General features: G+C 44.0%; 8 protein-coding genes and 7 non-coding genes across 19 annotated transcripts; 11 read left to right on the top strand and 4 right to left on the bottom strand.

The window, feature by feature from the left end:
• The first annotated feature begins 48,951 nt into the window (after window positions 1-48,951).
• Window positions 48,952-62,811, top strand: LCTL (lactase like). The gene is made up of 13 exons (XM_047767132.1): window positions 48,952-49,094; window positions 49,497-49,660; window positions 50,264-50,351; window positions 50,640-50,749; window positions 52,311-52,439; window positions 52,542-52,637; window positions 54,327-54,381; window positions 54,472-54,633; window positions 57,893-58,167; window positions 58,897-59,023; window positions 59,214-59,413; window positions 60,642-60,705; window positions 62,460-62,811. Exons 1-13 carry the CDS (start codon window positions 48,977-48,979, stop codon window positions 62,573-62,575), a joined length of 1,704 nt encoding a protein of 567 aa, XP_047623088.1. The 5' UTR covers window positions 48,952-48,976; the 3' UTR covers window positions 62,576-62,811.
• On the bottom strand, window positions 62,612-105,664 carry ZWILCH (zwilch kinetochore protein). The gene is given in 20 exon segments (XM_047767131.1): window positions 62,612-62,747; window positions 64,466-64,580; window positions 66,343-66,455; window positions 70,242-70,337; window positions 71,324-71,408; window positions 71,411-71,459; window positions 75,704-75,732; window positions 76,232-76,388; window positions 77,179-77,258; window positions 77,769-77,874; window positions 78,799-78,848; window positions 79,372-79,465; window positions 83,275-83,346; window positions 84,879-85,034; window positions 85,366-85,436; window positions 85,962-86,161; window positions 91,236-91,354; window positions 95,775-95,870; window positions 100,626-100,677; window positions 105,388-105,664. Coding segments are annotated over 19 exon segments (1,767 nt in total). The 5' UTR covers window positions 105,441-105,664; the 3' UTR covers window positions 62,612-62,747; window positions 64,466-64,491.
• A 245-nt stretch (window positions 105,665-105,909) lies between these two features.
• RPL4 (ribosomal protein L4) lies at window positions 105,910-111,189 on the top strand. The gene is made up of 10 exons (XM_047767126.1): window positions 105,910-105,987; window positions 107,699-107,870; window positions 108,051-108,157; window positions 108,732-108,870; window positions 109,270-109,394; window positions 109,663-109,792; window positions 110,037-110,193; window positions 110,465-110,548; window positions 110,647-110,767; window positions 110,855-111,189. Exons 1-10 carry the CDS (start codon window positions 105,985-105,987, stop codon window positions 111,098-111,100), a joined length of 1,284 nt encoding a protein of 427 aa, XP_047623082.1. The 5' UTR covers window positions 105,910-105,984; the 3' UTR covers window positions 111,101-111,189.
• On the top strand, window positions 106,543-106,641 carry LOC125121730 (small nucleolar RNA SNORD16). The gene has a single exon (XR_007133597.1). It is a non-coding gene; the product is annotated as a small nucleolar RNA SNORD16 (small nucleolar RNA).
• Window positions 107,910-107,980, top strand: LOC125121709 (small nucleolar RNA SNORD18). Its single transcript, XR_007133578.1, has one exon. It is a non-coding gene; the product is annotated as a small nucleolar RNA SNORD18 (small nucleolar RNA).
• Window positions 108,572-108,670, top strand: LOC125121729 (small nucleolar RNA SNORD16). The gene has a single exon (XR_007133596.1). It is a non-coding gene; the product is annotated as a small nucleolar RNA SNORD16 (small nucleolar RNA).
• On the top strand, window positions 109,108-109,179 carry LOC125121708 (small nucleolar RNA SNORD18). Its single transcript, XR_007133577.1, has one exon. It is a non-coding gene; the product is annotated as a small nucleolar RNA SNORD18 (small nucleolar RNA).
• Window positions 109,841-109,910, top strand: LOC125121707 (small nucleolar RNA SNORD18). Its single transcript, XR_007133575.1, has one exon. It is a non-coding gene; the product is annotated as a small nucleolar RNA SNORD18 (small nucleolar RNA).
• A 1,216-nt stretch (window positions 111,190-112,405) lies between the features above and the next one.
• Window positions 112,406-119,861, top strand: SNAPC5 (small nuclear RNA activating complex polypeptide 5). 2 transcript variants are annotated; one of them, XM_047767128.1, is made up of 4 exons: window positions 112,406-112,562; window positions 113,756-113,845; window positions 115,288-115,418; window positions 119,610-119,861. In XM_047767128.1, the coding sequence occupies exons 1-3, from the start codon at window positions 112,473-112,475 to the stop codon at window positions 115,399-115,401; spliced, it is 294 nt and encodes a 97-aa protein (XP_047623084.1). In that variant the 5' UTR covers window positions 112,406-112,472; the 3' UTR covers window positions 115,402-115,418; window positions 119,610-119,861. The 2 variants fall into 2 exon arrangements, with proteins under 2 accessions (XP_047623084.1, XP_047623083.1); XM_047767127.1 differs by having other exon boundaries at window positions 112,408-112,562; window positions 118,966-119,861.
• On the bottom strand, window positions 118,142-201,156 carry MAP2K1 (mitogen-activated protein kinase kinase 1). Its single transcript, XM_047767130.1, has 11 exons — window positions 200,701-201,156; window positions 162,592-162,802; window positions 160,629-160,775; window positions 150,642-150,723; window positions 150,014-150,064; window positions 127,407-127,531; window positions 124,227-124,428; window positions 122,331-122,395; window positions 120,293-120,354; window positions 119,846-119,891; window positions 118,142-119,175 (listed from the first exon to the last, which is right to left on the bottom strand). Exons 1-11 carry the CDS (start codon window positions 200,778-200,780, stop codon window positions 119,062-119,064), a joined length of 1,185 nt encoding a protein of 394 aa, XP_047623086.1. The 5' UTR covers window positions 200,781-201,156; the 3' UTR covers window positions 118,142-119,061.
• On the top strand, window positions 164,098-164,229 carry LOC125121757 (small nucleolar RNA SNORA31). Its single transcript, XR_007133621.1, has one exon. It is a non-coding gene; the product is annotated as a small nucleolar RNA SNORA31 (small nucleolar RNA).
• Window positions 201,157-213,551: 12,395 nt separating the features above from the next.
• LOC125121223 (ATP synthase F(0) complex subunit C2, mitochondrial) lies at window positions 213,552-214,181 on the bottom strand. Its single transcript, XM_047769493.1, has one exon. The coding sequence runs from the start codon at window positions 214,125-214,127 to the stop codon at window positions 213,699-213,701; it is 429 nt and encodes a 142-aa protein (XP_047625449.1). The 5' UTR covers window positions 214,128-214,181; the 3' UTR covers window positions 213,552-213,698.
• Window positions 214,182-215,510: 1,329 nt separating this feature from the next.
• On the top strand, window positions 215,511-230,508 carry TIPIN (TIMELESS interacting protein). 3 transcript variants are annotated; one of them, XM_047767123.1, is made up of 9 exons: window positions 215,527-215,574; window positions 216,599-216,662; window positions 217,317-217,454; window positions 217,578-217,656; window positions 218,035-218,110; window positions 220,631-220,753; window positions 220,983-221,046; window positions 227,235-227,441; window positions 229,865-230,508. In XM_047767123.1, the coding sequence occupies exons 3-9, from the start codon at window positions 217,325-217,327 to the stop codon at window positions 230,053-230,055; spliced, it is 870 nt and encodes a 289-aa protein (XP_047623079.1). In that variant the 5' UTR covers window positions 215,527-215,574; window positions 216,599-216,662; window positions 217,317-217,324; the 3' UTR covers window positions 230,056-230,508. The 3 variants fall into 3 exon arrangements, with proteins under 3 accessions (XP_047623080.1, XP_047623079.1, XP_047623081.1); XM_047767124.1 differs by lacking the exon at window positions 216,599-216,662 and having other exon boundaries at window positions 215,511-215,574; XM_047767125.1 differs by lacking the exon at window positions 215,527-215,574 and having other exon boundaries at window positions 216,328-216,662.
• Window positions 221,476-221,611, top strand: LOC125121779 (small Cajal body-specific RNA 14). The gene has a single exon (XR_007133641.1). It is a non-coding gene; the product is annotated as a small Cajal body-specific RNA 14 (non-coding RNA).
• A 1,727-nt stretch (window positions 230,509-232,235) lies between the features above and the next one.
• DIS3L (DIS3 like exosome 3'-5' exoribonuclease) lies at window positions 232,236-274,812 on the bottom strand. Of its 2 annotated transcripts, XM_047767121.1 has the most exons (17): window positions 274,374-274,812; window positions 272,929-273,082; window positions 263,125-263,253; window positions 260,650-260,785; window positions 255,792-255,968; window positions 253,853-253,931; window positions 252,634-252,813; window positions 249,935-250,104; window positions 248,400-248,561; window positions 244,842-245,089; window positions 243,819-243,911; window positions 238,927-239,460; window positions 235,690-235,844; window positions 235,410-235,588; window positions 233,567-233,712; window positions 232,795-232,969; window positions 232,236-232,707 (listed from the first exon to the last, which is right to left on the bottom strand). In XM_047767121.1, the coding sequence occupies exons 1-17, from the start codon at window positions 274,510-274,512 to the stop codon at window positions 232,399-232,401; spliced, it is 3,165 nt and encodes a 1,054-aa protein (XP_047623077.1). In that variant the 5' UTR covers window positions 274,513-274,812; the 3' UTR covers window positions 232,236-232,398. The 2 variants fall into 2 exon arrangements, with proteins under 2 accessions (XP_047623077.1, XP_047623078.1); XM_047767122.1 differs by lacking the exons at window positions 249,935-250,104; window positions 253,853-253,931; window positions 255,792-255,968; ... (2 more) ...; window positions 272,929-273,082; window positions 274,374-274,812 and having other exon boundaries at window positions 252,634-252,687.
• Window positions 274,813-288,358: the final 13,546 nt, after the last annotated feature.

Genomic DNA, 288,358 nt, shown 5'->3' with positions numbered 1-288,358 from the left:
CCTTTACGTGAGCCACTCCCGCGGCATATGGAGGTTCCCAGGCTAGGGGTCTAATCGGAGCTGTAGCTGCCAGCCTACGCCAGAGCCACAGCAACTCGGGATCCGAGCCGCGTCTGCAATCTACACCACAGCTCACGGCAATGGCGGATCCTTAACCCACTGAGCAAGGCCAGGGACTGAACCTGCCACTTCATGGTTCCTAGTCGGATTCGTTAACCACTGCGCCACGACGGGAACTCCGAGTACATGTTTTTTATGGATAGTTCTGAAAGTGGGATTGGTGGGGGAAAAGACATGCCTGTTTCTATTTTAATAGTGCTTGGTGGAAAAGGGTATTTTGTTTATAGTTTTATTTCTATCTCTCCAACAAGTGGGGGGGTGCCTTTCTCATGACTGCATTTCCTCTTCTGTGTGGTAGTTTGACTTTTTCCAATTAATTTGTAGGAATCTCATGTGAGGGGTCATGAGGGACAAGAGGGAAATGATGCCTTTATCTGTACATAACAAATACTTATCCCCATTTACGACTATCTCTAGATTTGTTTGTGGAATTTTTTACCATGTAGACATTTAAATATCTGATACAGTCTAATCTCTTTTCCTTTACATCCTGGGTTCCTGGCCTGATTGAGAAGATCCTCCTTACCCCCGAGATTATTAAGATTATTATTTCCTAAATTTATACTCCTAATTTTTCATATTTAGGTCACTTATCCAAATGGACACAACAAGCTTTTGTCCTTTTTTCCTTTTTCTTTTGTTTCTGGTCTTTTTAGGGCTGCACCTGAGGCACATGGAGGCTCCCAGGCTAGGGGTCAAATCGGAGCTGTAGCTGCCAACCTATGTCACAGACACAGCAATGCGAGATCTGAGCCGTGTCTGCAACCTACACCACAGCTCATGACAACACCGGGTCCTTAACCCACTGAGCCACAATGGGAACTCCTGTTATCATTTTTTATAAATGAGGAAATACATCAAGATCTCATAGCTAGGAAATAAGTGGTGAAGCTAGGATTCTGATCCAATCCATGGTTGAAGGACTCAAAAATCCCAAGCTCTTAATCACCATATGCACTTTCCCTACTATTTACAAAAAGTGCCTTGAAACACTCCATATTTTCATTTCTGTAAGGAGGAAGAAAAGGAGGAAATAAACATTTCTTATGTTCTTCCTCTACCCCAAACCCTATACTGGATGCTTTCACAAGTTGTCTCTTGGAATTCTTACAATGTCCTCTGAGCAGTGTGGTTATCCACATCCCAGACACGAAAATGGAAATTCGGCAAGGTTAAGACACTCAAGGTTTGTTGGTGGATTCACGGTGGGACCCTAGTAGGTTCAAACCCAGTTCCATGTGACTCATGTATTCTAACTTTTCACTCAGAAAGATTTGCTCACTAGCTTTACAAATAACACATTGATGAACCCATAGTTTTTTGTTTTTGTCTTTTTTCTCTCACTGCTGTTGAACTATTTCCTTGGGATACATTCCCAGAGTTAGATTACTGAGTCAAAGGGTACGAATACTTTTATGGCTTTCCATCTATACTGCCAAATTGCTATTACAAAGGGCTGCACCCATGCTTTCCGCCACCAGCACTGTGGGGAGCTTCACATTTGAATACTCAGGTGGGGAGACTTGGCTTCTCAGAGGTGTCACACTAAACACAGTCAGCAAGCCCTGAGCAGGGGTTGGGTGGACCCCTGCCTGGCCCTGAGGATTAGTACCTTTGGGGGTTGGGTACCTTCGATTTTGTTTTGTTTTACATAACTTTGCCTCGCTTATGAAATTTTTTAAAACGTGACTAAAATGGGATTAAGCATAGTTAGGCTTGTCTTTTAAGAAAAGGACAAATGTGAGGAAAACCCTTTTCTAATGCAGTGAGCCTTGAGGAGAGGGCTCTTTGCAGTTGGCCTGGGAGGAGGCAGCTCAGAGGGGGGTCCTCTGGGAAGGGGACCGCCCTCGGAGGGGGCACCTTGGGGAGGGGTGGGGATGAGACGCAGGCCCTAGGTCGCTGGCGGGGGCGGCTGAGATAAGGCTGGCAGCTGCCGGTCGCCACTGAGGCCCCGGCCCGGCGGGAAGGCGGGAAGAGGCCCGGCCGGGCGAGAGCAGATAACGCCCGGAGCTCAGGCAGCCGAGACTCGGAGACGCCGCGGCTGCGGGAGATAGAGGCGCCCGGTCTCGGGCGCGGCTCCGGCTCCCTGCTCCCGGCGCCCACAGTGGGCAAGTCTGGGGCGAGGGGCGCCCTCACGGCCCGGAGGGTCTAGGGACACGCAATGTCCTGGTCCCACCCGGCCCCCATCAGCGCGGGGATCCTGGCCCCAGTCCAGGTCGGCCCCTATAGCCCTGGTCAAAAGTCCTTCCTTGGACTTCGGTTCCCTCGTCTGTAAAACGAGGGCATTGAGGGAATCGTTAATAACCTCTCGACACAAGGCGTGTGACAGGCTCTTTGGTGGACAAGGGCGGCTCTCTGTGACCGACCTTGGTTCTCCAGCAGGTCTAGAGGAGGGTGCTGATGACACTTTTCACAGAACTAGCCGTGGCCACCTGGCCGCTGAGCATCTACACTTCCTTACCCAACAAAGAGGGGCTTTTCCCCCCTTGGCGGCTGACAAGGAAATCTCCCACAGTGGCATTTGCATTCTGCCTTTTCAAATTCCTTAGATTCCCCACATAAAATTCAGTTGGCTGCCAGACAGCCAGAGAGGAGGAGGGCTGGGAGAGGCCTCACTGGGGCAGCCAGGAGCTGTAAGCTGGACCCAGCTCTCCAAGGGAGAAACAACTTTGGAGTGGGTTGAAATTCACATACACACACAGGGAAGCTCCCTTTAATCACTCCACTGCCAAAATTAAACATCTCCTGACAGGCACAAGCCTGGTTCTGACTTCTCTGCCTGGCACGCTCATCCTGGCATTGACCCTCCTGTACCTGCCAGATCACAGCACCCCTTCCACTGTATACAGTTTGTCTAACAAAGTGTCTCACTTACCCTCTTGGTTCCTTGACAATCTGAAAGACTTCCTCTTTCTCCCCCACTCACCCCCAATAAGGACTTAACTCTTCAAGTTGCCTTCCTATAGGATTGTCAAGGGTTTTGTTTGTTTGCATTAACCAACTTTAAGAACTGTGCCCCATGGAGTTCCCTGGTGGCTCAGCAGGTTAAGGTTCTGACATTGTCACTGCTGTGGCTGGTTGCTGCTGTGGCACAGGTTTGATTCCCAGGCCCTGGGGACTTCTGCCTAACTCAGGTATGGCCAAAACAAAACAAAAAACAATGCCCCAAGTAAAATTTGACTCCTCTGAGATCTCACGTTGCTGTGGCTGTGGCTTAGGCCGGCAGCTGCAGCTCCGATTCAACCCCTAGCCTGGGAACCTCCATATGCCACAGGCCCTAAAAAGACAAAAATAAATAAATAAATAAATAAAAATTGGACTCCTCTGTAACACAGCTACTGTTGATTTCATGGCAACTATGGGCCAGGCCCTCTCATACAGTTTCAAATCCTGTCAACAGGAGGTTAAAGATATCTCTCCCATTTTATAGATGAGGAAAACTGAGCCAGAAGAGGTCTAGGCTCACAGAGCCAGGAACTGATTTGGCCTAACTCCAGATTCAGGCAGAAAAGTAGGTAAAAAGCAACTAACTAGGAGACCTTGGTTCTTCTATGCACTTTGTCACTAACTCAGCCCTTAAGCAAGTTCCTCTCTTTTTCTGGGCCTCAGTCTACTAGGATTACAATGGAAATAAGTTCCTGCTTCCCATGGTAGTTTGGGGGCTCCACAGAGAGACAGACGTGAGGCTGGGCCTGTAGGCCAGGCCCTCTCCCAAGGGAAACTGCAGGTTACAGTGTTACTCTCCCAGGGGAAAGCATTGCCTGATGGAAACTGAGTGATCTATGGCCCCTGCCACCTAGGTAGGCCTCTGCTGAAATTCAGTGTTCCATTTCCTTCTGGCCCATGGGCAATACTGTCAGTCTCCAGGGCCCTCAGCTTCCATTCTCTGTACACAGCCCTGACCCTCTGCCCAGTCCTCCTTACCCCACTCCTGGACTCTCAGGGGCCCTCTCTCCTCCCCCATTGAAACTTGTCAGAGGAAAAGCCAATCCATCAGCCCATTACAGTTGAGTATGAATAAGGTCAAGTTAGTATCGTGTTCTTCCCAAAATATGCATGTTATCAGCCTGGGATTCTGGACAGTTACTAATTTGGGGTAATATGTCCCTCCCTCTCCCCAGGCAGGAAGGCTGGTCCTGCCCAGTGCATTTGGAATTCCATATTTTAATATTTTTATTGGTTTTTCCCCCCTGCCCCCCACATCCTGAGCTGGGAGAGAGGGTTTATATGAGCTCACTAATTAAGAGAGAACAGAAGCCTTATTTTATAAATAAAAGCATAGATACACTGTAGGAATAGAAATGTAGCATGTTCCCTGGAGAGCCTTTAAACCCTAAAAAATATCACCCCCCCAGGGTCTGGGCAGGTAAGCCCTGAGGGGCTTTTCCATGGAAGACCTTGGTGGGGGGTGGAGGCTAGTTGTCCCACAGGAGAAGGGAGATTCCTTGGGATCTGAGCTGGGCCCTTTTGCAAGTTAGCCTCCAGATCTTGGGGGCTCCCTCTGCACATTCCTGCCCTAACTGTACCAGTCCTTCCTCTTGTAGGCCTCTTTGCTATGTCTCTGGGCAGAGGGCAGAGAAGAATTAATGATGGCTGTTCCTGGGGTTAGTGGACCTGGGTTCTGGTGTGGTTGGATGGGGCTGTGAGACCTTGGGCAAGTCTCTGGACTTTCTCACATCTGAGGAATGGAAGGTACAGATGAAATGAGCCCAAAGGTCTCCTCCCATTCTGAAGTCCTACACTGCAGTTTATAAACAAGGCTGTTCTGAGAGCTGAAGGCAGATCCAGAGCTTACCTGTAGGTGGCTACACTCTGCCTTGCAGGCTTAACCCTCAAATCACTTCAGATGTGGACAGCTTGTCACCCTCATGATGACACAAAATGGCCTCTAGTGTTATACCAATTTCACAGACGTGGAAACTGAGGCCCAGTGTTTGATGTGCCATTTAGACCCCCTGAAGAAAGCCAGACAGAAAAGACTTGCACCTTTCTGCAAATGTAGAAACTGAGGTCCAGAAAAATCCAGCAACTCTGTCACAGTTTTGGGGTTTTGCTCAACCAGGATAACAACCCCTAGGAAACACGAAGTGTAGGCCTAGTGACTGTGGTAAGTTGCTGCCCCTGCTGAGCTGTTTCCCTGTGACTCGAGACTACAGGGATGACGGTGTGGACGCTCTGGCAGGGGAGCCGCCACTCTAAAACAGCTCCTGGACAGAGACTCACCTCCTCTTCCGAGATTGTGGTGGTCTGTGTGGGGCCATCTGGTGGCCAGGCCATATCACTGCAGAAGCTCCAGAGGGCGGGGGAGGCTCAGAGGCTCTGGTCAGATTTCCCTGTCTTGAGACAACATCTGCAAGAGAAGTTTGAGCCTGGATCATTGGGCAACCCAAAGAATTCAGAGAAGCTGTTTGTCTACTCCAGAAACTTCCATTCTGGTCTTGACACAAGACATGCTTCTTCTAGGAATCTGGGGAGCTTGGCTGCTTTCAGAAGCATCTTGCATCCCCCCAACCCCCGCCCTGACACCCTGCAGAGATCCCTGTGCCCACAGCACAAGGCAGGACCAAGGCCTAGGAATCCCAGCCCTTGATCACAGTCATACAGCAAACAGGGAAGAGGACAGGCCCCAGGATTAGTTCAATGCTTACCGTGTACATGAAAGCTTAGTTTGTTGGGTGACCTTGGGCAAATTACACACTGTCACTGAGCCTGTTTCTTCCACACAGGTCAAATGACATAATGTGTGCAGGTTGCTTGGCACGTGATAATGAGCTATGCCCATCATTACTATTCAGGCAGATGTTTCCACTGTTACTTCTCATCCTCTCATGGCGAAGGGTCCTCATAGGCCCACCTCACAGAGGAGGATACAGAATTTGAACAGCTTCCCACATAATGCACTAGTAACTGATCAGAAATCCAGACATTGGCTGTTTCAGGAAATGCACACTGAAGGCATAGGGGGCATAGAGGTGTGATGCTGGAAGCCTACCTTTATAATTTGTATTTAATTTTTATATAATCTTTGTAGGTTATACTCCATTTACAGTTATTACAAAACACCTGCTGTGTTCCCTGTGTTGTACAGTACAGCCTTGAAGCTATCTTGCACCCAACAGTTTGTATCTCTCACCTCCCACCTTTCTATTGCCCTCCCCATCACTGGTAGCCACTAGTTTTCTACGTGTATGAGTCTGCTTCTTTTTTGTTATGTTCACTAGTTTGCTGTATTTTGTAGATTCCACATATAAGTGATACCATATAGTATTTGCCTTTCTCTGTCTAACTTTTTTCATTCAGTATGATAATCTCTAAGTCCACCCAAGTTGCTACAAATGGCAATATTTCATTCTTTTTAATGGCTGAGTAGTATTCCATCGTATATATTTATCACATCTTCTTTATCCATTCCTCTGTCAATGGACACTCAGATTGCTTCCATGTCTTGCTATTGTGAATAGTGCTGCAGTGAACGCTGGGGTGTGTATATCCTCTTGAATTAGTGTTTTCGTTTTTTTCAGATATATACCCAGGAGTGGAATGGCTGGGTCATATAGTAGTTCTAGTTTTAGTTCTTTGAGAAAACTCCATACTGTTTTCCATAGTTGGAAGCCTATTTTTAGATGTTTCCAAAAAGAGAAAATATGGGAGGAAGAAAATGATGAAGCAAAATGGGACAGAATGTAAACAACTGATGAATCTGGCTACAGGTTATACAACAGTTTTGGTGTTTTTTTTTGCAACTTTTCCATAAGTTTTAAATCATATCCAAAAAAAAAAGTTTTAAAGCTCAACTATTTCAAAATTCTATCTAGTTTCATCTACCACACTCCCCGGGAGCTGATGAAAATCCCAGCCTCTTAGGATTCTTTGCTCCCGACCAGGGGCCCCATGCCCGGCTCCTCGAGGGAATGTGACTGCTGGCAACAGCTCTGCAATCCCTACACAGGAAGCCAGAGGTACCCCTGCCCAGCCGCCAGCATCGCTGAGGTCCCCCAAGCCTTCTCAGGGCCTCTCCTCAGCCTCCCTGTTTCCCAACCCCCCACCTCACTTCTGCCCAAGTCCTGGCCAGGCTGTGGTGTGAGGCCGAGGTGGGGTTTATTTATAAGTTCCCGCTGATTATGAATCACTGGAGGAACTGCCTGCAGACTGGAGACAAAAGTCTGGGGCTGCCTGACCAGGAGGAAACACTCTTTACATTTGACTTTCCCCTTGGCACAGGCCACCCTGCGCTTGGCCTGGCCAGGCTCTGCCAGCCCCTTCTGTTCTCAGAGGCAGAAGCGCATTTGCCGCCAAGTCCTGTCGGCCTGTCTGCCTTGCTGTGTAAACAGGACCTGGGGCTGGCGGCCCGGCCCCACACTGGAAATGAGCCTGCCTTCCGCAGCCCAGCCACTTCCTCCTCACATCCGGAGACTCCTCAGAGTTCAGATGAGGGCTGGTGGGCAGGAGCAAGGAGAAGCTGGGGTTTTTCTCTGCTGAGGTCTTCATCAGCCTTGATGAAGGATGAATGGGCCAACGGAGGAGCGGAGGACTCTTAGGCAGCTGTCAAAGACCAATTTAAATGACCCTTCCTCTGGAAAACCACCTCACCCAGTGTCTGCACCTCACTGTAATTTCTTTGTAGTTTAGTTATATTCAATGAACAAGTACTTAGGCACCTACTATGTACCACATTCTGTGCAAGGTGCCTGTGAGACAAGGATGCATGGAGATATCTTATTCATATCTCATTAATTCTTTTGACTCAACTATAAGATTCTTAAGGGCAGACAGATTTAACATGTGATTCATGATTCACCTGATCCTGCAAAGTACCTGCACATAGCAACAGCTCAAAAAATTTCTGTTGTATTGACCAGGATTAAGAACTGGGGCAGGCAAACTAGAAGGACACCAGGAGCCAGCCCAATCCTCTGCTAAGGCCCCTGTCCCCATCCTGCCTTGGCATTCTGTGACCTGGGAGCTGTATTCCTTCTCGGAGTAGCTTGGTTTCCCTTTATGAATATCTGAACCAGGTTTTCTATCTGAACAACTAATAATGTAGGGGATGTGACTTCAGAAGATGCTAGAAACCTCCCCCCACCAAACCTCACCCTGAAACATCTTCCCCACTCCTCCGAGATGTCACCAACTTTGAGGCATTCCTCTGGGTTAAACACTGTCCTCTCCAAGGTTATCCATCTGATCGTGACCCTCCCCTCTGGTGGGTAGCACCTCCAGGTGAAGGATGGGAGTTCTCTCTGGGTGGTTGGCATTATATCCCCATTTTACAGATGAGAAAACTGCAGCTGAGAGCAGTGACGTACTTGATCAGGTATAAGGGAAAGACAGGTTTTGAGTTCAGCTCTCAGAAGCTAATGCCCAAGATTCTTCACACAGAATTGAACTACATCCTCTTTGTCTGATGCCATGTCCCAGCAGGAGAAAAAGAGGGAAAGCGTCATCTTCTCAGAGGGAGGCAAGAATGGAAGTCAATTTCAGAAGCTTGCTGTGCCAGCTATTCCAGGCTGCACCCAGTGCAATCTTCCCGCCATGACATCCATTAATAACCCTATTTATAAGATGGGAAATTAAGGCTTGGAGAGGTTGTGATGGGCTCAAAGTCATCAGTCTAATGGTGGTAGCCAGGACCATTACTGGGACCCAGTGCCATACAGAAAAGCTGGGCAGTCAGCCTAGGCAAGACTAGGAACTGCAGCCAGAGGGTTTTAGGGTAGATGGGATGAGGGACTTTCTTATAATGGAGAGTGCAAGAGAGGGGCAGACATCTGAAGGGTTTTTATTCTGGTGGCTTCTATTTTACCTGCCTCAAGGCTTTTGCAAGAGTTCTGCACAGATGTAAAAAGCAAGGCCTTTTCCTTTTCTCTATTGAGAAATTGCCTCCTCCATTGCCTGGCTCTGGAAGTCTCTGCAGAGGACTCAGGATTAATTACCAGAAGCTAAAATCCCATTCGCCTACTAGCTCAGGAGCCCCTGGTAAATCTGCCTAAGAGTCAGTGTCCTCATCTGCTCATCTGAAAAATGGGGATAATAAGAGGAATTCACAGAACTGCCTTGGGAAGAAATGACTTAAGATGTGAGATATCGTCATAAAGTGAAATGTAAGCAGAGAGGCGGTCATATGGTGGCTTGTACTGGCCTCATAATTTCACACAGGATGGTCCTTCCTCATTGCCCAAGATCCTCAAGTCCCTGAGGGAGAAGAGGATCTTGGGCAGCATTCTTCACTTGTGCCTTCCTCTCCTCTCGATCCTCTCCATCTGTCCCTGTCGACACCTGGCAAAATGGGAGGCACTCTGCCAACTCTGGCTGATGACCCAGAGTGATCAGACCCAGAGACAGAGGAAGGGGTTCAGGACTTTCCAGATCCTGTGTGGCCAGAGAATTCAGGGAGGTGAAAACTCCAAAAAAGATCTGAAGCCTCTTGCCTCAGACAGTGAGCAAGGATTTTTATATCCATTGTCCCACTTAAACTTCACAGCAATCCTATGAATTAGACCCCATGAATCCCTTTTGACAGAAAAGAAAACCGAGGCTCATAGAGGCCTAGAGACTTGCCCAAAGCCACTAGGTTAGTGGGCAGTTTCCAACCAAGGATGCCAACTGAGGCCAGGGGCTCTGCTATACTGGTTTCAGTATCTGAAGCCTTGGTGCCCAGGAAAGACTCGGGTCTGAATCCTGGCTCAAGCTCTCATGACTTGTGTGACCTGGAGCAAGGTCACTCACTGCAGTTGTCCCTGGAAATGAGAATGGTGCCATCTATTCATTGTTGGGAAACTTCAATGAGACAATAAAGGCCGACTCCCCCATGCAGTGCTTGGCATGAGTGAGGCCAATTCAGTCTTGGGGGTCATCTCCCCACTGCCCCCAAGGTTTACACGCTCTAGGGAGTCTCCCTCATCAGTGATGACCACCAAGTCCCAACCAAAAGAGCAGGCAAGGAGAATGGTGCCAGCTCCAGGTATGGGGGCCCAGCTGGAAAACATAGACCCACTGGCCACTGAGCTCCAGTCTCTTCTCTGTATGCCCGTGTCTGGCGTGGTGGCCACCCAAAGCGGGTGCTCAGTAAACATTGCTGAATGAATGGATGTCTTTGGATGCTGCCCGTTTGCTGTTCCAGGGGACAATGGGTCGGCCTCTTTGGAATGGGGGGCTGTCCCAGAATGTCTGAGGGGTGAGGTCACCAGGCTCGTGTGTACCGCTTACAGGAAGCGCACTAGCTTGAGCACGCCTGATGCCAGCCAGCAGACATTTCCTGGCTGGCAACCATCCCCTGCCTCCTCCTCTTCCTCCTCCTCCTCCCCACCTCGGGCCCACAAGTCTGCAGCCTGGGCTTCTCTGCCTGCCTCGGGTCCCAACCTGGGACTGCACTGCCTGTGGGTCAGCTGGGATCTTCCCCTCCCTCCTCACCTCCCAAGGACCCAGGACAACCTTGTCCAGAGCAGAATCAGAGAAGCCAAAGGATGCACACATGCTTCAGAAGAAATACCTTCCCAGCAGTCCCTCCGTGTGACTGACAGAGGGGAAACAGACCCAGAGAGGTCATAGCAGTTTCCCAGAGTTGTGCAGCAGTTCCAGACTGAGGACTTCCGCCAAGAGCTGGGATCAATTTCTGCCTCTCCAGTCCTTGCAAAACCCTCCCCTGGGCCTCTTCTCTTCTTTGTCCCCCTCTGAAAAATGAGCAGCCTTCTGCCCCCTTTTAGCTTTCTGATTAGAAGTACATCCCCTCCTGTGTGATTTGTCAAAGCCCCTCATCCATTCTCTCCTGTGCTTTTTTTTAGTAACAGAGACTAGGGTTTTAGCTCAGGAGTGCTAATAATCCCTCACATGCATAAACAGTACAGTTCTAAAAACCACTTTCACACACAGTACTTTAAATTTCCCCAGTCCTCATTTTACAGATGAGGAAACTGAGGCCCAGAGGGGCTGTCCAGGGAGTTGGCCAATGGCTGCGCTGGGATCTGAAGCTGTACCTGGTAGGGGCTGTCTGATGCCTCCTCCCTGCTCCCTTAGCCAGCCACAGGGCCAGGTGCAAATCAGATGCCCACTAAATCTTTGCGGGGCCTGACGTTCCCATGTAAATGGGGGTCTTTTGGAGACCAAGCCCCTCTAGGGGAATGGCTGGACCTTCAGACCCACAGCACATGGGGAGGCATGTCTGTCTGCCCATGCACTCAGGGGGTCACCAGAGCTGAGGAGTAATTCCCTCAGTTTCCCCACCTATAAAGGGGGTAACAACATATCCGTATCTGAGGGATGGTATGAGGACCCACCGATACCAAGCTACCTCCCTCCATTGGCCCCAGGTGGCAGGGCTCTGCCAGGCCCTGGGGTAAAGAGTAGGAGCTGACCCTGAGCCACCAAGTCAGGCTGGGGTCCGCACACCCCCATCTCCCAGCCTCACCACAGCTCACATCAAAGCCCAGCCACTTCCTCTGCTGGCCAACCCAAATCTGGCTGGCCAGAGCGGCAGCAGCCAAGAAAAAGGCAGGGCCTGACAGGGGATATTTGCTCTCCAGCGCTCAGTGATTGTGGTATAGTGACCTCAGTGGCCGGCAGAGTAAAAGGGGACACTATTTTCTGAAGCTGGGGCTCCCCCAGGGTGGGAGGGAGGCAGCTACCCACAGCCTGAACTCCAGAATGGCTCCAGGCCTGGCCCTCCACACTTCACATGTGTCACCTCATTTAATCTTTATGACAACGCTGCCAAAGTGGTTTGACTCTCTGCATTGACAGGCGAGCAAATGGAGTTGCAGGGAGATGAAGAGACTCATCTAAGGTCTTATGACTAGTGAGGGGCAAACCAGGTCTGTCTGACCCCTGTAAACACAATGTATGACTCTAGCACCAAGATCCAGCCATTATCTATTTCATAGTAAGCCCCAGCCAAGGGCTGGATGGGATTGACTTGAGCACCTACTATGTGCCAGGCTAGTTGCTTTGCTTGAATGTCATTTGACCTAAAACTGAAAAACCTAAGAGAAGGAGGCAGCACTCGCCCCATTATACAGATGAGGAAATGGAGGCTCATCTAAGATCCACTTCAAATAGCAATAGCCCCAGGGAACTCTTTAGTAGCTGAGCAGGGCCCCTACACCCTTTTCTTCCTTCTGTGTTGGAAAGAGAGCAAAAGGGAAGGGGGTGGGGCAGTTTGGGGGAGGGGATTTAGAGGTACAAACTAGTATATATAAAATCAGCTGCAAAGATATGTGTTGTATAACATGGGAAATATAGCCTATATTTTATAATAACCAAAAATGGAGTATAACTTTTAAAAATTGTGACTCACTATATTGTACACCCACAACTTATATAATAGTGTACATCAATTTTAATTTAAAAAAAAGAGAGAGAGCAAAAGCACCCAAAACCACTATCCTCTTGACTTCCAAATAATGCAAAGTACAGCTGCATCAGGGCTCCTGATCCTTTTTAGGGGTAGGATGGTCTGGTCCTGTCCTTTCTCCAAGCAGAAGTACTTGGGGAAGCCAGCCTGAGGGAACTGATGTGAAACTGAATTTCTAGGCAGCTGCTGGGGGATGCTGGTGCTGCTAGCCTCCTACTACAAGAGTGGTCCTGAACCCACAGCATTAGCCACACCTGGAGCTCACTGGAAATGTAGGATCTCAGGTCCAACCCAGATATATGGCGCATCCATCAGCTGGGAGCATTAAAAGCTATTGAGAGGCCACCTCTGGGGGTTCTAATTTAATTGTTCTGGGGTGGGGACTAGGCATCCGTGTTCTTGACTGCTCCCTGGGTACCTCTGAGGCTCAGCGAAGGGTGGAGCTCTACAAGCGAAGGATGCAGACTCAGGAGTCTTCAGTGCTGGAAGGGACCTGACTCATTATCCTGTTCTACTGAAGCCTTTCATGGAGGACGAGAAATAGTTCCCAAGAGAGAGAGCGACCTGTCTGAGGGCACACTATGTATGAACAGACCGTCAAATATTACAGCAGGAAGTGACCTTGCAGTTCAACTGAATCAACCCCCTCATTTTATATTTTAAAAAACGGGCTGAGGGTGGACAGGACAACCGGGTGGGGCACTAATGTCTAGGACTTCCCATCACACTAAGCTGTCTCTCGTCTGCCCTTATCTTGCTCCAGATATCAGAGACCAGACCTAAAAGGACAGGTCTTCTGCACCGCTCATTTTGCAGCTGCAAATGCCAAAGCCCTTTCTCCTCTAAATCGCAGTATGTGGATTAAGCACCTTCCCAATCTCTGGGATTATAGTATTAAAAATACAACATATCAAGAATCCAGGACTCCATGAAAGGAATACTGATAGCTGTTACTATATAGATTTTGGAAATGAAACTGAAATCAAGAGAACAACAAATTAAGAAAAAATATTTGCCAGTAATTATGACAAGCCACCAATTCATTTGATGATGTCCTTCATATGTAAGGCACTTTTATAATCAATATGAAACAGACAACTTAAAAGTGGGCGATAGATATCAGGAAAAGTATAAAAGGCCCATAAATAAGAGAAGAGGTATTCAAGTTCACTTGACATTAAAGAAACACACATTTTAAACTCTGGGATACAAGGCTCACCCATCAGATACGTAAAGACTGAAAAACGTGGGGAAATAGGCAATTGCATACACAGTGTGTGAACATGTAGATGTACAAAAATTTCATTTTGTCTATTCTTTGACTCAGTAAATTCTACTTCCAGAAAGTTACCTTGCAGATAAATTCATACGAGTGCACAAAGATTAGGTACAAAGTGTCATATCAGCACTGTTTGCCATAATGGAAAATTGGAAAGGACCCAAATGTCCATTAATGCGGTCATGCAAACAATGACAAAGCCTCACGTGTTCCCACTTGGAAGGGCCTTCGTGTTGCAGAACAGTACGTAGAGTATGATTTTATTGGTACCAAAAAAAATTGTACAAATGTTTGTGTGCATGGTTCATACATGCACAGAAATGTCTGGAATGATACACTAAACTTCTAGTATTAGACAATGAGATGGGGAGAGATATTTCACTTAAAAAAAAAATCCTATATAATCCTAATATGTTCACCCAAAAGCACATACTATTTTTGTTATAAGTACTTGTTAATGTAATTGGTTTGTGCTTCCTACAATTTTAGTGGTTGCTGGAGACAGTGCAGTTCTGGGGGCAGGGGTGGGACAATGCATTAGAACTTCTCAGAAGGACACAGGGAAATCTCATTTTAATAGTCATTGGCCACCAGTACAATAAAATATATGCTCTATTGCTGATGAAATCCATTGTTTGACGTAGACAATAAAACATATCTAATTATATACCTATATATATCTTTATATCAGGCTACAGGATAAAAATAACTGCTGTTAGCTCACACCCAGAAGAAATTCAGGGAGAGAAGATAGAAAAGGGAGTGGCAGTGGATTTAGTATTTAATAGCTTATGATTGCACAGAGCTGCATGAAATCTCCACTGTGTCCACCCCCACTCCCATCTTCTCAGGGTCCAGGGGCCATAAAGGGCCCAAGAGGTGGATCAGGATCCCAGCCAGACAGGACTCTTCTTCCCAGAGCTTCAAGCAAGACTGGTGGAAGTCTTGGCCTTAATTTGCAAACTGAGAAGGAACATGTGCCTGTAGCTCTTCCTGCTGAGCAGGTGAAGGGCCCTTCAGGAGGAAGGACTGGGGACAGAAGTAGGAAGTACTTGCTTCTGCAGGAGGCTGCAGAGAGTTGCCCACAGTCCTCAGCTGCCAAACTCTGGGTCTGGTCTCACCATAGGAAGAGTGCCTCTGGACATGCCCCCAGAACATGGCAGCCCCTCCTTGTCCCTCTCTGCCCTCCCTCAAATCCCACCCTCTACATAGAATCAGTCAAGCTTCCCACAAATGCACAGGGCATCAGAGCTGGATGGAGTCTGAAGACCCCGTGGGCCCACCCCCTCATTTTATAGATGGGAAAACAGGTCCAGAGAGGAGAAAGGATTTGCCCAGGGTCACCCAGATAATTGGTGGCAAAGCTGAAGCTGGGCCTTTGAATGAGAAAATGTCACAGTCCCCACCACACTTTTCTGGATTATGTCTGGCTGCTTCCCCCCCACGACCCCATCTGTTATTCAAAAAATACTTACTGAGCACCTGCTATTTGCCAGATAATGTTCTAGGCCCTGAGGGCACGGCAGTGGACAAAAGAGACAAAACTCCTACTCCCATGGTGCTGACAGTCTGCTGACAGTCTAGCGTAGTCACACCACCTACCTGTTATGTTTGAGGGGGATGCACATGCTGTCCTGCTGCAGCCCGGAAGGCCTCGTCAGTGAAAACCGCTCTGCTCATGTCTGTGCTCTGCAGGCCAAAGGGCCCTGTCCCTGGAGGAAGAGCAGAATTAGTCTGGAATGGCCCAAGAGGCACCCTGGTGCCCAGCTCTACAGGGGTCTCAGCCTCTGATCCATGACAATCCTTTCCTTTGATTTTCAGAACCACTCTCCAAGCAGATACTCGTATCCCCATTTTACAAGTGAGGAGACGGAGGCCCAGAAGGTGAAGACAAGTAATCGGCAGGACTGGGCTTTCTCCTGCCCTCAGACTGGGGTGCTGGACACCACTCAGGCAGGAGCAGACTGGGCGGGGCAATGGGAACAGGGTGTGTTTTTTACACGGCTCCCACTTTTGGAGAGGAAAGTGTGGGCTCTGCTGGCTTTTTCTCAGGGTGTTCAGAGAAATTCACATTGCCTGCCCTACCTGGGGGATGCCAATGTGACTAGAAGGCAGCAGCCCTGTCCTGGGACTCTGCTACGCAGAGTCCATGAGGGGGTGCCAGCCTCTATTGTGATACTTAATGAAAACCTTGGACCCTTTCCTTAATATTCTATTTGCCCCCCTCACCTCAGTCTGCACACAAATTCCTAGAAGGCTGTCCTTATCAAGCTGGGCAGTGGTAAACCCTTCCAAGGAATGTCGAAATCACACTCTGAAGCTGAAAGTGCTCCTGCCCCTCTCAAGAGTCACCAGTTGAGGGACCTGCTGACCATCCCTGTAGAAATCTCTGGCTAGACCAGCTGCCTGGATGGCTCGTGAGTGCCCCCTGGGGGCAGCTTATCCCAGTGTCCCAGGAGATATGAAGCCACCTGCTCCACTGGCATTTAATTGGATGCCAAGATTTGGTGGAGAAAAGCAGTCACTTAAAATACTGTTTTGATGCTCAACATCACTAATCATTAGAGAAATGCAAATCAAAATGACACTGAGGTACCACCTCACACTGGTCAGAATGGCCATCATTTTAAAAGTCTACAAATAACAAATGCTGGAGAGGGTGTAGAGAAAAGGAATCCTCCTACACTGTTGGCGAAAGTGTAAATTGGTACAACCATTATGGAAAACAGTATGGACATTCCTCACAGAACTACCAGAGGCAGGATCAAGATGATGGAGGAGTAAGATGTGATGCTCGCCTTCTCCCACAAACAGAGAGAGAGAGGGGGGAAAAAAAAGCTACATATAGAAAGATTCACACAGAAATCTACTCAATGCCGATAGAAGACCTCAGATTTCCAAAAAGGGCAAGAAACCCTCCACATAACTGGGCAGAACAAAAGCGAAAGAGAGAGAAAAGAGAAAAAAGGGAATCAGGAGCAGACCAGTACTCCTGAAAAGGATCTGTGAAAGAGGAAAGGAATTTGCACCCCGGGAGGGCACCTATCCAACGATGCGATGTGGAAATCAGCTAGGATAGAGGGGGAGCCTCAAAGCCTCAGAGAAAAAGCGCACCTTCCCTGATCACAATGGCATGAAACTAGAAATAAACTGTAGGAAAAGAAATGAGAAAAAACTGACTATATGGAGACTCAACAACACGCTACTAAAAAACCAATTGAAAAGAAAAGTTAAAATTTGCCTTGAGACAAATGGCAATAAAAACAAAACCATATGAAATCTATGGGAGGCCGCAAAAGCAGTTCTTAGAGGGAAGTTCATAGCAATACGAGCCTTCCTCAAAAAGGAAGAAAAATCTCGAATCAACCACCTAACCTACAACCTAAAAGAGTTGGAAAAAGAAGAACAAGCAAAACCTAAAGTCAGCAGAAGGAAGGAAATCATAAAGATCAGAGAGGAAGTCAATAAAATAGAGATTATAAAAAGAATAATAAAAATCAATAAAACTAAGAGCCAGTTCTTTGAAAGGGTAAACAAAATTGACACACTGCTGGCCAGACTTAACAAGAAGAAGAGAGAGAAAACCCAAATAAGCAAAATAAGAATGAAAAAAGAGAACTCTCAATGGATACTGCAGACATACAAAAAAACATAAAAGAATACTATGAACAATTATATGCCAACAAATCTGACAACCTAGAAGAAATGGACAATTTTCCAGAAATATACAGTTCACCAAAATTGAGTCAAGAAGAAATAGATGATTTGAACAGGCCAACCACTAGCAATGAAATTGAACACGTAATAATAATAATTTTAAAACCTTCTTACAAATAAAAGTCCAGGACCAGATGGATTCACAGGTGAATTCTAACAAACATACAAAGAAGAACTTGTACCAATCCTTCTTAAACTTCTCCAAAAGACTGAAGAAAAAGGCACACCCCCAAAGACATTCTATGAAGCCATCATGACCCTAATACAAAACCAAGGAAACTACCAAAAAAGAAAATTATAGGCCAATACCTTTGATGAATATAGATGAAAAAATTCTTAACAAAATTTTAGCCAACGGAATCCAACAACACATAAAAAAATCATACACCACGACCAAGTGAGATTCATCCCAAGTTCACAAGGATGGTTAAACATATGCAAATCAATGAATGTCATAGATCATATTAACAAAAGAAAAGTCAAAAGCCACATGATCCAAACAGAACTCTAATTCAAAAAGACATATGCACCCTTATGTTCTTAGCAGCACTATTCACAGTAGCCAAAATAGGGAAACAACCTAAATGTCCATTGAGATGAATGGATTAAGAAGATGTGGTACATATACAATAAAATTTTTATTAAAAAAAAGAACTGGTACATATATACAATGGAATACTATTCAGCCATAAAAAGAAACAAAATAATGCCATTTGCAGCAACATTGGTACAAAGAGGGATTATCATACTAAGTGAGATAAATCAGAGAGAAAAGGAAAATTACCACATGATGTCACATGTGTGTGGAATCTAAAATGTGGAACAAATGAACCTATCTACAAAACAGAAACATACTCACAGATACAGAGAACTGACTTGTAGTTGTCAAGGGGGAGGAGGGATGGACTGGGAGTTTGGGGTTAATACATGCAAACTATTACATTTTAAATGGATGAGCAATGAAGTCCTACTCATTTACCTACCCTACTGATGGTAAAGCACAGGGATCTACATCCAATCTCCAAGGATAGACCATGATGGAAAATAATATAAGGAAAAAATGTGTGTATGTATACACAGCTGAGTCACTTTGCTGTACAGCAGAAATGGACACAACATTGTAAACCAACTATACTTTAATTTTTAATTGGAGTTCCCATCGTGGCGCAGTGGTTAACGAATCCGACTAGGAACCATGAGGTTGACGGTTCGGTCCCTGCCCTTGCTCAGTGGGTTAACAATCCGGCGTTGCCGTGAGCTGTGGTGTAGGTTGCAGATGCGGCTCGGATCCCGAGTTGCTGTGGCTCTGGCGTAGGCCGGTGGCTACAGCTCCGATTCAACCCCTAGCCTGGGAACCTCCATATGCTGTGGGAGCGGCCCAAGAAATAGCAACAACAACAACAACAACAACAAAAAGACAAAAGACAAAAAAAAAATGTTTAGGAGTTCCTGTTGGGACACAGTGGGAACGAATACGACTAGGAACCATGAGGTTGCAGGTTCGATCCCTGGCCTTGCTCAGTGGGTTCAGGATCCGGCATTACCCTGACCTTTGGTATAGGTCGCAGATGTGGCTTGGATCTGGCATTGCTTTGGCTTGCTGTAGGCCAGCAGCTGTGGCTCTGATTAGATCCCTAGCCTGGGAAACTCCATATGCCATGGGTGCAGCCCTAAAAAGACAAAAAAAAAAAGTTTAAAAATACTGTTTGGGGAGTTCCCCAGTGGCTCAGCAGGTTAAGGATCTGACATTGTCACTGCTGTGGCCTGAGTCTGATTCTTGGCCCAGCAAAAATAAATAAAACATTGTTTTAAAATGAAATTTGTCAAAGATGAGTATTACCATGCTCTAAAATGACTTTTACTCCTCTCTAGATTTTAGGACAAAACCTTTCAAGCTACTTCAGTCTCCTGACAACAGAAGTTTGTTCTGTCCTGACTTCAGGGGGGTGACCATGTGACGGTATTGACCTTTCTGCCAGGTTTTCTCAGCTGTAAAATGGTCATAATACTACTTCCTCCCCCACAGGGCTGCAGTGAGGGTTAAATACATGTAAAGCACTCAGAACAGGGCCCAGATCAGAGTAAACCCCCAGCAAATGGAAACTTTTATTACTGTTACTACTGTCATTGTTTTTATTATTGAAGGTTTTAGCAGAATCTCTGCTGGTGCCAAACCCTGCTAAACAAAAGGACCCATATTCAAGTCCCACACCTATCAGGAGCCCAGGTTCTACACACACCCCCAGATCCCCCAGCCACTCCCCAGCTCCAGCACCTCCATCTCTGGGGGCTGCCAGAGGCCACACGGTGCCTCCAGCAGCTCAGAGCTGAGTTGCATCTGATCACACTCCCCATGTTTGTGGGGTCCTATCAGATCTGAGGGGCTAAGTGCTGCTGGTTCAGGAAGCTGAGGGGTGGAATGTTCTGGGCAGGAGGATGTAGGGAGGAAGAGACCCTCCATGAGAAGGACATTTGGTATTATAAGCGACCCTGAGAAGGGCTGAGATACTTCAGTGAGGAGCCAGGAGACCAGGTGTCTAATGCTTGCTGGGTCACCACTTGCTTTGTTACCTTGCACAATCTACTTTCCCTCTCTGGGCCTCAGTTTGCTTCCAGGAGTGAGGAGGGTTGGACTCACTGGATGGGTCCAAGTCCTCAGAGGCCCTGGCTCTAACTGCTGCCCTCTTGGTAATAGGACTAACATGTTTGTCCAGACCCACAGGCAGAGTCCTTCCCATAGTCTAGCAGCTTAAGACTTTGGCCCCTCCAGACTTTCCAGGGCTCACTTGGAAGCAGTCGGGGTTCTTCTCCGTGTGGGTGCAAACAGCAGTTTTGAGAGTTGGAAGGATCTTGATAGACCCTCTAAACCCAACCCACCATTTCACAGCATGGAGACTGGGGTGAGAGGGAAGGGAAGAGAGCTGCCCAAGGTCACAGGGAGAGACTGGATGGGCTCAGGGTTGTGCCTCCTGGTCCTGTTGATCCATAAACCCCTAGGACCACCTTCATTGGAGGCCAGGCTCCCAGCCTGGGGGCTAGGGCACCAAAACCAAATCTTAATTCGTTACTGGAGGTGGGAAGAGTGGGGAGGGTTGGAGCTGGTCTCAACCAGGAGTCTTGTCCCTGCAAATTGACTTCCAAGGCCTGGCCTGCCTGGCATCCTGTCCCAAGCATAGAGCACAGAAATGAAGAGCTTTTGACCCTGTCCTCCCACCCCCGCCCTGGACAGTTAAACCAGATGGAGGGAGGGGGAGGGAAGGAAAAAGATAGTGTGACAGTTCACCTTGGTTTACCCAGGACTGTTCCAGTTTTAGCAAAGTCTTTTGTCCCCAGGAACCATCCCACTCTGGTCTGGGTGAACCAGGACTGCCCCTGGCTCCCCACACATACCCTTCCAGGGAAGCCAGCCCACCAGAGCTCTGGAGATGCACAGCTGACTAATGCTATCAATGCAGAATGGGATCTGCTCCCCACGGAAGAGAATGGAAGGCTACCTTGACCCAGAACCCTGCTGCCTCACCCCATCAGCAGAGCAGCCCACACTGGTGGTCAGTTCCCAGGAGTCCAGAGGAAACCTGCCCTCACTGCCCACCTAGCCCCCATGCCGGGGCCACAGGGAAGAGAAAAAAAGGAAACCAAGGACAAAACCCAAGATGTCCCGGGAAGCTGCTAAGCCCAAGGTGTGTCTGAGGGTCCAGGAACCAAGGGGAGTCCCCCTAGCAGGGGAATTTCTGGGGGAACACATCTAGACAGACAGGGCCATTAACACTTCAAAGAAGTTTCTGAGTCCTAGCAAGGTCTCAGAATTAGCAGAACAATTCTCAGGCCTCCTGATAGAGGCACAAAACTCAGGAGAGAGATTTGTGATGGAATTAAGAGCAACCATTGGGGAAAAGGGAAGAGCCCAAACTGCCTGAGACCAAGTTTGTACCACTTCCCTCTCCTGCTTCCCATCCCAGAGGAGGGCTTGCAATGGAGTAAGTGGAATGACAGAAAAACACTTTTCCTTTCTTGCTCGCTGAATTGCTGGCCTGAGACTTACTCTAGCCACATGGCCCTTCTCACTCCTGGAAACCCTCCCTTCTGGTCCCCTCACACCATCAAACCACTCCCTGAGGGAAGGACAGAGAAGCCGAGGGTACCCCCATCAGAAGGCACATCACATCACTGCCCCGGGTTTGGAATACTGGCTCTGACACTGGCCTGCCAAGAGACTGTGCCAGGTTCATAAACCTTCTGAGTTACAAACACACTAACTCCCATAGGCTGACTCTGAATCTGAATCTATTTCCTCTTCCCTCAAGGCCCTCTGTTTGCCCCTCTACACCTGAGCAGCCTGCACCTGCTGGTCACCCAGGTGACCTTTGGCTGAGGCTGGCTTTCTGTACCCACACAGAGCTCATGAAAGAGTGACCTCTGAGAGAACACAGCTCCAGCTTTCATGAGGGCCAACTCAACCCTGATTAAATCCTGCTGAAAGCTCTGGCTGGCCCTGGCCAGGCCCCATGCCCAGCACACATCTGTCAGGAATGAATGAATGACCTTTTATACCAGACCCATCCTAGAGACCCCAGCCCTCAACCCTGCACCTCAGACAGTCCCCAGTGACACCTTCAGTCTGGGAGTCACCCTTTGCACATTCACACACATTTTGAGTGACTCTGAATGGAAGGGGCTAGTGTTTGAAGCTACAGACAAGTGGGCCAGGCTGCCTGGCTGGTCACAAGGCATGGATGGGGGAGGGGCCGCCCACAGGTGCTGTCGGGCCTCCAGGTGAAGGTAACCCAGCATTTGCCAGCAGGATGTTCCTCCAGAGCCAACCAGAACCTGGGCATTCAGGGAGCAACAGGCTTTTCCACTGGGGCACTCTTCTTCACACTGGGACAAGGCCAGGGAGGGCACATAAGAGAGAAAAGGATGGACAGAAGCACTGACAGGAGCAAGGAAAGGACCTAGCTTGGACACTGCCCTTCTAGAAACATGCCCTGCTGCCCATTGCAGGAATTGGCTGCCCCAGCCAGGACTCTGCAGCGATGCAGAGCTTGGTTCAAAGCTTGGTTCTGCCCAAGCCCCCAGCCTTGTCTTCCTGGGTCATGAACAGCCCACAGCCACCCCCTCCCCCAGTGCAGCCAGCTGGCCCTCTTGTGGGGACCGGCATCGCAGGTTCTCCTTTTTGACCTTTTCGCACAAAGTGTTGCCCATACCCGACTTGCTAGATGAGACTTGATTGTCCCTTACAGGTTCCAGGACCCTGAGATGAACATGAAGTTTCCAAAACTTCCCGTTTGCACTTTCCTCTTCTCTGAGACATCAGTGCAAAAAAAAAAAAAAAACAAAAAAACAAGAAACCCAGTAAGTTTAACCTCTAACTGGGCCTACTATTACACTTATCTTGTAGTTACTCATGCATTTTTTCAGGTTAAGGATTAGAGGTCCCAGTTAGGTTAGGCCTGAGCTGACCGATATTGGTGCCACCTGCTATGTGTGGCTATTGAGAACAGGAAATGTGGCCAGTCCAAGCTAAGATGTGCTGTTAGTATAAAATGCATATGAGATCTAAAGACTTGATGGATAAAAACAGGCAAAAAGAAAAGATAAAGACTTGGTAGATAAAAAAGAATATAAAATATCTCAATCATTTTTACACTGATTACGTGCTGAAATGATAACAGTTGAATGGGCTAATTAAAATTAATTCTACCTGTTTCATTTTACTTTCATAATGTGGCTATGAAGCAATTAAAATGACACGTGGCTCAAATTATATATATATATATTTTTGTCTTTTTGTCTTTTCTAGGGCCTAGTCGGATTCATTAACCACTGTGCCATGATGGGAACTCCTCAAATTATATTTCTTTTTCTTTCTTTTTTGTCTTTTTGCTATTTCTTGAGCCGCTCCCGCAGCATATGGAGGTTCCCAGGCTAGGGGTCGAATCGGAGCTGTAGCCTCCGGCCTACGCCAGAGCCACAGCAACACGGGATCCGAGCTGCGTCTGCAACCTACACCACAGCTCATGGCAACGCCGATCGTCAACCCACTGAGCAAGGGCAGGGACCGAACCCGCAACCTCATGGTTCCTAGTCAAATTTGTTAACCACTGTGCCACAACGGGAACTCTCTCAAATTATATTTCTATTAGACAGCGTTGAGTTCAAGCATTCCCTCCCCTAGGCCGTAAGCTCTCTGAGAGAAGCGAGGGCAGCTCCAGTGGGAACAAAGCCTGAGACAGATCCTGAGAGGCCTTGGATGCCAGCCTGAGAGGTCTGGAGTTGGCCTCTGAGCAGCACTGAATCTGGGAAGTGGTTCTTATGTTGGCCCTGTATATTTGTCACCCAGGGCCTAACCCCTGCCCCATGAGGGAGAGGAGTATTGTTCAGGTGGGAAAGGAAGCCAGGGCAGAGGGAGTCGTCTGAGCAAAGACTCAGGAGCAGCGGAGTCAGGCCGTGTTGGGAGGGGACCAGAGAGAAGGGAACAGACAGAGGTCAAGAGAGGAGAGGAAGATAAAAGGGTTGGGAAGAGACCAATGAAAACAGAGAACCGTGAGGGGAGAAGGGTAGCTGTCTTCGAAGGAAGCTTCTTTGGAGGAAGGAGTGCTGCTCATTTGAACCCCCCACACCCTGTGGTGAGTCTTCAAAGAGAATTTCCCAACCCTAACCCTGACTGTCAGGAAGGAAGGCCCCAGGTGACACTGCAGTCCAGTCTCCCCCTCCCTCTCCCCAAGCCCACAGCCCCTGAAACCACCTGAGCAGGCCCAGTCTACACTGGCCCAGAGGCAGACTTGGAACTGGTGAACAGCAGGGTGGAAGAGGGGCTAAATTTTGCCCCTGCTTCCTGCCCCGAGACAGATGCTGGACTTGAGAGGTTCAGGCCCTTGAGGCCTGTTTCACATTTCAGAAGAAGCTGGGTCTTCAAAGGGCGTGGACTTATCAAGGAGCAGGACCCAGGCCCTGTCTCTTCCTCCTCTATGCTGGAAACAAGCATCCAGACAGTGAGGGGCAGTTCTTATCATCATGACCACTGCCCTCTAGGAGGCAAAACTCAGACCAAAGAAGGCACTGATGCCAAGGGTGCCTTTTTTGGTTGTCAGAAGATTTAGAGGGGTGGGGTGGGGAGAATGTCAGCAAACTATAATTCAAGCCCACACTGCCCATTTGTATAGCTTAGGAGCTAAGAATGAATTTATGTTTTTAAATGGTTGGGGGAAAAAATCAAACAAGGAATTCCTGTCATCACTCAGTGGAAATGAATCTGACTAGTATTCATGAGAACACAGGTTCGATCCCTGTCCTCACCTCATTGGGTTAAGGATCCAACGTTGCCATGAGCTGTGGTGTGGGTTGCAGACGTGACTTGGATCTGGCACTGGCCAGCAGCTGCAGTGCCGATTTAGCCCCTAGCCTGGGAACCTCCATATGCCATGGATACAGCCCTAAAAAGACCAAAAAAAAAAAAAATCAAAAGATGAGTAATTTAATGACACATGAAAATTCTATCAAATTCAAATTTTAGGGATCCTAACTAAAGGTTTTATTGAGATATAGCCATGCTCATTCATCTATGGATTATCCGTGGCTGTTTTTAAAATGACAGAGTTAAGAAGTTAGAACAGATGTCGTGTAGCCCTCAGACCCTAAATTATTATTATTATTATTATTATTTGCCTTTTTAGGGCTGCACCTGTGGTATGTGGAGTTTCCTGGGCTAGGGGTCAAATCAGAACTGCAGCTGCCGACCTACGCCACAGCCACAGCAATGCAGGATCCGAGCTTCGTCTTCGACCTACACCACAGCTCATGGCAGCGCTGGATCCTTAACCCACTGAGCTAAGCCAGGGATCGAACCTGCAACCTCATGATTCCTAGTCGGTTTTGTTTCCGCTGCGCCATGACGGGAACTCCATCACTGCCATCTTGAGAAAGTTCTTCCTGATAACTTAGGCCACCTCCAAGTCTTGGGTCTTCCTGCTTACTCCCCTGGAAGGCTTTCCTCCTCCTCTAGGAGAGCTTGGCTCTTCCAAATGCCCCAGGCACGAAGGTGAACTCGGATTCCCCTGAAATCCTGTTGGTTCTACCTTGTTTCCAAGCATCTAACAGCTCTCTCCTTGTTTCCTGGGGTTACTCTTTCCCCTCCAACATCCCTGTGAGAACAGAGATATGCCCCCCGTCTGCAGGCATGATATATGGGATCAACTCCATAAATGTTTGCTGAATAAATGTGCCAGATTTTCATGTCAGATACATAGACATTGTCCCTGATTCCTCCTCCTCCTTCACCCTCAAGATTGAACTAATACCAAGTCCTATTGGTTCTATCTCCTAAACATTTCTTTTCTTTTCTCTCTCTCTCTCTCTCTTTTTTTTTTTTTTTTTTTTAGGGCTGCACCCGCAGCATATAGAGGTTTCCAGGCCAGGAGTCGAATCAGAGCTGTAGCACTGGCCACAGCCACAGCCACAGCCATGTGGGATCCAAGCCACATCTATGACCTACACCACAGCTCACGGCAACACCACTTTAACCCACTGGGCGAGGCCTGGGATCGAACCCACATCCACACAGACACTATGTCGGATTCATAACCCACTGAGCTACAACGGGAACTCCCTAAATATTTCTTGAATCCTTCCACTTGTCTCATCTTAGCTGCCACCTCCCAATCCAGGCCACCATAATCTCCCACTTGGATTATTAAAATGGTCTCTTACCTGGTCTCTCTGCTTCCATGCTCTGGCCTTCTAATCTACTCTCCACATCTCTTGTTTTGTGGACAAGGTTGCTAACTATTCTTCCAATACCCCTTCTCAACCGTTGCATCTTTGCTGGGCACCTTTCCCACCCTGCCTTGTGGCCAGGTGGGGCCTCATGACTGAGCTCTGTCCTCACAGGTGTGAGCACTTGGGATAGATGTGGCTTCCATCTGCCCTAACAGGGAAAGGCATACCTCCTACCCCCTGCTACCCTTTTCACTGCTGGGGTGTGATAAACAGTCAACTTCTACTTTGAGATGGAGCCTTGGCATTGAGAATGGCAGAACCACAAGCTAGAAGAAGCCTCAGGAGGCCTCTGGGCAAAAGGGAGGGTACTTGGCAGCACTGCCCAACCTACCTCAATACCTGAGAGCCAGCCAGCCAGCCAGTGGAGATATGGCAAGAAGAAAGAACCAGCATCTTTGAATTTAAAATTTTCTTGGGAGTTGACATGGAGCTCAGCCACTGAAATGCCATTATCCTGGGTTCCTACTACACGAGTGCACTTGTGTGTGTGTGCGCGCGTGCACGTGAATACACGCGCACACTCACCCCAGCAGCTCTCTGCTAGGAAAGAATGCAGCCTTTTCCCTTCTGTCCATCATCACATGCTTTTCAGACAGCCTGCATTCCTCCTCCCTGAAGTGAGCAGCCTCTTGCTCTGGCCAGTCAGAGAACCTATACACACTCAGTGATTCATTCTACTGGGTCAGCTCTCTACTATCTGTGCCAAGGGAAAAGTGGCAAAGATAGTCCCCCAAAAGGTGATCAGCACACAATGTAGCACACATGTGCATATATCTCCTTTATCTATAACCATGAGTGTCCACTATAGGCTGAGCACTAAGCGGGATCTTACAGGACCCACAAACTGGGAGAAGCAGCAACCCCTGTTCTCAGGAGAGGAGGTCAGTATCGATGACATCATGTCATTCATGATGTTTAGGTCTGTATATAACCATCCATATTTCTCAGGCTGTTGTCCGTACCTGCCAACACCACCTATCTAATCCCTTGGTAAGTTCTCAAGTGTCTTAGGCTCACAAAGCATATCTCATGTGATTTCACAGGAAAAAAACGTTAACAAACATCAGTTTTCTACCCTGTTTTTAGCCTACCGCAGCTTTATAGTAAGTTTTGAAAATAGGTAGTATAAATCTTCCAACTTTGTTCTTTTTTGAAATTGCTTTGGCTTTTCTAGTTCTTCAATTTTCTATATAAATTTTACTTTTTTTTTTTTTTTTTGCCATGACATGCAGTAGCTTGATATGGCCAAACCAGGGACTGAACCCTGGTCGCAGCAGTGATAGTGCTGATCATAACCACTAGACCACCAGGTAACTCTCTCTATAAATTTTAGAATCAGCTTGTTAATTTCTAATGAAAATACACTTCTGGAAATTTCAATGGACTTGCATTTAATCTAAAGATTAGTTTGAGGAGTTCCCGTCGTGGCATAGTGGAAATGAATCCAACTAGGAACCATGAGGTTGCAGGTTCGATCCCTGGCCTTGCTCAGTGGGTTAAGAATCTGGCATTACAATGAGCTGTAGTGTAGGTCGCAGATGTGGCTCGGATCCTGCATTGTCGTGGCCGTAGCAAAAGCCAGCAGCTGTAGCTCCGATTTGACCCCTAGCCTGGGAACCTCCATATGCTGTGGAGCAAAAAATAACAAAAATAAAGATTAGTTTGGGGAAATTTGACATTTTACCAGACTTGAGTCCTCCAATCCATGAAAATAGTATATTTCTCCATTTATTTGGGTTTCCTTTGATTTCTTTCATTATTTTATAGCTTTCAGCATACATATCTGGTACCTAGTATTTCATGTTTTTCAGTGCTATTGTAAATGGTGCTCTTTAAAAATTAATTCAATTTCCAATTGTTTATTGCTAGTATACAGCATTAGGATACATCTTTTTGGTATAATATCCCTGCATCCTGTGATTTTATTAAACTTATTAGTACTAGCAGCTTTCTGTAGATTTGAGGGGAATTTTCTTTGTAGACAATCTTATATGTGAATAGTTCTATTTCTCCCTTTCCAATTTGTGAGCCTTTTATTTATTTTTCTTGCCTTACTGCATTGCCTGAAACCTCCACTACAATGTTGAGGAGAACAATAAGAATGAATTTCCTTGTTTTAGATCTTCCCTATGTGCTTCATCTCAGAATGTCCGTCCTTCAGCAGGTCAATGCTGACATTGCTTGCTAGCTTGGTGATGAGGGGTGGAGGTGTTCACATTTTTTATTCTCAGTGATCCTGTCCCTCCCTCAGCAGTAAGGGCTCTTTAATGATCTGGACCGTCTCCTTTTTCTATTTCTCCCCATGGTTACAGGAATCTTTTTCTATTAATTTCCCCCCAGCTGCACTAGATTTGCCCTGTGCCCTGTACACTGACTTTTCTTTCTTAAGCATCTTCTATGTAGTTGTGGAGAAAGGGTGGAAGCATCTGGAGCAGGCTCAGCTCCTTTCTTGACATCCACCCCAGGGCTTCCTTTTTAAAAGGTTTTTCTACCCTTTTAAGAGGGCACCCGTCTTCCATGGCCTCCAAGAAGAAGTCCCCTGTGTCAGGGGTGACAACCTAAGAACTCTCATTGTGCCCAGGTTACCCTTCCCCTCTGAGAGCCAAGTTTTGTCCCAACCTAAATCTCTTAGCCTGACTCCTGTCCAGGAGCCTTCTCTGACCCTTACAAGCAGGCCCCAGTGCCCCCTTCACAGTTCTTCACCCCAACATCTCAGAACCACACCAGCTCAATCCAGGGCCTGTGCAACAGTGAACATAACCTTCCCAATTTTATCTATAAGGAAACGTTCAGAGTGACTAAGTGACACCCCCACAGTCACATAGCCCAACAGTGCAAAGGCCGGGATTCAAGCTGGCCCTCTCCCCAATGTGCTCATCAGCTACTGTGAGTGATTCAATCAGCCATCTGTGAGGCAGGGCTTTTTAGGACTGAGGAAGCAGGTCTTTGAGTTTGGGTAACAGCAGGCAGGGAATAGGGCTGGGATTGAAGACTCAGGAGAGAAGGGGATCTGAGGGGAGGGAGGTAGATGTGGATCAAGGAGCCATATAAGTTAGAGTAGAGGGAAGATGGAGTTCCCATCGTGGTGCAGTGGTTAACGAATCCGACTAGGAACCATGAGGTTGTGGGTTCGGTCCCTGCCCTTGCTCAGTGGGTTAACGATCCAGCGTTGCCATGAGCTGTGGTGTAGGTTGCAGACGCGGCTCGGATCCCGCATTGTTGTGGCTCTGGCGTAGGCCAGCGGCTACAGCTCCGATTCAACCCCTAGCCTGGGAACCTCCATATGCCGTGGGAGCGGCCCAAGAAATAGCAACAACAACAACAACAAAAAAGACAAAAGACAAAAAAAAAAGAGTAGCAGGGAAGAGAGAAAAGGGAAGAGTTTATGGCCTTAGAATCACAACTCCAGGAGTTCCCATCGTGGTGCAGCGGAAACAAATCCGACTAGGAACCATGAGGTTGAGGGTTCAATCCCTGGCCTTACTCAGTGGGTTAAGGATCCGGTGTTGCCGTGAGCTGTGGTGTAGGTTGCAGGCGCGGCTCAGATCCCGCATTGCAGTGGCTGTGGTGTAGGCCGGCAGCTATAGCTCCAATTAGACCCCTAGCCTGGGAATCTCCATATGCCTCTCCCTGGGCTCAGCCCTAAAAAGACAAAAAAAAAAAGAATCACAACTCCAAAGCCTCTATCTTGGCTCCATTTATTCCAGTGTTGGGAGGCACAGGAGCCAAGGCTGGAATTTGCAGGGCTTCAATCAGTGGCTTCCCCAGCAACTTTCCCTCTCAGCCAGGGAACAGGAATGGAAGTAAGACATGGACCTCCACTGGAGTGACGCAGAGGAATAAAGTGCTGCTAGAGAGACAGGTCAGACTGTGGTTGCCTAAAGGGACCACACCCTGCTGCAGGCAGTCTGGGAAGGCTGCCTGGAGCAAGTGGACCCAGCAGTAGTAGTATTCAGTCAATGCATATTGTTCTTTATTGCTTTAAATGACCCATCTATGGATGAATTCTCTGAACCCTTGGTGGCAACAGATGGTGGAAACACTGTCACTGCCATCACTTTATATACCTGAGCTCAGGGGAGGCAACCATGTCCTCCTAGTGACAGGGAGATATCTGCTCCTGGGCCTGGGGGAAGGTGCAAGAGGCCATCTGTGCCAGATGGCAGGAGGAAAAGGAATGGTGAAGGCATGGAGACTGAGGGAGAGAAATGGCCTCATCACGAGGATCTTAAATGTCAGTGCAAAGAAAGAGTCTCTGTGACTGCTGCCCAAGAACGGGTGGGATGTCAGATGGGCTTCTTGGGCCCTTCATGCACCTGCCATCTTTGCCTGTCATATTTGCAGCTGTCTCTCCAGCCCAGAACTGCACCTGGCACAGAGTAGATGCTCCGCAAATACCTATTAAGCATATGAATATATTTAATCTGCATAATATCCTTGTGTGATGGAATTATCCCTGCTTTGCAGAGGAGAAAACTAGGATCAAAAGGCCTTCAGAGCCGGCCCTTGCGGAAAGATGAAATTTAAGAATGACCCTGCCCTTTAGGATCTCCTCTCCTTTGAGTGTCGGTAGTATTTGTGAAAGTGATGGGATATCATTCCCATGATTATGTTACGTGACAAAAGGGAGATTACTGGGTGTGCCTAACTAATTGTTCAAGCCTTTTAAAAGCAGAGTTTTCTCCAGCTGGTGGCTGAAGGGGAAATCCTATTTGAAGCAGCAGAATGTTTCATTGCACCATAGCTGGCTTTGAAGATGGAGCGGCCACATACAAGGATGAAAGAGTGGTTTCTAGGAGTTAAGAGCAACTCCAGAAGACAGCCAGCAAGGAAATGGGATCCCAGTCCTATAACCCCAAATCTGCCTACAAGTTGAATGAGCCTGGAAGTGGATTCTTCCCAGGACCCATTAGAAAAGAGCCCAGATATACCTTGATTTTGGGCTTAAAATACCCTAAGCACAGAATCTAACTATCCCCTCCTGGACTTCTGACCCACAGAACTGGGAGCTAATCAATGCATGAGGATTTAGCACTAAGTTTGTGATCACTTGGTACATAGCCACAGACAACTAATATAGTCCTCATACACAACACACACAGAATCCATAAGTGCCAGCCTCCAGGTGCTACATCACCCATGGAGCATAATGGGGTTCACACCCCATGCATGCCCCAGCCCCCATTTATTGTGGGCTGATCCCAGCCACAGGTGCCTCAAAGTGCCCTCAGCACTCACTGTGGAGACCTGTTCCAAGATGCCTGCTAGAGACTGAGAGCAGTCCCTGCTGCCAGGCCTGCTCCCCACAGTGGCAGAGGTGGCTGGCTACCTATCTAACATTCATGCTCTCCCTCTTCAGGGTGCAGTTGTCTCTGGGAAGCGGCTGCCTAGCCCCAAACTACATTTCCCAGCTCCCTTTGCATCTAATATGGCCCTGTGATTGGTTCACCAGTGGAATGTGAGCGGATGTGGTCTGCTACTTCCTGGTCAAGGCTAAGAAGGTGTATACCTTTCTTTCCAAAGAACGCTAAGGCCCTTAGAGGCTCATTGAGCCACAAGCTAGAAGGATACTTGGTCACCATGGAGAACAGCCACCTGCCAACCAAGAACACCTGCTTTGGACCGTTATGAGAATGAACATAATTTGGGGGCTAAGCCACTTAACTGGGAGATGGAGTGCAACAATAGGTTCTCTATTGTTACATTAGCTACTGTTACCTTGATATACCAGCCCTTGTTCTCCTGGTCCCTCCTCTCAGGCTAAGCATAAAGAGGGACTGGGGTCCTCAGATCTGATGGGTACCCTAGGCAAGGGTAAGTTCCCCTCCTCCCCTGACTGAGGAAAACCATGGAGGCCTCTGCAGCCATCCACATGTACCCATTGGCATTGTCCACATGCTCTGTTCTGGGCTGGGGCCATGATTCCTTTCCTCCCACCTCCACACCCAGTCATTGTCCATATGCAACCCCAGGGCCACTGCTATAGTATCTCACCTGGAAGTCAGAATAGCCTCACACTTTTTTTGTAACACAACATGCATTTGTACTTTGGAGACCTTTCTGAAAATGCCCAACCTGTAACACCTTTACAATATTCAATGGCTCCCCAATGCCTTCCCAATAAAGCCCATTTTCCCACTCAGTCCAGCCTTCTCTTCTACCAGAGCACCTCACAGCCTCAGTGGTGCCCCACACCTCACCACTCCCCCATTCTCTCCCTGCTCATGGGCAATGTATAAATAAATCACCTACCACAAAAGCACATCATTAGCAATGATGACAATCATGATTAGCTGAGATGACTTTCTCCACCTCCTCATCTAAGACTGTTAAGTTCTACCTACCCTTCCAGATGGTTCAAATCCCATTTCCTCTGGGGGTCTATGAGGGTTAACTTTATGTGTCAACTTGATTAGGTTAAAAGATACCAAGATCACTGATAAAACATCATTTCAAGAGGTGTCTAGGAGGGTGTTTCCAAAAGAGGTTAGCGTTTTCATGGGGAAAAGAAGTGGAGAAGATGCCCTCACCAATGCCATGGACATCATTGGATCCACTGAGGGTCAGAACAGAACAAAAACATGGAGGAAGGTGAACCTGCCCTCTGCTTGAGCTTGGTTATCCACCTCCTCCTGCCTTTGGACTTCAGTCCTCCTGGTTCTCAGACCTCTGGACTCAAACTTGGTCTTACATGGAGTTCCCCTCATGGCTCAGTGGTTAACGAACCCAACTAGCATCCATGAGGACATGGGTTTGATCCCTGGCCTTGCTCAGTAGGTTAAGGATCTGGTGTTGCCATGAGCTGTGGTGTAGGTTTCAGATGCAGCTCAGATCCCGCATTGCTGTGGCCATGGTGTAGGCTCGCAACTGCAGCTCTGATTTTACCCCTAGCCTGGGAACCTCCATACGCCACGAGTGCAGCCCTAAAAAGAGAAACAAACAAAAAACCTTGGACTTACACTATTGGCTCCCCTGGTTCTCAGGTCTTGGGGGTTGGACTAGAATTTCACCACTGGCTTTCCTGGGCTTCGAACGTGCAAATGGCACATCATGGGACCTCTCAGCCTCCATAATTGCATAAGCCAATACCTTACCACAACTCTTTCTATATATCTCTATGTATATCTTATTGGTTCTGTTTCTCTGGAAAATACAGGATGCCCAGTTCATTTCTTTTTTTTTTTGTCTTTTTTTTTTGTTGTTGTTGTTGTTGCTATTTCTTGGGCCGCTCCCACGGCATATGGAGGTTCCCAGGCTAGGGGTTGAATCGGAGCTGTAGCCGCCGGCCTACGCCAGAGCCACAGCAATGCGGGATCCGAGCCGCGTCTGCAACCTACACCACAGCTCATGGCAACACCGGATCGTTAACCCACTGAGCAAGGGCAGGAACCGAACCCGCAACCTCATGGTTCCTAGTCGGATTCGTCAACCACTGCGCCACGACGGGAACTCCCCAGTTCATTTCAAATCAGATAAACAGCAAATAATATCTTATGTGTGTCCCGTGCAATCTTTGGAACACACTTATACTAAAAAAAGTATACTTTGTTCATACCTGAAATTGAAATTTAACTGGGTATTCTACATTTTTATTTGCTAATTCAGGCAGCCCTCCTTGGAAGCTGAGTCTACACACAACATTGTAGTGTAACTGTGGGGTACTGTGTGTGTAGGGGCTATGCACAAATCCCAAAGTCACTACGGGAAGGCAGACCTGGAAAATGATACCACAATCAAGGCCAGGCCTGAGAGGTGTGCCTGTCAGTGAAAGGGGGTGGGTCAGGAACAGCCCTTGTGGATCCAACCTCGAGTCCTGGGCCTATAACCCAGAGATTCTCAATCCTACTGGAGCTCCAGGGTGCCCTAGAGTTCAGATTCCCAGAACTACCCTTTTCCCCAATACATACACATCCCACCCCCAGATTCTGGCTTATTCAGCTGAGGCTAGAGCCTGGCTCCTGTTCCTCACACACCCTTCACTGGGTTCCCAGTTTTGTCACCAGTACCAGTTAAAGCCTGGATCTGGGCCTTGAGGAATGGGAAGCAGGCAGGTATCTTCCTCAGCCACTCAGACCCCCAGGGGCTGCACTCACTGGAGCCCAGCTTACCTTCTGTGGTCAGCAGCCCAGCCTCCTAGACAATGGCCATCCTCTGCCCTCCCAGCGGTTCCCTGCCTCCCTGTGGAAAGGAAGGTTCTAGTATGAATAACAGTGTTCTGAAGTCATAAGACAGGGCCAGCACTAGGACCTAGCTTGAGTCCCAGCTGATGGAAGAACCAGGCTCCAAAGTAATGCCCACCAGCTCCAGCTCAGGTCTCCTCATCCCTACCCACCACCCCCTTCCTCCCACCTGCCCCACCAAGGACATGACCACCTTTCTTTCTGTGTTTCCCAGCCTGGCCAGGCCCCATTTCAAACCGCCTGCTGTGCTGTCCCTTCTCAGCCCATGTCTTCCGAATCCTCCTCCACATCCTCTGTGCTGGATGATGTTCTGCACACTGGCTATCCCTGATCTGATGGCACCACATCATGACTATTGTCCGTGGCTCCAGCTCCAACTGAGCACTTTGAGAGTCCAGACCCAGCCCCCTTCACTGCTCTCCCTCGACACAGTGTTCCAGAAGAGTCTGAGGAATTACTGGGGGCCTAGTCTCATCAAGGGGCCTCTGGAACTGATTTTTCCAACCATCCTCAGGTGCCTGAATATAATCAAGAAGCCCAGAAGCTGCAGACACCAGCTTCCAAGAACCTAGGACTATCAGCTGTGGGATGGCCATCTGATTAGACACGATCCAAAATGATCACACATGAGCATACGCTTACAGGGCCACAAAGAATTTTGTGAGGAGCAGAACTCCATGTTTTCTCTGGAGCATGCTGAGCAAACACAACTGTGTGGACAACCTTGAGCTCCCATGTATCCAGTAATTTCACTGTTGTTCATTCAAAATTCTTTAAAGTTCAATGGAATGATATTTAAACACCTTAGGGTCAGGCATCTTAGGGTTAAATAAAAAATCATATTTATTTAGTGTTTTTAGTTTCCTACTGCTGCTGTAACAAATTATCACATACTTAGTAGCTTAAAACTACACCAATTTATTATCTTTCACTCCTGGGTAACAGAAGTCCCAAATGGATCTCACTGGGCTAAAATCAAGGTGTTGCAGGAGATCCCACCATGGTGCAGTGGGTTAAGAATCCAATTGCAGTGGCTCAGGTCCAATCCCCAGCCCAGGTGAGTGGGTTAAAAGATCTGACACTACACGGCCAGTAACTTTCATATTCTGCATGTGCGGCCATTAAAAAAAAAAAAAAAAAAAAAAAAGGTGTCGCAGGTCTGCATTCCTGCTGGAGGCTCTGCTTTCTTACCTCTTCCAGCTTCCAGACGCCACCCTCATTTCTCTGCTCATGGCTTCCTTCCAGCCAGCAATAACATCTCTCTCTGATTCTCCTGTTTCCCTCTTTCCCTTATAAAGGCCTGCGATTACATTAGACCCACCTGGACAATGCAGGCTAATCTGCCATCTCAAGGTCCTTAACTTAATCACATCTGCAAAGTCCCTATTGTCATATAAGTTACATATTCATAGGTTCTGCAGATTAGGAAGTGGACGTCTTTGGCGGGGTGGTATTATTCTGCCCACCATACCCAGCTGAATGGTCAAAAGGTAATCAGGGTATCAGCCTGAGAGAGAGGCACCAGAAGAACTAAGAAGTGTGTGTAAAATTTTTCTTGACTTTGATATTGATATCTTTGTGTTATTAAGTAATCTGTACTTGTTTGATATTTGTAATACTTGTATAAGATTATCTGGTCTTTTAGAATGTCAGTTTTTGTTTTTTGTTTTTTTTTTAATCTTTTGCCTCTTCTAGGGCCACACCCGTGGCATATGGAGGTTCCCAGGCTAGGAGTCTAGTCGGAGCTGCAGCCACCGGCCTACGCCAGAGCCACAGCAACTCGGGATCGGAGCCGACTCTGCAACCTACACCACAGCTCACAGCAACACTGGCCGGATCCTTAACCCGCTGAGCAAGGCCAGGGATTGAACACACAACCTCAGGGTTCCTAGTCGGATTCGTTAACCACTGTGCAACATAATAAAAGCCATTTATGACAAACCCACAGCCCAAAATACTCAATAGAGAAAAGCTCAAAGACTTCGGCTAAAATCTGGAACAAGACAATGTTACCCACTCTCCCCACTTTTATTCCACAAGGTATTGAAAGTCCTAGCTATAGCAGTCAGATCATTTTTAAAAAAGAAATAAAAGATATCCAAATTGGAAGAAAAGAGGTAAAACTGTCACAGTGTGCAGATTAAATGATACTATATATAGAAAACTCCAAGGCCTCCACGCAAAAAAATACTCAAACTGATCAATGTTTCAGCAAAGTAGCAGGATACAAGATTAACATTCAGAAATCAGCTGCATTTCTCTATGCTAACAATTGAAATATTAGAAAAGGAAAATAAAAAAACAATAACTTTTAAAACTGTTCCCCCCAGAGTTCACATTGTGGCTCAGTGGTAATGAACCTGACTAGAATGCATTAGGACAAGGTTTCAATCCCTGGCCTCACTCGATGGATTAAGGATCCTGCGTTGCTATGGTGTAAGCCAGCAGCTACACCTCCAAGTGGACCCCTAGCCTGGCATGTTCCATATGCCACGGGTGCAGCCTGAAAAAGAAAGAAAAGAAAAAAAAGAAAGAAAGAAAGCCAGCCAGCCTAGAAAGGGGAGTTCAATGGTGGCTCAGTGGCTTAAGGATCCAGTGTTGTCACCACTGTGCCTCTGGTTGCAGCTGTGGCTCCGGTTCTACCTGGCCCTGGGAACTTTCACATGCCATGCATGTGGCAGATGGATGGATGGATGGATAGATAGATAAAGTAGAAGGGAAATCCTTAGTTTCACTTGCACTTTATCCTTGAGGGTAGAGGTGCTGTGCTGGGGCAGCCACTGCAGCCCAAGTAAAGACAAGTGAGGTCCCAAAGAGCTGCACGGACCCAAGCCAAGTCGTGTCAGGTGATACTGGGTGGATGCCTCTGGTGGCATTTTTCTTTTTCTATTGTTCATATTGGTATTGTTTGAAATTTGTTTTGGTTGTCAGAAAAAGCAAATAAGTATATTTTTTAGACAACATCTTTTCCTTTTAAACAAAAAAATTAAGTAGGACTACTATAATGTTAGAATCAAATTGGAGAGGACCTCTACTTGAGGTAAAGGCAGATTTACATCACTCAGACACACGTTGCTAATGAAGGCAACTTAAAAACACTGGCCACAATATTTTAAATAATCTTAAGCACATCAAAAAGCTAACTATACATACAGAAATTGTCCAGCTAGTGAGCCCGGCATTGGGAGGCCCTCCTGCTGTGGTGGAGTTGGCCTATCAGGGAGAAGCAGCTGAGAAGATGGGCAGAGCCTCTGAGAGCTTTGAGAGGGGCCAGGGAACAGAACTTAAGGCAGAGAACTTAAGGCAGAGAACGAAAAAATTAAGTAGGACTACTATAATGTTAGAATCAAATTGGAGGAACCTCCAATTAGGAACCACCCTCTACTCAGGACTGGGAAATACAAACGGCCTTGATTTAAGAGTAAGGGTGAAGGAGAAACAAATTGGCCTTCACAAGTTCTTTTTTTTTTTTTTTTTTTTTTTGCTATTTCTTTGGGCCGCTTCTGGGGCATATGGAGGTTCCCAGGCTAGGGGTCGAATCGGAGCTGTAGCCGCCGGCCTATGCCAGAGCCACAGCAACGCGTGATCCGAGCCACGTCTGCAACCTACACCACAGCTCACGGCAACGCCGGATCCTTAACCCACTGAGCAAGGGCAGGGACCGAACCCGCAACCTCATGGTTCCTAGTCGGATTCGTTAACCACTGAGCCACGACGGGAACTCCCACAAGTTCTATAGTCTGGCTTTGATTACCTGGATAAGCCACAAAGTCTTCAGCCTTGAAAAGAGACTAAGGTGATCCTGGGTTGCTAGTGCCCCAAATGCCTGGCAGAAGCAAACTAAAATCCTAACTGAAGGACAATGACAACATTTTAGGCCCCAAGTAATTTTCAATGTTCCAAACAAACTTCCATGCTACTGTCAAAGATAACCAGACATACCAGGTGACGAGACAACACAAGCAAGGGCCAGCTGAAACAGAAGATGTGGAAAACAGATTCCCATAACATGGCATGATCAGATCACACTGAAAACAAATGTGCTTGCTGTTTTTCATAAAAGGAATTGTACAGTGTGTGCTTGCTGTATGTTCACAATGGGAAGGGCTGGAAGAATGCCGGCTGCTGTACCTTGGCTTCCTGCCTGTCCCATCCCTTCCATCCACAACTCACACCCCAGGTGACCCTGGGAAGTCTTGATTGCACTTTCCTTCCTACCTTTATGCCTTTGCTCCTGTAGTTTCCTCTGTCTGGGGTTCAGACCCTACTGGGATGGATGCCCTTTCCGACAAAAAGGTTTTCCTACTCCCTCCAACTAGAATACATTTTTCTCTCTTTATTTTCCTCTCTTGGTACACTTTTTATCCTGCTGCATTGCATTTTAGGCAGTTGTGTTCCAGCCTTTCTCCCCACTGGACCAAGAGCTCCTTGGGGGCTGGGCCTGTGGTGACTGCTGTTCTCACCTCACATCTCCTCTGCTCAATCCTGGGCACTTTGGAGGATGACCACAGGAGGGCAGGAGATGGGCTTGTGAAGGCCTTGAGCACATTTGTCAATGTCCTGCTACTGGGACCTTGACCTATATTCCAAAGGTACCTTGCTTCTTCTCAAGCCCCTGGTGGACATATGAAGACACGTTCCACTAGTGTTTGCATATTCAATGTGCTTCCACACACCCAGGAGTATTCCTCAGCAGCTGGTGACAGTAGGCACTATTGGCCCCATTTGACAGGTGAGAAACTGAGGCTTAGGGAGGTGAATGGCTAGCCCAATGGTTATCAGGCCTAGACATGCTTTGGAATCATCTGGGGAGCTTTTAAAAATTAAGTCTGAAAAAAGAAAATTAAGTCTGGGGGGTTTCCTAGTGGCCCTAGTAGTTAGGGACTTGATGTTGCCGCAGCTATGGCTTGGGTTATTGCTGCGGCCCAGGAACTTCTGCATGCCATGAGTGCAGCCCCCCCCCCCACAAAAAATTACGTCCGACTCTCTTGGGGTGGAGTCTAGGTGATTCTAAGATACAACCAAGCTAGGAGTTCCTGTCATGACTCAGTGGCTAATGAATCCAACTAGGAAACATGAGGTTGTGGGTTCAATCCCTGGCCTCACTCAGTGGGTTAAGGATCCGGTGTTGCTATGAGCTATGGTGTGGGTCACAGATGCGGCTCTGATCCCGAGTTGCTGTGGCTTTGGCATAGGCCAGAAGCTACAGCTCTGATTATACCCCTAGCCTGGGAACCTCCATATGCTGCAGGTGTGGCCCTAGAAAAGAAAAAAAAAAAAAAAAGATATAACCAAGCTTGAGAACCATCGGACAAGTGTGTGGTATGGTTTACAGTTGGTAGGAAGCAGAGCCAAATCAAGATTTCCAAATCTTAAGGCAGTGTGTTCTTTCATCCTAAGAAGTGGGGAGGACCCCGGACCACCGGCTCTTAGGGGTCCACAAGCCAGAAGGCGGGGTGTTGGACTTGTGGGCTCCACAGATAGTCTTGGCCTCTATGACGCCAGTGTGCTCCCTCCTTGTCCTTCTCCCACTCCAGAACTTGGGCCCAGACAGCCAAACCCCAGGGGACTGAGGGTGACTCAGATGCTTCCTGTTTTCTTGGCTACAAGGACAAGGGGATGGAAAGAGCCCAGGCCAGGGTTCATGGCCTGAGAGAAGGGTACTGGAGAGAGAAGGCTGGAGCTGTGGGCCCCCAGCTCTGAGATATGGGAGGAGTGAGCTGGGCAGAGTCACAAAGGGTGGTTTAAGGCCTCGGTGGGTGGAGATGAGGTGGTTGGTTGGGAGGCCAGGCCCAGCAAAAGGGAGGAAGGATTTTCTGAGTCCTCAAGGATTGAAGGAGAAACCTGCGGTTCTGCCTGGATGTTTGGTTCAGGCAATCTAGGAGACTGAGTAGGTCGGGAAGGAAAAACTCTCACCTCTCAGCCTTCAGAGCATTGTGCAGACTCCAGGGGACTTCTCATTTACATGATTTTGATTTCAAGTGAGACAGTAACCCTGAGAGGTAGGTGGGGAAAGTACTAACATGACCTAATGGCTCTTGGAGACGCTGATCAGGGAGACTAGGAAAGATGTGACCAAGGGTGTATGGGAATGGAGACCTGGATGCTGCTGGTGGCCCAATGTGGTCACTCATTTACCTAGAGGACAGCAATTTGGGGATGCTTATGAAACATCATACATGTTTGAATCTTGGCCTCAATCATCTCCCTGATGTGATCACCCTCAGGAAATGATCCTGAATTCAGAAAGAGCTTGTTGGACAGGAAGATGTTCACAAAAGTGATTTCTGTATTAATGAGAAGTTAAATACAGCCCAGTATCCAGCAATAGGAAAGTATAGACTACAGAATGCATATTAGCTACCTATTTCTGAGTAAAAAGTTGCCCTCAAAATCAGTGGCTTAATGTGAATTCCTGTTGCGTCTCAGCAGTAACGAACCTGATTAGTATCTATAAGGTCACTGGTTCGATCCCTGGCCTTGCTCAGTGGTTTAAGGATCCGGCACTGCCCTGAGCTGTGGTTGTAGATCACAGACACGGCTCAGATCCGGAGTTATTGTAGTGTAGGCCAGCAGCTGTAGCTCCAATTAGACCCCTAGCCTGGGACCATCCATATGCCATGAGAGTGGCCCTTATTAAAAAAAAATTAGTGGCTTAACTAATAAGAATGTATTATCTCAGAGTTTCTGAGGCTCAGGGATCCAGGCATGGCTTGGCTGCGCACCTCTGGGTCGGGGGCTCTCAGGAGGCTGTAGTCTAGGTGTGGGCTGGGTAAGGATCCACTTCTAAGTTCACTCGCATGGCTATTGGCAGTCCTGAGTCCTTGCCGGCCTTTGGGGAAGACATCACTTCCTCAGTTTGGGGGGACCCTCTATGGCATAGCTCACAATCTGGCAGCTGGATTTCCTCAGAGCAAGTGAGCAACCTGGAAGGGACTTGGTCCTCCTGTAACCAGATCTTGGAAGTGACCACCCCTCATTTCTTCCATATTCTATTCTTTAGAAGTGAGTCTAAGGTTCAAGGGGAAATGTTTTACACAAGCATGTTACACAAGCTCTAGTTCCTGGAGATGGGAAATGTAGGGGAGTTAATGTTCTCCTGACCCTCTGAGGGTCCTTGGATGGGTCTGAAAATTAAACTGACAAAAACAGATACAGGAGAAAAGGATAAACAACAAGGTCCTCCTATATAGCACAGGGAACTGTGCTATATCCTGTGATAAACCATAATGGAAAAGACTATGAATAAGAATATATATATATGCATATATAACTGAATCACTTTGCTGTACACCAGAAATACAACATTGTAAATCAACTATACTTCAATAAAACAAAAAAATTAATTAAAAAAAAAAATGCAAAAAACCCAAACAAACAAACAAACCAGGAGAAGAGCATGCAAATATATTTCATGTCAGTTTCACGTGACACAGGAAACTGCATAGCGAAATGAGGACCTGGAAAAACAAAGGTGAGTATTTTCACACTGGGTTTGATGCAGAGTGGGCAGTCATGTAAGGATAGGATGGGTCAGAGAATATGAGGGGAAGTACTTAGTAAACACTCACAGCAAGGCCTGTTTGCTTTGGTTCTTCCTGGGGTCCCTATGTCTTCAGAGATCAGGGTGGTCCTTTCTTCCAGTACTAGGAGGACACCTCTCATGTGAGGGGTTTATGACCTGTTTCAGGAGAGAAGGACAGGGTGAAGGTCAGAGTGACCTTCCTTCTTCAATATTCAAATGCCAGGGTGTCATAATTTGGGGTAGCGTGTCCTGAACACCATCAGCATCACTGGGGCTGTCTTAGAAGCTGCCTGCTGTGTGGTGTATGTGAAATGTTTATGATCTTAAGAGAAACGAAGATGCAAAACTGCATAGACAGAATGATCACATCTGAGTAAGAATATATCAGGGAAACAAGAAGGGAAGAAATTTGTAAAAACCAGATGGGGTCTGTGTGACAAGGCACCTTTATGAACTAGGTCTTTTGCTTTTCTACATACAATTTTAATTATGCATCTTTTCCCTCCCAATTTATCCTCTAAGCTTAAGTAGTTAATTATCTGGCCCCAGGGGCCAAGGGGCTGGGTAGGAAGGAGTCCAAACCTCATCATCTCTTCTTGACCCTGTCTAAGCAATAAGAAACTATAAAATCCCGGCCAGGGACAGCCTCAGGGATGTGTTCCTAGCCAATATGAGCTACTGCTAGTCTCACTGCATATTATTGGGTTTATTGGAGTGTGAGGAGCTGGCTTTGGGGGTGGTCCTGAGAGCCACATTGTTTGGGGAGGATCTGGTATAGAGACAGCGGCAAGGAATGAAGAGACAGAGGAAGTGACCTGGAGAAAAAGGTGAAAGCTGTTGACACAGTGGGAAAACACCTGAAAGTTAGAGTCTTGGACCTGGTCATGCCGACCACTTGAGTGTGACTCTTTCAAGCCTCAGTTTCTTCATCCATAGAATGGGATGAAAATGAGTAATACTGCCCTTCCTCATTCAAGAAGGTTGAGATTGACTGTACACAGAAATATACTCTGTAAACTGTAAAGCTCTGGACCAGAGATGGTTTCCTCAGGGGTTAACTAGAGCAAATTATATATACACACCCTTCTACCACGAGCTCTCAGCAAGAGTCTGGTCCTCCCCAACCACCAGCAGAAGGCAATGTTAGCTCCCATATACCGAGCCACTGTTCCAGTCTCATCTCTAACTGCTTATGTTGGTTTAATGTTGGTGTTGAATACGCTTCAGTTAAAGAGCATGAGGTTACCTCTAAAGCAAAAACAATCTGGCACATCCATGGAAAGCACAATTGACACAACAATTCCACTTTTATGTAGTGATAAACCCACATGGTATATGAAATTACATGAACAGACATGTTCATTACAGCATTCTTAGTGAGAGCAAAGCGTTGTAAAGAAAAAAAAAGTCCATCCACGGGGGACTGGTTAGATCAATTATGGAATATCCATACTATGGAATGCTGTGAAGGCATTAAAATGAATGAGGCAGAGCGGAGTGCACTGATCCAGAAAGATATCCAACATATATTACAATATGAAAAAAAAGCATGTTGCTAGACAATATTACCAATCAGCTCCACTAATGTAGAAAATCAAACAAAACACGACATATGCATATTTACTCAATTTGCGTGAAAATACAGAGGATATGCAGGGAGGTTCAGTGACCAGTTGTCAGAAGTGGCCACCTGGGAGAGGAAAAGTAGAGGGGACTTACCCCTTTCTCTCCACATACTTCAGGGATGGTTGCCATTCCTTTGTTATGTGAATGCATTCATGTATTTTCCGTATAATTTTTTAAACTTAAAAAAAATTATTTACGTACGCAGTATATACAAGCCTTAGAATCTTTTATTGTCTTTAAATGTTGGATCCCTGACTATTGTTTCTGAAAACTTCTGAGCCTATCCTGGGGCCTCATGGGTACCTCTTCCTTTGGAAGGAGTCACCAGCATGGTTCCTTGAGACTCTCTGTAGAAGGACCCAGGCTCCCTTCTTTCAGGATGGCACCTCATCTCCCAAATGTGGTCTGTGTAGCTCTGAGACCTGTCAGACAGAGATCCCAGACCCCACCCCAAGCCTGCTCCCTGCCAATGGATGATCCCTCGAGCTGGTTCTCGAACCCTCTGAGCAAGGACAAAGGCAAAACAAAAAACAAAGAAACCCCCAAATACCTTCATTCATCCCTTCCTTAAGCAAATAGTGCTCAATTTTGGGGAGTTCCCATCGTGGCTTAGTGGTTAACAAACCCGACTAGCATCCATGAGGACACAGGTTCAATCCCTGGCCTCACTCAGTGGGTTAAGCATCTGGCATTGAAGTGAGCTGTGATGTAGGTTGCAGATGCGGCTCAGATCCTGCGTCACTGTTGCTGTGGTGTAGGCCAGCGGCTGCAGCTCTGATTTGACCCCTAGATTTGACCCCTAGCCTGAGAACCTCCGTATGCTGTAGGTGCAGCCCTAAAAGACAAAAGACAAAACAAAACAAACAAACAAAAAGTGCTCAGTTTTGGATAAAAACAGACAAGATTTAATCCCCATTGTGGCTCAGCAGGTTAAGGACATGATGCTGTCTCTGTGTGGATGCAGGTTTGATCCCTGGCCTCACTCAGTGGATAAGGATCCCACATTGCCACAAGCTGTGGTGTAGGCTGCAGATGAGGTTCGGATCCCACTGTGCTGTAGCTGTGGTGTAGGAAGGCACCTACAGCTTCGATTGTGCCCCTAGCCTGGGAACTTTCACATGCTGCAAGTGTGGTCCTAAAAAGAAAAAAGAAAAGAAAAAAAGATTAGAGTCTAGTGAAGAGAGAGACTCTAATTAGTACTCTTAATAAAAGCAAACTGAGGTCTGCAATGGATGCTCTGGAAGACAGACCCAGAGAATGTTCTGACCAGAGAAAAGCTGGGGGGGCTTCTCCCCCATTTTCATTGAGCCTCTTCTCCTCTTCCCACCCCACACCCTTGCTGCTTTCCATCAGCAGCTGGCCCAGGGGGTCCCCACGAGTGAGGATGAGGGGAGAAAATGCAAGGCAGACTCTGGGAAATCACCAACAGATGAGCTCAGACCAAAGAGTTCTGGTGGGGAGAGCTAGCTGGTAAGCCTAGTTCCAGACCTATCACCATCATCATTGCTTGTTCACAGGCTCCAGCTTCCAGCCATCCAAGATAACTTTTCAGACTAACATCCCCTGCCCACCTTCTGCCCTGCAAGGGTCCTGTGGAGCAAGACCACTGGTGAGTGGCTCCTTCGGTTTGGAATTGATGGTTTCACTGCCAATACTGATGTCTGACCATGAAAAGAATTCTTCGTGTGTGTGTGTGTGTATACACACGCATACTCTACACACAGGTTCATACTCTGGATAGGGTGTCAATTCATTCCAGATTTACTGGAACAGCCTCAATTTCACATATTTGGCCACCACAAACCCTTGAAATATCTTGAAAATTCCACTATGATTATTTATGCAGAACTCCTTCAGTCTTGTTCCAAAAAAAGGATTTGAGAACTAGCTTGTAGAGTTGTATATGCTTCAGCAGGGTTTAAAAATAACAGGCAAGGAAATCAGGGAGAAGGGAGAGTAAGATGACATAGAAATGCATAACTCATGTTCTGTGCGTGTGCTGGAGGCAGGCCACAAACATATCAGAATTTCCAAGCAGCCAGAATTAAAAGGGAAAGAAGATGACATGGATTCCTGCTCCTGAGACCCATGGGAATTTCCCCTAAAAGTCCTCATAAAGATGCAGCATGACTCAGAGTTAAAAAGAAACAAATTCATGTTCCATATCTTAATAGCAGTTTGGTTACACGTGACTACATTTGTCAAAACTCACAGAACAGAGCATTTAAGATTTGTGCATTTCTCTGCAAGCAAACTACACCTCAAAAGGAAAAGAATCATAATATAGTTACTAACATCCCTACTGAAGGGCTTAGAGGTGAAGTGAACTGACACCCTCAGCTTACTTTTTTTTAAATCTTTTTTTTTTTTTTTTTGGCCACACTCATGGCATGCGGAAGTTCCCAGGCCAGAGATTAAGCCACAGCAGTGACAACGCCAAATCCTTAACTGCTAGGCCACCAGGAAACTCGAACTCATAGCTTACTTTTTCATCAAAAAAGTAAGATGAATTCCTCGGTGGAGAGAGGAAAAGAGGGATAGACTGTGACAAAGCAAGTATAGTCTCAAAGGTGGGCACTCAGTATGGGCAATATAACTCAGCTTTTCCACGTGTTTGCCAATTTTTATAACAAAAGGTAAGGGCTTGGAGAAGTGAAGTGGACGTTGGAAGTTACCATCAATACCCTGAAATAGCAGCTCTCATTCTAGACAGGGAGGCTGAGTCCTAGAGAGAGGAAGTTCCTGTCCCTAGACCCCACAGCCAGTTCCCGGTGATATGGAGGCAGGAATCTTTTTTCCTGAATGCCCCCATGTCCTTCCATGCCTGCCCCTCCATTCCCTCTGAAGGAGCCCAAGGTACAGAGTAGGCTGAGCTGTGCTCCTGTGCCTGGGACCCATCAACACTTCTCAGGGCAGAGGACCAGACCTTTTGCTTTTACCAAGTCCCTTCCTAAAAGTCACAAAGACTGGGCTCCAGCCTAGACCCCACAGAGGCTGCTGGCAGAGGGGCCCCCAACCCTGCAGCACTTTGCAAGGAGGGAAGAGGAGGAAGCTCAGAGGCTCACCCTCACAACTGCTCTTCAGCCAGGCCTGGGCCCCAGGGACTTCAGACATGGCCCTCCCCCGACCAAAGGGAGGGTTCTGCCAGTTGCTCCAAGCCTCCAGCCAGACCCAAGCAGTCCTGGAGTGGGATGGGGTTGGGAGGAATGGGGGGTAGGGAGGGGTCACCCAGCTGTAAGGTCTGTGTCCTTCCAGCTTGGACCCTATGGAGGAGAATGGGGATCAGACGGTGGAGGCCGGGTCTGCAGACAGACCCCAAGCGGCCCTGGCCACGCCAGGCTGACCAGCACCCTGCCCCCAACACAAACACTAGGCCCCTGGCTCTGTGGGAAGGGGGCATTTTTCTCAGATGAGATCAGCTCTTAAAGTTTTATGTTTCCTGCCAACCTGAGCCTGGTAACAGGATGCCCAAGGCTCACAGGCCTGGCGAGGCAGGCAGAAGCACCAGTGCAAAGAGAGCATTCTGGGTCTTGGACACTCACAGCAGTCCACCCATAGAAGAGAGAGGGCCGGGAGGGTGGCTGTCCAGTGGCCCATTCACCTGAGGACACGGCCCTACCTGGTCACTGCCAGAGAAAAGAAGATACCAAGTTTCCAGGTCCACAAATACGCCTCAGGGCATTTGCTCCTGCTGTTCTGTCTGTTCCCATACCTCCCTGCTCCACACCATCTGGCAAATGCCACCACATCCTTCGAGCATCCTGTCCAATGTCCCCTCCCTATGAAGCCAGCCCCACCTCCCTGAGCCTCTACAGTGTCTTGACCCTCCTTCCATTAGTGCTGATCACTGGCAGTGTTTAAAACCCTCTCTTGCCGTGAGCTGTGGTGTAGGTTGCAGACGTGGCTCGGATCCCGCGTTGCTGTGGCTCTGGCGTAGGCCGGTGGCTACAGCTCCGATTCAACCCCTAGCCTGGGAACCTCTATATGCCACGGGAGCAGCCCAAGAAATAGCTAAAAAGACAAAACAAAAACAAAAACAAAACAAAAAAACCCACAAAAAAACCCTCTCCTGATTGCCTCCCTCCCCCACCAGACCCTGAGCCCCTAGGGGCTCAGACCAAGTCCCATTTCACTCTGGCAGGAAGAAATTAACCACGAAAGGGTAAGACCTCCCCACTTACGGAGCCACAAGTGGGCTGGAGGTTGAGGGAGATGAAGAGGGCTGCAACGGTGGAGGCGGGGAAGAAGTTAGGGCACTGTAGTGCAGGGAGCACAGTTGGGGGACCTGGGCAGCCTCGGTGCAGAACAGGAGGTGTTGAGCCTCCAGGAAGGGTACATTCTAGCAGGCAGTCATGACTGAATGAGAGAAGGAATGAATGACAGGTCCAGAGTGAGATGGGTGAGGTGGGAAAACCAAATTTACTTTTTGCAGTGAATTTTCTCCAGCAGCAATGAGTAAACACAGAACCAGATGTCCACACTGCTCCCCGCCCCCGACACCCACCCCAAGTTTTGCAAGCTAAGGTGTGCTGAAGATGGCACATCAGGCCCAGAAGGGGCCGCGGATTGGGTTGCTGCCCCCTCTACCCCAGGATGGTCTGACTGGATGCCCTGGGCCCAGGGCCAGGCTACATGGCTGCTGACTCAGGCCCCGCTGGCCAGCTCAGCATTCCTGCCCTCCCCGCTGAATTGGGGCTATTGAAGCTCTTTGTAGGGGGGTTAGGCCACTAGTCACGCCCCCAACCAGAGCCTTCCCTGTGCTGAGGGCTCTTCTCTGGGAGGTGGGGGGCACAATGCGGCCCCTAGGGGGTCAGTCTGAGAGTGCTCTGGCCACCAGCTGCTATTCTGGGGGTGTCTGGGACTGAGGACAATCCTGGGTAAGCTGGTCAGGTTGGCATCAGAGAGGGGAGCCAGGGGAAGGGAACTGCCCTGACCCTGCTCGTCCCCCCTGGCTTGGGGGTGGGGGTCTGTCTCTCTGCATAGGCTACAGTGTGTAGGTGAGGGTGCTGCAGATTGTCCTGCCTCCCCCGTCAGACTGGAGCTTCCCTAAGGCGGAGTGGTTTCCCCATTAGATTGGGGGCATCACAGGGTACAGACTAGGTCTCCCCCATCATGCAAGGACCAGGAGTGGTTTGAAGCCTTGCCCATCAGACCCAGAGCTCCCCACACCCAGGCATTAGTGTTTAACTTGGGAATTGTATCTGGAGCCCCTCAGCCTGAGCTGGGGGTCCCAGCAGAGCCATGGACCAGCTGTCCCCAGAAGAGCCAACACTTCTCTAGATAAAATGTCCCCACCCCTGCCCACCTCCTCCCTTTCTGCCCGTCCCCAAGCCAGGATCTGCGCTCCAATCCCAGGCTGCTTGGTCCTGTCAATGTGCTTTTTCAGGTATGGGGGAGGGCCAGGTGCCATGAAGCCAGTGTGGGTTGTCACTGTTTGGTGGGCATTATTGCTGGCATCCACGCTGGGGGCCACCAGGAAGGGATCCCCAGAAGAGGCCTCCTTCTACTATGGAAACTTCCCACTTGGTATGTGTACTCCTGTGTTGGGTTGTCTGTCTGTCTGTCAGCTTGCCCACCTTGACTGGCTTGCAAAGGAGGTTGGTGTTTTAGCTTCCTTACAGGCAGGACAAGGGAAATAACTCCATGCAGTTGTTCTAAAATAAAAGAGGTTCTTCATGGATTTTTTTTTTTTTAAGTATAGAGATAGTAAATGCTAATCAGAGCTAAAATGGTACAGATAAATGCTTTTACTGTATGATGTCTTTCCTCACCCTACACCCCTGCCACACATGCTCCCACTCCGAGGGAGAAGGCCAGGCTGTGGGGGACAGGGCCTGCCTAGTGGTCCAGGAATAACAGCCCAGGGTCCTAGTTCTGGGTGGGGAGTGGGAGGGGGCTCAGGGCCCAGCCTGGGGTCTCCACTCGCAGGCTTCTCCTGGGGCGTGGGCAGTTCTGCCTTCCAGACCGAGGGTGCCTGGGACCAGGACGGGAAAGGGCCCAGTATCTGGGACGCCTTCACACACAGCAGGAAGGGGAATGTGCTTGGGGACGAGACAGCAGATGTGGCCTGTAACAGCTACTACAAGGTCCAGGTGAGTGATGGGTATACATGTGTATGATTGAGCATCAACTAAGAGTTAGGAAGTGACCTACTGAAGGATCCCGGGTGACAACCAAGTACTCTGCTAAACACTCCTGACCCTGAATCAGCCCAGAAGGGAGGGGCTAGTGATGACCAGGGCTTCGGGTGGGGGTATCAGGGTGTGGGAAGGTGGATTGTAGGAGGAAGGGGAATCAGGGCCTCACCTGAGCCAGTGCTTTAGTCCAAGTGATGGGCAATTGAAGGGTTGAGGCTGTGACCTTAGGTCCTACAGGCCACAGTGGCCTTAACCCCGGCCCCTGCATGGGAATAAGCACCCTGTGGAGAGCATGGGACCAGCTCATCCTCAGTTCCTCTGCTTAGCACCCGCTTTCCTCTCTGGCTTGGGGATCCATCACCCAAGTTTATTAGGAACACCCTGATGGATTTCTCAAAGCACCCCCATATCCTATATTTTACTTGACTCCTGGCATAGTCCCAGGAGGAATTGAGGGCAGACAGCATCCCACTTGGGGTGTAAACAAAGAATATGGACAGGAGGGAGCCTTGACCAGGCCCAGCTGACCCTGCACTGCACCCGCCCCCATCTGCACAGGAGGACATTGCTCTGCTGAGGGAGCTGCACGTCAGCCACTACCGCTTCTCCCTGTCCTGGCCCCGGCTCCTGCCCACGGGCATCCGAGGTGAGCTGGGCCACCCTTCTCCAGCCCAGGTGGGGCTCTTTTTGGCCATGTTGGCTTTGGGACATGTCTAGGGTGGGGAGAGAGCCCTTGAGCATGGTTTCCCCAGCAGCATCTCTCATGGGTTCTACAGGTAGCTGGGCTCTCAGGGGTAGATTTCCCACTGTCTGAGACCTGCTGGGGTGACATGCCTTCGCACCTGTGAAAAGCCACAGGGCCCAGGAATACTGCACTTCAGAAGGTCAAGGCCAAGGCCCTTTCTTGTCAAGTCCCCTTTTATTTCACCTTTAGCTGACCAGGTGAACAAGAAGGGAATCCAATTCTACAGTGACTTCATTGACGCCCTTCTGAAAAGCAACATCACCCCTGTTGTGACCTTGCACCACTGGGATCTCCCTCAGGTGAGGCTGTGCAGGCTTAGTGGCCCAAGGGAGAAGCTCAGCTCAGCAGGAAGGAACCTGATCTAGGTACCCGGGGTTGCCAAGGTGGGGCAAAGGATGGGGACTGTGCTCTAACTTGGGACAGAAAGATGACAGGGAGTGAAGAAGAAATGTCTCTACTCACCCACAGCACGGAGGTCACACTGGTTGAAATGATGTTTGTTATAAGTGATAAGCATGACTTTTGATGTTTTCTAAAACATTAGGCCTAGAAATAACAAGTCAAAATATAAAGGAATTTGGAGTTCCCATTGTGGCACAGTGGAAATGAATCTGACTAGGAACCATGAGGTTGGGTGTTCAATCCCTGGCCTTGTTCAGTGGGTTAAGGATCTGGTGTTGCTATGAGCTGTGGTGTAGGTTGCAGCCCTGGCTCAGATCCTGTGTTGCTGTGGCTGTGGTGCAAGCCAGCAGCTGTAGCTCCTATTCAACCCCTAGCCTGGGAACTTCTACATGCCATGGGTGCAGCCCTAAAAAAGAAAAAAAGAGAAAAAAAAATATAAAGGAATTTTCTGGTGCCTCAGTGGGTTAAGGATCCAATGTTGTCACTGCTGTGGCGCTGGTAGCTGCTGTAGCTTGGGTTTGATCCCTAGCTGGGAACTTCTGCAGGCCTCGGGTGCTACCAGAAAAAAAAAAAAAGGCTTGAAACAAACTATAAAGAAAGCAGCATCTTCTGAGCAAGAGTTGATGGGATAATAAGTTTGTTAGCCTTTTTCTCCCAGTTTGTTTGAGCTAGCACCTATGTGCTCATAAATAAGCACCACTCAAGCAATTTCTGTGAAGTTTCAACACGCTTATGAACATCGCTATTCAAGAAATTTTTTGATTCATTCCACGAGGCTCCACGGAGATCATGGCCCAGCTGGCAGAGGAGCTGTTTAGTAACTACACCACAGCCACAGCAACATCATGGGATCTGAGCTGCATCTATGACCTATACCACAGCTCACAGCAACGCAAGATCCTTTAACCCACTGAATAAGGCCAGGGATCGAACCCACATCCTCATGGATACTAGTCATATTCTTAACCCGCTGAGCCACAATGGGAAGTCCAGAACCCACTGTCATGACAGAGGCTTCTAGGAAGTTCCTGACCTTTGCATGGCCCTTAAAAAATCCTAATTAGAGCTTCCATGTCCAGCATTGCATCTTATTTCTTCATATTCTTTATATTCAAGATTCTCTTCCCATAATCAGACCTCTTTCCTCTCATAATTTTTCTTAAATATCCAATGTATCAAGTTCCTTTTAGCTGTGAGAATCTCAAGCTTTCTCTGCTCCCTTCCTCTTGTCAGTATAAGGTATGTCTCCACATTTATGTCGCCTCACAGTTCATCACTGCCCCTGTCTCCAATCTTAATGCCCAAGACCCTTCATCTTTGCTCCCCTTTCCACTAAACGTCCTCTGTAGCTGTAATCACCCATGTTTCTCCCACAAAATCGGCCACCTGGCTCTAAAACTCTTTTCTAGAGATGGACCCTTGAGACACTTGCTTTTCTCTCCACTTCTCTGATTACAGCTGCTCCAAGTCAAGTATGGCGGGTGGCAGAACGCGAGCATGGCCAACTACTTCAGCGATTATGCCAACCTGTGCTTCGAGGCCTTTGGGGACCGGGTGAAGCACTGGGTCACTTTCAGTGATCCTCGGGTGAGCAGGGCCCCCCTCCAAGTGGGAAAAGCCACCTCCCAGTCAGGAGTGTACCTTGCTACTTCTCACGGGTCCTATGGTCCCCACTTGCCATCCCTGCAGACAATGGCAGAAAAAGGCTATGAAACGGGCCACCATGCTCCTGGCATGAAGCTCCATGGCACGGGCCTGTACAAGGCAGCACATCACATCATTAAGGTGAGGTGGGTCTTTCTGGGAGGGAAGGCTGGGTTTAAGGCACAGGGGTGAGCCCCAATGTCAGCTAAGCTCACCCCAGAGGCCCAAGCCTGAGCCCAGTCCTCTGCCACTGCACACCTAGCACCTTCACACCATCCCCTATCTCTCCATGAGGACATATGAAGGACTGTCCAGTCTTCCTGCACCCTGCTGGACACTGCCACCCAGACAACCTAGTGACTGCTCCCTAGGGTTTGCAATCTAGCCAGGGGGCTGCAGCACATGCCTGTGAAAACTTGTCACCTACAGGTCTAAACTGTTTTGTGAGGAATGGTGACATGAGGAAGAGGGATGACAGTGAGCCAGGAGCTAAAATCTTCAGTGAATGAGCAGAAGTAACTGGAGGTTGAAGGACAGCAGTAGGAAGGGGTTAGGGGTGCTTATCTGATAGCCTGGATGTCAAAGGACCTGGAATTTTTGAAGGGGGAAGGAGAAATCATTTGGAAGCAGCAAGAAAGAGCAAGGCAGACACTACCCTAAGGTATGTGGGATGTGAGCGGGGAAAGTGGCGTCTGCTGGAAAGAGCTGTAGCGGAGGCGGCCTTTAGGCCGGCCAGGCTCAGTTAGGGCAGAAATTGAATTAAAAATTGTGAGGAGATGCAGAAGGTAAGTTACAAGGCTACTGGAAGGGCTTGAGAAGCAGGGGAGGGATGGGTCACATTCCAAGATATATACGAAGGTCCAGGAGATGATGACTGAGGAACAGGGATGTGAGGCCTGACAGGATGATCCCAGTGACCTCTTAAGGGAGGGTGGACAATCTGATCAAGAAGGCAAGCAAGGGACCACTGGGGACATATCATATGCCTCAAATGTCAGCAAGAGAACTTTCTCATTCTTTCTATACTTGGCTTAGGATTTCTTAAACTTTGAATATTAAAAGGGCAGAGCTCTGAAAACATCAGTCGGTCACTTGGAGAGAATATGTAGAAAAGGCAGGTTGGCACAGTTTGAATTCCACTGCTCAAGACAATTCCAGATACTTGGTACCTTCCTAATTTCCTAAGCACCTATGTTGAAAGCACTGCCTTGTTTCTGCAGGGGACAACCAGGAACAAAGCAAGACATGTTAGCAAAAATCCTAGAAACAATAAAAACACAGAGTGGTAGAGTTCCCTTTGTGGCTCAGTGGTTAAAGAACCCAACTAGTATTCATGAGGATGTGGAACTGATCCACGGCCTGGCTCAATGAGTTAAGGATCCAGTATTGCCTTGAGCTGTGGTGTAGGTCACAGACGTGGCTCAGATGCTGCGTTGCTATAGCTGTGGTGTAGGCTGGCAGCTGCAGCTCTGACTGAATCCTAGCCTGGGAAACTCCATGTGCTGCAAGTGTGGCACTAAAAAGCAAAAAACCAACAAACAACAACAACAACAAACAAATCCCCACAGAGTGGTGGCTTATCTGTTTAATTTAGACCAAGTTTCCTTTGTAATATAAAGAAAAAGGAAGAAGAAAAAAATAAAAAAAAAAGAAAGAAAGGAAGAAAATGGAGGTCAGACTATGGACTGGGCTATTCAAGGCTGGGCTCATGGGAAGGATAGGACTTAAACTGATCTCCAAGAGTGAGAGGAGAGAAAGGCCACCTTGGGTTGAAAGGAGGGAGGGAGTTGGATGAGGCCGGTACCCCTGATGAAATCCTTCCTCTTCCAGGCCCATGCCCAAGCCTGGCACTCCTACAACAACACATGGCGCAGCAAGCAGCAAGGTGAGCCCTGCCACCACATGTGTGGGTAACAGTTGAGTGACCAGAGGAGCAATGTCCTTTAGCCTGCCATCCCCTTTTCTTTCTTTTAAGGTTTGGTGGGGATTTCATTAAACTGTGATTGGGGGGAACCTGTGGACATTAGTAACCCTGAGGATATAGAGGCTGCTGAGAGATACCTACAGTTCTGCCTGGGCTGGTTTGCCAACCCCATTTACGCCGGTGACTACCCCCAAGTCATGAAGGACCGCGTCGGTAAGCCGTGCCATGTTTTAGGACTCCAGATCCCACAGCAACAGTATTGAGCTCAAGTGAAATGACTAACAGGCAGGGGGATGGAAGAACACGCTGGGTTGGTTTGGATGAGGACAACCCAGCCCTCAAAGCATTCAGAACTGGTTACTCGAATCGGGAGGGTGGGGAACACCCAAACAAACTCCTAGATCCAGAAATTGAGAGTTTCAGAACCCGTGTTGGGGGTGGGGGATTAGCAATTGTCTGAGCCGCTCTTTCTTTTGTGTTCTGTTGTCCTGTCTTCTGTTGCCTACTCCACTCCATACAATGCAATCAAGTAGAAGTGAGAAGTCAAAGACACGGTCAAGGGTGGTGTCAGTTCTATTGCTGGTTCTTTCCATCACGTGAGAAGTACTTTCCAAGCTCTGGTTGCCACAGTGTCAGAGCATAAAGACAGAGCTCACAAGGCTGTATTAATTTTGATGCTCTTAACTGGCACATAACAGAAAACTCCCAATAAAATGGCTTGAAAAGTAGGGGATTTATTACCTCACTTGAAAACCAGAAAGAGTGGTCCAGGGATAGTTAATCCAGCCCTCAGGGATGTCTTTGAGAAGCCAGACTCATTCTATTTTTCCACTCTGGCACCTTTAGCTAGCCTATCTGCCACTCCCCATGGCCAAAGGATGGCTGCAACAGCTCCAGGCATCACACCTTTACACATCAACACCCTGAGACAGATAAAAAGGGACTAACACTGTTATATATGTATGTTTTTAAGAACAAGGAAAATCTTCCCAGGAAACAGCTTCTACTCCCAGCTGAGTTCCCTTTGTGCCTCAAGGGACAGAGCTGTCACAAACCCCAAGGTGTCCTATACTGCAAGAGGCTGGGAAGGGGCCAAGACTCCTAGAAAAGATGTGGCCCTTTGGAAAAGGTGAGAGGGAGGGTATAAAAGACAAAAGGTATGGGACTACTGGGAAGGCAACCAGCAATGTCTGGCCATAGGAATACGAACAACTACTGTGTGCTTTAGGGGTATCAGCCCATCGGCCCACATCGCCTTAAAAAAAGAGACAAGGATAATATTGAAATAGGTTATAATCTCACATAGCACAGCTATTTAGATATTTGACTAAGATAGAATGTTTGAGTCAACATTTAACAAATATCCCTTTCTAAAGCACCATTTATCAGACTTATCTGGAATAGGAAGCAGCAAGTTCTAGTTGCAACTCTGCCAACTAACCAGTGAATGATTCTAGGCAAGGTGCTTCACCTCTTCCTGTCTCAGTCTTTTCATCTCAAAATGAAGGGATTAGACAAAATAATCCTTAAAAATCTTTTGACAATAGCAGGGACTGTGACTCGCCTATACATATACTCTCAAATCTTGAGAATGATTTCCTTAAGATGCATCAGGAAAAAGTCCTCCTGATGGGTGTCAGTGTTCCTGCAAACACACCCATCATTCCCATGCTGCATTTGCTCTCCTGGCCCTCTGCAGAGGCCACTGCAGGTGCCACAACAGGGTTGTACTAAAAGGCCAAATTGATTGCTTCTCACAGAGCAGTTCTTGGACTTAAGGCCAATAATCTCAGACCCCATCAACTCCAAATTCCATGATAATTCAAGTGGGAACAGGACTCAGTTTTCCCCCCTTACAATGTGAAAACCCATCTAAGTAGTTTGGGTTTTGGGTTTGTTTGTTTGTTTGTTTGAGCTTTATTGAGTATGACTGACAAATGAAAGTTAATATTTTCTTTAGTAGTGAAAGTATTCTGCCTGAAATCTCATTTACAAATTACTTCCAGGCATCTGAAAAGCACTCTTTCATTCACTATAAACATATGAAGAAAGGTAATTCTAGATCAGTGCTGCCCAACAGAACTTTTGGTGATTATGGAAATGTTCTACATCTCCTGTATCTGTGCTGTTCAATATGATAGACTGTAGCCATTTGTGTTTATGTACATTCAAATTAAACAAAATTAAAAATTCAATTCTTGGGAGTTCCCGTCGTGGCGCAGTGGTTAACGAATCTGACTAGGAACCATGAGGTTGCGGGTTCGATCCCTGGCCTTGCTCAGTGGGTTGGGGATCCAGGGTTGCTGTGAGCTGTGGTGTAGGTCACAGACTCAGCTTGGATCCCACGTTGCTGTGGCTCTGGCAAAGGCTGGCAGCTACAGCTCTGATAGACTGTAGCCATTTGGACCCCTAGCCTGGGAAACTCCATATGCCGTGGGTTCGACCCTAGAAAAGGCAAAAGGCAAAAGGCAAAAGGCAAAAAAAAGACAAATAAATAAATAAATAAAAATAAAAATTCAATTCTTCAGTGTGACTGGGATTTCCAGTAGCCATATGTGATGAGGGGCTATTGTATTAGACAGGGACTAATTCCCATGTTTTTCTCAAATTACTAGATGTAACTGAGAATAATAGCATGCTAATATTTTTACAGGATTTAACAATACAATCTTTCCATTCATTTAATCTAACCCAATAATCTCTTTGGAAACATTTTTATGGCTATATTTTAGATCAACTCATAAAAATGTTACCTTTCTTTATATGTTTAAAACTTTTTTTGCACAGATTCTACAAGGACATGTTTCAAATTTTTGTTTTCTTTTTTTTGTTTGTTTTTTTAGGGCTGCACCCTCAGCATATGGAGATTCTGAGGCTAGGGTGTCTAATCGGAGCTACAGCTGCCGGCCTACACCAGAGCCACAGCAACACCAGATCCAAGTTGCATCTGCAACCTACACCACAGCGCATGGCAATGCCAGATCCTTAACCCACTGAGCAAGGCCAGGGATCAAACCAGAAACCTCATGGTTCCTAGATGGATTCGTTTCTGCTGAGCTGTGACGGGAACTCCCAATTTTTGTCTTTAAGGCCACACCCATGCATAGGGAACTTCCTATGTGAGAACACTGCTGATCAGTGTATGCACTTTTAAGTACACAATGCTCTGCATCTTTGTTACCTGAACATCTGTCCTGGTACTCTTCCATGTCGGTATATGAAGCATTGCCTTGTTCGCTCTAATGGCTGCACAGTGTGGTAATGATGGACATCCCATCATTTATTGAACTAGTCTCTCCTGATACTAGCAGCTAGTATCACAGCTGTAATTTTCATGTAGATGAATTCCAAAGCCCAGGATGTGGATAACAGCTTTTATGTCAGCCTGCCAGTATCATGGTATGCAACAACAGAATGACTGTGAGAAAAATAAAACTTGGTTAAATTCTATTTTTTTTTTTTCTCTCATCAGGAAGAAAGAGTACAGAGCAAGGCCTGGACATGTCGAGGTTACCTGTGTTCTCACTCCAGGAAAAGAGCTACATTAAAGGCACATCTGATTTCTTGGGATTAGGCCATTTTACTACTCGTTACATCACAGAAAGGAAATATCCTTCCCGCCAGGGGCCCAGCTACCAGAACGACCGAGACTTGGTAGAACTGGTTGACCCAAACTGGCCTGATCTGGGGTCTAAATGGCTATATTCTGTGCCCTGGGGATTTAGGAGGCTCCTCAACTTTGCTCAGGTGATTATCACACCAAGCTAAAGGACACTTTTGATCAGAATTCATGCTCAGGTGCCTATATTTTAAATTTAAAAACCTCTGTTTCAGAAGCTACTAGATATAAGACTTAAAGAAAGACTAATGCCTACTATAAATAATCATATATATAGATTACATATTATCATAATTACATGTATATTATGTATATATTATTACATATAGAACTTTGGGGGTTTTTTTGGCTTTTTTTCATTTTAGGGCCACACTAGCGGGATGTGGAAGTTCCCAGGCTAGGGGTCAAATCGGAGCTATAGCCACCAGCCTAAACCACAGCCACAGCAATGCAGGATCCAAGCAGTGCCTTTGACCTACACCACAACTCACAGCAACGTTGGATCCTTAACCCACTGAGCGAGGCCAGGGATCGAACCCACAACCTCATGGTTCCTAGTCGGATTGTTTCCGCTGCGCCACAATGGGAACTCCAATATAGAACTTCAAAATAAAATTCTTATTTCATATGTAGTTATTTTGCTGCCCTTCTTACCTGTAATGGAATATGTGGGAAAACAAGATCTGAAGCACATTTTTTCTAAAATTCTTTGTCAAGAAATATAGTCTTTCATATGAACTTGCCTCCTGCCTACATTCATCTCTAAATAAATATGTTAACTGGCATCTACTTAAACGCTAAACACATCCAATTAGAATATGGCAGGCTTCAATATGTACTCTCATGATCCCTTTCAGGCTCAATATGGCAATCCACCCATATATGTGACAGAAAATGGAGCAACTCAAAAATTACACTGTACTCAATTATGTGATGAGTGGAGAATTCAATACCTTAAAGAATACATAAATGAAATGCTAAAAGGTAAGGTACAAACCAAGACTGTCTTCATAATATCTTTCTATTTAACTTGGACAAAAAATTGATAATAAATGAATTGACTAAAACTGGTTTCTCATAAATAAAGACATTTATGTGAAGACAGATTACCTTTACACTATTACTTTTCCAAGTAAATGAAATATATTAAAAATAGAACAAAATGTTTTTTCAGCTATCAAAGACGGTGCTAATATCAAAGGATATACTTCCTGGTCTCTGCTGGATAAGTTTGAATGGGATAGAGGATACTCAGATCGATATGGATTCTACTATGTCGATTTCAACAAGAGAAACAGGCCACGCTACCCAAAGGCTTCAGTTGAATATTACAAGAAGATTATCACTTCCAATGGGTTTCCCAATCTGAGAGAGGTAGGAATAATTGATGTTACTCATTCCAGATTTTAGAAGAGCTGGCCAGATGTGATGCACAAAATTTGGCAAGCACCTGGGAGGGGTATATGGGAATGAGGCCCTTTGTCTCTCCCCTAACTCACACCACCTCTGCTTATTTGCTTAGAATGGGGTAAGAACACCTCAAAATGCAATCCTAGCACACAGAGCATTAAGGGTGGACTAGAGTATATAGGAGTCTTATTTCCTTTAGGTTTTGATAGTCAACAGAGACTCTGAGTTAAGTTTTATCCTAAATGCTGTGTCTTAATACAAACAAATACTACCCATTCTTCAACATACATGAAAAGTTAAAGTAAATCAAATGTATAATGACCATATAATTTTCAAGTCTCTTCCCAGACATACAAATGCACTAGTCCCAAAATTAGATTTACAGTAATAAAAAAATAAAAATAACCCTTTAAAACCTCCCATTTTCAAGGTCCTGCTGTATAGCACAGGGAACTATATTCAGTCTCTTGGGACAGACCATGATGGAAGATAATATAAAAAAGGGAACGTTTATATGCATTGCTGGGTCACTTTGCTGTATAGCAGAAGTTGGCACATTATTGTAAATCAATCCTACTTTAATAAAAAAATTTTTAATTTATTTTTAAATTTATTTTTTATTGTTACTTCCCCAACACACTTTTTTTTTTCTTTTTTCCACTGTACAGCATGGGGACCCAGTTACACATACATGTATACATAATTTTTGCTCCCATTGTTGTGCTACATTGTAATTTTTAAATTTTAAAAATAAAAAAATTAAAATTAAAAAACCGTCCCATTTTCAATAACCTACAAGTTTTTTTTTTATCAGCTCTCTACTGTTTATCAATGTTGCTGAACCTAATAGCAGGGAATTTAAGTTGTAATTTAGAGTGTCTTAATAAAAAAAAAAGTCTCACTTGTTTACCAACATTCTTTTAGGATGAGACTAGTGGGACTGTAACTTGAAGCAGTGACTGACAGCTATCAGGCATTACTAGAAAAGCACTAGATTATTAGCTCAAGAATAAAGACTGTTTTGTGGTTCTCTCACAATGATGCACATGGGTGTCCAATAAATATTAACTGATTTAAACTATATGGAGATTTAAGAAATTATTTCTTACCCAACATTAATTACAAAAATGATTTCAAACATAAAAAAAAACTAGTCTAAAACAACTTTACTCATCAAGTGGGTTTTTATCAGGTGGAAAGTTGGTACCTCAAAGCCTTGGAAATTTGCTCTATCAACAACCAGATGCTTGCTGCAGGTGAGTTTAATTCTCCCCTTTGATAATAAAACCATGTTAATTACATAATAATATTACCAATGTATCAAAAGGTGGACCCACCTTAAGTCAATCTTCCAAAATAACATGATTAGAAAGGAATCCTTTTCCTTTACTTTGAAGCAATGTCAAATTTCTATCAGCATTAAAATATATTTTTAAAAATCTATCATGAAACAAATATTTTAGGAGTTCCCTTGGTGAGGCAGTGGGTTGAAGATCCAGCATTGTTAATGCTGTGGCTTGGTTCAATCCCTGGCCCTGGAACTTCTGCATACCATGGTGTGTCAACCCCACCCCCAACCTACCCAATTTATCTACTCTAGTTTAATTCCTTCTGAATCATATTGCAAATTTTATAAATCTACTATTGTGTTGGAGTTCCTATTGCGGCTCCGCAGAAATGAATCTGACCAGCATCCATGAGGACACAGGTTCAATCCCGGGCCTTGCTCAGTGGGTTCAGGATCCAGCTTTGCTGTGAGCTGTGGTGTAGATCACAGACTTGGCTCGGATCCCACATTGCTCTCTCTGGCTGTGGTATAGGCCAGGCAGCTACAGCTTCGATTTGACCCCTAGCGCAGGTGCAGCCCCAAAAGACAAAAAAAAAGAAATGCCAACACATATTGTTTGTTTCTTTGAATTTTGTCTTTCTCTCTATATAAAAGTAATAAGAGAAATATGCTTCCTATTTGAACAAATTCATCTTTAATGTGGTTTCAGAGGTGGAAAATGTTAGACTAAATCCTACAATTTCAGCTGTTTTCATAGGCCAACAGACTACTGTTCACTTTAACCTTCATCTAAATAATCAAGCAATATTAGTATTCCATTAAATTAAAATAAACTTAATGTAAGAGACATGGTGTAGAACTTACTGTTGAGCCTATGAGCTCCATGGGAGGAGGGCCTGTGCTTTATCTCAGTAACCAAAGAGATAAACATTATACCTGGCACAAACATGAAAGGAGGTATTATGTAAATATCCACAACTATATTAATGTACTTGAATATGCTTATCAAACTCTTAGCTATGTTAAGAATCACCATAAAAATTTCAAAATAGAAATTCTTATACCTCTTAAGATATGCAATAACATCTTTTTTTTTTTTTTGGTCTTTTTAGGGGTACACCTGTGGCATATGGAAGTTACCAGACTAGGGGTCAAATCAGAGCTATAGCTGCCAGCCTACACCACAGCCAAGACAATGCAGGATCCATGCTGCATCTGTAACCTGCACCACAGCTCACGACAACACCAGATCCTTTACCCTCTGAGGGACGCCAGGGATTGAACCCACGTCTTCATGGATACTAAATGGGTTCGTTACCACTAAGCCACAATGGGAACTCCTGCAATAACATCTGTGAAAGACTACATATGTTTCCCAAGGAATTTTCTTTCCTAAATCCCCCCAATAAGAATTATAGAGACTGTGGAATATGGCTGCTAACATTCTGAGTAAGCATAAGTGTTGGCAAAGACTTTACTACAGTACCTGTGGAAGAATCAGATTTAAGCATCCTTTATTCATATTTTCTGAAATATCTTAAAAACCCTCAATTTTTTTTAACACTTAATTCACCAGGTTCTCTTTTATGCCAAATTAAAATAATGTGAAAGTGTGATGGTGCCATTTTCCAGGTTTTTTCAGACAGTTGAAGTTTTCAGGATGAAGCTACATTCGCCACAATGACCACATTCTATTCTGCTGTGTTCTCTCCCTCACTGCAGAGCCTTTGCTAAGTTACATGCAGATTGTATCCGAGATCGTGGTGCCTACAGTCTGCACCCTCTGTATACTCATTGCTGCCGTTCTCCTGGTGCTCCTCTTGCGGAGCCTGAGCTGAGACAGGGTCACCTGTTTTGTAGCTGCATCTTTCACAGAGAACCTCCAGGATCTTCTTCAGGGGCGTCCTCATTTTTCTGCTTCAAAGGTTTACATACATTTCTGTTTTCAGGTTCTCTGATGATTACCTTTTCTTTTTTTCCTTTTTTTATTTTTTATTTTTTTGACTTGTGCTGGAATTTAAGAATTAGAAAATAAAAACAAGCATAAATGAAACAAAAATTCACCTATAATCTCATCCCTCTCAAAGTCAATGTTAATATCTTGCTGTATTATGCAAGATTTTAAGAAAATCAGTGTGTATTATGCACCAATTTTCATTTTGCAACATTATTTTCTGATTTGATTTCTCATTTTAAATGTGTCAAGAAATAATATTTTCATGTAGAAATGACTTCCATTTCAGCACTGCCCTACACATAACAATCCTTTCAGGCTGTAAATTCCATCAAGCAACCTTGAAAAAGCGTTAGTGGGGACCAAGTAAATGGGCCCATATGCTCTTTTAAGAGAAATTTTCTTTTCTTTTCTTTTTTTTTTTTTTGCTTTTCAGGGCACCCGTGGCATATGGAGGGTCCCAGGCTGGCGGGGGGGATTGAATCAGAGCTGTAGCTGCCAGCCTACACCACAGCCACAGCCATACAAGATCTGAGCCACGTCTGCAACCTACACCACAGCTCACAGCAACACCGATCCTTAACCCACTGAGCAAGGCCAGGGCTCAAACCTGCATCCTCATGGATCCTAGTCAGATTCATTAACTGCTGAACCACGACAGGAACTCCAAGAGAAATCTTCTTATTCTAAATTAATTTCCTTTACTCAATGAAATACCTCAAAGAAAATATCATTTAATTTATATATCTTCTCTGTAACTAGAGAGTCTGCTTTTTTTTTAAAAAAAGCCCATTTTATTCTTAGCTAAAATGCTAATATCCATTTATTTGGGTACAAAACATAACTCAAAAAAGAATGATATTAGGCATTTTATGCATTACTTGACTCTATTTAATGTTGTTTCTGAAACACAGAAATAGTAAGATAACAGAAAAGGCTATTCCATTAATCCTTTTGGTTAATACTAATCAAACATTTGGTTAATACAAGTAAAACATTTTAAAAAAGTGTATTTTTATCTGGGGCTCAGTCCTATAACTGGGCTGGGTTACAACTGTTTCTAACAAAATTTCGCTTTTAATGTCCGTATAACCTATTAATAGGGTTTTTCTATTCCATCAATGGTTTTGAAACCAAACTCTCCTTCTACATATATACTGATTTCAATTGCAAAGACATTACCATTCAAAACTTTTTTTCATTTCTCCAGTTTTATTTATTTATTTTGCTTTTTAGGGCCACATGGAAGCATATGGAAGTTCCAAGGCTGGGGGTCCAATTGGAGCTATAGCTGCCAGCCTATGCCATAGCCATAGCAAAGTGGGATCTGAGCCTCATCTGTGACCTACACCACAGCTCACGGCAATGCCAGATCCTTAACCCACTAAGCAAGGCCAGAGATTGAACCTGCATCCTCATGGATACTAGTCAGATTTGTTTCCACTGAGCCAGGACTGGAACTCCCCGTTTCGCCAGTTTTAGAATTAAACTGTCAGTTGACTACAGAAGGTATAAAGGAAATTGAAGACTTGCACTGCTCAATGACACCCGGTAAATCCTTTTATGTGATTACTAATAATCCATATTTCAAATATATTAAATCAGCATTTATGGGAGTTCCTGCTGTGGCAGCGGGTCAAGAATGGGACTGCAGCAGCTCGGGTCACTATGGACGTCACCCTGGCCCTGCACGGTGGGTTACGGATCTGGCATTGCCAAAGCTCTGGCTTGGATTCATTAAGTATTTGGAGAGAACAAAAAATGAACATACTACCTTACAGAGGGGCCCATCAGCATCCTTCACTTGAAATGCACCTGGCTGCAGGTAACCATGTTAATAAAGGAAATCCTTTCTTCCAGGCTACCGTTTAATGTTAATTCAGAAAAATCTACAACCAGAGAGACAGATAAAAATTGATTACCACCCTGCTTTTCTACTAAGTATACTGCTGAATTTTGCAATAATCAGGAGGTAGTTTGAATTACATGTCTTCTACTTTCAGAGAATTTATTAGATAAAAATCAGCAGACAATTCCTTTAAATAGTCAACCCTCTTGATGCATTGAAAATGACTAACAAACTAAAAGATAGAGCCAATTTTTAAAACTTATATATTTTAAATTTGGTAGCCTACTGCTTTATTTTTTGTGCCTCCTCCATTACAGTTAAACAACCGTCTTTTTCCAATCATAATATGTATTTCACAAAACATTTTCTGCTTAAGATTTACAGTCCTAGGGCTAGATACATATCTATTTTTTTTTCTCCTGAAGACTTCTATATTTCAAAAATAAATGACACAGTTAACATTTAGATGAGTTCACATCCACTTCCTTGTGGGTCAAGGTTTTGGTTTTCATATTCCAGCATTACCAACAATCATTTGCCAAGCACCCCTTGGATGAGCAGCATTTTACTGGACACTGTTTTTCTCCCCCATTAACTCCGAAGCCTTATTCTCTCTTCCTAGGGCAGCTAAAAGTACACTTTTCTCTCTTTAGTCTTCCAGATTTTGATATTAACTATCAAAACATCATACCACTAGGTATCTTGAGAAACTAGTATTCAACCTAAGTGCTCAGTCCAATGAAACAGGAAGTCTAATTTTGTAAATGCCTATGATCTTTGGCAAAAAATAAATGATTATTAGGCTTTAATATTTACAATTGAGGACTATTTATATTCCCAGCCTTTCAAATCTTCTTGAATTCTGTCTTAAAATTATTAGATTTTATTTTGGATGATCCTTGCAATATAGGAGTCAGCCATTTAAGAATTATGTAAATAGAAGTTTCCGTTGTGGTGCAGTGGAAACAAATCCAACTAGGAACCATGAGGTTGCAGGTTCAATCCCTGGTCTCACTCAGTGGATTAAGAATCTGGTGTTGCTGTGAGCTGTGGTGTAGGTCATAGACATAGCTTGGATCTGGCGTTGCTATGGCTGGATCTGGCGGTGGCCGGCGGCTACAGCTCTGATTTCACCCCTAGTCTGGGAACCTCCATATGCCATGGGTGTGGCCCTAAAAAGACAAAAAATGAGAAAAAAACAGAATTGTATAAATAATCCTGCTGTATACACAGGGAATTATATCTAATCACATATAATGGAAGATAATATGAGAAAAAGAATGTGTGTAATATATATGTATAACTGGCTCACTTGGCTGTACAGCAGAAATTGACAGAACATTGTAAATCAAACTATAATTTAAAAAAAATTTTTAAAAGAATTATACAAATAAGAGGTGACAGCACCACACAATCCACGTGCACAAAGGAAACAGTTTCATAGGTACTTAATGAGGAAGACTTAGTGGGTCAGCTAATTATTCTAGCCACGGAGAAGGGATTAGAGCAGAAATATCATCACTGTTTTAAACAGTGCACAGGAATGTGAAGTATGAGCTGGCATTTCCATTTTATAATCTATTTTATACCCATGTCCCTATCACTTGACTCTTTTAATATGATGATGAGAAAAAGCACTTTTTCATGTTTTTTTTTTTTCCCAGAAAAAATAGGCTTATACCTGGAGTTCAGGAAAAGAATTTAAAACTAGGCACAAGAGCTCTAATGATAAGCTCTACTAGTAAACTTAGTTTATTTTCTAATGGAATAACTGATGTGAAAAGACTACAAACCATCTTTACCAGGTTTATGAAAACTCAGATGGTCGAAAGGTGGGCTGTCACTCAGTTGCCAAACTGTTTTCACCTTCTTTTGACCACTATTTATTTCCACTCTCCATTTCTGTGGCTTCTCACTAAGGAAAGAAAAACCGTCAAATAAAAGTAATACCTAGCTCCTTCCTTCTTTAGTCACATAGAAAAGTCCTTCTGTGATAAGCACTGAGGAGGAAGAAGAGATGGAGCAGTCACGATACTCTCAGATTTCCCTGGTGGCCTATAATACTCTCTCTCAAGAAGCACAATCAAGAGTGGGAGAAGAACAAGAACATAAATAACAGTTGAGTGCAGCCACTATGGAGAACATTATGGAGGTTCCTTAAAAAAAACACCTAAAAATAGAGCTACCGTATGATTTAGCAATCACACTCTTGGGCATATATTCAGAAAAGATGAAAACTCTATATAATTGAAAAGATGCATGCACCACAATGTAGCACTATTCACAACAGCCAAGACATGGAAACAACCTAGTGTCCATCCACAGATGAATGGATAAAGAAGATGTGGTACGTATATGCAATGAAATGCTACTTAGCCATAAAAAAGAATGAAAGAATGCCATTTGCAGCAACATGGGTGGACCCAGAGACTACCATACTAAGTAAGAGAGAAAGACAAATACATGATTTCATTAATATGTGGAATCTAAAAAATAATATAGGAATTTCTGATATAGCGCAGTGGGTTAATGATCCGGCTTGTCTCCGTGGAGGTGCCGGTTTGCTTCCTGGCCCAGCATAGTAGGTTAAGGATATGGTGTTGCTATAGCCATGGGGTAGGTCGTAGCTCTGGGTCTGATTTGATCCCTGGCCAAGGAACTTCCACATGCCGTGGGGTGGCCAAAAAATTAAAAAATAAAAAATAATACAGGTGAACTTATATACAAAACAGAAACATGGAGTTCCCTGGTGGCTCAGTAGGTTAAAAGTTCAGCATTGCTGTTGCTCTCTGACTTGGGTCTCTGCTGTGGCATAGTTTTGATCCCTGGCTCCAGAATTTCTTCATGCTGTGGGTGCAGCAAAAAAACAAAAAACAAACAAACAAAAAACCATACACAAAAATCCAGAAACAAACTCATAGATATAGGAAACTAACTTATGGTTACCAAAAAGAGGGGAGGGTTAAATTAGGAGTATGGGATTAAAAGACACACACCTCTATATATAAAAGAGATGAACAACAAGGATTTACTGTAAGCTATAAAGGAAACAATATTCAATATTTTATAATAACTTTAAAAAGACTCTAAAAATATACATATAACTAAATTACTCTGCTGTACACCTGAAACTAACACAATATGGTGAGTCAACTATATTTCAATAAAAAATAATTATTCAATTTTGAAAAATGCTATAAAAGAGAAATAAGGAATATGAGAGGGGATAATAAAAAGGGTAATTTAACTCTGACTGGGATTGTGCAGTTGGAAAAGAATCCTCAGAGACTGTGGCCTTCGAGCTGAGCTTATAATAAAATTGTGAGGAGTCAGTTAAGCAGACAAGGTCCCAGATGAAGGAAGGACACGGCTGTAGGCACTGAGGGGTAAGTACGTGTGGTGCCTGAGGAAATGCAATAACAGTATCTCTGACTCAAAAGCAGAGTGGGAAGGTGTGGTAGCAAATGAGCCAGAAAGGCACAGAGGCTGGGTACAGACAGTCTGGCAGATCATACACAGGGGTGGAACTCTGTTCTAAAGGTAAGGGAGCGGAGTTCCCGTCGTGGTGCAATGGTTAACGAATCCGACTAGGAACCATGAGGTTGCAGGTTCGATCCCTGGCCTTGCTCAGTGGGTTAGGGATCCGGTGTTGCCATCAGCTGTGGTGTAGGTTGCAGATGCGGCTTGGATCCCGCGTTGCTGTGGCTGTGGCGTAGGCCGGTGGCTACCACTCTGATTCAACCCCTAGCCAGGGAACCTTCGTATGCTGCAGGAGCGGCCCTAGAAAAGGCAAAAAGACAATAAATAAATAAATAAATAAAGGTAAGGGAGCCATTTAAACAGAAAGGAGTCATGATGGGATTTGAATTTTAGGAAGCTCACTTTGTGACATAAAGTAGGAAGATAATGGAGGCAGAAGGCAGATAGGAAAAAGGATTTTTCCTGTCCTTAGCCCAGGTATGAAAAGAGCAGATGTGAAATAAGGCAATGATGATGTGAAGGAGGAGAGAAAGGAGAGGATTCAAGAGTTTGCTAGGAGGTCAGGACTTGGTAACCATTTCAAGGAGGGAGGAAGTGACGATAATAAGTGGAAAATAAGTCCTGGGTTTCTGTTTAGGACATTAGGCGGAGATTAATGATGGCTACTTGAGAGGAAACATAGGAGGTGGAAGTGTTAGGAAGAGGGTGAAGAGTCTGAATTTGAGGATTCACATGGCTATGAAGCTCAGGAGAAGCAGGATACAGGTTATGAATTATATCATTAGCCCAGAGGAACTGAAGCTCTGGGTGTGAATGCAATCACCTCAGGAAGACAGAAGAATGTAAGAAAAGAGGGCAGAGGGTGGAGTTCTGTTGGACACTCACATATAAAGGAAGCAGAGGAAGAAGATTTTTTTTTTTTGCTTTTTAGGGGTGCACCTGTGGCATATGTAAGTTCCCAGGCTAGAGGTCAAATCGGAGCTACTGCTGCCGGCCTATGCTAGAACCACAGCAACACAAGATTGGAGCCCCGTCTGACCTTCAAGGCCAGGGATTGAACCTACACCCTCATGGATACTAGTCGGATTCATTTCCATTGTGCCACAATGGGAACTTGGAGGAAAAAGATTTTGAAAAGAGAACTATTCAGTCTTGGAGGTGGCGAGAAGGATAGAGGTAAAATTAATTCAGAATGTTATGAAAACAAAGGAAAGGGATAGGTTCAGGAAAGCAATAGTGGGAGTTCCCATTGTGGCTCAGTGGTTAACGAATCCAACTAGGAACCATGAGGTTGCGGGTTTGATCCCTGGCCTTGCTTAGTGGGTTAGGGATCCAGCGTTGCCGTTAGCTGTGGTGTAGTCTGTAGATGCGGCTCGGATCCCGTGTTGCTGTGGCTCTGGCGTAGGCCGGTGGCTACAGCTCCAATTAGTCCCCTAGCCTGGGAACCTCCATATGCCGCAGGAGCAGCCCAAGAAAATGGCAGGAAGACAAAAAAAAAGGAAAGCAATAGTGTTAAATGCCACAGAACCTTATAAGCACTTATTTAGGGATAAAGAATTGCTGGGCCAGCTAATTACACAAGGGGCCAAAAAATACTTCTCCTGCAAGTGTCCTCTGGATTTGGCAAATAGAAGGTTACTGGCAATCTTTGTCAACCAATTTCAGGGAAATGATGGGGTGTGGCTAACAATTTCAGGGATTACAGGGAGGGTATAAATAGAGTGGCTTTAGTATGAGAGGAATTCCAAGTCTATTACATGCTGAGAGAAGAGTTGGGGGGACCCCGATTTGAGGGAACCTTAGTGTTCATGTGGATGGCCAATCTATCATCTTAGCTTCACTACCATACCTCTCAAACCCCAAATCTTTTTCTCACTCCCACAGCCACAATCTTGACTTTGTTGTCATTACTTTGACCACTTTTCTCCCAATTTGTCTCTTCCCTTCCGGCTAAAGTTTCTGCCCTATCCTGTGAAGAAATTACAAATTGAAAGAAAAATGAAAGAGTAAGAAGACCAATAGTCTAAAAAGAACAGACCAAAGGTCCAGGGGAAGGATGAGGAAAGACTCTACCAGACTCCGTTCAGAGAGTGGGAAGCCGAGGAGTATGGTTTTAGAGGTGAAGCAACTCTGGGTCAGGAGGTTCCCCATGAAACAGACACTGAAATTGTCTAGAATCATGACTGGACTTGAAGTATAACTGAAAGATTAAATTACTTACTTTTGATATAAATTTTTTATAGCAGTTGGTCTGATTGGCAGCTGGAAAATGTGTTGCTCATCAAGAGGATTTTGTTTATAATATTTTATGCAAGATCTAAAAAGAAAAAAAAAAAAAGAATTGCTTTGGGAAAAAATGCCACTTGGAGATAAAGGCTTTCTGGAAGTCTAAAGCTCATTAAGGAAATATCCAAACAACACTTAGGTTATGTTTTTTTCTCTGAAAGGAAATTTCATTCACTTTTTAAAAATTAATAGTGAACATAAATTTATTTAAGTTGAGCTCAAGTAAAGGTTTAAATGGGGAGAAAGATATATGAAAAACAAAAAGGCAAAAGAAAAACAAAGATATAGCCTCCACTATTTCCCAAGTATGGGGAATTAAAGAGTTAATTCATATATTCTGATATTTAATGGGGGGGAAAAAAAAACAGTAACAATTTCAAACTTTCCCCTTTACAACTGAGGCAAATTCTAATTTTGGAAAAGGCAATGGTACTTTTCCTTCCACAGGGAAAATGAAACCCAGTTCTTCCACTGGACAGTTTACTTATTTCCAATTTGAAGCTTCAAATTATACACATAAGACACCAGCAATCCATGTATAAGGATTATTCTAAACTGTTTTTAGTCAAACTTACTGACAGAATCTCTAAAATTTCAGCAATACTATTCAGAGAGGTCTGATAATGAAATCTGATTCCATTCAGTTACCATATGGATGACCGGCAAAGATTAGCTTGACCACATTTACAAAGATGTAAAGAAAAGAGAAGGAATTAATATTTATTAAGTACCTCTTGTCACGTACTTTATACACATTACATGCTTTTCTAGGTGAAAAAACAAGATGCAGTGAAAGGAAACTTCGGTAGAAAGGATGTGCTAGAGCCAAGTGTCCAACCTGATTCCTTCTGAATCCAAACCCTTTCCTTTCATGGCAACAACTTAGAACCTTTCTGCTATTGTGAAGACAGGGTGACACATCTTATCCTAACTGATAATAAAAAAATGCACTTATTTCGGCTGCAACTATTTCCAAAGAGAATATGTTTTTATGTAAGTAAACAACAGAATACTTACTGTGTTAAAGAAAAGAGAAGCTCATGTTGAGGTTTAATGAAAAGCATGCAACTGACTACTATTTCAAGAATATGGTGAAGTTTTGAACACGATAAACCTTTTCATGTGTATCTACTGATGGAGAAATGAAATACTCCTGGAATGAGAAAAGGGACAAACAAAAGAGGGAGTTAAAGAACAAGTGGAGTCTCTGGAAAGAATTAACTACGACTGCTAAACCTAAGTATAGATGCAAGCTTAACAAGGGGCAAAAGAAGACAGGAGGCAGGCTAGATAGCTTTTCTCAATTCAATACTATTTCTCAAACTAAACTCTAAGTAAAGTCTTCACTGAGAATGTTCTAAGCAAACCATTATACATATTTTCTGATAAAGGCAAATCACAGAACTGCTTCACCAAGGAGGGCCAAGTAGGCAACTACTACCACCCACCAAACTCTCCAGAGGGAGAGAATGGCAACTTTACAAAATAATTTTTAACTTGTTAGGTTGATGGGAGCATTCACCAATAAAAACAGATAGTAAATCCGAAGTACCAAGAAATTAAGTAAGTGCAATGATAAGCTTCCATTAACATATACATTACTGGTAAATTGGCATGACCCTTTGGAAAAGAAAGTTGGCAATGCTATGTCAAGCATCACAAAAAGTGCAGTCCTTTTTCTGAGAACCCATCCTAAGGACATAAGCCATGGTAAGTACGGTAGGTGGAATGCTATGATGACCTGCAAGATTCTTGCCTCTGGAATACACTTCTTGTACAATCCCTCCTCTTTGAGTGAGGTCAGAATCTGTAAATATGATGCATTTTTACCCCAAGATTAGGTTACTGACTGACTTGGAATTAATCAAAAGGGAGATTATCATCTGGTCATTACTATGACCTAGAGGAGTGATTTCTTTAAGAAGGTTAAGCATTATAGATACTCTCTTGCTGGCTTCAAAGCAACAAACTGCCATGTTGTGAGGAGGGCCATGTGGCAAGAACCTATAAGCACCCTTTATGACCTGAGGCTGGTCCTGGGCCAAGAGCTAAAAGAAAATGGAGACCCTCGTCCAAGGGCCATGAGTAAATAATTCTGCCAGCAAGTGAGGGAACATGAAAGTGGATCTTTCCCTAGTCAAGCCTCCAGATGACACCCTGACTTTAGCCTTGTGACACCCTGAGCAGCAGACCAGCTAAAATGTGCCCAACTCCCAACTCCTGGAAACTGAGATAATGGATTTGTAATCCTTTAATCTCCTAAATTTTGTGAGGCAGTGGCAGAAAACTAATACAGGAAGGGAAAAATTATGATAATCTTTTAATTAAGTTGGAGTAACAGCACGGGAATGGGAGAGACCCATGGATAACCTTAAATTACAGTTTAACGGAAGCTATGCAAAAATATGATAAATTAATTTCATGCAAATTAATTTATAGTTAAATCCAAAATACAGAGACATATTTACTGTCTCACAAAGATTATTCCAAAATGTGAAAATAGCACAAGCAAGGATATAGGCACAGTCCCAGGAAAATAGTACCCCAAAATAGCCCCCGACTCACCACTGGCTACAGACCACAACCTTCCCCGCACCTGCCATCCACACTGCCAGTGGTCCCCTGACAGCTCTGGCACTGGACCACTCAGGTCTTTTTCACAAAGGAACAGACCCAAAGTGCCTTTCCCTTCTGATGCTCTCTGCTCACGCTACAACCTAGGCTGGTCCACCTCTCTGTCCCCAAGACCCCACATAGAAAAGAGGTGACAGGGTCTCACGTTACTGTCTATTTGGAGGCAGTGCAGCCTACTGAGGGCTTCTTAAAACGTGGCCTGCTATAATAGGCAGAAACCACTCTCAACAGATGTCCATGTCTGAATCTCAGAACCTGTGTGTATATTACATTTACGGCTTAAAGGATTTAAGGTCACAGATATATAAGGTAATTTGACTTTGAAATAGGGATAGTATCCTGAATTACGCAAGGAGCCCAATCTAATCAAGTGAGCTCTTCTAACTAGATATGGTAGGCAGAGAAAGAGAAGCAGAGATACAGCATGAGAAGCTCTTGATAGGCTAGAGCTTCTATGGAGATGGAAGGAGGATGCCAGGAGCCAAGGTATGGGTTGGCCTTTGGAAGACAGGAATAGCCCTCCGTTTACAGCCAGCCAGTAAAAGATACCTCAATTTTACAACCATGAGGAACTGAATTCTGCTAATAAATCAAATGAGCAGGAAATGGATCTTCTCCTATAGTCAGACTCGAGAGGAACACAGCCTGCCAACAACCTGATTTTAGCCTAGTGAGACCCAGACTGGACCTCCAAACTACAGAATTATAAAATAATTATGTTTCATGTTGGTGTTTTGTTTTGTTTTGTTTTTTGTCTTCTTGTTGTTGTTGTTGTTGTTGTTGCTGCTGCTATTTCTTGGGCCGCTCCCGCGGCATATGGAGGTTCCCAGGCTAGGGGTCGAATCGGAGCTGTAGCCACCAGCCTATGCCAGAGCCACAGCAACGCGGGATCCGAGCCGCGTCTGCAACCTACACCACAGCTCACGGCAACGCCGGATTGTTAACCCACTGAGCAAGGGCAGGGACCGAACCCGCAACCCCATGGTTCCTAGTCGGATTCGTTAACCACTGCGCCACGACGGGAACTCCTTGTTTTGCTTTAAAAAATTTTTTTTAATTGTTATTTCCCCAATACAATTCTTTTTCCTACTGTACAGCATGATGACCCAGTTAAACATACACATTCTATTTTCTCACATTATCATGCCCCCATCATAAGTGACTAGACATAGTTCCCAGTGCTATACAGCAGGATCTCATTGCTAATTCATTCCAAAGGCAATACCCAATCCAACCCATTCCCTCTCCCTCCCTCTCCCCCTTGGCAAACACAAGTCTGTTCTCCAAGTCCATCACTTTCTTTTCTGTGGAAAGGTTCATTTGTGCCATATATTAGATTACAGATACAAGTGATATCATATGGTATCTGTCTTTCTCTTTCTGACTTACTTCTCTCAGTATGAGTCTCTAGTTCCATCCATGTTGCGTTTCATGTTGCTTTAAGACACTAAGTGTGTGGTAATTTGTTATGACAACAAAAGAAAAACTAATATACCTGCAAATCACCTGCATCAGAATCATCTGGAGACAGAGATGGTTTCTTTAAAAAGACAAATTCCAGAGCCCTAGACCTACTGAATCACTGGGGCCCAAGAATCAGCATTTTAATACACCTTCTAAGAGATTCACAAAGTTTAAGAATCTTTGTTAAAAGTCTGGAGTCAAATTATATTTTTTAAAAAACAGGCCTATTAAATGATTTGAGAAGTTCCTATTGTGGCTCAGCAGGTTACAAATCCTACTAGCACCCATGAGGATACAGGTTCAATCACTGGCCTCACTCAGTGGGTTAAGGATCCAGCATCACCACAAGCTGCAGTGTAGGTCGCAGATGTGCCTTGTATCCAGTGTTGCTGTGGCTGTGGTATAGGCCAGCAGCTGTAGCTCTAATTCAGCCCCTAGCCTGGCAACTTCCATGTGCCAAACATGTGGCCCTAAAAAGACAAAAGAAATTAAATGATTTGAGGGGAATTCATAAAAATAAGGGCACTCACACTTGAGTGATAAGATTAAAGGTATATTTGTGTTATATTGCAATTTTCAAAAATGTTATTAATTTTCCAAGTTTAGAAAAATATGTATAAAAAAAGTTTCCACTAAAAATATGCACCCTTAAGAAAATGCTTAAATTTTGAATAGCAAAAAAAAAAAAAAAACCCTCAAAAGAATCCACTTGAGTCTTACTTCGTACAACAGATAAAGCTAGAGTTTTCCTATATTGTTTTTTTATGAGAAAGATGTCATTTGAAGATCCATTTTCTAAAACAGTCTTACAACAAATGTCAAGGGTCAGTATGAATGCTCTTTAATCTCTTTAACTTTCTAAATCAAGACACTAGGAAAATATAAAAGCTCATAATCGTCTGGGTTTTGAATCTTTTGAATCAATATGTTAAAGAACATAACAAATTCTTCAGAAAGTAATCTTTCATGTGTAATAGAAATGGGTCAGGAGAATATAAAGGAAATATTTCCTTATAGGGCCTATCAAAGAAAGGCATTCCTTAACCATTTTGATAAATCAGAGTTGTGGGAGTACATTGGCTTAAGTACGATACAACTTTATGTTACCATCATAAATTTATAGAAAATGAGAAGTGACATGGAATGGGCTTTTTTTTATCTCCCTTACTAGATATTATAATTAATTGTCTTATTTATGTTTCCTAGGACAGAGGCTGGCACAGAATAGGCACTTAATAACTGTATGTGGAATGACTGAATAAAAGAAAAACCAACTTTAGAATAAAAAAATAAACTCACCAAATGATTCAAAGATGCAAGTTCCTGACCTATCAAGAAAAAACACATATATGCAAATAAGCTTTAGGTATTATCTATTACACATTAAGAACCTAAGAAAAAATTTCATAGTTCATAAATAAAAGAAATGTTCAAGCTAAACAGTTTCTCACAAAAAGCCAAATTTCTGTTACATTACACTATAAATATAAACTAATACTTATTCTAAAAATGATTACAGTTTGCCCCTAGTAAAAACAACCAAATGATGGGTATTAAAATAACATCTTTAATTTACTACATTAACTTTACAGAATCTCAAAATGTTTGAACTAAAGACAAACAAAAACTATAGCTATCTTTAATCTACTATCTTTATCAAGGGGGAAACTAAGGCTCAGAAAATGGAACTGTCTATCTCACAGTGAACCAGGGACAAAGCCAGGACTACAAATAATTAGGGACAAGAACAAAGATAAAATCTGAGAATACCCATGGCTGACAATTGTGATGCAGCTTTTCATTTTTTAAGCTGGACAAGGGACCTACCTATGAAAAAACAGATATAATCTTTCTTCAATTTATCCAAACCAATTTCCAAAAGCATCTGAACTGGAACAGTCCCGCTGAGAGAAACCGTGTCCATGGTTCCATGGTAAGACTGATGAATGAGCTTACTTAGTAAACTGTTACTCCCACTATGAAGCTAGAAATTGAGAAAAGTTGATAAAACCACAAATAAAAATATAAAAAGTCCATCAAGCAAAAGAAAAGTGAACTGCATTAGCTAAAAGCTAAGAACTATAAGCTTACATTCATGTCCTAACACTACAAATTATTCAGATAAAAGCACCCAAGTTACAAACCTATCAGTTTCTAAAGCACCACTCCAAGAAATTTTTGGGGGGTGGTGCACACATGTGGCGTACGGAAGTTCCCAGGCTAGGGGTTCAATTGGAGCTGCAGCTGCCAGCCTATACCACAGCCACAGCAATGCCAGATCTGAGCTGCATCTGCAACTACACCACAGCTCATGGCAATACCAGATCCATAACCCACTGAGCAGGGCCAGGGATCAAACCCACATCCTCAAGGATACTAGTCAGGTTACTAACCCACTGAGCCACAATTGGAACTCCATATCTTGATAAATATTTCTGCATGACCTTAGGCTGGATACATTTTGAGGCTCTCAATACTTTATCCTAACTGCTTTTTAGACAGTGTTCCAATTTGTATTCTCATCAGTAGTATATCAGAATAATCATTCACAGCAACAGTAACAATTACAATATTAGTAGCTTACAAATACTAAGCACTTAACCTTAAGCTAGATGCTAAGCACTGTACATGAATTAAGGAACCAGCCCAAGTTTACACAGCTAGAAAGTAGCAGAGCTGGAATTCAATCTCAAACAGTCTTCTTCAGAACTTGTGTCCTTAACCAGTGTGATATGCTGATGAGAAAAGGTTCTAACAAACAATACTAAACCTACCCATGGCTGTATATCACCACGTTGGAGACTCTGGATGATCAATGCAAAACACTTCACCAAGTCTTGATAAGAAATCACAGCTTGGAAAACAAGTCAGTCTAACATTATTTTCATGGTCACTTCTGCAGATTATATATGTCATCAATTTTAAGGATACACAAATGAAGTGAAGTATCTGAACTTTATGAATGGGGAAGGGGGAAAGAAATTAAAGCCCCTCCCTCTTGAGAGCATTTTATAAAAAAGAAACTTACTAACATAAAATGACATATTTAGTAAAATATTACAGAGTATCTTTTCATTTTCTTAATCTCAACTAAGGTATATGTTTTGGTTCATTACAAATATAGCATAAAAACCAATCTTATACTTTAGTTAGGAGAAAAAAAACAGATTCTATGAATTGCCTTGTCTTAGTACAATTCTTGAGTAGAATATGCCAATGCATTATTAGAAATGATTTTGATAAAATAGGAACCAGATGTCCACACAAGACTAGCAGTACACAATGTATTATTTCCAAAAGACTTAAAAGTAAGCCTAAGACATAACAGGAAAAATTTTATTTCACAACCCTAATGGATACCTACTACTGCTCATTTTGCACCACAGCTGCTCAGCAAAATCAAGATCACCACGTACTGTAAGAAGACATGCCATGGACTGATCAACTGCGGCGGAGTCATGCTTCACTGCCTGGAAAAGAAGTGAGTGCCAGAGAATACTCAGTTTACTTTTCAAAGAATAAAAAGGTTTAAGACCAATAAGCTTTCAAATGCTGCTCTGAGAAAATGTGAAATCATGAACACACTCAAAAAGAGACATGAATGCATCTTCTCTAAGTTCATTCACTAATGAGGAGATATAAATCAATAGACAGTCAAAAACTGTACCCCTAAAATTCTTTTTAAACTATGAGGCCTAAAAGCAAGCATTCAACTTTCCTCCCATGGAAAAATATTTAATTACCTTTGTCTCCATCTTCCTTTTTGTCAAATAACAAATTTAGTGCAACTTAATAATGTCACCTGTGGCATATTAACATACCATCCTACAGCATATTAATATACTATAGTAATATCATATGTTAACAGTATATTAACATAGACATTTTCAGTTCTCTGTAGTAAGCAATTAATAATAAATATATTTGTTCCCTTTAAAAATATTTATCAGTTCTTGGAGTTCCCATCGTGGCAGACCAGAAACGAATCTGACTAGGTTGCGGGTTGGATCCCTGGCCTCACTCAGTGGATTAAGGATCTGGTGTTGCCATGAGCTGTGGTGTAGGTCACAGATGTGGTTCGGATCCTGCATTGCTATGGCTCTGGTGTAGGCCGGCAGCTGTATCTCTGATTTGACCCCTAGCCTGGGAACCTCCACATGCCTCAGGTGCAGCCCTAAAAAAGCAAAATAAATAAGTAAATAAATAAATAAAAATATTTATCAGTTCTCAAGGAAAATAATTGCCAGTGCTGACATGAAAGAGCAACAAAAAAGTATGCTCATAATACTGCTTGGCTGTACCAGATTCATTTGAGATTGTATGACATGAAAGACAACAGCACAACCAAACTGTACAAGCTACTTCAGTGTACAGTTCTGATAGCAATCACTTACCTCTGTGTCCTTTTTGGTAGAATCACCAAATCCATTCAGCGTATTTAAGTCTAGAAAGTGGTAAAAGCTTATTAACTCTGGATTTACTTTTCTGCTTTCCAAATTATCTCCATCCTAATCCTATTTCCAAATGGCAAATGAGGATAGTAGAAGTGCAAACTGGTATTTTAGCAAATTACAGAACTCTCCAATAGAGGTTATAACACACACCCACTACGTAGGGGTGTGAGGACAAACTGAGGTACCGTGAAATCTCCTGACACACAATGTCAAGCACATGGAAGGTGCTCAAAGGTTACTGTTCATCCCTCTTCTCCTGAAATCTGAAATATGATTGCAGCATAAAAAATATAAATACATACTATTCTAAAATTACTGAGACGTTTACCATTAGCAATTCAGAATGATAGCTGTCCCTCTCACCATGACAGACCTCAGAGCTTTAGATATATCCCAACCAAAAGGAAAACCAAGCCTAAAAAGACAACTAATATTTAAACACAGCAAGTATAAATTCCCAATTAAGAAAAGTAAACAAAAAGAAAAGCAAGTATGACTTAAGTAAACAAACACCATTCAGAAATTCCTGCACAAGTTCAACAGCAGATTTTGCTTCCAGAGGCTCAGGCCATTCAGTTACACCAGTCCTCAAACCAACAGCCAAAACCTGTGAGAGATTTAAAAAAAATGTAAAACCTAAAACTTGTTGCAGAAGACATAGTTTAATCAGTAAGGCATTTAATAATAATATTAATCAGTATAATACTTCTTGAATGTTTAATCAGATGCCAAGGACTGTTCTAAATGTTTGTTTATTTATTTATTTATTTAGTCTTTTTGCCATTTCTAGGGCTGCTTCTGCGGCATATGGAGGTTCCCAGGCTAGGGGTCTAATCGGAGCTGTAGCCGTCGGCCTGAACCACAAGCCACAGCAATGCCAGATCCAAGCCACGTCTGCAACCTACACCACAGCTCATAGCAATGCCGGATCCTTAACCCACTGAGCAAGGGCAGGGATCAAACCCGCAACCTCATGGATCCTAGTTGGATTCATTAACCACTGAGCCACGATGGGAACTCCTATGTGTTTTAGATACAGAATTTTTTTTTTTTTTTTTTTTAAGGGCTGTACCTGCCGCATATGGTGGTTCCCAGGCTAGGAGTCCAATAAGAACTGTAGCCGCCAGCCCACACCAGAGCCACAGCAATGCAGGATCTGAGTCTCATCTGTGACCTGCACCACAGCTCACAGCAATTCGGGATCCTTAACCCACTGAGCGAGGCCAGGGATCAAACCCGAAATCTCATGGTTCCTACTGCGATTCATTTCCACTGTGCCAGGACGGGAACTTCAGATGCAGTATGTTGCTTAATCCTTACAAACACCCTATGAGGTAGATACTACTACTACTCCCATTTTATTGAGACTAAAAGAGCCTAATTAACTTGCTTAAGGTGGCACAATAGAAACTGACAGTCCCAGGACACATATCTGGCAGTCTGATGTGCCAATGAACTCTGATTATGTGTGCATAGGTGCTAGAGAGCATTCAAGACCCATGAGTCTGCCTTAGAAGATGCTTCTAATTTTGGTTAAGGAGGATCGATATTGCAGCTGAAATAATTGGGAAACAATAAATATGAAGATGACTGAAGTTCACATCTATATGTACAATAGCTAAACTGAAGTAAGGAAAGAGGTCAAGATGGGCTGGAATGGCCAGAGGAACAATGAGAAACACCAGCTCAACTCAAATGAGGGAACCACTGGCTACAGAGCAGGAATAAGATGAAGAAGGTGGGATGATTCCACCCAGGGTGGAGAAAACTCCCAGGCAAGGGAGGCAAATCAAATCAGACTCAAAGGAATAAGGGTTAGACAGGAATAGTGACCTTAACACCTTCAAAGATTTTTTATTTCATATGGAAGACAACAGCCATTGTTGATTTTTGACAGAAAAATGACATGATTAAGCAGATAAGAATTTCTCTACCAGAAATAGCCAAAATACTGGAGTTCTCCGGTTAAGAATCCAGTGTTGTCATTGCTGTGGCTCGGGTCACTGTGGTAGAGTGGGTTCAAACCCTGGGCCTGGGAACCTCTGCAAGCCACTAGTACTGCTAAAGTCAGGGAAAAATACAGATTCTAAGGAAAAGAGAAGTGAGACCAACAGAAATGAGATCCTCCTCCACCCCTTGGGGGTCTTTGGAAAACTAAGATAACTTCTGATGTCACAATGACTGCGAGTACCAGAGCGTTTGGGGCATTCTGTTTTGTATAAAATGGTCCCAATCTCCAAAGAATAAACCTGCCCAAGATGCCAAGAGTATGTCCCTGTTGTGAAACAACGAAGGATCATTAGAGTGGTCCAGGAGGGATGTGACAAGGGCTTTAACCAAGATGGGCACAGTGTGTTCCTCAAATGAAAAACAAAGAAACAATAGGATATGGAGGGGTAGAGAGAGAGAGATAAAACATCTAAGATCCCGTGATTTATAAGGAAGACTGTAACAAAGCATGGACTTTTAAATCAGATAGACATGTACCTGAGTGAGTTTTAAACCAGGTCTTCCACGGACCAGTTACTAACACCTCAGGCAAAATAACTGAACTACTTAGCACCACATGCTGGGCACACAGTAGAGTGGTAGCTTCTAGCTGTGGCAATAAGTGGTAGTGGTAGAGACAGTCCTTTCTAAAGTAAAAGATAAGGTTTCTAGCCTGGGAAATTAAAGGAATGGTAAAAACACAGAAAGAAATAGGAGGTTTTTTAAAGGGAATCTAGTCTGAAGAAGATGTCAAGTTTCCCTTTGGACATATTTAGAATTTGAAGGAAGAGCCCTCTACTCAAGTGGGAGATAGTTTGATACAAGTGGGAAAGACTGGAAGGGGTATCAGCTTAAAGACAGGAGCCTGAAGTTCCCTTATAAAAGCATTAGTCAAATCGCTAAATGGTAAGGCCTCTGCCAGGGTGGAGAGAGGAGCGCAGAGATAGGAGGGTAGACGTGTGATGAAAGCCCCAGAGTATATCTTGAAAGAGGAGCTTTCAAGAAAGAAGAAAAGGTATTTCTCATTGTGGCTCAGTGGTAATGAACCCAACTAGCATCCATGAGGATGTGGGTTTGATCCCTGGCCTTGATCAGTGGGTTAAAGGATTTGGCATTGCCGTGAGCTGTGGTGTAGGTCACAGAGGCAGCCTGGATCTGGTGTTGCTGTGGCTGTGGTGTAGGGCCAGCAGCTGTAGCTCCGATTTGACCCCTAGCCTGGGAATTTCCATATGCTGCAGGTGCAGTCCTAAAAATACCAAAAACAAAAACAAAAACACAAAACAAACATGAGAAGATGCTAAATGTCATTAGCCATCAGGGACATGCAAATCAAAACCATAATGAGATACCACTTTATCCCACCCTCCCAGGATGGCTGTAACAACAACAACAACAAAAAAGACAGTATCAAGTACTGGAAAAGATATGGAGAAATTGGAACCCTCACACACACTGCTGGTGGAAATGTAAAATGATGCAGCCACTTTGGAAAAGTTACAGTTTGGAAGTTCCTCAAAAGGTTAAAAAGAGTTACCATGTGACCCAACAAATCCATCCAAGAGATGTGTAAACATGTGCCACATAAAATCTTATATATGACTATTCATGGCAGCATCATTCATAACTAGCCAAGAAACAGAAACAACTGAAACATCCATCAACTCATGAATGGATAAACAAAAATGTAGTATATTTATACACTAGAATGTTATTCAGTAATAAAAAGGAACCAAGTACTACAGAAACTAGATTAATGGCTGCCAGGGGTGGGAGGTTTCTGCTAATGGGTATGGAGTTTCTTTGGGGGGTGATGAAAATACCCTAAAATTAAATACGGTCATGGTTGTACAACTCTGTCAGTATACTAAAAACCACTGAAATGTACACTTAAAATGAGTAAGTTTTATGGGATGTAATTTTTATCTCAATAAAGCTGTTTAAAGAAAAAAGAGGTAGGGCACTGATTGGATACAACATATAACAGGCTTTGTGTGCCAAGCTAACCCCCACCCTGAGATTCAGTTTATAAAGTGGAGCTAAAATTACTGAAACATAAAATTCTTGAAACACATGCTCATTATAATCTATAGCATCAATCAAAATCCCAGTTATTAACATGCATTTGGAATACACTGGTAGCTGACTCGTCTGGAAAGAAGGGAATCAATCATATGAATAAAACCCAAATACTTCAGTAAAAAAGGTGAAAAAACTGTTAACTATTAACTACTATCTAATGAATACTTCCTTTAATTGCAAGGACACCTACCATATAGTCAATTAAACTGTCTAAATTGCCAAGCACATAACATTTGGAACAAGTTTTGAAGAACACACAACTAAAGAGCAATGATACTAACAAATATTTTTATGAAAACATTAGGTTAATGAAAACATGCAAGTAACAAATTCCAGAAGGATACTCACAAGAAGAAATTTCAGTTCTCTGTGAAGATGACTCAGAGGACCTCTAGGCTCTCCCGATTCCACCTTAATATTCTAAAAAATTTCCAGAGTCAGTTTTCATCGATAATTCTATCTTCTCTGTATCAGAGTCACAGTTACCTGTGTTTCCAGCTACCCACACATTTAAAAATATATTTCATCCAGCACTAGTGAACTGAAAAAGTAGGTCAATATTTCATTTTCAAACACCTTCCCCAGATATACTACAGATCCTGCCCATCCCAACACAGTAACCTAAATTCAGGCCACCACACCCATTCTCTGCAACACAAATGTAGGTACATGGAACACATGTTCTCCTGCTCTGTTCCACTGCATTTCCAAAAGGACAAGGACTAAAAATATAAATAAATATATTTCAAGTCTCAGTAATAAATTTAGCACTACCACACACCAAAAATAATACCTCTTCCCCAATAAATATGGTCGTTAGACTTCTAACTAAACCAACAGTGTGCTGTCTTGCTGTCTTAACTAGAGGTCAAAGTTTTACAAACCTAATACCTTAAAAAAAGGGGGGTAATGGTGTGAAAGAAAAAAGCTGATGCCACTGTATATATATCCCTATTACAGGAAAAGAAGAGCATTAAGAATATAGTTGGGAGTTCCTGCCATGACTCAGTGGAAACGAATCTGACTAGTACCCATGAGGATGCAAGTTTGGTCCCTGCCCTTGCTCAGTGGGTTAAGGATCTGGCGTTACCATGAGCTGTGGTGTAGGTCATAGATGCAGCTCAGATCTGGTGTTGCTGTGGCTGTGGTATAGGTCAGTGGTTATAGCTCTGATTTGACCCCTAGCCTGGGAACCTCCATATGCCTCGGGATTGACCCTAAAAAGACAAAATAATAATAATAATAATAATATAATTGATCATTAAGTCCAGCACCCTGAGGGATCTATTTTTAACACTATCTAGGCCTTTGTGTACATTTTTTAAAACCATAGTTGATATTACTGTAATAAATTTGTACTTTTTCACTTAATAATAACCATTTTACTCACTATCAAAGATACTTTAAGTCATGATTAAAAACACATACAATTTCATCATGGAAACTTATTTATTTATTTATTTTTGGCCATGTCTGTAGCACGCGGAAGTTCCTAGACCAGGGATCAAACCTGTGCCACAGCTGGAACCAGAGCCACCCTGGGTCCGTAACCTGCTGAGCCATGAGGGAACTCCTGTATATATATTTTTGTTATCAATTCTGACTTCTTAAGATAGATCCTAGAAATATAACATGGGGTAAAAGGTCTTAATAGAATAGTGATTCATGACAGAGTGCACCATCTGCTCTCTTTTACGGAAAGGAGAGACTGTAGTAATCACTGGAAAATTCTTAAATTACATAATTGCAGCCCTGTTGATAACAGATCAGATCACCTGGCAAAACTTCCACTGGCTGCAAGGGTGAGAATTCAGGGGCAATCTGAGCCTTTCAGTGCTGTTCAGGGAGGGTGAGGCTGGGTCTGGGCTGGAGACACACGGCACTAACCTCAAGCAAGTTCAAAGTAAACCCACACTGAGTAAACTCAACAGAAAATTGGGATTCAATCCTACCAGAGTTGCAGTGGAAGAGAGTGGAGGGATTTGAAGAATCTCATCCACAGGACTCCAGGAAATATCCAAAGTGATCGTAGTCTGTGATGCAGCAGCTATATCATCCAAGGCAGTGGACTTAAAGAGCTCATACTGGGCAAAGCCCCTGGCTGTTAACTGAAAGAGTATAACCCGCAGACAATTAGCTACGTTTTCACAAGGGCAAAGACCCATTATCCTAACTACTTTGTTTCTTCTCCCAAAAGAAGATAAAGTATCATGCTTTTATCCCAAATGCAAAAATAAGATAATTCTTTTTCATCACAAAGATTAGCTAAAAGGCAAGGCATATATATTTTCAGTCATCAGTTGATATGAAAATAAATACAAATAGTTTAATACTAAAGAAAAATATCTCATCATATTAGGAGTGAAAAAATATTCAAACTGGAAAGGCAGATCGATAGCAATTTGAAGAAAATAAAATGAATAGAAAAGAAATACTTACAGTAGACAAGTGATGTCTTTTCATGTGTAAGTTTTTTAGATCTTCAAGTTTTACAGAAAAATTTTTATCAGCTAAAGGCCATGAAAGAAGAGAAAAATTTAAAGATACAATTCAAAATTACACCATTAGAGCTAATCACAGTCCTGAAACTCTAAGGGTATCACAACTTAACACTAATAATTTTTTAAATTAAATTTTCAATCACAGATGGAATGTTTTTAAAAGAAGGAAAGTGAAACAAAAGACAATCTACTACCAAAATGTAGTTAAATGCCCACTATGAAATTAGAATATTATCATTATATTCAACTTTTTATCCTCCAATGAAAATTTCCAAAAATACATGCATATAAATGGAATAAAACCCAAACAAGAAAGCCATAAACTCTTGTTCAGACTTTTAGAAATCTGTTTCTGGAATATCTTCCTCACACTGCAAATTACACACTAGAGTAGATTCATGGTGGCTAACACAAGATCCACTGTGTGTACTTCCCTCTTAATAACATCAAGTCTCAGTAAAAACCACAAAATAACCATACAAATGAATATATAAATACATATACACACTAAAAGTAAGAGGAGTGAGCTCTCACCTTTACAGGTGACCATATATAAGACAATTCCTGTAATGTCGTTATTGGTTGTGATAAGCTCAGCTCCCAGCCAACAGGTACCTTCAGGATCTGAACTGTCACACCTTACCCAAAGGGGTGGAAGGGCAGTAACTGGCCGATTAATCTTCAAATGGGTCATATTAGGATTGTGAGCCATGGTGTAGAGTCCAATTAACTGCCTTGGGAACAAGAATAGGAAGCATAAATTATAGGTAGAGACTGTCAATCAGTCAAAAGCGTTCTTTTCCAAAGATACCATGAATAGTATCTGTGATTCTGACTCTGATCCTACTTCTGGTCACCATCTAAGTTTCTATATCCAATTTCAGTGTATGAGGTTTTTCCTTACATCAGGCAATTCTGACACTATCTACCCAAAGACAGCATCAGCTCCCATAGGTTAAAGACTCAGTCCTACAAGACTTGTCCCCCTACCCACTTCCAATTGTCAATTCCAAGTTGTCACTTGTGTGTCTGAACAACTGGCTATAGATCGATCACAGGTTCTAACAACCCCTTCCTTGGGTTCAATTAATTTGCTAGTGGGGCTCAGAGAACTCATAGAAACATTTTACTTCCTAGACTACCAATTTATTACAAAAAGGTAGAACTCAAGAATAGCCAGATGGATGAGATGCATAGGGAAAGGGCACAGAGCTCCTATGATACACTCTCTAAACCCTTTCCATTTGGTTTTTGTGGTTTCTTTTCTGGCTGCCTCAAATCATGTGGAGTTCCCAGGCCAGGGATTAGACTTGAGCCATTGTTATGACCTATGCCACAACTATAGCAACACCAGATCCTTTAACCCACTGTGCTGTGAAAGGGATCGAACCTGCATCCTGGCACTGCAGAGATGCTGCAGATCCTGTTGTGCCATAGTGGGAACTCCTCCTTTTGGGTTTTTGGGGGGGGTTGTTTCTTGCTTTTTTAGGGCCACACCCACTGCAAATGAAAGTTCCCAAGCTAGGGGTTAGAACTGGAACTACAGCTGCTGGACGATACCAAAGTCACAGCAACGCCAAATCCCGGACCCACTGAGCAAGGCCAGGGATCGAACCTTCATCTTCATGGATACTAGTGGGATTTGTTTCCGCTGCGCCACAATGGGAACTCCTGATTTTGGGTTTTAATGGAGGTTTCATTACATAGGCATGATTGAGTAAATAAATCATTAGCCACTGGTGATGGAACTCAACCTCCAGCCCCTCTCCCCTCCCAAGGCTGGGGTGGGTCTCAAAGTTCCAACCTTTTAGCCACAAGGTTCTTTACCTGGAAACCCATAGTTTGGTTACCTAAGGGCAGTCCAAAAATTACCTCATTAAGATAACAAAAGACACCTTTATTGGTCTCAACACTTAGGAAATTCCAAAGGTTTTAGAATGAAGAATGCCAGGAACGGTGGACAAACACCAAATACGTTTCTTATTATAAATCACAACATCATAGTATCCTAGAAACAAAGATATGGAAACTAAGTGGCAAAATACATATTTCACCAGTGTAAAGGTGGGAGAAAGAGACACAAGGCAGATCAAGATGCCGGCACCAGGAGTTCCCATTGTGGCTCAGCAGGTTAAGAACCTGACTAATATCCATGAGGATGCAGGTTCGATCCCTGGCCTCACTCAGTGGGTTAAAGGATCTGTGTTGCCACGAGCTGTGGTGTAGGTGGCAGATGTGGCTTGGATTTGGTGTTGCTGTCACTCAGTATAGGCCTACAGCTGTGGCTCTGATTTGACCCGTAGCCTGGGAACTTCCATATGCCACGGGTGTGGCCCTAAAAAGAAAAAAAAGAAAAAAGAAGAAGCCCACACCAGAAAGTGACAGTGTGATAGGATCATAGCTACTAAAAGCAGGGAGTTCAACATATGGTCTAACATTCCCAGGCTAGGGCTTGAATCAGAGCTGGAGCTACAGGCCTACGCCACAGCCACAGCAACACGAGATCCAAGCTGCATGTGCAACCTACATTGTAGCTTGTAGCAACATGGGATCCTTAACTCACTGAGGTCAGGGATCAAAACCACATCCTCACAGAACTATGCTGAGTTCTTAACCCAGTGAACCACAATGGGAACTCCAGATATTTTAATAAAGCTGGGAGGCTGGGAGAAAGTAGAAGCCAGTACTCACATGAAAAGATGCTTAAGATCATTAGTCACTGAACATTTAAGGAAATTTTAATCTACTCTGTGTGATTTAGATAGCAGTATTGTAACAATGCTAAATTTCCTTTTTTTTTTTTGGTCTTTTTAGTGTTGCACTCCTGGCATATGGAGGTTCCCAAGCTTGGGGGGGGGGGCCACGAATCAGAGCTGTAGCCGCTGGTCTATGCCGTAGCAATGCCAGATCTGAGCCGCATCTGTGACTTAAACCACAGTTCATGGCAATGCCAGATCCTTAACCCACTGAGCCAGGCTGGCCAGGGATTGAACCTGCGTCCTCATGGACAATAGTCAAATTTGTTTTCGCTGAGCCACAATGGGAACTCCTCCAATTTTTTTAATGGCTGCACCTGTAGCATATGGAAGTTCCCGGGGCCAGGAATTGAATCTTGTGCAACAGCTGTGATCTACACCTTGGCTGCGGCAACAGTGGATCTTTTAACCCACTGCACCAGGCTGGGGATTGAACCCATGCCCCTGCAGTCAGATTCTTAACCCACTGTGCCACAGCAGGAACTCCAAATTGCCAGATTTTGATCACTGTTCAGTGGTTATATAAGACAAGGTACTAGATCTTAGGGAATACAGAGTGAAGGGAAAGGAGCACAATGTCTCCAACATACTGTCAATATTTCATTTTTGAAAAATATGTGTGTGTGATATGTATATAGGGAGTGTGGTACGGACAGGAGGAGGAGAAGAGGAGGAGTAAGTGACAGAATGACAGAGCAGAGGTAGTAAAATGTACGTAATTGGTGAATCTGGTTAAGGGTACACAGAAGTTCCTATACTACCCTTTCAACTTTTTTATAAATTTGAAACTGTATCAGAATTAAAAGTTATCCAAAAACATGGCTTAACATTTTATTTCAGGAGTTCCTGTCATGACACAGTGGAAATGAATCCAACTAGGAACCATGAGGTTGTGGGTTTGATCCCTGACCTTGCTCAGTGGGTTAAGGATCCAGTGTTGCCATGAGCTGTGGTGTAGGTCGCAGATGCGGCTTGGATCCAGTGTTGCTGTGGCTGTGGCATAGGCTGGTGCTACAGGTCCACTTCGACCCCTAGCCTGGGAACCTCCATATGCCATGGGTGTAGCCCTTAAAAGACAAAAAGACCAAAAAAAAAAAAATTTTTTTTTCAAAGAGATGAAAACTAAATTTATTACCAACAGATGTTCAGGAAAGGCTTTTCTAAAGGATTGTAAAAAAAGAAATAAAACTACCCCAGAAGAAAGGTCTGAAATGCAAGAAGAAATGAAGAGCAAAGAAATGATAAGCATGTAGATAAATCCACACAAACACTGGCTGGAGAAAACAACACAAAGAAATAAATTCAGGAGTTCCCGTTGTGGCACAGTGGTTAACGAATCTGACTAGGAACCATGAGGTTGCGGGTTCGATCCCTGGCCTTGCTCAGTGGGTTAACGATCCGGCGTTGCCTTGAGCTGTGGTGTAGGCTGTAGACGCGGCTTGGATCCTGAGTTGCTGTGGCTCTGGCGTAGGCAAGCAGCTACAATTCCGATTTGACCCCTAGCCCGGGAATCTCCATATGCTGCAAAAGCAGCCCTAGAAATGGCAAAAAGACAAAAAAAAAAAAAAAAAAAGAAAGAAAGAAAGAAAGAAGAAAGAAAGAAAGAAAAGAAAGAAAAAGAAGAAAATTCAAGTTGTGAGAGAGCAAAAAAAAAAAAGACCAAACATGACAAAATCAAGAAATCATGAGGGAGTTCCCGTTGTGGCACAGCAGAAATGAATCCAACTAGTATCCATGAAGATGATGGTTACATCCCTGGCCTTGCTCAGTGGGTCGAGGATCCGGTGTTGCAGTGAGCTGTGGTGTAGGTTGCAGACATGGCTCAGATCCTGTGTTGCTGTGGCTGTGGCGTAGACCCACAGTTGTAGCTCCAACTGGACCCCTAGCCTGGGAATTTCCATATGCCATGGGTGCGGCCCTGAAAAAAACAGAAAGCACAAAAGACTGATTAACTACAAAATATTTTATAAGTTTCTACACAGAAAAACAAAACAAAACAAAAAAGCCACCATGAAGGAAAGTCACTTTGTGAATATTGTTATTATAGTTCTTATTCTCTAATTTATCATATGTATGACTAGATCCTCCACGACTCCTTAATGGCAAAGATTTCTTGGTTTTGGAGTTGAGGGAGACCAGGAAGAGGAAAAGTCAAATGGCTATGGGGGGCTGGGGCAGCAGGTACAGCTGGCAAAGCAGTCAGAGGCAGTAAGGTTTCTAATGCACCACTACCGGCATCTGGGTGAAATGATTCCTCATTGGACAGGAGACTCCCATGCACTGCAGGAAATTTACCATACACAGCCCAGGTCAACAGCTTCCCACAGTCATTGTGACAAACAAAAAGTACCCCTACATATTTGCAAATGCCTGCTGGCTATGGCACCCCTATGGAGGACCACTAGACTAGATGGTGAAGACTCCTATGTAACTCATAAGGAATTTGGATTTTATTGTGTGACAAAAGAACTACTCAAGAGCTTTTAACCAGAGAAGCAATACAATAAGGCTGTCATTTTATAAAGATGACTCTGGCAGCAGTGAAGAAAAAAGATTAGAGAGGGACCAGATTAAAGATAAGGAAAACGAGCAGTTCCCACTGCGGCGCAGCAGGATTGGCATTATCTCTGCAGTGGCTCAGGCCCGCTGCAGGGGTGAGGGTTCTATCCCTAGCCTGGCATAGTGGTTAAGGATCTGGCATTGCTATAGCTGTGGCGTGGGTCACAGCTTCGGCTGGAAATCAATCCCTGGCCCAGGAACTCCATATGTCAATGGTGTGGCCAAAAAAGAAAAAAAGGAAAACAATTACTAGGTAATAACAGTAAACAGTATAGGGGAATGGGAAGATCACCCCAACTGTCTCGGTCATTCTTGGGATTCCTACGGGAAAGACAAGTAGAGCTATCTTAAAGCACTGAGTGTACTACACATCAAGGGAGAAGAGAAAGGAGAGAGGGAAGGATCTGCACAGATGCACATTTCCCTCACTATGTTCATAAGAACACTTTAGTTTAAATCCTACCTTTCATCCCTACCCTAAGAAAAAACTTACCTGGCTCTCCCAACTGGTATAGCAAGTGGTCCAACATTTTCACTAGTAGAGAAATCAGAAATAGCAGTTGCTTCCGACTGCAGTTCTTCAACATGACTTGTTTCTTCCTTTTCTAAAGGCTTTTAAAAATGTTTAAGTAAAAGAATACTTAAGATAACAGTCAATTCACATAATGTACATAATTTTTAAGCCCTTCAGCACAAATGACTGGGTTATAGCAAGAATCGTAGCTACAAACCAGTTTGGTACCAACAAATCTTATCATCAGAAGCATTTCCACTGTCCTATAAAAAGATATTGATCTAAGTTGATATTGATCTTCATGCTATTGATGAACAAAGTATATAATATCATCTGAAAAGGAAGTGCTGGAGTTCCTGTTGTGGCTCAGTGGTTAACGAATCCGACTAGGAACGATGAGGTTACGGGTTCGATCCCTGGCCTTGTTTGGTGGGTTCAGGATCCAGCATTGCCATGAGCTGTGGTGTAGGTCCCAGATGCGGCTCGGATCCCGAGTTGCTGTGGCTCTTGATGTAGGCAAGCACCTACAGCTCCGATTAGACCCCTAGCCTGGGGAACCTCCATATGCCGTGCGAATGGCCCAAAAAATGGCAAAAAGGCCAAAAAAAAAAAAAAAGAAGAGCTCTACTATGCACAAATGATGAGCTAAAGACAAAACACCAAGGAAAACCCACAGGAGACTCCCTGATTTTGTCATTCCAAAAACTCATGGTCCACAACACTTACTTTTTAAGTCTATTCCCCCTAGGGCTATGAGCTCTCATATGCATTCTTGATAATCATGTATTTAATTAGTTAAATAGCTCAGTTCTGCCAATAATAACAATATTTATATGAATTAATATTTCCTGAGCATTACATGTACCAGCCACTGTTCTAAGCTTTCTTTTATTCTTCATAAAAACTCTGAGATAGATACTATAATTAACCTTGTTTTATAGATGGGAAAACTGAGTTAACAAATGGCTAAGTAACTTGCCTAGAATAACATAGCTGCTGAGTGGTAAAGCAAACATGTGAACCTAGGTAGGGGAGTTTCCATTGTGGCACACCAGAAACGAAAACATATCCATGAGGATGTGGGTTCAATATCTGGCCTCAATCAATGGGTCAGGGATCTGGTGTTGCTTTGAGCTGAGGTGTAGGTCGAAGATTCAAAGATGAGACTCAGATCCCACACTGCTGTGGCTGTGGCATAGGCTGCCAGGTGCAGTGTCGATTCGACCCTTAGCCTGGGAACCTCCATATGCTGTGGGTTCAAAAAAAAAAAAAAAAAAGAATATATACACATATGTAGGCAGTCTGACTTTCTTTCCTTTTTTTTTTTTTTATCTTTTTGCCATTTCTTGGGCCGCTCCCATGGCATATGGAGATTTCCAGGCTAGGGGTTGAATCAGAGCCATAGCCACCAGCCTATGCCAGAGCCACAGCAACGCGGGGATCCGAGCTGCATCTGCGACCAACACCACAGCTCACGGCAACGCCAGATCCTTAACCCACTAAGCAAGGCCAGGGATCGAACCCGCAACCTCATGATTCCTAGTTGGATTCGTCAACCACTGAGCCACAACAGGAACTCCAAGTCCGACTTTCAAAACTCTAGCTCTTGTCCATTAAGCTCTTCTAGCAGTAAATACCTAATAGCTCTCAGACAGAGATGTTTCTCAACTTTGAATTTCTTCTGCCAGATTCCAGATTTTATTCCCATCCAAGGCCCAGGTTTCCAATAGTTTCCTGGAACTAGAAGTTTTCAAGAAATGTCATTTTTCCCTTCCATTCTACTTTTCAATATCCATCTGCCTAAAACTCAGGCTTTAAACTCTACTGATCTTTGCAAAAATATATGCCATTTAAATTGTTGCCCATTCAAAAATGCCAGGGCCTCAATGAATTCCAGGTAACTCCTCACAACTCCAAGCTGCATTCTCACTAGTATGGCGACTGATTCCACAAATCCCCTCTGCTCATCTTTATCTTTCCTAGATAATTCACTTCATCCGACCATCTTTTGCTCTTCAAACATTTTCCCGTCTCTCCATAATAAAAGTAAAAATTCCATCACATACAATTATTTTCCAAGCCATCTGTCCACTACTATAGATTAAGTATCATTAATAAAAAGGAGAAACAAAGTAGGTTCCCTCCTCATAGAGGAGTTTTATTTTGTCTATATTTTAAATAAAGAGCTCCCTGGTCATTTATCATGATGCGCGTTCAGACAGCACGTGAGTTCCAAAGCAGACAGAGTTGTTCCTTCTAAAGGAACATCTGGGGTTCCTGTCGTGGCTCAGCAGAAATGAATCTGACTAGCATCCCTGAGGATGCAGGTTCTATCCCGGGCCTCACTCAGTGGGTTCAGGATCTGGAGATGCCGTAAGCTGTGGTGCAGCTTGCTGATGTGGCTCAGATCTGGCGTTGCTGTGGCTCTGGTGTAGGCTGGTGGCTACAGCTCTGATTCAACCCCTAGCCTGGGAACCTCCATATGCCGTGGGTGGGGCCCTAAAAAGATGAAAAAAATAAAATAAAATAAAATAAAAATAAAGCAATATCCACTTTCCTCTATCAGATCCTATTCCTATCTACTTCAGGAAACAATGTACCCAAAATAGGGGTTCTGGCCCCAAAACAACTGTGCAATGTGACAGCATTATCAACACTCAATAAAAATCACTGTTATTGCTCTGTCAAAACAGTTCCCATATTTATTTTTGAAAATTTTTAATTCAAGTACAGCTGATTTCAATGTTCTGTCAATTTCTGCTGTACAGAAAAGTGACCCAGTCATACATATATATACATTCTTTTTCTCATACTATCTTCCATCATGCTCTATTACAAGGGACTCAATATAGTTCTCTGTGCAAGATAGCAGAAAGTTCCCATATTTAAAACACAAAGGTTGGAGTTCCCGTGGTGGCGCAGTGGTTAACGAATCCGACTAGGAACCATGAGGTTGCAGGTTCGGTCCCTGCCCTTGCTAAGTGGGTTAATGATCCGGCGTTGCCGTGAGCTGTGGTGTAGGTTGCAGACGTGGCTCGGATCCCGCGTTGCTGTGGCTCGGGCGTAGGCCGGTGGCTACAGCTCCGATTCAACCCCTAGCCTGGGAACCTCCATATGCCGCGGGAGCGGCCCAGGAAATGGCAACAACAACAACAACAACAACAACAACAACAACAACAACAAAAAAGAGAAAAAGACAAAAAAAAATAAAATAAAATAAAACACAAAGGTTTAAGGTTGTAATTATAAAGTGATACAAAAAATAAGAAGTTCCCTCTTGTTACATTTAACAAGCAAAAACTAAAGTAGAAATTCATGAGTCATAGCTACTTATGCTGTGCTGTTCAATAAAGTAGCCACTCACCAGCCACATGTGGCTTTTGAGCATCTGAATCACAACCAGATCAAATCGAGATTGAAGTGTAAAATACATACCAGATTTTGAAGACAGATTATGGAAAAAAGAAAACTTAAAATATCTCATTAATGATTTGTATATTAATTAGGTATTGAAATGGTAACATCAGATACATCAGATTAAACAAAAAGCATTACTGGAAGTTCCCTGGTGGCCTAAGATCAAGCCTTGTCACTGTTGTGGAACAAATTCCATCCCTGGCCCAGGAACTTCTGCATGCTGCACAGCCAAAAAAGAAGAAAAGACAAAACTACAGTGAGGGAGGAGAGGGAATGATTTTAAAGTGGTAGCACAAAGGAGTTTTTTTGGGTGACAGACTTTGGGTTCTGATTATTGTGGTGATTTCTGTGGTAAAATTCACAGAACTGAATAACAAAAAAGTCAATTTTATGATATGAAAATTAATGTTACTTCTTTTTAAATGAGGGTATTAGAAAATTTTTATTTACATATGTGGTTCACATTTTATCTGTGAGACAGCAGTGTACTTATTACTAAAAGATATTAAAATCCATTCTGGAGTTCCCGTCGTGGCGCAGTGGTTAACGAATCAGACTAGGAACCATGAGGTTGCAGGTTCGGTCCCTGCCCTTGCTCAGTGGGTTAATGATCCAGCGTTGCCGTGAGCTGTGGTGTAGGTTGCAGACTCGGCTTGGATCCCACGTTGCTGTGGCTCTGGCATAGGCTGGTGGCTGCAGCTCCGATTAGACCCCTAGCCTGGGAACCTCCATATGCCGCGGGAGCGGCCCAAGAAATAGCAAAAAAAGACAAAAAAAAATCCATTCTTATTAATATGTTGGTAAGAAAATGTGTACATTTGAGATGATCCCCAAGAAACCAAATCTGCTATTAAGAATTAACCTGAGGAGCTCCTACTACGGTGCAATGGGATAGGCAGCGTCTTGGGAGCGCTGGGAGGCAGTTTGGATCCCCGGCCTGGCGCAGAGGGTTAAGGATCTGGTACTGCTACAACTGAAGCTTTGTTCATTGTTCATGGCTGCAGCTTGGATATGATCCCTGGCCCAGGAGATCCATATGCCACATGGCAGCCAAAAAAAAAAAAAAAAAAGAATTAACCACAAAGCCCAAGCACTACTTACCACATTTTCCACGATGAATACTATGTCACTTTCATTTAGAATATTTTTCAAAGGGTTTGGTTGGCCTTTGCTGATCAACTGCACTTGAACATCAGCCTATTAAAAACAAATTAAGGTCAAGCAATGTTATAGATACACATATAAATATATACAAATATTTAATGCAAAAAGACCAGTTCTATGCAAGTAAATGGAAAAGAGAATTTGAGTAAGGCTTTTTTTTTTTTTTTTTTTTTCCCTTCCTTAGGGCCACACCTGCAGGACATGGGAAGTTCCCAGGCTAGGGGTCAAATTGAAGCTATAGCTGCCGGCCTACACCACAGCCACAGCAAAGGAGCATCAGAGCCATGTCTGCAACCTACTCAACCTGCTCATGGCAAGGTGGGATCCTGAACCCACTGAGCAAGACCAGGGATGAAACCTGTGTCCTCACGGATACCAGTTGGGTTTGTTACTGCTAAGCCACAACGGGAACACCAAGATGTTTTTTTGTTTTATTTTTTTAGTGCCGCACCCACGGCATAAGGAGGTTCCCAGGCTAAGGGTTGAATTGGAACTGTAGACACTGGCCTGTAGCTGCTGTCCTATGCCACAGCTACAGCACACGGGACTCGAGCCACTCACAGCAATGCCGGATCCTTAACCCACTGAGCGAGGCCAGGGATCAAACCTGTGTCCTTACGGATGCTAGTAAGATTCGTTTCCACTGAGCCATGATAGGAACTCCTCCAAGATATGTTTTTAAAGTGTAAGTTCACTTATTCTTTGTCCATCTTGTATTTCTTTCTTTTTTCTTTCATTTTTTGGCTGTCCCAAGGCATATGGAGTTCACAAGCCACGGTTGTGACCTAAGCCACAGCTGCAGCAATGCCGGTTCCTTAACCCACTGTGCTGGGCCAGGAATCAAACCTGCAACCCAGAGCTCCCAAGACACCACTGATCGCGCTGCCCCATAGTGGGGTCTCCATGTTGTTTTGCATGTTGAGAAAATCTAGCTCTTATGTCTGTATCTATATGCTTCAAGGACCACCTAAAGCGCATCCTGCCTTGTAAGGCCTGCTTGATTGGAACCACACTGGTATCCTCTTCCCTGAATCATACTGGAATTACTGCTATGAACCTTAAAATTATTACTTTACTAAATATTATCTTTTTCTGATTGTACTATGGCATTTAGAACTTTATCAGTTTAGGGAGTTCCTGCAGTGGCACAGTGGGTTAAGGATCCAGTACTGCTGCAGCTGTACTGTAGGTCACAGCTCGAGCTCAGATTTGATCCCTGGCCTGGGAACTTCCATACACTGCAGGTGCAGCTGAAAAAGAAAAAAAAATTAAAAAAAGAAAACAGAAGAAGGTGTTCCCATCGTGGCCCAGTGGTTAACGAATCTGACTAGCAACGAGGACGCAGGTTCAATCCCTGGTCTCGCTCTGTGGGTTAAGGATCCGGCTTTGCCGTGAGCTGTGGTATAGGTCGCAGATTATACCACAGCGGCTCAGATCTGGCGTTGCTGTGACTGTGGCATGGGCCAGCAGCTGTAGCTCCGAGTGGACCCCTAGCCTGGGAACCTCCATGTGCCTCGGGTGTGGCCCTAAAAAGCAAAAAAATAACCAGAAGAAGACGAAGAAAAGAACTTTATCAATTATAGGAACTGCTTAGTTCTTTATTCTAATTGTAATACATGTTTACTGTAGAAAAGATTTTTTAGGGAGTTCCCCCTGTGGCACAGCAGGTTAAGGATCTGGTGTTGTCTCTGAAGCAGCTTGGGTCACTGCTGAAGCTCGGGGTCTATCCCTGGCCTGGGACAGTGGGTTAAAAATCTGGCATTGCTGCAGCTGTGGCTCAGATTTGATCCCTGGCCCAGGAATTTCTATATGCCTCAGGTGTGGCCAAAAAAAAAAAAAAAAAGATTTTAAGCTTTATTTTTATTGTGGCACAGTTAATTTACAATGTTGTGTTAGTTTCAATTATACAGCAAAATGATTCAGTTATACATACATATACAAATTCTTTTCCAGTATAGATTATTACAAGATATTGAGAATGGTTCCTTGTGCTATGCAGTAGGTCCCTGTTATTTACTTATTTTATATAGGGAAGTATGTATATGTTCATCCCAAACTCCTAATCTAGCTCTTCTCCCTACGAATAACATGTAGAAAAATTTGAAAATAGCTCAAGGAACATTTTAAAAACTCATCTATAATTCTACTAACCAGAATAATCATTACCAGTTTGGGGTTTGTTTGGTTTTTTTTCCCCTGTCTTTAGTCCTTTTTTAGGGCTGCACCAGCGGCATATGGAGGTTCCCAGGCTAGGGGTCTAATCGGAGCTGTTGCTGCTGGCCTGTGTCAGAGCAACAGCAACTCAGGATCCGAGCCGCGTCTGCGACCTACACCAAAGCTCATGGCAACGCCAGATCCTCAACCCACTGAGCGAGGCCAGGGATCAAACCCACAACCTCATGGTTCCTAGTTGGCTTCATTTCTGCTGCGCCATGACAGGAACTCCTAGGGGGCTTTAAAAAAAATTTTTTGGTGGCGCTTGAGGCATGCAGAAGTTCCCCGGCCAGGGATCAAACTGAGCCACAGCAGTGACAAGGCCAAATCCTTAACTACTAGGCCACCAGGGAACTCCTAATCACTACTGTTATTTCCCTTTTTGGTGTATATTTTGCCTCATCTTTTCCCAGACATATAAGTCTATTTAAATAGAAATGTATTGTTTTGATAACTTGATAAGATTTTGCTTAATAAAAAACAGAGTGTTCTGACATATCATGAACTTCATTCCATTAAATGTTCTTAGCCCATCTAGCACCATGGATCTACTATCATATAATTAATTCTCTATCATTCAACATTTGGGTAGTTCCAAGTGATATGCTATAATCAACAATGGATAATGGACATCCTTAAATTACTTTAAGATGAGTATTTAAAACCACACTGATAAGATCAAATTGTCTTTCAAATATGTCATATCCACATATTTGCATTCCCATCACTTGTGTGAACACACTGAGTATTTTCATTGTTTATTTTTTACCATCTCATAGCAAAAATTCGTATCTTGTTACTGTTTTAGTTTTCATTTATTTGATCACTAAGCAGGGTGAACAGTCTCTAATATGTTTATTAGTGACAAATATCTCTCATTTTTTAACCTGTTTTAATTTCTTAGTTTGGATACTGAAGCTTTTAGATACCAAGTTCAGAGAGCAAAGGATGCTGTGTTACTCTAATCTACCAGGTTGAATTTCAAGTGCAGTTGTGGGTTGAATTACACCCCCCTAAGAGACAAGTTGAAATGCTAACCCCTGGTTCCTCTGGCTGTGAATTTATTTGGAAATAAGGCCTTTGCAAATACAATCAAGAGAAGGATTAACTTGGATGTGTGGGGAGGGGGTGCTAAACCCTATGACGGATGTACTTAAAAGGAATGAGAAATTGCGAGACACACACAGGGAGAATGCCATGTGTTGACAGAGTCTGGTGTTTCTATAAGCCAAGAAACTCTAGAATTGTTGGAACTAAAAGAAGCTAGGGGGAGGTAAGGAAGGATCCTCTCACAGAGACTTCAGTAGGGACATAGCCCTGCTGACACCTTGACGTGAGACTCTTAGTCTCTAGAAGTGAGAAAATACATGTTTGATGTTTTAAGAAAAGCAACTTGTGATACTTTGTTACAGCAGCCCTAGGGAACTAATACAGGTATCAAGTGAGAATAATTCAGGTAGGGAGGGATTAATACATTTATCTGACTATACTTGATTCCTCAGTTTGGTCAGTGAGTAGATAGTAAGAGATAACTATACTGGTTGGCTCTTTAACAACATGGGTGTGAACTGCAGGGGTCCATTTATATGTCAGTTTTTCCTAGTAATAAACACTGTAGTACTACAAGATCCACAGTTGGTTGAATGCATTGCAAATCCAGATGTAGAACCTCAGATATAGAGGAACGACATATGCGGAGAGCCCACTATAAGTTATGCTCAAATTCTTCACTGCAGAGGGTCAGCACACCTAATTCCTGCACTGTTCAAGGGTCAACAGAATTTGTACTTTTCTTTTTGTGGTTATTTATCCGTATTCTTTGCCTATTCTTCTATTATGACTGTCTTTTTTCCTTCCTTGATTTTTAAGAGCTTTTTATATATTTCATACATACGGATTTAGTTCTTACTTATCATTTATAATTATTCCTCCTCAGCTTGTCTTTTAGGATATAATTTGTTTAGTTTGTTAAGTGTTTTAAGAGATTAAACTCTAAGGGGAGTTTACCTATGGAATACTGATGTGTATTAAATGCTTGATAAAATCTATGAATGTTTTAGTAGCTTTATTCATAACTATCAAAAACTGGAAACAATCCAAGTGTTCAACAACTGGTGAATGGATAACCAAATCGTAGTACAGCCATACAATAGAATATTACTTAACAATAAAAAGGAAGGGACTACTGACACAAACAACAGAGTTGAATTTCAAATGTATTATACTAACTCACAGAAGCAAGATCCAAAAAGCTACAAACTTTATGATTTTATATATATGACATTCTGGAAAAAGCAATACCGAAGACAGAAAACAGAAAACAGAGATAGAAAACAGATTAGTGGTTGCTAGGGACTAGGAACAAGGGAAAGGGTGGACTATGAAAGGGCACAAGGAAAGTTTTGGAGGTTCTTCATTATGGGGATGGTTACATGACTGAATGCATTTGTAAAAACTGACAGAACATTAAAAGGGTGAAATTTACATAAATTAACTTTAATAAACTCAACTTGTAAAAACTCACAATTTTAGGATGAATGAGTTGTGTTTAAAAACAAAATACACTGTTCATACCTCATAGATTAATGGGTCTTTACAGATTCCTTTCTTTTCTTCATCAAATTTCCTGAAATGCAAAACCACATGTGAAAAACAGAGCTATAGCATTCTGTCATTTAAATTCAGGAGTTAGTCATCACTTTCTTTCTGCAGGACACCCAAGGTATTCATGGCAGCCCTAAGGCACAATTGGGAAGAGGGAAAAAAAAAAAAAAAAGAGTATTATGTTAACAAAGAAAGAAAAAAAAGAGATATGGTAAAGCTTAATAGACCTCTGCTCCAAAGCAGGTACAAGTGCTTCTCATACATAGCAGGAAATTAGGTTGCCTACCTCTACTCTTGTAACTCTGAAAACACAGTATCAGCATTAAAACATAATTTACTACATGACATTTGGGAAGTAAAAATGACCAGATTCTGATATGCTACTGAATCAGTGACTAACCACAGAGGAGTTACTTAAAGGTCCCAAGGCAGATTTCTATGGCTAAAACGGAAGCATCTATCCTCCCTGTTTTCATGTTACTTAAAAAATTAGTAAATTTAAGAATGTTTAAAAATTTCCTTTTTAGGAGTTCCCGTTGTGGCTCAGAGGTTAACGAATCCGACTAGGAACCATGAGGTTGCAGGTTCGATCCCTGCCCTTGCTCAGTGGGTTAAGGATCCGGCGTTGCTGTGAGCTGTGGTGTAGATTGCAGACGCTGCTTGGATCCCATGTTGCTGTGGCTCTGGTGTAGACCCCTAGCCTCGGAACTTCCATATGCCGCAAGAGTGGCCCCAGAAAAGGCAAAAAGACAAAAAAAATAAAAAGAAAGAAAAAAATTTCCTTTTTAAAATGTAAGCACAAAATGCTAAGATACTTAGTAATCATTGTATTCAAGAAAGTTGATCCCAAAGCACATAAACTATAAACCATTAACATATCAAAATGCACATCAGCCTGATCTACACTCTGAAAGAGAACGTAATCTTTAGAGTCCTAAAGGAACTCAATGGGAATGGTTTCAGGATAACATTCACAACAAAATTCAACACCTGCTTCTGATAAAAGCTCTACAGAGAGTGGGGATAGAGAGAACCTACCTCAACATAACAAAAAACATATATGAAAAACCCACAGCTAACATCATTCTCAATGGTGAAAAACTGAAAACATTTCCACCAAGATCAGGAACAAGACAAGGATGCCCACTTTCACCACTATTATTTAACATAGTTTCAGAGGTCCTAGTCACAGCAATCAGAGAAGAAAAAGAAATAAAAGGAATCCAAACTGGAAAAGAAGTAAAACTATCACTGTTTGCAGATGAGATAATAATATATTTGGAAAACCCTAAAGACTGTACCAGAAAACAGAACTCATCAGTGAATTTGGCAAAGTTGCAGGCTGCAAAATTAATATACAGAAATAAATTGCATTTCTATATACTAATAATGAAAAATCAGAAAGAGAAATCAGAGAAGCCATCCCATTTACAACTGCATCAAAAAGAATAAAATATCTAGGAATATACCTACCTAAAGAGACAAAAGACCTATACTCTAAAAACTATAAAACACTGATGAAAGAACTCAAAGATGACACAAACAGATGAAAAAATATACCATCATTTTGGATTGGAAGAATCAAGGTAATCTACAAATTCAGTGCAATCCCTATCAAATTACCAAAGACATTCTTCACAGAACTAGAACAGAATATTTTCAAATTTGTATGGAAACACAAGAGACCCCCAAATAGCCAAAGCAATACTGAAAAAGAAAAACAGAAATGGAGGAATCAAGCTTCCTGACTTTAGACAATACTACAAAGCTACAGTCATCAAAACAATATGGTACTGTAGGGGGAAATGTCCTGACAAAAAGGTCAAAAGGAGACACCCCAGCCATGACAACTAAGCAAAATCTGGCCAAAGTGCCCCTAACCCAGCCAACTACCTCTAACCACCCCCTCCCCCACACATCTGCTTCTGTAAAACTCACTCCTGCATCTATTACTTTGCCAGTTCTCACTCTGGTCCACCAAGCACGGACCAGGAAGAATTAGCCCATAAAAGCCTTGTGAAACCCCTCTTCTGAGCCCCCCGGCGTAATAAACCTGAGTTCTCCAACTCTCCAAGTGCTCGCTTGGTTTCTCACCAGGTGAAAGAGCTGCTGGAGCTGGTACACTGCAGCCACAGAGCCGCTGGAGCTGGTACACTGCAGCCACAGAGCTGCTGAAGCTGGTACACTGGCCAATGGGCTGCCCCTGGAGCTGATACACTCTGGCCTTGGGCTCCTGACAGCTGCCACAACAGTACTGGCACAAAAACAGAAATATAGACCTATGGAACAGCATAGAAACCCAGATAGAAACCCAAGTACATATGTGCAACTAATCTATAACAAAGGAGGACAGAACTTACAGTGGAAGAAAGACAGTCTCTTCAATAAATGGTGCTGGGAAAACTGGAAAGCTACATGTAAAAGAATGAAAGTAGAACACTATCTAACATATACAACAATAAACTCAAAATAGATTAAAGACCCAAATATAAGGCCAGACACTATAAAACTCCCTAGAGGAAAGCACAGACAGAATGCTCTTTGACATAAATCACAGCAATATCTTGTTTGATTCACCTCCTAGAATAATGACAATAAAGACACAAATAAACCAATGGGACCTAATCAAACTCAAAAGCTTTTGGACAGCAAAGGAAACCATTTAAAAAAAAGAAAAAGACAACCCACAGAATGGGAGAAAATCTTTGCCAATGATGCAACAGACAAGGGCCTCATCTCCAAAATATACAAACAACTCAGGCAACTCAACAACAAAAAAACAAACAACCCAACTGAAAAAACGGGCAAAAGACTTTCTCCAAAGCAGACATACGGATAGCCAAAAGGCATGTGAAGACCACTAATTATTAAAGAAATGCAAATCAAAACTAAAATGAGGTACCACTTCACACCAGTCAGAATGGCCATCATTAACAAGTCAACAAATAAATGCTGGAGAGAGTGGGGAGAAAAAGGTACCCTCCTCCACTGTTGGTGAAGATGTAAACTGTACAACCACTATGGAAAACAATATGAAGGTACATCAGAACACTATGAAGCTACCATATGATCCAGCTATTCCATTGCTGGGGATTTATCTGGACAAAAATTTTCACTGAAAAAGACACATGCATCCCTATGATCACCGCAGCATTATTCACAATAGCCAAGACATGAAAACAGCCTAAATGTCCATCAACAGATGACTGGATTAAGATGTGGTACATGTATACAAGGGAATATTACTCAACCATAAAAAGACAAACTAATGTCATTTGCAGCAACATGGATGAATCTACAGCTTCTCATACAAAGTGAAGTAAGCCAGAAAGAAAAAGACAAATACCATATGATATCACTTATTTGTGCAATCTAAAATATGGTACAAATGATCCTATCTAAAAAACAAACAAACAAACAAACGGAAACAAGATCATGGCCAAGAAGAGCAGACTTGGAGTTCACAAAGGGGAAAGGGAAGGGAGTGGGATGGATGGGCATTTTGGGGGGTTTTTTGGATGCAAACTGTTATATTTGGAATGGATGGGCAATGGGATCCTACTGTACAGCACAGGGAACTGTGTGTGATTGGGTCATTTTGTTGTACAACAGAACTTGACAAAACATTGTAAATCAACTATACTTTAATAATAACAAAAGAAAAAAAGGAAAAAGAGTGGAAAAAAAATACCATTTTTTATTTGATGCACTCTATGACTCACTGAAATAAAAAGTACACCTGTGACTGCCTCACTTTGACTTTTTTCCTCACTTTGACTTTTTTTTTTTAGGGCCACACCCGTGGCATATGGAGGTTCCCAGGCTAAGGGTTGAACCGGAGCTGTAGCCGTCAGCTTACACCACAGCTAAAAAAGCTACAGCTCTTTCTATAATGTTGAAAAAAATCGACAAGCACTACCACTTCTGTAAGCAGTAAAAAAAAGCAATAAACAATGAAAAAGTATGGCACTTAGAAAATAAGGGGTTAGATTACAGCAGAAAGGCAAATTCTTTACAGATCCCACCCAGACTTACTAAATCAGAAACCCTAAAAGTAGGCCCAGCAATCTGTTTTGGCAACCCGCCAGGTGATTCTGACACAAGCTCAAATTTGAGAACTACCGGACTAGATTTTTACTTTGGATGTAGACAGAACTGGATGGAATCTCCTTTGGTACTGGTACTTCACTCTAAAAATAAAATGAAGTCTTCAAGCACTGTGAAATAAAGATGCTTTAAAGGGCCGACACACGATCACTATAGCATTCTAACTGTTGTTCATTTCATAATTTCTATCCTGAATAGACTATAACAACACGTTTCACACTAGCAAGGCTTTAAAGAGATGAAGGATATCAACATCTAGTGCTCCATATCCTGACAGGTGCCTCTAACACACACACCGCCAAGTGTGTGTGTTTATCAGAATAACTCGCCTCTTGGAAAACCTGTCACCTTCCACCTCGAGTGACAGCGTACAGATTTTTTTTTTTTTTAAATAAGACTACAAGCAAGCCCCACAGGGCCAATCCCCACAATGGAGCAGATAACAAACCCCTCCTCAGCTCCCAGACCCCAGGAAATCTGACTAGGCGGCAACATTCGCGCCGCTGGAAACTGGCGAGGCGTTAATCCCCAAGGCTGCGTCTAGAGGATTGGGGGGAGAAATGAGATACCCCGAGGAAGAGGTGCTGTGCTCAGAGCCAAGCCAAAAGCAAGGGTTATAACTCACTTCAGGAGAAGAGCGTAAAACCCTTCAGCAGCTTGGTTCACTTGCAACCACATCTTGCACCCGTCGCACTGCCGAACCGGAACCGCCAATCTGAAATACGCGCCCGACGCTGACGTACGGGGTCATGACCCCCCTCCAGGACTACTTTTACCCCACCCCCAAAAGCTCTCGTTTGTTCACAAAGTTAAACTTTTGTTTTATGACACACCGCGGCTTTTCCTGTCCCAATAGTTTTCCATTCCCGTAAGAAAAAGTTAAAATAAGTTTTAGCGGTTTCGGGAAAAAGATACTGGTCTCGCGAGAATTGGCCACGCCCCCTTGTGGATTACTCCGCGAAAAAGAGTCCCTCGGTTGTAAGAGCTCTTTCGGCTTTGAAAGTTAATAGAAACCACAATTTGACACCTATTCAGAAATAATACTCTACTTTTTTATTTATGTAGAGTCGTAGAGAGATATTTTGTGTCCCTGAATTGGTTCTGAGACGGGGCAAGGTGGGGGACGAATTGAAGGTTACATATAGAGTGAGCGTGCTAAGCACTTCCTTTTCCTGTGGGAGCCGCCGGGTTGAGAGGAGCGTGGCCTTCTCCTCTCCCCACCATGGTGAGTGGAGTTCTTCTCGGTTGGGCTTATTTTCTGCTCAGTGGGCCTGGCAGGAATGGGTTTGGGGTTTCAGGGCATGAGGTCTTCAAGGCGGGAACAAACGATGGAGGCTAAACTTGTCTGTTTGCGGCTGGGACCTGGGTAGCGCGGCTCTATGGCAGCCATCTTAGAGGCAACGTGTGCGAGTCGGCGCACCGCGCGCCTGGAATCGACTCCGGAGAATCCTCCCCAGATAGTTCTCGGGCGCAGAGGGACCATTGGAATCCGATCTTTCCTTGGATCTTAGAAGGCATTGGTTCCGCTGAAGACTTGGAAATTCTCGGGGCCTAAAACAGTCTGGGTGAAAGAGTTAGTTTGGGTCCTTGTATCTCCGTGAGCTGTTAAGCAAGGAACATTTATGTCTTTTGAGAAATTTCCTTAAAAAAATATTTTGTTTCACTGTGTAGATTGGCTAAATCTTGTGGCATTTAGTAAATTGAGCCTAGTTTATTCATGGTAAGGGTTTTTAAAATGTTTATGCTCAATATAAAGAATGGTTTGATACTAGGTTTTCCTTGCAATGATGTCGTAATTTGCGCCTTACTCTGTTCTCAGCGACAGTTGCCTGCTGTCAGTAAGCTGGTTCAGAAGGGTGACGAAAATTCCTACTGAGCAAGGCATAACCTGTTCTTAATTCCTAAAATTTGAGAAATGAGATTATTAACTCGGAAAACAGATGTGTCGTGGGGGCCTCATGTTTGCGCCAACCAAGATCTAGCGATGTTAGTACCGCAGAGTGAATTAATTGTGTGTCAGCTTAAGATCTGCCCCTGAAAGCGTTCTGGTCCTTTTGGCTTAAAAGTTGCATTTCCACAAATACAGTCTGCATGCACCATGTGTCCTGGGGAGTTGACTGAACAAAACAGAAAGCACTATCCTTATGATGCATCCGTTGTAATTGAGTTGGACAAAATGGATTGTAATGTTTGGTGGCATTAAATGATGTAGTCATAGACAATGAGAGAGGAGGCAGTAGTTGGGCTTCAGTGATCTGAGAAACCTTAAAAGTGGCCTGAAGTGTAGGTGTGGGGGAGGGTATCTTTAAGAAGACTTGTTAACTCTGAGGCAGGAGGGGGATATCTCTGAGTGTAGGTCTGAGTATCTGGAAGAGAGTATGGGAGTTGAGGTTAACAGGTGGTTGGTGTGGGTCATCCTCAGAGTCTTAGTTAACTTTGAGGGAGTAAGTCCTTGGAGAAGATTATGTAAAAAGTAACATGACTGGCGTTTTTACTAGTAAGTTTTGGAAGATGTTTTGGAATGGGATGAAGGAAGCAAGGATGGATATTTGGAATAGAGCTCTGTTAGATCAAATTTGCTTATATTTGGGATGAACAAATTTGAATGGTGGCATTAAACTGCATTTTCAAACCTTGTGATGTATGATTTTGATGAGTTTGCTTTCTAAGGCCTGGTTTGGAATTTTTAATATAAAGCATTCTCTTTGAAAACGGTAAAATTTCTGTGGCAGAACTTAAGAATCTAAGTGTCCTTCAAATGTATATTGATGTTAATAGACCTGATGGTGTGTTAGTAACTTAGCCTCTGTTTTTGGTTTTAGCATTACTTTCTAGTCAAACTCCAGTCTCTTCTGTAACAGTAGTTAATGCTTTTGTTGGCATGTAAGAAGAGTTCCTCTGTTGCTTGTCAATATAAATATTTTCCTTTTTCTCAGGCGTGTGCTCGTCCACTGATATCAGTGTACTCTGAAAAAGGGGAGTCATCTGGCAAAAATGTCACTTTGCCTGCTGTGTTCAAGGCTCCCATTCGACCAGACATCGTGAACTTTGTTCACACCAACCTGCGCAAAAACAACAGACAGCCATATGCTGTCAGTGAATTAGCAGGTATGGATTTAGGGGTTTCATGGGTTGATATTTTAAAACAGCAATGATGAAATTCCACTCCGTTGGTCCGTGTTTCTGAACCACATGATTTTCCTGGATGTTCTGATGCTGTTTGCTAATAGCATAGTCATAGACTAGTGTGGTTGGGTAGCTGAAACTTGTGTTTCTTCACAATTTCAGGTCATCAAACCAGTGCTGAGTCTTGGGGTACTGGCAGAGCTGTGGCTCGAATTCCCAGGGTTCGAGGTGGTGGGACTCACCGTTCTGGCCAGGGTGCTTTTGGAAATGTATCCTTTGTTTCACTACCTAGACTGGTCAGCTCTTGTGGCATTTAGCAGCCTGGACCTGCTTTATTCATGTTAGTGGTTTAAAAATATGTTCAAGGAGTTCCCGTCGTGGCGCAGTGGTTAACAAATCCGACTGGGAACCATGAGGTTGCAGGTTCTATCCTTGCCCTTTCTCAGTGGGTTAACGATCCAGTGTTGCCATGAGCTGTGGTGTAGGTTGCAGACGTGGCTCGGATCCTGCGTTGCTGTGGCTCTGGTGTAGGCTGGCGGCCGCAGCTCTGATTGGACCCCTAGCCTGAGAACCTCCATATGCCGTGGGAGCAGCCCAAGAAATGGCAAAGAGATTTAAAAAAAAATGTTCAAAATATTGAAGAGTCCAGGTTAAAGATAACAGATTCAACATTATGTTTTGCTTGCAATGATGTCGTAATTTGCGCCTTACTCTGTTCTCAGCGACAGTTGCCTGCTGTCAGTAAGCTGGTTCAGAAGGGTGACGAAAATTCCTACTGAGCAAGGCATAACCTGTTCTTAATTCCTAAAATTTGAGAAATGTAATTCTTAACTGGGAACATAGATGTGTCGTGGGGGCCGCATGTTTGCGCCAACCAAGACCTGGCGACGTTGGCATCGCAGAGTGAACACAACACAGAAGCGATATGCCATCTGCTCTGCACTGGCTGCCTCAGCCTTACCAGCGCTGGTCATGTCTAAAGGTTTGTGATATTTTATTTTCTATGAGTTGTATGAAATGCTCCTTTTTTCCTTCACCTGAAAGTTTTCATTGGTGTTGATACCTTGTATAAATTCTCTTCATCTTAGAGGGCCTGGCTAAATTTTCCTCTGCTAAATACTAGTTATGACCACTTCAGTCTAAAAACTCAGTCATTAATGAATACTTTGTACCTAGGGGAGTAATTCAAATACAGTAATTTGGTATATTGATACAACTGTCAAAATGATGAGATTCCACTTCATTGGTCCGTGTTTCTGAAAAACATGATATTTGTGAGAATTCTGATTTGGCAGATTGTATACGATTTTGATTTTGTGAGTTTGATGCAACTTATCAAAGGAATTGGGGTAACCACATCTGCGTTAATTGGCTTTGTCAGGTCATCGGATTGAGGAAGTTCCTGAACTTCCTTTGGTGGTTGAAGATAAAGTTGAAAGCTACAAAAAGACCAAGGAGGCTGTTCTGCTTCTGAAGAAGCTTAAGGCCTGGAATGATATCAAGAAGGTAGGTTTTATAGTCCTTCACACAAATTTGTCAGATTTTAAATTTCAAAAGATTATTGGAGGGACAGTATAACTAAACCTTAGTGGATATGAGAGTGTAGAATCCTGAAACATCTGAATTTGAATCCTGAGTGCCGTTCGTTGCTATGTGTTAATGTTAGGCAAGCCATTCATGCCTTAAATTTCATCAACTGTAAAATGGAGTTTTTTAAATTATGAAGATCTGTTGCAAGGATCATATCTCAATATACCACACCCCACTTTGTTAGGTTTATGCCTCTCAGAGAATGAGAGCTGGTAAAGGCAAAATGAGAAACCGTCGCCGTATCCAGCGCAGGGGACCTTGCATCATCTATAATGAGGACAATGGTATCATCAAGGCCTTCAGAAACATCCCTGGTAAATCTTGTACTATTTATGTTTTAATTAGCCATACTATGCAAGCTTTTATTATGATGAGATTCCACTTTATGGTCCGTGTTTCTGAAACACATGATTTTGTGGAACTTCTGAATCTTGGCTGAATGAGTTTACCATTTATGGTTGAAATTCATAATTAAAATACTTCTCAGGTGCTATAAAGATGATTTGGGGGGGGGGTTCTGTTGTAATACAGGCTCCCTCATTCTTTTTTTCTTTAAAGGAATTACTCTGCTTAACGTAAGCAAACTGAACATTTTGAAACTTGCTCCTGGTGGGCATGTGGGACGTTTCTGCATTTGGACTGAAAGTGCTTTCCGCAAGTTAGATGAGCTCTATGGCACTTGGCGTAAAGCTGCTACCCTCAAGAGTAACTACAAGTGAGTATAATTTATATACATAACACAAATGTTTATGCTGTGGATATTGTTGAAGTTGGGTTGCATGTTTTCTAAATATGGGTTGTTGCCTTTTTCCCCTTGTGTAAAGATGCAATGTACTGAAATAGTGAAATAGTCTGAGAAATTGTAGTATAGTGGAAATTCTGATTGGATTCTGAGGAGCTTAAATGGTTAAAAGTCTTTTGTTGAGGGTCTCTAACCTGAGAAATCTGAATTGAGACTATTGTAAACATTTTCTCTTTTCTTTCAGCCTTCCCATGCATAAGATGCTCAATACAGACCTTAGCAGAATCTTGAAAAGCCCAGAGATCCAAAGAGCCCTCCGCGCACCACGGTAAAGTTGTGATACACACACTAATTCCTGCCCTATTTATTGGTTATTTAATAAATGTAGATAATTCAAATATTAACGTAGTACCTACCGTTTTATAGCAAGAAGATTCATCGTAGAGTTCTGAAGAAGAATCCACTGAAAAACCTGAGAATCATGTTGAAGCTAAACCCGTATGCAAAGACAATGCGCCGAAACACCATTCTTCGCCAGGCCAGGAATGTAAGCGATAATTTTGAGTTTTCTTGATATGTTAAGTTGTGAAAATTGGAAGATGTGATTCTTAGATTTTCTCCTAATTTGTTGCAGCACAAAATCCGGATGGATAAGGCAGCAGCAGCACTGAAAGCCAAATCAGGTGAGAAGGGGGTTCCAGACAAGAAGCCTGTGGTAGAGAAGAAAGGAAAGAAGGCTATTGGCAAGAAGGCTGTTGGCGTTAAAAAGCAGAAGAAGCCTTTGGTGGGGAAAAAGGCTGTAGTGACCAAGAAACCAGCAGCTGAAAAGAAGCCTGCAGAAAAGAAGCCCGCCACAGAAGAAAAGAAGGCTGTTGCATAAACTTAAATTTGTTTATTCCATAAAAGTCAAATCACTTGGACAGCTAATTTTGAATAAAGACCTGATCAAAGCAGCAGTGTGAAACATGACTTACCTGTATTGTGTGAATCTTGGTTAGAATTTTTTTACTGACACTTTTTTCCTCCATAATTCAAGCCATTTTGTCTGGTGTAAAACGGAGCCCTGGATTTCTGAGTCCTTAAAGTTGAATGAGAAGAAGCATGCTCCATATATCCAGATAAAAATTAATTTTGTGAGAAATCTCAGATTAGACAAACAATTAGGTTTCTGGAAAATGGATAAAGTTCCAGAAAGGATTGACATTTTTTGTAACCACAAGAGGGCAAAATCAGAATTTTTTTTTTTTTTTCTTAAGTATAGCAATAGTGTGATAGGATACAATTGACAAAGGAAAGCCTGCCACCCTCTTTAATATTTGAAACATTGGTATGAAAAGTGCTGGGAACATTTACTCTTTACAGGGGGGTGAGTATGTCGACCAAACATGCTTTTGCAAAGAATGGCCCCTAACATTTTTCCAAAGCTGTTTATGCATTACCAACTTAGAACTAACCTGTCCTTCCCTGTTTAAATATGGTAGTGTCTTGTTTTGCATCTGGTTTTGTTCCTTCTGACATTTCTCAAGATTCATAGCTTGAGGTATCCTCCCATTTGCAGCTAAGAGATGTAAGCTCCATAACAAAAATATCCAGGAGTTATAATTCCTTCTTCTTAGCTGATTAAGTACCGAACTTTTCTGAGATTCCATCTTTACCGCCTAATGTGCTTTTGCAAAGGTCAAGATCCATAGCTGTCCTGGCTGGCTCAGGCCTCAGCTGCAGCTATGATTCAACCCCGGCTGGGGAGTTGACGCACACTGCAGAGGTAGCCCTTTAAAAAGCCAGTTGTCTTCACATGGCTTTATCTTCCTATAATTTGCGTATGCCTCCTGGGACGCCTCTTTCACAAGACCGAGGATCATTAAACGTAGTAGTGCTGTACCCGTGTGCTAGTATCTGCGTATTGGTTTTTGGAGCTGAAATACACTTGTTGCAACGCCGCTGTGAGTGTGATAGCGAGTACCGTCCAACTGAAGCATTTAACATTCGGTATCTGACCATGTTTATCTCCAGGGTCTTTCCCGCTCCAACGCCCTTGGTTTCATGACCCTCACCACTCGAGTTTAGGTTTGGGGTTTAAAAACCCTAGTTGATTCTTAAGCCCAACTTGTCCGCGTTGGAGCGAAGTGAGCTGACACTGGCAGGAAGCGGAGACCCTGCCACTAGCCCCGCCCAGGCCTCTTCCGTTTCCGGCAGTGCAGAAGTGGCGTCATCAGCGAGCGTCCTGTCGGCAGCCGTCGTGAAGAGACGCAATGCTGAGCCGGCTTCAGGAGCTGCGCAAGGAGGAGGAGACGCTTCTCCGCTTGAAGGCGGCTCTGCATGACCAGCTGAACCGGCTTAAGGTAACCCCCACGCCCCTCCTCCCGCTCCTGCATTCTCCCACTCGGGGACGCCTGGCCCAACGCGGTGCTCAGGTTTCTGCGGCGCTGCGGCTGTGTTTCTTCACACAGCCGTTGGGGCCCTGCCTGGTGGCATACAGACACGTGGGGGGCTGGTTTTGAGATTATGGACCCACGAGGAATCTTGATATCTCAAGTCAAGGTTGAGGCCATCCAAGTTTGGCGAGTACATCCTCTGGATGCCCACAGCCCCATAAACGTAGGCGGCCTACACCACGCGCGAAGGGTGCCTTCCCGAAGGCTAGCCGAAACCTCCCCTGTCCAGCCTCTCTTCCTGAGCCCCTCAGCATTTACTAGCTTCTCTACTAATTAATGCGGGCGCTCAGAACTGCCCTGTCGTCGCAAAAGCCAGCCCTCTCGCGGGTACTCCCACTGTGCAAGGGGAGAGCGAGGTCCTGCGAGAAGACACCTGCTACAAAGTAGTTCCCCAGTAGCTTTTCTTTCCGGAGGTGTTACCGACTTCACGGTCTTGACGAGTCAAAATCGGAACCCACCAGGGACATTTCCCAGACCTGTGCGGAAGCCACCCCGTTTAGCGCCTCAGTGAGACGCTCCTACTAATTCCACTTCGGCCCCTCGAGAATCTTTAAGTCCAAGTGAGATGGGGGTTATGAAAGCCCTTTGTAAACTAAGAAGCATTGTCCAGCTGCGACATATGAAAATAGTACTCTCTCCCTCAGGGTATATGTAATTGCCTGCACTTCTTAATGTTCTGTCATTACCACAGTACCTGTATGAGGGCCAAAGCCTACATTCCTTTATGCTCCAGGAAACACTTCAATTTTCCCTTCTTCCTGCCTTCACTTTCTCATTACTGGGTAGACAAGCTCGGGCCTGTGGCATCAGAAGACATCTGGCTTTTTAAGGGCACTATTGTGTTTTCTCACCTGAGCTGCTAGTTCTGGGGGCGTGGAAGCCACAGCTCAGCTGCTCCACCTGTTCACACTAGGAGAAAAGGAGCTAGAGGCTTTGATTCCTAAAGGTGGGTGAAGCCCCACCCATCTCCAGCATCAGAGATTACACTGTTTTCACTTCCTTTCTTGATGCTGACCTCTTGGAGCATGCTCAGTCCATTTTACCCATGTTAGTATCCCTGTAACATAGTTAGGAAAGTGTCCTCAATTCTTCTTTTCTAGGTTGAAGAACTGGCCCTCCAATCAATGATTAATTCTAGAAGAGGTGATGAGATGGTGTCTTCTCAACCTGCACCTCAGGAGTCACATGATGTAAGCCTAATCAAGTGTGCGCCTAGGGAGAGATGGCAAAGTCCATTCTGCTTTTGTACTCCTTGGAGGTCAAAAAATTGTATATTACATTATCAAGCACAAATAACTCTAGGAAGTTCTTTTTGTTTGTTTGTTTCTTGTCCTTTTAGGGCCGCACTCACGGCATTTGGAAGTTCCCAGGCTAGGGGTCGAATTGGAGCTGCAGCTGCTGGCCTATGACAGAACCACAGCAATGGCAGATCCGAGCCACGTGGATCTACACCACAGCTCACAGCAACAGATCCTTAACCCACTGAGCGAGGTCAGGGATAGAACCCGAAACCTCGTGGTTCTTAGTCGGATTTGTTTCCACTGCACCGTGATGGGAACTCCTCTAGGAAGTTCTGATAAGAACTTTCTACTTTAATAAACCAGCTAATCTTCGTTATTCTTTTAAACAGGGAACTGTCCATTTTTCTACCAGCTGGCTAAGTTTGGTTGACCATACTGTTATATTGCCTCCATCCTCACACTTATCCAGTCTCTCTAGTCACTCCAGTGTGCTGGGAAGAGTGCGGAAATCTTTGTGGGAAAATGTCAAAATTCTTCTGCTCTGTGAATAAGTAAGGTTGGGACTTGAAAATGGTACAGCCTCAACTACAAAGCTTAGTGCTAAAAAATGAGTCATAGTCCTCATCGTATACTTCTCTCACCAGATGCTCTCAGGTTAATCAGGAAAACCATCTTTCTAAATCTACCATATTTGAGCAGTTCTCCCACATGAGTGTTAGGCATTTAAAATTTTGAATCATTTGTGATGGAACATGATGGAGGATAATGTGAAACAAAAGGATGTATATAAATGTGTAACTGGATCACTTTGCTGTACAGCAGAAGTTGACAGAACATTGTAAATCAACTATAATAAAAATTGTTTTTTAAATAAACTATTTGAAAGCAGCATATCTGATCTACCGTAATTCTTATGTAAGAACCCTGCAAATCAGGGACCGTTCTATGAGATCTAGGACATTTACTCTCCTCCCATTTTGGCAGTGGGGGTGGGGGGTCAGGGTAGAATTTGGAAGAATAGGAAAAAAGTGGCCACGTTTCTTAGTGATAACTGGGGGATGAACATGCAATTGATTTTTTTTTTTTTTGTCTCTTTAGGGCCACAGCCACGGCATATGGAGGTTCCCAGGCTAAGGGTCAAATCGGAGCTATTGTTGCTGGCCTATGCACATTCTGAGCTGCATCTGCAACCTACACCACAGCTCATGGCAACACCAGATCCTTAACCCACTGATCGAGGCCAGGGATTGAACCCTCGTCCTCTTGGATGCTAGTCGGGTTCGTTAACCGCTGAGTCACAATGGGAACTTCGATTTTATTTTTAACGTTAAGAATTTGTTTTGACGCCAGTGTTCTTCCTACTAAATCTGTAATGTCCTTGCCTAAAACAGATGTTGGTGCATGTAGACAATGAAGCATCAATCAACCAAACTGCACTGGAGTTGAGCACAAGGAGCCATGTGCCAGAAGAGGAGGAGGAGGAGGAGGAAGAGTCGGATTCCTGAAGGGGAGAAGAGCCAGGGTTAGTTATGCAAATTAAATTCTAAGTCTCAGGAAATTTTTCCAAAGAATTCTTGACATGGGCCTTCCTTATAGCCTGCTTTAAAAGGAAGCAAGAACTTTAGGAGGATGTGTATTTGTCAAAATGGTTCCATCAATAACTCAAGTTTCAGAATGCTCTAACAAAAATTCGTGACATATAGAAATGCAGAGATGCAGTGTTTTAGTATTGCAAAATATGGGTGGTACTGTGTTTGTATTCTGGTCAGAATCAGTAATTGTGTTCAAAACGGAAAACTTACTCTGAAATGCTTTCGAAAACGTCTGGCATTTGCAAAAAGGGCAGAGTTTAAATACAAGCCAGCCTTTCCAATTAACAATGCCTCTTTTAAGAAAACCAATTAAAGGCTGTTTGCCTGCCATTGAACCCTTGTGAGCAGAGCAAAGCCAAGTCTGGGAGAGAAAGATGCAAAGAGGACATAGGGCCACTTGAGAGCACATGCTGTTGCCACCTCTCAGTGACATCGCAAAACACTGCCTACTAACATGCTTTGTGTGGCTGTCATCACATCTAGGTTGTGACATCACTATGGTAAAATGTGCTTAGAAATAAATTATAGATAAATAGCTGTCATGCAGCTTGCTGATTTCCAGGCAGCAACAGAAAGGCATCAGTTCCTCCTCTGGGATGAACAGCACAGTGGGGTGGTGTAAACCCCACTTCTGAACTTAGAGAGGAAATGTGCCATTTGATGAGGGATACTCCGTCTTGGAAGACTGGATTTTTATAATAAAGAGATGATGGTTACAGAATTGTTAAGCAGAGTTACAGAGTTATTAAACTTCATATTTGAAATTGAGATTGATTTCTGCATACTGTCTCCTTTCCACTGAAGATACAGTTAAGCAGTTGCTTAATTTCATAAAAGTAATTTGCCCTGCCCAAGCAACTGAAAACCAAACAAAAACAACCTCCTCAAGCAGAGCTTCTTACGTAACTGTTTCAGCATGAACATATTTGTTAATCATTTCATTAAAGTTATTTTGAGCTACTCTTACAGGAAGTAGCTAGAAATTTAAATAGGCAGATTTCTTGGAAAACACAATGTGAAAATTGCTTTGCAATAAAAAGCATCCAGGTGTACATTTTGGGGTCTAATTTCAAATAGAGCAGGGGTTTTAAGAGCTAGAAAAGTTGGTTGTCAATTCTGGCCAGGTTAGAACGCCAGGTTTAACCATTCCTTCCTCCTAAGACATAATTTGCAAATTTTTTTGTCATCTTTTTAGGGCTGCACCCCAGGTGTATGGAGGTTCCCAGGCTAGGGGTCCAATCAGAGCTGTAGCCGCCAACCTAGCCCACAGCCACAGCAACGGAAGAACCAAGCCGTGTCTGTGACCTCTACACCATAGCTCACAGCAACGCCAGATCCTTAACTCACTGAGCGAGGCCAGGAATCGAACCCTCGTCCTCATGGATGCTAGCTGGGTTCACTAACCACTGAGCCACGACAGAAACTCCCTACTGTGCACATTTTAATGAGGCATTTTCAGTGGTGTCATTCTCTCTGTTAGTAAAAGATCCCCAGTGTGAGGAGGGTATAGGTCTGGAACCTCCTCTGAACATATGTAGAAAACATGTAAGTTAGACTGTTCACTTAGAACAGATGTTATCCTCCCAGCAAAAAAAAAAATGATTGGCTGAGGCAGCTGTATATATAGCCCTGGCCAGTTTTTAAAATCTTGGCTTTATCTCAGGCTCTGATAGATCCAAAGTAGAACTACCTGCTCAGGACATTTACCCAGGTTCTCTTTTAATTTGAAAATTAAATAGGGCTTTTAATTATATCTTTCTTTTGGTTTTCTATCAACTGCCTATTCAAAGAAGAAAATAGGGAAGGGGCGCTGACCAGGCAGTCTCACGTATGCCAAAATCTCAAAAGTTACTTTTCAAAGAAAGAAGAGTAGCTGGTTGGGACATGGCTTTGTTTTCTGTGGCTTTACTGCCATCCCCCAGGCATGACAAAGCGAGTGCCAGGCATGTTTCTGCTGTCTAGGAAGGTGTGTCAAGAATAGCTGGTGTTGGAGTTCCCATCGTGGCTCAGCAGTTAGCCAACCCAACTGGCATCCATGAGGACATGGGTTTGATCCCTGGCGTCATTCAGTGGGTTGGGGATCCAGCGTTGTCATGAGCTGTGGTGTAGGTCGCAGACGTGGCCCTGGTGTAGGCCAGTAGCTACGGCTCCAGTGGACCCCTAACCTATGTGCCACAGGTACGGCCCTAAGAAGACAAAAAGACCAAAAAAAAAAAAAAAAAAAAAAGAGAGAGTAACTGGTGAAGGTGGGGAGGCCACTGCTTGGTGGAACTAAGCAGCACAGCCCAGGGCTGGGTAGAGGCTCCAGTGCCAACCAGGTGTTCCTGTGAGTGCCGGCCACCCCCAACTACTACTTTCCCCCTGTATGAGGAGATGGAAGCAATCAGTGGGCTTTATCCACAGATCCATAGGAAAGGTGGTTGGACAGTAAGTGTGCTTGGAAAGAAGAATTGGACAAAGTCCAAAGATTAGAATTACAGGAAGCCTCATTAGTCCAGAGCACTGAACTTGTCCTCACTGTGGTATTTCCGCCTTCCAGCCTCCTTCCTGTCTTTGCCTTTCCTCTCTCAGTAATGTGTGGTTAAATCATTTGATTTCTTAGATACTGGAGACATTGACGGTCCTACCATAAAAGTAGAAATATTTTTCATCCTTTGAATTTGATAGTGTATTTATTAGAATAAGAGTTTAGATTTGTTAAACATCTGGATTAAAATGGTAAAAGGATTTTCATACAGTTTTTAGGCACTATACACACTTTTGTTTACAATAGCATCAGTACTTAGATTTGGGGAAAGATAAATCTCATACATTTTAATGCCTTGATCCATTTGTAACATTCAAAGTAACTCCACCATTTTAGAAACACTAATTCAAACTTAAAGAGACATATCACTAAATATCCCACACAGTATATTTAAAAATAAATATAGAAATACAACCAGAAGTCTACAAATCATCACAGTAGACAGACTGGTGAAGCCCCAGCTATCATGGCAGTGAAGGGCTCTGGCTAGATTTTGATGGAAATTGCTGTTTTCTACACCAAAAGCAAAACCATAATAAAATAATGTGATATACACTTTCTGATGCTCATTTTCATAGCAGCAAAGCATGCTTCACATGCACTGCCTGTGAAGGATCTTACAGGGCCCTTCCTACTCAATTAGAAAGAAGGTATACCTGGCAAGAATGAAGTACCACCAAGTGTCAAAGAATCCTGAAAATACAGGCGGCCAGCCAGTCACGGTGTGGGAGAGCAGTGCAGTTTTCAGTAAGAATGACTGCCCATAGTCAGCAAAGTTTCACTGTAATTCAGCACTGCACATGTTCTGATCACTGACATACACAAAAATAGCCCCAAGCACGAAGCCAATCCACTTAGGGGAATAACAGTAGTAATAAGAAGGACAATAATATTAAAAATGACACGAATAGGATTTTGGCACATGCTATGTTCTTCATCCTTTGTCACAGGTGAAATGCACGTCTGAACAGAGACAGGCATGGGAAAGAGGCCCAGAAGCAACATGACATGCCACTGGGCAGGGGACTCTGCCACTTCCCAAATGCTTAGACACCAGCCGCATGGGTGGGTGTGCTGGGCTGGTTAAGGCCGATGGTGGAGCAGAGCCAACCTGCAAAATCTACTTCCTCAGCATCAGATCTTTTGATGAAAGCATGAACCTGTATGTGAGAAAATGCAGAGAAACTGTGTTAAAAAGAACCAAGAAGGAAAATCCAAGAGTCTGGAGGTTGTGCTGCACTTGGAAGGAGCTCCAGGAGCCTGCCCTTGGGCAGCTGCAGGCCTAAAGCCCCTGCTCTGCTAGGCTCTGCTAGTTCCACCCCCTCCCTGAGCCCACTCCCGCTGTGAAATGGGGACAGTAGCTCCGCCTACATGCCTCACAGGGCTGCTGAAGGTACAAAGGAACTGATAGACTTGAAAGCACATGTTACACTGACCAGGCTCTACATGGCATGTGAGTCCAGTTACAGCTTTACTTCCCTCTCCTCCCCCTGCCACTGCCACCAAGTAGAAGACAAGCAGAGAATTACTTGGGGAGGATGCTGAATATAAGGTAAGCCAATCAGTACTAGAAAAAGGCCCTGTCCCCTTGCAGGGATGGGCTGGCCCTTCTTTGCCTGGACTCCACCAGCTGCCGGGTCACCCCCAGCTTTTCCAGTAAACTGCTGTGAGGACAGAGGAGACATGTTTGGTGTCCTGCAGCCCCCAGGTCAGCTGGACCACAGTGGTCAAGGCAGAGCAAGGTATGGATGGGCTCGGGAAATGATGGATCATAGGAAAACAGATGACTGTGCAGCCGATAGTGTAAGAATCTGAAATAAATGGACTTACCATGAGTTGCTTCAAATCGGCTCTCTCTGCAGGGTTTTTTATTAAGCTTAAAGGAAGAAAGACAATATGAGAGCTACTGCCTGCCACTGGTTCTAATTCAGGTTACTTACGTGTGCGTGCCTATCCTCCCCACACCCCACAAGCTCTGGGGAGGAGTGCCTGAGCCTTACTTTGCTGTTCTTAGCAGTGTCAGACTCATAGTAGCTTACTAAATACCTGCTCAGTTAAACTAGTGCCATAAGGCAATATGCCAATTCCTGAACAGAAAGTGCCAGGTGCAGCAGCTATTTTACCCACTACTATAGTCAGGTTACCTAAGTCCTGGCATTGTGGAATAAGGGCAACAGCTTAACGATCATGAGAGGAAGGGGAAAGAGCAAAGCTGTACTCCCCAGGATGGGTGGGGAGCCTGACAAAACCAAGAGAACAAGGAGGTGACTGACTTACCATTTATTCACAAAATCTTGAAATTCTAGGCTGAATACTCCACTGGGTAGTTTGGGAGGAGGCTGCAAGTACATGTGAAAACATAAGAAATGCCTGGCTTCCTGCTCCACCCATCCCTCCCTCCCTGACTCCCCTCTGGGGAGTGCTGCGCTTAGCCAATCCAGGAAAGTCAGGGCTGAGAGGCCAAGGGCTGCTACCAGGTTACCCTGCCGGAACCATCTGTCTCTCAAACCAGTTAGCACTTAGGCCATGTCAGTGTTCAGACCAAGTGTGTTCAGTGACTGAATTAATCACTGTTCCTCTGACTCTTCTATGAAATGAGGAGGTGTGGCCTAAGCAATTTCGGGGACCCTTTATAGCCCTAAGGCTCTACCACTGTACATCTGGGACAGCGGCAGGGAAACACAACCACCAATTACAGTAGCAGCAGCTAGGGGGACACCACCTAGGGAAGTCAAAGAAGGCTGGCTAACTAATAAAATGTTTATCCCTCTACTGAGCCCTAAAGGGGCACAGAAAGGTTAATAAAACATTATGAGGCGTTCCCATTGTGGTGCAGTGGAAACAAATCTGACTAGTATCCATGAGGATGTGGGTTTGATCCCTGGCCTCACTCAGTGGGTTAAGGATCCAGCGTTGCCGTGAGCTGTGGTATAGGTCGCAGACAGGGCTTGGATCCAGCATTGCTGTGGCTGTGGCGTAGGTCGGTGGCTACAGCTCCGATTTGAGCCCTAGCCTGGGAACCTCCATGTGCTGCAAGTGCGGCCCTGAAAAGCAAAAAAAAAAAAAATTTTTTTAATAAATTTTAAAATAATGGCAAAAGGCTGTAATGTAGAAGAATGTTACTTGCGCACACACTCCAGGAATGAGGCTGCTTGCAGGGATCAGAGCAAGAACACTGGCACTAGCTCTTGTCTTTCCAGGATGTATGTTGGCGGTCACACAGGACAAGGCCCCTAGGCACCCTGCTCATGCTCCAGGAAACATCACCCACCCTTCTTTTGACCTGTGCTGGGGCTGTGTGCAGCTTCCTTATAAGCTGACTCCCAGACTGCCCAGGATGTCACTATCCTGATGTGTAGCCCATATCTATTTCTACACTGTCACTTTTTTTATTATTATTTTATTTTATTTTGTCTTTTGCCATTTCTTTTTTTTTGTTTTTTGTTTTTTTTTTTTCCCACTGTACAGCAAGGGGATCAAGTTATCCTTACATGTATACATTACAATTACATTTTTTCCCCACCCTTTGTTCTGCTGCAACATGAGTATCTAGACAAAGTTCTCAATGCTATTCAGCAGGATCTTTTTGCCATTTCTTGGGCCACTCCCGCACCATATGGAGGTTCCCACGCTAGGGGTCGAATCGGAGCTGTAGCCACTGGTGTACGCCAGAGCCATAGCAACGCAGGATCCAAGCCACGTCTGCAACCTACACCACAGCTCACGGCAACACCAGATCCTTAACCTACTGAGGCAAGGCCAGAGATCGAACCTGCAACCTCATGGTTCTTAGTCGGATTCGTTAACCACTGCGCCACGATGGGAACTCCTATAGTGTCACTTTTTATATTCATTGCTTTATATAGAAAAAACCATACACTGTAGTTACATATGCATTTGTCTTGCCTCCCCTACACAATCTAACAGTCTTCAAGACCCAGAATTTGTTTTTCCATCTTTGGATTTCACCTCGTTCCTAATGCCACCCCACAGTGCTTAGCACATGCTAACTGCACAAGAAATTCTTGGTCAGTGAGAGAAAGGATGGAAATAAGCAGGTAGAGGCTCCTGATTAGAGAGGGGAGACTTGCAGCTTCCTGAAGATGTTCCCTGGGGAAGGGATTCTACAGCCTCTAGACCAGCTGCTCAATTCCAAGGGCATGATGCACAAAGCAGGACACAATGGATCATGAAGCCCAAGCAGTCCAAACTGTGGGAGCAACTCAAAGGTTTCCCAAACTGTGAGGTGTGTATTTTTTTTTTTTTTTAGGAGAAGCAAATACATTCCAAGGTCAAAGAACCATGCAGGACTTACCTCATTGACTATGTAATCCAGCAATTCAAAAATTGCCATGGGAGGTCGGCTGTCCATTCCATAAGCTACAGATTTAAAAAAAAGAAAAGAGAAAAGAAAACACTTTTCAAGGCTATTTGCCACTATGAACCTAGGGGTTGAGCCTGGATCCTAGGGACTAGAACAGAGTCATAGACAATATAAAGAGACAGAAGAGCACAGATAAGGCCTGAACACAGAGGGGACCAGCAAAAGCCACAGTGTTCTTGGGCCAAGGTATGAGCCTGGGCTCTGCCACATCTCAGATTTGTGAATTTGGGCAAATCAGTTGACCACTGAGCTTAGTTTTGAATTTTGTAAAGTAGAGATGGGTAAAAATTGTCTGCCTTTCTTCCCTTCCTGACATTGAAAGGGGAGCAAATGAGACAAATAATTCTCAAGAACTTAGTTTTAATTCTCCCTGAACTTGCGTCTCTTTCTTTTACACCCCAGAGTCATGGGCCAGACTTAGGAGCCCCAGCCATCAGCTCTTTCAATGACCCTCCCCATCAGCTATCCCTGCCCCTGTTTCTCCCTTCATACATGCCCACTCCCATGGGAGCCTCTTAGAGGTCAAGCCCAGGTCTCCCTAGTCAGGAACATCCTGGCAGGAACTACATCAGAAGATGAAGGCTGGGCCAGGCTCTTCCGAGTGCCAGGTTCACTTTCCAATTGGGAAAGGCAGGCAGTGCTGTTCTGTGCTCGCCACCTCACAGTCAGCCTGGGCCACTCACAGCTGGGTGTGGCAAGTCAAGCGCCCTGTGCCTCAGTTTCCTCGTGTCTAAAATGGAGACTATAACTGTGCTCACACACGACTGCTCTTAACACATAGAGGCCGCTAGGCGGATCTATGGAGACAGAAAGTAGACTGGTGATTGCCGGGGGATATGGTGGGGGAGCTGGGAGTGATTGCTAACGGAGATGGTTTCTTTTCTGGCTGATGGAAATGTTCTTGAATTACATAGTGTAATGGTTGTACAACATGGAGGAATATACTAAAAACCCCTGAACTGTACACTTTAAAATGTGCATTTTGGAGTTCCCGTCGTGGCGCAGTGGTTAACGAATCCAACTAGGAACCATGAGGTTGCGGGTTTGATCCCTGCCCTTGCTCAGTGGGTTAACGATCCGGTGTTGCCATTAGCTGTGGTGTAGGTCTCAGACGCGACTCGGATCCTGCGTTGCTGTGGCTCTGGCGTAGGCTGGCAGCTACAGCTCCGATTCGACCCCTAGCCTGGGAACCTCCATATGCCGCGGGAGCAGCCCAAGAAATGGCAAAAAGACCAAAACAAATTAAAAAAATTAAAATAAAATGTGCATTTTATGTAATATGTACTTCATCTAAAAAAAAAAACAAACAAAAAAACTACCTAGGCATTCCCATCGTGGCTCAGTGGAAATGAATCTGACTAGGAACCATGAGGTTGCAGGTTTGATCCCTGGCCTCACCTAGCGGGTTAAGGATCCAGCATTGCCATGAGCTGTGGTGTAGGTCACAGACGCACCTTGGATCTGGCATTGCTGTGGCTATGCTGTAGGCCAGCAGCTGTAGCTCCAAGTCGACCCCTAGCCTGGGAACCTCCATATGCCGTGGGTGTGGCCCTAAAAAGCAAAAAAACAAAACAAACCTACCTAAAAAAAAAGCATGATTTTTAAAATGAGATAATACACATACTGAGCGCAGTGCCAGGAACACAGTGAGTACTCGACAAATGTTAGGAAGGTGTCAGTAATGACAATTTCCTACACCTGGAGACACCTGCTCTGTTTCCCTCCTCCCCCCAGCCTGGCATCCAGAGATGGAACCAGTCCCCCAGAAAACCCCTGACAGTAAAGGACCACCCACAGTCCAAGATGGGGACACACTAGGCCACTCACAGCTGAGGGGCCTCCCCGGGGTCCTTGGCCTGGGTGGTGTCTCAGCTGCATCTCCCTCCACGTGGCATCCAAACATCAGCTCCAGCTCCTTGGCATCTGGAGGAGGGATGGGATACCTCCCGACTGCCATCTCAACCAGAGAGAGCCCCATGCTCCAGATGTCCGACTGCACAGAGTAATGAGTCCCCTGGAGTCTTTCTGGCTGCAGGAGAGACAGACACAGTTATACCTGTGAGTGGCCTGGCTCACACAGAAGAGGGATGGGGGAGTCCTCGTGACTGCCTGGGACTTCTTGCCCCTTTGAGGCTTGCTTGCACTGCAAGAGAGTGGGCTGTCCTGCTTGGTTACAGCCCTAGGTCTGCTGATGCATTTTATCTTCTGTCCCTTCCTCCCAAGAGCGCACATCCTATTTCAGGACTTCCACTAACCTCTTTAATTTGGCTTCCCACCTGCCCCCAAATACTGTGTCTACCAAATCTTGGCTCTGACATCTCCTAACTTGTGTCAACCTGCCCTCAACTAACGACATCCAACCCAGCTGGATTCTGGCTGCACTTCAGCTGTGGTTCCAGCTCTGCCCACTCTGGTCGCTGTCTTGCATGTGCAGGACAGCCTGACCAAAGCCCAGCATGAGAAGCTCATCTTGTTACCTGAATCCAAAACATGAAGCTTCTGGAACGTGGGTCAGGTATCAGTGGGGAGAAAGAATACTGGCTTTGAGAATGAGGAGAGTTAAATTCTAAAACCAGCTCTGCCATGGATTCACTGTTCTTGGACAACATGGAATGGAGAAAAGGCGATGGCTATGGGGTGAGGAGACCTGGGTTCAAGTCCAAAGTCTGGGATTTATAAGTTATGTGGTCCTGAGCCTCAGTTTCCTCATCTATAAAATGGCACTAATGATGATAGTAACAACATAACAAAATACCTGCTCTACTCACTTGGGTACTGAGAAGGTCGTATCAAATGAAAATATATGTTAGATGCTGCAAAATGTTATGCAAGTACAAGCTGTTATTGGTAGGAATAGTCAAAGAGAAAAAAGTATATACTGCTAGACAAAGCATTATTTTTATTGTCCGTTAACTGAAATAATACATGTATTTCAAGAACCCTACTAAAAAGATCTTTATTCTGACCAACATACATTTATTTAGATACCAAATTAATATCTCCAGTAAGATTTTTCACTTAACTTTAACACTTAACTATTTTGGAGCCAACCATGTAACCACAAAAATCCTAATCACTAAACCCTGGATCAGTACATCCTAGGGCCTGTTAACTAATTGTGAACTTGAGAGTTGAGTGGCCCAGGGTGCTAGCTGCTCAGTTTTTAAACATTTAGGGAAGAAGCTGAAGAGCCCGTGGATTTCATGTCTCTTAAAGACAGCAGGTCACTGGAACAGAGTGGGTGAGGATGTGGGTTAGTGCCAGGCGAGTGGTGTTGCCAGTGACTGGAGTCATGGTGTGGGTAGGGGCCAGGCAAGAAGGAATGAGGAGGTGAGCATGATCTCACACAGGGAGGCCAGGAGCAGCTGTCTTACCTAAAGGCAAGTGAGGGCATGCGGTATAAGAATGACTGGCAAGGAGGGGGCCTAGCTTTCAATCCCGGTGAACTGGGCGGGTCACTTCACCTCCCTGAGTCTAGATTTCCTCATCTCTAGAATGGGAATGTTGCAGGATTCTCATACAGGGAGATAGGACACCAAGCTTTTTGCCAGGAAACAGCGTTTATCCATACCAGCACTGGCTCAGTGGATTCATATCCAACGGCTGAGCCCCGAATGCAGCGGGGCACTGTCTTATACACCTCCCATTATTTTTTTCTTTTACACTTTGGTCCCTTTGTCCCCCTTATAAGGTAACACACATTCTGTAAATTCTGGTTGGATGGTCTATGCTACAGAGTTGCACGTGGATACGGATTATGTCACACCGCCACAAAGGTGCGCACATGCACACAAATGCTGGTTGTGCACTTTGCCTTCCCTTTGTTCTGGGAGGGCCCCTACCACAGGAACACTAACCTTTATGGGACAGCCATACAAATCTAACAGGTTCACTCCAGCATGTCAAAGTGCTCTGAAGAGTGCGCCTAAAACACTACATGCTAAAATGCTCCGAGCCCCTGTGCCAGCCCCTCCCCACTGCGGTCCAGCTCTTCCTACCCACCTCCATGACAATTCCTGCTCTCTCCAACTAACACTCCTCTACTCTGCTGCACGCCCGCGCTCACCAGAGCAACATTTCCTTTTCTGAATCCTTCTCAGAAGCGTGTTATCCATTTACCTACCCATTCAGTCAACCAAACATTCACCCACTGCCAAAGCCAAGCATTCCCCAAACCCCGTGCCAGGCCCTGAGCCAGACCCTTAGGATACAGACACCCCTACAGGCCTCTCCACGCCCCTCAGGGAGCTGGTCATGCAGGGGAAGCAAGAGAATATGCTGATGCTCGCAGGCATGGTGGCAGCGGGAGCCAGCGGAGCTGGAAGCAGGAGGGAAGGCCCCAGTGAGGGTTGTCGGCTGAACTAGAGCAGACACTCCAGCCAGGGGACCAGGTAGGTGTGCTGTGATGAACCGGGCAGGTAACTGGGAGACATGCGGCCAGGAGGGAGAGAAAAGGCTGGAACAGGGAGACAATTCTGAACAGACTCACAGGAGAAGGGGTGAAAGGATGGGGAGCCGGGAAGAGAGATTACAGGCTGATGCTCAGGTTTCTACCTTGGGTAACCAAGGCAACAGTGATGCCATTTACTGCTAATGGAAGAGAAAGGGGGCAATCTGGGGTGGGAGCATGTCAGTCTGAGGGTCTGAAGACAATCAGCAGAGGGCCTGAGGGTAGATGGAGCTCATTGTCTTCAGAATGGAAGCCACGCTCTGGGAAACATACAAGTGCCGGGGACAGCCGAGGCTGTGGTCCACCCTCTTCCAGAGACAGGGCCCTAGGCCCCAGTTATGCTGTGAGGCCTCTGAAAGGCTGAGACCATGTCCGTGTTAGGCTGCAACCCTGTTAGGCTAGCTCCCTGTGTTAGGGACCACAATGCCTCACCTCCCATTTTTACCCCCCATTCCCATCACCTAGCATAAGGCTCTGGCTCCACAGGGGAAAGCACCCATTTGGCTTCTATTCCTGTCCAAACAAGAAGCTCAAAAAATAGAAAGAGGTGCTCATACCGACATGTAGGACCTTGTGCCCACGAAGGAGTTGGCCATGGAGTCGATGAGCTGCCCACTGACCCCAAAGTCACAGAGCTTGATCTCCCCACGGGAGTTTACTAGGATGTTGGAAGGCTTGACATCTGTAGGGAGAAAAAAAAAAAGCAGAAAAGTAGAGAATTGACACAGTTGGAGAGAGGAAGGTCAGCACTCCCTAGACAGATCAGCCCTGACCATGAAGTCCATGACACATGCTGGCCCCACAGAGCCAGCCCTTGACTTATGAACACTGGACACCAAGGTCCCTATCACCCCCCTCATTCAGGGTTTGAGAAAGGACTGTCAGCAAGGAATGACAAGCTCCTGTAAAAGCAAGACAGAAGGCCATTCTTGGAGAATCCAGACCTGGCCAGATGACCATAGGAAGGAGTCAGCTACCACGAATAATCAAGATTTCAAAGACTGTTGCTTCAACCGCCCCTGCTGGTACGACACAATATCCTATCAATGGATCATAAGAGAGGAAGAAATAGTAAAACCTGTATGCTTGCAGAGGCTACAGACCAAAGACTAAAGAGGGATGGGATGGACACAGGAACTCCTACTCTTAGCCTTGGTACCAAGAGCAGAGCATGTGGGTTTTATGAATATGTGTGGCAGGGCTGGGAGCTGACTTTTTTTTCTTTCACTGAGGTTACTTCCTTAACAGCCTGCATAGCTGCATCTCCCTGTTAGCCAGGGAGTCTCTGACTGCCGGGGCCGGAAAACTGGAAGGCCTGAAAGCTGCTCCTTGTGGTCAAGGCAGTGCCTCAGCACCAACCCATGCCCACTTCCCACCCTGGCACCCATCACCAGTATTAGTCCATTGGCCCTTCCCTTTGCAGACAGGTCAATTCTCAAATGTTTCTCTTCTCCCATCTCCTCAGATTCAAACAACTGCCCTGTGAAGTAGGCAAAGCAGAACCAAGAATTCTCACTTACTGAGGCTGGGACTTGATAAAGGTCCAAGACCAGGGCTTTGTAGGCAGCAAACAATGAGGCCCACTCAAGAGTAGGCCAAACCCAGGAACAACATCATAAACCCTGACAGGGAATCTCTGACAGAAGTAATACACACTATAGGACATCTGGAGAATCAGAGGGAAAAAACAAAATCCCCGTAATTCCAACCTACTAGAGCCGCTATTAACATTTCATTATTTTCTCCTTCAACAATCATATGAATGTGTTTATTTATTCTTAAGCAGATTCTAACAGGTCCACTTAAGTACCTTACCAAGGGTAAAATGAAAACAAAACAAAACAAAACAAAACATCACCTTCTCATGTCCCAGGAGGTCCTTCCCTTGACCACCTCCACCTGGCCCTTTACCACCCCAGCATGGATGTAGTCACCATCATACCCTCCACCCGCCACTGGCTCCACCAGGACAATACCTGACTCAGCAGGTGCTCCGAGATGCCTGTGAATGAATGGAGGTGAACTCACCATGTACACCCACGTGCACGCAGAGCCATGGGTACTGTCTTTCTAAGACCTAGTCCTCAATGTGTCATAAGATGCCACAGCACAGGATATGGAATCTTTCCAAACCCTTTGACAATCCCTAGTGTCTGCCATATAGATTCTCATAATGTAGGCATCGGAAGTAGCCTTAGAGGGCATCTGGTTCCTCCCCTTCATGGGGGAAACAAACAGTCTAAGGGCCAAAGGGGTCCAGGGACTTGACTGAGCTCCCACAGCAAAAACTAGAGCGGCAACCAAAATTCCAACCTTCAGATGCCTGGACCAGTCCTCTCCCCACCCACCCTGCTGCCATATCACTCATTCCTCTAATGTCCATCAAACACCTACAACATGCCAGCACTACGCAGATACCACAGACATGAGAGTGAGCAAACAATCTAGTTCCCACCGTCACGGAGCTTATGCTTTAGTGTAAGGAGAAGACAAAACCAAAATGACAAACCAACATGTAGTGTCAGGTGGTCTCAAGTGCCATGAAGAAAATAACAAAATCATGTAAGAGCCCAGACAGTAAGGGGGGGTGCTGCTATGATGGGGCAATGAGGGAAGGCCTTCGTGAGGGGATGACCCTTGAGCGATGGCCTGGATGAAGTGAGGGAGTAAGTTATTTGGCCTCCTGGGGAATTATTTTAAGCACTGGGGAGATTATAAACTTCAGGAGCTCAGGGACTAACTTTTGTTTTCTTCCAAGCCTGGTGCTAGGACAGGCCCCAAAAAACACTTCCCACAGAGGAGCCCGAGGTCCTCATCTCCACAGCACTGTGGCCCTTCTCCAACAGAGGACAGACACCTGACCCCAGAGGCCAGAGCTGTGTGTAGAAAATGATGCTGAGTAACAGGACAGAGCTGGAGGAGCTGGGCAATGCTTGCCTGGAGGGGACAGCATACTAGGCACTCCAACATGAGCCTCCCTCCCATACTCCACCCCATGTCCCCGCCTTTCATCCCTGAGACTGGACCAGGAAGCCCAGAGCACCCTCACCTTCCAATGTTCCCACAGCCTGTTTGGAAATGACCTGCTAGGCCCTGTTATAAAGCCAAACAGTGGCACTGGCTACAGAGACAAGGGACCTGTATGCAAACCCTGGCCTTGGAGTTCCCCTGTGACTCAGCGGGTTAAGGATCCAGTGTTATCACTGCTGCAGCTCTGCTCACTGCTGTGGCATAGGTTCTATCCCTGGCCTGGGAACTTCCACATGCTGTGGCCAAAAAGGAGAAAAAAAAAAAAAAAAAAACAAATCCTGGCCCTGCCACCTGCTCTATGGCGGCCTTGGGCAAGTGCATTCACTTCTCCAACCCACGGTCTGTGTTATCAGTAAAGCCGTGATAACAATCTCAGCTCTTGCAACCTCACCAGATGGAGACCAGGACCAATCATATGAACTGTGGGCATTTAAACAGCATGAACGTTACAGGATCACAAAGACCAATTCTCTCACGGGTTGCCCCCCAAGACTGGCAGTTCACAGCACCAGATGTGCCCTCCCTCCCAGACACGGCCCTCTCCCAGGGTCCAGGGACTTCCCCTGCTGTTCAGACATCTTTCCAGGTCACAGCTGCTGCAGCTCAGGAGTGGCTGCAGTGCCTCTGTGACTGTCCTTGTATCTGATTTCTATTCACATGGCAAGCCAGCCTCCTTTTTTACAAACTTATATAACACCGCTTTCCTCCCTCCCTGGCTGTCAGCTCCCGCTTCCCCAACCCGCCCCCGGGAACAAGGAACAACACTGCCTGGAAGGCTACTGAGGTTTCCCTGCTTGGACCGCATCCGTCCTGGAGGCCAAGTGCATGCACACGGCCCCTCCAGGTGACCCTGAAGGCCTGACAAGAAGTTGCTTGGAGACCTAAGCATGCTCAACCCCTCCATCCCCGAGCGTGTGGCTGGAGTCACCAGGCAGCCCCAGCCAAGTCAGGCTTTTCTCTGGGGGCAGAAAAGAGGAACATGTCAGATAAGGCCAGAGAGATTGTTTCCTCAATTGTCAGCATTTGCTCCCCACAACCGTGGTCCCTCCCTCCTCTGCTCTCGTCCCCAGAATCTTCCCTTTTAGTCCATCCTTCACTGCAACCAGCATGCCTCCAGTGAGAGAGCCTCTGCACAGAGCCTGCAGTGGCTCCTGTCTGCCTTAGAGTACAGTCCGGGCCCCTGGGCCTGCCTTCTTCCCAAGCCCTCTGCAGTCCTATTTACTTCTCCAACTTCTGGCCACAATGTGTCCCCATGTCCACCTCCCCTGGAGCCTGCATCCCTGTGTTGGTTTTGTGCTGATCCCTACATCTAGAACACCCCCCTTCCCCACCTGCCTTCCACCTCTACGTCCATGGGCCTGGTTCTTCTGAGTCTCCCCTCCCCACCGACATGAAGTACTGCTGCTCTGAATCCCTGGGAGGTTTAATTGGGCAACTGCCAACATCTCCCCTAGCAGCGACCCCAATCTTTGTTCAAACCACAGGCCCAGACCCTCTCTACTTCCTGAGGCCTCTCTAGGCCTTGGGTCCTCTCTGAGCCTCGACTCTCAGGAGGGTGAGGCTGAGAAGAGCCCTAGCACACAGCAGGATGTGCTGCACTCCTGAGGAAGCATCCACCACCACCCTCTAGGCTCTCAGGCTGACACGCTTCCCTAGGAAACCTACAGATGCTAAGGGTTGATACTCAGCTCTGGACCAGCATTTCTAACAATGAAGATGGGCAAACCCTCCTTCAAAAATGAACAAGGTGGTTTTATGAAAAAAATAAATAAGTAAATAGGAAGAAAGTGTTTTCTTCTCTGATATTTTCTGCCCCAGAAATAATCACTGTTCAAACAGTGATTTTTTTTCCCCCATGAGCACATGATTTTAACTTGATTTCTGAGCATTTCCCACCCCTCTCTGGATTAAGGAATTCAGTGGAGTCCCTTGATTATTCTACAAACACTTTTAAAAGTGCCTGCACTGAGCTATGAGTAAAAAGGGAAAGTTCCTGTCCAGGTTTTCACCACCAGGAGAGAGAGAATCCAACAAATAACAAGATGCCAGCCAACCCAGGAAGACGCCGCAATGGCTGTTTCACTGAGCACCTACGATGCCAGGCTGTTTAAGTATACTGTCTTCTTTAATCCTCATGACAGTGCTGTGAAGTAAGCATTATAAACCCCAGTGCACAGATGAGAAACACTGAGGCCCAGAGTCTGGGAGTTATCCATCAAGGTTACCAACTGAGCTGATGGCAGAGGCTAGAGTAGAACCCATAGGTTCTTGATTGTTTAAGCCAGGGCCTAGCTAATCTGAGTCTAAACAATAGAGCAAATGGCAAACCATAGTGAGTTGTACTCCTATGTTTCAGAAAAGCCCGTTATTAAGCTGTGGGTGAAGGGGGTCAGAAGGCATAAACTTCCAGTTATAAGAAAAGTAAGTCCTGGAGTTCCCGTCGTGGCGCAGTGGTTATCGAATCTGACTAGGAACCATGAGGTTGCGGGTTCGATCCCTGCCCTTGCTCAGTGGGTTAACGATCCGGCGTTGCCGTGAGCTGTGGTGTAGGCTGCAGACACGGCTCGGATCCCGAGTTGCTGTGGCGCTGGCGTAGGCCGGTGGCTACAGCTCCGATTCAACCCCTAGCCTGGGAACCTCCATATGCCACGGGAGCGGCCCAAGAAATAGCAACAACAACAACAACAACAACAACAACAAAAAAAAAAAAAAAAAAGAAAAAAGAAAAGAAAAGAAAAGTAAGTCCTGAGGAAGTAGTGTATAGCGACTGCAGTTAACAACACAATACTGTGTATCTGAAAGCTGCGAAACCAAACGTTCCAAGTTCTCATCAGAAGAAAAAAATTTCAACTATGTTAGATGACCACTAGACATTGTGGGGATCAGTTCACCAACTACACATATCAAATCAATGCATATGTTGACAATGCTACATGTCAATTGTATCTCCATTCTTTAAAAAGTTGTAGTTGGGAGAGGGGGTCACTCACATTACTGATGAAACAAGATTTATCTGGGAACAGACTCTGACTTGGGGTACACTGAAATCCTTACAATCTGGTTTGAGAGAAAATAATTCTCTGCTGTGGTCTAGTGAGTGAATGCTTCCTTCTGAAGATCCAGCTCATTATCCTCCTTGACAAGTTTAACTGCAGGAGACGTGCTGACAGCGGGAACCAGAGGTTGTTTCCCACCTCACCTCCTGGTTAACACGTGAGTTCAAACAGTGAGCCTTCAGAGCACGTGCGCCAGGTCCTAACAAGCAGCTATTTTTATCTCTCCACTTTTAAGATTTTTGCAACTAAGTCCATCAACTGCATTTTAATTTTTCTGCCCTCCCCAAGATTCGTTAGTTTTGAAAAGCCTTCATTCTCTACATTTATGCTCCCCTCTCTGCAAACGCAGTGCTGATTCCTGACCCCAAAGGTACACAGATGCTGACATATAAACACGAGAGGAGGTTGAAAAACTTATGGTCTCCAGAGGAAACAGTTTGGGGGGTGGGAGGATGTGCTTGGGTTGTGGGATGGAAATCCTGTGAAATTGGATTGTTATGATCATTATACAACTACAGATGTGATAAATTCATTTGAGTAATAAAAAAAAATTTTAGGAGTTCCCGTCGTGGCGCAGTGGTTAACGAATCCGACTGAGAACCATGAGGTTGCGGGTTCGATCCCTGGCCTTGCTCAGTGGGTTAAGGATCCGGCATTGCCGTGGGCTATGGTATAGGTTGCAAACGCAGCTCAGATCCTGAGTTGCTGTGGCTCTGGCATAGGCAGGCAGCTACAGCTCTGATTGGACCCCTAGCCTGTGAGCCTCCATATGCTGCGGGAGTGGCCCTAGAAAAGGCAGAAAGACCAAAAAAAAAAAAAAAAAAATATATATATATATATATATATATATATATATATATATATGGCAAAGTAGCCCCATTTTATAGATATGGAAATTAAGACTCAATAGAAGCCAGTTGTCAAAAACCACACATAACATTTTCCCTCTTTCAGACTACCTGGGAAACTTCAAAGACAAGCAAATATGCAATCTATCACAAAGCTAATAAGCCACCTGCGGGCAGGAAAACAGTGCTGGCTAACTTGGATGCTTGTCATCTGTAATTCAAGAAAGAGAAATTATCTAAAAACCTGTTTTGACCTGCTGAAAGCTAATTTTGTTCACAGGAGGAGAGAAAAAAAAGACAATGGAAAAATGAAAGGCAGAGATAGGTAAGAAATCTGTTCATTTTTAAATAAGCATGGGAGAAAATTTCTAGTAACATCACCACAGTTATAGGGTTGCGACAAGCTCCACTAAAGGGATTACCATTTGTACCTGTGTCAGAGTCAGCATGATTCCCCAGTGAAGTCTGGGAAGGAGGTCAAGAGGCCACTCAACTGGTCACTCCTAGCTTAGCTTGGGACAGGCCCTAAAAGAAAACACCTAGAAGCGTGTGTCTGCCAAGTAAGAACAAAAGCAAGCTAAACGGAGCAGGCGTTCCATGTGCAGTGCACTGAGAAGGACCCTCCCCCACCACATACACTGGCTTTGGGAGACGTGCCCCTTCCCTGACTCCAACCAACTGCTTCAGGTGGAGACTGACAATCAGAACCATGTCCCCTGGCCACAGGGCAGGCCCCTGACGCAGGATGGGTCACTCACAGTTCCCCAAACCCCTGGCCATGGTGATCCAGCAGGTCTAGGCACATGACCTGTATTAGTTCAGTTAGAGCTCTTCTTTGAGATTTCCCAACCGAAGCTGGGAAAACCTCTTCCCTCCCTGATAACAAGACTAAAAGTAGGAGGGGATGGTTCCCATGTGGTAGCGACAGTTGGCCCAAGAGAATAAAGCAACATCAGAAGAGAAACAAACGAGAGCACATTAACAGTTTCCAGGACCACCCCCTCCACCCCCTGCCATGGATACCAAAATTTGCAGATGCTCAAGCCCATTATATAAGATGGTGTAACTGCACATAATCTATGCACATCCTCCTATATACCTAACATAAGGTAAATAGTTGTAAATACAATGTAAATGGCATGTAAATCAAGTTCTGCATTTGGAACTTTCTGGAATTATCTTTTCCCAAATATTTTCGATTCACGGGTTGACTGAATCCAAGGATATGGGTACAGAGGACTGACTGTGTATCTTAATTGAAGTATAACAGCTAATGGCATTTGATTCCCTGGACACAATTATCCCTAAGGCCACCTGCATTCTTATTCTTCCTGGGGTTTGGTTAGCTAAGCCAAAACAAAACCAAAAAACCTCTTTTGGCATTCCTGTTGTGGCTCAGGAGTTAGTGAACCCGACTAGGATCCATGATGCAGGTTCGATTCCTGGCCTTGCTCAGTGGGTTAAGGATCTGGCGTTGCTGTAAGTGGCGTTGCTGTGGCTGTGGCATAGGCCACCAGCTATAGCTAGCTGGGACCCCTAGCCTGGGAACCTCCATATGCTGCAGATGTGTCCCTAAAAAGCACCCCCCCTTCAAAAAAAACCCTCATTATTTGAGCTAATGCATGTTCACTAACAACCAAGAATCCTAATATCCACTGGTTCTTGTCATTAATTGGCATCAAAAACTACATTTAGGTGTATAATGTGATATAGAAATGGCAGCACCATCTCTGGAGTCAGGCAGATCTGGATTTGAATCCTAGCTCTACCATGCATGAGCTGTGTGACCCCAGCCAAAGTACAAAGCCTCTCTGAACCCGTTTCCTTGTCTGTCAGGTAGGAGTGGTAATTCTTGCTTGATGGTAGGTATTAAGGGCTCAATAAATAAGAACTGTATGTGTCAAACACAGAATTTAAAGTTCAATGGCTCTTGAAGCTTGGAAAGAAAATAAAAGCTAATATTTGTTTAAGAAAAATACAGGCAATATAAAGAATCAGGTCCTGCTCAGTCTGGCTCCTACCTACATGTCCCTCATCGGTGCCAGGAAGATCCACGCTGCTCCCCAATGGTCCCCTGCATGTTTCTGTCTCTGAGCTGTTCACTTTGCTACTCTCTAATTCAGATGATTTCTGTGTTCATATACGACCCACCATCCTTCTGGTCTTTTTGATTATTGAAGGCAAGGAGGGAAAAGGAGTGCCTAACTCAAAATTATCCCCTTAGTGACCTCTCTTCTCTTACAGGAGGGAGCTCCACCAACTATTTACACCAGGCAAGTTTTGTTAGGAGACGCAAGGCTTGGGAATTGGGCTAAGAGGGTCGGGTTGAATGTGGACTGTGTCTGGGTTGGACCTGACCCTCACTGGGAGCTGCGCGGGGTGGGGGGTGGGGGGGGATCTTCCCCCTACCCCTGGACAGAGAAGCAGAGCAAGTCAAGCCACAGAGCACATGGAACGTGGCCCAAAGTGGAAAGAGGCTGCCTGGGATCCCAGTGGCCTTCTGTCCCTGGCCTGTCTTTTCATGAGCACTGGCAACATCTGGTCCTTGGGTTGCCCAAGGGCCCTCAGATCCTTATAAGGAAGTCTTCTGTTATGTTTACACTGACTCAAGCTGGTTTGTTACTTGTAACAAAGAATCCTCACTGAGACAAAGCCCAGCTCCCACCTCCTCCAGAAAGCCCCTCCTGACCACTGCACCCCCACAAAGCTCCCTTCTCCCCGGAGCTCTCACCATGTATGTCACTTGTCATGTCAGGATGCTTGCTACCTCCTTTTTACCTCCTTAAATTTTTTCTCTTAAAAAAGTCCAAACATTCTCAAAAGTAAGAGAGTGTAACCATGTACCCAACACCAGCTTCAACAGTTATCTAGCCCGTCTTGTTTCATCCACAACCCTCAGCTTTTTCTTTGTGGAGTGGGAGGGAGCAAATATCTTAAGGCAAATACCAGGACCTTAGGTCAATTCACTCATAAATCTTTTATCGGATTTTTAAGACATAATCTTGCTTCTCTAAGACTACAAGCTTCTTAGGAACCCAGCATTTTAGATTTAACAGGCTTTTAAATGCCACAACTTGACGCAGTTATCACATACATCGTCCATGAATTTGCTCTTCATCTGGTCCTGAGGACAGTTCCAGGAGATGGAGAAGGGAGATACCCTTAAATGAATGAAAGTGAGGCTCACTGATGATGAAGGACTCTGACAGGATCACTCAGGGAGCCAAAGGCTGAGCCAGAGGGAACCTTCCCTAAAGTTCTGTCAGCAGTCAGGATACTAAAGGGAAAGGGAGGCAGTGGCTCTGAGCCCACCTGGCGGGTAGCAGCTTTCTGAGGACTGCCTCCCACTTCACAAGGTAGCAGGCACTTATCTCCAACAATAAGTTTTGAAATGTGCTGTTTCAAATGGAAAAGAAAATCCTACTACATCTGTTTCTAATTTAATTCAGTGCTATTAAGCCTAATGCTGGCTCCCACTCTCCAGCTGATGTGCACCACTAGACTCTCCGCTGTCACCCTCCAGTGCTGGGCCCCATCTTGGCTGGGTAGTAGTTAATAAAATCTGCCCCTTCTTTGGTCACCATGTCACCAGACTTCCAAGTCAAACCAGCTCTCCTGGGCCCACGGTCCTCCTCAGGAATGAGGATTTGTGATGGGAGAAGGAGTAGGACACAGCCCTCCCGGGATCACCTCTCAGCCTGGGGTCACTGGCCCTTTCCTAAAGGGAGCAAGGCACAGCCTCAGGCTTCAAGTCCCTTCCACCACCTGCCTTGGAGAGGGCCAGGGGACAAACCTTCCAGGTCCTTTCCCTTGTCCTTCCCATCCGTCCACACCAGCACCTGCCCTGGCCTCTGCTCTCAGAGGCCTTCTGGGATAAAACTCTTCCAACCCGCATCTTCCTCACCCTCCACTCAGTGCCTACCCGACTCAGACCCAGGTTCTTTCTTCCAGAACTGTGGCAACAGCCTCCTACCTGACCTCTCCCCCCTACCTTAGCCACGGCAGCCAGAGGCCTCTTCCTCAAAGGACAGCTCGCCTTGCTTCCCTGTGCAGGAGCGCTCCTCGGCTGCCCACTGCCCAGGACAGAGTCCAGGCCCTGAGCACTGCAGTGGAGACCCTCATCAAGTGCCTCATCTAATCCTCACCTAACTCCCGCCACTCACCACCAGGAATCCTCTGTTCTAGACACCCAGAATGACTTGCTCTTTCCTCCAAGGACACATATGTGTTTTCCTGCCTCTATGTCACCACGATTCATGGGTTTCCCTCTACCTGGACTTCCTTTCGGTGACACTGACACCTGCATAACTTCTCCCCATGCTGCAAGCTCAACCCAAATACCACCTCCTCCGCGATGCTTCCCTAAGGAGATCTGAGGAAGCATTCTCCCTCCTCCAACGGCCCATCTGCCTCGCTTGCTTGAGATGCTAAGAACCAAATTCATCTGGAGGCATAATCCATGGCTGTGGGTCTCACACTGAGGTAATTCTAGAGAATGTGACTCATATTTTTAACCAGAAACCGCATACTGGATTCCAGCTACTAATCAGCCCCTGTTTCTCTCCATCTCTAAGGTGGGGGCAGTCTAGACAGAGTCCAAAGGAGTCAGTTCTCCCTGTGAATTCACCGCCCCCTTGAGGCTGTCACCACTCGGCTGGGGGATGAGACTGGTGGGCAAAGGCAGCAGAGGTGCAGCCGGGGCCACCCCTGGACACCAAGGCAGCCTATGGGTGGAGGCGCAGATGCCACTCCTCTGCCACAGACAGGGGATGGCTCAGGACAGATCCCTGTGCACAGCCTCATGGGCCACCCTGACTCTCCTCAGGGAAGCCTGGCAGGGCCAGGAAAGCCCAGGCAGGCAGGACAGTGCCTTACAAGGGTCATAGAAGCTGCTGCTCAGAAATCTATTCCACGTGAGTCTGCCATCAACAGCTTGTATAACAATAAGAACAAACTTGGGCCACTTCAGATCTTGCCCATCGGTGCCAACAGCAAGTCTGAATGAAGCAAGAGGAAGACTTTAGAGGTTGAAATCCTGACTGTTGCAAGGACCCCATTCCTTCAGAGGCTGTGAAGTGCCCTGGAGATCCCCAGCTGTCCCCAGGCCTAGGATCCAAAAACTCTCTCATAGCCTCTACAGAAGGCTTAACTTGCATTCTGCCCTGAGAGCTCCCTGTGTTTACAAAACTCTTCATCCTGGGCGATGAGAAACTCTTTTGAAGGGTCCTCCAAGCAGGGGGGCCCCAAGGTACAAACGAGTCTAGCTCTAAAGAAAGCCATGGCAGCTTATTCCGATTACAGCCTGGCTGGGCATCCCCTCAAAAATCTAGGCTGGCTTGCTCAGTGTTCTGCAGGCCCAGGCTACTAACTCAGTACTGGGCATAAGATCAGGCAGGGTACACGCTGCATTGTGTGGGAGAAGAAAGGGAAGAACAAGCTGAGGTTTAATTTAAAACTGTTCTTACTGATCGCGATCAGCCAGCAACTGCAAGGCAGAAATTATTTACAGGCTAAGTTGTATGAATTCTGCACTAAATCCTGTAATCCTTCTTCAGGGTCTTAATCAAAATAAGATCTTGATAATGAGAGGGGGCTAAGAAGCATGGCAGGCTGGCAATGGAAATCACTGCTTTAAATGGCATGAAGCAGAGCTGTATCCTAAGCCTCTACCCACACAACACACACACCCCTGAACTCACAGCCTTAGTACTTGGGTCAGCTTTGCATGAATGAGACCCATAGCCTCCTGCCACAGGAGGAGAAACCTTTGGAGCTAATTCCTCTCGGAGCTACAGGGCCAGAGAAATGCCCTCTCTCCTACCCAGGTAATATATCATGTTTTCATGAAGAACCTAAAGCTCATCAACTTAAAGCCAACTTTCCTGCTTAAATTTTAAAGCATCCTCAGCCAGGGGAGTCTTCTGCCCCTTAACTCGGCGGTCAGGAAGCTTTTTCTATAAAGGACCAGAGAGCAAATATTTTAAGGATTTGAGGGCTACACAATCTTGTTCACAAGCAGCTATTCAACTCTGCCACTACAACACAAAAGCAGCCACAGATGCCCAGAAATAAACCCACATACCTACAGACAATTAATCTTTGACAAAAGAGGCAAGAGCATACAATGGAGAAAAAGACAGTCTCTTCGGCAAGGGGTGTTGGACAAGTTGGAGAGCCACATGTAAATCAATGAGGTTAGAACACACCCCCACATCATGTGCAAAAATAAACTCAAAATGGCTTAAAGACTTAAACATGAGATATGACACCATAAGATTCCTAGAAGAGAACAAAAGCAAAACATTCTCTGACATAAATCGCACTACCGTTTTAAGTCAGTCTCTCAAAGCAAAAGAAATCAAAGCAAAAGTAAACAAATGTAACCTAATCAAACTTAAAAGCTTTTGCACAGCAAAGGAAACCTTAAACAAAATGAAAAGACAACCTACGGACTGGAAGGAGTTCCCATTGCACCTAACAAACCCGACTAGGATCCATGAGGATGCAAGTTTGATCCCTGGCCTCACTCAGTGGGTTAAAGGACCCAGCATTGCCTCGAGCTTCAATGTAGGTCAAATACTAGGCTCGGATCCCACACTGCTGTGGCTATGGTGTAGGCCAGTGACTACAGCTTGAATTCAACCCCTATCCTGGGAACTTCCATATGCCATGGGTGTGGCCCTAAAAAGACAACAAAGGAAAAAGAATGCAACAATGCAATGCCATCTGCAGCAACATGGATGGACCTAGAGATTATACTAAGTGAAGTTAAGTCAGAAAGAGAAAGACAAATACCGTACGATATCAATATATGTGGATATCAAACACATTGGAGCCTCAGTCATACATTTGATAATACAAGAAAAAATAATAAAATAAAATAAAATACAGCACAAATCAACCTATCTATGAACTGGAAACAGACTCACAGATATAGAGCACAGACTTGGAGTTTCTGTTGTGGGTCAGCGGTTAACAAACCCGACTAGCATCCACGAGAGTATGGATTCGATCACTGGCCTTGCTCAGTGGGTTAAGGATCTGGCGTTGCTGTGACCTGTGGTATAGGTCGCAGATGCGGCTTGGATCCCACGTTGCTGTGGCTCTGGCGTAGGCCAGTGGCTTGGATTGGACCCCTAGCCTGGGAACCTCCATGTGCCGGGGGTATGACACTAAAAAGACAAAAAAAAAAAAAAATAGGCAGCAGGCTGCAGGTTGCCAATTTGCGCACCCCTGCCTGAAATGCTTGATTATTGTTTTGATCCTGTGTTAGCAGTTTTCTGCCTTTTTGACCCAATGCTTAATATTATTTATAGTTGAACAACATTTTCCCCTAATTTGCTTGCTTTCAGAATCTGTTTTCTCCCTCCCGTCTTCCAGTAAAAGAACACCTCTTTTTCATTTGGGATATGCTCCCCCCGCCAATGGCACGTGCTTCTGCTAGGATGCCAATGAAGGGGCCCCTTCTGCCTTGCCCCAGAGGTGGGCTCATAACCCAGGATGGCCCACCACACTACTCTAGTCCCCTGAACACAACAACTGGTCCAGGCCTGGATGGGTTCTCCAAGCAGAGCCAACCAGTGGTTCAAGCACAGACCTAGGTGCTGGGGAGAGTGGGCAGAGCCCTTGCAGGGCTGTGGAGCACTAAGGACTAGAAGTGTCGGGCTAGTGAGGTCCACGCTGCCCCCAGTGAAGACAATCTGACTGAAAAGGAAGCCCACGTAAGGAGGAGTAAAGCCAAGAGGTAAGCAGAGTCCTGAGACTATCATTTCAACCCCATATTCATCCCTGCCTTCAGACCTCCTGATAACTTACACCAATCATTCCCTGTTTTGATTAAGTAAGCTTGAGTTAGGTTTCTGATGCAGCCAAAGAATCCTGACTAATTATATCACATCAGATGCTACTTGACTATTGGCAAGATGGCAATTCTTACACAAAACGACGACACTGTGTTCTACCATGCATGAGAATCATTCACAGCTACGTCTCTTTTCCTTTGTTAGACTCTAAGTTCCTGGAGGAAACACAGTTCATTGATGAACTATCTTTATGCCCTCTGTAAGGATTCACCCCGTACCCTGCATTTGACAGGCATTCAATGAATATTTTACAACATGCATTACTTTTCTTAGATAGGGGAAGCAACTCGGAGGAGAAGGGCAAATAAACATGGCGGAAGACGTGCATGAACCTACCCATGGCTATCCACCAGAATGTCACCCATAGATTTCAGAGAAAACTCACACTCCCAGAAGGATCACAGGTCTACCCCTACACCCTGACCCACAGCCTGTAAACCACACAGACTGCTGCTCCCTTGGAATACCAAAGGGTAAGAGAATACAACGTCTGCACACACCATGACAGATCACAGTGGCTCGGTTCACTGTGAATGAAATCCAGGATGGCTGGCCAGATCTTCAGACATGGGGAATATAAGCTGCACTTGTCTTGCCAAGAAGTCCTGCTCCACGGTGGCAGAGACCAGTCACTTCAGGAATGAGGGTGAGACCCTGCTAATCTCTAGGTTCCCATCTAGTGTGGACACATTAGAAACACAGGACAGTTCCCCACATGTACACCATGGCATGTCGTTCACTGGGACCAGGACACACTCACACAAAGAAAGAAAACTTTCAAGAGGCTACTACCAGTTGGAAAACAGTACCTAAAGGGCACCTGATTTAGTAGTTTTTTCTTTTCCTCTTCTTTTCTGGCTGCCCCTCAGCATAAGGAGTTCCCGGGCTAGGGATCAGATCCCAACCATCCCAACCGCAGCTGTGGCAAACCAGATCCTTAAACCAGTGTGCCAGGCTGGAGATCAAACCTGTGTCCCAGCGCTGCAGACATCACCGATCCTGTTGCACCACAGCGGGAACTCCTAAATGGCACCTGAAAACAGTCTCCGCCCAAATACCATTATCGTACTTCCTCTCAATTAAAAAATTAGTAAGCGCAGGTGTGCCTAATTTGTATCACTGACATATTTCTACCCTCCGAAAAAAGTCTGAATTGAATTGATATAATTTGCTTGTCTTTTTGAAGATTCTATGAGAAATTGTATATGAAAAATCCTGGGATTTCCCATCGCGGCTCAGTGGTTAACGAATCCAACTAGGAACCATGAGGTTGCGGGTTCGATTCCTGGCCTTGCTCAGTGGGTTGGGGATCCAGTGTTGCCATGAGCTGTGGTGTAGGTTGCAGATGCGGCTCGGATCCCATGTTGCTGTGGCTGTGGTGTACGCCGGCGACTACAGCTCTGATTCGACCCCTAGCCTGGGAACCTCCACATGCCTCGGGAGCGGCCCAAGAAATGGCAAAAAGACAAAAAGAAAAAAATCCTGCAAGCGAATGTTTTGAAAAGCAATGTAGAGTAACTTGTGCTGTAAGTTATGTTTGTTCATTAGTTTTACTCAGAAAAGGGCACACCCAGATATCATTTTCAAGCTAATAACTTAAAATCCTGTCACCTCTGCACACGGATGTGCCAACATGCCTACCCCTTACCACCCTCCCCTCCTGCACCCGGCAGGAAGGGATGGGGTCCTTTGATACCTGCACAACTGTTGTAGAAGTGTGTGCTTCAGAGGCACTGATGGTGGACTCCTCTGGGCGATGGCTGAGCCTACAGCACACCCCACACTGAGGCTAAGAAGAGCCAAGTAGCCCAGTAGCAGCAACCCTGTGGACTTTGACAGCTGCTTTTCTGCAGAGTGATCCAGCCTCCCAACCAGAGCAGCCCTCCCTAGTCCCTGCTCCACCAAAGTCTATGGGTTCAGCTTTTCAAGGGCTTATCTATACTGTCCCAAAATCCTTCCAATGAATACATTTTGAGAAGCTTAAACCAAGTCAGGCTGATTTCTATTGTTGGCAATCATAAAAAATCTAATTCGTGTCGCATTCCCATCATGGCACAGTGGAAACGAATCCGACTAGGAACGATGAGGTTGCGGGTTTGATCCCTGGCCTTGCTCAGTGGGTTAAGGATCCAGTGTTGCCGTGAGCTGTAGTGTAGATTGCAGACGTGGCTCGGATCTGGTGTTGCTGTGGCTGTGGTGTAAACTGGCAGCTGTAGCTCCAATTAGACCCTTAGCCTGGGAACATCCACATGCCACAAGTATGGCCCTCAAAAGACAAAAGACAAAAAAACCCCACAAAAACCTAATTCATGCACTAAGCAGCAGCCAAGGTATATTAAGTATCTACTATGTAACGAGCACTATTCTAAGTGCTTTATAGGCATTATTTTAATCCTCACAACCCTTTGGTAGACTCTATTTTCTCCATTTTCCTGAGACTTTAAGTTAAATAACTTGCCCAAGGTTATACAGTAAGTAGCAGAGTCAGTCAAAACATATTTTTTTTTCTTTTTGCCTTTTCTAGCACCGCTCCCGTGGTATATGGAGGTTCCCAGGCTAGGGGTCTAATCGGAGCTGTAGCTGCTGGCCTACACCAGAGCCACAGCAACACGGGATCCAAGGAGCGTCTACAACCTACACCACAGCTCATGGCAACACCGGATCCTTAACCCACTGAGCAAGGCCAGGGATCAAACCCGCAACCTCATGGTTCCTAGTCAGATTCATTAACCACTACGCCACGACGGGAACTCCCAAAACGTAATTTTTTATAGCTCCTCCCAACAAGATGCACCTCTGTACTTTTTGAATCTTGACCACATGACTTGCTTCAGCCAAGAGGACATTAAATATATGTGTACACACACACACATGCACACACACGAGCAGAGATTTAAATGGTGCTTGAATATTGGAGTTACCCTCTCTTGCTGCTGAAACCCTTAAGATCATTATGGGAAGAAATCAAGGGTCTACCATCCCCCCCGCCCCCGCCCCTGCCGAGGATGACTGAAAACATGAAGAGGAAGGCCCAGCAGACTCAGAGAATTGTAGAAGGCACTAAAATGCTGTAGTTTTAAAACTACAAGAGTTGGTGTGCTTTGTTACACAGCAAAAGCTAACTGAAATAATCACTATCCCTGGCAAATCAGTATCAACAAGAATATTAAAAAAAAAAAAAAAGAAGAAGAAGAAGAGAGGCAGAGAAAAGTTTCCTTACTATTTCCCATTTTCCTCAAGGACAGAATGAGAAGAGATGGAGTTTAAACTTAAACATCATTAGGAAAGACGTTTATATATATTTATATATTTATGTGTATATATTTAGAGCACAGGAAGAACTTACTGGCAGTGAGGAAGCCTAAAGACAGAGGCAGGGAGACACTCTCATTCTCACAGTTAAGTTCCAGGAATCATTAAGCTTCTTGCTCAGGAATCAAGTTGTGCAAGAGACCATTTCCCAGGCCAGGCCTTACAGCAAATTCTTTCCAGGTTCTTTCTGGAGAAGACCCACAAACAGTAGGAGTCTGAAAAGCAGAGCAGCCAGACCAGGCCTGCCTGCAGACACACTGCTCACTGGAGCAGAAGTCCTTCTAGCGACTCTTCCTTCTAGGCTGGGCAAGTAGTCAACTCTCCACCAAGGCATCTGTCCAGAGACCCATTTGGCTCACAAAGCAGCTCTTTGATGCCAAAGAGCAATAAATGGTGGAGCCAGAAAAGAAATTCCTGGGAAAGTGGGGGCAGCACCAGGTGGAAGGAGAAAGCAAGCTGGCCACTCCAGGAAGGAGCTGAAATCTTCTCTTTGGAATGGAAATAAGGTGAGCTCTCCATCAACAACAGAGCATGGTACAGGGAAGGCACAGGGTAGAGAAAAAACCAGGACTAGATTCAAGACTGTGTTAAGAGCAGGAGACATGGGTCCTTGGCCCAGTTTCACTGTTGACTCCTATGTGTTCCGACACAAGTTAATCATACATCTACCCATTTAACAGATCTTTACGGACGAGCTAGTAGTCTGCTATTATGTTGGCGACTGGGAACATGATGAATTAGACATGTTCCCTGGTCTGAAGAAACTCACAAACTAGTGAGAGAGAGAGACATACAAACGCTCTGATCTTTGGTTTCTACATCAGTAAAATAGGAAAAAACATACCTATTTCATAAGGTTGTTGGGAACATTAAATAAGTTGCACAGAGCACATAATAAACATTTGGCACCTAACAGGTCCTCAATAAACAACGATCCTTATTTATTACAAGAAAGGAATGGACACTGTGCCAAAGGAATACAGAGGCTGAACATTTAACCCATTTTGGGAAGGAGCTGGTTCATGGGAAAGCTTCTGAGAAGATGTCTGAGCTAAACAGTAACACTGTGACTATTAGCTAACATTTATCAAGGACTTTCAGCAAGACTAATTTCCATAACTATATGAAGTATGTAATTTGCAACTGCTGCTCTCTGGCATGAATTAACCTCATTTTACTGATGAGTAAATAACCCAGAGAGTTTATACACTCTGTTTATAAGAGACAGGATTTGAACTTTTAACTGGCTAATTCACAAACTTTTGTGCCACAGTACTTTGAAAAGGATGCACAAACTTAGTCTAGCAAAGGTTTGAGTGTGAGGGAGTGGGGTGGGGATTGGAAGAGTAAGGATGCCCAGGAAAGGCAACAACAAAGGTACAAAGATGCAGCTCAAAAAATGAATTCAATCTCACTGGATCTCAGTTTCCTTTCAATTTATATAAATGAATAAGAAAGGCAATAAGCATTTGTTAGGTCCTTCTATATGCAAAACACATTGCCGGCTGCTTTCCATATGTAATTTCATTAATCCTCCCAGCAAACTAGAAATAGGCAAAAGGATTCCATTTTATAGATAGAATGGAATTCAAGAGTTTTACTCCACCAAATCCTTCTACAACATTGACTTCATAGGTCCCTCTAAGTGATATCACATGTCATTCTCAGCCTCAGAATACTGCCTCATGCTCAAGAAATGTTCATTCCTCCTCTTCTTGTAGTTAATCTTATTTTCTAGAAATTAATACACTAAAATATTCCAACATGAAACTCAGAGATCTTTAAAAAACCACAGATTCAGGTCCATAAACTAACTGCTGGAAAACTGCTCCCCCCTCAAGCTATACCATACCTTCTACTGACACTGTTTTTGTTTTTGTTTTTTTGCCATGCCAACAGCATGAAGAAGTTCCCAGGCCAGGGATCAAACTCAAGCCACAGTAACAACCCAAGCCACAGTAACAACCCAAGCCACTGCAGTGACAATGCCAGATCCTTAACGGGCTGTGCCACAAGGGAACTCAATTGTCAGTGGAAAGAGGATAAAATGAAGCTAGTGCAGTTACGAAGTAGAAGGCTTTCTATAGTTTTGCATGTTAAGTGCAGAGTTTGATGTATTTTGAAAAACTTATACTCCTGTGAATCCACCATCAAAATCAAGATTTAACATTTTGATTACTCCCCAAGTTCCATCATGCTCCTCTGAAGTTCATGCTCCACTCCAGTCCCCCAGACCCTTAGGAAACCATGGACCTACTTTATTATTGTGTTACTATGGATTAATCCAGTCTGTTCTAGTGGAATCTCATAATACGGACTCTTCTGTATAGGGCTTTTTGCACTCCGAATGTTTCTGATATTTGTCAAAGTTGTATCAACAATTTGTTCATTTTTACTGTTGGGTTGTACACTATTGTTTGAATCTATCAAAATTTATTTACTTATTCATCTGATGATAAGTATTTTATTTCTAGTTTAAGGCTATCATAAGGCTTATGAACATCTGGGCACAAGTCTTTGTGTGGACAACTGTTTTCATTTTTCTTAGGTCAGTACTGAGAAGAGTTGATAGGTTGTATGGCTTAATTTAATTCAATTTAATTTTTTATTTTTAGGGGATGCTGCCCTTGGCATACGGAGTTCCCAGGCCAGGGATCAGATCCAAGCTGCAGTTGTGACGGACACCAGAACTATGGTAACACCCGATCCTTTAACCCACTGTGCCAGGCCGGGGATTGAACCTGCATCCTGGGGCTACAGGGACATCACCAATTCCTTTGCACCACAGCAGGAACTCCTGTATGGTTTAATTTTTTTTTTTTTTTTTTGTCTTTTTAAGGGCCACACCTGCAGCATATGGAGGGTCCCAGGCTAGGGGTCTAATCGGAGCTGCAGCCGTTGGCCTACGCCAGAGCCACAGCAATGTGGGATCTGAACCGCATATGAAACCTACACCACAGCTCACAGCAATGCCGGATCCTTGACCCACTGAGAGAGGCCAGGGATCAAACCAGCAACCTCATGGTTCCTAGTTGGATTCGTTTCCGCTGCACCAAGATGGGAACTCCTGGTTTAATTTTAAAAGAAACTACCAAACTGTTTCCAAAGTGATTGTCCTTTTCCCTGTTGCTTTTAAGAATATCTATCACTGTTTTTCAGCAACTTGACTTTTTATTTTTTTATTTTTTTTTTTTTGCTTTTTGTCTTTTTTTTTGTCTTTTTTTTTTTGCTATTTCTTTGGGCCGCTCCCGCAGCATATGGAGGTTCCCAGGCTAGGGGTTGAATCGGAGCTGTAGCCACCGGCCTACGCCAGAGCCACAGCAACTCCGGATCCGAGCTGCGTCTGCAACCTACACCACAGCTCACAGCAACACCGGATCGTTAACCCACTGAGCAAGGGCAGGGACCGAACCCGCAACCTCATGTACAGCAAAGTGACCCGCAACCTCATGGTTCCTAGTCGGATTCATTAACCACTGCGCCACGACGGGAACTCCATGCTTTTTGGCTTTTTACAGCTTTATTGGTATGTAATTCTCATACAATAAACTCCATATACCTAAAGTGTATGTTTGATGAATATATATATGTCCACTCTCACAATCAAGATTATAAACACATAACGGAGTTCCCATCGTGGCACAGCAGAAACAACTCCAAATAGGAACCATGAGGTTGCGGGTTCGATACCTGGCCTTCCTCAGTGGGTTAAGGATCTGGTGTCGCCATGAGCTGTGGTGTAGGTCGCAGACACAACTCGGATCTGGTGTTGCTGTGCCTCTGGCACAGGCCAGCAGCTACAGCTCCTATTGGACCCCTGGCCTGGGAACCTCCAGATGCATTGGGTGCGGCCCTAAAACGACAAAAGACAAAAAAAAAAAAAAAGATTATAAACACATATCTATCACCCCCACAATTTCCTGACCTTCCTTTGAAATTCTTTTCTTTCTCCCCTTCCTTGATTCCCTGGGCAACTACTGATTTGTATTTTGTCACTACAGATTAGTTTGCAATTTCTAGAATTATATAAATGGAACCACAGAGTATGACATAGCTCTCTTCGGTCTGACGTTTTCACTCAGCATCATTCTTTTAAGATTGACCCATTCTGTTGCATTTATCAATGGTTTGCTCAGGTTTAAGGACCTGATTGGCCCTGAGCTTTTCACTTCTTCTTTAGGGAAAATCCTAGGAGTGAAGGCTGAATGTATCACAGATACATGCTTAACATTTTAAAACTGATAAGCTGTTTTCTAACACGACTGTACCACTTCACATTCCTACCAACAGTGTCTGAGTGTTCCAGTTGCTCCACATCCTCGATAACAGAGTTGGTCTCTATAGACACTCTAGTGGGTATGTAGCAGTGTCTCACCGTGGCTTTAACCCAGTTATACGGTAAGTGTATGTCTACCTCTATTAAAAGAAGCCAGAGCTTCCTTTATAATCAAACTCATATCCAGTCACTTAGTCACAACTGTGGGCCTAAGCACAATCGAGTCCAGTGGTACTGGGGGATGGGTAACTAAGTTCCAGATGGGGATCTTGCCTGTGCCTACTGGGCGACTACGAATGTCACAGCGTCAGGTAACAGGCAGACTACATACCAAAAAGAGGGTGATCTTTTTTTGTTGTTGTTTTTGTTTTTTGGTTTTTTAGGGCTGTATTCACGGCATATGGAAGTTCCCGGGCTAGGGGTCGAATTGAAGCTCAGCTGCCGGCCATAGCCACAGCAACGCAGGATCAGAGCTGCATCTGAGACCTACAGCACAGTTCACGGCAATGCAGAACCTTTAACCCACTGAGCAAGGCCACAGATCGAACCCGCACCCTCATGGATACTAGTCAAGTTCTTAACCCACTGAGCCACGATGGGAACTCCAAGAGGGTGGTTCTTGCTACTCCAGACATCAAACTAAAAGCAGTCAAAAAGTTGTAGTAAAAAAATGTAAATACTATTAAATGGCTGGCATACCAAAGAAAAACACAAAAGAGGATGCAACAACTTTTAGAGCTCGGCTAAAATCCAAAACATAACTAGCAAGTAATGTCTTACCTCTGTGCATAATCTTGTGCTTCTCCCTCAGGTATGTGAGGCCTTTATTACCTAGGAGAAAGGAAATGTAAAAAGATGGAAGCTGGAATAGTGCTGTTTAGAAAAGAATATTCAACTGTTTATTTTTAAATAATCTGAAAAAGTTTCACTAATATCATAAATTTGCCTTCTTGCCTTTTTATATTTTTCTTTTGTTTGATTTTTTTAACCCACTTTATGAAGACACTGCCTTTTTAAAATGGTATGTAGAGTACGATTTTTAAGCAAAATTGATTACTGCAAATTTAGACAACTTCAACAAAAAAGCACTTTGCTTGAATTCATTTTTTCTAAATCTTCAGTATTTTTTTTAAAAAGGCTTTCTGATACCACAAATGGGAATTCTTCTGGGATACACCATTCTATTTTTCAAGACACAAATTTTAATATGGAGAAAGTTGCTTTTCTAGATTCAAAGAGTGAAAGATGGGGGGAATAGTATATCTAGAATCTAGATAGGGAAAATTCTAGTGAGAAACTCCACTTTTCTCACTAATCTTCCTTTTGCTGACTTCCTACTTTCCTCCTTGTCCATTTCCTACCAATTCACCTTATCAATGAGGGGACTTGGAAGAAAAACTCAATATACTCACAGCAATGCTAACTTTTCCTAAAATTTGTTCAGGAATTCTTCCAGCTTTCTTCAGGACTTGATCCAAGGAACCCCCATCCTATGAACAAGAATACCAGCCCATTTAGTAACATTGTTTCTAACCCTTCTTTCAAGTGTTAAACTTCAGCAAGAAAGTAAAATCCCACCCATGATAAATCCTCCTAGAAGGGTACCCTTTGGTTTGTTCCAGAGAGCAAATAAGACATGAATGCAAAACATTGTGGGAGCCAACAAATGACTAGTAACTCAAATCCTATGAATAATCGTTAAACAATTACTAAATCAGTGGTCAAATGACTAATTCAGTGGTTCGCTATAGGGAACTGACAGAACACAGCAGCAGTTAGGAGTGCAGGCTCTAAGGGCAAACTCTAAACTTGCATCCCAATGCTGTCACTATCTAGTGGACTTTGATCAAGTTACTCAACTCGTAAAAAGGGAGTGATAGGAGTTCCCCAGTGACCTAGCAGGTTAAGGATCTGGTCGTCACTGCTGTGGCTTGGGTTTGATCCCTGGCCTGGGAACTTCCACATGTCATAGGTGTGGCCAAAAAAAAAGCGGGGGGTGATAATAATTACAAGGCTATCAAAATAATCATATGACTATTATAAGTATTAAACAAGCTGATACATATAAAGCCCTTAGAACAGTGTCCACCCCATAGTAAGGGCTCAATAAAGGCTTGCCATTTTATTACCACCGTTTAAGTCACAACTTGTATTTGATATTATCCTAACAAATTATATTTAATAAAACACAAAGCAAAATGCCATAGAAAAAAATCATTCACCCCAGATATCTTTTTTTTTTTTGTCTTTTTGCCGTTTCTTGGGCCACTCCCATGGCATATGGAGGTTCCCAGGCTAGAGGTCTAATCGGAGCTGTAGCTGCCTGCCTATACCACAGCCACAGCAATGCGGGATCCGAGCCACGTCTGCAACCTACATCACAGCTCATGGCAACGCCGGATCCTCAACCCACTGAGGAAGGCCAGGGATCAAACCTGCAATTTCATGGTTCCTAGTCGGATTTGTTAACCACTGCGCCGCGACACCACTGCACCACGACAGGAACTCCAATACCCCAGATATCTTAAAAAGTGCCATGCACTGTGTTAAGTTCACTAGGGGATAGAGATACAAAAAAGACCTTGTTTTTGTCCTCAGCAAGTTTACAATCTAGTAGGGAAGATATACAACTCTTAATAAATTATAATAAAACAGAATAAACGTATAATAAAAGTGCTACATGCAGGTGGAAGAAGGGAGAATTCTGACTTTACTTAGAAGATAGTATTTGCACTGAAACCTGACCCAAAGAATGAGTATGATTTTTATACCTGGAAAAGGAGAGGAGCAAGGGGAGAAAAGAACAAGATCAAAGCAGAGAAGTATTAGATTGCTTAATCCTCCTGGGATGACATGGGGTTCATTCACTGCAGGTATACGAAGAAATGTGGAGATGGATCAGGCTGGAAATGGCCATCTGTGGCCAGATCACAGAGCCTCACTGAGGAAGTGAGACTTGACAGAGGCAGATGAAAGCTACACAAATACAGCAGCTGAGAGAAAGAGACTAGGAGTTTAGCAAGGAGCTGACTGGGGAAGACAACATGAGCTGGGATCCCGGGCAGAGGTGGTGGAAAGGGAGCATGCAAGAGGGACACACATGTGGGGCAAAGCCAGTCCCTGCAGGGATCAAGGGCCTTCCCGTTCATGGAGTCTACATTTTAGTCTAAGATCTTGAAAAAATGCTCACTCAAGGAGCCTCCATGTACTGACATAGAAACAGGTCCCTACATCTATCGTTTTAGGTATAGCTAATTATCCGCTGCAATAGAAAATTACCCTGGAAGTAGAGGTAATTCCTACAAACTCAGATTTTCTAAAATATCCTGTCTACCCTGGGCAGGTCCCATCATCAACTATCATCTATTAATCCCCCCCCTTTTTTTTTTTTGGCCTTTTTGTCTTTTTAGGGCATATGGAGGGTCCCATGCTAGGGGGTCTAATTGGAGCTGTAGCCGCCGGCCTATGCCACAGCCACAGCAACACTGGATCCAAGCCACATCTGCAACCTACACCACAGCTCACTGCAGCACCAGATCCTTAACCCACTGAGCGAGGCCAGGGATCGAACCCCGAGTCTTCATGGATGCTAGTCAGGTTTGATAACCTCTGAGCCATGACGGAAACTCCACTTTTTTTTTTAATGACCAAACAAACCCATGGCACATGGAAAGTCCCAGGCAGGGATCAACTCCAAGCTGCAGCTGGGACTCACACCACAGCTGTGGCAACACGGCATCCTCAACCCACTGCACTAGGCTGAGACCAAACCCACACCACCACAGAGATGATGCTGGATCCCCAACCCACTGCACCACAGTGGGAAGTAATCCTTATTACTTCTGGGTAAGGCACTGGGATATGTGACAAACCAGGAATGGAAAAAGCTATAAGTACAAAAAATATATATATACTCTGCTTGGAGAGACAGAACATACTCACAAAGAGGCAAGGCACCTTAAATTTCCTCCTCTGAAACAAGGCAGGGAAGAAAGAGCTGAATGAAGAGAGCATGTGTTCCTACAGGTACTCAAAGGAGGAAGCAATTCCCTGACACTTCAGCCAAGGAAAGGGCTTACAACAAGAGTGACCCGGAAACTGAGCCTTGGAGGTGATGAGATCTGGGTAGGATAAACAGAGAGATGTTCCCATAGACCCCCTGCCTCCAAAACTACCCAGCCTCCATGCTGTAACTATGCAATGTAAGGTAGTAGAACAATGCATAAAATGATAAGCAAAAGAAGGATAGAATCTAATCACAGTTTTTTTTCTTTTTAGGGTTGCACCTGCAGCATATGGTAGTTCCCAGGCTAGGGATCAAATAAGAGCTGCAACTACCGGCCTATAACACAGCCATAGCAATGCCAGATCTGAGCTGAATTTACAACCTACACCATAGCTCACAGCAACACCAGATCCTTAACCCACTGAGCAAGACCAGGGAGCCAACCTGCTCCTCACGGACCCTGCGTAGGGTTCTTAACCTGCTGAATCACAACAGGAACTCCCACATATTTGATAAAAATTTAAAAAAATGTGGGGTTCTTGCTTGCAGTGCAGTGGGTTACAGATCTGGCTTGTCTCTATGGAGGTGCCTGTTCAATCCCCAGCCCAGTGCAGTGGGTTAACAATCCAAAGTTGCCACAGCTGTGGCATTGGTCAAAGCTATGGCTCAGATTGGATCCCTGGCCCAGGAACTTCCATATACCCTAGGTGCAGCCAAAAAAGAAAAAAAAAAGTGTGCATATAGTCAACAAAACTAGAATATCAAAAATGATGGATGAAGCTCCCATTGTGGCTCGGCGGTAATGAACCTGACTAGTAACCATGAGGATGTGGGCTGGATCCCTGGCCTCACTCACTGGGTTGGGATCAAGTGCTGCTGCAAGCTGCAGTGTAGGTCACAGAGGCTGCTGGGATCTGGCCTTGCTGTGGCATAGGCTGGCAGCTGCAGCTCCAATTCAAGCCCTAGGCCAGGAACTTCCATATGCCCAAGGTGTGGCCCTAAGAAGAAAAAATGTTACGAATGGTTATTTCCAGTCTAGACAATAAGATCAACAGAGATTTTTGCTGTGTGACAGTTTCCTCTTTGTGCATTTTTGTAGTTTATAATTTTTCTACAATGAATAAATATTTACCTTTTAAAATCACTACACCCGTTTATGAGAGTGTAGAATTAAATCTGTAAATCAATTAACAAATAATTACTAATCACCCATTTTGTGCAAAGGCATTGTTAGGCAGATGCAATACCGCTTTCTTTCTAAGGGAGGTAAGAAAATAAGTAATACTCCTTCTGAGATACAGACCTCTTGGGAAATGTCAACTAAATCAATACTAAAAATAAATTATCAACTTAAAAATTCTACGCTTATGAAAAGCATAAGCCAATGCCAAATGGCTTTCTATCATAGGTCAACTCTGGATCACAGATGCTGATGGAAAAAGTAAACTGTACGGGTGTGAGGTCAAATGCACACTAATACCTCTGACTATGTTAGACTTTGCATCATAATAAACTCCCCAGCACCACTACCTAATGCTGGGTCAGTCAATCAAGGAGCACAGCGAGGATTCCAAAATTCAACCTAAAATCAAATGTGCCATAATCTCCACATGGCTCTGAGAGTGGAATTATTCATCAGAACCAGAAAGAAGTTCCCTGTGAACACACTAATCTTCCAAGAGCCCTGGCAGGGCCCTACCCAGGCTGAGGTCTGAGTCATCCATTGAGCCTGGCTGCCTTTACAATACCACAGGCCCCTGGTGGCCAAATCAGGACAGTATCACAGCCTAGGTAACCACACCCAAGTCAACAGGCTCCTAGAAATGCCACCACACCTCTCAATTTCCCTTCCTGACAGGAACAGGGACTCCAGTGTAGAAAGTCTCTGAGCCAATTCTGTTTTCAATTCACTGCAGTTTCAGACCCTTTGTTTAAATGAATTTGCCTAATTATCTGGGAGAACTATACACTTAAACCTAGGTAACAGGGCAACTCCGTCAAAATCTGAAGCAAAGGAGGCACAAGAGCTAGCCCTGTGGTTCTCAGGTTCCACAGCCAGGCCAGAGGGCAGCCCAGTTAACTGTATTGGTTTACATTTCTCTGGGAGTGGTGGTAAACACTTCTGTTAAAAACAAAGAAACCCTGGCTCTTTTCCCTTTAACCTCCTTCTGAGCTATAAGCGGAGTTACAGTGTGAACAATGGGATTAGCCGCATTCAAGAAGCATGAACCATAATCAGGATCACCTAGCCTTGCTGGCGACTCACCTCACAGCCTTTTAATTCTACTTCACTGTTGCCAAGGACCTGCCTTCACCGACTAAAGCTGCTGAAACTGTGCTTATTTTTAGAAGCCAATTATTAACTAAGTCAGTGGTGCTTTTGTGAAGGTTTTCTATAGAAGAGACAAATGCTTTATGAAAAAGAAAAAAAGAGCTCAAAAGCTTTTACTCCTGCCTGAGAAACATCAACCTTGAGACCCAAGCTCTCTGGTTGCTCAGCTACCACCTGAGCAAGAATCTACCTCCCCAGAGATAAGAACATTCCTGTTCTGATTGGGGTGCATCCACTTACCTCTTGGGTCTCAAAATTCAGGCTCAGCAGTACAAACACAGCTTATTTCTAAGAAAGGTCAGCCCCTGGCCAAGTGCACTGAAGACAGGGTTCAATGCACACTGACGACAAATTTACTTTAAAATGCACCCAATAAAATAAACTGAACAATGGATAAGTGGATTGTAGTGGTAAAGCAAATGTACCAAAATGCTAATGGTAGAATCTAGGTGGTAGGTTTAGGGTGTACATTACACAATTCCTACAACTTTCTGTATTTTTGAAATTTTTCATAATAAAGTGTTGGGGGGGGTGTTAATAACAAAGAACATAGTGCAAAGACGGACACAAAGAAGACCAAAGAATCCCAGACACTAGGATACGGCTAATGACCAGAGCTCTTCATGACAACACCTTTGAAATGTGGAAGCTGAGACAAAGCAGAAATCCCCCAAGGAGAAGTGGCAGCCAGCAGTGAGACAGTCTTCCTGTCACAGGCAGCTAGTGCAGGAGGGCCTGCTCAGGGACAAGGACGGGGTCAAAGTGTCCAGACCTAGAGCACAAAGCTATTCTGGAACACAGCTGCTTGGACTTCAGGCCACAACTGCTTCCTTACAGGGTCCCGTCTCTAGCAGCACTGAGCTGCTCCACTAGTTTGTTTGGTTTTTTTTTTTGCGTTTTTTTTGGGTTTTTTTTTTTTTTTTTGCCTTTTAGGGCCGAACCCACTGCACATGGAGGTTCCCAGGCGAGGGGTCTAATCGGAGCTGTTGCTGCCGGCCTATGCCAGAGTCACAGCAACACCAGATCCGAGCCAGATTTGTGACCTACACCACAGCCCATGCCAACACCACATCCTTAACCCACTGAGCAAGGCCAGAGATCGAACCCGAAACCTCATGGTTCCTAGTCCGATTCGTTTCCACTGCACCACAATGGGAACTCCTGCTCCACTAGTATTAACAGATGATTCCAGCCGCCCCCACCCCCCACCTCCCAAACCCCGGGCCTACGGATACCCAGGAACAGAGGGCCCTAACTTTCTCTTGCTGAGCCCCAGGCCTGACCACGGCCTTCCCCATCCAGGCCTCCCTCATTTAGCCATTCAACACATAGCAGCTAATGGTGCCAGATACTGTGTTCGGCCCTCAAAAAAATTCTGACCTGGGAGTTCCCGTCATGGCTCAGCAGAAATGAAATCTGACTAGCATCCATGAGGAAGCAGGTTCAATCCCTGACCTTGCTCGGTGGGTTAAGGATCCAGTGTTGTTGTGAGCTGTGGTGTAGGTCACAGATGCGGCTCAGATCCTACACTGCTGTGGCTGTGACGTAGGCCGGCAGCAACAGCTCCGATTAGACCCCTAGCCTGGGAACCTTCATATGCCTCAGGTGTGGCCCTAAAAGACAGGAAAGAAAAAAAAAAAAAAAAAAGGTTTTGACCCATCCAACCTCTGACTGCCGTTTTCAAGGCTCAGGCTCCCCAGGGTAATTCCAAAGATACCTTCTGCTTCGGGAACTTATGTGGGAGGATCCCACCATCCCCACAGAGCCAAATCCATGGGGGAGAACAACTGACCTGCTGGTACTGGAAATGGGCCAAGAAAATGGGAAACCTACCCTTGTCACGTCCTGCATCATCTCCTCCAGAAGCAAAAGGCTGGACAAGGGCACGGAGCACAAAGCTGCAATCAGTATCTCTGAATCCAGAGTGAAGAAAGAAGGATTCTAGAATGAGGAAACCTCAACACAGGCCAATTTAAGACAAAAGAGAGACTGAACTCCACATGGCAAGAGGCCATAGAAGGCCAATAAAGAGGTTCCAGCAGGGTCTGAATAAATGGATAGGCCACTGCCTATCAATGTCTGAGGCCTGATCCTAACCTCTGAAGCAAGCACACTAGGCTTTCCAACCTATGAAATAGCCTCCTGGTTCCCTATTAAAGGGAGAATTCTGAGTGGCACAGAACTTTGAGGTTACTCAGGAAAGAGTTTCTGACGGTTCAGAAGACAGCAGGTATGAAAGGACACATACCTGGTGCTGAGAAGCCCTCATAGCCACACTAACGCTCCTCACTCGAGAAGGCCCTAGAGCCACACCATCCAGCCTGTGAACAGCTCTAGGTGACAGAGACCCTGCTCTCAATGTCTCCATCCCCTTGGGAGCACATGTAGCATCTTGCACTGATAGGCACTAAAAGAAGTGTTTGTGAAGCTGAACCCACACTGATGTAACAAACCCTGACTGGCTACAAGGGCTCTAAACCATAGAAACACAGAATGTTAGCATGGGGTCCCTAGAGAAGATCTGGCCCAATATTTCTCTGCCGAGATTAGAAAATCCCAAGAGAGTAATAGGACTTAATAGCATAATGGAAAGAGTATAAAATTTAAAGGAAATGGACCTGGCTAGAGACATTGGTTAGAGTTCAGCTCTGACGCTTATTGGTTATACAACTTAGACTAACTACTAAACCTCTCAAGGCTTACTCTCTTCATCTACCGTCTTGGGGGGAAAATGGAGGTCAATGTACCTCCTACGACAGGCTGATGTGATTAATAACTCAACATAATGGGAAAAGGACTCAAGCAGTAGAAGGTGTGATAGCTAATTACTATTACGTCTAGCCACACCACCACCCGTCTTCTGTTATCTTGGCAAGACCCAAGAGGAAAGAAGGCTACTCTGGTCTTCCCTGTTTTATCAATGGTTGATCATCATCGCCTCCACCTTCTTTTCCTTCTAGTTTTCAAAGACCTCCATGGCCATTCACACATCTTAATCCAACTCTGCACAAAAGCTGGAAAGCCAACCATTATGGGCACAAAGAGCACAAGAAATGCAAAGGATAAGGAAGAGCTCCCTCCTGATGCCCTGCCCACTTCACTGAAGGAAGTCTAAGACCCAAGGAGAAAATAATCAGCACCCCAGGGGAGTTCCTATGTGGCTCAGCAGATTAAGGATCCAGCCATGTCACTGCTACGGCGCAGGTTTGATCCCTGGCCTGGGAACTTATACATGCCTTGGAAGCAGCCAAAAGAAAAATTTTTAAAGCACCCCAGGCCTAGACTAGGACCAAGATAGAAACATTCACATGCTTCCCAGAGACTGCTTCACTCTCCTTGAAGCAAGAAGGATGAGAGCTTTCTCAGTGGCCTCCAGGTACACAGAAGACACCAGAATCTATGTTCCATATGGCACCACAGAAATTATTATATGCCTGCAATACTGTGTATGGCACTTCTTGATCATTAAAATGAAGAGATGTTCAAAATAATGGGGGGGGCACCAGCAAGGGACAAACCTCCTAGGAGGGTCCCGCTGGAATTCATTAAGATCAAGCACTGGGCTCTCATTCCAGAGGTGAGAGATCTATAGCATCAAAAAGGAAGAGGAAAAGTTGCTGAGGGACACTAGGTTGGACAGAAAGCAAAGCACCACAAAGTGTATAGACTCAAACATGTCAGCCCTTGTCTCTGAACCATCAGGCCCCACAAGAATAAAGCAAGAGCTAATGTTTTCAGAAGATATGCTTTGAGTCAGGCAGCGTGCTGGCAGACTTACATATCTTAATTAATCCTCATCACAACAAAGCAGGGGGAATAATGGTCATTTCACAGATGAGGAAACTCAGAATTGGGAAGATAGATAAGCTTGCCCAAAGTCATGACAAGAAGGTGACAATCAGTAAACAATTATTGAGCACCTGCTATGGTTTTGGAGACACAATGGCAAATGAGACAAGGTGTCCACCTAGATTTTTGTGGAGAAGGGAGATCTGAATAAACATCTGATGGGAGTTCCCACTGTGGCTTAGTGGGTTAAGAACCCAACATAGTATCTGTGAGAATGCAGATTTGATCCCTGGCCTTGCTCAGTGGGTTAAAGACCCAGTGCTGCCACAAGCTGTAGCGTGGGTTTCAGACACAGCTCAGCTCCTGCACTGCTGTGGCTGTGGGGCAGGCCAGCAGCTGCAGCTCCAATTCAACCCCTAGCCCGGGAACTTCCATATGCCCTGCAGGTGCTGCCATTAAAAAAAAAAAAAAAGAACAAACATCTCAGATTTCAAAGCCCCCGGTGCCATGCTGCCTAAGGGGGACAGAAAAAATAGCAACCATAGAGCCAGCCTCTGACTTTGAAATTCTGGCCATCAACGATGGAAATAGAGTCTCAATCACTATCTAGTAGATTTGACAAAGTACACTGGGGTCAGACAGCCTTGGTTTAAATTCTACCAATTCCACTTACCAGCTTCATGACCTTGGTTAAGTTATTCCATTTCTCTGAGCCTCAAGTTTTCTCATGTGCAAAACACAGATAATCTACCCAACCCAACAAGGTGGTTGTAAAAATGCAATAAAATATTAATTTGCTTAGGGCAGTGCTTGATACAATATACAGCCAATAAATATTTATCATCATTAGTTTTGCTAATGCTGCTCTTAAAGCAGATTATAAACTCTCTGGAGGCAGGACTGTCTCCACTCATCTCTTAACTCTAGAACCATGTGCTGAGCACACAGCATTGCATGTAATAAGTGGATTTAAACAGTATAAACCAGATTTTACCCACATTGAAATCTTGCCATCTAGACAAATGGAAGATATACTCTAGGCACACCCACCAGGGATACCTGGTTGCTGCTAGTCTCTTTGAAGAGGCAGGGGCCTAGGAAGGAGACCTGTCATCTTTTTGGCTATTCCATCAGTCAGACTTCCTAGATGCCCAAGACAGGGATGCAGGTCCAGGGAGGAACAAGGAAGCAGCCAGTCACATCCCAGACCAAAGATTAGACCATAGCCACCCAACTCCCAAGGCCACTGCTGACAGGTTGCCACATACCATGTGCTCCATGCAGATACTGATCTCACCATCGCTGTAGAATGCGCCGTAGAAGCCCACAATGTAGGGGGAATTGCACTCATGTAGAACCTGCAGCTCCCTTATAATCTGATTCCGGATTGCAGGTTTGATCTCCAGGTGAATTAGCTGGAAAAGAAAGGTGGGAGGAAGAGAGGCTTTAAAAATATTTCAATAGATAGATGGTTAGATGAATGGATAGATGCTTTCTTAAATTCCAAAGCTCTTAAAGGTAGAAAGAGAGGAAACAGGGAGTTCCCATAGTGGCTCAGTGGTAAAAAACCCGACTAGTATCCATGAGGATGCAGGTTTGATCCCTGGCCTCGCTCAACGGGTTAAGGATCATTGCTGTGAGCTTGTGTTGTAGGTCGCAGACATGGCTTGGATCTCATGCTGCTGTGGCTGCAGCGTAGACCAGCAGCTATAACTCTGATTTGACCCCTAGCCTGGGAACCTCCATATGCTGAGGGTGCAGCCCTAAAAAGACACACAACTAAAAAAAGAAAGAAAGAGAGGGAGTTCCTGTCGTGGCACAGTGGTTAACAAATCCGACTAGGAACCATGAGGTTGTGGGTTTGATCCCTGGCCTCGCTCAGTGGGTTAAGGATCCGGCATTGCCATGAGCTGCGGTGTAGGTTGCAGACGCGGCTTGGATCCTGCGTTGCTGTGGCTCTGGCGTAGGCCAGTGACTACAGCTCCAATTAGACCCCTAGCCTGGCAACCTCCATATGCTGCAGGAGCGGCCCTAGAAATGGCAAAAAGACAAAAAGAAAAAAGAAAAAAAAAGAAAGAGCGGAAACAGGCAAGTTTTAACAAATAAGTCTCTACCCAACCAGAGCACCAAGTGCCCACATAGCAAGGCAGGTGTTGACACTGGAGGAGCTATAATGGGGGGTGGTAGTGGGGGGCGCAGCTGTGCCTCTGCTCCAGGGAGCCAAGACTGAGGAAGAGGAGATTCACCCCTCCCAAGAACAAAAGGACCTGTGAAGCTGAGAGCTGGGGGGAAAGTGGCCTTGAGGACTTGGTTGATACTCAAGGGTGGTAGGACTAGAAGAGCATGAGGAACTAGGTCTGCCACCTAAGCTGCCCAAGAGATTTCTCCTTGATCTCAGGAGATTGAGATTCAGCTAAGGCCTCAGGAGTCACCATATGTCTCCCTCTAATACAGTACCTTGTTTCAGCTTGGGAGACATGTGACAGACACATGAAATGTTTACTGAATAAGCCTAAGCTTCTAAAAACAGCCATCAACAAACAATAAGTGTCAGAGGACATAGAAGGAGTAGTTATTAGTGTGGGCTGGAACAGCTAGTGAAAGCTGCACAGGGAGGTGGGCCTTTAAGATGTGCAGTGTGTAAGAAGATGGAAGGAATAGCCCGGGCCAAAAAGTGTGGCAGGAATTAACACAGGATGTTGCAAAACAAGAGTCCAACCTCATTATCAGAAAGAGGAGGACCCCGGATCTCCAGAAAGGGAAGTCCAGCCCTAAGACTGCATGCCATGGTGGGGAGCTGAGATGCTACACTGGAGGCAGATGAAGGAGACCCACTGGCAGGGGTGGAGTGTAGGGAGACAACATGAAATCGGTCTTTTGAGCATGCCTGCGGCTGGGTAAATGAAAGCAGCGTCTCCTGCTCTCAATAAATGGCAAACAAGAATCGTAGCTTTCTTTCCAGAGCACACAAAAAGCTAACAAAAGGTCAGCTGCTTCCAGTCTAGGGAGAGGGTGATAAATATACTAAACATCATTAGTGTGTTTGTTTATAATCTGATAGATAACATGCGTTCAAAATTCAAACAGCACATAAAGGTACTGAATGAAAAGTCAGTCTTCCCCCCACTTTTGTCACCAGGCCCCCAGGTCTTCTAAGAGATAATCCAATTACCTGTTCACCAAGACAAGCTTGATTCAGTTTTGTTTTGTTTTCTTGTAAACTGGCCTTACCTTTCGGGCCATGACCAGGCCAGACGGCTTGTGGGAGACCTTGAACACCACACCTCCATTGCCGGCACCCAGCTCACTGATCTTCTCAAAGTCGTCATCCTTCAGTTCCCCCACCTTCTGCTTCTGGGTAAGAAAGGCCTCGAGGCGCTTCCGCTGCTGTTCATCGAGCTCCAGCTCCTCCAGCTTCTTCTGCAAGGCCTCCAGGTTGGTCCTGTCCCAAAGTGGGAGCATAGGTCAACACTGTCATCAGAGAAGTCCGCTCAGGGGAGCACTCCTGCTGTGGAGACCTCCACTCTCGGGCCAGAGAGAGAACTGATGGAGGCTGGCGGAGGTCCCATCTGCTTGGCTCAGCCCCTTCACTCTGCCACCCCGCACAACTCCCCTCTGACACACATCACCTCTCAAGGCCTGATCGCCTCACTGGTAAAATAAGGGAATTCATTCTCTCTCACTTTGCTCCGAGTCTACGAGAGGAACCACAGAATCTGCTAAAATCCAGAGTGAGCCACTTTAATTTGCTTTAAAAACCCCAATTTCAAAAGCCCTACTAGTCTGTTTTAACACCACCATAAACAAAATAAAATCTATTTCCTAAAACCATTAAAACTGAAACCAAAGCGAATCATCAAAACAGGCTCTAACCTGAATCACAATAGAAATCTTCCTTTCCATTAACACAACACTGTAAATCAACTGTACTTCAATACAATTTTAAATGAATATACCTAATACATGTATGACATATAAATTTTTTTTAATTAAAAAGAAACCCTCCTTTCCAATGTTATCAGGTCAGGAACAAGGTCAATCAATATAGAACAAAAAAGATATAGCTAAATTTTTGTTTGTTTTTGTTTTTGCTTTTCAGGGCCACTCCCGTGGCATATGGAGGTTCCCAGGCTAGGGGTCCAATTGGAGCTACAGTTGCCAGCCACAGCCACAGCCAAAGCCACGCAGGATCTAAGCCTCATCTGTAACCTACACCACAGCTCACAGCAACACCAGATCCTTAACCCACTGAGCAAGGCCAGGGATCGAACCTGCATCCTCATGGATCCTAGTCGAGTTCATTAACTGCTGAGCCATGACCAGAACTCCAAGATATACCTAAAATTTTTATTTTTTCAATATACATAGAAATTCACCCGCCTTCCACCACAGAGTGAGGCCCTCTCTTTGAATAAGGGTCCCCTGGTAAGAGTCCCACATCATCTTTCCTACATGAGTCAGAATGTAATACAATGTCTGTCATTCCCAAATCCTGATTCCCTAAAGTAGAATAAAAATGTAGACAGAGAGTAATCTCAGAGTAAAATTTTAAGAGTTTGATGATTTCCCCCAATTTTAATGCATACCTAATTTGACAGTAATGTTCTTTAGTAACTTGGACTTATTGAGTCTTTCCGTGGCTTTTAACTAGTGATTATAAAGGGAAAAAAAGAAAGAAAACCACTTCATTTGCAGTCACATTTTGTCAGTTTATGTGATTTAAATAAGTACATTATTACGTATCTATTTGACAGGCCTGGAGCAGTCACTATCTGCTACTCAGGTTTCCATTACAGATGCAAGAAGAAAACATCCTCACGATTTTTGCTTGTCTGACTGTGGCAGCCCAGATTGAATGGGGGAACGTGGGGAGAAATATTTTGCAACTCACAAATAACCTTGTGAACATGAAAGCCTGCTTTACTTCAAAGAATTTAAGTTCACAAGAAAACAAAATAATAAGTACATTACTTAATTGCAATACCAGCTACAATTGTACAAATGACTTTGGCAACAATCCGGCTCTTGGTAAGCACATAATTCAACCAGTGGGTGCTGGAGAGAGTGGGTATGGCAGAGAGCAGCCTGTTAGGGTGTTTTACACAAAAAAAACTGAAAAGTATTCATTACTCCTGGGAGCTTGTTAAGAGGAGGATAATAAAGAGAGCTTCCACTGTGTTTCATTTGATTTTTGTCCCTAGTCTAAACAAACGTTACAGGTGATGAGACAGGCTGTCAAGACACATGAGAACGTTGGTGCCCCCTCTCTTCAACATACACACCGTTTCTGAGCTTGGACAGTAGCAGCAAGCATGATCTTCCACTTTTCACTCATACTCTATGACAAACCTTAAGAAGGCAAGGAGATGGAGACCCACTGCCTCCTCAGTTTATGGGAAGACCCAATACTGCCTCACAAATCTCACACACACATGGGGCCAAAGAAGACACAAGGCTGACTTTCCCAATTTCCCTCACTGGATAACTCTAGAGGTAAGAAGGCTGGTGCCTGGGATTGAACAACGAGTTGTCTCCCCATGCCCCGCCCCCGCCCGCCACCCAAACTGACTTGTTGAAACCCTAACTCCCAATGTAACTATGTGTGTGTGTGTGTGTGTATTTTTTTTTTAAGGGCCACGCACCCCCACCCCAGCCCGAGGCAATATAGAGGTTCCCACGCTAGGGGTCCAATCAGAGCTACAGCTGCTGGCCACAGCCACAATCACAGCAATGCAAGATCTGAGCCACACCTGTGACCTACACCACAGCTCACATCAACACTGGATCCTTAACCCACTGAGCAAGGCCAGGGATCGAACCCACAACCTCATGGTCCCTAGTCAGATCCGTTTCTGATGTGCCACAACAGGAACGCCCCAATGTAACTATATTTAGAGATAGGATTTTTAGGAGGTAAAGTTAAATAAGGTCATATGAGTTGAATCCTAATCAGGATTGATGGCCTTATAAGAGAGGTGGCCTTCCCCCCACACACTCTAAAGAAAGGCTGTAGGATGACACAGCAAGAAGGCAGCTGTCTGCAAGCCAGGAAGAGAGGCCTCACCAAAACCCAACCATGCTGGTACCCGCATCTAGGACTTCAAGCCTCCAGAACTATGAGAAAACTAATTCCTGTTGTTTAAGCCACTCAGTCTATGGTGTTTTGTTATGCAGACAGTTGGTCCCTATCCAGCTAAAAGGCTCCACTCAGACTCACTGCTACCCCCAGTCCTTCAGGTGTGGGGACTGGAATAAGTGTGACTGGGAGTACACAGTACACACCCTCTGCTTTCTTTAAGGTCTCTCCACAAAGGAGCTCATCAATGACAACATTTAGAAACACATGTCAAATACAGACAGACCCCACAGCTAAAACTTGGATGAGTTGCCTGAAGAGCTTGGCAGTCTGATTGGAAAGGCAGACTCCAAAAAGTTGCTGTCAAGAACACACACACACCACACAGAGTGTGTATAAGGGACAGAGGGAAGGAGGGCTAGATGAAAGGACAATAACTTGCCTGACAACACCACAAACGCTTTCTTTTTTTTCTTTTTTTTTTTGTCTTTTGTCTTTTGTCTTTTCAGGGCCACACCTGAGGCATAAGGCGGTTCCCAGGCTAGGGGTCGAATCGGAGCTAAGTGCCAGCCTATCCCACAGTCACAGCAACGGAGGATCTGAGCCGTGACCATGACCTACACCACAGCTCATGGCAACGCCGGTTCCTCAACCCAGTGAGCAAGGCCAGGGATCAAACCTGTAACCACATGGTTACTAGTCAGGTTCGTTAACCCCTGAACCACGACAGGAATTCCCACCGCATTACTCTTTCAAGTGTTCTACATGTATTAATGCATTTAATCCACAACCCTACAATTACAGCAGATAGAGAACTCAAGCACAGACAGGTGAAGGGACTTGTCCATGGTCACAGAGTAAGTGGCAGAGCCAGGATTCAAACCTGGACAGAGAGACTGTCTAACCTTAATCATGATGCTGTATTACCTCTTCAAAAAGTTCCATACTTTCAAGGGAGGCAACTTATCAACATGGGTAAGATCCTAGTATGAAGCACTTAACACACCAGGGCTCAATCACACATGAAAATGGTGTAACTACATGACGAGTCCTCTGCCCATGATGCAACCTGTCTCTGTACAATGACCTCAGCACTGCCTTGCAAGAAACACTGGCCTCAGGCAACCACAGCCATGGGGGGTGAGGAGTGGGAGGGACGCTGACTCTGCCCATTTTCCTGACTCTCGGCAGAAATCAGGAATTCTCCCACCTTCAGAGAAAAAAACTAAGTCTGGGCTTTGTGCCACTTGCCTCCCTCCCCTCCCCTCTTTGCTCTATGGTCTATCTGCCTACCCCACCAGCTAAGGAACTGGCTTCTGATTTGTGCTTTCAGAAGGTGGAGCCAAGGAGAGAAGTGACATGGCAAAGACTTTAAGCTACTGTGCCAAGACTTTCCTAAAGACTGGGGTGGAACGGTGTTGTCAGGCTAACAAATCACTAGTCATCAGGAATCCTGGATCCTATCCCCAGCTGGTCATCAACTAGCTGTGTGTGACCATGTCATTTCACTTGCCACACCTCAGTTTTCTCTTGCAAAATGGGGAAACAAGATGCTTATTTCACCAGGAGAAGATCAAAATAGAAAACAAATGCGACAAAACACTGAAATTTTGACACATTACCACACAAATGTTAGGGCAGGTGGGAGCGGGTTGGAGACTGAGGAGGAGCCAAAGTAGCAACTGCAGGATCCAGGAGTTACTGTCTTGTAATTCAAGAATTATTTTAAAAAGCCTCAAAAAAAGCTTTTTTTTTTAAAAAAAAAAAAAAAACTGTTTCAGCGTATGAAAGAAAAAATTTTATCTGAAGGTGAAAGGCAAATCCTGGCATCAAAACCACTTTCGTGACTCATTAAAAAGCAATCGATGAACATATGAGTATTCAGTATTGCTTCCTCTCGCACAGGAAGTAGATGATGTTCAATCAGGCTCATTTCTGTGCTCCCAAGGTGAAGTACTTCAAACTAAGGAAATAGGAAGAGGGGCCCTTCACCTCAACCACATACAAATCTCCAATACTCACAAGACAAGACCCTGCCTCCTTCATAATCTCTGGTTTTAAAAGAAATCAGAACTAGAAATTGAGAAAAGAAACTGGAGCCCGGCAGAGCACATCTCTGACACAGCCGCTGTGATGGCTCTGGGCCCCATGACGTTCCCTACAGCAGAAAGGAAACGATACACTGTAATGTGAATTCTACACCAGGGCTGTCTTACAGTAAACATCAGTTCATCCAGATACAAGAAGATTATAGGCTTGAAAAGAGAACGCAGAGGAGAAACACAGGACTTGGAGAAAAACACTGGTTGTCATTTGTATTCTGAAAACACCAGGAAGGCACAATGGAGTGGGTGGGGGAAAGAGGATGCTATGGACAAGAACATCTCCTTCCCTCCCGTCACACCCATCTGCTAAGCCTAATTACACCACCACAGCTGGAATCTTTCATTTGTGGCTCAATGATTCAAATTAAGAAGCAGTATAAAAGGCAGCACAGGGAGGGACCCTAAAGACCACCTGATCCAACCTATTTTACAAGTGAGGAAATGGAGGTCCAGAGAGGACAAAGTCACACAGCTTATTGGTGGCAGGTCTCCCAACTCCTGAAACAGAACTCCTTTCAAGGGCCCAACCTGCCACATTCCACCCTGAAAGTCACTGTAATGGGAAGCTGACCCAAAGGAATGATGGAAGGGGAGGGAGGGTCTTCAAACTGCCACACATCAAGTAGAAATGGGCCACAAATGCATGCCAAACACCAGCCGCTGCCACCAACATGAGCAAGGTTGCTGTGTGTAGGTGGAAGGCCCCAGCTCTGCCAAAAGGAAGCACAGAGGAAAGAGGAGAGGATGACAACCAATCACTGTGCTGGAAGGAGAGAAAGGATCCATTGCAAGTAGGTGACCTCACCAGGGAGCCCAAATTGTGAAGTTCTCCCTCCCCTGCGGCTTTTGGCAAGACAGGCAGGGAAGAAAGAGGGAAGGTAGAAAGACCTAAGCTAAGAGGGAAGAGCACCCAGAGAGTAAGGCTGCAACCCTTTGATCTATACCCTATACCACTCCCCCTCTGAAATTCTATGTGGAGGAAGACAGGGAGAATTGTCTAGATGTCTCTAAGAAAGCCTGTCCCTGTGACAGCCAGCTGAGGGGGTACAGGTGGCTGAGGGCATATTCGGGTTGAGGGGCTATGGAGCTTCAACCAGGGAGATAAGAGGGGAAAGGGAAGAATGTGAGGAAAAAGAAAAGCATTGGCATCAGGGGCCTTTACGCAGTCAAACCATGGACAGCAGGAGATTGGAGGGGGTACAAAGAGAGGAAAGGAAAGAGAATGGGCTAGAATGAGGAAGGGGCCCAAGGCGCAGCTTACCAACTTCCAGACTCCAACCTGGACTAGCCCATCTGTGTTAGAGAGAGCAGGTGTGCCACTAGGGCCAGTTCCAGACAACACGTAGGGAGGGGCATATGCCCTCCCACACCTCAATCCTGTAAGCCACTCTGGGAAGGGCTGGTTACCTAGGCAATAAAATTCTAGGATTATGTATACAAGCTCAGTGGAAGAGGTCAGATGCAAAAGATCACATATTATGTCACTGCATCTGTATAAAATTCATAACTAATCTATGCTATTGTAAAGTAAAAAAGTGATCACCTTGTGGTAGGGGAGGGTAGTAACTAGAAGGGGGCATAAGACATATAAATTTTGTGTCAACTCGGCTAGGCCAAAGTACCAAGCAAGATATTTAGTCAAGTTTTATTCTGGATGTTTCCATGAAAATGGGGGGGGGGGGAGATTAACATTTAAATTGGTAGACTTTGAGTACAGCAGATTATCCTCCATAATGTGAGTGGGCCTTATCCAATCAGTTGAAGGCCTTAATGGAACAGACCAACCTACCAGAAGAATGAATTCTTCCAGCCAACTGCCTTGGACTCAAAGTGAAACCCTTCCATCGGTTTCCAGCCTGCCAGATTTTGGACTTAGCAGGCTTCCATGATCACATGAACCAACTCCTTCAAAAGTCCTAGTCAGTGTCTATCTGTGTCCTCTCTCCCTCAATCTCAGTATCTCTCAATAGACAGACTGATCAGTCTTGGAAGTTATCTTCTTATTTCCTTTTATTCTTTTTTCTTTCTTTCTTTGGTTTTTTGTTTGTTTTTAGGGCCACACATGGAGGTTCCCAGGCTAGGGGTCTAATCAGAGCTACAGCTGCTAGCCTACGTCACAGTCATAGCAATGTAGGATCCAAGCTTCATCTGCAACCTACACCACAGCTCACGGCAACGCCGGATCCTTAACCCTACTAAGCGAGGCCAGGGATGGAACCTGCAACCTCATGGTTCCTAGTCAGATTCGTTTCTGCTGCGCCACAATGGGAACTCCTGATGTGAATTTAACAGGTATTTTTTTTCTTTTCCTAAGGCTGCCTACTCACAACTTGGCCATCTACTTGTCTCAATTTGCTAACAGATGTGTAGGTAAGAAAAATTTCAAGTGTAGGTAAGAAAAATTTCAAAGTCATTCTTCTTGAAGTAGCCCCTGGACCTACTTCCAGGGCCAGAAATGTATACAGGAAAACTGCTATTTCTGGGCCAGCAAAGAGGTGGTCTTTCACAATGGCACATGAAAGTACTAGAAAGGAGAAAAACATGCATGTGGCTGCCAGATACGCTGTGCTTGGGGAACAGGTGTGAAGGCTTTGGGAATTAGAAGACGTGGGTTCAACTCTGATACTTACTTGGTCTGTAAACTTGTGTGAGTCACTTTTCCCCAATTTTTCTCATAGGTAAAAAAAGGTAATTAAGCTAAATGGTAAAGTCCTTTTCAGGGCTAAAATTCTCTAATCCTAATACCAGATTCTTCCTATAGTATTGTTCTAAGGACAGAACTACACTGCTAAATTCCAGGGCCACAGATGTCTACAAGGACAGAAGCTGGCTTCCCATGTTGGATGGTTAGAGAGCCTAGTCATTACTCCCTGTCTACATACAAACCCCACTGACAGCTATCCCATCCTTAGTGCTTTTTCCTTTGATACTTTATCAAAGGGTATTCCAGGGCAGTTCCTGTTGTGGCACAGCGGAAACGAATCTGACTAGGAACTATGAGGTTGCGGGTTCGATCCCTGGCCTCACTCAGTGGGTTATGGATCCTGCATTGCCATGAGCTATGGTGTAGGTCGCAGACACTGCTCAGATCTGATGTGGCTGTGGCTGTGGTTGTGGTGTAGGCTGGCAGCTTTAGCTCCAATTTGACCCCTAGCCTGGGAACTTCCATACGCAGCAGGAGCGGCACTAAAAAGCAAAAAAAAAAGGCATTCCAGTAGGGTCTAGTATATAGACGATGGTATAGCACTAGGAGTAAGAATATTATAAGCAGAGTATTGGAGGACTAAAACTTGAAGGTAAAAAAATTAGAAAACGAGAGGTGAGACAGGTGTTTCTCTTTAATTTCACTTTAAATCAAGTAGCTTGCAAGTCAATAAACAAACGTTTTTAAAAGTCAAAAGAATGAGTTTAACTAAAAAGAGACAGGTAAGAATCACATGTTCTTAGCCTTTAAAAAAAAAAAAAAACAAAAAAACCCAGCAGGGGTTGGGGGTTGGGGCAGAACAATCTTTAAGCATTAGTCTGCTGTGATCTCCTTTGCTTGGAAAAGGAATAAAGTATTTTTTCCTCCTTCACCCCTAAATAAATAAATAAATAAATAAAACAACTGGGTCCTTAGACTCAAACTGCCTTCTGAAATTATGTAAATTACCTTCCCACGGCAATGTTTCTGCAGACAGCCAAGTTAAAAAACACATGCACACACACACAGAGGAACCTCTGGAGTGACAGAACCACCCACTTGTACAGACTCTTCTTATATACTGAAGAACATCCTGAATCAGAGAGGGGGTGTCATAATGTTGCTTGAAAGAACTGACAGCCTATGATTCCTTCTACCCCAGTGGACAAAATTTGTTTCCTATTAGTCACATATGAATCAATTCCTCAAGGATCAGTCATATGAAGAAATACAAAAAGGAAAGAAAGAAGTGACAAAGCTTGGAGGGAGAGGGAAAAAAAGATCAAAAGCCAGAAGGATGAAAAGGAATGTATCAGCTTTACTCAACAGGGACAAAAGAGAGCTATAACTGTGGATAAAGAATGAAAATTTAGATGCAGTTAAGAGATGAGCTTCCTTTGCTGTGGCTCTGGAGTAGGCCGGCGGCTGCAGCTCCAATTCGACCCCTAGCCTGGGAACCTCCATATGCCGAGGGAGCGGCCCAAGAAATAGCAAAAAAGACAAAAAAAAAAAAAAAAAGAGATGAGCTTCCTAAATGCTAGTAGCCATGGTACACTCATTAAATCATTTAACCCTCACAACAACATTTAAAAATAGGTATGTTGTTCCCATTTTACAGATACGGAAATGGAGGCCAGGAGTAGCTAAATAACTTACCCAAGGCTAGAGTTGAAATTCTAAAGGTTAAACCTTTCTCCACACCACGCTGAAGAGCTTAGCTTATGTCCTTCAAACAAATCTCCCACTAACTCACCGCTCACAAGGCATTTACCAATCAGGGACTTATTCCTCTGAGGTAAAATCCCCAAGAGGACAACAGATTAAATTCACCCAAAAAGGAATTCCTTTCAGGTTGACAACATTTTGACTGGGGAGAGAAGGGAAGAGATAAGGCAATGCCCAGGTGAAGCACACTGTAGAAGCAGTGAATATTCTAGTAGCCATCAAAGAGCCAAAGCACAGCCACTGAGGCAGGGTAAAAAGTAGAAAGAAGGAGACGGGAAATGTTGGGGAGGGAAAAAAAAAAAGAGGAAAAAAAGAAAGCACTAAGGATAACCCAGGTAGAAAATTCAATAAATGTATGGTCACCATCAGAAAAACAAAGGTAGCCCTGGGTCTGGAGGTAGTCACAAAATGGAAAGTGGCTGACTATTCTTGAAAGGACAAGATGATATACTGTGGCCTTATTAAGATGATGTATTTGGGGGGAATTCCCGTTGTGGCGTAGCAAAAACGAATCCAACTAGGAACCATGAGGTTGCAGGTTCGATCCCTGGCCTCACTCAGTGCGTCAAGGAACTGGCACTGCCATGAGCTGTGGTGTAGGTCACAGACCCAGCTCAGATCCTCCATTGCTGTGACTGTGGTATAGGCCGGCAGCTGTAGCTCCAATTGGACTCCTAGCCTTCGAACCTCCATATGCCCCGGGTGCGGCCCTGAAAAGCAAAAAAAAAAGATGATGTATTTGGGGAATTCCCTGGTGGTGTATTCATCAGGACTCAGCACTTTCACCACAGTGGCCTGGGGTTCAGTCTCTGGTCTGGGAACTGAGATCCCACATCAAGCTGCTGCATGCCGCCAACCACCCCCCCCAACCAAAAAAAAATTGACCCCACCCATTCTCTGTTCTAGCGAAAGACCTTTTAGAAATTCCTTGTATAATAATGGCCCATGCTGCTCTGTGACTGAGAGGTACAGGCTGATCTTCAAGGAGAAAGGACCCAGTGTGACCATAATCCTAGACCTCCCAACCCAGAACCATGAGGTCAGTTGAATCCCCAAGGCAAAAAGATCACCAGCCAGTGCCCAGAAGCATAGCTAAAGGCAGGAAGATAGAGTCAAAAGAAACACAGCACTCACAACATCTCTTCAATTCTAGCCCATATTGAGAAATCTTGAATTCACCAGACCTGTTTTCCCCCTTAAATACAGGAACAACATGCTTGCTACAGCTAGGCTCGTCTGCTGCCCAAAGTACACATAAGAGGGGTGGGCAAACCTCACTTTTGAGTACACATCAACTCTGGGGAAAAATCTCACTCCACGGGTCTCTCTCCAGCCATGACATTCCATCATGGAACCCTGATCTCAGGAACAGGGCTAGAAGTCCAGACAAGTGCTCACTCAGGCACTCAACTCCTTAAACTAAGGTGTGGAAAACTACTAGTCAGACTCTGCATATAAGAGCAGTTGGCCTGGAGTTCTCATCATGGCTCAGTGGTTAACGAATCCAACTAGAAACCATGAGGTTTCAGGTTCAATCCCTGGCCTTGCTCAGTGGGTTAAGGATCCGGCATTGCTATGGCTATGGTGTAGGCCGGCGGCTACAGCTCCAATTACACCCCCAGCCTGTGAACCTCCATATGCTACAGAAGTGGCCCTAGAAAAGGCAAAAAGACAAAAAAAAAAAAAAGCAGTTGGCCTGGCAGAGTCAAAACCCAGATGAATGAAGTAACATCATGGACCAGAGAGAATGAATTTAAGACCAAAATTGACAGTGCTTACTTTTAGCTTCTGAAAGAAGGTGGAGGGTGGGAAAATAAGTGTTTGTGCTAACAAACCCCTGGGAGCAGAGGATACCAGAGGATGAGAAAGCTGACCCATAGCTTAGAAAGGCCTGCACCTGAGTCTTGGCATAGGCAGAAGCAGACCTGAAAAGCAGGCAGGGGTAGAGCTGGAGAGTAGAATTATGGTGCAGAATAAAATGGGAGAAACTTCTTTTGGGAGTAGCTATGAAACAGCAAGCGAGGGAAAAGCAGATGCACCATGGCAGAGTGGCAAAAGTCACTTAAGACCAGAGATACCTAATATCACTAGATTTTAAGTTGTCTTTATTGTTGTATTGTAGCACATCCTCCCCATCCCAGGCCTACAGTCCAATCTGCCATGCACACAAATAGCTTTGTGCATATTTTGTTCTTACTGTTGTTTGGTGGAAACAAGGGAAAGGGGGCCAAATTCCAAGTTGGTTCAACACAAAGCAAAAAGAAGAAGAAAAAAAAAATCAGAGGATGGGAAATGTGAGTCCCAAAGAAGCAGAAGTGACCATGAGAATGTAAATCTCCAGGACTGCTCAAAACTAGAGGGGCGCAGGGGATAAGGAACTGGAGGGGACATCTAGCATATACCCGTTTATGTCTACAGAGTGAAAATGCAATGTAGATTCATTACGGAGCATCCGCTGCGTACCAGGCACTATCTATGCTGGAGGCTAAGGAGTTACAGATGAGGAAGACAAGGTCCCTGCCCTCACTAGGCAGTGTGTGTGTGTAAGAGGTAGGGAGACAGAAATATAGAGATAATGGCGACAGAGGTATCATAGCGCAAGCCAAACACAGGGGAAGATACTAACGAGAACTACAGTGTAAGCGGACCAGAATGCTAAAAGTGAGGTGGGCACAGGGCGGTACCAGAACAGAAAAAAAAAAAAAAAAGACAACTCTATCTAAGATGAGGAAGGGAAAGTGAAGGTCAGAAAATGTAACGCCCAAGTTTAGTCCTGAAGGAGATCAGTTTTTGTAGCAGAGGGAAAAAGCTCTCCATCAAGGCTTGGGCACTGAAAATTACAAATCGTTTCAAGTGGCCAGAGAATAGGTGCATCCAGGAGAGAGCCCAGATTAGGCTGGAGGGTAAGCTGGGGCTAGACACAGTACACCATGCTGAGGAATTAGGTTTGGGGAGGAAACGGGGAGATGCTGGTTAAAGGGTACAAATCTGCGGTTAGGAGATGAATGAGTTCTACAGACCTAATGCACAGCATAGTGATTATATACTCAACAATAATGTGTTATATACTTCAAAGCTGCTAAGAAACTAGATCTTAAATGTTCTCACCATGAAAAAAAAAGAAACGGTAATTACATGACATGACAGAGGTGTTAGCCAATGCTAAGGTGGTAATCATATGGCAATACATAAACATACCAAGCCAGCACACCAAACACTTTAAACTTACACAATTTTATATGTCAATTTTACCTCAGTATAAAATAAGTCAAAATCTTAAGTTGAAAAAAAAAAGTGGTCCTAGAACACCAGCCTAGAATGCCTCTGGATGTTGTTTGTAGTTCAGCAAAGGACAGCAGCCTGACATCTTAGCTTCTAAAAATGCCATAAGAATACTTGACATAATATTTAAACATCTAAAATACATGCAAGGGAGTTCCCGTCATGGCTCAGTGGTTAACGAATCTGACTAGGAACCATGAGGTTGCAGGTTCAATCCCTGGCCTCACTCAGTGGGTTAAGGATCCAGCATTGCTGTGAGCTGTGGTGTGGGTCGCAGACGCGGCTCAGATCCTGCGTTGCTGTGGCTGTGGTGTAGGCCGGCGGCTATAGCTCCGATTTGACCCCTAGCCTGGGAACCTCCATGTGCCATATGGCCCTAGAAAAAGGCAAAAAGACAAAAATAAATAAATAAATAAAATAAAACACATGCAAGAGAAGTTCCCATTGTGGCTTGGTGGGTTAATAACCCAATGTAGTCTCCGTGAGGATGTGTGTTAAAACCCTGGCCTTGCTCAGTAGGTTAAGGGTCCAGCGTTGCTGCAAGCTGCAGTGTAGGTCACAGGTGAGGCTCGGGTCCAGTGTTGCTATGGCTGTGGCGAAGGCCTCTAGTCTCGGAGCTTCCTTATGCCACAGGTGCAGCTATAAAAAGAAAGAAAAAAAAAAGCAACATACCACAATTTGACTGGAATGCAATTTAAGTATGCACTTCTGGGGTCAAATCACCAATAATGTGGTCATACAAAGTAGACTTTTGGAGAAGTACAAAAATTCTAGTATGGTGAAACAACTAATAAGGGGTTAGTATCCAAGACATACAAACATTCCATACAACTCAATATCAAAAAAACAAAAAACCCACCCCAAAAATGGGCAGAAGGCCTAAATAGACATCTGTCCAAAGAAGATATAAAGACAGCTTAAAAGTGCATGAAAAGATGCTCATCACTGCTAGTTATTAGAGAAATGCAGATCAAAACCACAATGAGGTCTCACCACACTTGGTCAGAACGGCTATCAATAAAGTCCAAAAATAACAAATGCTAGAAAAGATGTGGAGAAAAGGGAACCCTCCTGCACTAAACTGGTGCAGCCACTATGAAAAACAGCATTAAGATTCCTTAAAAAATGAAAAATAGTGCTACCATACGACCCTAGCAATTCCACTCATGAGATATCTTCGGAAACAAAGAAAACTCCTATTTGAAAAGATACATGCACCCCAATGTTGTTGGCAGCACTATTCACTATAGCCAAGACATGGAAGCAACCCAAGTGCCCATCAACAGATCATTGGCTTAATAAGATATGGTATATGTTTACAGTGGAATATAAAAAAGAATGAAATATTGCCATTTGCAGAAACAAAGATGGACCTAGAGAATATAATGCTTACTGAAATAAGTCAAAGACAAATACTATATGACACCATTTACATGCGGAATCTAAAAAATAATATAAATGAATCTATATGCAAAATAGAAACAGATTCACAGACATAGAAAACAAATTTATGATTACCAAAGAGGCTGGGGGACAAATTAGGAATATGGGCTTGACAGATATAAACTACTATCCATAAAACAGATAAGCAATAAGAATTTAAGCACAGGGAATTATATTCAATATCTTGCAATAATCTATAATGAAATAAAATTGCCAAAAACCCAAATCACTACACTATATTCCTGACACACAATGCTGTAAATCAACTATACTTCAATTTTAAAAATTCTAGTACAGAATCTTCATAGAGTCAAGAGTGACTTAGTGGTAATAACCCCTACTAGTATTCATGAGGATGTGGGTTCAATCCCTGGACTCGCTCAGTGGGTTAAGGATCCAGCATTGCTGTGAGCTGTGGCACAGGTCACAGACGCAGCCTGGATCTGGTATTGCTGTGGCGTAGGCCAGCAGTTGCATTTCCAATTTGACCCCTAGCCTAGGAACTCGCCACAGGGGTGCCCCTAAACAGCAAAAAAAAAAAAAAAAAAAAAAAAAGAGTTGCACAACTCAGGAGATAATTGTCTTCCTTGAGAGAAAGAGTATGTAGAAATCTGAAGTCTAAAAACTGCCTGAGTTCAGCTTTCCTGGTCTTTGGATGCCCACTGGGGAGTTCTCTTTAGATAACTAACCTCACAGTACCTGTTCCAAAGTCTGGCTCAAAGAAGCCTGTGACAATACAGTTAAATCCAGTCCATCACATATATCAGCTCATTTTAAGGAAAGAAGTCTTTCTCTCATATCAAACCAGAGCCCTGGAGTGGATTCCTAAACCCACACTGATTTACATTATTGCTGTCTATACAACACATTTATAAAGATAGATGCTTTTCCAGTGATGCTTGAAGCTCACCAAATTCAGTTCACCTACTGCATTTCATACATGCATTACTGAATCCCTGAGGGCTATATTATTTGCAAAATTGCACCCTCTGTCAATAATTTACCTCCGATATATAAACCATGTCCTTAAGAAAAGACACTAAGATTGTGGAAATAACCCTGAACTTGAAGTCAGGAGATCTGGAGCCCTCCATCAACTCTGCTGGTAACTGGTCATCTAACCTTGAACAAGATCTCTCACTAGCATTACATGGAAGAATATTCTTGAACTGTGTTACAAAAGACTGTTATGAACAATTAGACAGAGGATAGGTGAGACTGTGTTCTGAAACAAATAGCTAAACACATTAAAGAGGCACTTTACTAAAACAAACACATTAGAATCAAAAATATCTTTTCTTCTAACTCATTCTTGGTTAAAAAAAGAGGATGCTTGTGGAGGATACCTCACATTACTGTGAATCCTTAAAGAGCAGAAAAGATTACACCAATGACCAAGATTAGAGAACACAATCTAGGAGTTCCCGCTGTGGCTCAGTGGTAATGAACTTGACTAGTAATCACAAGGATGCAGGTTTGATCCCTGGCCGTGCCCAGTGGGTTAAGGATCCGGCATTGCAGTGTAGGTGGCAGACGTGGCTCAGATCTGGTGTTGCTATGGCTGTGGTGTAGGCTGGCAGCTGCAGCTCCAATTTGACCCCTAGCTCAAAAGAAGCTTCTGGGAGCTTCCATATGCCTCAGGTATGGCCCTAAAAAAGAAAAAGAAAGAAAGAAAACACAACCTACTAAGATAATACTCCACTGCACATTAAACTTGAGTTATTAGCTATGGAGAAAAATAAGAGAACTGCAAAGCAAGCCTTATTAAGCATTCTTTAGACCTTGGTTGCTTTGGGTTAAAATTCTACAGGCTCTGCCTGGCATTCAAAAGAGAAGCATGTTCTTATAGCACCAGATAAAAAAGATTTGGCCACCAGGCTCTTCCTCTTCACTTCTCCCCACCCACTTCCTTTTTCTTCCAAAGGAGAACGGTTCTCATTTACTCACTGGTTTGCCACATCCTGCCTCGGAAGATACTTCCTAGGAGCTGCTTGGGCTGTTCTGAGAGGAGCTTTAACTCCTTCAGGCCCCCAAACCCTAGGACATTTATGATATTCTTGCCCATCATCATCATTTACAGTCTAGTAACTAGACTCTACCTGACCAGATAATTAATACTCTGAACTTCCTTCATGCCAGGCTCAGAATTAAGCACTTTACCTACAACAGTCAGGCAGGTCCATGTGGAAGCTCCAACTAGCGCAGTTTTGCTTAATCGGTTAAAAAAAAAAAAAAAAAGGACAAAAAGTAGAAATGATTCAAGCATAGTTAATCAAGAAACTCAATGGAAGAATTCCCATTGTGGCTCAATGGGTTAAGGACCAGACGTTGTCTCTGTGAGGATGCAAGTTTGACCCCTGGCCTCGCTCAGTTGGTTAAGGATCTGGCACTGCTGCAAGCTGTGACACAGGTCGTAGATGCAGCTCAGATCTGGCACTGCTGTGGCTGTAGCAAAGACTGGCAACTGCAGCTCCAATTCAACCCCTAGCATGGGAACTTCCATATGCTACAGGTGCAGCCATAGGGAGGGAGGGAGAAAGGAACTCAATGCACATAACACTGCATGCAATATCAATAAAAACCCAAAGGAGCCAATCTCTTGTCCCATATGAGCTCTGTAAACTAACCCGATATTCATTCATTCCACATTTAAAGACTACTTACTACATTCCAGGCCTGGGCTAAAAATAGGGCATGGAGACTGAATCTCGACCTCCAGAAGTTCACACTGGAAGTGGTAAAACACAACAGGTATGTGTTGCAATCACCACATATACAACCCCAAGTGGTTTGTCTCCTGAGTAATTCATGGACAGTCCCTTTTCCAAGGGAGACCATGCAAGGTTTCATGATCAAGATAGTACCTGACTTCATGGAGCTCCTGCTATGGCACAACGAGATCAGCAGCATTTTGGGAGAGGTGGGACATGGGTTCGATCCCCAGTCCAGCACAGCGGGTTAAGGATCCGGTGTTGCCGCAAATGTGGCTTAGTTCATGGTTGTGGCTCAGATCTGATCCCTGGCCTGGAGGCTCCATATGCTGAGGGGCTGCAAAAAAAAAAAAAAAAGATAGTACTTGACTTCAACCTTCAAGGAGAACTAGACTCCCAAACACTGGCAAGCAACTTGGATGAGAGAGTGTAAAGAATGAGCCCAACTAACACAACTGTATGAGGGTGGAGCCAGCACTCTAACCTCAGATGTCTGCCTCGCAGATCACTTCCAGGACACAAAGCAAGAGGGCCCACCAAGATCCAGAACAGAGTTTGCATCTGTAGGGAAACTGGTCATGGTATAAGAGAGGCAGGGAATCATTAGCTCCTTTCTTTCCCTTAATTAAAGAGACTTGAGAGCTCTGTAGTAAAGAAAGTAGAAGATATATAGATATAGATGGATATAAAAAATATTTTTAGGCATTCCCGTCATGGCTCAGCAGTATCATAGCTGTGGCTATGGTGTAGACCAGCAGCTGCAGCTCTGACTGGACCCCTAGCCTGGGAACTTCCATATGCCTTGGGTGTGGCCCTAAAAAGACAAAAAAAAAAAAAAAACTTAAAAAAAATGTTTTTAATCAAGAAATCAATGAGGAGTTCCTGTCATAGCACAGCAGAAATGAATCCGACTAGGAACCATGAGGTTGAGGATTCGATCCCTGGCCTCGCTCACTGGGTTAAGGATCTGGCGTTGCCATGAGCTGTGGTGTAGGTCACAGACACAGCTCAAATCTGGCATTGCTGTGGCTGTGGTGTAGGCTGGCAGCTGTAGCTACAACTGGACCCCTAGCCTGAGAACCTCCATATGCAGCGGGTGCAGCCCTTAAAAAGCCAAAAAAAAAAAAAAAAAAAGAGCAACCAGTCAAGTTTACCCATTTTAAACTGAACATACAGACTCTGCCTTACTTATAAGACAGAGCAGAGGGCAGGCCCTAGGGCAGGGGCCCTGGATCTCAGTTCAGGTCTTTATTGGCTGTGTAATACCAAGTAAGCTTCCCAGCGTCTCCGAATTCAGTCTCTTCACATCACATCCAAGAGATGAACTATCAAAATCTTTTCCACTTCTAACATTTTAGGACAGGCAGGTGGCTATGCTCAAGGGAGAAGGAATGAAGAAAGGTGTTGGTGGTGAAAAGGATGATTAATAACGCTATCCTGGGTCTAGAAATAGCCTAGCTTAGTACTGCATTCACCTCTCAGCCTAGATTTATTAAGGGGGCAGGAGAGCTAGTGGGTGGGAACTGCAACCACCTACAGTGAAATTAAACTCTTTTCCCAAATAAGTTCTGCTGAAGTGTGATTTATCCAGAGTTTTAAACAACTTACCAGCAGTATGAAAGCATGTTTCCAAAACTGTGCTACCGCATAAACTTAACTTTCCCCCAAATGTGATCTGCAGAGAGGATGCAGAGCTGAGAATCCTGTGTCTGTGGCCATCTGTCCTATCCCAGTCCCTGAAGAGGCGTGGGGGAAGAGTGTGAAAAGCCACAGGTGCCATGTATATTCAGCCACTGATGTCACATATCCATCAAGAAGCCCAACATTTGCTGGGGATGTGTTCAGCTCAGTATGCAAAAGAGGCTTGCCAATCGATCCAACTCCACACATTCCCTGAGCCTTCCTCTATACCAAGCATGGAGCTGAGGGAACACCAAAGAATGTCACACCCAGTTTCCTCACTGCCCCAGGAAGGGACTGTTGACTGAAAAGACAATACAAAGGACTACAGGCCCTTAGCTGCCCGTATGACACATAAATGGACCTTCACCAGATCAGTTTCCTCATCTATCAGGTAGAGGAAACACACATCTCACTTGCCTTGTGTGGTTGAACAAGGAAATAAATAGATGTAAAAAACTGAGTACCCAGAGCCTCGCAGAACAAATGCTATGATTACCACCAACTCTATGACCCTTTTGCACCAAGACATTCTAATAGAAAATGATTAACCACTAATTAAGTCAAAGTTGGACTCTGCAGAATCTTGACCTTGGGAGAAAAGCGTCTCCTGCCCTCTGCCTTTACTGCCATCTGAAGGATTAAGTCATTCACAAAATTTGACCAAACCAGACACTGGGGAACATGATAGGCACTGGAGATGATGAGTAAGACCCAGTCCCAGGCTTCCTCAAGTCCAGACCAACTGGACAGAGTTACACAAATAACTAACATATTAATGGGATATGTACAGAGTGCTCGGGAAGGGGAAGTAGATGACCGCCACCTAAGCAGAGTGGAGGACAAGTCTGTGGTGGATTTACAGAAGAGCTGACCTATAAACCAAACACAAGATTAGGATTTCAACATGCACAGAAGGTGGAGAAGGGAATCCCCAGTAGAAGACACAGTGTCAGCAGAGGCCAGGGCCCACGGAGGAAGATACCTGGAAGAACCATGAAGAAGTTAAACCCAAGATCTACCTGGAACTGATCCTCAACATCTGGGTTGAACCACAGGAAGGGAGTGTTACCTTCCCTTTATGTCACTGGCTACAGCTCACTGTTCCTACACACACACACACACAGAGCCCAGGAAATCCTCTTTAAACTCTTGGGGAAGAAAGCTGAGCTTCCTGGGTGGTGCCCATCAGGCAGATGGCGGCCTAGAGAAGCTGAGAGGAGTCTATATTAGGATGTACTGTGGCAGTTGTTTCCTAGGCACCTTTTGCAGCCTCCTGTTTCACTGAAAATAATTCTTTTGCTTCCTGCACATCCCCAAAAATTGCAAGTATGCCCGGCGTTGACTCTATTCTAAGCCTGTGTGGATCAAGAACAGCTGAAGGGCCTCATCACTGGAAGTTCTCAGGGAGGTGAGAATTTTCCCTCTTTCTCACCTGACAGAGAATAAGGCACCTTGGGCTGGGACTCTAGTCCTGGCCCTTAGCATGAGTCCAGTTAATTATCAGAAGCAGTTTACACACACAAAGTATCTATGAATCCTTTCTGCTGAGGACAGTTGTTGTGCCCATTTTACAGATGTGCAAACTGACTCTGGGATAGGAAAAAACTTGTACGAGATCACTTAAAACAGTAAGAGGCAGGATAAGGATTCACACCCAAGTCTACTGGTTCTAAAACCTTTCCACTGTGCCTCACTGAGTCCAGGCTATCCATACTCAAAATGCAAACTCACAGTTCAAAATAGAACCTGCAGGGTGACAAGGTCAGCTTCTCTAAGGCTTCTTTATAGTCCTGGACTCTTTATCTGCCCAAAGACAGGATTGCAACAAAGATCCCCAAGATTCCCTTCAACAATAAAATTTAACATCTACTCAGAGCTTGAAAGTGTGCCTGTGGTGACCTACACGGTCATGTGGAGCTTGTGTAAACCCTGAAGTAAAGAAAGACATTCCCATCATCCCCCCATTGAAGAAAAGAAGCAGGCACAGAATGGTTATGTGGCAAGTTAACAATCACAGAAAAGAGGGTGGAACATAGGAAAAGCCACCAGACAACCAGTCCAAAGGCCTGGATTAATGAGATGTATAACACTGAACAAGTTACTTTCTTCCTTTGTCCTTCATCTTCTCCTTTGCAAAATAAAGGGGCAAAAATAAACTTTTTAAAAAGGGTAAAATTGGATGACCTCTACATACTAACAGAATTTTCTGCAGTGATGAAAATGTGACCTGTGCTGTCCAACACAGTAGCCACTAGCCACAGGTGGCCACTGAATACTTGAAGTGTGGCTAGTGCAAATTAGGAATTAATTTTTAACTTTATTTAATTTTATTTATTTACATATCTATTTATTTTGGTCCTTTTAGGGCCTCACCCAAGGCATACGGAGGTTCCCAGGCTAGGGGTTGAATCAGAGCTGTAGCCTCCGACCTATACCACAGCCACAGCAATGCCAGATCCGAGCTGCGTCTATGACCTACACCACAGCTCACAGCAACGCAGGATCCTTAATCCACTGAGCAAGGCCAGGAATCCAACCTGCATCCTCATGGATACTAGTCAGATTCGTTTCCACTGAGCCACAACGGGAACCCCCAACTTTAATTTTAATTCATTAAAATGTAAATAGCCACATATGGCTAGTGGCTACAGCTTTGAAGAATGTTGCTCTAAGAAGATGTCACACTTCTGCTCTATACAGGGTGCTGTTATTCAAAAGTACTGCACCCTGAAAATTCTGAAGACTTTCAGAGCCATCTGAAAGAGGGGCTGGTCTCTGGACTCACATAAAACACTTGGGTGGGATGTAGAAACATTCATTCAAAATCTGATCAGCAAGCTGGGTCCTTCACTACACTAACACCAAAAGAAGTACCACTCAGAGGTGACCCACAGTCCTCCTCAGACCATCCTGCATTTGGGCCTATTGATCCCGAAACTCTTATAATCCTACCCCCAACTTCCTAGAAATTAGATCCTACTCTCAAAAAGTCCTCTGGATGCTCCACTCCCCTGCCTACCTGCCTGCCCCATGATCTCAGACAGAAGGACCAGATGTCAGAGCTCCCTGAGATCCCATCCAGCCGTGCCCACCATCTTTAAAGTCCTCTCTGCCCCTGCCTTTGCACTCTCAGGCAAGACAGGCACTCTCCTAGACACCCTGCCCTCCTTCACATTTGCTTTTATTTTTATTTTAATTAATTATTTATTTTGTCTTTTTTTGCCTTTTCTAGGGCCGCTCCCTTGGCATATGGAGGTTCCCAGGCTGTTGCCTACACCACAGCCACAGCAACGCAGGATCCTAGCCGCATCTGCGACCTACACCACAGCTCACGGCAACGCCAGATCCTTAACCCACTGAGTGAGGTCAGGGATTGAACCCACAACCTCATGGTTCCTAGTCCAATTCGTTTCCACTGAACCACGATGGGAACTCCCTTCACATTTGTTTTCAATCTCTCTGAGCATAGCCATGCAGGTTAACCTTAACATTTCTTTAGGAAAAAACCCAAAACTTTAATGTCTCAGTTTCTGAAAGATAATTTTCTAAGCCATGAGTCGTTTAGACTGAAATCAAACATCACATTTAGGCTTCCTAAAAATATTACCCCAGTACAATGCCTCAGTTTTGTTCCCACACGCCCATCCCCCAAGCATGCACACATACACGTTAGACTGTTATTTAAACACTGGAGTGCTCAATTTAAATGTCTTTAATAGCATCTACTAAAAGATCATTTCCATGTGATCTTAATTTTACTTCAAAGCTATGAGCCAAACTGGAGCTCTTACTGAAATTCAGAGCTAAACAGGTAGATATGTGGATGGTAAATACTGACAATACAATTTAGGAAATTTTTTTTTTTTTTTTGTCTTTTTGCTATTTCTTTGGGCCGCACCCGCGGCATATGGAGGTTCCCAGGCTAGGGGTCAAATCGGAGCTGTAGCCACTGGCCTCACAGCAACACGGGATCCGAGCCGTGTCTGCAACCTACACCACAGCTCACGGTAACGCCGGATCATTAACCCACTGAGCAAGGGCAGGGACCGAACCCGCAACCTCATGATTCCTAGTCAGATTCGTTAACCACTGCGCCACGACGGGAACTCCCAATTTAGGAAATTTAAAATGCATTCAACTTGGCCATAACATTGGCATCTTTTTCAGTTTTCCGCAAAACTTTTTGTCCATCTCTCAGCCCAGTGCCTGGTATATATCAGGTATGCACTAAGTAAGCATCAGTTAAATGAATGTTAATGTATCTCAATCTTCTAAATACACAAGTTAGAAATCTATTGTTGTAATTCTGGTCATAATCTAAATCTATTTGACCCTAACACAAATGCCATAGAAAATATAAACAGCAAATAACAAGCAGCTGCTGGCATTCAAAGTATATATACCTCTGTCATTTGAACTGTTGTGAAGTTGGCCTTGTTTGGAAGACAAATGGTTAGCAGCTGCAAATTCAATTATAAAGTGCTTGGAAGACAGAAAAGGAACCAGAGGGAATCAAAGCGCCATTTCATACATTAAGCATGGAATTCCTTTCCAACAAACATCTTTCTTTTCCCTAGGGAAAATTAATCACAACATGCCCTTTGAACTCGGGAAAACTCAGGACTGTACTTCCGGAGGAAGAATCTGGTTTTAGGAGTTCCCGTCGTGGAGTAGCAGAAACAAATCCAACTAGGAACCATGAGGTTGCAGGTCTTGATACCTGGCATAGCTCAGTGGGTTTAGGATCTGGCGTTGCTGTGGCTGTGGTGTAGGCCGGCAGCTGTAGCTCCAATTAAACCCCTAGCCTGGGAACCTCCATATGGCATGGGTGCGGCCCTAAAAAGTACAAAAGACAAAAAAAATCTGGTTTGAAGGCCAAGCAAAGCTGGTACAGTAGAAGTTACTCCTTTTGCACACCTCTATTCTATTAACTTCTTTTTAAGGAAGAGGGTGGAACATAGGAAAAGCCACCAGTCCAAAGACCTGGATTAATTAGATGTGTAACACTAAAGAAGTTACTTTCTTCCTCTGTCCTACATTTTCTCCTTTGTAAAATAAAGGGGCAAAAATAAACTTTTTAAAAAGGGTAAAATTGGATGACCTCTACATACTAACAGAATTTTCTGCAGTGATGAAAATGTTGTGCTGCCCAACATAGTAGCCACTAGCCGCAAGTGGCCACTGAGTCCTTGAAGTGTGGCTAGTGCAAATTAGGAATTAATTTTTAACTTTATTTAATTTTATTTGTTTACATATCTATTTACTTTGGTCTTTTTAGGGCCTCACCTGAGGCATATGGAGGTTCCCAGGCTAGGGGTCGAATCAGAGCTGTAGACGCCATCCTATGCCATAGCCTCAGCAATGCCAAATCTGAGCTGCAACCTATACCGCAGCTCACAGCAACGCAGGATCCTTAATCCACTGAGCAAGGCCAGGAATCCAACCTGCATCCTCATGGATACTAGTCAGATTCATTTCCACTGAGCCATGACAGGAACTCCCAACTTTATTTAATTTTAATCCATTAAAATTTAAACAGCCATATATGGCTAGTGGCTACAGCTCTGGAGAATGTTGCTCTAAGAAGACCTCTAACATTTTATGGAATCTTTGAAGCTATGTGGGAAAAGCATGGGTATTAGAGCAGGACAGACCTGGATTCTAAACATAGTTCCATAGTTCTGCAACCTTGTGGAAATTATTTAACCTTCCTGAACTTCATTTTCCCTTTTGTACAATGGAATATTATGACCTTTCTTTTGGAATTTTAGTGCAAATTCAGATAATTGATGAAAAATGGACTGGAAGGCCCTTAATAAGTGGTATTTTTCCAGTTATGATGTCCTTCAGGGATAGAAGTTTCACATCTTTTGACTTCATCCTACTGCTCCTTCCTGATCAGGTCCCATACTCTATGACCTCATAGCTGGGTCTTACAGACACGGCTCTTATCTTTCAAGAAAGTCAGCTCAGGAATTGTTCCAGATCCCCAGCTTCGGGTAAGCCTCCAGTAACCCAAGACCTCTGTGCCTCCGGAACTGCTGATTTCCGCTTACCCTGTGTCCCCTCCACCTCACATTTCAGGAATTCACAAAACCCTTCCCTGTGATTGCCTACAAAGCTGAAACTTTGTTCAGTGCAACCAAAACACCTGTTGGTGGTTTCTGGTACTTTCCTCACTAACTTTCCCCTTGACTTCCCCTAATAAATATTTTATGGTTTCTTTTTTATCTGCAAATGCTTTAGGACTTTTTTTCCCCCTAATTGTTCAGTGATTTAGAATACTCAAAAACAGAAACACAGCAAGCTACACTTACGGCTAACCCAGTTTAGTTACCAAAATAAAACAAGGCACAAGAGACTGTGATTTAGAAGGAATGCTCCAGTAAAATAATAAAAGTGTTGCACTCCATCTAAATTAATATGATGTACCTGGGAACTTCACAGGCCACAGGTGTGGCCCTAAAAAGCCAAGAAAAAAAAATATATATATTAATATAATGTGTTAACGAGACTGGTCCAAATGTTCCACTGGTCCTTCCTTTGATGAATGAAACCTTCCCATGGCTCCAATGTCCACATTTTATCAGTGAACACAAGTGGATGCCTAAGATAAACAAGATATACTTTCTACCGTTAATAATTATTAGAATGTTAAACTACCCTCTTCTTGTTTCTCCAACATTCCACAGACTTGGAGGGAGAGGGAAAAGGGAGAGAGGAGCTGAAATAAAGGCTAGCATTTTGGTAGGATTTCAATCTGGATTTGAATAAGCCATTAGACAAAGGTTTATAGTTAGCCTGGAATTACTGCTAACTTCTGAGGCCTCCCCCAACGAGGACATTTTTGAAGGATTATGTACTGAAGGAGGATATGAAATCAAACAGGGCAAATAATTTTGACTCAGAACTATCAAATGCGCTGAGGATGGAATCTAATTCTTAAAAATAGATATGTTGTTACAATTCAATAAAGAAACATAATTTACCTGGACCCAGACAAACAGACAAACCTGTTAAATATGATAATATAACTGTCATGTCATGTCTTCTCCTTACAATTCCCCAAATTTCAAGATTGAACCTGCATCTGGAACCCAGGTAGATCATTCACTCAGATCAATTGTTCCATTTTGTCTGAAAAGTAAATGCACTTAAGAGCATTCAAAATTCTGAACCTTTCTTGGTAACAGTTAAACTCAAAATAGGTCAATTCCAGAAAGGCATTCATTTCACAGGGACTTTTGTCTGTGGTTATTCTGAAAACCACTGCTTTAAAAACTGACATTATGAAGCTTAAAAATAGGCCGTCTTACTAAGTATGCTGTACTAAAATAAAACACCCTTTCCTCCCGTTTCCTCATTCCCTTTTCCCTCAAACACCTTAGGAGAGTGGTGCTTTAGAGAGAAACCCTTTTCCAGAGTTTCAGATTAATACTTGAAAAGAGATTTTTTTTTTTTTTAAATAGTGGTAAAGTTACCAGAATTCAGTGTAAGGTTAACATAGACATGTTTTAAACCAAGTGAAGTTCCCCAAATGAAAACATGTAATATCTACACCACAAGAAAATCTGAGTTGGGATAAAAGTTCAACCACCTACTTTCACTCCAGATGTGTAAACTCCCAGCAAGTTCCTTCCCCTCTCTGGGTCTGGTTTCCTCATCTTGCAAAAGGGGCTCTAGGCTAGAGGATCTGTAAGGTCCCATTCAGCCCTAACAGGGTCTGCTTCTATAATGCTGGGCAGCCACTTCCCATTTTCATGACTCCTAGGAAGGGGCAGAAAAGTCCCTGGCCCAGAAGGTCCCTAGGAAACTTTGTTAAAGTGTTCCCCTGAGACATGAGAACTGCTATTGAAAGCAATGCAAACTGAGATGGTTATAAAATAGAAATGGTATTGAGAAGGAAAATTTAAGTTACATTTTACAGACAACACTAGTAAATCTAGAAATACTGATAGTCAATCCAAAAAATGACTAGATATAATAAGGAAATTTAACAAAGCTGCAGGATATAAACAATCTGTACAAATCAAACCACAGTCAAGATGGAAAATACAAATTTTAAAATGTCTAATCACAACAGCATCTAAATGTTAAGTACTTGAAATATTAACTCAGGACACAAAAGAATTATTCAGAAGAAACCCTAGCACCATAATAGGAAAAAAAAAAGAGGGAGAAAAGAGACTATCAAAACTACATGAGAATTAAGAATTTTAGAAATAGATAAAAATACCATAAAAACCAAGTAAAATGCAAACAGATGAAAACATGTAATAAACTCCTTGAAGATACTAGAACTCATTGTGTAGAATAACTAACTTAGACTCATACCTCACACCAAACACATTAATTAATTCCAGATGGGACCATGTAAAGGAAAAAAAAAAAAAGGCTAGAAGAAAATGAAGCCATATACGCCTGCTAGTTACGAAATGAAAATCGACTGTCTAAATACTAAAGAAAAGTAGGCTATACCATACAAATGACATGCTTTGGAAGATTTTTTAAATGTTTTTTCCTAATACAGTATAAAAAGAAAACAACACAATAGGACAATATAGCAGCCCCATAATTTATAAAACTTTAAAACACAAAGCACACTGACCTATTGCTTCAACAAACCAGATGATAAGCAACTGTGTACCAGTTAATAAAATACACGAACAAACAAATAAATAGATAAAATGCAAAGCACATCAAAGCTATTTAGATCTATTAAAAATGACCAGAGGGGAAGAAAAGTTTGCATGAGACTTTTCAAAATGCTAAGTACAAAACTGTTCCACCTACCTCTCCAGCTTCATTTTCTGCAACCTGCTGCGACTGAAGCCCCCAGCACACTGAACTACCTGCTGGCTCGTCCACACATCCCAAGCTTTTCCAGTTGTGTGAAGTTGTTCATCCTGAGCTCTCTTCCTGCCTTGTTCCCTCCTCCCTCATTCCCATGGAAATCCTAGCCATCCTTCAAGACCCAGCTCAAATGTCATCTCCTCTGTGAAGGCTCTCCTAATCTCCCCCATGGATGTGCCTTCCTCCTCTCAATGAGCTCTGACAGTACTTTCTTTGTACCTTTTCTCCTGGGGACACTTTTCTTACTCTGTAGCCATCTGTTTCCCCCTTCTTGTGCCCCTGCAACTTCTCCCTCCCCGCCTATATGAGATTTTAAGATCCTTGGAGGCAAAGACAATCTCACTCACCTTCCTACAGCATCCAGTAGAGCAAATTAGATTCAGTAAACATTCACTAAACATTAGTTTAGACCAAACTGATGAAACACAGAAAATAACCCTATTTCAAAAATATAGCCTGGCTAAGAATTAAAGTAAAGCAGATAACCTCTAAAGGAGATCTAGTAACTATTAAAAATCACTGAACTTAAAAATCAACTTCCAGAGTTCCCGTCATAGCTCAGTGGAAACCCATGTGACTAGCATCCAAGAGGACTCAGGTTTGATCCCTAGCCTTGCTCAGTGGGTTAAGGATCCGGTGTTGCCATGAGCTGTGCTGTAGTTGCAGCTCAGATCCAGTGTTGCTGTGGCTGTGGCATAGTAGGCCGACAGCTGTTAGCTCAGATTGGACCCCTGGCCTGGGAAGTTCCATATACTGCAGGTGGGGACCTAAAGAGACAAAAAAAAAAAAAAAAACAACTTCCTGAAGCTTGAGGAACCAGTTGAAACATTCATGTTAAATTAGTTCTTTTTTTAGAACATACTCAGTTAATATGTAACAGGAACGGTAACATGGTTCATTGCCTCTGATTCAGTGTATAAATTAATCTAGAAGAACAAAACAAATTGGTTCAAAACAGTCATAAGAATACAAATAAATAATAAAATTGGGAGGAGTTCTTTCCTGGTGTAGCCACCTTAAGAATCCAGCATTGGGAGTTCCCATTGTGGCTCAGCAGTAACGAAGCCGAATAGTATCCATCAGGACACAGGTTTGATTCCTGGCCTGCTCAGTGGGATAAGGATCCAGCGTTGCTGTGAGGTGTGGTATAGGCTGCATACAAGGCTCGGACCTGGCGTTGTTGTGGCTATGGCATAGGCCAGCAGCTACAGCTCCAATTCGATCCCCTAGCTTGGGAATCTCCATATGCCACAATCCAGCCCTAAAAGACAAAAAAAAAAAAAGCGGGGGGGGGGGGGGGACCCAGCATTGTCACTGCAACGACCCAGGTTGCTGCTGTGGCACAGGTTTGATCCCTGGCCTGGGAACTTCCAAAAGCGGCCTAATAATAATAATAATAATAACAATAAAAATTTGGAAGCCACCTAATCAAGTGTCATTTGTGATGCCACATCCTCTCAAATTCTAATAAGCCAAAAATAAATGAAGAGCATGTGTAAAAAGTGGGGAGGAAGGGGAAGATTCATTAATTTTAACTGATCACAAATATCAATCTATCTATATATAGAGATATAATATCTACATATCCCTAGCATTATATATTACATATATATATAATGGAATAACCAAAAGTTAAACTGTAAAGTGTAATATTTGTAGGTTCTTCTTTAAAAGGTACTGATACATTCAAATTTTTTTTTAATTTGTACTTGAGCAGGCTAATATCTAAAAAAAGAGCTGTGAGGAAAAGAAATCACTCTACCTTTGTACAATTTTTCTTCAATCCCCATGTAACCTGCTGTTAATCTGACTCCCTTGCTGACACCAAAGCAGGATGCCCCAGGGAGCTTCACCACTTCACCGAGAAATCAGAGACAGGATCAGCATTTTTAGCACTAGGCCCTGCACCAGGATTCAAAGAAAACCTGCTCTTTTAGAAACAAAAATGCAACTCATTCTGGGAGGTGTTAACTTAGCAAACAGGGAGGTGAGCTTTTAAATAGCTCTTGTGGGCTTTCAGACAACAGAACCAGGACATTGGTCATGAAGTAAAAAATAATCAAGTGGCAGAAAAAGTCTAGGATGATTTGTTTAAAACCAGTAACTTCTGGAAGGGAAAATAGAAACAAAATTGGGGCCCTAAGCTTTTTTTCTCAGGTTTATCTCAACTTCTTCCCACTCTTTGGGTTCTCCAAGTTTTCTCAACATGTTGGAAAGATTCACCATTGCTTGACCTGTGCTTCCCATGGATGCAGCAGAGATAATTACCAATTCATACCGAGGGAAGCTCATCACAGGGAAGGGTTTTTCTGTTGTTGATAATGTGTTTGTTTAAACATTATTCTGGTTTTATCCAATCTACCAATAATGGTTTACTATATTAAGAGTATAGTGATGTTGGGAGTTCCCTGGTGGCTCAGTGGGTTAAGGATCTGACAGTGTCACTACTGCAGCACGGGTTCAATCCCTGGCCTGGGAACTTTCATATGCCACCAGTGCAGCAATTAAAAAAAAAAAAAAAGGGAGTTCCTGTCGTGGCTCAGTGGTTAACAAACCCAACTAGGAACCATGAGGTTGCGGGTTCGATTCCTGGCCTTGCTCAGTGGGTTAAGGATCCAGCGTTGCCATGAGCTGTGGTGTAGGTTGCAGACGCAGCTCGGATCCCGTGTTGCTGTGGCTCTGGCGTAGACCAGTGGCTACAGCTCCAATTCGACCCCTAGCCTGGGAACCTCCATATGCCGTGGGAACGGCCCTAGAAAAGGCAAAAAAAAAGACAAAAAAAAAGTGGCATGACTAAGTCATGAATATATTCATGGACCTAATATTCTAGGGCCTGAGTCCTTTTCCAGAACTCAGGTCCTAGAATAGCACAGAGTTAAACAGAAAAGGATACATGGAAAAAGATGAGCTTTATTTTAGTTCTTGAAAGGTGAGCAGCATTCATTCATTCCAGGCACTGTGCTAGATGTCCGGGAAATAGTACACAACATAGTCATGGTCCCTTCCCCTCACCTTAAGTGTGGAGGCAAAGGTACAACAAAAATAAAATCACACAGGAAAGTGGAGGAGGGCATTCCAGACAAAGGAAACCATGTGGGCAAGACCAGACAGAGGTAAGAAGCAGTATGCTGGGGGCTGTGGGAGGACAATAAAGGTATTGTCCCAGAGAAAAATCAAGCTAGGTGGGTAAGGCAGCAGCAACAGCTACTCTACTGAAGTTTATTCTCTCCCTTTCTTGCAAAGATGCATAAATAAGTGAAAAGAGGATGTTGTGTTTATGTTTGAACAAGCACGTCATACATCTTCTTGCCAGGAGCTAGGTCATCTTTATGAACTTTTTGCCATTTCTATATCTGATGGGACAACTGCAGAGACATTCTTCCCAAGGACATAGGCTTGAGCTGGCCCTACTTTTCACCTGAAGCTGTTTTCACCCCCACCCCCCCAAAAAAGTCTCCTTGTGGCTCAATGGGTTAAGGATCTGGCATTGTCACTACTATGGCTCTGACTACTATAGTCACACAGATTCGATCCCTGGCCTAGGGAACTTCTGCATGCCTCAGGTACAACCAAAAGAAAAAACAAAAACACTATGCTAGTACTTGTTATTGCAGCAAATAAACCAGTAGAAACATCCAAGTTCAGAACCACAATATTAATTTGAACCACTTTAAAAGCTTCTAGTTACTGCAGTGTACATCCCAGGTAAAGCCAAAAGAGATTCCCCCAAAAGCACATCAACCCATCTCAACCTTTCTGTCCCTTTCCTTAAGGACCTTTACACTCAAACAGATGTGTATTTCTTACAAACCTGGCAGAACTGCTGATGCTATAAACTAGGCTCTGAATGGAATACTTCAGTAAACCTGAGGGTTTTAGCCCCAAATCCAAAAACTATGGATGCCACCAAGGCCAAACAATGCACATTTTTGTTTATTCAGCACCTTATAGCTTTCAAAGCATTTTTGTATGGGACTTCCCATTGTGGCTCAGGGGTAACGAACCCAACTAGGAATCATAAGGACTTGGGTTCAATCCCTAGCCTAACCGGCATTGCCCTGAGCTGTGATGCGGGTCCCAGACACAGCTCAGATCCCATGTTGCTGGGCTACGGCAAAGGCCGGCTACTGCAGCTCTGATTCAACCCCTAGCCTAGGAACTTTCTCTCACATGCTGCAAGTGCCGCCCTTAAAAAAAAAAAAAAAAAAAAAAGCACTTCTGTATTTGTCATCTTGTTTAATCTTTATGACAGTCCTTCAAGGCAGGAACAGGTCAATCATTTAATCAACAGATACCTACTGAGCACCTACTCACTGAGCAAGGAACAAATTGAGCCCCATGAAGGATACATTTTAGTGGGGGCAAGAGGAGGGGCAGACAAATACTTATAGATAATACAATGCTAATTACTTGTGAGTACCACAAAGAAAAATAGGGCAAAATAAGAGAGTAGAGCATGACAGGGAATGGTGTAATTAAGAGTAATCAACGACAGCGTCTGTGGCGAGACATATGAGCAGAGGTCTCAAGGAAATGAGGGAGCAAGTCATGTGCATATTTAGGAAAAGAGAATTCCAGGCTGAGACAATGACAAAAGCAAAAGCTCTAACATGGGAACGTGACCAACCTACTGCAGAATAGCACAGACAATAGCATGGCTGGAGCGCATGACTGAAAGTGACAGTGGAGGAAAACCAAGAACCTGGTCGGACAGAGCCTGTAGGCTACTAAAGCAAAGATTCTGCAAACCATTCTCATCCTCACTCTACAGATAAGGAAACTAAAAGAACATATAAAAGACTTCTAAGGTCAAAGAAACCATGAAATCTTGGGAAATACCCTGCATCGCTACTGATTTCTACTCAGGGCTCAAGCTTCTCCTCATAGGGATTAAAAGTGTTATTTATTTATTTTTAGGGCTGTACCCATGGCATATGGAAGTTCCCAGGTCAGGGATCAAATCTGAGCAGCAGCTGCAACCTATGCCACAGCTGCAGCAATGTCAAATCCTTTAGCCCACTATGCCATGCTGGGGATCGAAACCATGCTGCTGCAGTCAGATTCTTAACTCACTGTGCCACAGCAAGAACTCCAAAAGCATACTTTAAAATACAAATAAAGAGATGAAGTATGTGCTTTATCATGGAAAGAGAGGCAAGGTACTACCCTAAAACCCAGCAATCCCATTTCTGAGTACATTCCACAGAAACTCTTACAAAGAGTCTAAAAGGAGCCTCGTATGAGGATGGTGATGGCTGCACTGCTTGAGACAGCAAGGGGCTCAAACTGTCTTACTCTAGGGGAATAATAAGTAAAATTCGGTACATGCATGGGACTGACTGCCCGGCAACCAAGAGAGATAATGAACTAGATACACATGAAACATCATTAATAGACTCAGAGGAGTTTCCGTCATGGTTCAGTGGTTAATGAATCCAACTAGGAACGATGGGGTTATGGGTTCAATCCCTGGCCTTGCTCAGTGGGTTAAGGATCTGGCATTGCCATGAGCTGTGGTATAGGTCGCAGACGCAGCTCAGACCTCGCGTTGCTGTGGCTCTGGCGTAGGCAGGCAGCTACAGCTCAGATTGGACCCCTAGCCTGGGAACCTCCATATGTCGCGGAAGCGGCCCTAGAAAAGTCAAAAAGACAAAAAAAAAAAAAAAAAGAGAGCTCAGAAACATGGTATTTCTTAAAAAGAAATTCAAATAAAAGTAGTCATTGCTTCTGTTCAAATTTTCTTGATTCTCCTCCAAGAAGGCCCCTGTCTCCTTTGAAGGTCAGTGCGGCCAAGTGATTTGCGTTACAAAAATGGAAGCAAAAGTGACATGAGTCACTTCTGGGCAAAAACTTGAAAAAACCAGAAGGTAGTTCACAAGATTCCCTTCTTATTAAGCATATTTCAGACAAGGTGTTGCCATGAGCCTGAGTCCCTGATGGAATCCAATCAAGAGAGCCTTCAGGAGTTCCCGTCGTGGCGCAGTGGTTAACGAATCCGACTAGGAACCATGAGGGTGCGGGTTCGGTCCCTGCCCTTGCTCAGTGGGTTGGCGATCCGGCGTTGCCGTGAGCTGTGGTGTAGGTCGCAGATGCGGCTCGGATCCCGCGTTGCTGTGGCTCTAGCGTAGGCCAGTGGCTACAGCTCCAATTTGACCCCTAGCCTGGGAACCTCCATATGCCGCGGGAGCGGCCCAAAGAAATAGCAAAAAGACAAAAAAAAAAAAAGAGAAAGAGAGCCTTCCACTGACCTGCAAGTATGTTAAACTACTGAGATCTTTCTAGTCTATCCCAACTGATGCAGATTTATTGCACAACAGCATTTTTATTAAGAAAGGGAGGCGTTCCCGTCATGGCTCAGCAGAAACGAATCTGACTAGCATCCATGAGAACACAGGTTCGAGCACTCAGTGGGTTAAGGATCCAGCATTGCAGTGAGCTGTGATGTACGTCGCAGATGAAGCTTGGATCTAGCATTGCTGTGGCTATGGCATAGGTCAGCAGCTACAACTCCGATTCGACCCCTAACCTGGGAATTTCCATATGCTGAGGGTGTGACCCCCAAGAAAAAGAAAGGGAACATATTTAAGGTGTACATCATGATGTTTTAATATATACACACACAGGTTAAATGATTACTACAGTCATACTAATTAACATACACATTTCATCACACAGTTACCATTTTTGTGTGTGAGGGGAGAGCACCTGAAATCTACTCTCTTAACAAATGTTCAGTAGTCAATACAGTATTATTAACTATAGTTCAGTATTCAACACAGTATTATTAACTATAGTTATCATGCTAAGCATTAGATCTCTAGACCTATTCATCCTATTAACCGCAACGTTGTATCCTCTGACAATCATCTACCCAGTTCCCCCACCTCCCCATCCCTGGTAACCACCTTTCTGCTCTCTGCTTCTATGTATTCCACCTTTTTAGATGACATTTACAAAATAAGTGAGCTCTGAGGGAGTTCCCTGGTGAGGATGCACTTTCGCTGCAGCAGCCTGGGTTCAATACCTGGTCTGGGAACTGAGATCCCACATCAAGCTGCTGCATGTCATGGCAAAAAAAAAAAAAGAGAGAGAGAGAGAGAGAGAGAGAGAGATCATGCAGTATTTTCCTTTCTGTGTCTGTCTTACTTCATTTAGCATAATGGCCTCCAGGTCCATCCATGGTGTCAGGATTTCCTTCTCTTTTAAGGCTGAAATAACACAACAGCTTCAGTACTCTAAGTCACAGAAACACACAAAACCATACTATCTACCTCCCAAAGGCACGTGTATGCCAAACAAAGGGACAGAATTAGAAAACCATATATTAAATATCCAGAGTGAGTGAGAAGGTGTCTATGAATCAAAGGGAAGTGGGGAGGGGGAACAAGAACAAAGGGGAAAATAAAGGAAAAATGAACAAGTATTAAAAGGTTTGTTAAACACATTGTACAAATATTAGTTATTTCATTCACTCCACAAACATCTGCATACTTGCTACGTTCTAGGTACCACTAGAGCAGTGAATCGAAAAAAGGCAGTCCTATGCTTAGAGCTTATGGTGTACAGGAGAGAGAGATATTTAAAATACCCTACTAAAGATTATGTACAGTGAATGAATGCCATCAAAAAATCAGGTAAGGAGTTCCCATTGTGGCACAGTGAGTTAAGGATCCAGTGTTGCCACAGCTATGGTGTAAATCACAGCTGTGGCTCAAATTCAATCCCTGGCCCAGGAACTTCCACATGCCGCAGGTGGGACCAAAAAAGGACAAAAAAAAAAAAAATCAGGTGACATGAGAAAGAGGATCTACTTTAGCTTAGGTAGTCTGTGAACATCTCTGAGGAAATGACATCTACACAGAGAAGTGAAGATTGTTTCCTTCCTAGCTTGGGAAGAGGAAGGAATGATTCATTCCAGGCAAAGGGAACAGCATATGCAAGGCCCTGGAGGGAGAAGGGACCATCCCATGGAGGAAGTGAAAGAGGACCAATATAACATATAATGGAAGAAAGGAGCAGCAGGAAATGTGGTTAAAGAGACTGGGGGTGGGGGCATAAAGCAGGCTCATTGCCCATGTAAAATGTATGTATTTTATTCTAACTGAAGTGAAACCATGAAAACATTTTAAACAGGGGAGTGATAAGAATTTATTTCATTCTAACATTTAGCACCCTTCAACACATTCCAAAACCTGTCAAAAAAATTTTTTTTGCATTCTTTTTCTTCAAGGACCCCCAAGAATTTGCATAGATTTCAGATCCCATATAACCCAGCACTAGCTGAACGGGGTAAGCGCTATGTTAGAGACCAGTCCCACAGAACCACAGAGAAGCAACCTTGCCAATCTGGTACCAAGAGCTCTTTAATGTCAATGGCTTTTTTTTCCCTTTATTTACACTATATGATAATGTTCAAAACTATGCCCTGGTCTAATCACAGAAATCATGAGTAAATCATCTTTGCTTTTTGAAAAAGGTGAAAGATATAGATATGTACAGCTTTCCCCCTACAAGTGGTCAGAAAACTTAGGGGAACAGTGCCTATTTGTCCCTGACAGCCCACACAAAGATACACAGCAATGAGTCATGGAGGAAGATGCAGATGGCACAGAAAACTGAACAAAGGAGAGTCATTTATCCAGAAGTTAATCACCTTAACACCACCATGACTAGAAATTACCTTCTGGTTTCCTTCAGCCTTCTCAATATTTAGCCAGTAATAAAGGTACCAACAACTAACACTCATGGAAGGTTTATTATTATCAGCTCATTTAATCTCACAACTATGGAGTTCCTGTCCTGCCTCAGTGGTAATGAACCCAATTAGTATCCATGAGGACACCGGTTTGATCCCTGGTCTCGCTCAGCAGGTTAAGGATCCGGCGTTGCCGTGAGCTGCAGTGTAGGTCGCAGATGTGGCTCGGATCCCGAGGTGCTGTGGTGCAGGCCAGCAGCTATAGCTCTGACTGGACCCCTAGCCTGGGAACATCCACATGCCATGAGTTCGGCCCTAAAAAGACAAAAAAAAAAAAAAACCTTGACAACTACTCCAAATAGGTTCTATAATCAGACCCATTTTCACAGATGAAGAAACTAAACCTAAGCCTTAGAGAGACTAAGAGACTTGTCCCAGGTCACAAAACCCCAAGTAATAGAGCCAAATTTCAAACTTAGCCTGACCCCAGAGCCCAACCTCTAACCACTGTTTAGAATCTCTCAGTCCCACCCAAACTCCAGGGTAGTTTCTTCTTTTCCTCCCTATACTGTTTTCTTATAATGAAACTCCTCCCCTTTGCAAGAACACAGCAATGGTGTCACAATTAACAACAGAATGACCATAGGTATTTCCACTTCGTACCCTCCTCCAAATCAAAAGGGAGCAGGATGATCAGGCCACGACATTCAGTGAGAATCAACCGTGGTCAAAACTTGTCCTGGCCTGCCCTGTCCTGGAGGCCTTTCACACTATTTTAAGGGGATAAAACTCTGTACACAATTCTGTACACTAAAATTGAATGTTTGCAAAGTAATCCACAGACCTGTACAAGTTAATATCATGCAAAACAGACACTACAATAGTGAAAGGAGTTTGTTGAGAACATGTCTGAGGAATGCAGTTGAGCTCCCACCACAGGTCTGTCCACCACTGGCCCTGTGGTCATCATAAGGACAGAAAGAGTCACCAAGCCAACAAGTCCCCAGGCTATTAAAATCTAGAGAGACAAAGGAAGGTTACAGAAATCACCAAAGAGCAGAAGGTTCAGGCCTAATCTATTCATTTTATTAGTTAGCTTTCTCAGTCTTCAGTCTGCAGGTAAGAGATTAAGAACTAAATCTTTTCTGGTATTTCTCCAGCTCACCAAGTCTTTCTTCCTCATACAATCCTGTCCCTTACCCAGGATGAAAAGCAGATGTAGGAACTTGGAAACAGCAATGAGACAGTTTCATCACTGTCTAATGAAATAAAGTGCTGGTTTGTGAGCAACACTGGAAGCTGCAGAAATGGAGCACCTTGTGTGTGATTTCCAAGGCCAAGGTGTCAGGCCTCAGGTCAAAATTTAGGGATCATGGTCAAATAAGAAACCCCAGGAGACACTAATGAAAAGAGATTTGATGAATGAGTGAATGAATGGTCAGAAGAAGAAAAAGAAAAGCCGCTCCCTTAGAGACAAGAGGGTTTCCAGGAAGGCCAAGGAATGGGAGCCCCCAAAGTCGACAAGGGAGAGGCCACGGGGATATCAGTGTACACACGCCCCCCCTGGCCAGGCGGTAGCCGCAGCGAGGCAATCCTAGGCCACAGGTGTCAGGTAAGAAGGTGAGGGCTGCTAGCCGGTCCCAACTCCACACTCTATAAACTGAGCTGGTCTCAAAGACGCAGATGTGATCTTAATTATTCCAAGACATCTGCTCCCTTCTCCTCGTTACAGGCCAAAATCCCGGAGGATCTGGGGAAAACAGCTGGGGACGGGCGGGCAATGAACCAGTTTTTAATCTTTAAGGGAGAAGAGGAAAATGATCAGAGGTCAGGGATGACTGAAAGGGTCGGGAAAGGGGTGGGGATGGGCGGCGGCGGGGGGGGGGGGGATCGACACTCCTTGGGTCCACTGACCGGTCTGAATCAGGAGCACAATCAGTGCTTAGTCACCTCCGCGGCGGGGAGTTCCTCGAGCCCGACAGCCCGAGACGTACGTGACGACTCGAGAGGAGCCCCGCGCGCCGCACGCACCCGACTCTGCTCTTGCGCCCCGGCCCGGGCCACCTCAACACCCCCAGACTTACTCCGCCGAGCTGGTCCCGTTAACCGCGGAGCCGTCGGGGGCCGGGTTCAGCTGGATGGGCGTCGGCTTCTTCTTGGGCATTTTGGACCGAGCGAAAGCGCTTCCAACTCCGCGGGGAGGGCGGCCCCTCTTGTTTCCTCCCTCTGAGCTGCCCGGCGCCCGGCGCGCGGGACCAAGTCAGGGCCACGGGCCCGGGGCTGCCTTCGGGGGGCGCGCTCCGCGCGGTCCTGTCGGGACCGAGGGGGCCGGTGGCGGTCTCGGGAGACCCCCCGCCTTACTCTCTTGGTGCACAGGAAACCGAAGGGCTTCCCCGCCGGCGCAGCTCCGCAGCCCGGGATTCCCTCCGACTCTACTGCAGTCAACCGGTCCCTCCCGCTCGAGCGGCGCCGCGCCGCGCTACAGCCTTGTCCAGCTACAGCCGGGGAAAGTGCGCCGCCGCTACCGCCGCGTTCCAAGCGGGTCCGCGCAGCCGTCCCAGAGAGGGACTGGAGGGCGGGGGAGGGGCGGGGAAGGGGGAAGCCTCACCTCCCCACCCAGGAGGCTGCGTTTTCCACACACCCACTCGGCTCCGCCCCATTACCTAGCTGACAGCCAATAGGAGCACTCCTCGGCAGCAGATGACGCGGAAATACGTCACGGGGGCGCGGCGCGTTAACCTGGGGGAGGGGTCCGGTGGTGGTTCAGCTGCGCCCTCTGCTGCCCAGAGGCACGCAGGTGGACCCATGGAGAAGAGAGGTCGTGAATCCTGGTTCCCACAGCTAGCAAGGAGGGGAGCTTGACCTGGTTGGTGGCGACACAGTCTCCTGCTCTGCGGTGATTATAGACCCCAGGCCGAGTCACGTTGACAGAGCTGAAGTAATAAAATGAATAAAGGAAAAGACCCGATTTTTGTTTCTAGAGGCAGCGTCGGAAATAGTCAATTTGTCTAGAGACCCTTTGCGCACAACAAACTGGCAAATAGATATACAGATACATATAAAACGGTAATACTACTAATCTGTTAACGAAGGTACAGGGAGATGGGTATTCAGTGGTGATGAGACTGTAAATTGGGGCAAACTTTTCTGAGAGCATATTGGGAATATATTTTTAAAGTTTTAAAAACAAACAAAAAAAGCTTTTTCAACCAAGATTTCCAGTTCTATAAAACTGAGGAAATAAGATATCAATAAAGAGCTTAAGATCAAAGGTGATTCAAATGACTGAAAGTACGCATTGAATCCATCTCTTCCCCTTCGCCTTTCCTAAAGTATTCAGTTCTAAAAGCATTAGGTGTGCAAAACAATGCAAGCATCTGCACCTAGTGGCTCAGAGAAGCGTGTCAGCTGTTTGCAGTATATAGAGAATAAGGTTTCCTTTTCATTTTGTAGACTATTTGAAGTTTTATTATTATTATTATTGTTATAGATAGCATATTCAATTTTAAACATTTTAAAAAATTGTTAAGATTAATATGAGAATGTAGGAGTTCCCTCTGTGGCACAATGGGTTAAGAATCTGGATTTGATCCCCCGCCTGGTGCAGTGGGTTAAAGGATCCAGTGTTGCCACAGCTGCTTCATAGGTCAAATGTGCAGCTCAAATTCAGTCCCCGGCCAGAGAACTTCCATATGCCACCAGTGCAGCCATTTAAAAGATAAAAAAAGAAAAAAAGACGAGAATGTAAAATAGTGCAGATAATTGGAAAAATAGTCTGGCAGATCCTCAAACAGTTAAATATAGTTACAGCATGCCCCAGCAGTTCCACTCCTATGTGCTCAAGAGAAATGAAAAAATATATATCCATACAAAATCTGTACACAACTGTTTATGCAAACGTTATGGCAGCCTTAGTTATAACAGCCAAAAAGTGGAAACAGCCCAAATGTCCATCAACGGAGGAACAAAATGTGATACAACCACACAATGGAATAATACTCAACCATTAAAAGGAATGAAGTACTGATCCATGCTACAGCATGGATGAACCTTGAAAACATTATGCTAATTGAAAGAAGCCAATCACACAAACCCACATATATTATTATTTCATTTGTATAAAATGTCCAGAATGTTCGAATCTGTAGAGACAGAAAATAGGTTGGTGATTGGTGGCACAGCTGAGTTAGGAATTGGAGGATAATAAGGATGATAGCTAAAGGGTTAAGTGTTTATCAGATGAGGAAAATGTCCTAAAATTGACAGTAGTTAGTTGTACATCTCTGTGAATTTATTAAAACCAATGAGGAGCTCCTATTGTGACTCAGTGGTAATGAACCCAACTAGTATCCATGAGGACGTAGGTTCAATCCCTGGCCTTAGTGGGTTAAGGATCCAGTGTTGCCCTGAGCTGCAGTGTAGGTCCCAGCTGCAGCTCGGATCTGGCATTGCTGTGGCTGTGGCATAGGCCAGCAAGCTGTAGCACATATTCAGCCCCTAGCCTGGGAACTTCTATATGCTGCGGTGCGGCCCTAAAAAAGATAAACAAACACGTTGAATTGTACACTTTAAATGGAAGAATTGTATAGTATATGAATTGTCTCTCAGTAAAGCTGTTATTAAAACAACAACCACATCGACAAGGGGATTAAAGGTGGGAAATAAAAGAGCTAACAGAGACTTGAAGAACAAAGCTGGGGGTTTTACACTACCAGATATCAAGATTCATCTAAGATTGGGTATTGAAGACTGTATTTAAGGCACTGGCACAAGGACAAATAGACCAATAGAACAGAATAGAGTCTGGAAATAAACTCATATGTATTTGATCTCCTGATTATGACAAAGATAGCAATATAATGCAGTGGGGGAGAAAATGATATTTTAGTTTATCTAAAAGCACAATTTATTGGTTCTGGGTCAATTAAATATCCACATGGAAGAAAATGTATTTTGAGGAGTTCCTGTTCTGGCGCAGCAGAAACAAATCTGACTAGGAACCATGAGGTTGCAGGTTAGATCCCTGGCCTTACTCAGTGGGTTAAGGATCCGGCGTTGCCGTGGGCTGTGACCCAGCTGGGATCTGGCATTGCTGTGGCTGTGGTATAGGCCAGCGGCTACAGCTTCGATTCAACCTCTGACCTGGGAACCTCCATATGCTGCAGGTGCGACCCTAAAATACCAAAAAAAAAAAAAAAAAGCCTTTTGACTCCTATATCGCACAATGCATAACAAATCAACTCTAGATAGGTTATAGAACTAAGTAAAACTTTTAGAAGAAAATATTGGAGGATATGTTTATGACATTGGGGTAGGCAAAGATTTCTTTTTCTTTCTTTCTTTCTTTCTTTCTTCCTTTCTTTCTTCATTTCTTTCTTCCTTTCTTTCTTTCTTTTTTTTTTTTGTCTTTGTTTGCGGCATATGGAAGTTCCCATTCCCAGTTCCAAGGCCAGGGATCGAACCTGAGCCACAGCAGTGACCCAAGCAGCTGCAGTGACAATGCCAGATCTTTAACCCGCTGTAGCACAAGGGAAATCCTAGCAAAGATTTCTTAAACAAGACACACACATTAAAAAACCCCACAAGTCATAAAGGAAAAATATGATAAATTGGACTACATTACTGTTAATTACTTTCAACCTTCAAAAGTGTAAAAAAGGGAGTTCCCGTCGTGGCGCAGTGGTTAACGAATCCGACTAGGAACCATGAGGTTGTGGGTTCGGTCCCTGCCCTTGCTCAGGGGGTTAAGGATCCGGTGTTGCCGTAAGCTGTGGTGTAGGTTGCAGACGCGGCTCGGATCCCGCGTTGCTGTGGCTCTGGTGTAGGCCTGTGGCTACAGCTCCGATTCAACCCCTAGCCTGGGAACCTCCATATACCGCAGGAGCGGCCCAAAGAAATAGCAAAAAGACCAAAAAAAAAAAAAAAGTGCAAAAAAGAGTTCCCTGGTGGTGCAGGGTTAAGGATCTGGTGTTGTCACTACTGTGCCTTGGGTCACTGCTATGGCACAGGTTCAGGCCCTCTCCAGGCAAGTTCCACATGCCACTGATGTGACCAAAAAGAAAAAAAAAAAAGATAAAAAGGAGAGGAGACATTTGCAACACATATATTGGAAAAAGAAATCATATCTATAATATATGAAGAACTCCTACATGGGAGTTCCCGTCGTGGCTCAGTGGCTAATGAATCCGACTAGGAACCATGAGGTTGCGGGTTCGATCCCTGGCCTTGCTCAGTGAATTAAGGATCTGGTGTTGCCGTGAGCTGTGGTTTGGGTTGCAGATGCGGCTTGGATCCCGAGTTGCTGTGGCTCTGGCATAGGCTGGTGGCTACAGCTCCAATTGGACTCCTAACCTGGGAACCTCCATATGCTGCAGGTGCTGCCCTAGAAAAGACAAAAAAAGAAAAAACCACAATGTGAGTACCTAATGCCACTAAACATACACTTGCAAATGCTCAAAATTATAAAATTTTTATGTATATTTTTCCACAATAATTTGAAAACACTATGATACTACACTTACTATTCTGGCTAAATTGAAAAGGATAAATAATATCAAATGTTGATAAGATGTGAAGCAACTATGGCAGGACTTTCTTACAGTGATGGTGGAAGTATAAATTTATGCAACAAATTTGAAAAACTGTTTGGTAATATGTTCTACAAGGTTGAACTTATATCCTACACCCAGAGATTCTGATCCCAGGCACATACCTATGGAAATCAATACATATGTTCAACAAAAAATAAATGCAAGAATATACATAGCAACACTGTTGTAATAGTTATTAGGAAAACAACCCAAATGTCCATTAAGGGTAAATGGATAAATTGTGGTAAACACATGTCGTGGAATGATAGCATTGTGAAAGCAGACTACAACTACACTACTTGCAACAATATGAATGAATCTCATCAACATCCTGTTGAGTAGAAGAAGCTGACACAAGAAATATATGTATATATTTGAGCATATATATATATATATATGATCAAAACTGGCAAATTTAATCTCTGGTGGTAGAAGTTGGGATAATGGTTATCCTTGAGGAGGAGAGTAACTGAAAGGTGAACTGAAGGAGGCTTTTAGGGTGCTGGTAATATTTGCTTTCTTGATCTGGGTGGAGATAATAGGAAGGTGTATTCCATTTATGATTTATATTGTCCTGCCAATAAGACAGTCTATGTTCTGGATCAATGCCACACTTCAATAAAACAATTACTAGAGAAAAAAAGAAATTGACTCAACATCACTAATAATCCATGAAATGGAAATCAAAACCATAATGAGATATCACCTCACACCAGAATGGCTATCATCCAAAAGACAAGAGATTTCTCCTGTGCTGCAGTGGGTGAAAGATCCGGTGTTGTCACTGCGACAGCTTGGGTCACTGCTGTGGCTTGGGTTTGATCCCTGGCTGGGGGATTTTTGTGCACTGCAGGCACAGCCAGAAGAAAAAAAAAAGGACAAGAGATAAGCACTGGAGTTCCCATTGTGGCTTAGTGGAAATGAATCTGCCAAGTATCCATGAGGATGTGGGTTTGATCCCTGGCCTCGCTCAGTGCATTAAAGATCTGGCATTGCCAGAAACTGTGGTGGAGATCTCAGATGTGGCTCAGATCTGGTGTTGCTATGGCTGCAGTGTAGGCCACAGCTGCAGCTCCGATTCAACCCCTAGACTGGGAACCTCCTTGTGCTACAGATGGGGCCCTAAAAAGACAAAAAAAAAAAAAGAGAGAGAGAGAGATAAGTGCTGGCACAGTGTGGAGAAAAGGGAATCCTTGGGTATTGGTAGGAATGCAAATTGATATATCCAACATGGAAAACAGTATAGAGGTTCCTCTAGGGAGTTCCCTTGTGACTTGGTGGGTTAAGCACTGTCACTGAAGTGACTTGAATGGCTGCTGTGGTACAGATTCAATTCCTGGCCCATGAACATCCACAGGTATGGATAAAAAAGAAAAACCATAAAAATTAAAAACATATCTACCAAATTACCGAGCAGTCCCACTCCTGAGTATATATCCAAAGAAACTGAGATCAGAATCTAACAGATTTATCTGTACTCCCACGTTCACCATGGCATTATTCACAGTAGGCAAGATATGGAAACAGGAGTTCCTGGTGCAACTCAGCAGAAACGAATCTGACTAGTATCCATGAGGACAGGTTCTATCCCTAGCCTCACTCAGTGGGTTAAGGATCCGGTGTTGCTGTGAGATATGGTGTAGGTCGCAGACTCGGCTCAGATCCCTCGTCGCTGTGGTGTAGGCTGGCGGCTACAGCTCCAATTCAATCCCTAGCCTGGGACCATATATATGCCAAGGGCAGGGCCCTAAAAAGACAAAAAAAGCAAAAAGATATGGAAACAGCCTAAGTGTCTGTCAACAGGTGGATAAACAAAGGAGACCTATTGTATGGACACAGTGGAATATTATTCAGCCATGAGATAGAGGGATTTGTGACTGTGGATGAACATTATGCTAAGTGAGATAAATCAGGCAGAGAAAGACAAATACTGTATGAGCTCACTTGTGTGTGGAATCTGAAATAGCCAAACTCAGGGAAACAGAGAGTAGAGCAGAGATTACCAGGGACTGTGGTGGAGGAAATGAGGAGCTATTAGTCAAAGGGTACAAACCTCTAATTTAGGGATCTAATGTACAGCTTAGATTAATTAGAGCTAAAATACTATGTTATGTAACCACATGTTGATAAGAGTAGGTCTTAAATGTTCTCACCATAAAACAGAAATGCTAATTATGGGAAGACATGGAGGGCTTAGCTAATCCTATGGTGGTAATCATTTTGCAATGTATGTGTCAAGTGCACACCTTAAACTTATACAATGTTATATGTTAAGTATATCTCAATGAAACTGCAGGGGAAAAGAAATGAGAAAACTTTTTTTTTTCCCTCAGAAAATAGGTCTGACAGACAGAAATATATTTTTATTCTGTTTTGTTTTCTATTTTTATCTATTTATTTATTTTTTGCTTTTTAAGGCCACACCCACAGCATATGGAGGTTCCCAGGCTATAGGTCAAATCAGAGCTACAGCTGTCGGACTACACCACAGCCACAAGGTCCAAGCCAAGACTGTGACCTAGATCACAGCTCATGGCAAGGCCAGATCCTTAACCCACTGAGTGGGACCAGATATTGAACCCAAGTCCTCTTGGATCCTAGTCGGGTTCGTGGTTGCTGAGCCACTATGGGAGCTCCTGTTTTGTTTTTTAGATTGAAAGAATAACATAGGCCTTTTTCACATTAAAACATTTACGTCTTCTGAAGAGTTCGTGGCTTTTTATTTCAAATTTTGTGGATTTTAAAAAATTTATTAACTAATAACAGCTTATTATGTGGGAAAAAACTAGAATAATATAAAATATAGTAAGAACCGTTCAGGATTCACTACTCAGTAATAATCTCTGTTTGCATTATAGAGTCTTGTGTTCATCTTAGTCATACACAGTTGATATTATAGGATCCATGAACTTTATGATATTATCAATTTGTGAGTTTTATTTTATTACTATTATTATTTTTGTCTTTTTGCCTTTTCTAGGGCTGCTCCCGTGGCACATGGAGATGCCAGGCTAGGGGTCTAATTGGAGCCACAGCCACAGCATTGTGGGATCCGAGCCACGTCTGCAACCTACACCGCAGCTCATTGCAATGCCAGATCCTTAACCCACTGAGTGAGGCCACGGATTGAACCTGCAACCTCATGGTTCCTAGTCGGATTCGTTAACCACCGAGCCACGAAGGGAACTCCCTGTGAGTTTTATTTTAGAGGCAAGTCCATATTTGCTTCTCACAATTTAAGATCTTTTATTCTCTTATTATGAAAAATTCAGTTGGGGAACTCAAACCAAAAAATGTCAGAGTACTCTCGTGGCTCAGAGGGGTAAGGATCTGTCATTGTCACTGCTAAGATGTGGGTTTGATCCCTAGCCTTGGAACTTCCACATGCTGCAGGCTTGGCCAAAAACAAACAGACAAAAGATGTCAAGTTATTGTAAACAGAAGTTAATCCATACAAAGAAATTTCACCTTATACTTTTCCCTCTTTTTATGTATTTATTTTTTTATTTTTGCTTTTTAGGGCCACACCTGCAACATATGGAAGTTCCCAGGCTAGGGCTCGAATCGGATTTGCAGCTGCCAGGCCTACACTACAGAAAGGCCAGATCCGAGCCACAGCTCATGGCAACGAGAAGGGTAACAGTGTGAAGGGTAACACAACCCTATCCTCTCCCTTCAGAAGAGGTACATCTGCTTCCTCTGTTCTGGATGTCAGACATTCCAAATGCGATGAAACCACTGGGTTATTTTGGGAGTCACTTTAAATGGTCACTTGCCCTTCATTTAAAGGAAAATGTGCCTCAGCAAGGTGAGGGCTGATGCAATTTCAATTGCTCTTTAAGGATGTGGCTTCAACCAGACAGGATGTCAGCTCCGGCACCTTTTTTGGGAGGGGAGTGGGGGTGAAGACCTTGTCCTGGCTTGGCATCCATGAGAGGAGATGTGGTATTTGCTTCACCCTTGGAGACCACAGTGAAAGAAAATACACTTGGGACATACCAGCTTCCTAGAGGGCAGCTGTGCAGAAGGAAGTCTTGACTTCCTTTGAAATCACCATCCAGGATCCTGGATATTCTTAATCTTTCATCTGGTCTGAGAGGAAACAAATCTTTGTCAGGACGTTTATTTGAATGCTCGTCATCACTGCTCTTTCATGGAAAACCCCTGACTCATTCTTTTCCTGCCGAGTGCTCTGTAAAGACTACAAAGAGGAAATTTAAAATGAAAGTGATCATTTAATCTATAGAGAATGGGAGCAGAGGCCAGGTTTTACAAAGAGTTTAGAACTTGCCTAAAAAAGGGTTTCAGCTCCAACAATGTACTGTGGGTGACATGTGGCCCTTGGTTTATGTCTATTTTAAGATATTTTAAGTTATAATTGTTGATACATCAATGTGTTTGGTAGTTGTATATACTCCCTGGGAGCAAAGAATCTCTTCTCTGCAATGTGCCAGGTTGTTTTAATTGTACAGCCTTATAAAATACAAAGTAATTATTATTGGCATTGTTATGTCATTATAATTACAACTGAGTCATGCAGCTATTTATTCTTGCTCCTGCATGTGCTTCCTCTTTATAACTACATCTTAGAGTATCTGATATAGGGCTTCTGCACATATAGGGTGGAAGACTGAGTCAATTTTAGCTCTATGTTCTGAGCTAGAACATAGAGGTCATGGTATCCATTCACCCTATTTTATACATTGCAAAACTGAGCCTCAGATGGTTTAGTGGTGGCCGTTGCAGTCACAGAGCGGCTTGATGTAGGATCTCAGTTCCCAAACCAGGGATTGGACCTGGGCCACAGCTGTGAGTGGGCTGAGTCCTAACCATTAGGCCACCGGGGAATTCCCAATCCACACTTCTTTTGAGTTCTTTGAATCTGGCACCAAACTTAGAAACTGACACAGCTAAATGTCATTCAAACTTAGTTTATAAACTGTTGGAGGAAAAAAGCAATCTCATATAATACTCGTAAAGCATACAGTTCAAATTTATTTTAGGGAAGGAGTTCCCATCGTGGCACAGTGGTCAGTGAATCCGACTAGGAACCATGAGGTTGCAGGTTCGATCCCTGGCCTTGCTCAGTGGGCCGACGATCTGGCGTTGCCGTGAGCTGTGGTGTAGGTTGCAGACGTGGCTCGGATCTGGCATTGCTGTGGCTGTGGCATAGGCCGGCAGCTACAGCTCCGATTAGACCCCTAGCCTGGAAACCGCCATGTGCTGCAGGAGTGGCCCTAGAAAAGACAAAAAAAAAATTATTTTAGGGAAATAATCAGAGATGTGCACAAAGATTTATATACAACAGAGATATGTATTTCACTATTACTCATAATAACAAGCTAAAGACACAAATATACTCGTTTGCTGGCTCTCTCGCTCTTTTTGTCTTTTTAGGGCTGCACCATGGCATATGGAGGTTCCCAGGCTAGGAGTCGAAGTGGAGCTATAGCCACCAGCCTACACTACAGTCACAGCAACGCCAGATCTGAGCCATGTCTTCGACCTACACCCCAGTTCATGGCAATGCCAGATCCTTAACCCACTGAGTAAGGCTAGGGATCGAACCTGCGACCTCACGGATACTAGTCAGATTCGTTTCCAGTGAGCCACAAGGGGAGCTCTTCGTTTGCTCTCTTTTATTGAATTCAATGTTCTTTTCTTCTTGGAAGAAACTATAAGAATTTGTTAACAGTAATTACCTTTAGAAAGAAAGACTGGGAGCTCTCTTCCAGTGCAGCAGATTAAGGACCCAATGTTGTCACTGCTGAAGCACAGGTTCGATCCCTGGCCCATGCCATAGGCACAACCAAAAAGAAAAGAAAAGAGGGCTTGTCTTCAATCCCTGGCCTTGATCAGTGGGTTAAGGATATAGCATTACTGGAGTTCCTGTCGTGGCACAGCGGAAACGAATCTGACTAGAAACCATGAAGTTGCAGGTCAATCCCTGGCCTTGCTCAGTGGGTTAAGGACCTGGCATTGCCGTGAGCTGCCTTGAGCTGTGGTGTAGGTCGCAGATGTGACCATTAAAGAAAATAAATAAATAAAATTTAAAAAGTGAGTACTCATTCAATTTCTTTAATGTAACATGTCCCAAATTCAGTGCTATATGCCCTTGAGAACTGGGAACTCAATAAATATATTCAAATTACTTTAAATACTATTGAAGGAATTTTCTTTTACATTTTAAAGACATTTTCCTTTTTTTTTTTTTGTTTCCTGGCCTCACATGTGGCATATGAAAGTTCCTGGGCTAGGGGTTGAATTGGAGCCTCAGCTGCAACCTACACCATAGCTGTGGCAACACTGGATCTTTAATCCACTGCGCCTCGTCAGGGATCCAACCCGCGCCACCACAGACACAATGCCAGATCATTAACCCTCTGTGCCACAGCAGGAATTACTTACAAACCTCTCTTATACTGTGAGTTTCTTTTTTAACAGATCTGTTGAGGCATAATCACATGATAGATGGCATACATTGAAAGGATAAAATTTGAACAGTTTTGACCTATGTGGAGAAATTATCACCACAATCAAGATAATAAAAGTATCCATTAACCCCAACAGTTTCCTTGTGCCCCTTAAGAGTTCCTCCCTCATCTCCCCATTGCCCTCACTATAGTTTGCATTTTCTAGAATTATACATAAATGGAATTCTATGGTATATATGCTTTAATGTGCCTTTTGGGGGAGTCTGGCTTCTTTCATGGAGCAAAATTTCTGAAGTTCATCTATGTTGCCATGCATGTTAATAGACCATTGATTACTAAGTAATATGTCATTTTATGGATATATCACAATTTATTTATTCATCTTTTGGTGGATATTTGCCTTATTTCCAGCTTTTTGGCTATTACAAGAAGGCTGCTATGAACATTTGTGTGTAAATCTTTATATGGCTATGTTTTCATTTCTCTTGGGATGCCCAAGAGTAAAATGGCTGGGTCATACGGTAGGTATATATTGAAGGTTTTTTTTTTTTTGTCTTTTTGCCTTTTCTAGGGCTGCACCTAAAGCATATGGAGGTTCCCAGGCTAGGGGTCTAATCAGAGCTCTGCTGTGGCTCTGGTGTAGCCGCTGGCCTACATCAGAGCCACAGCAACTCAGGATCTGAGCTGCGTCTGCAACCTACACCAAAGCTCACAGCAACGCCGGATCCTTAACCCACTGAACAAGGCCAGGGACCGAACCCTCAACCTCATGGTTCCTAGTCAGATTCGTTAACCACTGAGCCACGACGGGAACTCCCAGGTATATACTGAAGTTTTAAAGAAACTTCCCAACTGTTTTCCAAAGTGTTTAATCTATTTTACATTCCCATCAGCACTGTAGGAGAGTTACAGGTGTTCTATGGATGCTCATATTTACCATTATCTGGTATGATCAGTCTTTTAAAAATATTAGTCATTCTAGTGGATGCATAGGAGTACCTCATTGTGGTTTTAGTTTATACTTCACTACTGACTAACAATATCAAGCATTTTTTATGTACTTGATATTCACATATCCTCCTTGGTTAAGTGAATGTTTAAATCTTTTGCCCATTTTAAACTGGGCTATCTGTCTGTCTTATTGCTGAGTTTTAAGAGGTCTTAAAATATTCTAGATACAAGTCCTTTGTCAAATATATGATTTGCAACTATTTTCTCCCTGCCCATGGTTTTCTTTGAAGAACAAAAGTTTTGCATTTGGATGAAGTCCAATTTACTGATCTTTTGTAGTTCATGTTTTTTTGGATTCTACCTAGGAAACTTTTGCCATTCAAATACCATCAGGGGAATTTTCTTTCATACTTTGAATAACATCTCCAACTTTGAATTTTCAAAATATGCTCCTCAGTTATGCAAACACTTAAGGAGCAGCTCCTCAGCTCCCTCACCTGGTGAGAATGCTCTTTAAAGCATTTGAGCATAAAACATTTTAGAATTATGAGAGTCCAAAATAATCTAATGCATTTTCTATTTTTCAAAAAAAATTGTTTTTTGGTCTTTTTAGGGCCACACCCGTGGCATATGGAGGTTCCCAAGCTAGGGGTTGAATCAGAGCTGTAGTGGCTGGTCTACACCACAGCCATAACAAAGCCAGATCCAAGCCGCATCTATGACCTATAGCAACACTGGATCCTTAACCCACTGAGCAAGGCCAGGGACTGAACTGGCATCCTCACGGTTACTAGTCGGTTTCATTTCCTGCTGCGCCACAATGGGAAATCTGGGTCTGTCAAAACTTGATGCTGTGTTTGCTGAAGGTAACTTTTTTTTCCGGTTTTTTGAATAGTTAACACATTTATATGTTCCAAAAAAGTATAGTGTTAAGTCCCTATCCCACCCTTTTTTTTTTTCCTTATTAATACAGTATTTATTTGTCTTCCCTCTGTCAAACCTTGAGCCAACCACTTTCCCCAGCCTGCCTGGGGAGGTACAAGAAAAGGAATACACGGGGCAGATGAGACCCAGGAGAAAGAACTACGGGAGGTGGACACGGCTCCTTCATATGGTGAAGAGGATGAGAAAGGCCACCATCAGGCAAAAGAGCCCCATGGCCTCCGAGAGGGCAAAGCCCAGAATGGCGTAGGAGAAGAGCTGTTGCTTCAGAGAAGGGTTCCTGGCATAACCAATGATGAGGCTCCCAAACACAGTCCCAATTCCAGCCCCAGAGCCAGCCACTCCTACTGTGGCAGCCCCAGCTCCAATGAACTTGGCTGCTGTGTCAATGTCTCTTGAAATGGCACTGGTTTGGAAGCTGCGGCTAGGAATAAGTGAGGTGGTCAGGAGACGTGGGGCTGCCAAGCTGCTGTGACTCTCATCTGTCAATGCCTCTGGTCGTTTCCGCACCACTGCAGACAGTGATCGGCTCAACAGTGGAGAGCTTCTCCTGATCAAGGCGGGAGTGGAGACAAACCTGGCACAAGCATACATTTTCAGGGGATGAGGGACTGTGGCAGGAGAGCTGCTCCCAGGGCAGAGAAGCCACCCTGTCTTATATACCATGTTCCCATCCCCACAGATGGTACTTATTCTCCCTCAGTGTGTGTGTACACACCCATGCAAGCAAATACCAATATATTTGGACTCACTTTATTTATTATTTTTTTTGTCTTTTGTCTTTATAGGGCCTCACCCGAAGCATATGGAGGTTCCCAGGCTGGGAGTCTAATTGGAGCTGTTGCTGCCAGCTTATGCCACAGCCACAGCAGCGCCAGATCTGAGCCACATCTGCGATCTACACCACAGCTCACGGTAATGCTTAACACACTGAGCAAGGCCGGGGATCGAACCCACAACCTCATGGTTCCTAGTCGGATTCGTTTCTGGTGCACCATAACGGGAACTCCCCGGACTCACTTTAAAATAAAATTGGAGTTCCTAGCAGTGGCTCAGTGGAAACTAATCTGACTAGTATCCATGAAGACACAGGCTCAATACCTGGCCTCGATCAGTGGGTGAAGGATTAGGCCGTTGCAGTGAGCTGTGGTGTGGGCCCACTGCTGCAGCTCGGATTGAACCCCTAGACTAGGAACCTCCACATATGCCCCCTGTGCGGCCCTAAAAAGACAAAGAAAAAAAAAAAGGTAACATATTTTTGACATTCTTTGTGCCTGCAATCCTAACACTAACTCTTTACAGCCCCTTTTCTGAACTCATTCTTCAATAATTAATAGAATAATAGAATTTTTTTTTTTTTTGTCTTTTGGCCGCTTCCCGCGACATATGAAGGTTCCCAGGCTAGGGGTCGAATCGGAGGTGTAGCCGCTGGCCTAAGCCACAGCCACAGTCACTCTAGATCCGAACCGCATCTGCGACCTACACCACAGCTCACGGCAACGCCAGATCTTTAACACACTGAGCAAGGCCAGAGATCGAACCCGCAACCTCATGGTTCCTAGTCGGATTCGTTGATTCACTGCGCCACGACGGGAACTCCAATAATTAATAGAATTCTTATGCTCAAGAAGTTGTTAGTAACTCTGAAGAATCGGTAGTTTCTCATTAAATTCCGTTTGCTTCTATCCTTTATAATCCATCCACAATTCAATTTTCTAAAAACCTGAGACCTATTTCCAAAGTATAGAGCACCTAAAGCGTAGGGAACAAGAACTTCACGACAAGACGGCTAAACTCGAACGAATTTAGGAGAGTGGAAGCGGTGAGCAGGAGAGCGGTGCAATGGACAGGACCCCCCCCCAAAAGGCGGGGACAAAAATGAATGGGCGGGGCGTTGGAGAGAGGCGGATCTGGTAGGCCCCGCTGGGGATTGCGCAAATTTGGCGCCAACTCTAAGGGAGCGTCTCGCGAGACTCTCGCGAGAAACGTGTTTTCCCCTCCGCGCCAGGCGCAACGCTGTGGCCGCTGCAGTCCGCTTGAGGTGAGAGGCGGGCAGGCGGGCGAGTGGAATTCCCGAGGAGGAAGGAGGGCTTTAGGCTGGGGAGCGGGGATGCCGGCTGTCGCAGGGAAGGATAAGGACATGACAGAGACCGACCCTGGGCTAATAGGGGCTGGAGAGGAAGGGAGGCCTGACTGGGTATAACCTGTGGGGAGACGAGGTTGGTGGGGACAAGAGCGGGCACTTGTACTTTTTGTTTCTGTCTCGGGCCTGCCTCTAACCAAGGTAGAGGAAGGGAACGTGTGTCAGGTCTGAACAGGGGCTTCTTAATATAGGAGGCATCCTGTGAATGTACAGTGAATTAATGAGTGTGGTTGAACTAAGAGAGGATAGACAGTGGAGCTACGACGAGGAGAAGGTTGGAGGAGAGGGATGGGATGGGAAGTTTTGAGGTTTTAGGGCTGGTTAGCAAATGAAGTCGTTGAGTTATTCTGGTAGCACTTCCTGGCGAAAGGGGCTTCTGTTTTGGTAACTTGGAAAAAGTTGGACTTTGAATCGCCAAAGGTCTGGGAATGAATTATAGTTTGGAATTTCTTTGTTAGGGGAAATCCCATTGTAGCTCAGTGGAAACAAACCCCAGTAGTATCCATAAGGAGGCGAGTTCCATCCCTGCCTCCGGGTTCAGTGGGTTAAGGATCTGGCGTTGCTGTGAGCTGTGGCTGTGGCATAGGTTAACAGCTACGGCTCCGGTTCAACCCCTAGCCTGGGAACTTCCATATGCCACACCTGTGGCCCTTAAAAAAAAAAAAAAAAATTGTTAACCTTCACTCCTTTGGGAGTCTGAGTACTAGAGGAGGAAGTGAAGAGAATTTCATCAGTGTCTAAAATTACGTTCTATTTGAGAAATTTGAAAACTGTGAAGTAAGATGCCACTACTTTGGACCTCTGATGTGATGCCTAGAATGGAGATAAAAAGTTAGCATATCATCTGTAAGTGATTATTAGAACCATGTGGGTAACTGAGTGAAGAGGGCCTAGGATGAAGTCTTGGATACTTAATGACCAGGTTAGAGGAAGATGAATCTGCAAAGAAGATCCAGAAGGAGTGTCCAGGAAGGGAGGAAAGCAAGGTGAGTACTGTTACAGAAGTCACTTTTCTAAGAAAACCTCTGATCAAATGTGTTCAGATGTTTCTGAGAGGTCAAGTAAGGTGGTACTGAAAAGCATTCTTCCAGGTTATCAGCTTGAGGATTATTTCCATTTCTTTAAAAAACAAAAACAAAAACAAAAAACCTTTAAAAAAGAAGACCAATATGTAAACAGTATTTTTTTTTTTTGCTTTTTAGGGCTGCCCCCGAGGCATGTGGAAGTTCCCAGTGTAGGGGTCGAATGGGAAGTACAGCTGTTGGCCTATACCACAGCAGTAGCAACTCAGGATCCTAGCCCCATCTGCAACCTGCACCACAGCTCATAGCAATGCCGGATCCTTAACCCACTGAGTGAGGCCAAGGATTGAACCCAAAACCTCATGGTTCCTAGTCAGATTTGTTTCTGCTGCACCACGATGGGATCTCTAGTAGCGTCTACATTAGAATTTAATTCTTCTGATTTCTATCTTTAGTTCTTTTTTTCATAACTTATCTTCTCCACTTTGCTTCATGATGTGAGTTTGAAATATGATTTAACTGACTGAAACACATGCATTTTGCTGTAGGTGGAACTTCACTGTGTAATAGGAAGACTACTTGGATGAATAAACATGTTTACTCTTTTCTTTCCCCTAGAGGGAAAGATGCTAGAACCACAGGAGAATGGCTTGATTGACCTACCAGATTATGAGCGTATAGAAGATGAAACTTTTCCTCCATTCCCACCTCCAGCCTCTCCAGAGAGAGATGGTGAAGGAGCTGAACCTGGTGAAGGTCTGTATAGAGTTCCAAAGTGGTATCCATGTTCAGCTATCCATCTGTTAGCTTAAAATGATACATTTTATAAATGAGGTTTTAATTATTTAAGTAATAATAAATCTTGGTATATTTCACCAGAATCTGGGAGAGGAGCACCTGTTCCTGTACCTCCAAAGAGAACAGTTAAAAGGAACATACCCAAGTTGGATGCTCAGAGGTAGACTTCCTCTTTCCTTAAACATGTGTACTTATCTTCCATCCATTTTTTTTTTTCCCTTTTATGTTACAGGCTTTTGGTTGGGATGATTTGGAGATTAGATATTTCTAAAGACATTTTTCTCAGTTCATTAGATGTTCGCTCGCTCTCTTGTCTTTTTTTTTTTTTCTTTTGGCCGAGCCTGTGGCACATGGAAGTTCCTGGGCCAAGGATAAAAACCTGTACCATAGCAGTGACCTAAGCCACTGCAGTAACAACGCTGGATCCTTAACCTGCTGCGCCACAAGAGAACTCCAATCTTTTTTTCTTCTTTATGGTCTTGGTTTGCCCTTGATGGTTCTAGAAAGCTTGACTTTTGAAACATATTTCTATTCACAGATTAATTTCAGAGAGAGGGCTTCCAGCATTAAGGCATGTGTTTGATAAAGCAAAATTCAAAGGTAAAGGTCATGAGGTAAGAAATATATCATTTTTATTTTAGACCTTTGTTTTTTATGTTTTTAAAAATATCACCAAAACTGTGGGTCCATTATCATATTCTTTGGAGTCTTAGAATGTTTTGTAGATATGGTCATCCAACATCCTAAGTCTTGAGAAGCTGTGATATAGTGGAAAGGACATTGTTTGAAGAATCAGAAAACATATAGTCTTTTGTAGCCACTGTTTGGTTTTAGGAAAATCACATCCAAGTCTGTAGCCTAAAATTTGTACTTTATAATTCGAGGAGTAAAATTTACTTTGTCTCCCTCAAAGAGTGACTTCATGAAAGCAAGGACTTTAACTGTATTAATCACTTTTCTGTCTCTAGGATATGACACAGTGTCTCGTTCATAATAGACATCAGTTAAGTTTTGCTGAAAATTGAAGATATTTAGAAACTGTCAATCACTGCACAAATGTACATTTTAAAATTTGAGTCATGTAGAGTGTTGATACATTTTTTGCATATGATTATCTTTGTAGGGCTTTGTGGTTTCTGAACTATTTTCAAATATATTTAATTATCAACCTCTGAGGTAGGTGCTAGTCTGTTATCTAGTTAAGGAAACTGAGTTTTAAGCAGCCACTGTCAACAGTTTAGGGCAGAGCCTTGCCTTTCCATTTCTTTCTTTCTTTTTGCTTTTTAGGGCCACACCTGTAGCATATGATATGGAGGTTCCCAGGCTAGGGGTCGAATCAGAGCTACAGCTGCCTGTCTACACCACAGCCACAGCAACGCCAGATCCGAGTCGTGTCTGCAACCTACACCACAGTGCACAGCAATGCTGGATCCTTAACGCACTGAGTGAGGCCAGGGATTGAACCCTCAACCTCATGGTTCCTAGTCAGATTTGTTTCCGCTATGCCATGATGGGAGATCCAAAGAACTTTTATCTTTATCAGAATGAGAATGATAAGACATTACACTCTTAGTATTACATACATAGTTACTGGTAGAGTTGATTATTTGAACTATAGCTTCTTATACAAGATCAAATACCACCACCAACAATAAGCAAATATTTGAGTACTTGCTTTGTGTCAGGCACTTTACTTGTATTGCTTAAACATCTTAACAATCCTATGAGGTATGTGTACTATTCTCATACATGAAGGAAAAGGCACAGAGGGGTAAAGTGATTTGTTCCAAGTCAATAGCTATTAAGTAGTAGAATTGAGATTTGAATCTAAGCAGTCTAATCCACAGCCTGTGCTTTGAACTACTCTTCTAATTTAAAATACTATAAGAGGAGAAGAAAATACTTTATAGTAAAATCAGAAATTTGGAACTTTTCTCATTCATTACTCTGGTGTATTAAACTTTGTTTCATTGTCATTAAAATTTTTTTTAATGTTAAGTTGAGATTTCAAGTACAGAGAAGTATTGTGGTCTGAGAATGTTTACAGTGCTCTTGCTAGTCTTTGGTACTTTGCCCTTGGGATTTCTGAATATATGTGTGTGTGTATATATATGTTTTGCGTGTATACATATATATATGTTTTGTGTGTATATGTATATATGCTTTGTGTGTGTGTATATATATGTTTTGCCTATATGAGTGTGTGTATATATGTGTATATATATATATATATATATATATATATATATATATATTTTTTTTTTTTTTGCTTTTTAGAGCCTTACCTGTGGCATGTGAAAGTTCCTGGGCTAGGGGTCAAATCAGAGCTACAGCTGCCAGCCTATGCCACAGCCACAGCAGCAGCAACGTGGGTTCCAAGCCGTGTCTGTGACCTACACCACAGCTCATGGCAACGCCAGATCCTTAACCCACTGAGCAAGGCCAGGGATTGAACCCACAATCTCATAGTTCCTAGTCGGATTCGTTAACCCCTGAGCCATGAAGGGAACGCCAGGATTTCAGAATATATTTTTACAGAGCTAATTCTCAATGCTTTCCTCTCTGTATATAATTTAGGAACCTGTCACTTTGTTTAGTTATTTCTAAAAGATATCTTGTCATATTAAAGTTTCTTTTTTCCTCTGATTTAAAGAAATCTATCCAGTGCTCTTGTAGACTGCAGTTCTCTAAGCCCTTAGTAAATATTTTTCTTCTTAAAATTTCTTCTAACAGTTTCTTTTTTTTTTTTGTCTTTTTGCTATTTCTTGGGCCGCTCCCGCGGCATATGGAGGTTCCCAGGCTAGGGGTTGAATCGGAGCTGGAGCCACCGGCCTACGCCAGAGCCACAGCAACGCGGGATCCGAGCCGTGTCTGCAGCCTACACCACAGCTCACGGCAACACCGGATCCTTAACCCACTGAGCAAGGGCAGGGACTGAACCCACAACCTCATGGTTCCTAGTTGGATTCGTTAACCACTGCGCCACGACGGGAACTCCTTCTAACAGTTTCTTAATCTTGTAAATATAAAAGGACACCAGTGACTTTGGCACTACTATTCAGTTCTGAAATCTGCTAACAAGGTCATTTGTGAGAAAGAATCTTCTATTTAGCATTTTTATTTTTATGTGCTAGGCTGAGGACTTGAAGATGCTAATCAGACACATGGAGCACTGGGCACATAGGCTATTCCCTAAACTGCAGTTTGAAGATTTTATTGACAGAGTTGAATATCTGGGAAATAAAAAGGAAGTTCAGGTAGGTGTTGAGATTATCATGTATATTATTCATAATGCTAAATTATATAAGGATAGATTTAGCTGAGGCTAAGTTAGCTCTTTGGAGTTTTTATTTTGCAGTCTGTTGTAGTAGAGAGAAGGAAAATTAATAGTTATTTGAACAACTTTTTTTTGAAACTAAGAATTGACTCATTGACTGTTTTCCCCCAAATGTAAGTGAAAATGTAAAAGTATCTCTTTATTTTCAGACCTGTTTGAAACGAATTCGACTTGATCTACCTATTTTACATGACGATTTTATTAGCAATAATGGTAAGAATATAGGTTTATCTTCTTTATTATAATTTTGCTTATAGAAATGGATCTAGTTGGGGTAGGCAGTATTATAAGACTGGGTTTTTAGTTTATTTTGAGTGTACAATTTAAAGTACAATAAATAGGAATGAGTTAAGATGCCTTGATACATCTAGAATGTTGTATATTTGTTTCTTACAGACATGGCAGTAATGCCATTAAGAGATGTTGTAAAAATATATTTAGCCACAGAATATGAGCCTTTGAGAATTCTGATGGTGACCCATTCATCCTCTGTAGTGTTTATTAATAAAAATATATGACAAGATACCATGTTCATTTACATGTCCACCGTTAAAAACAAGTGGCTCTAGGAAATCAGAATAATTTGATAATGAAATAGTTCACATTTCACTCAAGAGTGTATAGGACTTTAGTTAGACCTACGTGACTGTTCCTGGTATTGATTGCATTTGTTAGTTGTACAGTGCAACCATAGGCAGTCACACACAGCAAAACATATGGTTCCTGCCGACAGGGTCTGTACAGTTATCAGATTTTCTGTGCGATGGCTCCATACATGTTTGTTGGTTTTTGCTTAAAAATGTTTTTAACAGATGTGGTAGAAATTACAGGTTCCATATCGAACACCCCCAAAGTTATTTATAAATTGCTTTTAAAAATGTGAAGGATTGACGACTAGGAACCATGAGGTTGCGGGTTCGGTCCCTGCCCTTGCTCAGTGGGGTTAACGATCCGGTGTTGCTGTGAGCTGTGGTGTAGGTTGCAGACGCGGCTCGGATCCCGTGTTGCTGTGGCTCTGGCGTAGGCCAGTGGCTACAGCTCCGATTGGACCCCTAGCCTGGGAACCTCCATATGCCGCAGGAGCGGCCCAAGAAATAGCAACAGCAACAACAACAACAACTACAACAACAAAAGACAAAAAGACAAAAACAAAAACAAAAACAAAAATGTGAAGGATTGAGATTTAAATAATCCAAGATTTAATTTTTTGGTAAGGGGGGGTACAGACTGATGGCATAGGATTTGATAAATGGAAAGGAACGAGTTATTAGAGTACTAAATCCCATAGCATATACCACTGGGTTAGTTAGCTTATTCATTGAATTTTTTGAGCTGCATACTATGTGCTAAATGTTCAGGGATAAAGGTGAATGAGATCAGACCCCTTGCTTTGTGGTCTAACAGACTAGTGAACCGGTAATGTGCCAGTAGACTGCAGGGTGCTGTAATTGGAGATAAACAGGAGATAGTGTAGGGTACAAAAGCGAACATAGTTTTATGTTTACCTAGGGGAGGAGAAGGTTTCACAGAGGAGGTATAACAAGTACTTTGAATGATAAGCAGTAGAGGTCAGGCAGAGGTGATTTTGGATAGAGGGAACCACTTATTCACAGGCGTAAATGAACCTGGCACCATTCACAGAATTATAGGCATGCTGCAGTATAGGGTACATAGAGGAAGCCTCTGTCAGAAAGCCTCGTTTTTTTTGAATGTTTTCTCTATCCTAAGAGAAGAGTCTCCAGACCTTTTGCATGAGACACTTCAACAGTCAAAATGTATTGAGCATTTTATTTTTCTAATACATGTACTACTGTACTGATAAGATACATAATTTACATTTTGTTCTCACCAAAACATTACAGTTTTTTTGGGGGGGGTCTTTTTGCCTTTTCTAGGGCCGTTCCCACGGCATATGGAGGTTCCCAGGCTAGGGGTCTCATTGGAGCTGTAGCCACCTGCCTATGCCAGAGCCACAGCAACACCAGATCCGAGCCGCATCTGCGACCTACACCACAGCTCATGGCAATGAAGGATCCTTAACCCACTGAGCAAGGCCAGGGATCGAACCTGCAACCTCATGGTTCCTAGTTGGATTCGTTAACCACTGAGCCATGACAGGAACTCCCAAAACATTACAGTTTTAAAGTAAGAACAGTATGATTGAATAATCTACTGAATAATTTTATCAAAAATCTTGGGCTAGTACTTACTGATCTGTGATTTTCTTTTTTTTTTTTCCTTTCCTTTCTAGGGCTGCACCTCCCCCCCCCCCCAATATGGAAGTTCCCAGGCTAGGGGTCGAATTAGAGCTTAATTCACTGTGCGAGGCCACAACCTCATGGTTCCTAGTCAGATTGGTTTCTGCTGAGCCACTACAAAACTCCAAATTTTTTTTTATTTTTATTTTTTTCTTTTGGTCTTTTTGCCTTTTCTAGGGCCACTCCCGCAGCATATGGAGGTTCCCAGGCTAGGGGTCTCATTGGAGCTGCAGCCACCAGCCTACACCACAGCTCATGGCAACGCCGGATCCTCAACCCACTAAGCAGGCCAGGGATCGAATCCACAACCTCATGGTTCCTAGTCGGATTCGTTAACCACTGAGCCACGACAGGAACTCCTTTTTTTATTTTAAAATTTTTTTTGTCTTTTTAATGCCGCACCCGAGGCATATGGAAGTTCCCAGGCTGGGGACTGAATTGGAGCTGCAGCTACCAGCCTACACCACAGCCATGGCAATGTAGGATCCAAGCCGAGTCTGCAACCTATACCATAGCTCACGACAACGCCGGATCCTTAACCCACTGAGCAAGGCCAAGGATCCAACCCGAGTTCTCATGGATACCAGTTGAGTTTGTTAACTGCTGAGCCATGATAGGAACTCTTTGATCTGTGATTTTAAGGTATGCTTTGTAGATTTAGTTTTTTCTCCCTAGATCTTTTTTTTTTTTTTTTTTCCTTTCTTTCTCCATTTTTGGCCACCCTGCAGCATATGGAGTTCCTGGGCCTGGGATCAGATCTGAGCAGCAGGTGCCAATGGCATATGGAATTTCCAGGACCAGGGACTGAACCTGTGCCATAGTAGCCACCCAAGCCACTATAGTGACAGTGCTACATCCTTAACCCACTGTGTCAGAAGAGAATTCCGCCTAGTGCTTTTTTTAAAAATAGCACTTATTTCCCTTTAATTATTAAGTAGTTTGCTTAGCTGTTAGTTTATGTGTATCAGAATGCTGACATCCTGTAGCACATTGAATATTTCTGGCTTTAGCTTCTTTGCCACAATAGCTTACCTATGAATGTCACAGTGAATGAATTTCAAGTGTGGTTCTAGTTTTTTAATCCCATTTTTATCCTAATCAAAATTCCATCAGTTTTACATTCACATGATTTTTCCATAAGACATAGTTTGTATTAAAGATGTCATTTACGGGAGTTCCCTTCGTGGCTCAGTGGTTAACGAACCCCAAACCCAACTAGGATCCATAAGGATGTGGGTTCAATCCCTGGCCTCGCTCAGTGGGTTAAGGATCCGGCATTGCCGTGAGCTGTGATGTAGGTTTCAGATGCATCTTGGATCGGGCGTTGTGGCTGTGGCATAGGCCAGTGGGTGTAGCTCTGATTTGACCCCTAGCCTAGGAACTTCTGTATGCTGCAGGGCGCAGCCCTAAAAGCAAAAAAAAAAAAAAAAAATCATTTACTATTGAAGAGATCTTTCATGGCTCAAAAAAAGTAGTTTTTTATGTATTTCATTATTAGTAATTCAGAATCCTATAAGCCGTATAAGGTGAAGCGTATTAGAAACCTTATATATTGCATAATTGGTTCTAATACTTGTTTCTTAACTTTTCCAGCAATGTTTTCTATATATACTCCATCAATACTTCCCAACAAAGGAATGCATTTTAGTTTAGTGCCATATTTCTTTTTCCATGTTAGGAAGGAAAAGGCTTTTTGTCTTTCATTATTAAGGAAGACACCTCAAAAAGGGTTGATTGTAAAATGCTGGATTAAATATATGATTTTTAAACCTCACTGGAATAATTGTAAAGGTTATCTTTATGTTTTAAATGTTTTGCTAATGGTGATGGTTTTTAACAAATGTCATTAGCTAATACTTCACTGTACAGTTACACACAGGAGAAGAATATATTTAAATTTGTATTTCAAATATAGTTTGAACAAGTCTGTAGCTCAGTGGGTTAAGAACCCAGCTAGTATCTGTGAGAATGTAGGTTCAATCTGGCATTGCCACAAGGTGATGGTGTAGGTTGCAGATGTGGTTTGGATCCATTGTTTCTGGCGCTGTGGTATAGGCCAGCAGCTGTAGCTCTGATTCAACCCCTAGCCTGGGAACTTCCATATGCTGCAGGTGCAGTCCCAAAAAGAAAAGAAAAATGGTAGTCTTGATGATTTTTTTTTTTTGCCCCCTTGTCATATCTGATGAGGTTATCTTTTTTTTTTTAACCCCTGTAATGTGAATGATACAGAGAGAAGGTAAAGTGTCAGCTTTGCCATTTTCTTAGTTCTTGTTTGTAGTTCTTTTTCTTCTACCTATAGGTATTTTGTTATGTTGCAGAAATCTTTTTAAGCTACCACTTGTGCATTTGGTTTGGTGGTTTTGGTTAAAATAGATACTATGTCAATTTGCTTAACTGGGCAGTCAGAATCAGCTGTATGTCACAATATGTTGAAATTAAGAAATGAGTGAAGATCCAACTCCACCCTTCCACAGTATGAGCTGCTTTGAAGGTAGCTTACAGACTAGATGATAACTGTCATATGGAGAAGTGATAGTTAGTCTCTGCCAGTCCTTTTTTTGGTGTTTTTAGGGCCTCACCTGCAGCATATGGAGGTTCCCGGCTAGGGGTCCAAACGGAACTGTAGCCACTAGCCTATGCCACAGCCACGGTCACAGCAACTTAGGATCTGAGCTGCATCTTTGACCTACACCACAGCTCATGGCAACGCCAGATCCTTGACCCACTGATTGAGGCCAGGGGTGGAACCTGTGTCCTCATGGATACTAGTTGGGTTCATTAACCACTAAGCTATGACGGGAACTCCTGTCAGTCCTTCTTTTAAATGTAAATTCGTTAAACTTAATTAAAAATTTTTTTTAAATGAAAGATCTAATATTTACTTTTCATACCACTGTGGATTATTTTAGGGACATCCTACTTTGAGATAACTTGTGTACAGGGCTTTAAGAATTTAAGATTGGAATTCCCATCATGGCTCAGTGGTTATCGAATCCAACTAGGAACCATGAGGTTGCAGGTTCAATCCCTGGCCTTGCTCAGTGGGTTAAGGATCTGGCGTTGCTATGAGCTGTGGTGTAGGTTGCAGATGCAGCTCGGATCCCACATTGCTGTGGCTCTGGTGTAGGCTTGGCAGCTACAGATCTGATTGGACCCCTAGCCTGGGAACCGCCATATGCTGCGGGTGCTGCCCTAGAAAAGACAAAAAAAAAAAAAAGATAAATAATGTAGGTGGAGTTCGAGTCGTGGCTCAGCATTAACAAATGCTAGTATCTGTGAGGATGTAGGTTTGATCCCTGGCCTTGCTCAGTGAGTTAAAGATGTGCTGTTGTTGTGAGCTGTGGTGTATGTGGCAGATGTGGCTCCAATTCAACCCCTAGTCTGGGAACCTCCATATGCTGTGGGTGCGGCCCTAAAAAGAAAAAAAAAAAAAAGATAAATAATGTAGAAAACACTGAATTTAAGAAAACTGACTTGGAAGTATTTTCACAGATCTTTAAATTTATTTTCCTTTTTATTTTGTGTTTGGATTTTACCATATACAAAAATAGCCTATGTAAGATTATTATTGTATATCATATAGGCAATATGGCAAACTCCTAAAATGTTTTTGATGTAAAACAAAGATATGTTTTGGAATCTGTAAGTTCTTTTATTAGCAACAATGAACTTTTGCTTTCTGTTCATGCATGTTTTGAAACTAGTATTTCATTTAACTTAAAATGCCTCTTTGAAATGATGAATAAATATTCCTCCTACTTGTTTGAATCAAATATGTATTTGTGGAGTTCCCATCGAGGCTCAGCAGAAACAAATCTGACCAGCATCTGTCAGGACACAGGCTCAATCCCTGGCCTTGCTCAGTAGGTTAAGGATCTTGTGTTGCCGTGAGCTGTGGTGTAGATTTCAGATGCAGCTTGGATCCCAAGGTGGACCCTTAGCCTGGGAACTTCCATATGCCACAAGTTGCGGCCCTAAAAAGACAAAAAAAAAAAAAAGTATTTGTAACATTCTCATACCTCAAATTGTTTCTTAAGGTCTGGAACCTTGTTGCTTTGAACTGGATTTCAGTTAATACCTGCATAAACTCTTTCTAATTAGTTTAACACTGCAGATGTACTAACCTTTTCTTTTCTACTGCAGATGATGTTGGAGAAGATAATGGCCATGATGTAACTGCTACTGAATTAGACCCCTTTTTGACAAACTCATCTGAAAGTGCAAAGTTTGCTTCTGAGTCAAGTAGAAGCCTAACAGAAGAACAACAACAAAGAATTGAGAGAAATAAACAATTGGCCTTGGAAAGAAGACAGGCGAAGCTACTGAGTAATAGTCAATCTCCAGGAAATGGTAAATTTTATGCTGGATTTTATATGCTACCATTAATATATCAAGGCCTGTTAGAAATGTTAACTTCTTTACTATTTCCCAAATAAAATACCTCTAGGAATAGAAAAACATGAGAGAGTATATTATGTGTATTTTAGAGAGAGGGAGCACAAGAGCTAGTAGCTGCAATCCTCAAAGAATAAAGGAGTCCAAGACTGTTTTCTGGATAGCTGAGTATCTCTTTAAAAATTATTTTAATAATTTAAATTGATTCTGAATCTTTCAAAAACATATTCTTCCCTGACTTCTAAAGGCACATGACATGTAATTTTATCTTCATGATCATAATCATTAATTATTGTGGTACTCTCTTAAACATAAAATGCTCTTCATCCGTTGAGAATTTTAGAGCCATTCACTGTGACATAAATAGGTCCTAAAATGCTTTTTGTTGCATTGTCACTTCTTCTTTTTTTTTTTTTTTGTCTTGTTGTTGTTGTTTTTGCTATTTCTTGGGCCGCTCCCGAGGCATATGGAGGTTCCCAGGCTAGGGGTCCAATCGGAGCTGTAGCCACTGGCCTACGCCAGAGCCACAGCAACACGGGATCCGAGCCGCGTCTGCAACCTACACCACAGCTCACAGCAACGCCGGATCGTTAACCCACTGAGCAAGGGCAGGGATCGAACCCGCAACCTCATGGTTCCTAGTTGGATTCGTTAACCACTGAGCCACGACGGGAACTCCCAAATAATCAAATTCTTTTTTTTTTTTTTTGTCTTTTTGCTATTTCTTGGGCTGCTCCTGTGGCATGTGGAGATTCCCCGGCTAGGGGTCCAATTGGAGCTGCAGCCACCAGCCTTTGCCAGAGCCACAGCAACTCGGGATCCGAGCTGCGTCTGCAACCTACACCACAGCTCACGGCAACACCGGATCGTTAACCCACTGAGCAAGGGCAGGGACCGAACCCTCAACCGCATGGTTCCTAGTCGGATTCGTTAACCACTGCGCCATGACGGGAACTCCCAAATAATCAAATTCTTAATCAAAATTATTCAGTGGTGTTATCATAATTTTTTCCAGTTACGTGTTCCTATCGTGGCTCAGCAGTAATGAATCCCAGCTAGTATCCATGAGGGCCTTGGTTTGATCCCTGGCCTAGCTCAGTGGGTTAAGGATCTGGTGATGCCATAAGCTGTGGTATAGGTTTCAGATGTGCTCAGATCTAGTGTTGCTGGGGGTTCCCCTCTTGGTGTAGTGGTTAATGAATCCGACTAGGAACCATGAGGTTGCAGGTTCGATCCCTGGCCTCACTCAATGGATTAAGAATCCTGTGTTGCCATGAGCTGTGGTATAGGTTACAGATGCAGCTCAGATCTGGCGTTGCTGTGGCTGTGGTGTAGACTGGCATTTGCAGCTCCGATTAGACCCCTAGCCTGGGAACCTCCATTTGCCACAGGTGTGGCCCTAAAAAGACAAAAGACAAAAAAAAAAAAATTTTCCAAATAGAGGAGTTCCTCTTGTGGCTCAGCAGTAACAAACCTGACTGATAGCCATGAGGGCACAGTTTCAACCCCTGGTCCCACTCAGTGGGTTAGGGACCTGGCGTTGCTGTGAGCTGTGGTGTAGGTCACAGATGTGGCTCAGATTTGCCGTTTCTGTGGCCGTGGTGTAGGCTGGCAGGTGTAGCTCTGATTTGATCCCTAGTCTGGGAACTTCCATGTGCCCTAAAAAGACCAAAAAAAAAAAAAAAATTTCCAAATAGAAATAAGTATGTTAAATATTCTTTATTGTAAGTCACTTTGATATGCAATTCTTAAGAACATTTTTTTTTTTGGTCTTTTTCCAGGTCCGCACTAACGGCGTATGGAGATTCCCAGGCTGAGTCTAACCAGAGCTACAGCTGCCAGCCTGTGCCAGAGCCACAGCAATGAGGGATCCGAGCTGCGTCTGTGACCTACACCACAGCTCTCAGCAACACCGGATCCTTAACCCATTGAGTGAGGCCAGGGATCAAACCTGCCACCTCATGGTTCCTAGTCGGATTCGTTAACCACTGAGCCACTACGGGAACTCCGTCTTAAGAACATTTGATTTTTATTTAAAAAAAATTTTTTTTTTTTTTTTTTTTTTGCTTTTTAGGGCTGTACCTGCAGCATGTGGAGGTTCCCAGGCTGGGGGTCGAATTGGAGCTAAAGGTGCTGGCCTGCACCACAGCCACAGCAACGCCAGATCTGAGCCGCATCTGCGACCTACACCACAGTTCACGCCAATGCTGGATCCTTAACCCACTGGGCAAGGCCTACAACCTAATGGTTCCTAGTCAGATTCCTTTCCATTGTGCCACTACGGGAACTCCACCTGACCTAAACTTGAAGAGATTTGTATTTATCAGGTAAGAGTAGACCAGGTTGCTTGTAATGAGTAGTGATTATTTCTCTTTCAGACTTGCTAATGAACACACCCAGCGCACAAACACTTGAAAAGGATAATAAAGGTGAGGATCAAAAAGAGGAAGAATCAAATGGATTTAACAAAGAACTTCTAGACAGTCCTCATAATGATGCTGCTGCCAATACTGTAAATGAAGAGGAGGACTTAAATATAGAGATAACACAACTGGACCAATCCTTTTAAAAGGTACAACAGTAACTTAAGTCATCTAGAAATGTTACTGCAGTTCGATAGACCTCAACTGAGAAAAATCTATTAATTTACTATCTTTAGAATTTGAGATGACTACCACTCATCTGCTTTACGTAAAAATCCTTATTTAGTGAAACTTTTAAAGATTCGTCTTTAAAATCTGGTATTGTATATAATGATACTTGTTTCTTATTAACTTTCATTCAGTCTATTTATTGTCCTTAGTGTTTATTTTTATAATAGGCATGACTTTGTAAAAATGATCGGTAGTTAATAATAAGTAGCTTCTGCTGCTAGTGTGCCATTGAATGCCCTGTTTTACTAAATTGGGTGGTGTTTTAAGTTGTAAATATATAAAAATATTAATGTTCTTTTTCTAAAAAATAAAAATTCCACACACTATCCCTAGAGGCTTTATAAAAATTTCTTACTGCTATTTATTTATATTTTTTGCCTTTTGTCGCCTTTTTTTTTAGGGCTGCACCTGTGACACATGGAGACTCCCGGACTAGGGGTCTAATTGGAGCTGTTGCTGCAGGCCTATGCCAGAGCCACAGCAATGCCAGATCCGAGCCACACCTGCGACCCACACCACAGCTCACGGCAACGCTGGATCCCCAACCCACTGAGTGAGGCCAGGGATCTAACCCGCAACCTCATGGTTCCTAGTCGGATTTGTTTCCACTGCGCCACAACAGGAACTCCTCTTATTGCTATTTAGTTCTGCACTTTATACTTGTGGTAAAATGTTTACAGTTGTTATACATGTTTACATGTATTTTGGGGAGTCACATTAATACTTAAAAAGTCACAACATGAGGAGTTTCCACTATGGTACAGTGGAGTAAGGAGTCAGCATTGTCTCTGCGTGGTGCCGGTTTGATCCCTGGCCTGGCACAGTGGGTTAAAGAAGCCAGCATTGCTATAGCTGCAGCTCTAAGTTGATTCTATATGCCATGGGTATGGCCAACACAAAAAAAGAAAAAGGTCACATGAAGAGTGCCTAGCCTGCATAGGTGCTAGGGAAGTTCAAATGCTCCTGACTAGTTAGAAAAACTTGGGAAGTATCATAGGAAACACAGACTACTTTGGGAGGATTCACAGGAGACCTTGAGTTGGCAGGCAGGCCAAGGATTGGGAAGAACATGTACCATGATGATATAGAAATGAATAGCTAGGAAATACAAGATTTGGGAATGGTGAATATAAGGCTGAAGTGTTAGGGCCACATAGTGAGTGAAAAGACCTAATTGGAGTTTTTTCTGCCTGAGTTTATCAACTTGGTAGAGGGGTAATTATAGACTGGAAGTACCATGTTAAGAGTTAGGTTTAAAAGTCTTTCTAGTTCTTGGCAGGAGATTTCCATGGGAGAGAGGGAAAGGCAAACCTAGTTTTTACAAATTAGGACATGGGAAGGTTGCTTTTTGTGGGAAAGACTGGCAGAGAGATGGTGCTGAGTAAAAGGTCTGCAGCAAGGGTTAAGGCCAGTGCAGCTGCTCATCATCTGAGGAGGACCACTCAACAAAGTGAGAGTGTGAAAAGAGAGGTGTGAGAGAATAGACTCTATCCTGTGCACCGCACCCCACTCCCTATGCCCTAGCCCCAACCCAGTGCCAGGGACAGCAGGGGGCATTTGAGTCAAATGTGAAATAGAGAGGTTTAAAGTGGATAGGACCATCTCATTATCTGAACGTGAGAAGCTAATCTGACAGATGTCAGAGGGACCTATGACCCAAACGGCCTAATGTAGCAATTACTGGAAAAATTAAAATTTACTTTGAATTAACTGATTTGTCTTTTTTTTGGGGGGGGTCTTTTTGAAGGCCACACCCATAGCACATGGAGGTTCCCAGACTAGGGGTCTAATTGGAGCTGTAGCCGCCGGCCTACGCCAGAGCCACAGCAACACCAGATCTGAGCCTAGTCTGTGACCTACACCACAGCTCATGGCAACGCCGGATCCTTAACCCAATGAACGAAGCCAGGGATCGAACCTGCAACCTCATGGTTCCTGGTCAGATTCCTTTCCACTTCGCCACAAAGGGAACTGCCCAGAAGTAACTGATTTGAGACAAGCTAACCAAAAGTCAATTCTGGGTTTATTAACAAGGCAACCTGATTTGCAGAGCCATGACTCAGTATCTAATTGTCTGAAAAATCACTTTCCATAGTAACCTAATTGTACTTTATTTAATGCAAATTTAATACTGAGAAAAATATTCCACACATACCAACTAGAACACTGGGTGACACAGGAAATTAGATATTCATGTCGAAAATAAGGTGAAACATTCACATACGACAAAGGTCTTTCAATGAAATAAGAAGAGTATTTCATATTCCATAACTGTTCGAAACATCCAGTAGAGCTAGGTCTCTTATCTCCTCTAGAAGTGTGTATAGGCTTCTTCCCTTTGTTTGGCAATATTTTTGATAATCTTCTTCAATGACATTTACTTTGACTTCTTGAGCAAGCTGAGCTTCCTCCACAGATCTAGTTACTTCTTTCACTAAGTCACTCTTTAGCAAGAGGGCACTCTGATGAAAAAGTTCAGTATCTGGTATCATGTATGGTTTGTTGCTTATTATTTCAAGCCTTATTGTGTCAGCATGGCAACGGGAGGCCTGTACAGATATTCGCACCTATTATAGAGGAGAAAATGCGTATTACTAAATTACATTCTTTGTTCTTTGTATTGAAAGCTGTATTTAATGTAAATACAGACTTACTGTTATATGGTCAAACAAGTGGAACGTAACAGATTCCCCTCCTGTTGTGGTAGAGGTGATTTTGTTTTGAAGTCGTTGAAGGGATCCTGGTTTCCATTCACAATGGCTATCTTGGCCGCATGAGATCACCAGACCATCTTTATTTTTTAGATAAGCAGCACCTTTAATCCCAAACCTGAATCATTGCCAGAATTAGAATCCAGGGATATTATATTCTTAATTTGCATATCTTATATACTTATCTAGAATGCTAGTTTTTCTTCTAGATTAAAAATGGCTTTTCCAAAAAACCAAAAACCAACAAAAAACCCCTACAGCTTTTTCTCTATTTACCTCCAAGCATCTCTTCCACTGAGCAGATGGAAACAAAATGTTTTGCTAAATAAGTAAAATTCTATCCTAAGAGTGATACAGATGTACTAAATTCTAATCTCCTTTTATACTTAAATAATGAATTTACATTATGTACATGTGGTAACTACAAAAGAGTTGCATTTATTTTAAAATGTTTTATTATATTTAATTAATTAATTTGGCTGCAGCTGCGACACGTGAAAGTTCCCAGAGCAGAGATTGAACCTGTGCCACAGTAGCAACTCAGGTTGCTGCAGTGACAATGCCAGATTCTTAACCTGCTGCTCCACAAGGTAACTTCTAAAAGTAAATGTTTTAATAAATTATATTTAATGTACTGTTTATATCCAGTGTCTGTACTTTTAGATTAAGTACAGACATTACTTGATTCTTAACTACTGTGTTAGAAATAACGTACCTTGGTATAAATACAAGCACACCATTTGTCCTAATTGAATAAATAACCCCATCAGATATGCAACGCTCCTCAGTGTCTGGGTCTTTGTCTTTAAAATACATGCATTGGAAGAGCTCAGTAGACTGCTTCTGACAGTGCTGTGCTGCCTGGAAGAAGAAACACAACCCCAACGCATGATGACAGACTTCCCTGACACTCCCAGAAGAAACATGGGATTCATAGTCCCACAGCAACAATGTCTTTTGAAAAAGGCTAGGTTTCAGAAAACTATTAATAAAAATATTCTTCTCTATTATGAATTATATCAATTTTTGTGAGACCCTTTATCATTCCCTCAAAAACGTCTTAAAAGATTATTTTAAGAAAACTTGTTTGTCATTCAGGGAAAGTGTCCAGGACTATGTTTTACCTTTATTTTCAAATCTTTCCTACCAAAACCCTGCTGGTGGAAGTATAAATTAGAGGGCAATTTAGTAACATGCATCAAAGTTTTATTTGTGTACCCTTTTGACTCAGCAACTCATTATTACCAGGAATTTTAACCAGGCAAATTGTGAGAAGTCTGTAAAAGTGTATACCAAGGATGCTTGTAAACTAGATTGCCTGGACTAGAGCTGCCTAACAGAACTTTCTGCAGAGATGGAAATGTTCCGTATCTGTGTGGTCCCATAGGTAGCCACTAGCCCAGCATGTCTCTTGGGCATATGAGATGGGCTTAGTGCAACTGAGGAACTGAATTTTAAATTTTTATTATTTTAAGTTTTAATTTTTTTTTGCTGTTTAGGGCCACACCTGTGGCATATGGAAGTTCTCAGGCTAGGGATGGAATCAGAGCTGCAACTGCCAGCCTACACCACAGCCACAGCAACGCTGGATCCAGGGTGGGGTAGGGATCAAAGCCAAGTCCTCGTGGATACTAGTAGGGTTCATTACTGCTGAGCCATAATGGGAACTCTGAATTTTTAATTTTTAAGTTAAAAAAATTTTTTTTTTGTCTTTTTGCTATTTCTTTGGGCCGCTCCCGCGGCATATGGAGGTTCCCAGGCTAGGGGTCTAATCGGAGCTGTAGCCACTGGCCTACGCCAGAGCCACAGCAGCGTGGGATCTGAGCCGCGTCTGCGACCTACACCACAGCTCACGGCAACGCCAGATCCTTAACCCACTGAGCAAGGGCAGGGACCGAACCCGCAACCTCATGGTTCCTAGTCGGATTCGTTAACCACTGCGCCACGACGGGAACTCCAAAAAGATTTTAATTTAAATAACCAAGATAGGGAATGGTTATAAGACTGTACAATATCAAACTAGAACATTGGATATAAAAGTTATATTAAATATTTAGTTTCCAAACTTATGTATCACCAAATGGTCTAGTGCAAAGCTGTGCAACATTATGGCCACTAACTAGCAACAATATAAAACAATACAAAGCAGCTTCTAAAACAATGATATAAGTATATTGACAAGGTGTGCTTAATGTGTGTTTAAAAAGGCAGATTTCAAACAGGTATGATCCAATATTTCTATAAATAGAAAGCATTATCTGGAATTGTTAATAATGGTTATCTGTGGGTGGTAAGGTGATACTGTTTCACATGTCTACATTTTTAGAAGAACGTTTAACCCCTGTCAAATCTCAAAATCCACATTAAGTTACTTCAGAACATTTGTCAATGTATTGAGTTACTCAACAAACTTTATATTTTTCCTGCTATTTCATTGTTGGAATAATTCTACAGTTCAATTTCCTAGAATATGTGGTACTTCATTCTGTTACACAATAAAGCTGATACTCTGTTAGCAAAGGAGATGATGGGTAATAGAATTAAAAATTCCCTCTTACTCGGTTTCTGTTGTTGATATGTTTACATAATTCCTCAAGATCTTTATTGCTGAACAAATTTTCCTTAATTTCCATTTTCTTATCTTTTGAAATGGCTTCCATTAACAATCGGTGTACTATAATATCTGAATATCTTCTTATTGGAGAAGTAAAGTGAGTATATTTATCTAATGCAAGACCTTAAAAAAAAGCCAGAAAGTCAAAATAAACAACAACAAATATATTTTTTAAACAACTTGCTCTAGGTTATGGCCACACCAAGGAAAATTTTATCATTCACCATAGTGATGGAACTCTTCCTCGGCACACGATCCAGTAGAGAAATACAGTGCATTAGACATGGCCTGTGTAGCCATTGATCGAAGCAACTGGTTGACAATGGGATCGTTGGGGTCATTTGCATTATCCAGAGAATCAGCCAGTGTTTTATTGGACCTGACAAAATGGCAAAACTTTTATTTAGTCTCCAGTAATAATTTACAAGTCAGTACTCTTGAGAGGACCTCTTCACTCATTATTCTGAATACTTTCATCTGCTAGTAGTTAAATTTATTTTGGACAAACTTCAGAAGCAACATTTTTCAACTACAGAAATCTAGTTTGCTTCTGAGGTTTAAATAAAGTATCAGAATTCAAATTGTTTCTTAAGTAGTAATGTGCTGAACCTACAAAGTTAAGTTAATGCTCAGCACATAGTAGGTGGCCAAGTACTCGCTGAAATAAATTCCTAACACCCCATCCTGAAATGTCCTGTACAGGTCAAAGAACAGACTTTCACTTTTTTTTTAATCAAGAATTATTGAGCTAGAGGGAGTTTTTTTAAAAAACAAAACTAAACTAAACCTGAGGCCTACAAGTTAAAGAAACCCAAATTCTTTTTCTTTCTTTCTTTCTTTTTTTTTTTTTTTTGTGGCCACACCCATGGCAATATGGAAGTTCCCAGGTCAGGGACTGAATCCGAGCCACAACTTTGACCTACTATGCCACAGCTGTGGCAATCCTGGATCCTTTAACCCACTGGGCTGGATCAGGGATCGAACCCGCACCTCTGCAGCTACTCAAGCCACTGAAGTTGGATTCTTAACCAACTGCACCATAGCAGGAACTCCCATTTTTCTTTTGGAGCAAGCGTTCTATTTATTTACTTTTAAATATTTTTTAAAAACCCAGGAAATAAAGAATTATTTTCAAGATTTAATATAGCACATAACAGTTCTGTATTGTAGCCTGCTGAGAAAAAGGGGAAAGCAAGGACAGGATAATGAACAGAGAGGCAAACTTTCAAGTCTGACAGATGTGGATTCCAATCCTGGCTCTGCCCTGTTAAATTACAAACCATCAGCAAATACTTAACCTCTTTAATTTCCCTATCTGTAAGATACGAACAAATGGTACAGGGTGATGTATGAAAACACTCAGCACGTGTGCCTGGCATACACCAGAGCACAACTATGGACAAGCCAAGGAAAGATACTATTGCCTAAAGATAGAGCCAAAAAAAATCCATTTTCATAAATGAGTGAAAGATATTTTAGGAAGTTCCTATGTAGCACAATGGGTTAAGGACCTAGCATTGCCAAAGCGTGGCAAAAGCTGCAACTGTGGCATGGGTTCGATCCCTGGCCTGGGAACTTACACGTGCTATGGGTGTGGCCAAAAGAAAAGAAAGAAAAGATATATTGAAGAAAAACCCCCTTTATACATCATTTTTGTTTAGTTTTTATTTTTAAGGGCTGCACCTGTGGCATAAGGGAATTCCCAGGCTAGGGGTCAAATTGGAGTTGTAGCTGCTGGCCTACACCACAGCCACAGAAATATGGGATCTGAGCTGTGTCTGTGACCTACACTGCATCTCATGGCAATGCTGGATCCTTAACCCACTGAGCAAGGCTGAGGATCAAAACCGCATCCTCATGGATACAACTCAGGTTCATTTCCAGTGAGCCACAATGGAAACTCCCTATTCATCATTTTTAACAGGGCAAATATTTTATCCTGGAGGTGGGGAGTAAAATGTCTCATTCTACAGAGGGGGTGGCATAAGTGTACTATACCAGCGTGGTGTCTTCTGATATTGCCATGGAGATAGACTGCATTTTAAAAATACTGAAATAAATAGGATTATCTATTTGGTATTTGCATTAAGGGGTAGATGAAATTAAATCAAGGATAACAGGTTCCTTTTATGTTACAAATTGTAATGTGTCAAAATTATGCCTAAATAAACCTCTTTTCATTTTAAGCCTCTATACCTACATTATACTAAATGAAGAGAGCAAAGCGGAGTTTCCATTGTGGCTCAGAGGAAATGAATCTGACTAGTATCCATGAGGATGCAGGTTCAACCTCTGGCCTCGCTCAGTTGGTTAAGGATCTGGTGTTGCTGTGAGCTGTGGTGTAGGTCGAAGATGTGGCTCGGATCTGGCATTGATGTGGCTGTGGCATAGACCAGCAGCCACAGCTCCCATTCGACCCCTAGTAGCCTGGGAACCTCCATATGCTGTGAGTGTGGCCCTAAAAGCACCCCCCCACCCACCTACCCCCCAAAAAAGAAGAAAGTAATCGAAGAGCCAAGACATTTTCTATTTTTGGTCAAAGATTTGGCTGTCAGATTTTTTTTTTTTTTGTCTTTTTGCCTTTTCTGGGGCCACTCCTGTGGCATATGGAGGTTCCCAGGCTAGGGGTCTGATCAGAGCTACAGCTGCTGGCCTACGCCACAGCCACAGCATCGTGGGATCTGAGCCATGTCTGTGACCCCTACCACAGCTAATGGCAATGCCAGATCCTTAATCCACTGAGCAAGGCCAGGGATCGAACTGGCAACCTTATGGTTCCTAGTCAGATTCGTTAACCACTGAGCCATGACAGGAACTCCTGGCTGTCAGATTTTTATTTTATTTTTTGTCTTTTTGCCATTTCTTGGGCCGCTCCCGCGGCATATGGAGATTCCCAAGCTAGGTGTTGAATCAGAGCTGTAGCCACCGGCCTATGCCACAGCCACAGCAACGTGGGATCCAAGCTGCGTCTGCAACCTACACCACAGCTCACGGCAACGCTGGATCGTTAACCCACTGAGCAAGGGCAGGGATCGAACCCACAACCTCATGGCTCCTAGTCGGATTCATTAACCACTGAGCTACGACGGGAACTCCCTGGCTGTCAGATTTTTTTTTTTTTGGCTCTTTGGCTTTTTGCCATTTCTTGGGCCGCTCCCGTGGCATATGGAGGTTCCCAGGCTAGGGGTCTAATTGGAGCTGCAGCCACCAGCCTTTGCCAGAGCCACAGCAACGCAGGATCCGAGCCGCGTCTGCAACCTACACCACAGCTCACGGCAACGCCGGATCGTTAACCCACTGAGCAAGGGCAGGGATCGAACCCGCAACCTCATGGTTCCTAGTTGGATTCGTTAACCACTGAGCCATGATGGGAACTCCTGGCTGTCAGATTTTAAGAATACTGTAAGATAAAAAATATGCAGCGTCCCCTTCCACCCTCTGCCCTTTAAAAGAGGAATTACCGTGTATCTATGAAGAAACCCTTTGCTTTAGCACACTCTCGGAGTTCAGAGAAAAACTCCTGGTGTGGAGGAGGGTGCTGGCGCAGCAATGCCTGGTGAGGGAAGCTCTCCCAGATCTTCTTGGCTACCCAGTGGTTGGCCAGGATCATACACTCAGCCACGGTTTCATGGACTTCCAGGGGCTGCTTGGGGATGAGGTCATGAATGTTCTTGTTCTCATCTAGTTGGATTCGAACCTCTACTCCTTCCAGCTCCAGGGCACCACAAAGGTCTCGTTTGGCTCGGATGTGGCGGGCTATGTCAGTCAACTTTCTGATGGCCCACACTAACTCCTCTAGCTTGGCTTGTCGGCTCTTGTCATCCAAGTCCCTGAATTCTGGAATATCATCAACAATGCTGAAGTTTCCGTCCAGTAGTTCCTGGGCTGCTTCATAAAACAGTTTATATGCTGAACGAATAATGGTTCTGCCATACCAGACGTTTTTAATTTCATGGGAGGTTTTATCCAATTCCCACATGACGCTTACAGCATACCTATAAAATCAGTCACACTCACATCGTTAATTCTTCCATTTTTGAAATAAGCAGAACTAGACCCTATATGTAATGAAAAACAACATTGCTGTAGGTTTCTGGTCTGATGTTTTCAATCCAAACACTCCACTACTACAAGAAATAGTTAAAACAAGGTTAGATTAGGTTCTGCTGAACTTTGAGCAAATCTAAAATGAGCTCACATGTCATGTTATAAACCCTACCATACACTTCTCCATTTTGATTAGAATATAATAGGACTGATAGAATCAATTCTCTAGGCTCTCTAGCAAAGAAGGGCTAAGGGTTAAGCCTTTCAAATGCTATAGGATGACACTGAACTAGGATATCAGTCTTTTTTTTTTTTTTTTGTCTTTTTAGGGGCACACCTGCGGCACAGGTTCCCAGGCTAGGGGTCAAATTGGAGCTGTAGCTGCTGGCCTATGCCACAGCCATAGCCCACAGCCACAGCAACGCCAGAACCAAGCTGAGTCTGTGATGTACACCACAGCTCACGACAACACCAGATCCTTAACTCACTGAGCGAGGCCAGGGATGGAACCTGTGTCCTCATAGATGCTAGTCAGATTTATTTCCACTGAGTCACGATGGGAACTCTTTTTTTTTTTTTGTATTTTTTTTGTATTTTTAGGGCTGCACCTATGGCATTTGGAGGTTCCCAGGCTAGGAGCTGAATCCGAGCTAAAGCTGCTGGCCTATACCACAGCCACAGCAACGCCAGATCCAAGCTGCATCTGTGACCTACAACATAGCTCGAGGCAACGCCAGATCCTGAGAGGCCAGGGATCAAACCCACATCTGCCTGGATACTAGTCAGGTTTGTTACTGCTGAGCTACAATGGAACTAATAGGATAGTCTTTTTTATTTTTTTGTCTTTTTGTTGTTTCTTGGGCCGCTCCCGCGGCATATGGAGGTTCCCAGGCTAGGGGTCTAATCGGAGCTATAGCCACCAGCCTATGCCAGAGGCACAGCAATGCGGGTTCCAAGCCGTGTCTGCAACCTACACCACAGCTCACGGCAACGCCAGATCCTTAACCCACTGAGCAAGGCCAGGGATCGAACCCACAACCTCATGGTGGTTCCTAGTCAGATTCATTAACCACTGAGCCACGATGGGAACTCCATTTTTTTTTTTAATAGTTATTTCCCCAATACAATTTTTTTTCTACTGACCCAGTTACACATACATGTATACATTCTTTTTTCTCACATTACATGTTCCATCATAAGTGACTAGACAGAGTTCCAAGTGCTACACAGCAGGATCTCACTGCTAATCCATTCCAAAGGCAATAGCTTGTATCTATTAACCCCAAGGATGTTAGTCTTGATGATAGGTGAATTAGCAAAAAGTTCACTAAGTAAAGAACCATTTTACCACCATATCATTCTATTTAAAAATATACACAACAGAGTTCCCTGGTTGCCTAGTGGTTAGGGATTCATTGTTGTTCACTGCTGTGGCTGGCAAGGGATCCGGTTCAATCCCTGGCCCAGGGACCTCTGCATGCCTACAAGTATATGTATATATACAACATTTGCAACTCACATAAAAAAGGCTAATTTTTTAATATGTAAAGAGCTCGTATAAATCAACTACTAATAGATCAAGAAAACAGAAGAAAAAGGGGCAAGAAACATGAAACAGTTCACAGAAAAGTATTCATAAATGACTGTTAAGCATACAAAAAATTTTACTCATAGTAGGACAAATGCAAATTAACACCACTCTAAGATATTTTCATCTATTAGCAAAGACTAAAAAAACCCAACATATTGTGATGGCAAGGCTGTGGGGAACCTGGTATTCTCATACATTGATGGAGCTAATATAATTGGTATAAAACCTCTAGGGAGGGCTATTTGGTTATTGTGTATCTAAGCACAAATGCATATAACTATTGACTCAAATTCCACTTCTAGGACTTGATCTCCCAAATATACTGTACTTTAAAAAATGTGAAATGAATTATATTCTAAATAATTCAGTATAGTTTTGTTTACAGTAGCAAAAGTTTGGAAATAATCACATTTCCATAGATAAATAGCATTAATATGGAATGATCTCCAAGATACACTAAGTTAAAAAAAAAATTGAGAAAAGTTTAGGCAATTCAGAGAAGGCCAGTGTGGCTGGAACACAGACAGTAAGGAAGGGATGGATGTGGGATAAGGTAGGAACTCATCAAGTGTTCAATGAATGAATGGATTTGATCATGCATCAGTGGGGGGGTAGCTGTGAAACCTTCTAAGCTTCCTGATAACACCGGGATTTTATAATTTCAAAATCTCTCTATTTTAGAAAATGAAAAGTGAAGCCAGAGTGGTAAACTAACCTAAATGTATTGGAATATATTGATAGTCCAACAGTTTAAAATTAATCACTTCTGTAAATGCTGTGAATTTTACAAGGTGAAAAGCAGAAAGGATGTAATTATCTAACATCTGAAAGTAAAATGGTAAAACTAACAGAATAATTTACTATAATTAAAATTAAACATGATTCCTTTCATCTCCTTTTTACATTGCCTTTGAGATAACATTTTTGTCTTGATGAATAAACAAAAATGTTTAGGAAAAAAAAGCAAGGGCTGACAGTATATATATAATGTCATTATGTGTGTAACAAATAAAGGCTACCTGTTCATATGCCTCTCTCTCTCTGTGTATTTATGAAATAATAGGAAAAATATATTGGTCTTTGTTCCTGGCTCCTGACACAGGACTGCTGAAACCCTTGTAATTTCCTGGGAGATTTTGTTCTAGCAAGAAGACTGAGTGGGCTCCTGGATGAGGGCTGGTCACTGGAAAGACCAAGCCATGATTAGAAGCTTTCAGCCCTGCCCCTCATTCTTGAGAAGGGAGAAGCAATGAAAGTGGAATTACTGATCTATCATGCCTACGTGATGAAGCTTCCATAAAATCCCCAAAGGTCTGGAGAGCTTCTTGGTTGGAGAACACACAGAGGTGCTGGGAAGAGTAGCTCCCTGGGCCTGGAGAGCTCATGGAAGCTCTGTGTTCCTTCCTGCACACCCTGCTCTATGCATCTCTTCCATCTGGATGTTCATCTGTGTCCTTGATCATGTACTTCCCCCCCCCCCCATTTTTGGCCATGCCAAGGCATATGGAGTTCCTGGGCCAGGGATCAGATCCCAGCTGAAGTCATAACCTAGGCTACAGCTGCTGCAACACCAGAGCCTTAACCCACCGTGCTGGGCTGGGGATCGAACCTAAGTCCCAGTGCTCTCAAGACACCACCAATCCTGTTGCACCACAGCAGGAACTCCTATCATGTACTTTTATAATAAACTAGTAAAAGTAAGTACATTGCTTTCCTGAGTTTTGTGAGCTGCTCTAGTAAATTAACTGAACCTGGGGAAGGGGGTCTGGGAACCTCTGATTTACAGCCAGTTGGTCAGAAGTACAGATAACAATATGGACTTGCTACCAGCATCTGAAGTCCAAGGAGGGGGTTGTGGGAACCTCTAATCAACAGCTGGTTGGTCAGAAGCATGGTGATAATCTGGGCTTGCGACAGTGTCTGAAGTTGGAGGCGGGGGGGGGGGGGGGGGGTCGGTCTTGTGGGATTGAGCCCTTGCTCTATGGAATCTGATGCCGTCTCTGGGTAGACTGTGTCAACTGAATTCAATTGTAGGACACCCAGCTAGTGTTGCAGAGAATTACTTGGTGTGGGAAAAACCTCCATACATTTGGTGACCAGAAGTGGTAGATGTGACGTGTTCTCTGTAAAGACAAAGGAGACTTGCAGGAAAGAAAGACACAGTGCGGAAGAACTGGGTTTTTCCCTACATAGAAAGGTGGACAACTGAGTTTTTTCTTAGTCTTTATCTAGAAAAATACATGAGAAATTGGTAATTGAGGGAAAGGGTCAGGAGGGAGCCTTTCACTACACATCTTTTGGAACAGATGAATTTTGGGTTACACAGTTTTATTACCTATTCAAAGACAAGATGATCTAACTACAACAAATAAAAACTCCCTAAGTTCATGGTCTTCGTGCCAAACAGCCTCGACCAAGGAACACATATGTACAACATTATATGCATTTGTTTTTAGACTTTTGACTTTAAAAAGCCAACAACAGAAGGAGAAGCAGCCTCAAAGCTAGACAGAAGGAAAATAAACAGAAACGAGGAGAGGAGGGGAACGGAAGGTGAGAAATAAAGCTGCCCCCAAATAAGTGGGCAGTGGGTGCAGAGGATGCAGAGGGAAAGCAGGGGTGGGAATGGGGCGATAGGACATATTAGAAAGAAGAGGAGAAAGAGGCCAGAAGCAAGAGCCAAGCTCTGATGATAAAAAGAGTGAACAAACTCACCTATCCACACCTCCCAGAAGGGAGCACACATCGGCGCTGAGGATGGAGGGCAGCATGTCATAGCGGCGGTCCGCTAAGTAGTAAGTGGTGGCCCTGTGAATGACACACATGCAGGTACATGACCTTCAGCAGCAAGAAACAGAACTGCTGACTGCATACGATACAGTGAGGAAAACCTCAGCACGAGCTCCCCAAGGCTGTCGCTTTTTCATAAAGTGCAGCAGACTGGGTAATAAAGCTATTCCCATGTTCCCACTTTTCCAAGGGATACCGCTTTGGGCTGAATGTTCTTCTGCTGATAGAAAAGATAAAGTGGCATGAAATCTTGGTTGTATAAGATAAATTAGAGTGTAATGATCCAGTATTTATATAAAATAGAATATTACTACATGAAAAATTTAACCCATTTCAATTTAGAAGGAAATGATATACGAAGAGATCCTGTTAAAGAAGGAAAGGGAGGAGTTCCCGTCGTGGCGCAGTGGTTAACGAATCCCACTAGGAACCATGAGGTTGCGGGTTCGGTCCCTGCCCTTGCTCAGTGGGTTAACGATCCGGCATTGCCGTGAGCTGTGGTGTAGGTTGCAGATGTGGCTCTGGCGTAGGCTTGGCAGCTACAGCTCCGATTCGACCCCTAGCCTGGGGACCTCCATATGCCGTGGGAGCAGCCCAAAGAAATAGCAAAAGACAAAAAAAAAAAAAGGAAAGGGAAAAGGGAAAAAGGTAAAGAATCTGAAGAAGAATCTATATAAACTGAATCACTGTGCTGTACACCTGAAATGCAACAATGTAAATCAACCATACTTGGATATAAATAAATAAATAAGTGTAAAGGTAAATTGATCAAGGCACTATCTTTCTAAAGGAAAGAAGGAAGTGGACCTCAATTTTTTTTTTTGAAGCAATCTTTAGAATTATTCCTAATTGTGAAATCTTTGTTGTGAAAATCTGAAACTAGCATAGCTACAAAATATGTTACAGTCACATGTACATAATCACAGTGCTGGTTTCAAACAGCATTACCTTGATCTGGCTTCAATGTCAATATAGGAATGTGGTGCCACAAAGTGCGTCACATCTGCAATGTGAACCCCGAGCTCCAGGTTGCCATTATCTAAGGCTCTGACTGAGAGGGTGTCGTCCACATCTTCACAACCTCTGGGGTCAATGCTGAACACCAGATGGGTTTTCCTCAGGTCTTTACGTTTTCGTTCCTCTTCAGAACTCACCTTCCAGGGATTTTCGGGTGTGTTTACTGGCATCTCACACATCTGTACAAGGAGAGCCCAAAATTTTAGCAATGCATGCATCAGAATTTTCCTATAGATACAACCAGAGGTTCTCATACTAAGTGACGTAAGTCAGAAAGAGAAAGACAAATACCATATAATATTACTTATATCTGGAATCTAAAATAGGGCACAAATGTTGTGGTTGCCAAGGGGGAGAGGGAGGGAGCAGGATGGATTGGGAATTTGGGGTTAACAGATGCAGACTACTGCCTTTGGAATGGATAAGCAATGAGATCCTGCTGAATAGCACTGGGAACTCTGTCTAGTCACTTATGATGGAGCATGACGGAGGATAATGTGAGAAAAAGAATGTATATATGTATGTGTGACTCGCTCATCTTGCTATATGGTAGAAAATCGACAGAACACTGTAAACCAGCTATGATGGAAAAAATAAAAATCATTAAAAAAAATTAAAAAAATAAAATAGGGCACAAATGAACCTATCTACAAAATAGAAACGGACTCACAGATATGGAGAACAGACTTGTGGTTGCCAAGGGTGGGGGGAGGGAGTAGGATGGACTGGGAGTTTGGGGTTAGTAGATGCAAACTATTACATCTAGAATGGGTAAGCAACGAGGTACTGCTGTATAGCGCAGGGAACTATATCCAGTCTCTTGTGAACATGATGGAAGATAATACGAGAAAAGGAATGTATATCTATGTATGACTAGGTCCCTTTGCTGTACAGCAGAAATTGGCACAACACTGTAAACCAACTATAATTTAAAAAAATGAAGTTTCCTATAAAAATTTACTCTCCAACACTTTCCATGTGACCTCATAGAAACCCCATTCATTACCCATTACCTTCTGCAATTAACCTATGTTTGCTTCTTTTGAGCAATAATTATTTATTAGGTGCCTAATATGTGTCCGGAGCTGTGCTAGGCTCTGGAAAGTTAGGAATCCATAGGAAGTCAGAGTCACCATGCCCTGGAAGACCCTACAGTCTGAGAGGGAATGTTCCAGACATTTACAGCCTCTTTAGTTGTGGGGGCTGGAGCAAAATGAACTAGTGACTTAACAAAAAGTATGTCTACCCCATTTTCAAGCGATCCATTTTTTAAAATGTATTTGAGTGTTTTAATTCAAGCCCTAAAAAAAATCAACATGTCCCAAATATTGAAAGCATATTCTTTTTTATCAATCTAGGGCATTTTCTCTCCATTATTACCTATTCAAGCCATCAATCTGCAGTAAAATAGGCTAAAAGGGAAGAAGTCTAGTCCCGTGAAGTCTAATTCATGTTTTATTTTGTTCTAACATTTTCACTGAGCTATCAAAACAAGTCAACAAATAATTTCCAGATACCAATGTTAAACATAAAAATTTAATAATGTAGACTATTCTAAAATATTTTACTATTATAGCTATTATTCTGTCAAAAATTATTAAATAGCCCAAATGCTCAAGAAGTGACGAATGCTTGAGCAAACTAGAGTACATCAATTTGGGGTAATTTTCCATCATCATCATTTAAAAATTTTTTTTTTTTGCTTTTTAGGGCCACATCTGCGGCATATGGAGGTTCCCAGGCTTAGGGGTCCAATCGGAGCTACAGCTGCCTGCCTATACCACAGCCAGAGCAATGCCAGATCCGAGCTGCGTCTGCAACCTACACCACAGCTCTTGGCAATGCCAGATCCTTAACCCACTGAGTGAAGCCAGGGGTTGAACCCGCAACCTCATGGTTCCTAGTCGGATTCATTTCCGCTGTGCCACAACAGGAACACCAGTTTTCCATCATTATTAAAAATAAGTAGGCTAGGAGTTCCCATTGTGGCTCAGTGGAAACGAACCATACTAGTATACATGAGGATGCGAGTTCGATCCCTGATCCTGCTCAGTGGGTTAAGGATTTGGTGTTGCTGTGAGCTGTGGTGTAGGCTGGCAGCTGTAGCTCTGATTAGACCCCTAGCCTGGAAACTTCCATATGCCATGGAAAAAGCAACAACAAAAAAGTAGGCTATGTCAATATACAGAAATAATTTTAAATGAAAGCATGTTCACACTAGGAATATAGTTATGAACAAATAATAAACATGATTTATGAGGATTTTAAAAGATCACAAAGTGATGGAAATAGCTGCTGTTTCATGTTAATGGGATTTTTGTTTTCTGTAAAGGTTATAAAAACTCTTTAATAATGAACATGATATTTTGACCATGGGTCAGAGATATATGGAACCCAAGAAGCTGCTCCCTATAGCTTTCTGCAGGCCTCTGGTGGAATGATTATGACAGGGAGGGGAGCCCAGCTGGGTTTATAACTAGGTACCCAGTAGTCACGGGGATGAATGTATACTGACTATAAGACACTGAGAGTTCTCGTTGTGGCACAGTGGAAACGAATCCAACTAGGAACCATGAGATTGAAGGTTTGATCCTTGGCCTCGCTTAGTGGGTTAAGGATTCGGCATTGCCATGAGCTATGGTGTAGGTCAAAGTCTTGGCTCCGATCTGGCATTGCTGTGGCTGTGGCAGAGGCCGGCAGCTATAGCTCTGATTAGACCCTTAGCTTGGGAACCTCCATATGCCACAGGTGCAGCCCTAAAAAAAAAAAAGATGCCAATATACCCTTTTTATTTATTTTATCTTTGGCTATATTCACCGCATGTGCAAGTTTCTGGTCCAAGGATGGAACCTGTGCCACAGCAGCAACAACACCAGATCCTTAACTCACTGTACCACCAGGGAACTACCTGACATACTATTTTTAAGTACAGTTGGACAATGTAAAAATTGAGAGCTGTGAGGCTGTAGGAAATTAACTGTACTCGAAGCTGACTTCGATCTGGTTCAAACACAGAGTAATAATGAGATAATGAGATTTTTCCATTATCTATGGTTTTAGACAGTGGGTTGTTACACAGTACAAGGATTTTACTTTCTTTTTTTTTTTGTCTTTTTGTCTTTTGTTGTTGTTGTTGTTGCTATTTCTTGGGCCGCTCCCACAGCATGTGGAGGTTCCCAGGCCAGGGGTTGAATCGGAGCTGTAGCCACCGGCCTACGCCAGAGCCACAGCAACGCGGGATCCGAGCCGTGTCTGCAACCTACACCACAGCTCACGGCAACGCCGGATCGTTAACCCACTGAGCAAGGGCAGGGACTGAACCCGCAACCTCATGGTTCCTAGTCGGATTCGTTAACCACTGCGCCACGACGGGAACTCCCCGGATTTTACTTTCTTAATGATGAAACAAAGAACAACAGAAGAAAAAAAAAAAAAAGAAAAGAAAGAAAATGCCTTTTACTACACCAAAGGGTTGGGGGGAAGTCTGACCTGAGCTTCAGAGAATGGGACAACTGAAATACTATTTTCCACCAGGATGGTTGCAATTTCCCCTTCCAGATCTCCGATTCTTCCTAAAACACGTACAAAATGTCCATTTGGATACATGGATGTTGACTCCCATGAATCGATTCGCACAACCACCCTGAAGTCCTGCACAAAGAGGGGGAAACACAAGCCCAGCACCAGAAGTTAAGTGGGTCAATTAGCAGCACCAAACCACACAAGACATAAACAGCGTCAAGATCCAAAGAAAGTGGCCAATCTGAAAACAGTGTTTTTTTCTTTTCTTTTCTTTTTTTTGGAGGGTTCTTCATGTTCGACTAAATTGCCAGATGGTATGTAAATGCTTAGCCCAATGCTTTGAAGGGAGGCATTACCTCACTACATCAAATAAGTGGGCTGGAGACTGTAGTCTTTGAAAGAAAGCCAATTGTAACTCATTCCAGCTAATACTTGAGACACAAGGGAAAAACCCAATTATGCACAGTCCAAATTAAATTCAAAACTGAAAAAAAAATCTCAGTTTCTTGTGTGTGGGAATTACTTTCTCTCTCTCTCTCTTTTTTTTTGTCTTTTTGCCTTTTCTAGGGCCGCTCCCAAGGCATATGGAGGTTCCCAGGCTAGGGGTCTAATCAGAGCTGTAGCCACCAGCCTACATCAGAGCCACAGCAATGCAGGATCTGAGCCTCGTCTGTGACCTACAGCACAGCTCACAGCAACGCTGGATCCTTAACCCACTGAGCAAGGCCAGGGATTGAACCCGCAACCTCATCGTTCCTAGTCGGATTCGTTAAGCACTGAGCCACGACGGGAACTCCACTTTCTAATTTTTTAAGACATCTTTCGGTGGGGGAGAAGATTATTGGTGTGAACTGAGCCCCACCGCCCAGGATTCCAGCAAACCATAGGCATGGAAAGCAATTGTTGGAACTGGCTTTGGAGAGCCTGTGAGAGGCTTGCGTGAGGCTCGAGATGAAAAGGTACACCATGACCTGGGGACTTGCTGCCTCACTGCCTCATTTACAAACTGCAAAACACTGGGCCAGTCAAATCGGGCAATGCCTATACCCTTCGCCACAGTGAAGGGTAATTTCTAACTTTCTTGTTTCTGTCTTCTCTCCAGGGCTCTATTCCTTTATGGATAATCGATTCTGTGAAGTACCACTATATCATCCCTGCAGGGCAGAGTGATCGTATTTCTAGACGGCTTGCTGGAAGAAAGCTTGTTAGTGTTGGCAAAGTGTATCTGCTGAAAGTTTCTGTGTTGGACAGCTGGATAATGGATGTTCTCTCTAGCTGTCCTACACAGCTCTTTCTAGGACGGTTTCTGTCTGGCCTTCATTTATTAACTAAGGACTACTTAATAGATGGCGCTGTATATTTAGAATTTTTAGAAAACAGGATCTCAGAATGCCAGATGCCATCAATAATTTATCCCTTCTTATGCAAAGGAGTTAACAGTGATTCCTGGGACTGTTCAAAAGCTGGCAAAGATGAGGCAAAAATGGTAAAACGTCGGCTACCTGGAGGGCTTCTGCTTGCTGAGTGCTAATTCGGATTTTGGGAATTCTGTAATCCCAAGGTGTAACTAGGATTTTCTGAGCATTTTTGCCCTGAGATTGGACCTCTTCTTTGGATGGAAATGTCACCACATAATCCCGCCAGTTCTTCTGAAGGATGCCCACCACTCTGCCTTTGGGAAAACAAAACAAAATAAAGCCTTAACAGGTGAGATGTCATCTATCTGGACTCTGACCAGTTTACAGTGAGGACGAACACGGGACACACAACACCCCATTTGTTCAAGCGCATCCGCACAAGTTGAGAGATGCTTAAACATTTGCTTTCCTAGTGTTATTAAAATGGATCATACTTCTAAAGATAGATACTTTTTTTATTAACATTGTCAGTATGCCCTTTCTTTGCGGGCCGTGATGTGACATTTAGAATCCATCAGTCTCACTTTCTCTTTTGCTCTTACCTTCTCAATCTCAGGTTTAGGTATGCTGGGAAAAGTCAATGACTTTCACTTTTTTTAACCTATGCCTTCTGCTGGGCTTCTTCATTGTCTTTCTTGCATTTTTCCCATCAGCCAGAATCATTTGGTCCAACATTATATACAGAAAAGTATGCAAGTCTGATACATAACACCTTTTTTTTTTTTGGCCATGCCCAGGCATTGGGAAATTCCTGGGCCAGGGATTGAACCCACACCACAGCTATAAGCAGAGCCACAGCAGTGACAAAGCTGGTTCTTTAACCCTCTGGGCCACGAGGGAACTCTCATAATACTTTTAAGCATCACTGATTGAAGTAAAAAAAAAAAAAGTGAGGTGTTCCCAGGGTGGCGCAGTGGAAACAAATTCAACTGGGAACCATGAGGTTGCAGGTTTGATCCCTGGCCTTGCTCAGTGGGTTAAGGCTGAGGCATTGCTGTGGCTGTGGCATAGGCCAGCAGCTATAGCTCCAATTTGACCCCTAGCCTGGGAACTTCCATATGCTGCAGGTGAGGCCCTAAAAAAAAAAAAAAAAGAAAGAAAGAAAAAAGAAAGTGTAACAATAGTTGAAAGTGCTACCTTTTCACAAATATTTATTGAGCCTCTACTAGGGATGAGGCCCTATTAGGGGTTCTAGTAGGGAATACAGCTGTATCAAAACAAAGTCCCTGACTTCCTGGAGTTTACATTCTAGTGTGAGAGTCTGTGGGGGTGTCTGGGTGTCTCACAAAAATGTGAGGTATTGATGACTGCTAAGAAAAAGAGTATGATAAGGTGATCAGTAGTGATAAAGGGTCAGAGTGGCAGCTTTTTTTTTTTTTTTTTTAGGGCTGCACCCTGCATACAGATGTTCCCAGGCTAGGGGGTCGAATTGGAGCTACAGCTGCCTGTCTATGCCATAGTCACAGCAATGCGGGATCCGAGCTGTATCTGTGACCTACACCACAGCTCATGCAATGCTGGATCCTTAGCCCACTGAGCGAGTCTGGGGATTGAACCTGCATCCTCATAGATGCTAGTCAGATTTGTTTCTGCTGAGCCATGATGGGATGTCCCAGAGTGGCAGCTATTTTAAGTAAAGTGACTTTTGCGCAGAGACTTAAAGCAAGGAAAGGAGATGTGGGGATGTTTGGGGAAAGCTTGTTTCCAGGGTGAAAGGACAAGTTGGTCACTGTAGCAGAAGCAGAGACAGGACAGGGCCTAAAGATTTTAAAAGGGTCACTGTGGCTTCTGTGTGGAAAAAAGACTATCTGGCAGCAAGGGCAGGAGCAGCAAGGCCAGTGAACAGGCTGTTGGGAAAATCTCACCAGGAGGTTCTGGTGCACTGACCTGAGAGAGAAGTGGTAGAAGGCAGGAGAGGCTGAATCAAAGCTACACATTAAAACTAGAGCTGATAGGACTTGCTAATGTGTGAAAGAAGTCCAGGATAGGTTCAAGGTCTTTGTGTTGACCTTGCCAACCCAAAGAACAACCTATCCATTTATTGAGATGGGGAGGAGTCGGGGAGGAGCAGGGCGGGGATAGAAAGCCGGAGTTCGTTATTGGGTGTGTTGAGTTTGAGGTGCCTATCAGATATCCAGGGGAAAAGGCCAAAAAGATGATAGAGTGGACAAAACTGGAGGCTGGAGAAGGGATCTGGGCTGAAGAGATAAAGCCAGGGGACTGAATAGCAGCTCCTGGGGAAAGAATGTAAGATCCAGAGAGGAGCCTGGGCACATCCAAGAGGACTATAAGATGGACAGGAATCAGCAAGGGAGCTGAGGAGGAGCAATCAGTGGAGAACCAGAAGCCAAAGATGAGGAGTGATGCGTCAGTCACACGCTGCTGCCTGGTGACAGGTGCTGAGGACTGTAGGGAATGAGGTCACTGGTGACCTTGACAAGAGACAAGAGGTAGGAGGGGGCTCCTGAAGGTAGTGGCTTTGGGAGAGGATGCTTAGAGGAGAAGTAGAGAGAAGGCAGAGGTAACTGTTTCACTGAGTCCTGTCATAAACTGAAGCAGAGAAAAGGGTGGTAACTGAAGGGGTATGGAACCTGAGAGGGTTTTATTTTGTTTTAAGATGAGAGATGCTATAGCATATTTTGGTACTCATGAGAATAAAATAAATTTGCAGAGAGGGTAAAATGAAAAGATATCATATATTAATAATTGCAGTATTTCTGGATTCAGGAGAGGAAAAATTAACGTTCCACATGGATGACCAGGCGACCTGTGGGCTGGCTCACCTGTGGGCATGGGCTCACTGGGGGACTCCCCCGAGGCCTTGTCATCACCATCATTCTCACCCAGGGCGGTGGTTCTTCCTTTCCATTCATTTTTAGGGAGCAGTTCGACCACAACCACATCTCCGTGAATGGAGCGGTTTCGAGCCTTCATCCCGTGGATTAGGATGTCACTGACTAGACCTGTGTTTAGGGCAGCACAGAGAAACCTCATAAAGCCAAGGGGGAGCCACTCCAGTGAGGCACTTCAAGCGCAGTATGTCTGAGACCTAATCAGCTTTCCTGCAAATCAAAGCGTCCTCCTTTCAAAAGTGAGGTCAAACTTTTGTTCTGCAGGTGAGGAAGGAACACTGCCGTCATGTCATGCTGCATAATTTGCTTTTGTAAGGCCACCCTCAACCATTTTTTTTTTTAAAGTTTTACTGAAGTACGGTTAATTTACAAGATTGTGATATTAACTGTCTTTTAAGGACGCTAACAGTTCCCTGCATGAGACTACAGAGGTCCACACTGGGACTCTGTCCCACAACTTCAGGGGCCATGTGGTCAGGAAGTGGTCAGCAGGCTGCTGACCGAGATACTGCAGAACCGACAGGAGACTGAGCGCAGAAGCCTGGAGAAGGCCACTGCATCTCATTCTCCTCCAGCCTCGCCAGGCTCCCCTGACTATCAGGGTTACTCACTCTGTCACTGCAGAACTAGCAGCTACATTTTATTATGATACAACATATTTCCGCATTTGTTTTCATTTTTGTTACTTTTAAAATGATTGCAATGAGGCAGTAGAGCTCACTGGGGCAGTACAACGAGGGCAATGTCTCCAAATCCTGGTCAGCCTGCGGTGGCAGAGGTTCGGCCCCACCGCTTACCAGGTGTGTAATCCTAGGAAAGTTACTTTGCTTCTCTATATTTTAGTGTCCTCATGTATAAAAGGTGGTAATCAAAAATAATATCTACATTAAGTATTTAGAATAGTACCCAATGTATAGTAAGCACTCAATAAAATATAAGCTATTACCATTTTTTAGAGTTTACCACTATAAACAAAGTCAGAAAAAGCTAGGGAGGAAAAAACCAACCCACGATCCCACACAGCCCCCCATACGTGGGGTATGTGACATGTTGGCATATATGATATGATAATTTCTGAGCCTACTTTCTTCATTGTGTAATACTAGAAAAAAAAAGTAGTATGGAAATTTACACAAGGTTTATACTGAACCTGAATCTTTAGTGCTGGCTCCTTGAAGTCGGACAAAAGCTTCTATTTGTGCTCTGTGTTTGTTGACATTCAGAATTCCCTAAAATCATAATAAAAAAATCCATGTGAGGAGTTCCCGTTATGGCGCAGTGGTTAACGAATCCAACTAGGAACCATGAGGTTGCGGGTTCGGTCCCTGCCCTTGCTCAGTGGGTCAAGGTTCCAGCGTTGCCGTGAGCTGTGGTGTAGGTTGCAGACGCAGCTCGGATCCTGTGTTGCTGTGGCTCTGGCGTGGGCTGGCAGCTACAGCTCCAATTCGACCCCTAGCCCGGGAACCTCCATATGCCACAGGAGCGGTTCAAGAAATGGCAAAAAGACAAAAAAAAAAAAAATCCATGTGAAAAATTTCTGGAGTTCCCATCATGGCGCAGTGGTTAACTAATCCAACTAGGAACCATGAGGTTGTGGGTTCGATCCCTGGCTTTGCTCAGTGGGTTGCGGATCCTGCGTTGCCGTGGGCTGTGGTGTAGGTTGCAGATGCAGGTGGGATCTGGTGTTGCTGTGGCTGTGGTGTAGGCCGGTGGCTATGGCTCTGATTAAGACCCCTAGCCTGGGAATCTCCATATGCCGAGGGAGCAGCCCTAGAAAAGGCAGAAAGACAAAAAAAAAAAAAAAAAAATTATTTTCTGCCTGCTTTAAACTCTAAAAGATACACTTTAAAAACTTTATGAAAATATCCTCATTATACTCTTATAAAGTTTGTGATCCCTTTCTTTAGAAATAATAATAGTAATTCTGGAGTTCCCTTCGTGGCTCAGTGGAAAAGAATCTGACTAGCACCCATGAGGACGCAGGTTCAATTACTGGCCTTGCTCAGTGGGTTAAGTATCCCATGTTGCTGTGGCTGTGGCATAGGCTGGCAGCTGCAACTCCTATCTGACCCCTAGCCTGGGAACTTCCATATGCCTGCAGGAGTGACCCTAAAACAAACAAACAAACAAACAAACAAAAACAACATAAAATTCTGGAAGTTCCCTGGTGGTCTAGTGGTTAATACTCAGTGCTTCACCATTCTGGCCTGGGTTCAATCTTTGGTCTGGGAAATGAGATCCCGCATCAAGCCACTGCATGTCGTGGCAAAAAAGCAAAAAAAAAAAAAAAATCCATGGTGGAATGTTCTGTGTTTCTTTTTAGGACTGCACCTGAAGAATATGGAAGTTCCTAGGATAGGGGCTGAATAGGAGCTGCAGCTGCTGGCCTATGCCACAGCCAGAGCAACACCAGCTCTAAGTTTCATCTGCATATATGCTGTGGTTTGTGGCAATGCTGGATGCTTAAGCCACTGAGCAAGGCCAGGGACTGAACCCACATCTTCATGGATCCTAGTCTGGTTCATAACCCGCTAAGCCACAATGGGAACTCCGTAGTTCCGTATCTTGATTGTGGTGGTGAATACACAAATCTACACATGTGACAAAACTGTATGTGCACATATATGTGCGTGTGCATGTGCACACGTAAAACTGTTGAAGTCTGAATAGCAATTTTATCTGATTCCCTCTCAAGCATCTGGGTCCTGGGTTCTGGGGGATCATAAAAGGACCCTCGAAAGGGGCAGGAAAATGGCAAAGGAGTGAAGAAGCCAAATTTCAACAAGTTTATATTTTTGCCAAACCTCTAGACCTTGATTCAAAACTATATTCTCTTTCCCAGTGACAGGAGGCATTAAAGGCTCCTTGTGTGATGCTCAGTATGTAACCCAATTAAGTGCTCTGCAGAGCAGCTCCAAACCGAGGGTGATGTCCATGGAAGAACAGCTCCCCCATCACCCTGAACATGGGTGGCCCCCGCTTTGTTGACAGCCTGTGAAATCAGAGGCCTGTGGCAGGGGGCAAGTAAAGAAGAGAAGGAAACACCCTGGCTGGTCCTGGCGCTGAGTCTCTCTTACCACCACCTTTACCTGAATGTAGCGCCCAGATTTAATGCCAGCTTCCAACACTTCCAGGGGCAGATGTTCTGGGTACTCCTTCCCGTGGCTTTCCTGACTCTCATTCTCTCTTTCCCGTCGAGACTGAACAATAGACTCACAAAGCTCGTGGGCAGCCTTTAAATCAGGCCAAAAATTGTCCAGGTAACTCTGCATTTAATAAAGGCACAAGAGAGACATGGTCAGAAGATAATGATTCTTTGTCATGGCAGCATTACAACAGATCCTGAACAGGAGCTGCGGCTGTGAAGAGCTGCTAAATGCATATGACCTTCCCAAGCCGCATGCTACCAGTTCATTTTCTACCATCTCATGAATCCCTGCAGCCTTGCCAAAGGAACCCCAGGGAGCATTCCTACTGTGGAACATTTCCACCCCTCTGCTTACTCTGTACTTTGAAATCTCCCCCTCTCTCCACGAACACGCATGAACGTGCACACGTCCAGACAGCCTGCTTTCCATGTATCATACTGCTGCAGACAATGGCCCACAGAGAATGGAGAGGGAGAGCTCTCACATGTGCACTGCCCTTTTTTTTTCCTACTCTGAAACATTTAAAATTTGTAAGAGAAGTTCCCGTTGTGGCTCAGCGGTTAGCGAACCCAACTAGCATCCGTGAGGATGCAGGTTCGATCCCTGTCCTTGCTCAGTGGGCTAAGGATCTGGCATTGCCGTGAGTTGTGATGTAGGTCACAGATGCGGCATGGATCCCAAGTTGCCGTGGTTGTGGTGTAGGCCGGCAGCTACAGCTCCGATTTGACCCTTAGCCTGGGAACCTCCGTATGCTGCAGGTATGGCCCTAAAAAGACAAAAAAAAAAAAATCATCAAAAACCTAATTAAGCAGGCAAAAAAAAAAAAAAAGGCAAGGAGTAAAGTGTGTGAGGAAATGTCTCCCCCTTCCCACCCCACTGGCAATCTTGGACACGCACAGAGAGGTGGAAAGTAAAGATGTTTTTGTTCTTTGGTGTTAGGCTTTCCAGGCTCATAAACTCCCTGAGGACCAGGTCTTCTTTTATGACTATACAGACATAGTCACACTTTCACGTGGGTGCTTCTTGATGATGGTGCTATCAATGTGACGACCTGGTGTGAAACATAACTCCCAGACAAGTGGTCAGGGTCCCCTCTAAGTAGAACCTTACTGAATGCTGTTGCACTTCTTAGTGTAACTTTCTGAGGGCGACAGCTGCAAGAGGCTGGTGTGGTGAGGTTGGCTGTGTTACATCTATGCCATGCATCCAGGATACATGCCCTTAAATGGGTGATGCTTGCCAAATAAAATCGAATTTATGGGTGCTCCCGTCATGGCTCAGCAGTAATGAACCCGACTGGTATCCAGGACACTGGGATTCGGGTTTGATCCCTGGCCTCCCTCAGTGGGTTAAGGATCCGGTGTTGCTGTTAGCTGCGGCGTAGGCTGGCAGCTGCAGCTCCGACTGGACCCCTAGCCTGGGAACTTCCATATGCTGCAGGTGTGGTCCTAAAAACAAAAAAAGAAATCAAATTTATGTGTGATTTTAAACTCAACTTAGAGTCTAAGGTAGAGCCTAGCATAGTCTCTTTCCTGAAATTAAAACTTCAAGTTTCCCTGGAAAATTCTGGGCTTCCCACTCATCTGAACTTGACTGTATCTCTTTTTTCTGCTCTCACACACCTTCATGAAGGCCTCAATCACACAGTTTGCTTAGGAAACATTACACAAAATCAAACTGTACTATGCTACCATACTACAAAGAAAAGTAATTTTCACAAAAAGTAGAAAAATGTAATTTTAGTCAACTGTCCTCTGCAGGAACAAGACATGATGTATTGCAACAGAAAAAATAGGTGACACTGCCAGTAATATCCAGTACCTCTGGAATTCTCTGGCATGCCGGAATGCTTTTTTATAGCGGAGCCAAGAAAATTCTACTGGCAAATCTTTAGCAATACATGTACATGAGAACCCTTCTAGGATCTACAACTCAAAATTCAACTAGACTTTCTGTAAAGTGACAGGGATAATGGAAGGCCTCATTCTAGTTTCTGAATCAAGAAACAATGTTAACCACTGGAACCTGACTGACCAACTGGGCAGGCAGAAGACACCAGTAATCTATTAAGAGATTAACAGTAATCCTACTCTCTGAAAAGGTATCTAAGAAATAGGAGAAAATGGAGTTCCTGCTTTGGTGCAATGGGATCGGTGACATCTTTGTAGTGCCAGGATGCAGGTTTGATTCCCACCTGGCACAGTGGGGTTAAAGGATCCAGTACTGCTGCAGTTGCAGCATAGGTCCCAACTGAGGTTCAGATCTGATCCCTGGCCTGGGAACTCCATATGCTGTGGGGCGGTCAAAAAAGATAAAGAAAGAGGAGAACTGTGTTCGTCAAACAGTCCAAGAAACTGTCACTGGTAATGCCACTCCCTCACATGAGTAATATCGCACATCACCCCTTACTTAAGCTCAACTGACTCCCACCCACAGTCACAAGCAGGGAAGAGTGAGGAACAATGGGAAAACAGGCTGGCTCTTAAAACTGTGTTTTTTGTGTACTCAGAAAAACAATGTGAGAGGCAGCAGGGCATGATAGTTAAGAGTTTAGAAGTCAGACTGCCTGGTTTTTGTTTTTCTTTGTTTTTTTGTCTTTTTAGGGCCGCACCAGTGGCACATGGAGGTTCCCAGGCTAGAGGTTGAATCGGAGCTGTAGCTGCCGGCCTACGCCACAGACACAGCAATGTGGGATCCAAGCCACATCTGCGATCTACACTACAGCTCACAGCAACACTGGATCCTTAACCCACTGAGCAAGGCCAGGAATTGAACCTGCGTCCTCATGAATTCTAGTCAGATTCGTTTCCGCTGAGTCACTATGAGAACTCCAGACTGCCTGGGTTCTAATCCCAGCTCTGTCGCTTTCCACCTGTGACCTTGGGCAAGTTGCTTAGCCTCTCTGTACTTTAGTTTCCTCACCAATAAAATGGGGATTACAACACCTGCCCCACAGGGCTGTTGCAAGAATTAAATGAAATAATACAGTTAGAACAGGGTCTGGCATAGATAAACGCTGGCTATTACTATTAGTTGGAGTCATATAAATTTGCCATTTTGTAGCTCAAAAATAACAGAATATTGGCAATTTCTTTTTGGCCATACCCTTGGCATATGGAAATTCCTGGGCCAGGGATCGAACCCAAGCCACAGCAGTGACAAGACCAGATCCTTAACCTGCTGAGCCACCAGGGAGCTCCAGCATATTGGCAATTTAATATGACTCAACCTATCATCATCATCACTGATATTTTAATTTTTTGTCTTTTAGGGCCATACCCATGGCATATGGAGGTTCCCAGGCTAGGGGCTGAATCAGATCTGTAGCTGCCAGCCAGATCCAAGGTGTGTCTGTGACCTATACCAGAGCTCATGGCAACGCTGGATCCTTAACCCACTGAGTGAGACCAGAGATCAAAACTGTGTCCTCACGGATACTAGTCAGATTTGTTTCTGCTGAGCCATGACAGGAACTCCCATGACTAATATTTTCTATTACTATAACTATAAACATGAGTTTACTGTCAACAGGGGCTTATAGGAGTGAAGGCTTAGATACTGTGGGCCTCATAGTCACAGGGAGTTTGCCCAACTTGGCAAAATCAAGATTAATTAGTTGGGGAGTAATGAAGATGTGGAACTTTTTTTTTTTTTTTGTCTTTTTCCCTTTTCTAGGGCCACTTCTGCGGCATATGGAGGTTCCCAGGCTAGGGGTCGAATCGGAGCTATAGCCACCAACCTACGCCAGAGCCACAGCAACACGGGATCCGAGCCGCATCCGCAACCTACACCACAGCTCACGGCAACGCCGGGTCCCCAACCCACTGAGCAAGGCCAGGGATCGAACCCACAGGAACCCTCATGGTTCCTAGTCAGATTCGTTAACCACTGCGCCACGACGGGAACTTTTTTTTTAAATTTTATGGCTGCACCTTCGGCATAAGGAGGTTCCCAGGCCAGGAGTTGAATCTGAGCCTCAGCTGTGAACTATGCCACCCCTGCAGCAATACCAGATCCTTTAACCCACTATGCCTGGCTAGGGATCAAACCCCATGCCTCTGCAGCAACCCAAGCCACTGCAGTTGGATTCTTTTTTGTTTGTTTGTTTGGCTTTTTAAGGCTGCATCTGCGGCACATGGAGGTTCCCAGGCTAGGGGTCCAACTGGAGTTACAGCTGCCAGACTACGCCACAGCCACAGCCACTCGGGATCTGAGCCACGTCTGTGACCTAAACCACAGCTTACGGCAACACTGAATCCTTAACCCACTGAACAAGGCCAGGGATTGAACCTGCAACCTCATCATTCGTAGCTGGATTTGTTTCTGCTGCGCCATTTTGGGAACTTCCAGCAGTTGGATTCTTAACCCACTGTGCCATGGCAGGAAGTACTGGAACTTCTTTTTTTTAAATTATTTAAAAATTTTTTATTTTTTTTTTGTCCTTTTAGGGCTGCACCCTCGGCATATGGAGGTTCTTAGGCTAGGGATGGAATCAGATTTATAGCCTCCGGCCTACACCAGAGCCACAGCAACACCAGATTCGGGCCGTGTCTGTGACCTATGTCACAACTCAACGGCAATGCCAGATCCTTAAGCCACTGAGTGAGGCCAGGGATTGAACCCGTGACCTCATGGTTTCTAGTTGGATTCGTTTCCACTGTGCCATGATGGGAATACCCTAACTTCTTAAAGTCTTCCCTTATTCTTTATTTTCCCTTTTCTGTACTGACAAAGGGATCTAGGGCACTACTCTGGAAATGAACACACATAGACACACACACACAATGGCTGGAAGTACCTTGAAGGAAATCACAAACACTCCTTCTGTTTCACTTCCATACTGCTGAACTGCCTCTTCATCTTCTGTCACCATGACAACTGGCATCCTATCCTGGCAGTGGTGATAGAACCAAACAGCTGCATTGTATATGCTCCTAGAAAGCAAGGGGCACATGAGCCCTTCCAAGGCAGACAAACACAAGCTCTTTTGTAGAATTTCACACCTGGCTTTTAATCTGCTATCCTTTGGTTTACATAGACAACCATTCATTCATTCACTCAACAAATTCTTCCTGAGCCCCCAGTATAAACCTACCCTGGGTTGGATACACTGGGGGCATACAAAGATGAACCAGAAAATGCTTGACATCTCTTCTTCTCTAAGACATTCAACCACCACAGAAATCTCTTTTCTTTCTTTTTCTTTCTTTCTGTCTGTCTGTCTGTCTTTCTTTCTTTCCTTCCTTTCCTTTTCTTTATTTCTTTTCTCTCTTTCTTTCGTTTTTTTTTCTCTCTTTAGAACTGCACGGGAGGCATGTGGAGGTTCCCAGGCTAGGGGTCCAATCACAGCTGTAGCTGCTGGCCTACGCCAGAGCCCCAGCAACTCGGGATTCAAGCTGTGTCTGTGACCTACACCACAGCTCACAGCAACGCCAGATCCTTAACCCACTGATCGAGGCCAGGGATCAAACCCGCATCCTCATGGATGCTAGTTGAGTTCCTTTCTGCTGTGCCATGACGGGAACTCCAAAACTTCTTCTATTTCTTGATATGTCCTGGACTCTGTGGGGCTCTGCCACTTTTACACAGTTTTTAATTGGAGGGCTGAGCCAAACAAGCTAAATCGTGAGAGGCCTAAAAGATGAAGAAGAAAAACTAGGCTGCAAGTAGCTGAAGATCATAACCCAGTAATATGCCGGATATGGCATCATGTAAAATGTCTGAAAATCCTTCCACAAAGAATCGGAATTGCAAAATGGAGCTTAAGTCTGGAGACATGTGTTCAAGAATGGATCATGTTTCCAATGAAGTGCATAAACTTGGGAGAGTCAATCTCTGTAGGCATTTGTTTTTCTTTCTGCAAATAAAGATGCTACATAAGGTTCCTTTAGTTCTAGAAGTTAAAAAAGTTGCCTGAGTACCTACAACGTGGAAGCTGTGTAGTTAGTAAGTGTGAGTACTCATACATGACCTGATAGGGGAAAGATCTGTTTTTCCCTTTTTGGTACTGAGCCCTATGGGAATGTGGGTCCTATTAAAGACTTAGTAATATCAGTGCTTACTTTGCTTTAGAGAATTTAAATATTTACTGGCTATACAGACAACAAATTACAAGAAAAAAATATTCTGTATGGATAAGACATTTTACTTTATTTAATTTTTTGTTTTTTAGGGCTGCACTCACGGCATATGGAAGTTCCCAGGCTAGGGGTCGAGTGGAAGCTGCAGCTGCTGGCCTACGTCACAGCCACAGTAACACAGGATTCAAGCTGAGTCTGTGACCTAAACCATAGCTCATGGCAACGCCAGATCCCTGAGACCCACTGAGCAAGGCCGGGGATCGAACCCATATCCTCATGGATTACTAGTAGGGTTTGTTTCTGCTGCACTACAACAGGAACTCCCAAGACATTTTAAAGCTTAAGGTCTCTTTTGCCTTGTACAGAAATGTGTAGCAGAGGCTATGGGTGCCCAGCACCTGCACCCTAAACCCAACTCTGACTTGAGCTGCAGCTGGGTGGTAGTTATCCCTCCTCAAGGCCCCACTGACTGAGTTAATGCCCTGGGGAATAGCCTTCAGCTACAGGGGTAACCAACTAAAAATGCCCTCTCCTCCACCCTTGGAGGTGACTTCTGAGGTGAACTCTACATGGCTTCTTAGAGGTTCCAAGCAGACTGAACCTCAGCCTCTCATGTCAGTAACACACTCTTTACTGCTTTCGCTCCTTCTCTATCTCACGCTCCCCATTTCCTTACTCTTGCTTTTGGGAATTGCTTCTCGTGTAAACAACTCACCCCTCAGATCCTTGCTTCAGGCTTTACTTTTAGGGGGATCTCATCTACAAGGCTAGACTTCTGAAAACTGCTTTACTAGAATTAATCTACTGGTTTCAGTTCAATAAGACTGGTTGGGATATTAAAGCAACTTACAGCAGAAAAACTGAGATGATCTTAGTTTAAAAGCAGGAGATCTCCCTGTCTCATATACCTACACACAAGTGTTAGAGCTATGACTTCTGGATCACTGGAATGATCCACCTAGCTGTTAGAAGTTTGGGGCACCTATATCTCTCTAATTACAATTTCGAAAATATATCAACTATGGATTCAAAGGACATATTTAAACATTGACACATTAAGCATTTTGGTATTAATCATGGTTTTAGAATAACTGTCGGTTTGTTCCAGAACAGCATTTAGACCAACACCCAAATAGCCCAGGACAAAGAAATGAAAGATGATCATGTGAAAACCCAGCTAGTCAGTACCATACCTGCTCTGCCACTTTTCCATGGACTCCCCTCTTTCCCGAGGGAGATAGCAGGACTGCTGGAATTCATTAGCAAAGAGAACGCAATCATGACGTGCATCCTTCAGGAGATTTCGCAATTTGTTATACTGTCTGTAATGCAGAGGAGAAGAATAAATCTAACACAGCAGGTACTCATCTCCTGCCAGCGCTCGCTAAGGTTCAAAAAAGATGGGGTATTTCAGAGCAAAAGATTGATTATTTAAAACCTGGCAAACATTTATTTATATTGGCCTTAGTGTGTGTAGCTGTGTCTCGGTTTTGCTTGCTAGAATGTGCTTAGGTAGAGCTTCATTAATTACTTTGTGGATCAATTAAACTTCTCTACTCCTCCTTCCCTTTCTGAGACTTCTGGTTATTTATGATGTAATTATATGGCCCTGCCCCACACAGCCCCTTCGTCAAAGGCTCACAGAGGACAGGGAGGCAAACAGAACTTAGTCTTTATTTCTGTACCGCACATTGTTCTATAAATGGCATCAGGCATTAATATGTTTTACTTTTTGCTGGCAGCCCTAGAAAAGGACATGTAAGGTAAGTTTGGGAATTTATCTGTGAATTTTATTTATGCAGCCACCTCATTGACAAGAATGACGTCTAGCTTCATCTGTCAGACAACTAACAGAAAGTTTTTAAGATTTTTTTTTCCCCATCAGGAGATCTTTCCAATAATGTTAGCCAAAGCAAATAAAATATGAAGTCTCATATGGGTCAGTTTCTAAGAAGGTGCTTTTCAATTGTCTAGGTAATATGAAATACATAATATTCACAATTACTTTAAAGGCGGTCAATTGTTTATTTTAAAAATGGATTGATATTAAACCAGATGTTAAATTAACATATAAATTATCCAAGGTAGATGACTGGCATTTAATATAATAAAATTTATGCCCTTTCATTCCCACCTCCAGCCTTTCACCATGGATATTTAAAAATGAGTCTTTCCATTAAAGCAAAGGCAGAACTCTCTAACTTACCCTTTCTAAATAAATGCTAACTACCAATACCTTTGTTGTTTCAACACTTCATTGGAAAAGAACAAACACTGATTTTACTTTCTTGGTAATTCTAATTTTGAGCCACCTGAAAAGAGAATCATCGAGTAAAGCAACTTACAAAATGTCCTAATAATCAAAGGGAGTCAGTTTCATTTCTGTGAATGGCAGCTTTCCTCAACAGAATTCCACTTGTGCAAATAAAAGCTCCCCCACCCCAAAAATGCCTAGAACACATTCCCAAGCCAGGGATCCAACCCGTGCCACAGTAGCAACCCCAGCCGTTGCAATAACAATGCTGAAGGCTAAAGCCGCTGCGCTTCAAGAGAACTTCCATACGTGAATTTTTTAAAAAGAGCACTTTTTTGGAGTTCTTGCTGTGGCACAACAGGATTGGTGGGTCTCTGGAGCAGTGAGACACAGGTTCAGTCCCTGGCCCAGCACAGTGGGCTAAGGATCCAGCATTGCCACAGCTACAGTATAGGTCACAGCTGCAGCTCAGATCTGATCCCTGGCTGGGGAACTCCATATGCTTCTGGGTGGGGTCGGGCGGGGGTCAGGGGTGGTGGTAAAAAAAGAGCACTTTTTTGTTAAGCAATAAAAAGATTCTAGGAGAGTCTTCATAAACGTCTGAAATTTATTATTTCAGAGAAAATACTGAAAAATATTGCTTATTTTTCATCTCTTCCAGTTTTTGTTCCCTTTATCTACACCCCTAATAAAGCACGTGAACTCAGTGCAAGTATTTGTTTACAAACTCCCTCCCTGACTCAACACCCACCAGTCAGCGGATGTGTGCTATACTGCTATGCTCCACTGAGTGCCCTCAGGGGACACCATCTAGACATCACTGAGGCTGCCGTTCATCTGCAGCCATCCTGCTCACAGTGAACCCAACACAACCACCTGTTCCTTAAAAAAAATCAAAATTAGAACTACCATGTGACCCAGGAATTCACTTCTAGGTATAGACCTCGAAGATCTGAAAGCAGGGTCTTGAAGTGGTAGTGGTGCACCCATGTTCACAGCAACGTCACACATACTAGCTAGGAGGTGGAAGCAGCCCCCGTGTCCATTGAGAGGTGAATGGATAAACAAAATATGGCATATACATACCATGGAATATTACACAGCCTTAAAAGGGAAATTCTGACACATCTTACAACACGGATGGACCTTGAAGACATCATACTGAGTGAAATAAGCCAGCCACGAAAGGACAAATTTTTTTTTGTCTTTTTGCCTTTTCTAGAGCTGCTTCCCATGGCATATGGAGGTTCCCAGGCTAGGGGTCGAATCGGAGCTGTAGCCGCTGGCCTACACCAGAGCCACAGGAACTCAGAATCTGAGCCACATCTGCGACCTACACCACAGCTCATGGCAACGCCAGATCCTTAACCCACTGAGCAAGCCCAGGGATCAAACCCAAAACCTCATGGTTCCTAGTTGGATTCATTAACCACTGAGCCACAACGGGAACTCCGAAAGGACAAATATTGCATGATCCATGTATATAAGTTTCCTTAAGCAGTCAGATACATGGAGACAGAAGGTAGAGCGGGTGATTGCCATGGACCCTGGGGGGGAGGGGGAAATGTGGAATTAGTGCTTACTGGGCGTAGAGTTTCAGTTTGGGAAGATGAAAAAAGGTCTGGAAATAGGTCATACAATAGTGTGAACATACTCAATGCCACCAAATTATACACTTAGGAATGGTTAAAATGGTAAATTTTATGTTATATATATATTATCTCAATTAAAAAAAATGGTGGAGTTCCCGTGGTGGCACAGTGGTTAACGAATCCGACTAGGAACCATGAGGTTGCGGGTTCGGTCCCTGGCCTTGCTCAGCAGGTTAACAATCCGGCGTTGCCGTGATCTGTGGTGTAGGTTGCAGACGCGGCTCAGATCCCACGTTGCTGTGGCTCTGGCGTAGACCGGTGGCTGCAGCTCCGATTCGACCCCTAGCCTGGGAACCTCCATATGCCGTGGGAGCGGCGCAAGAAATAGCAAAAAAAAAAAAAAAAAAAAATGGCAATGCTAATTGTCAAAGCAGAAGAAAACAAAAAAGTAGAACCACCCATTTCAGGGGATAAATGCCCTGAAAGGCAAAGTGCAAGGTGTGACAGGAACATGGGAGGGATGGGAAAGCCATCTGGGAGGAGCTAACACCTGAGACCCAGAGGAGGCGGAGGAGGCGTGAGAGTCAGGTAGACAAAGGGCCCAAGGGAAGAGACAGTGGGGACTGACTGCTCAAGAGCACCTCTAGTACTTAACCCGCAGTGGGCACCCCATAAAAGTTTTCCACAGAATGAATGAACTCACAACCCTTTGTGACAAGAGTGATTCAAATACAAGATAATAATGTCCTGGGACAAACTCTGACATTTTCAGAACCCAGTTTGAAACTGGGTTCAGAACTCTTTTGCTAGGCTTCGAGTACATCACTGCATTGCTTAGCACACCTGGACTTTGAACCGGATTGGCTTCTCCAATCGGGTCCTTTCCAAATATGGATGTTCCACAAGCCAGATCCAGGAGGGTTCACCATCAAAAGAGTGATGACAATCCTTCCCAATGTTTAGAAAAATACATCACTTAGCAAAAAGAATCTTCACAATTTTAAGTTTCACTCCCATATATTTTCCTTAGACTTTTAGTGTGTGCTTCCATTTGTCAACTACCTATCAGCCAGATAAAACAAATGAACAAATGGCACAAGAATATTAATGGGGAAAGCATGAAACAAACAGCGAATCACTCCTGAGTGTGACAGTCAGGTTTGCTAGTGGGCATGTGGGCTTATGGTTATAATTTAATAGTGCATCCATACAATACGGTTGTATTTTTTGCTAGTCAGGGTTGGTGGTGCATACGATAGAACTAGATATATGAGTAGCCTGTATGGAGCCAGCAAAGAACATCATGGTGCCTTGAACAAGTGTGGCCTGAATGACAAGGGAACAGTATCTGATAGTTAAGTACAATAAAATTATCTGAAGTTTTAAAAATTCCAGGAGTTCTCGTCGTGGAACAGTGGTTAACGAACCCGACCAGGAACCATGAGGTTACGGGTTCGATCCCTGGCTTTGCTCAGTGGGTTAAAGATCCGGCATTGCCGTGAGCTGTGGTGTAGGTCGTAGACGCAGCTTGGATCTGGTGCTGCTGTGGCTGTGGCTGGTGGCTACAGCTCCGATTAGACCCTAGCCTGGGAACTTCCATAGGCCGCAGGTGTGGCCCTAAAAAAAGACAAAAAAAAAAAAATTCCAGTCTTATAGAAAAACCTATTTCCCTGGATTGGCTAAAATGTTTTCCAAATTTCCAATATGTAAATGGTTCAAACAATTTCTTAGGAGGACAGCTAAGTTTACCTTCTCTAGACTGATTTTTTAAAAACTATTTTTATTCAAGGTGACCTTGCTACAGATACAACATCCCTTTCCCTTGCTGACTATACTCGCTGTGGAATAGAAATGGGTTTCCCACAACCAGTTGGGAGATATACAAGGAAGTGAGTTCTGTACTCAATGTTGCACTTATTCAGTTTTTGCAGAATCTGGGTAGGGTTTCCTAGACTTAATTTCAGAGGCCCTTGAATTTTCTAGAAGAATTTCAAGTTTCTATTTTCCATTTATATTAAGTGATATTCTTTTCTTTTTCTTTTTAGGTCTGCACCTGTAGCATATAGAAGTTCCCAGGCTAGGGGTGGAGTTGGAGCTGCAGCTACTGGCCTATGCCACAGCCATAGCAATGCCAGATCTGAGCTGCATCTGTGACCTACCCCATAGCTCATGGAAACACTGGATTCTTAACCCATTGAGTTAGGCCAGGGATCGAACCTACATCCCCATGGATACTAGTCAGATTATTAACCCACTGAGCCACAGTGGAAACTCGTATATTTAGTGATATATAGATATATACATACTTTGTCTTTTTAGGGCCGCACCCGCAGCATATGGAGGTTCCATATGCTGGGCTAGGGGTCAAATTGGAGCTGTAGCTGCCGGCCTACACCATAGCCATGGCAACACAGGATCCTTAACCCACTGAGCAAGGCCAGGGATTGAACCCTTGTCCTCATGGACACTAGTCGGGTTTGTTGACCACTGAGCCACGATAGGAACTCCTTGAGTGATATTCTTAAAACATTTTTTTTTTTTTTGGCTGTGCCTACAACATTCAAAAGTTCCCAGGCCAGGGGTTGAACCTACACCACAGCAGTGACCTGAGCCACTGTAGTGACAACACTGGATACTTAACCTGCTGAGCTGCATGGATATTTTTCCTTAAAACTTTTTTTTTTTTTTTTCGGTCTTTTTGCCATTTCTTGGGCCACTCCTGGCGGCATATGGAGGTTCCCAGGCTAGGGGTTGAATCGGAGCTGTAGCCACCAGCCTATGCCAGAGCCATAGCAATGCAGGATCCGAGCCGCGTCTGCCACTTACACCACAGCTCACGGCAACGCCAGATCCCCAAACCAATAAGCAAGGGCAGGGACCGAACCCGCAACCTCATGGTTCCTAGCAGGATTTGTTAACCACTGCGCCACAACGGGAACTCCCCTTAAAACATTTTTTTTTTTTTTTAAACAAGTGGCCGCACCTGCGGCATATGGAAGTTCCCAGGCCAGGGGTTGAGCCACAGACACTGTAGAAGCAACGCCGAGTAGTTATGTTGTTAGCCACTATACCCCCAGTGCTAGCACAGTTTCTGGTACATAGAGTCTCTCAATAAATATGTATGTAATAAATACCTGAACACATGAATGAATGTGGTGGACAAGTCAGCCTTACAGGGCTATCTCATGAGCCCTCATTAAATAAGCATTTGAGGATTGTTAAGAGATGGCAGAATGTGTGATTATACTGAACAATTGAAAACGACATTTTTTCATACTGTTTTGTACAATATACTTATGAGACCAGGCATTTTCTGCATTGATAGTACTGAAATCAAAACACAAAATTAGGAATTCCCGTCGTGGCTCAGTGGTTAACAAATCCGACTAGGAACCATGAGGTTGAGGGTTCGATCCCTGGGCTTGCTCAGTGGGTTAAGGATCCGGCGTTGCCATGAGCTGTGGTGTAGGTCCCAGACACAGCTCGTACCTGGCATTGCTGTGGCTCTGGTGTAGGCTGGTGGCTATAGCTCTGATTGGACCCCTAGCCTGGGAACCTCCATATGCCACGGGAGCGGCCCTAGAAAAGGCAAAAAAAGACAAAACATAACAAAACACAAAATTATATTAAATACAAAACCTATAGATATAGAGGCAATGTCTTTCTAATGCTAAACTCAACTCTGGTAACTTTATTTCAGTAAAACAATGTCATCTGTCACATTCATGTTCATTTGTAGTTTTGTTTTTGTTTCTGGCTGCATCCACGGCATGTGGAAATTCCCAGGCCAGGGATCGAACCTGTGCCACAGCAGTGACCTGAACCACAGAAGTGAGAACACTCAATCCTTAATCTGCTGAGTCACTAGGGAATTTCCCAGTTTTCTTATTCTGTAGCTTTGTTTAATTTGAAAGTCTGGTTTGGGTTTAAGGTTGCATTAAGTATTTGGGTATGAAGATTTATGCCTAGATTTACATTTAAACATAGTTAAGTAACAATACAATAAAGTAATTTAAATTAACATTGGATATTCATGAGAATTTTTTCTTTTTCTTTATTTTTATATTTTTAGGGCTGCACCCATGGCATTTGGAAGTTCCCAGGCTAGGGGGTCTAATCAGAGCTGTAGCCTCCGGCCAACACCACAGCCACAGCATTGCGGGATCTGAGCCGCGTCTGCGACCTATACCACAGCTCGTGGCAACACCAGATTCTTAACCCACTGAGCGAGGCTAGGGATTGAACTCGCAACCTCATGGTTCCTAGTCGGATTCGTTTCCACTGTGCCACGATGGGAACTCCGTGGGAGTTTTTTCTTTTAGAAACAAAGTTGATAACATTCTCATGCTGATAACACTGATGTACTGGGAGGGGATTTAGATCACGTTGACCTCTTAGATCCTCTGCAACTATAATATCCTATGATTCCAATTCTGTGTTATGTACTGAGAAACTGAGACTGAAGCTACACAGAAGGCGTTCTGGGGCGGGCGGGAAGTTCAAAGGAGAAAGCAAGGCATTTCAACCAGATAGTAGACCAGACCAGGTTTTTCAACTGACAAAGCTTTCCTTAACAATAATGTCCTATAAGCCTAACAAATAGAGTGAATTATTTATTAGCAACTCAAAAATCCCTAAAGAACTGAAAAACAAAACACAATGTCTCCCAACATTAAATAAAGCAAAGCACCAGAGATCCTCTGCTAGGCCACCTCTGGTTAAATATAAAAACTCAGGCGTTACTGTCATGGTGCAATGGTTAACGAATCCGACTAGGAACCATGAGGTTATGGGTTCGATCCCTGGCCTTGCTCAGTGGGTTAAGGATCCTGTGTTGCTGTGGCTCTGGTGTAGGCCGGTGGCTACAGCTCCGATTAGACCCCTAGCCGATTAGACCCACATGCCCTGGGAGCGGCCCTAGAAAAGACCAAAAAAAAAAAAAAAAGACTTACGCTTAACACTTACGAAGGCCAAGCTAATAAAACAAATCTACTGATCTTATATATTCAATGGTTATCCTCAACTCTAAAGTCAGCTTTCAATATATGACACTTTCCAGGGCTTAGGTAATTTAATTTTGATCATTTAGCTGTTTCAACCCGAATACACCTGTTGGTCGACTAAGAGGTAAATAAACAAGTCCCAAACTTGCTGACTTCTTTTCCTGCCTCTTGTTTCTCTTCATTAAGTCTAGTCTCAAACACATTTCCTTCAAGGGCTTTTTATTTTTTTATTTTATTAAACTTTCTGTTAGTTTTTAAATTTTTTGGCTGAGCCTGTGGTATGTGGAAGTTCTCCAGGCCAGGGATCCAACCTGAGACACAGCAGTGACAATGCCAGATCCTTTAACCTACTAAACTCCCTTCAAGGACTTTTTAAATCCATACACACCATGTTTCCTTTTTTTTTTTTTTTTAGGGCCTCACCTATGGCATATGGAGGTTTCTAGGCTAGGGGTCCAACTGGAGCTACGGCTGCCAGCCTACACCACAGCCACAGCAACACCAGATCTGAGCAGTATGTGCAACCTACACCACAGCGCCTGGTAATGCCAGGTCCTTAACTCAGTGAGCGAGGCCAGGAATTGAACCCGCAACCTCATGGTTCCTAGTCGGATTGTTTCTGCTGCGCCCTGACAGGAACTCCCCCATGTTTACTTCTGCACTTCGCTTCGACCACATTACATTATCTTCCATTTGTCCAAGGTATGTCATAATTACCTTCTTGTTTCTTGAGTCTAACCTCAACAAGATAACAGTTTTGTGGAGAGAGGGACCAAGACTTCTTTTTATACTCCAGGAAGCCTGGAAGTAGGAGCTCAAAAAGTGCTCACCAAATGGGAAAACCAGGGTGTTATCCTGTGGGGCCTGTTCCATAACACCTCAGCCTTTGTTTTCACATTTAGAATATTCACAGACACTGTAAGGCAGTGGAAAACCAATAGTTTTCCATCAAGTTAACAACTTTTGAAATGTTCAGGAAGAAAGACATTTAAATTCCAATTCTTTACTTCTGAATGTCCCAGGAATTGGTTTTTAAAACAATCCTTAATATTAAAAATATTTTAGAAAACAGAAATTGAAAACGCTTGGCAGTATGTTAGCCACCTGAATAATAACAACAAATTGATTTTAGTAGCAGAAATTGAAATACGACACCTGGAGCAGCATTTAAACCTGGGTGTATATAAACGTCTATATCTTTGTGTCTGAACAAAATCAACTTCAAGCTCATATAAAAATATTCTATCTGAAAAACCTAGTTAATGCATATTTTTATGAACTCAGCATAAAATAAGGACAACTTAGCATTTTCATACACAAGTAAACACACTTCATCTTTTACTACCAAGATCTGAAGAAACCACAACATTTAAAAAAGGATAAACACATAATTTTTGCTTAACTTGGGTGTTAAGAGATTGGATGTGTAATTCTAATACACTATTTCCCTACAGTCTTCAAGTGCAAATCATCAATCGTTTCCCAATGTTAAAAGAAGGAAAACCATTTTTTTTACCATATAGATGTTTAAAAGGTGAACAACTGTTCTTCATTTAGATACAAGGCAAGCATTTTAGGCTGATTTCAATAAGAAATCCTTTTTTTTTTTTTTTAGCAAACACAGTTTCTATGGTTGCTGGTTATACTAGTAATCTAAAAATAAAAACAAGTTATTTCTGGTTTCACTGAATAAATCACCACCAGTACAATTTAACTCCACAATAAGGGAGCCTAAAATTTAAGAACACTTTCTTTTCCCCCAGGAGGAATAAAACGTAAGCTTCTGAAATAATGTATCTATAAATAAGAAGATTAAATAACACCCGTTTCCAACAAGAAATAAGCAATAGCTCTGCTACTTTAAAAATGCAAACCAAAAGCCAAGAATCTTAAATACCCACATCCTGGGGACACTGCAGTTTATTGATCTACAGTCGCATCTTTTGGCCAGGTGTTGAAGCAGAAATATAAAATAATGTTACTGCATTCCTCACTAGCAAAGAGAATGCCAAATTAGTTCAAAAAGTCCTTTCTGACAAAAATAATGAATTCCCCCCTCCTCTGCCACCAAGGGACCTTTTCTAAAGGGGAAAAAAATCCTCTCAATAAATAAATAAATAAATAAATAAATAAATAAATAACAGATACCTCCGGCCTCTTTGATGTTGCACAGCTTGACAAGCAGTTTGCATGAAAATAATTCCCTTCAATTCAGGAAATTCAAGGATCTCGAGATAATCTTGCACAACTTTCCAATCTGGGATCATATAATGAGTCACATCACTAGACAAGAGTTTTCCATCTGAAGCATAATTCAAAATGTGAGAGATTAGACGACGTTCACAAACCTGGTTTATTTGGATGTCGCTCCAGGTGTGCAAAACAACTCCCAATCTTAACTACACTGTGAAGTTTTCAAGACAAGACAAATCTACCTGGGTAGAGGCCAAACATTCAGGTAAATTCAGCACCTTCATTTTTTCTGAAGCTGTGATAAATAAAAGCTCAATGTGGTTTATGGTGTTGCCAGGGGTGTAGAAGACGACGGATTGAAAAAAAAAAAAACAACATACATGCAAGCAAGCAAATCTTCAGCATAACCTGAATATATCTCTGTGTTAACTCACTGCCCTACACTCCCATTCAAGTGGGGCTCCCCAAATATACATGTTAATCGCTGTTTAGGCACAGCCATTTCAAACTGGTTCTGTCTCAAGCTTGTGAAGGTGCTCAGAAGTCTCCAAGAGCCAGAGAAATTGAATTGACTAGAAAAGATGCTCAGTGCAAGCAGGGACAGTGGTGGGATTTCCACCCAGCCCGTGGGTCCAAGGTGGATAGCCAAGTGCTAACTGAAATGTTCACCTTAACCATTAGCTAAGGATCCCAAAATATTCGCTGAAAGGACGACCCACGCTCCTCTCCCACTTCAGGAACCTCCACCATTAAATCGGCCACCTGTGCGGCCTAGACATCATGTGGAGGAAGGCATGGTGGAAGGCCCACCTCAACCCAATTTCCTCGTGACCTTCCAGTGCGCGGGCCCTGATGAGCCGCAAGTCTTACAGTGAAGAGGGCTCTCCTAACCTTCTGAGGCCTCGGTGCTGGCAGGTCAGAAAAACGTGTGGGGAGCAAAGCAAAGAAATATACAATGAGCAGCTGCAGCGTCAGCTCCCCCCACCCGGCTCGCACTGCTGGGGGCCCCCAGCCCGGGACCTTCCCATTTCACCAGCGCGAGCTGGGGAGCAAGAGCCGCCCGGCTCCAGCGCCCCCAGGCTCAGAAAGCCCCAACCCCCGGCCTCTGCGCGGCGAGGGCGCTGGCCTCTCAGCCCTTCCATTTTCTGGGGCCGAACAGTCGGGAGTCGGTGTGGAAAGACCGGAAGCTTCCGGCCCCTCGTGCCCGACCCGCAGCCCGGCCCGGGGGTAAGCCTAGAGGCGGGAGGAGGCCCGAGGGCCTCGGACTCCGCGCCACCGCGACCCCGCGTTCCGCCTCTGGGCCGCGCCCTTGAGCCTCAAGGCCGACGCTCTGCCGAACCCGTCCTGCCGCCCTAGCTCCCTCCCGGCCCCGACCGCCCGCGCTCCCGCCGGGCCCTGACCGTTGTGGCAGGAGGCGGGGTGAGGGCATAGCGGGCTGTTGCAGGGCACGCTGGGCCGCAGGTAATGCTCCCGCACGATCCGCAGCGTCCGGCCCTGGAAGGTCTTCAGGAGCAGCACCTTCTCTCGCTTCTGCAGCATGGTGGCGGCGCTCCCCGGGCAGAGCTCCGGGCTCCGGGAGGCCGCCCCGAACGAGCGGCCGGGAAGCCGCGGGCGCGGCGCTGCGCGGGCGGAGGCGAGGCCGAGGCTTCGGGCCCGCCCCCTCGGCCCGTCTTCGCTGGGCTCCCAGCCGGCCGGCCTTACTGGCGGCGGCCTGAGCCCTCTGGGCTCCGGAGGGAAACCGCCCTAATGGCCCGCGTCCCGTGTTGAGAGCAGGAGGCCCGCGGGATGGGTGCTCCAGCCGGGCCCGCAGGCTCCCTCAACCCCGCCTCAGTTTCTCCCCTCCCTCCAATCGTACTGGGGTGGAAATGCCTGGGAGGGGCGGAAACCACGCAGAAGAATTAAGGGAGGCAAAGTTAATACAGGTCTTCCTCCACTGACGGTGGCGTTACGTCCTGATAAACCCAAGTCGAAAGTTCATTTAACACCCCTAGTCTACCCAACATAGCTTGGGTTTAAGCTTAGCCTACCTTAGACCCGCTCAGAACACTTACTTTGGCTTACGGTTGGGCAGAATCATCTACAACACAAGCCTATTTTATGACAATGTTGAATGTTATGTAATTATTGAATGCTGTACTGAAGGTGAAAACACGAAATGTTTATAAGTGTATCGATTGTACCCCTCGTGATCTCAGACTGTCCAGGGAGCTGGGACTCAGTGGCTGCTCAGCATCACTGGAGTGTCCTGTGGCATATGGCTAGCCCAGAAAAGATAAAATTCCATGTGGGTGTCACTTTCACACCATGGTAAAGTACACAGATTTTAAGTGGAACCGTGGTAGGTTGGAACCCATTGTAAATGGAAGTAGTTTAGTCTTGTGAAGGTTTGGTACAACTGTAGAGGATTATTATTCTACCCTCTGGTCCATATGGGAATAGGGCCGCCTTATTGATACGGATAATTATTAGTGTTTTGTATTAATATAATTATTTGTGTTTTCTGTTCTTGCTCTTGCCATCCCTGGAAGAACTAAAAGACTGAGCAAATAAGCCAGGAACCCTGCCAGCTAAACATTTTTTTCCTCTTTAAAAAGCTGTATTCATTTTAAATTTCATGTATTTTTAATCTATATAAAAATTCAAACAATGCAGATAAAAATGGAAATCAATCCCTCCTTCCCTTGAGGTAAATGTTATCCATTCAACCTCAACATGAGAGCATTTGCAGCCTCTGGCAAAAGATTTCTCCTTTAAATTTGCTGGATACTAACACAGTCTTTTCTGTGATCACACACCCTTGGTTGGCCACTCTACCTCCAAGCTCTTGACACTTTTGAGCTGCTCCAAGAAGCTTTACAAAGAAGAGTCACATTTAACTGCCACAAGTCAATGGAGTTGGGCATAATTATTCCCATTTTACAGATGATGAAACAGGATTGAAGAGGTTAAGTGGCCAAGATTACCCAGTTGTTAACTTGTAGAATCAATATTCAAGTCAGGATCTGGCTGAATCCAAAGTAGGCTCTTCACTAATTACTATGCTATCCAAAGATGAATGAAATATAGCTCTTTTATCTAAGGAGTTGATGGTCTACTTGTTGAGCTCTAGTTAAGGCAGCTCAACCAGCTGGCTGGATATATTGGAGCTTCCTGCATTGTTAAAGTGAGAAGAACTAGGGCATTCTGTATGATTACCTTCTCTAGGGGAACATATTAAAAAGTCATGGTCCTTTACTCATTGTATTTTTACTCAATTTATCTGCAGTGTGGGACGATGTGAGATCCGAGATGGAATTGCACAGGTTAGGAGAACATTACAGTGCTGGTCCACAGGCCAGAGCACTAGGAGGGCTCACAAGGCAACCTTCTGTGCAGGAAGCTGTTCCTGATTCAAGAGGTCAGTTCTAGTGATCCCAGAGGACAGAAAATAGGATTTGCCTCCTATGTAAAATGCTTCTGACAGCTGCCCACAATTTCCTCCGAAACTCTCCCATTTTCATTCTCTTCTTTTTTTGAATTTTTTGGCTGTACCTGCGGCATGTGGAAGTTCCTAGGCTAGGGGTCAAATCGTAGCTGCAGCTGCCAACCTACATCACAGCCACAACCACATGAGATCTGAGCTGCGTCCGTGACCTGCAATACAGCTCACAGCAATGCTGGATCCTTAACCCACTGAGGGAGGCCAGGGATTGAACCCACATCTTCATGGATACTAGTCAGGTTCATAACATGCTGAGCCACAAAAGGAACTCCATTTTTCTCTTCTGATTACATGCCTTTAAGTTCTCTCTTTAGCCTTTCGTAGCTTTAAACTTTCAGCTGGGACTGATGATCTTATAAGGAAGAGAGTGTGTCTAAGGCTTTATTGAATGTTGATTTTATCAGCATTTAAAATAAATCCAAGGCCCATCAAGCACTTCTTTTGCTTGCATTGCAGCAATAATGCACAAATTATGCTCTTAAAGCATGCTCCCTTAGTTTTTTTTTTTTTTTTTTGTCTTTTTGCTATTTCTTGGGCCGCTCCCGCAGCATATGGAGGTTCCCAGGCTAGGGGTTGAATCAGAACTGTAGCCACCGGCCTACGCCAGAGCCACAGCAACGCGGGATCCGAGCCGCGTCTGCGACCTACACCACAGCTCACGGCAATGCCGGATCGTTAACCCACTGAGCAAGGGCAGGGACCGAACCCGCAACCTCATGGTTCCTAGTCGGATTCGTTAACCACTGCGCCACGACGGGAACTCCTCCCTTAGTTCTTAGAACTGATGATCTACATACAGTGGATAAGAATGCCTTTTTGTTGATTTGTTACCTCACAGACCATCTGATGCCTCTTGCCTGAAAATATATTTCTTCATCAGTCAAATAAACTAGGTTATGCTACGGTAATACACAACTCCAAAATCCCAGTGACTACAAACAACAGGATGTTGTGTGGGTGCCTGTAGGTTCCATTCTGTATTCTTTCTCCAGGATTCAGGTTAATGGAATCAGTCCTCTCTGAAAGGTGGCTGTTGGTTGGCAGAAGCAAAGAGCCCTCTGTACAGTCTGACACTAGCAATTAAAAGCCCAGTCCAGAAGTGATGCGTGTTGCTTCTGCCTTTTGGCCAGGACTAGTCACATGACCATGCACAAGATCAAAAAAAGTGGGGTGGAGTGGTTGGGGTGGGTGGTGCTGCCTCCTAACTCCTGGCTTGAGGGCAGTGGTTGAAGCACTTTGATGAGCTGTATTGTTGAGTACCTGAGTGTCCTTAACTCAAACCCCTTAGCCCTAAGTCAGTTTGTCCTGCCATCAGCTCAACCCTGTGCCTATGACTACTTCAGCTCAGCCCACTCTGTTTCACCTCTTTTTGCAATGCTGGTCTGCATGTGATTTCTCATGGCAAAGACTGACTCTCTGTTTACCAAATTCATGTCCTTTTTTTCCCTCTGGGCATACAGGTGAAACACATTTCCCAGCCTCCCTTTCAAAACATAGATAGGTATGGCCCCAGAATGTTATGGCACCGTTTCCAGGCCTGACCCTAAAACTCCGTGGATGCTCTTCTTTCCTGTTCCTGAGTGGATACCAAAGTCTAGGGGGTCTTGGAAGCCAGCACTGAGGACAGCATACCTCCCAACTCCCCTCATCAACTTGGGTCCCTGAAGTTTGCAGAGCAGAGCCCTGCCTTCCCTACCCAGGAGCATCCACAGGAATCTCTTGTAGGGGAGACTGAAACTTTTCTTATAGCAGCTGGTGTTACCCTAACGAATATACCCACTTTTACAAAGGAGATTAACTTGCCAAAGAGTTGCCTTTTTGTTTAAAAACTCCTCACTAGATATTAAATGTCCTGATGAAACTGTTCCAGAATTTGCCAGCAGTTCTAAATTGCAATGCCACACTGGAAAAGATGCTTGGTGGCCTGCCTCTCTTTGCAGTTTTCCCTTTCCTTGTCAATCTGAGCACAGATGGACAGCCTGGTGCCCAGAGAGCAGAATGCTGTGACAGCTTGCTGTACTCTGTTGCTGATGGAGATCTCTGATTATGGTCCAGTTTCCCTGGCACCTGACTGCAGTCTTGTTCAGGCTGAGCACCAGCTTGCTTACACTGCAGGAGTTTGTTAGCGTTTGCCTGCCTTTCTGCAGATGTGCCCTGGGAGTGCAGACATCAGCAACCTCTGTATTATAATCAAAAGCTCTCATCCAAGGGTTAGCCTAGAGAGGGTGGGACATCTTTACAAAGAGCTAAGAGGTCAGGGAGGTTAAGTGTATAAAAGGAATTCTGGACAGTGAGCACCTAGGGCTAGAGGGGATTACTGAAGCGGGCTTTGAAATATACTATCTTGATTTATTTAAAATCACAATAGCACAACATGCTTGTTGCAACACATTTCAGCAATGCTGAAGGATGCCAAGTAAAAACATTGAAGTTCTGCTTGCGTGCAAAGTCTACTTCTCCCAAGTGATTTGCCATTGCTGGTATCTGATATGCATCCTAGAAGTCTTTAAATATAACCTAAAGTTTGCAACTTTTTGAAGAGCTTGTCAATCTATGTAGCATCAACTACTTACAGCTGATGTTTCTCAAGCTTTTATTACGTGCCAGGCATTGCTCTAAGCACCTTTCCTGTGTTTTCTCATTTAATCCTCAAAACAATGCCTTGACTGTAATACTGCTACCAACTACCTTTTGCAGGTGAGAAGACTGAAGTACAGAGGATTGAATAATTGCCCCAGGCCACACACTCAAGTCAGACTTGGGACCCAAGCAGCTTGGCTATAGAGGCCAGGCAGTAATGACCTAGCCATGCTACCTTTCAGCTGGTAAATGGCCAGGTACAGAATGGGGTACATTCTATATAGTAGACCATTGGATAACCCAGTTATTTTAGGTTTAGGGAATTGGAAACACTAGGTTTCTAATTGACACTTCTCCTTTCCTAACTTCTCTGGGCCTTAGTGATTTCAATGATAAAATACAGCCAGCAAGAGTTCCCATTGTGTTGCAATGGAAACGAATCCGACAGGTAACCATGAGGTTTTGGGTTCAATCCCTGGCCTCGCTCAGTGGGTCAAGGATCTGGTGTTGCCATGGGCTGTGGTGTAGGCCAGCAGCTGTAACTCTGATTTGACCCCTAGCCTGGGAACCTCCATATGCCACGAGTGCATCCCTAAAAGAAAAAAATACAGCCAGCAGTCCAGATGTTGCTGCATATCAGTATTAATGAGTCAATGACTCTAAAGGGTCATGTAAATGTTTAACATTATCCCATTTATCTGAAGAATCAGCTTACTTTCATTTGTGCTCCATCTCAGTGGAAGAGTCACTGGAGGATAAATGGCTGCTGAGATTGTTCTGCTGCTTGTATTAGGGATAATTTAATTTTCTACGTTAAAAGCTGTTAATCCTTGATTTTCACTTTTCCCAGCAGATACAATGGCTCCCTTGTAACACCCTGCGAATCCCCATAATCCACTTTGCAATGATTACTCTAAAATGTTCTGCTTAACTCTTTCAAATTTTTTAGGAGAAAATTATTTTGTGCTTACCAATTGTATCTCTCAGCAAGATTTTTACTCTGCTGTTAATGTACCGATTTTTTGTACTTATACCACTAAGGGGCGCTGTTTCATTGATTTTTGTGGTGGGGGTGGGCGCTTCAGCTTAAGTACCCTCTGTGCTGGTATCTGAGCTGTTGAAACCTGGACTTTAACATACTGCCATTAAAATGCAACCAATTATTGAGACAAAAAACAAACCAACAAATAACCTTAGTATTAAACAGTACCTTTATCCAAGGAGCGCAACAATCCAGATACTCCAAAATTAGAAACTAAGCTTCATTGATTAACACAGAAAAGAAAAAGAAAATCCTTTAAGTTTTGAAGCAGACTGGAAGTAAACTGTTATGTGGATAGTCATTTATAATTCAAATATAGGAACATTACTATTTGTCATTTTAATTTTTTATTTAAAAATTTTTTTTTGTTATTTGATGAAATTAAGTTTTTCATCAATCTTGTAGGATTATTATGACCAGTGGAATACCAGTCATAGTATATATTTAATTGGATCATTGTACTACAAGGAGGTTTCCTGTTTATTTTACTATTTTGTTACTGCATATGTCTGAATTTGGGAAAGTAAATTCCATTTTATGTGTTATAATGTCTCTGAATTCTAAAACCTTATAATTACAGAAGAAATGTTTTGAAAAAAATGGAGAAGAGAATAAGGAGTACTTAGTAATAATCCTAACCTCTAGGAAATCCTCCAGGTTTTGGATAAATATAAACAAAGTATTAGATTTTAAACTTTAACTTTCATTATTTGATAATCAAAAAGCAGGAGTTCCCTTTGTGGCTCAGCAAGTTAAGAACCTGGCTAGTATCCATGAAGATTTGGGTTCGATCCCTGGCTTTGCTCAGTGGGTTAAGGATCTGGCATTGCTGTGAGTGGTGGTATAGCTCGCAGATGTACTTTGGATCTGGCATGTTGAGGCTGTGGTGTAGGCTGGCAGCTGTAGCTCTAATTTGACCCCTTGCCTGGGAACTTCCATATGCTGCAGGTGTGGCCCTACGAAGACAAAAAATAATAATAATAATAATAACAATAAAAAAGCATGTTAAACTACACATTTTTTATCTTCTAAAAGGAATAGGAATGAGGGCCAAAAGTTAAAATGACATTATACTTAACATTTTTGGCCAGAGCCAGTACACTTTACCTGTTTGTGTTAGATTTCTATTACTGCATAACAAATTACCAGAAACTTAGCAGCTTCATTCATTTATTACCTCATAGCTTCTGTAGTTGGGGAAGCCTGGGCATGGTTACGTTAAGTTCTTGGCTTAGGGTCTCACAAGACTGAAATCAAGTTGTCAGCTGGGCTTATTCCTTTCTGAAGCATGGGGCCAAGTTTATAGTTATTGGCAGAATTAAGTTCCTTGTGGCTGTAGGATTTCGGCCACTGTTCTCTTACTGGCTGTTAGGCAGGGCTCTAAGCTCCTGGAGGTCACCCATAGTTCCTTGACATGTGGCCCCCACCATAGGCCCTCTCACACTTCAGATCTCTTTTACCAGGAGAACCCAGTGCCTTTAAGGGCCCATTGTGGATCATCCTCTGTTTTAAGGTCACCTGATTCGGGAATGTAATTGCATTTGCAGAATCTCTTCACAGCAGCACTTAGATTAGTGTTTAACTGAACAGTCTGAGGATGGTATATGTGCACTGGGGCACAGGAATCCTGGGACCATCGTAGAATTCTGCCTACCTGTTTCAGTCTGTTCAGGCTGCTACAACAAGATACTACAGACTGACTAGTCTGTAAACAACAGAAGTTTATTTGGCACAGTTCTAGAGGCCAGAAGTCAGAGATCAGGGTGGCAGCGTGGTAGGGTAAGGGCCGTCTTCTGCGTTTCAGACTTCCTGTTGAATCCTCATATGGCAGAAGGGGGCTAGGGATCTCTCTGGGGCCTCTCTTATAAGGCACTACTTCCATTCATGAGGGTTCCATCTCATGACTTAAGCAACTCCCAAAGCCCCCACCTACAATCGCCTTTGGGGGTTAGGATCGAAATATAGGAATTGGGGCGGGGCACAAATGTTAAGACCATAGCACAACCATAATGCTTTATAATAAACATTTGAACTCCATAAGTTAAATTTTAAAACCATGGTACTTATTAAGTATCTGAGAGCAGCATGAGTAACTTTCTTTTTTTTGTTTTTTTGTTTTTTTTTTGTTTTTGTTTTTTGTCTTTTTTTTTGCTATTTCTTGGGCCGCTCCTGCGGCATATGGAGGTTCCCAGGCTAGGGGTCTAATCGGAGCTGTGGCCGCCAGCCTATGCCAGAGCCACAGCAACGCAGGATCCGAGCCGCGTCTGCAACCTACACCACAGCTCACGGCAACGCCGGATCGTTAACCCCACTGAGCAAGGGCAGGGATTGAACCCGCAACCTCATGGTTCCTAGTTGGATTCGTTAACCACTGCGCCACGACGGGAACTCCGAGTAACTTTCTTAAGAAAGAAATGATAGGGATTCCCATTGTGGCTCAGCAGAAATGAACCCAACTAATATCCATGAGGATGCAGGTTCAATCCTTGGCCTCACATAGTGGGTTAAGGATCCGGCATTGCCGTGAACTGTGGTGTAGGCTGGTTGTAGCCACGTTGCTGTGGCTGTGGCGTAGGCTGGTAGTTGTAGTTCCAATTCAACCCCAAGCCTGGGAACTTCCATATGCTATGGGTGTGGCCCTAAAAAGCAAAAAAAAAAAAAAAAAAAGAGAACCAAGCCAGTAATCCAGAGACCATATGAAAGTAAATGAATGACAGCCAATACTGCCTTGCTTAGTTTGTGTTAAGAAGGAAAAACCTTTGTCACTACAAACCCATGTTCTACTAAGTAGCACTGATTTATGCTGTGCCCAGAATTCACTTAGGAATTGTTGCATAGAGTCCAGCCCCTTTTCTAACACAGAATCAACTCGGAGAGGACAGTATGCCTGGGGTGTGGGGGTGTCTGCTGGGTAAGAACCATCTCCTTTTTTTTACCCCTCAGTTGCTGCGGAGGAGTGATGCTGCCTCCAGAGTAGAATCCTCTCTTAAAATCCCACTGTTGCAGTGCTAGGACACCCTGGCATTCTTGAATATTTGAATTTTACATTTAAAATGTCATCATCATCATAGGCATCCCCACTGTGTGGCTGGCTGCCGTCATCAAATGCAGGGGAGTGGGAGGCTGCCGGTATTTGCTGCCTGTCTTCTGTATAGAATTGTGATGGGGTCAGAGCCATGATTAAGAAAACTTCTCTGATTACACTGTTTGGGTGGAGGAAAGCAGAAGGGTTTTCTTCTCATTTTTGTCTATTAAATTTGACATTTTAAAAGATATCATTAAAAAACCTTCTTCTGCCCAGGAGAAAAGAGGCTTGGACCTTCAATATCTTTCATTGAAACATAAGGCTCTTGTTATGTTTATCAATTTAGCCTTCAAGGCCTTATCTTTTCTGACTTGGAGAACTGAAGGCATTTTGATCCTCTTCCAATTCTACAAACAACATTCTTTAATCAGCTTGAGGCGTCACTGTTGATCAGCAAAAAGCACTTCCTCCTTCCCTGATGCGAATAACACCTGCCAATCCCCCATCCAGAAGCAAGAGAGAAGGGCTGTTCTTTGAGCCTGCAGAGCACTGTTATTTCATTTGTACTTTAAACCATAGAAAATAACCTGAAACCTCCTGCCTCATTAATAGATGCAGAGCACAGTGGTGTTTAGAAATTAAAAGCAAGGCCATGGACCCACATATCCACACAACGTATTTGTTTCTTTCTGGCCAGTGTGATATGCCTAATATTGACAACATGGTGTTTCATTTCCACTGGCATTAAGTTTATCATAGTAATGAAAACATAAAAAGGATAAATGCCTAAACAGGAAGTAAAAGTGTATTTTTAATCATATTGTTCATTAATCCTGAGCAGGCTGTAATAAACCATATTCTTCTCTTTCAAACTACTTGTTCTAAGTTTTCTTCAATTTTAGAAAGAAGTATATATAATATATGATATATACATACGATATATATATATAAAATATATACATCACATATATGTTATAGATACATGTGTAAAATCAGTTACAATTGGCTGGGTTGCTCTGCAGTAACAAACAACCCTCAAATCTCAGTGGTTTAAAACAACAAAGGTTTCTTTCTTTCTTTTTTTTTTTTTTTTTTTTTTTGCCTTTTAGGGCCGTACTCAAGGCATATGGAGATTCCCAGGCTAGGGGTCAAATTAGAGCTGCAGCTGCCGGCCTACACCACAGCCACAGCAACGCCAGATCTGAGCCACCTCCACGACCTATACCACAGCTCACGGCAATGCCAGATCCTTAACCCACTGAGCAAGGCCAGGGATCGAACGCGCAATCAACTGCAAAAACATTAAGGGGAGCCTCCATCAGCCTAGGTCCCTAGGTGAGGATGGCACAGAGTGGAGGGACATAGAGTGTGAGCTAGAAATAAACCTTTTGGAGTTCCTGTTGTGGAGCATCGGAAAGAATTCAACTAGTAACCATGAGGTTGCAAGTTCGATCCCTGGCCCTGCTCAGTGGGTTAAGGATCCTAATCTGCTGCATTGGGCCTTCATTCTCCCGGGGTAGCCATCCCTGGAGCTGGGGAGGGGCTTCCCCCTTTAGACAGGGCAAGTGCACCACAGTCTCCAACTTTCCCTGGTCTCCTGACCTGACTCTCCTCATTTACACTGTCCGCCTGGCCACTGCAGGAATCTGAGTTTGCAAACCCCTGATGAATAGAATCAAAATCACTTAGGTATCATAGCACAGTATGTTACGAGTTAAGTGGGCCTGTGCACACTCTTGCTTCCAGGGAAAAATTCGTTCTAAGTTCCAAATAGCCAACAAATGAACTTGAAGCTTGCAACCTGTTCATAAATTGGCAACTCCTCTACAGTGATGTTTTTATAGTCTCTGTAAACAAGTAATGGAAAATGCATGTCCATATATGCACTCAGATATCAGAAATTCAATTCCACAGGCTATTTGGGAAAGAAGTTTCAAAATTCTGCTGAGGATGATTATGTCTGTTTGAGTCTGAGTGCGGGCAGGTGTGTGTGCATCCCCGGGGACCCAGATGTGCTGTCACTCCATTTGGGCCAGAGCCTATCCTCCTGACCCCAGCTGTGAGGATTACTGTGTCATGGGGCAAAAATTAGTCTCATCATGATTAGGTTAGAACTGGGGACCTCTACAGAATATCCTCTCTGGGATCTGCACTGACTTTTGGTGGGTGTTTCCAATGAAGCTCTTGAATTTTTAATTTGAGTTGAGCCGGGAAGGTAAGATGAAGTGGGTCATAGGCTGTTGCCTCGGCCAGGGCTGGAGCCTTTTGGGAAGGCAGTCCTTTTCTCTAATTTTGAGGACAGATTGCTGACTTTTAAGACCCTTGTAAAGAAGAATGCTCTGAAGGTTTTCCCCTCCTAAGTTTTTAATGAGCACCTACTCTGTTCATAGCAATAGGCTAGTGCACATAAACAAGTTAAAGTGTGGAGGGTGCTTGCAGACCAAGGAGCTTTCAACCTGATCAGGAAGTGGAGACTCAAAGAAGGAAAACAGTAAATAACAGCACAGTGTCGTGAGAAATAGATGAGATGCCACAGGTCAGGAACCAGGGATTGGCAAATGAATGTATATTGGAAGTGTCTTGCAAAAACACTTAGAGCCTCTAAATGTACTGTCCATACCATCAGAGAAGAGAAATATTTCAGGCCAGGGAATGGCCAGGCAGTGGAGGTTGTGGCTGAACTGAGCATAAGCAGAGCAGAAGGTACACCACCAAGCAGACATGACAATAGGAGAGTGGAAGCTGGCTTTGTCTGAATGAAAGGGTATCCAATCCTGATACCCAAACCAGTTTGGGCAATGGGGAGCCTTGGAAAGTTTTGAGCCGAGGAATGGTATGATTCAAGGCATGCATTGGGAGATTAATCTGGAGATGATGTCGGGATGGTTTGGGGAAAGAAGGAGACTGGGAGGGAAGTTCCCCAGAGGAGACATGGCTTCCGCTTGGGTCAGAGGGGCTTGGAAAGAACGGATAGGTGGGGGAGAGTCTTAAAGGACTAGGTGGCAGACAGATGGCAATGAATGGGGTGGAAGAGGAACAGCAACAGCCTCATGGATGGATGACTTTCAGTGTGGAGCCAGAAGCTAGGACAATGATGGTGCCACAGGCTAAAAGAGCCAAGTATGGCATGGGGAGATCCACTGAGAGATGGCAGGAAGAGCAGACTGAGTTGAGCCCCACTTCAAGGCCCTGATGGGACACCCAGATGGCAGTGACCCAACTCTGGTGCCATTTTCTCAACTACCCAGTGGTGCTTTCTATCTGCATGTGCCCATCTCTCCACTCACACTCTGTGTGCTCAACACCTGTAAGTGGATAGACCCTACTGTGGATGCCGAAACTCACTCTGTAGACCTCCAAGCTCCCATGCCCCCTCCAGCTGGTGGTCAGTAGTCTCAGATCCACCAGACCAACCACCACGCATCCTTGCCTGGTTGAGTAAGTGTTTATACCAGAATGACTTGAGAGATGTGCAGTGGTTATTCTAGCCCATATATCTCTGCCTCCAAGAAGATCCACACCTCTGAAATTCCATGAGCTCTTTTGACGATGCTTCCAGGGTTCAACGCTCCCCACTGTCAGAAAGCCCTTTCTATGCTCCCTTTATATTGCTCACACCAAGCTTTGACCTTTGCAATAGAGCTTCAGTGTGTCCCTTCCCCCTTTTCAATGAGGCACCCTTGAGGCTATGAGCTCATGTATATATGGGGGTAGTAACTCTGTTAAATGAAATACCAGCAGAGACATTACTGTGTTTCTGCTGAATACTCATTAATTACTTGCAGTGCCTTCACCAGAATGAGGAAAAGCAAAGAAATCGGCACCCTGACCGTTGGGGATTTTGACTACACGCAGCGACAAAATTACCAAGCGAGGCCTGTACTTAGGTCCAATGAGGATGCAGTTTAACAGGATTCTTAGTAAACCCGTCCTTATTCCCTTTTATTCTTCCTATTCCTTTGTCCTCTTCAATTTTCCCCTATCGGGCATCAAGTCCTTTTTCTTTGCCCTTTGTGCTCCCTCTCCTTCCATCTGTGTCTCCTTTCTTTGTCCCACGACCCGTCTGCATTGATATCATTCCAAAAAAAATTACCCAGCCCATTCTGTGGTGGAAAGCTGAGACCGAGGACTGGTGCAACTGTTGGAATATATAAACATGACTCTTTTTCAGGTAGCATCTAAGATGCCAGTCTTAGCAGCCTCATTTAAAAAACTATTTATATTCACAAAAGTCTATAATAGCATTTTTATTGTGTACGCCTGTGATTTGGGCGCGTTTTTTTACCCATGCCAGTTTCTTATTATCGTTCAACACTGACTACAGCCTTAAATGATAATGAAAAACAGAAACACTCTTTTTAAAAGGCGATGACTGCTTTCCATGTCCTTTCGTAAATGTACGCTCCCCTGCCTGAAGGGTCCGGTTTAGTGTTTAAAACCATCCGCAACCCGACTCCCTCAGAACCCAAGTTCACATCCTTGCAGCATTGACTCAGCCTTCTATGCCTCTGCAGAGAATAAACTGAATACCAGGCTATTTAGTGGGCGGGTGTCTTTCCGATGAGCCCTTAAAACCCAAAGACTCCCTTTGGCTCCGGGGATGTTGGAGTTCTTCCTGTCCTGCTGTCCCTGCCCTGGGTTCCAGAACCTGGCCTGGCCCCAGATGTCACACACTCTCCTTTAAAGAGAGATGTTTATTTGGGCCTTTCTTTTCTCAGCTCCTGCTGTTTCTTTCCTTCCATGATGTGACCTGCTGCTTTCACCCTTTCGTTTTCCCTTGCATCCAAAAAAAAAAAAATCAAGTAACAAAACGGTTTCCCTCAGAGTGAAAGTGCTACAAATACAAGCTTGTTATCTGTATTCCATTATTATGAATAACTCACCGACTCTCATGCCATGTGTATGATTGACTTGCAATTATGGGTTGTGTTTTTTACAGCGGCTCTGAATGGTGTTCTCCTCTGGCTGTTCCTTAAGCCAAACCTGGAACCCCTGGGTCACATGAAAAAGGGTGGATTATATAGACTCCACCCTATTGCTGTTGTTGTTTTTTTTACCACAAGCCTAGATATTGGATCTGTAATTAGTGATGCAGTAATAATACCTTCTATTTCCCATTTTATGCCTTTTCAAAGTGCTTTACATGTTCTTGTGATTGATTCTCACAAAAGTGCTTTTGGCATAGGCAGTGCAGAGATGATGGCCTGATTTAAGAAAACATACAAAGTGAGGTTAAATGACTTGCCCAAGTTCTTAC

The sequence above is a fragment of the Phacochoerus africanus genome, chromosome 2 (assembly GCF_016906955.1).
Source record: "Phacochoerus africanus isolate WHEZ1 chromosome 2, ROS_Pafr_v1, whole genome shotgun sequence".
NCBI classification, from domain to species: domain Eukaryota; kingdom Metazoa; phylum Chordata; class Mammalia; order Artiodactyla; family Suidae; genus Phacochoerus; species Phacochoerus africanus.
The sequence above is the reverse complement of the archived record's forward strand: the minus strand, read 5'-3'. Positions and strand labels throughout refer to the sequence as shown.

Coding starts and splice junctions, on each gene's coding strand:
- LCTL (XM_047767132.1), top strand. CDS start 48,977: ATGAAGCCAGTGTGGGTTGTCACTGTTTGGTGGGCATTATTGCTGGCA. Junction 58,168..58,896: donor GGCTCCTCAACTTTGCTCAG/GTGATTATCACA, acceptor GATCCCTTTCAG/GCTCAATATGGCAATCCACC. Junction 59,024..59,213: donor CATAAATGAAATGCTAAAAG/GTAAGGTACAAA, acceptor ATGTTTTTTCAG/CTATCAAAGACGGTGCTAAT.
- RPL4 (XM_047767126.1), top strand. Junction 108,871..109,269: donor AGCGCTGGTCATGTCTAAAG/GTTTGTGATATT, acceptor TGGCTTTGTCAG/GTCATCGGATTGAGGAAGTT. Junction 109,793..110,036: donor GGCCTTCAGAAACATCCCTG/GTAAATCTTGTA, acceptor TTTTCTTTAAAG/GAATTACTCTGCTTAACGTA.
- DIS3L (XM_047767121.1), bottom strand. CDS start 274,512: ATGCTGCAGAAGCGAGAGAAGGTGCTGCTCCTGAAGACCTTCCAGGGC. Junction 253,932..255,791: donor AATCTGGGCGCTACATTCAG/GTAAAGGTGGTG, acceptor TTATGATTTTAG/GGAATTCTGAATGTCAACAA. Junction 248,562..249,934: donor AGCAAGCAGAAGCCCTCCAG/GTAGCCGACGTT, acceptor CTCTTTGTGCAG/GACTTCAGGGTGGTTGTGCG.
- MAP2K1 (XM_047767130.1), bottom strand. CDS start 200,780: ATGCCCAAGAAGAAGCCGACGCCCATCCAGCTGAACCCGGCCCCCGAC. Junction 162,803..200,700: donor AACGGGACCAGCTCGGCGGA/GTAAGTCTGGGG, acceptor ACTTTGGGACAG/GACCAACCTGGAGGCCTTGC. Junction 119,176..119,845: donor CCGATTTGAAGCAACTCATG/GTAAGTCCATTT, acceptor TCTCACATACAG/GTTCATGCTTTCATCAAAAG.
- TIPIN (XM_047767124.1), top strand. CDS start 217,325: ATGCTAGAACCACAGGAGAATGGCTTGATTGACCTACCAGATTATGAG. Junction 217,455..217,577: donor AGGAGCTGAACCTGGTGAAG/GTCTGTATAGAG, acceptor ATATTTCACCAG/AATCTGGGAGAGGAGCACCT. Junction 221,047..227,234: donor CGATTTTATTAGCAATAATG/GTAAGAATATAG, acceptor TTTCTACTGCAG/ATGATGTTGGAGAAGATAAT.
- SNAPC5 (XM_047767128.1), top strand. CDS start 112,473: ATGCTGAGCCGGCTTCAGGAGCTGCGCAAGGAGGAGGAGACGCTTCTC. Junction 112,563..113,755: donor ACCAGCTGAACCGGCTTAAG/GTAACCCCCACG, acceptor CTTCTTTTCTAG/GTTGAAGAACTGGCCCTCCA. Junction 113,846..115,287: donor CACCTCAGGAGTCACATGAT/GTAAGCCTAATC, acceptor TGCCTAAAACAG/ATGTTGGTGCATGTAGACAA.
- LOC125121223 (XM_047769493.1), bottom strand. CDS start 214,127: ATGTATGCTTGTGCCAGGTTTGTCTCCACTCCCGCCTTGATCAGGAGA.